Source organism: Bos grunniens, chromosome 10 (genome assembly GCF_055505025.1).
Source record: "Bos grunniens cultivar Pamir isolate PY7600 chromosome 10, Bosgru_T2T1.0, whole genome shotgun sequence".
Classification (NCBI taxonomy): domain Eukaryota; kingdom Metazoa; phylum Chordata; class Mammalia; order Artiodactyla; family Bovidae; genus Bos; species Bos grunniens.
Window position 1 is genome coordinate 95,536,783 of NC_141174.1, and position 288,358 is coordinate 95,825,140.

The window sequence follows — 288,358 nt, forward strand, 5'->3', positions numbered from 1 at the left end:
TGCAAAACTTATTCTATACATTATTAGTTCTTCTTTCTTGGTTCTCTTCCTCTGCTCAGTAAAACACAAAATTTGGCCCCATAGTAAAATATAACAAAAGATTTGGGAAGTGATGAGTTTTGGGGATTTATTGCCTTTATTTTTAATATAATTTGTTCAATTATGCTCATATACTTTAATTTTTAATAGTGACTATATTTCCCATGTTTCCTGTGTAGCTCAGTCAGGAAAGCATCTGCCGACAATGCAGAAGACCTGGGTTCAATTCCTGGGTTGGGAAGTTCCCTGGAGAGGGAAATGGCAACCCACTGCAGTATTCTTGCCTGGAGAATCCCATGGACAGAGGAGCCTGGCAGGCTACAGTTCATGGGATTGCAAGAGTCAGACACAACTTAGTGCTATCTTTCCTTTTCCTTAGTGACCGTATTTAATAACTGACTTGCAAATTCCTGAAAATTTAACAATCAGATCTTACAAACTAGTTGAAGCTGGATCCAACTCTCCTTTGACACTACTCTAGAAAGGACTTCCCTGACTCCCTCCCTCATCTCTCTGTCTTCCCCATAGTCGAGTCCTGAAAGGATCGGCCTGAGTTTAATTAAGGGGAAGAAGAGAAACAAAAAAGAAAAAGCAATAATAATGTAGAATAAGTTTTGGAAGTCTCAATTCTCTGAGTCCTACTTGGGGGGGAAAGTGAGTTAATTCTTCAACGTATAGACGTAGTAGGAAAACCAAATACAAGGTGGAAGACTAGAGGCGGACAGTAAAGAGAGAAAAATCAGTGAACCAGGGAAGTTGCTCAGTCGTGTCTGACTCTGTGATCCCATGGACTGTAGCCTACCAGTCTCCTCCATCCATGGAATTTTCCAGGCAAGAGTACTGGAGTGGGTTGCCATTTCCTTCCCCCGGGAATCTTCCCGACTCTTTGCGACCCTGTGGACTACACAGTCCATGGAATTCTCCAGGACACAATACTGGAGTGGGTAGCCTTTCCCTTTTCCAAGGGATCTTTCCAACCCAGGGATAAACCCAGGTCTCCCGCGTTGCAGGCTGAGCTTTACCAGCTGAGCCACCAGGGAAGCCCAAAGAAAGAAAAGCAAAAGGTAAAATGATTGTTGAAGGAGAACGGTGACAGAAAGAAGTAACGACCACGCGCCTGGGGCTGGGTAGCTGTGGTCCCTTTGCCTGTGTATAATCTTCCTCAACTGAGGCTCACCAACGGTGACTATTTCTTTCGGCATGTAACTGGCTTGTAAAATGATTAACTAGAACTCAACTTTGAACTGCCACAAAGAAATCATGTTATAAAGAGCCAGTTCTAGATGCAGGGCCTTCTGCCCCTGAGTCATGAGCTTCGGTCTTTCTACCTGGAATGTCCTTTCTTCCTTCTGTGTCTGGAAAACAGTTCAACCTCCCCTCATATCATTTATCACTTTCCTCTACTGAACCTCTCCTTTCATTAGTATTGCCCACAGTGTGAAAATTTAAGCTAAAGGATACACAATCGTATTTTTTTTCACTATACAGATGATGCAAGAAGAAACCAACGTTCACCTATGGTCTAATTACGCTGTATCAATATTTAATTCTGGTAGTTATCATATAGGAAAGATGTCACACCTGTAATAAAAATAAGTGGAAGTGCCAAGCCATAAAATGAAGAAAGGCTAACCTTATAACACAAGGAGCTGGAACAACAGGACATGCATATGGAAAAAAGAAAAGAATCTTGTCCCCAACCTCAATACATACACACAAAATAATCTGAGATAAAACATAGAATGAAATGTAGGGTTAGAACCATCATGTTTCCAGAAGAAAACAAGGGAAAGTATCCTCATGACTTTGGCTTAAGCAAAGATTTTTAGCGTAAGACCAAAGAGCACTGCATTGGGGTGTGTAGTGTCCTCTCCCACAAACTCATAGCCTTCCAGGAACCTCAGAATGTGACCTTATTAGGAAATGGGGTTGTTTTGTTGTCATTATATAACTTAAGCTGAGGTCAAGTGGAATAGGGTAGGCTCTACTCTAATCTGACTAGTGTTCTTACAAGAAGAGGAGAAGAAACACAGAGAAAGAGATGTACAGGGAGAACACCACTGGATAATGGAGTGGAGATTGGAATCAAGGCAACGAATGACCAGGACTGTCAGGAACAGCAGAAGCTAAGAGAAAGGGATGGAATAGATTCTCACCTGGAAGCTTTGGAGAGAACCTGTCCTGGCCAACACCTTGATTTTAGACTTCTGGCTTCAGAATTGTGAGATAATGAATTTCTATTATTTTAAGCCATCCTGTATGTGGTAATTTATTATGACAGCCTTAGGAAACTAATGTAAGCACTAACCATACAGAAAAAAATCTATACACCAGACATCATCCAAATTAAAACCTCTTGGCTGATAAAAAGACATTAGTAATAAAATGAATAGGCAAGCCAGAGACACATTAAAAATTATTTATTATAGATATATCTGACAAAAGCTTCACATTCAGAATGTGTAAAGGACTCCTACAAACAAACAATTAAAATACAAGTAGCCAAATTGGCAAGTGGGAAAAAGTTTGAACAGACACTTCAAAAAAAGTACAGCCAAAAAGCATACAGAAGGTGCTTAGTATCCTTAGCCATGAGGGAAATGCTAATTAAAACCACAGTGAGGACTTCCCTCGTGGCACAGTAGGTTAAGTATTCGCCTGCCAATACAGGGGACACACGAGTTCGATCCCTGGTCTGGGAATATCCCACACGCTGCAGAGCAGCTAAGCCTGTGCACCACAGCTACTGAGCCATTCTCTGGAGCCCACGGCTGCAACTGCCAAGTCCATGAAGTAGTCCACGAGCAATCACTTCAGCCTCTGCACCTGCAGCCCGTGCTCTGCAACAAGGAAAACCATACCACGAGAAGACTGCATATTGCAACGAAGAGTAGCCACCACCCTCCATAACAAAGAAAGCCTGCACAAAGCACTGAAGACCCAGCGTGGCCAAAAATAAATACATAAATACAATTGTTTTAAAAAAGCACAATAAAATACTGTTTCACGCCCACCAGCATGGGTAATACATAGAAGACTGACAGTATCAACTGTTGGTGAAGATACAGAACAAACGGAGCTTTCATATGTGGCTGGTAGGAGTACAGAAAGGTAATTTCTTATAAACATATACCTACCATAAGCCTCAGCAGTTGTACTCTAGGTATTTTCATAAGAGAAATGAAAACATACATCCACAAAAAAGACTTCAATGAGAATATGAATAGCAATCTCTTTATAATAGCCTCCAAAGTGGAAATAAATATTTGTCCACAATGAATGGACTAAATAAATTTGGTATATTCATACATGTAATAGTACTCAGCAAAAAAAGGAATTAATATAAACCACATAAGTGAATCTTAAAAGCATCAAACTTACTAAAAGAAGCCAATTTAAAAAAGATACATATTATATGATTCCATTTGTATGAAACAGCACTCTGTGGTGTAGAGAAACTACTCTACATGATGGAAATCAGAAAATCTTTGTCTGGGGGTAGGTATCAAGGAAAGGACAGAAGCAATGGAAATATTCTTTATCCTGTTTTAAGCAGTGATTTCCTGAGTGTAAATATATTGTTAAAATTATTGAATTGCATCATTAACTACATCAAAATTCTGGTTAACCTTTTGTGGCTAGGATTTTTGTGTCCTTCAAAAGAGCTGGCTTAAAACTCAACTTTCAAAAAACTAAGATCATGGCAAATAGATGGGGAAACAAAACTTTATTTTCTTGGTTTCCAAAATCACTGCAGATGGTGACTGCAACCATGAAATTAAAAGACACTTGCTCCTTGGAAGAAAAGCTATGACAAACCTAGACAGCATGTTAAAAAAGCAGAGACATTACTTTGCCAACAAAAGTTTGTCTAGTCAAAGCTATGGTTTTTCCAGTGGTCATATATAGATGTGAGAGTTGGACTATAAAGAAAGTTGAGTGCTGAAGAATTGATGCTTTTGAACTGTGGTGTTGGAGAAGACTCTTGAGAGTCCCTTGGCCTGCAAGGAGATCAAATCAGTCAATCCTAGAGGAAATTAGTCCTGAATATTCATTGGAAGGACTGACGCTGAAGCTGAAGCTCCAATACTTTGGCCACCTGATGTGAAGAACTGACTCATTGGAAAAGACTCTGATGCTGGGAGGGATTGGGGGCAGGAGGAGAAGGGGACAACAGAGGATGAGATGGCTGGATGGCATCACTGACTCAATGGACATGAGTTTGAGCAAGCTCCGGGAGTTGGTGATGGACAGAGAAGCCTGGTGTGCTGCAGTCCATGGGGTCGCAAAGAGGCAGACACAACTGAGCAACTGAACTGAAATTTGTTTATGTGACTGTTTCAATTATACACAAAAAAGACCCCTACCATGTGTAAATTTGCAATTTTATGAGTCCAAAAATCAATTAAAATCTATATTTTTATTATATATCAACTATGTAAATTATACTTTTAGGATTTGAGTTATTACCATTTTTATACCTACCACTCCCATTTTCCTCCTATAGGTTGTGTATGCTTTTTTAAGAAATATAGAAATTTACAATAGTTAAAAAGATCCACTACATACTGAGCTGAACTCTAAGTTATATAATATCATTATATGTAAATTATCCCTTAATGAAGGAAAGATATTAAACAATTATACAGTTCTTCAGTAGCAAGGTCAGGTGGTGGCTTGATATGATTGATACCCTCTTATTTCCTCAATCCCTCTCAGTTCAGTTCAGTAGCTCAGTCATGTCCGACTCTTTACGCCCCCATGAACCACAGCACACCAGGCTTCCCTGTCTATCACCAACTCCTGGAACTTGCTCAAATTCATGTCCATTGAGTCAGTGATCCCATCCAACCATCTCATCCTCTGTCATTCCCTTCTCCTCCTGTCCTCAATCTTTCGCAGCATGAGGGTCTTTTCCAATGAGTCAGTTCTTCACATCAGGTAGCCAAAGTATTGGAGCTTCAGCTTCAGCATCAGTCCTTCCGTTGAATAATGAGGACTGATTTCCTTTAGGATTGACTGGTTTGATCTCCTTGCAGGGCAAGGGACTCTAAAGAGTCTTCAACAACACAGTTCAAAAGCATCAAATCTTTGGCGCTCAACTTTCTTTACAGTCCAACTCTTAGATCCGTACATGATTACTGGAAAACCATAGCTTTGACTAGACAAACCTTTGTTGGCAAAGTAATGTCTCTGCTTTTTAATATGCTGTCTAAGTTTGTCTAGGTTTGTAAGCTAGGGCTGCCCAGGTAACACTAGTGGTAAAGAACCTTCCTGCAAATGCAGGAGATGTAAGAGATGTGGGTTTGATATCTGGGTTGGGAAGATCCCCTGGAGGAGGAAATGGCAACCCACTCCAGTATTCTTGCCTGGAAAATCCTATGGACAGAGGAACCATGGGGTCGAAAAGAGTCGAACATGACTGAGTGACTAACACTATTACTATAAGGAGGTTTGTTATAGCTTTTCTTCCAAAGAGCAAGCATCTTTTAATTTCATGGCTGCAATCACCATCTGCAGTGATTTTAGAGCCTAAGAAAATAAAGTCTGTCACTGTTTCCATTGTTCCCCCATCTATTTGCCATGAAGTGGTTGGACCACATGCCGTGATCTTTGTTTTTTGAAAGCTGAGTTTTAAGCCAGGTTTTCACTCTCCTCTTTCATTTTCATCAAGAGGCTCTTTAGTTCCTCTTTGCTTTCTGTCATAAGGGTGGTGTCATCTGCATATCGGAGGTTATTGATATTTCTCCTGGCAATCTTGACTCCAGCTTGTGCTTCTTCCAGCCCAGCGTTTCTCATGATGTACTCTGCATAGAAGTTAAATAAGCACAGGGTGACAGTACACAGCCTTGACGTACTCCTTTTCCTATTTGGAACCAGTCTGTTGCTCCATGTCCAGTTCTAACTATTGCTTCTTGACCTGTATACAGATTTCTCAGGAGGAAGGTAAGGTGGTCTGGTATTCCCATCTCTGAAGAATTTTCCACAGTTTGTTGTGATCCTCATAGTCAAAGGCTTTGGTGTAGTCAATGAAGCAGAAGTAGATGTTTTTCTGGAACTCTCTTGCTTTTTCAATGATCCAATGGATGTTGGCAATTTGACCTATGGCTCCTCTGCCTTTTCTAAATCCAGCTTGAACATCTGGAAGTTCTTGTTTCACGTACTCTTGAAGCCTGGCTTGGAGAATTTTGAGCATTACTTTGCTAGTGTGTGTGATGACTGCAATTGTGCGGTAGTTTGAACATTCTTTGGCATTGTCTTTCTTTGAGATTGGAATGAAAACTGACCTTTTCCAGTCCTTTAGCAAAGGAATTTTCCAAATTTCGTGGCATACTGAGTGCAGCACTTTCACAGCATCATCTTTTAGGATTTGAAATAGCTTAACTGGAATTCCATCACCTCCACTAGCTTTGTTTGTAGTGATGCTTCCTAAGGCCCACTTGACTTCACACTTCAGAATGTCTGGCTGTAGGTGAGTGACCACACCATTGTGATTATCTGGGTCATGAAGCTCTTTTTTGTACAGGTCTTCTGTGTATTCTTGCCACCTCTTCTTAATATCTTCTGCTTCTGTTAGGTCCATACTGTTTCTGTCCTTCTAGTCTTTCCCATTCTGTTGTTTTCCTCTCTTTCTTTGCACTGATCACTGAGGAAGGCTTTCTTATCTCTCCTTGCTATTCTTTGGAACTCTGCATTCAGATGCTTATATCTTTCCTTTCCTCCTTTGCTTTTCATGTCTCTTCTTTTCACAACTATTTGTAAGGCCTCCCCAGACAGCCATTTTGCTTTTTTGCATTTCTTTTCCATGGGGATGGTCTTGAACCCTGTCTCCTGTACAATGTCATGAACCTCATTCCATAGTTCATCAGGCACTCTATCTATCAGATCTAGTCCCTTAAATCTATTTCTCACTTCCACTGTATAATCATAAGGGATTTGATTTAGGTCATACAGAATGGTCTAGTGGATTTCCATACTTTCTTCAATTTAAGTCTGAATTTGGCAATAAGGAGTTTATGATCTGAGCCACAGTCAGCTCCCGGTCTTGCTTTTGCTGACTGTATAGAGCTTCTCCATCTTTGGCTGCAAAGACTATAATCAATCTGATTTTGGTATTGACCATATGGTGATTATATTATAGGGGGAAAATAATCTTAAGAATCCTTACAAAACCCTCATAATCATGTTACAATATTGTTGCTTTTTCATGTCATCATAAATGATAAAATGTTGTAGTTCTCTTTCTTAGACAGATGATCAGTGTATAACTGTTTCCCCTAACTGGGACATTTTGCATTTTCCCTTCTAAAAAAATGTATTATTCATGGTCCAGTAGAGCTAAGCAATGAATAACTATAATAGTAAAGATCACACACAATAGCAACACCTTGCAGGCATCCTGGGGCAGTGGGTCAGGGAGGGTTGTTATGATTTATTACTAGGCATGTCTGATCCTCTGTTTCTCATTTTTGAAATGCTGAATGTTTTTGCAGTCATCTTTTGCTGATTTTATGGACTTCATTATATTTTTTTGTCTGTTATCAGAATAACAGATGCTATTAGTTATTTTTCAGATTTTTAAAAAATGAAGTATTAATTGCATATTAGGCTACTATCTTAACGACTTCCCAGGTGGCACTAGCAGTAAAGAGCCTGCCTGCCAATGCAGGAGACGTAAGAAATGCAGGTTTGATCCCTGCGTTGGGAAGATCTCCTGGGGAAGGAATGGCAACTCACTCCAGTATTCTTGCCTTGAACATCCCATGGACAGAGGAGCATGGCAGGCTACAGTCCGTATGGTGGCAAAGAGTTGGAAAGGATTGATTTACTTAGTGTGCACACGTGCAGGCTACTATCTTAAATTTCAGAGTACTTTTAACTTTCTGAAGTACTTTCATATCTATTCTATGTATGCTATTTTAAAGTAAAATTGAACTTCTCTATTAAATTCTGTACTAAGAAGGGCATAGCCTGTAGGAGTTGTGCTTGGCAAATTTCTGCAGTGAATCAACTATAATGTGACTGCAGAATAAATTTAGGTACTGAACCAACATCTAATCCTGGGCAAACTTGTCTGTTTGTTTTCCCACATTTTGCAGTTTTTGAGAAAGGGTCTCACGTATCCCAATTTTTCTGATTGCATAATATTCTCATTCAATTTTCAATTCACAAAACAGTTCTGATTTGTGCTAAACACCATATAAACTGTTTGGGTTGATGAACATCAACATTTTTTCTTTTTAAATACAAATCATTGAGAAAATGAATGTTCTTTTAGGAAAATGTATTTTAAAATACTTACCATGAAATAGTCAGTGAAATATTTTATCTATCTTTATTGTGGGAGGTGGTAAATAAAATAATAAAGTGAAATGTGGGTTTACTCTCTTAGATATTCAAGTTGTATTGTATTTATGATTAGTCAAACCTTCCATAAAAGTCTCAAATCGTATAGTTCTGGGATCCAGAGTAACCAGGATAGTTAGGGAGTTTGGGATGGACATGTACACCCTGCCATATTTAAAATGGATGACTGATGAGACCTACTGTATAACTTACGGAACTCTGCTCAACATTATGTGGCAGCCTGGATGGGGGAGGAGTTTGGGGGAGAATGGATACATGTAAATATATGGTTGGGTCTCTTCACTGTTCACCTGAAACTATCACAACTTTGTTAATCAGCTATGCTGCTGCTACTGCTGTTAAGTCGCTTCAGTCGTGTCCAACTCTGTGCGACCCCATAGATGGCAGCCCACCAGGCTCTCCCGTCCCTGGGATTCTCCAGGCAAGAACACTGGAGCGGGTTGCCATTTCCTTCTCCAATGCATGACAGTGAAAAGGGAAAGTGAAGTCGCTCAGTCATGTCCTACTCCTAGGGACCCCATGGACTGCAGCCCACCAGGCCCCTCCGTCCATGGGATTTTCCAGGCAAGAGTGCTGGAGTGGGTTGCCATTGCCTTCTCCATAATCAGCTATAGCTCAATACAAAATAAAAGGTTAAAAAAATAAAGTATCCTGGGTAGAATGGAGATGATATGAAACTATAGGCAGGAAAAAATTTTCATTATAAAAGCCACATATATTGTGTAGCTATAAAATCCTGAGACTTCTTTTTCAAAATCCACACTTCCAAGCAATTCTCGTTACATTACAGATTGTACATACTCCACTTCCTGCTTAGTGCCTGAGCCTTATTCCACGCTGCTCTCCCCTGACTCCCCAGCTCCAGGCGCAGAAGCCTCCTGGGATGTCTCAGCCTTTGCACTTGTGTTCATGTTGTAGGTCTTAGGTCAAATGTCACCTATTCAGAGAGGTGGTCTCTGACCATGGTGTCTAATCAGCACCCTCTTTCTTTCAGGCACAGATCACTCTCTGAGTTATCTCATTTATTCATGTACTTGTTTATCATCTGCCTCATCCATTAAGACGAGAGGGCAGTAAAGGAAGGGCCCTAATTCCCAGCCCTCCTCCAGGGCATTGATCCTCATGAACATTTGTGACATGGAATATATGCTATTAGTCAGCTGCTGGTGGCTCAGACAGTAAAGCATCTGCTTGCAATGCAGGAGACTGGGTTCTATCCTTCAGTCAGGAAGATCCCCTGGAGAAGGAAATCGCGACTCACTCCAATACTCTTGCCTGGAAAATTCCACGGATGGAGGAGCCTGGTGGGCTACAGTCCATGGGGTTGCAAAGAGTCGGATACGACTGAGCGACTTCACTTTCACTTTCATATACGCTATTGGATATTCAAAACAAATTTAGGTCCTGAAATTTGAAATTTTCAGTGCCTAATGGAAATCTGAGGTGGTCAAGCTGACACTCTACTTTTAATTCACCTTAGAGATCAGGGGCAGCGGCCGAGAGGAGCTACTCTATGTCCGAAGTCAGGGGCAGTGGCCGAGACAAGCTACTGCATGCCCAAGGTTAGGGCGGTGGCCGAGAGGAGCTACCCCACGTTCAAGGAGCGGTGGCTGCTCAGGTGCAGGAGGGCTGAGAGGGGCTACTCCACATTCAAGGTCAGGAGGGGCGGCAGTGAGGAGATACCCCTTGTCCAAGGTAAGGAGGAGCAGCTGGGCTTTGTTGGAGCAGCCGTGAAGAGATACCCACGACCAAGGTAAGAGAAACCCAAGTAAGACAGTGGGTGTTGCAAGAGGGCGTCAGAGGGTAGACAAACTGAAACCATGATCACAGAAAACTAGCCAATCTGATCACATGGACCACAGCCTTGTCTAACTCAATGAAACTAAGCCATGCCGTGTGGGGCCACCCAAGATGGACAGGTCATGGTGGAGAGGTCTGATAGAATGGTCCACTGGAGAAGGGAATGGCAAACCACTTCAGCATTCTTGCCTTGAGAACCCCATGAACAGTATGAAAAGGCAAAATGATAGGATACTGAAAGAGGAACTCCCCGGGTCGGTAGGTGCCCAATATGCTACTGGAGATCAGTGGAGAAATAACTCCAGAAAGAATGAAGGGATGGAGCCAAAGCAAAAAAAAAAAAACAAAAAACAAAACCCAGTTGTGGACGTGACTGGTGATAGAAGCAAGGTCTGAGGCTGTAAAGAGCAATATTGCATAAGAACCTGGAATGTCAGGTCCATGAATCAAGGCAAATTGGAAGTGGTCAAACAGGAGATGGCAAGAGTGAACGTCAACATTCTAGGAATCAGCGAACTAAAATGGACTGGAATGGGTGAATTTAACTCAGATGACCATTATACCTACTAGTGTGGGCAGGAATCCCTCAGAAGAAATGGAGTAGCCATCATGGTCAACAAGAGGGTCCGAAATGCAGTACTTGGATGCAATCTCAAAAATGACAGAATGATCTCTGTTCGTTTCCAAGGCAAACCATTCAATATCACAGTAATCCAACTCTAGGCCCCAACCAGTAATGCTGAAGAAGCTGAAGTTGAACGGTTCTGTGAAGACCTACAAGACCTTTTAGAACTAACACCCCAAAAAGATGTCCTTTTCATTATAGGGGACTGGAATGCAAAAGTAGGAAGTCAAGAAACACATGGAGTAACAGGAAAATTTGGCCTTGGAATATGGAATGAAGCAGGGCAAAGGCTAATAGAGTTTTGCCAGGAGAACACACTGGTCATAGCAAACACCCTCTTCCAACACCACAAGAGAAGACTCTACACATGGATATCACCAGATGGTCAATACCGAAATCAGACTGATTATAGTCTTTGCAGCCAAAGATGGAGAAGCTCTATACAGTCAGCAAAAGCAAAACCAGGAGCTGACTGTGGCTCAGGTCATGAACTCCTTATTGCCAAATTCAGACTTAAATTGAAGAAAGTAGGGAAAACCACTAGACCATTAAGGTATGACCTAAATCAAATCCCTTATGATTATACAGTGGAAGTGAGAAATAGATTTAAAGGACTAGATCTGATAGACAGAGTGCCTGATGAACTATGGAATGAGGTTCATGACATTGTACAGGAGACAGGGATCAAGACCATTCCCATGGAAAAGAAATGCAAAAAAAGCAAAATGGCTGCCTGGGGAGGCCTTACAAATAGCTGTGAAAAGAAGCGAAGCGAAAAGCAAAGGAGAAAAGGAAAGATATAAGCATCTGAATGCAGAGTTCCAAAGAATAGCAAGGAGAGATATGAAAGCCTTCTTCAGTGATCAATGCAAAGAAATAGAGGAAAACAACAAAATGGGAAAGACTACAGATCTCTTCAAGAAAATGAGAGATACCAAGGGAACATTTCATGCAAAGATGGGCTCAATAAAGGACAGAAATGGTATGGACCTAACAGAAGCAGAAGATATTAAGAAGAGGTGGCAAGAATACACAGAAGAACTGTACAAAAAAGAGCTTCACGACCCAGATAATCACGATGGTGTTATCACTCACCTAGAGCCAGACATCCTGGAATGTGAAGTCAAGTGGGCCTTAGAAAGCATCACTACGAACAAAGCTAGTGAAGGTGATGGAATTCCAGTTGAGCTATTCCAAATCCTGAAAGATGATGCTGTCAAAGTGCTGCACTCAACATGCCAGCAAATTTGGAAAACTCAGCAGTGGCCACAGGACTGGAAAAGGTAAGTTTTCATTCTGATCCCAAAGAAAGGCAATGCCAAAGAATGCTCAAACTACCACACAATTGCACTCATCTCACATGCTAGTAAAGTAATGCTCAAAATTCTCCAAGCCAGGCTTCAGCAATATGTGAACCGTGAACTTCCAGATGTTTAAGCTGGATTTAGAAAAGGCAGAGGAACCAGAGATCAAATTGCCAACATCCGCTGGATCGTCAAAAAAGCAAGAGAGTTCCAGAAAAACATCTATTTCTGCTTTATTGACTATGCCAAAGCCTTTGACTGTGTGGATCACAGTAAACTGTGGAAAATTCTGAAAGAGATGGGAATACCAGACCACCTGACCTGCCTCTTAGGAAGCAACAGTTAGAATTGGACATGGAACAACAGACTGGAAAAGGAGTACATCAAGGCTGTATATTGTCACCCTGCTTATTTAACTTATATGCAGAGTACATCATGAGAAACACTGGGCTGGAATAAGCACAAGCTGGAATCAAGATTGCCAGGAGAAATATCAATAACCTCCAATATGCAGATGACACCACCCTTATGGCAGAAAGTGAAAAGGAACTAAAAAGCCTCTTGACGAAAGTCAAAGAGGAGAGTGAAAAAGTTGGCTTAAAGCTCAACATTCAGAAAACGAAGATCATGGCATCTGGTCCCATCACTTCATGGGAAATAGATGGTAAAACAGTGGAAACAGTGTCAGACTTTCTTTTTTTGGGCTCCAAAATCACTGCAGATGGTGACTACAGCCGTGAAATTAAAAGACGCTTACTCCTTAGAAGGAAAGTTATGGCCAACCTAGATAGCATACTGAAAAGCAGAGATATTACTTCACCAACAAAGGTCCGTCTAGTCAAGACTATGGTTTTTCCAGTGGTCATGTATGGATGTGAGAGTTGAACTGTGAAGAAAGCTGAGCACCGAAGAATTGATGGTTTTGAACTGTGGTGTTGGAGAAGACTCTTGAGAGTCCCTTGGACTGCAAGGAGATCCAACCAGTTCATCCTAAAGATCAGTCCTGGGTGTTCATTGGAAGGACTGAAGCTGAGTCTGAAACTCCAATACTTTGGCCACCTCACGTGAAGGGTTGACTCATCGGAAAAGACCCTGATGCTGGGAGGGATTGGGGGCAGGAGGAGAAGGGGATGACAGAGGATGAGATGGCTGGATGGCATCACTGACTTGATGGACGTGAGTCTCAGTGAACTCTGGAGTTGGTGATGGACAGGGAGGCCTGGTGTGCTGCGATTCATGGGGTCGCAGAGTCAGACACGACTGAAGCACTCAACTGAACTGAAGTGAATAATGCAGGATGTAGGTGGAGATGTATTAAAAACACAAAGATGTCTAGTTCTTTGCATATTTATTACTATTCTGCCTGGCTTATGGGGTTGAGGTGAGGAATATTCAAGTAAGTTTTTTTTGTATATTTACTGTAGGTAATTTTATTTTTATTGAAGTACAGTTGATTTACAATATTGTGTTTCAGGTGTACAGCAAAGTAATTCAGATCTTTTCTTAGATTCTTTTCCATTATAGGTTTTTGTAAGATATTGAATATAGTTCCTTGTGCTATACAATAAATCTCTGTTGTTTTTTATATATCATAATATCTGTTAATATCATACTCTTAACTTATCCCTCCCCATCTCCCACTTTCCCTTCTGGTAGCCATAAGTTTGTTTGTATGTCTGTGAGTCTGTTTCTGCTTTGTAAATAAATTAATTTGTATTATTTTTCCCACTTATAAGTGATATCATATAATATTTATTTTTCTCTGCTTTACTTCACTTAGTGTTTTTTTATGCCCGTCCATGTTGCTGCAAATATTTCATTCTTTATGACTGAGTAATGTTCCAGTGTGTGTGTGTGTGTGTGTGTGTGTGTGTGTGTGTGTGTGTGTCTATGTCTTTCTTATCCATTCATCTATCCATGCACATCTGGGTTGCTTCCGTGTCTTGGCTACTGTAAACAGTGCTGCTTTTAACATTGGGTCAATGTATCTTTTTGAATTAGAGTTTTTGTCTTTTCCAGGTATATGCCTACAAGCATAATTACTAGCTTTAGTTTTTTAAGGAATCTCTATACTGTGTAGGAGGATTCCCCTTTCTCCACACCTTCACCAGTATCAAATAAGTTTAAAAGACAACCACTGTTTTAGATAGCAGTGGCTTAAATTCGATCTAAACAGTAAAATAATAGCAATGACAAAGCCATTCCATCTACTGAAAAGTGAAGTAAATTGAGTCAGAAAATCCTATTTCCTAACATTTACATGATAAACCTTCCAAGACCCAATATGGGTACTAAACACTTGCTATGCAGAAGCAGCCTGTCATATTGGAGTCTTCCTCTCACTTGGCAGGTGGGGCCCACTTGGCTTTGTTTTAAGAGTTTCAGTTTAAAACATTTTAACAGGCTGAAATCATATATATAAAAATCTAGTCACTTCATTTAAAAATAATTGGTAATTTTTGGATGTTGCTAGGCACCCATATTTGGAGAAGGAAATGGCAACCCACTCTAGTATTCTTGCCTGGAGAATTCCATGGACAGAGGAGTCTGGTGGGCTTGTCAGTCCATGGGGTCGCAGAGCCAGACACGGCTGAGCGACTATCACTGACTCACTCACTCAGGCACCCATATTATTATAAAAATTAATAAAGGGAAAAAATAAAGCATTTGTATTCCAGGGTAACCAAAGAGTTGAGGGGGAAAAAAAGAAATACAAGATACATCAGTTATTAATAAATCAGCTGGTGATTTAAAAACTCCTGATTAATATTTTTGTTTTTGCCTACTTAAGGCGACTTTGGGGGGAAGGGGATGTGGAAAAGGCAGCAGTTGGAGGACTCAAAAGCACTCTTCGGGGCTAAGATTACATTCTGGCTTCAGAGAAGTCTGTCAGAGGCGACAGTTCCTTCCGGGGTCTGCGTCTCACAAGCCTGGAGATGGCGCTGCACGGGGACCTGACCCAGCTCTCCCTCTCTGCCGGAAGCGTTAGGCGGGCTCGGCCTGCGGTCTGTCTGCGGCAACGCTTCCTGTCTGATCCCCGCGGCCGCACCTCCGGTCCCTTTGAGGACCGCTGGGCCTCAAAGCAAAAGTGCGGAAAGTGGGTGCGGTAGCAAGCCACGCCCTGGATCGCCGAGAATCCCTGGGCCCTCTGGAAGTCGCTCGGCTCCTTCCGGCCACGACCGGGGCGAAGCGGGGCCGGGGCGGGGCGAGGCGGGGCGGGGGCGTCGTGCGGCGTGCTGACGTGCGGCGCCCGGCTCCCCCTGCAGGCGGCGCGCGGCTGCGCCTGTCGGCCACGTGAGGCTCCCCCTGCCGGCCGCGTGCGATCACACCGCGGCGCTGGCCCGCTTCCCTCACGACGCACTCGCGGCCTGAGGCGCTGCACTCGCGGAACAGGCCGGTCTCCCGCCAAGAATGTGCTTATTAATTCATAATTTCTCCTGGCCCTCAGAGCACTTTTTGTTTTGTGATTTTTACTTTTTTTAATTAAAAAACAAATTTTTTTTGTTTTGCGGAAATGGAGGAGTTGGAGAAGGAGGATAAGAAAGACTCCGAGTGGGACGTGGAGATGGAAGAAGGCTCCCAGGCCGCAGACTGGGACAGCGATGAAACGGTGGTAGAGGGGTCCGTGACGGAGAGCGACCCCGAGGAAGAGGCGCTGCCCTGGAGAAGGTGACCGCCCTTGGGCCAGGGCCTTGGCGGCGGGTGGCCCTCGGAGATTTGAGGGGGAGGTGTTCCCAGCCAGACTGCGTGCAGGCGGGAGTAGGGCCTGTGGGCGCCCAGGCCTGAGCTAAGAACTTTGTAGATAAAGACCCCCAAACCCTCCCCATACTCCCTCACCTAGGACCGAATGAGCTTTGTAGTTAAGTGGCATTGGAAGGAAAGAAAGTAAAGTCGCTCAGTCGTGTCCGACTCTTTGCGACCCCGTGGACTGTAGCCTACCAGGCACCTCTGTCCATGGGATTCTCCAGGCAAGAATACTGGAGTGGGTTACCATTTCCTTCTCCAGGGGATCTTCCCCACCCAGGGATCGAACCCGGATCTCCTGCATTGGAGGCAGACTCTTTAACCTCTGAGCCACCATTACGGCACTTTAAAAAAGCCCGCTTTCTTAGCCTGGGGCTTTTTTGCACAGGTACAAAAGTATTGGGTCTAAACCCTTCATGCGTTACGCTTCAAGCGACTCCCAACTCACGTGTAAGGGGCAGTTCCTATACTTTCCAGAAACGATCGTGTGATGGGGGAGCTGGTTACTGCCAAACTGGAGACGGATAGCTTTGTAAGAATCAAGAGAAGATGGTAGTTCTTTCATCAAAACATAGCTAGTTCTCTGTGCTGGACACGGGGAGAAGATAAAAGAGAAGAGGCCACTGCCTTTGAGAAACCTGCAGGCCAGGAAAGCCATAAACAGATCGTTTCAATATTGTGTGGGAAGTTCAGGGTTGGAGGTAGGTGCAGGCTGGTTTAGGAGCTCAGAGGGGGGTTGTCTTCTGTAATTTATTTATTTATGTTTGGTTCCCTTGAGTTGCTGCGCATATGCTTTCTCCAGTTGCAGTCATTGGGGAGCTACTCTTTGTTGGGGTGCACGGGCTTCCTTATCGTGGTGGCTTCTCTTGTTGAGCGTAGGGTGTCGGCACACCGGTGCCGGCTCAGTAGTTGTGGCAGGGGGCTAGCTGCCCCTCGGCATGTGAAATCTTCTCAGACCAGGGATCAAACCCATGTCCCCTGCACTGACAGGTGGATTCCCATCTGCTATACAGAGTTGGCTTCTGAGTAGAGGCGTGAAGATGGATAGGAGTTAAGTCAGGTGAAGAGGTTTTTAGGCCAAGGGAACTGCCTGGGTAAGGGTGTCGTGGTGGGACATAGCAATGTGTTATGTGTGCTGGAACGTGCAAACAGTTAAGTATTACTGATGTGTTAAATGTTGTGATAGGTGTGGTGAAAGATGAGCCTGGAGAGAAAGGTAGGATAAGGTCATGTAAGGCTTCTTAGAGCTTGTATGAGTCTCTAAGATCTTAAGTGGAGGAGTAGCATAATCAGATTTTCATTCACTCATGCATGCCCTGGATCGGGGCTTTGTAAATTCCAATGAAAAGTTTTTTATTTCTTTAAATCACTTCAGAATCCTGTTAAAAGGTGGATTCCAATTCAGGAGTTCTAATGGCACCCCACTCCAGTACTCTTGTCTGGAAAATCCCATGGACGGAGGGCCTGGTGGGCTGTAGTCCATGAGGTCGCTAAGAGTTGGACACGACTGAGCGACTTCACTTTCACTTTTCACTTTCATGCATTGGAGAAGGAAATGGCCACCCAGTCCAGTGTTCTTGCCTGGAGAACCCCAGGGACGGGGGAGCCTGGTGGGCTGCCGTCTATGGGGTCGCACAGAGTCGGACACGACTGAAGCGACTTAGCAGCAACAGCAAGTATGTGTTCAGGTCAAATCATATTCTGTGAACATTATAAGTGAATATAAAGGCTAATTGAATAAAATACCCTATAAAATGAGTGTTCATTCTGTCCTTTAAGACAGACTAGCACTGTCCTCATGAATTGTCTAGATGAAAAATACCTGTTATAAAGGATACAGTTGCAGAAGGGAAAAATATAAAGCAAGATACAATGAGACAATGAATAATTGGACTAAAATAGCTAAAGTAAGAAACATTTTGGGTCAGGATCTATGTCAAAATAATTACTCCTCCAATGATTAAAACAGAATGGTGCCAAGTACTATTCTTAAAGCTGTAAACTCTGAGAGAAGAGATAGAGCAAGATTAGCTTCAGTAGTGGGCATCAGTCCCCCATGGCCAGCAGCCACTCTCTGCAGCTGATGCAGGGTCATTGGCCTGCACACCCCTCTCTGGTGCCACCGGACGAAGGACTTCATCCTCTCCCCACAGAGGACACACAGAGTAGTGGGGTTGGCACACACTTTTCAACAGAACAGAGGAGTACACCCTGAGGCTAGACAGGGAAGTGTATTCCCATACAAGGTGGTAAGTCCAGTACAGGCTGGGAGGACTCTGTCTTTTAGGAGGAAAATGTTCCAGACCCAAGGCCTAGCAGGGGTGAAAGATGATACGCGCACGACTGCCTTTCTCAACACATTCTTTGTTATCTCCTGTAGAAAGTACACATGTTGCCTCCTCAGTTGAATCAGATCAAACCTCTCGATCTAATAACTGGTTTACAGGAAATATACAGGACAGACGAACACATGAAATGACATGTAGTCTTCAAATCCCAAATGTGGGAAACTCTATGGGAAAACCAACCCAGTTTCTTCAACAAATAAATTGTAAGGGGCAGGGAAAGGTATGACTTGCAGATTTTAAAAGAGACTTAAGAGACATACAACCAAATGCAATGTGTGTATCTTGTTTGGATCCTGATATGAACAAAACCATTGAAAAAAGAGACAGGGAAATCTGACTGCAATCTGTCTGTTAGTTTACATTGCTGTATAGCAGCTTACTCCAAAACGTATTAACTTCTTAAAGCAATAAACATACTGTGTAGTTTCTGTGGTTCAGGAGTTGAGGAGTCGCTTGACTAATCATCAGGCTCAAGGACTCAGAAGGCTGCATTCATCTCACGGTTTCATGAAAAGGAGCCACTACCCGAATGGTGGTTGTGAGATTCAGCTCCTTTGGCTGTTGACTTTAGCCCTTGGCTCCTCTCTGTTGACGGGGGCCTCCCTTAGTTTCCTGGTATGTAGGCTTCTGCAAAGGACATCCGCAACCTGGCAGGCTGGCTTCCACAAGAGGGAAGCAGCGAGAGAATGAGAGGAGAAGATGGAAGCCAGTGAGGCCACATCCCAACCTGTTTGCTGTGTTTTGTTTATGAGAAGAGTTGCTGGATCCAGTCCATACTCAAGGATAAATACCATATACAAGGGTATAAATACTGAGAGCCATTCAAGAGGTTGCTTACTATAGACTATATAACGTTTAATAACATTAATTAATTATTAGCTTTTTTAAATATGTAGTTTTGGCTGTTTTTACAGGTGTGATTATTATGGTTATGTTAAAAGAGTCCTTATCTTTTAGAATTGAATACTGAAATATTTCCAGATGAAATGGAATAAGATGTTCAGGATTTGCTTTAAAAATAATCTAGTAAGAGACTCACACTGGGTGGAGAGGATGGCAAGGGTTATAGAGGAAGCAATAATGGCTGGGTACTGATAATTATTGCACTCAGATGGTGAGTGTACTATTGTCTTTTATTTGTGATTATTTGTAATTTTCCATAAAAAAGTAGAATGAGTAAAAAAAAAAAACACCCGGGTTCCAAATCATATATTTATGCCTTAGTACATTGTTACATTCTTGGATTCTGGGAAGATTTTAAAACATTTTTTTTTAATTGTGGTGAGATATATATATATATAATGTAGAATAGCATTTTAGCCATTTTCAAGTGTATAATTCAGTGACATTAAATATATTCACATTCTTGTGCAGCCATCACTACTAGTTATCTCTAGAATTTTTTCATCTCCCCAAATTGACACTCTGTGTATAACTCCCCATTCTTCCCTGCCATCAGCCCTTGGCAGCCACCATTCTGCTTTCTGTTTCTATGAATCTGATTACTCTCTGTACCTCATGTAAGTGGAATGATACCATTTTTGTTCTTTTATGTCTGATTTTTTTCACTTAATATGATGTCTTTAAGGTCTGTCCATGATGTAGCATTTATTAGTATTTCTTTCCTTTTTAAGGCTGAAAAATATTCCACTATATGTAGGTTCCACATTGTTTATCTACTCATCTGTCAGTGGACACTTGTCAATCTCCACCTTTTAGCTGTTGTGAATAGTGTTTCTGTGAACATAAGTGTACAAATTCAGGTCTCTGTTTTCAGTTGTTTTGTGTACATACACAGAAATGGAATTATTAGATCAAACTGTAAATCTGTGTCTAATTTTTTGAGGATGCACCATACTGTTTTCCACAGTGGCTGTACCAATTTACATTCCCACTAGCAATGAACAAGAGTTCCAGTTTCTCCATATACTTGCCACATTTGTTATTTTTGTTTTTTGTTTGTTTATTTGTTTTTGGTTGGTGTGAAGTAGTATCTCATTATGGTTTCCCTAATGCTTAGTATTGTTGAGCATTTTTCATGTTGCCAAGAGAAATATCAGTAACCTCAGATATGCAGATGACACCACACTTGTGGCAGAAAGTGAAGAGGAACTAAAAAGCCTCTTGATGAAAGTGAAAGAGGAGAGTGAAACAGTTGGCTTAAAGCTCAACATTCAGAAAACTAAGATCATGGCATCCAGTCCCATCACTTCATGGCAAATACATGGGGAAACAATGGAAACAGTGATAGACTTTCTTTTCTTGGGCTCTAGAATCACTGCAGATGGTGACTGCAGCCATGAAATTAAAAGACACTTGCTCCTTGGAAGAAAAACTATGACAGACCTAGAGAGCATATTAAAAAGCAGACACATTGTCAACAAAGTGCTGTCTAGTCAGAGTTATGGTTTTTCCAGTAGTCATGTGTGGATGTGAGAGTTGGACCGTAAAGAAAGACCATAAAGAAAGCTGAGTGCCGAAGAATTAATACTTTTAAACTGTGTTTTTGGAGAAGACTCTCGAGTCCCCTGGACTGCCAGGAGATCAAACAAGTCAATCTTAAAGGAAATCAGTCCTGAACGCTTGTTGGAAGGACTAATACTGAAGCTGCAGCTCCAATACTCTGGCCACCTGTTGCAAAGGGCTGACTCATTGGAAAAGACCCTAATGCTGGGAAAGATTGAAGGCAGGAGGAGAAGGGGACGACAGAGGATGAGATAGTTGGATGGTATCACTGACCCGATGGACATGAGTTTGAACAAGCTCCGGGAGTTGGCGATGGACAGGGAAGCCTGGTGTGCTGCAGTCCATGGGGTTGCAAAGAATCACATGTGACTGAGTGACTGAACTGAACTGATTTGTATATCTTCTTTGGAGAAGTGTCTATTCAAATCCTTTGCCCATTTTTTTTTCATTCTTTAAAGATTTTTTAAACAGAAGAAATTCTTAGTAGCATACTTAGAATGATATATAGTAGCATACTTAGAATGCTCTGCTTAGTAGCATACTCGCCATGATATATCTGCTGTTTTTATCACTCACCAGATCTGAAGCTTCTTGAGAACAAGGACTATCTTTTCTCTTTACCTTGGTGCTGCCTAGAACATAGTAAGATGTGAATCCAGAACTTAAATTTCTGTTATTTATGTTCTGAAAATATACACTTGAATTTAACCCTGGGATCTTAAATTCTCTGTGATGTAGAGAAAGGTGAATGAAAAAACCCACCAGCACTGGTTCCTTCACATCATCTCCTCATTTCATTTCTGTTCAAAAACTATATTGATGTTTGCCCCTTACTCCAAAATATCCAAAAATAGCAGAGTATTTATTTAAAAAGAACATGAGCACATGAATACGTCTTAATTTTCATCTTGGAAAAGTTTTTTAATTTATTTTTTAATTGCTTTCCAAAATTTTGTTGTTTTCTGTCAAACATCAACAAGAATCAGCCATAGGTACACCTATGTCCCCTCCCTCCCAAAGCTTCCTCCCATCTCCCTCCCCATCCCACCTGTCTAGACTGTCACAGAGCCCCTGTTTGAGTTCCCTGAGTCAAACAGCAAATTCTTGTTGGGTGTCTATTTTACATATGGTAACGTAAGTTTCCATGTTACTCTCTCCATACATCTCACTCTCTCCCTCCTCACATCCCCCATGTCCATCTGTTCTCTATGTCTATTTCTCCATTGCTGCCCTGCAAATAAATTCATCAGTACCATCTTTCTAGATTCCATATATATGCATTAGTATACGATATTTATATTTCTCTTTCTTATTTATTTCACTGTGTATAATAGCCTCATTAGAAGCTGACTCAAATGCACTCCTTTTTATGGCTCAGTAATATTCCATTGTAGATATGTACCACAGCTGCTTTATCCATGCATCTGTTGATGGGCATCTAGGTTGCTTCCATGTTCTAGCTATTGTAAATAGTGCTTCAATGAACAATGGGATACATGTGTCTTTTTCAGTTTTGGTTTCCTCAGGGTATATGCCTAGGAGTGGGATTGCTGGGTCATATAGTGGTTTTATTACTAGTTTTTTTTTTAAGGAATCTTCATACTGTCTTCCATAGTGGCTGTATCAATTTACATTCCGACTGGCAAGATGGTTCCCTTTTCTCCACACCCTTTCTAGCATTTATTGTTTGTAGAATTTTGATGATGGCCATTCTGACTGGTGTGAAATGGTATCTTGTTTTGATTTACATTTCTCTAATAATGAGCAATGTTGAGCCTCTTTTCATGTGTTTTGTTAGTCATCTGTATGTCTTCTTTGGAGAAATATCTGTTTAGGTCTTTTCCCAGTTTTTGATTGGGCTTTTAGTTTTTCTGGTATTGAGTTGTATGAGCTGCTTGTGTATTTTGGAAATTAATTCTTTGTCAGTTGTTTCCTTTGCTATTATTTTCTCCCATTCTGAGGGTTGTCTTTTCACCTTGTTTGTAGTTTCCTTTGCTGTGCAAAAGTTTTTAAGTTTCATTAGGTCCCACTTATTTGTTTTTGCTTTTATTTCCATTACTCTAGGAGGTGGGTCATAGAGAATCTTGCTTTGATTTATGTCATCAAGCGTTCTGCCTGTATTTTCCTCTAAGAGTTTTATAGTTTCTGGTCTTACATTTAGGTCTTTAATTCATTTTGAGTTTATCTTTGTGTGGCATTAGGAGGGCATGCATGGTGGCTCAGATGGTAAAGAATCCGCCTGCAGTGTGGAAGACCTGGGTTCAATCCCTGGGTTGGGAAGATCCCCTGGAGGAAGAAATGGCAACCCACTGCAGTATTCTTGCCTGGAGAATCCCATGGACAGAGGAGCCTGGCGGGCTGCAGACCAGGGGCTCGCAGAGTCAGACATGACTGAGCGACCGAGCACGTGGCGTTAGGAAGTGCTCTGACTTCACTCCTTCACACATAGCTGCCAGTTTTCCCGGTACCACTTAGTGAAGAGGCTGTCGGCCCCAATGTATGCTCCTGCCTCCTTTGTCAAAAATAAGGTACCCGTAGGTGTGTGAGTCATCTTGGATAAGTTTTAATTAAAGACTATATTTCTGAAAAAATGCATTGATATAGAATATTAACAGCAGTATAACTAGGAATTTTAGCAAATTTAGGTATAATTTTTATGAGTAGTTTATATTGAACTATGTTAAAAGTTTATTTACTTAATCATTTTGCAATGCATGCTGTGTATCATCACACTGTATAACTTAAACTTATACAATATTATATGTCAGTTACATCTCAGTAAAACTGGAAAAAAAACTTAAATGACAGTTGAATTGTTAGTCTTTAAGAAACATCATAACATCTATACCTTCTTTTTTGTTTCTGAAAGGTTGCTTTTTAATCAAGACACGTCTCTTAGATCTGAGTTCAGTCTCCATCCCAGTAAAGGTGAGAAATAATTCTTTTCATTAAGTAGTCCCTTTACGGAGAAGGCGATGGCACCCCACTCCAGTACTCTTGCCTGGAAAATCCCATGGACGGAGGAGCCTGGTAGGCTGCAGTCCATGGGGTCGATAAGAGTCAGACACGACTGAGCGACTTCACTTTCACTTTTCACTTTCAAGCACTGGAGAAGGAAATGGCAACCCACTCCAGTGTTCTTGCCTGGAGAATCCCAGGGACGGGGGAGCCTGGTGGGCTGACGTCTATGGGGTCACACAGAGTCGGACACAACTGAAGTGACTTAGCAGCAGCAGCAGTCCCTTTAATTTTCCAAGTATTATTATTCTATTAACTTCTTTTATATTTAGTCTTATTCTTTAACTTTACACAGAATAAATTTCTTACAGGCATCTGTAACAGATCTTAAGATCTGTTGTTTTAAGGATAGCAATGGGGTTTGTAACTTCTAGAAGATGTTTATGACTCCTAAAGAGGGCTACTGATAATGTGGAAGTAGCACTGGGATAGCAGTTCTCCCCCCAGAGATCTCCCACTTAACCCTCGAACTTTCCTATTTGCAAAGTGAATAATACTTTTTAATAATCAGTCTGATTCTGTCAGACTAAAATTGAGTACAAGTATCCTTGGTATATATTTTTTAAAAAGAGCCTTTCACTTACAAATTCTCCAAACTTCCTGAGTCCACTTCTAGATCAATATTTACACTTCCAGAAAAATCTGTCACTGATTGTTGCAGTTCAGAAAGATTAATTTTGCAGAAAGCCATTCAAATAGTGGGTTATTTCCTTTTATGATTCTTCCTGTGAGCCATTTTTTATTGGAGAATATCTGGAAATAGGTGTAGGACAGAAGGAAAATATCCTAACCATCATGGAACTCTTGTGTGTATGCACTTGTGCCTAGGTGTCCGTGGGGGACTGTTTGCAGGAGCCTCTGTATACACCCAAATCCCCAAATCCCATAGTTGGCCCTCCACATCTGTGTACTGCACGTTCATAGACTCCACCAGCTGTGAAATGTAAACACAGTACACGATTTCATGTGTGGTTGGTGGAATCTGTGCATGTCAAACTCACGGTTGTGGAGGGCCGAATGTATATCCATTAAAAAACATCCTTGTTTAAGTGGACCCCCTGTTATTCAAGGGTCAACTGTAGTTCACAAAGTCCTTGCTGTACATCATCGCACCTGATACCCCAATGGCAAATTACAGTTTGATCTTGGAACAGTTTTTCCTACATGTAATTGGAAGGGATATTGTGTAACATTGGTCTCCAAAGTGTATTCTTATGATGTATAAAATGCCACTAGGAAGAAGTTGGATTTCTGTTTCAATATTCCAACAAAGTTTTTTCCCTTTGCTTCCCTTCCCTTTTCCAAATGGTGGATAGACCTTAATTATTTTGCTAATTATTAACAGTATAACATTTTTAAAGTGTAATATTATATAATGTAAAAAGTGAAAGATCCCATCGCCTACTTTTCTCTGTTAATTTAGCACCTAACAATTGCCAGTGTTTAGTATTTGTGTTGTTTTATAGACATTTGTGTACCAATATAAATATGTTTTTTAATCATTAGTATTGTCCTACATATATTTTTTCTTTGTTATATTGACCTACCCCAGCCTGTTAAATTGCTGCCTTTATTCCATTATATGAATATACCTTTACATAATAACTTGATAATGTTTGATGCTTCTCAGTATGTTTGCCTACTTTTCTGATTATTTCCTTAGAATAAGCAGCTAAAATTAATTTGATTTTAAAGGATGAACACATGTCAGATTTTGACATATATTGCCTCCTATAAAAGATGGCTTTTTCTCTCTAGATCCAACACAGGACATACGCAACCTTTGCCAAACTGGTAAGTAAAATGTATCTGTTTATTTTAATTTGCATTTTTGAAGAGTGCCAAGGTTAGGCATACTTTAATATTAACCATTTACAGTTGTGTGTGTGTGTGTGTGTGTGTGTGTGTGAGTGAGTGAAGCCTTGGGTCATTGTTAAAGCAGAGCAATAACACTATTGCAAATGACCTGTGATTGTATTTCATTTAGGTGCATCTTCTCCAGAGATTCAGGTTAGATTCAGATTCAGAGAGGATCCACAGGAGCAAATGAGAATAAATCAAACGATGCTTATTCTTATTGAGGATACAGTCTTACAGGTGTGTAGCATACTGATTAAATGCATGCTTTTTAAAAATTAGTAATGCTATTTGAAATAAGGGAAAATTACTCATAATTAATTCTTTTTGCTATTGTTTTGCTTTTCTTTCTTTTTTTCTTTTTTTCCCATTTCTTAGCCAGTCACTCTGTTTCTTATGTAAAAGTCAAATGTTTTAGGCTCTTTTTCTTTTATTTATTTCTCTTTCTCATAGAAATGTGGGATTGAGACAGTTAAAATAGGCTAAAATAAGATATAATAATTAACAGTTTTCATCTCCGTTGTATGTTAGAGGTCACCTTAAATTTGTGAATAAGATACTAATCTGTGTGGTGTAATTTGAGATACAGGCCACTGAAAGACCCCCTCTATTGTCCTGTGTGTGTGTGTGTGTGTGCGCGTGTGTGTGTGTGTGTGAGAGAGAGAGAGTACATGTGTGCAGGCATACATTATATACACAAATTTTCACTTGTTTCTTTTTAATGCAGTCACCATGGGGAAAATTAAGGGATGATTCATTTAGCACCTTGCCATAAATAAGTTAACTAACCAGAGATAACTACAGAATTTAAGGAATGGAAGAGAGAATACATGTATTTTAATAGCAGAAATTGACAGAAGTTTCAAAGAGTGACTGTGAGGGTTTCTTTGATATTGTATCTGCTGCTGCTGCTGCTAAGTCGCTTCAGTCGTGTCCAACTCTGTGTGACCCCATAGACAGCAGCCCACCAGGCTCCCTCGTCCCTGGGATTCTCCAGGCAAGAACACTGGAGTGGGTTGCCATGTCCTTCTCCAATGCATGAAAGTGAAAAGAGAAAGTGAAGTCGCTCAGTCGAGTCTGACTCCTGGCGACCCCATGGACTGCAGCCTACCAGGCTCCTCCGTCCATGGGATTTTCCAGGCAAGAGTACTGGAGTGGGGTGCCATTGCCTTCTCCGGATATTGTATCTAGGAAGGTGTATAACTTGTGTAACTAGTCAAAAGAGAAAAATACAACACCAAATATTTTTTTAAAAGCTGGAGATGCCTGTATTTAGTTTCTAACAGTTCGTTTAAATATAAGTTTTATAACTTCTGAATTAAGAAGAAAAAAATTTTCCCCTTTAGCTTTAGTAACTGTGAAATGGGAAATAAAAATTAAATTTTTTCTCTTTATCTCAGAAATGTTTATTATGTGAATATTGTACTTGGCTCTAGATTGTACCTCAGAATGGTAATTTTGAAAGCTTGATTACCAAACCTTTTTGGTAGTCAAATCTAATTAAAAATATAGACTCTCAGACTCATATTTGAGTAGAACCTAGGACTCTCCATTTTTCAAAAGCCTCCCAAGAAATTTCTAATGATCAGCTAGATTGAAACAATTGCCTTAGAGGCCTGACTATCTTTCAAAGATTCTTTCATCAGATTGTAAATCAGCTATCTGCTGACCATGGGCTTCTTAAGATAAGAAGGGTTAAATGAAGTATTTGGTATTTGTCCTTCTTTTTTTGCCTTCATAGAATTTCATTGGTAGTAAAATAGATACCTCCTTTAACTTTCCCCTGCTTCTCCCCCATTTTTCTTTTAACAGTAAGTTAGGCCATGTTATCAAAGTGTTAAACATCTGTAGCAAATTTTAATTAGTGTTTTTTTTAATTGATAAGATACTGCTACTTTCACAGTTTTTAATTTTATTCTTTGAAAATAAACCTTTAGAAATTTAACTATGTGAGAGATAATGATTTTATCAAATAAATAGACCAGGAAAGGCACTGGTCTCTTTAAATAACTTCCCAAAGTTAATTTAAAGAAAAAAATAATGTATTGTTTTGAAACTTGAATATGTATTGCTTCAAAATCTGATGTTAAGTAAATTCTAAAAAGTTCAGTTACTAAAGAGATTTCTAAACAAAATTTTCATTAAAACTCAGATATAATACTGACATTTCAACTTGAAAACAATTTTAGAAATGATGAGATTGGGAATGACATATATACACCACTATGTATAAAATAGATAACTAATGAGAACCTACTGTCTAGCACAGGGAACTCTACTCAGTGATCTGTGGTGATCTAAAAGGAAAGCAAATCTAAAAAAGGGGATATATATATACATATAAGTGATTCACTTTACTTTACACCAGAGACTAACACAGCATTAAAGTTATAGTAAACATATAGTAAAGAAACTATACTCCAATAAAGATTTTTTTTTTTAAATGGTGGAACATTTTAAGTAAGGGCAAACTATGAAGATGATAATGAGAATCTTTGGTTTGACAAGTACCATGCTAATTTTTAAAAACATAAGAAGTGTTTTAAAATACCATTTTTGTTGGGTCTTGCAGGTGCTATAGGCAAGCAGTTCTTTATAGGTGCTATATGGCAAGCAGTTTTGTTCTTTATAGGTGATATGGCAAGCAGTTTTTAAATTTTACATAGAAATTTTTAAAATTTTGTTTAGCTTAGTAGTATGTCTGGAGAGATAATTGGAGACATTACTATCAAAATTAGAAGATATAATAGTTAATTTTACATGTTGACTGGGCCATTGGGTACCCAAATAGTTAGTGAGACATTCTGGGAGTTTCTTTGAGGATGTTTTTGAATGAGATTAACATTTAAGTCAGTGGATTTGGGTAAATCAGATTGCTCTCCATAATCAAATGGGCCAATTATGGATGAGGGTGTGCTTTATCCATCCAGTTGAAGGCCTATATAGAAGAAAAAGACCAGCCTCCCTGAGCAAGAGAGAATTCTCCAGCAGAGAGCCTTTGGGTCTTTGGGTCTACTGTCAGCTTTCTTGGGTCTTGAGCCTGACAGCCCACATTGCAGATCTGGACTTGCCAGTTTCCATAATTACATGAGCCATTTAGGACACATCTCTTACTCTGTATATACATATCCTGTTAGTTCTGTTCCTCTGGAGAACCCTGACTAATACAGTAGGCACCATTGATCTTAGTATTAATATAATTAGCTTTTAATCATCTAATGCTAAGTCACTTCAGTCGTGTTTGACTCTGTGCGACCCCATAGATGGCAGCCCACCAGGCTCCCCCATCCCTGGGATTCTCCAGGCAAGAACACTGGAGTGGGTTGCCATTTCCTTCTCCAATGCATGAAAGTGAAAAGTGAAAGAGAAGTCGCTCAGTCGTATCCAACTCTTAGCGACCCCATGGACTGCAGCCCACCAGGCTCCTCCGTCCATGGGATTTTCCAGGCAAGAGTACTGGAGTGGGGTGCCATTGCCTTCTCTGTTTAATCATCTGGAAGATGCTTATTTGACAGGGAATAATGATTAGTCCTGTGATTATTACTGTCAGGTTGCCTCTTCCATCTTCTGCTCTCTGAAATGCTGTCTAAGAGTTCTGAATCAGGTTGAATTTCACTTTTCCTTTCCATTATGCAGTTTCCACTTTCCAGCCTTATCCATATGTAAAGGTGAAATCAGTTAAAACGAACGTTAGAGAGAACCTTTAAAGAGAAATGAACAACCACAGGCTTGTTTGACAGGCTTGTTGTGTAATGGAAGAAGGATCATTGTTGGTAAAGCCAGAGGTTGCAGAGATTATGTGTATATTAATATGTACTGTAAGGGCTTTTAAAAATTGTTATTGAAGTGTAGTGATTTACAATGTTGTTAATTTCTTCTGTACAACAGAGTGATTCAGTTATACGTATATACATATATATTTTTTCTCTTTCATATTCATGGTTTATCACAGGATATTGAATATAGTTCCCTGTGCTGTATGGTAAGACTTTGTTGTTTATCTATTCTGTATATAGTAGGTTGCATCCTGCAGGGTCTTTTTAAGCCCCAGGAGAAGGTAGCATTCTCTCTTACTAGCTACCTCTCTTGAGGCATGAATAGCTGGACCAGTCAAATTCAGTGTGAGTGAGCAAAACTTAGGGAATTCCTTGATTCTACTATGCTGATTATTAGTGTCTTTGGTATCTTTTTCCTGACTCTAACCCATCCTGACCTTCTTTAATTCTTAGGGTCCTAGAATTGCTGTCTCTGCCCAGAGTTGCCATTGCTTAGGATTATTTTGGAAAGAAATAGGATGAAACCAGGGCCTTGGCTCCTAACTCAGCCAGAGTAAAGACAATTCTCATTCAGTGTTTAAATTACTTTGTGTTTAAGTTGTATTTAGATACTACTCAGACGGAGGGGCCTGGTAGGCTACAGTCCATGGGGTCTCGAAGAGTCCGACACGACTGAGCGACTTCACTTTCACTTTTCACTTTCACTTTTCACTTTCATGAATTGGAGCAGGAAATGGCAACCCACTCCAGTGTTCTTGCCTGGAGAATCCCAGGGACAGAGGAGCCTGGAGGGCTGCCATCTATGGGGTCGCACAGAGTCGGACACGACTGAAGTGACTTAGCAGCAGCAGCAGCAGCAGTGGAGTTTAGGGCTTATCAGGTGGCGCTAGTGGTAAAGAACCTGCCTGTGCAGGAGATATTAGAGATGTGGGTCTGATCCCTGGGTTGCGAAGATCCCCTGGAGGAGGGCATGGCAACCCACTCCAGTATTCTTGCCTGGAGAATCCCATGGACAGGGGAGCCTGGAGGGCTATAATCCATAGGGTCGCAAAGAGTCTGATACAACTGAAGTGACTTAGCATGCACACTTAGTGCAGTTTAAAATGACCGTTTTATCATTTTATAACTCAGAAGCAATGTAAAGATGGTACTATATATCCAGATTAAACAGTCTAAAAGACAATCATGCGGGTATTTTAAAATAATAAAAAAAAATCTGTATAGATAACCAAATCTCACTACCTCAGTGTGAGAGAAAGGTATTTTAAGTACACGTTATCAATAATTCATCAAGATCACTGAAGCACTGCAGGAATGTGTATTCCGTTCTGTGGAATGTGAGGATAGTTTGAGGATAGACATCTCATGCCTTATGGAGAGCCAGGGTTGATCTGGCTGACCTGGTCGGCCGGGCTCCCATTTCTCTCCCAGCAATCCATTATTCAGTTGAAGAAGATCTCAGATAGTAGAATATTGTGTTTTGGTTAAGGATTTATAAGCAGACTTGTTCCTTTTTCAAGTACTCTTAGTTAATACAAATTAAACCTTCTTTCACCTCTCACACCCTACCCCCAATAGGTTTTTTTTTTTTAATGTCTGCACTTGAATTACCTGGAAGGGGCAGGGGGAAGATGTCACATGTATCAACAGCACAGATAGCAATTTGTACTGCTTAAGAAAGAATGCATTGAGTGTATCCTTGTATTTTGATAATCAACAAATGAACAGCTCCAGCACCCATTATATTCTGAGGCATTATCTCTTGAGGAGTATTTCTGCCTGTGGAAGAGGGAAAAAATCAGCAGTCAGGAGCAAACTTCCTTCTTACTTGCTCTCTTATCTTTTGCATTTTCCTTATGTGGGTAGGAGCAAAGGAATAATTAGCCCTCAACAGGAAAATTCACTGGTCCTCTAGTAAGATAAGTGGGTGTTATAGATGCTTGAATGAATTGCTTTGTGAAGACTCAGAAATTACCTAGTGAATATATAAATAATGTGTGTGTGTGTGTGTGCACATGTGCCTGCTTAGTCTTGTCCAACTCTTTGTGACCCCATAGACTGTAGCCCACCAGGCTCCTCTGTGCATGGGATTCTTTAGGCAAGAATACTGAAATGAGTTGCCATTTAAGGAATGTCAGGGAATCTTCCCAAACCAGGGATCAAACCTGCGTCTCCTGCATTAGTAGGTGGTTTCTTTACCAGTGAGCCACTTAGGAAGCCAAGTATATAAGTATACCCTGTTTAATTAGACCCTGGTGCTGGGAAAGATTGAAGGCAGAAGGAGAAGGGGGCCGACAGAGGATGAGATGGTTTGATGGTATCACCAACTCAATGGACATGAGTTTGAGTAAACTCTGGGATTTTGTGATGGACAAGGAAGCCTGGCGTGCTGCAGTCCACGGGGTCACAAAGAGCTGGACATGACTGAGCGACTGAAGTGAATTGTTTAATTAATCCTTGGGACTTTCTAAGTTTACTTCTTAAAATTCCTTCTTCGCTGTGTGTCTCTGAGCTTTTTGTAAAGTCTTAGGAAGTATATATGTGTGGAACCAATGTAGTAACCTTGAGCAGTGTAAAGATGCACTATCAATAAATAACAGTGAACAGTGAATTAGAGAGGGTTTCCCTGGTAGCTCAGCTGGTAAAGAATCTGCCTGCAATGCAGGAGACCCCGGTTTGATCCCTAGGTTGGGAAGATCTCCTGGAGCAGGGAAAGGCCACCTACGCCAGTATTCTGGCCTGGAGAATTCCATGGACTGTATGGTCTATGGGGTCGCAAAGAGTCGGACACGACTGAGCGACTTTCACTTTGACTAATTGGAGAACATTGAAGTTCTCACATTACTTTGTGTTTTCTTGTTATTATGACTGTCAGTGATCAAAAATAGTTTGGAAGTTCAGACTAATGGTTTTATTTTCAGAAAGCTTTATTATTGATCATAGAAACAAATGTAGAAGGCCCCCAAAGAGAGATCTTTTTCTAAAGATTTTCTTTGATTCTAATAAGATATTTAAGGTAAGGATTTCTTTTAAAGTGATGAAAGCCAGTGTGTTGTGAAATCTTAAAATGTAAGCATTTTATCAGAGCATTTTAGCTTTTTTGAAAGGGACACAACAACTTCAGCTTTTTGGGCATGACCTGAGGATTGAGTAGAATCCATTAAGCATTTAACACTGTGACACAGAGATTGTATGATTTTTGGCCCTCAGGAGAAATATAGAACTCAGAACCTGACAAGAATGTCTCATCAGAACCATTATGGATTAATGAACTAAGAAAAGGAGAAAACTAGGAATTAAAAAGAAGGAACACTCCCTTTCTCTTTACCTAAGTTCCACAAATTCTTTTGTGAAAAGAAATTAAGACAAAAACTAAACATAAGGGCCAAACCCGTAAAACTCTTAGAAGAAAATACAGGGAGAAAGTATCATGACATTCTCTTTGGCAGTGATTTCATGCACATGAAAGCATAAGCAAACAAATAAAAAATAGGTAAGCTAGACTTCATGAAAATTTAAAACCTATCTGCATCAAATGGCACTGTGAACAGAGTGAAAAAGTAACTTAAAGAAAGGGAGAACGTGTGAAAGTGAAAGTGAAGTCGCTCAGTCATGTCCGACTCTTTGCAACCCCATGGACTGTAGCCCACCAGGCTCCTCCCTCCAAGGGATTCTCCAGGCAAGACTACTGGAGTGGGTTGCCATTTCCTTCTTCAGGGGATCTTCCCGACCTAGGGATCGAACCTGGGTCTCCCACATTCCAGGCAGATGCTTTAACCTCTGAGCCACCAGGGAAACCCAAATGGCACTGTGAACCGAGTGAAAAAGTAACTTGAAGAAAGGGAGAACATGTTGATATATGTAAATCATAAATCTGATTAGAGATTGATGCACAAAATATATGGAAACTCATAGCAGCAACTAACTACCTGACTAAAAAATGGGCAATGGACATAAATAGACATTTCAGTAAAGAAGATATAGAGAATTTCCTGGTGGTCCAGTGGTTACAACTTGGTTTCATCGCTGGGCTTGGATTCTACCCTTGGTCCGGGAACTAAGGTTCCACAAGCTGTGTAGTGCAGCTTAAAAAGAGAAAGAGAGAGAGAAAGAGATGTACAAATGGCTTATAAACACATGAGAAGATATTAAATATCTTTAACCATTAGGGAAATGTACATCAAAACCATGATGAGATTCCATCTCTCATGTATTAGGATGGCTATTAGCAAAATAAAATAACAAATACTGATGAGAATGTGGAAAAATTGAAATTCTTGCCCACTGCTGGTGGGAAATGTAGAATGGTGCAGCAGCTGTGAAATATGGTATGGTCATTCCTCAAAAAATTAAACATGGAATTACCATATGACTTAAAAACTCCTCTTCTGGGTATATACCCAAAATAAGTGAAAGCAGGGACATGAAAATATGTTTGTCCACCTACACTCATAGAAGCACTGTTCACAGTAGCCAAAACATGGAAGCAACCCAAGTGTCCATTGATAGATGAGTAGATAAATAAAATGTGGTACACACGAACAATGGAATATTCAGCCTGAGAAAGGAACAAAATACTGATAGTTGCTGATACATAGATAAACCTTGAAGACTAATAATATTACTTATTATGAGCCAGTCACAAGAGGACAAGTATTACATGATTCCTTTCATATGAGGCACTTAGTCACATTCATAGAGACAGAAAGTAGAAGCATGGATGCCAGGGATTGGGAGAAGGGTAAATGGAAAATTATTTAGATATGGAGTTTCAGTTAGGGAAGATCAAAAAGTTCTTGAAATGGAGGTGATGATTATGCATCAGTGGGGCTGTACATAATGTCAAAGGACTGTACCTTTTTAAATGGTCAAAATGGTAAATCTTATGTATATTTTGCCACAATAAAAAAGAATCTAACAAATAATGACATAAGAATTATATTAAATGTTAAGTTTTTTAGTTGTTGCATTAGCTTCGCATTCCTCAGTTGAAAATAAACGTTTTTTCTTTCTAGCAACCTCAGGATGAAATGGAACAAAATGGAGCTTTGTTACAGTAAGTATAATGATTTTTGGATTATTGTAGATTTTTAAAAATCATTTTAAAATAAGTCTTTTTCTTAAGAATTTTAGGGTTATTGTATGTTCTTGAGTAATTGTCCCTGTAGCAGCATAAGTATGTTATTTTACGAACATTCTAGGTAAGTTTTATTTCATGAGCAAAATTGAATAGGGTTGATTCTCTCTGACTTAAGATTATTTAAAAAGCAGATTTGTAGCATAGCATGAAGGAAGAATTTGTAGAGCTTATTGAAATTAGACTTCATAGAACTGTTATATTTAAAGAGACCTTGTCCTTTAAATTTTTTTGAAAAAACCAAGCATGGCCTGTGGACCCCCGGGAGTCCCTGAGACTTTCCAGAGGGTCTGTGAGGTCAAAACTATTTTCATAATAATGCCAACACATTATTTGCTTATGTCATGGTATTGACATTTGCACTTATAGTGCTAAAGCAAATGGTGGATAAAATGATGGAGCCTTAGTAGGAATCAGGGCAGGGGCACCAAATAGTACTAATAGTCCTGTTTTTCCCGGCCGTGTACTTACAGTTTTAAAAAAAAAAAAAAAGGTCAGTTTTACTTAGTGCATTTGATGAAGCAGAAAAGTTGTTAGTTTTATTAAATTTCTACCTTGAATATATATCTTTTTATACTTCTGTTTAAAGTGTGATAGTTAAGAGCACTTGATTGAGTTACAAGATTTGTAAAAAAAAACCAAAAAACATGGTTTACTTTTTTTAACTTGAAAGAATGACAAACTGGTTATTTATGCAAGTAAATGGCAGATATTTTCTTGAACTTTCTGGGAAGATTGGTGGAAATATTTATGAAGGTGACCTTTTTGAAATTTTTGTAATAAAATGTATCAATATAGGGAAGATCTGCATAACTTAACACATGAGTATTTTCTTAAAGACCAATGCATGGTATCACAACAGCATCCACAGACAAGTGAAAGATCCGGTCAAAGGGCAAGACAGACCAATACAAAAGTTGACTGGTTTTGTTTCAGTTTTCACATTTCCAGTAACCTTTAAGGAGATGATTGCTTCTGGAGTCTTGGTATGTCATCTAAAAAGAATACGCACAATTATCCAAAAAGGCTACTAAAGTGCTAACTGCATGTCTGTGTGAGGCCAGACTTTTGTAATATACTTCAAATAAAAAAATACATGGCAAAAGATTGAATGTGTTGTAGCAGTTCAGATGGCAGCTGTCTTCCATTAAGCTGAATATTAAAGAGATTTTTAAAAATGTGAAACTTTCACACTAACTTTTTTTCATTTTGGAAAATACAATAATTTTAATAAAATATATTAATTTATTAGATTATTAGTTATTTTTAAGTTAACAATTAACATTTTTTTCTCCATCTTAATTTTTAACATGTAAATACAAGTAAATATAAGCCACATAAATAAAAACTCCTTGAGTTCATCACTAATTTTTAAGATTATAAAGGCGTCCAAGGGCCAAAAGTTTGAGAATCACCCTTTTACTGAATATATCAGCAATATAAGTTGATCTTCAGAATTGGAAAAAGAAAAGACTAATACAACATTTATAATCTCACTGCCTGGAGAGAACCATTGTTAACGTTTTGGAACATTTTATTTCAGGCTTTCTGTATATTTTTGTTTTGTTTGTATTTTCAACCAAGTTGAGATTCGTCTGCGGATAGTTTTGTTTCCTGTTTGTTTTTTTTTCTTTCTTTCTTTGGCCTCACCATGTAGCTTGCGGAGTCTCAGTTCTCAGACCAGATACCGAGCTCCTGCCCCCTGCAGTGGAAGCCTGGATTCCTGACCACTGGGCCGCCAGGGAATTCCTCTTGTTTTTAAATTTTTAAGTAGTAGTTTACCATAATTACTATTTCACATCTTTAATATTTTCTAAAAAAATGCATTAATGACCTCATTTTTTCATTGTATAACTTATTATACTATAATTCATATAATCATTTTTCTCTTATTGGATGTGTATGTTGTTTGCTGCTGCTGCTGCTAAGTCGCTTCAGTCGTGTCCAACGCTGTGCGACCCCATGGACTGCAGCCTACCAGGTTCCCCCGTCCATGGGATTTTCCAGGCAAGAGTACTGGAGTGGGTTGCCATTGCCTTCTCCTGTAACTGCATAGTGATACACCAATTCAACTTACTGCTATGGGGGAAAAACACCATTTAATGAGACATGAAGACAAAGCACAAACCCGACTAAGGGGACACATGCTATGGACCACAGCACGGCTATGACCAGAGCAAGTGGGGGGACGGGGGAGGGGAGATGGATGGGTAAACTGCAGCCTCGGGGGCTGGGGGGGGTGTCTGGATTGACTATGACTAAGCAGACTACAGGATGAGACAGGAAATCAAAACCAATGATGAAAGCAGACACACTGTCAGAGAACTCCAACAGCAAGGAAAACATACAGAACTGTTCTTTTACAAATATTCAGAAAGAAATCAAGCATGAAACCACAGAGAAATCGTCAGAGAATTTTAAATATCATCTAATTAGCCAATGATGCAAATTATAAAAACAGTGTGTCAAAAGGCCACAGAGTGGACTAGTTACCATTGTTAGACTAGTCACTGTTGTTTGCAGTCTTATCTAAATAACTATGCCTAATATAAATAAGTTTTTTAATAACTTAGGTGAAAGTTTGCTCTAATTTCAAAATTCTCTTTTATAATTAAGGAAAAAAAAATCTTGTTGCTGATTCAGACTATGATTTTGTTTTATTTTAGATCAGCTTGTACTCATAATCATATTTTAGGAAAAAAATTGGCATTTTTTCTGTTTGCCTCATGGAAATTATTCTGTATGAGCAGTTTCATTTTCAAGATAGCTTATATTGATTGCTTCTATTTTTTAGGCAGGAGAGAATGTCCAATTTATTATTCTTGCTTAGGATTCAAGTAGCTATGCCTGGTGCATGAAAACTTAAAACAACTGGAACGAGCAGTGTTTTTTTTTTTTTTTTTTTTTTAAGGAAGATATCTTGATTGCATTTGTATAGTAAATTAGATTGAGAAAAAAATAGTTTACTGATTGCTTTTCTTCAATCAGCTTTTAATTATCCCAGGGTAGGTGATCAAAATTGTAGATTAAGCATGACCTTTATTTTGCTTGTAATCTCTTCCCTTCAGCATTTCCTACCCTTTTTCCCTTGCTGTGAAATACTACTAAGGTGAATAATGTCTGAGAATTTTCTCATTACTGACTTTCACTTACATCTTAAACTATAATGACAAACTTTAAGTGTATTTGAGGATTTAAATAGCCATGCTACATGAATTAGGACAAATTTTTCTCTCTCACCCCACCCCTGTATTTGGTAGACAATTATCTCCAAAGTTACTTTCAGGTCTAAGTGTACTTTAGCTTGTTTACACTCCTGAAGTTCATTCCTTAATATTCTGGCTCTCTCCAGTTTTGAAGCCATTTGAAATTTACATGTTAATAAATTGGTAGTAATTGTAAAAGTAACTAGAATGATGGAGCAAAGACAAAGCCTATTTGAAATTCCTTTAAATTAAAAAGAAATTTAAATTTATCTGAATGAGAAATAGTAGTTTTTTTTTCCACTTAAAATTTTGTATTTATTTATTAATTGCTTGACTTTTTTTTTTTTTTTCCTGAGGTTTAGAAAAAGTCATCCAGTGTTCACAGTATCATTTCCCCAGGCTGAACTTTCACTGAACCACCGAAGTAGTCTAGGTATGCTTTTATGGGTAGAATCATATAAAATGAATTTGTCTTTGCCTAAAAATAGAAGCCTTAGTTAGGTATGGATTTATTTACAAATAGGCTGGTCTATTGTAATTGCTGCCATACACTTTTACATATGAAATCAGTGTTGCTGTTGACCTTGGATCCTGCTGCTTGAAGCTGCTCATGTGAGAAGCAGCTCAGGTGCAGTCAATACTTGTTCCTCCATATGTCTGCTCTTTTACTTGCAACTCAGGGGCTCAAATTTAAAAACAGTGTTTGTTTTCTCTGTTCATAGCAGACCATTTGCTTGATTTCAGCTGTATTAGAGGATGGCTGTCTTTCTCTTTGAAGTGTCTCCTAAGTATGTTGTATGACAGTGTAGAAAATATTCTTAGTGGTCATTAAAACCTTGTATTATAAGAAAAGGTACAAGGACATGATAGTTGAAATTGAAAAGTTAAGCTTTAAAAGTTCTGCCCTCTCCTGTTTTGTTGCCACTATAACAATAGAATTACCACTTAAGCCCAGCACCAACTCTCAACTAGGTATTCCTAGTGCCTGGAGTTTGGTCTGTAATATTATTTATTCATTATTTTAACAAATATGTATTGAGCCTGCTGAGTGACAGGCGTATGGATGCTATGGGTGTACAAATGCCAAGTAAACCAGGGATCCTAAAAGGATAGCTGATCTGGAGCTTGAAGATAGGATGGATCTGAACCGTCTTACCATTGGTGGAAAACAAAAATGTTTTCAAGGGTGTCTGGGGGCAGTGCTAAAAGGATAAAGATCAGTTGTGCTCCCACTGTCCAACCTGTGGCAAATTAGTTGAGGAAAAAAACGAACAATGCTTTTGGTTTATAGAAATAAGTTTGTGAAAAAAACCATGAGTTCATGTACTCAAAAAATGTTAGCAATGTAGTCTCTCTCTCTATACATATATACAAACTATAGCAAAATGTGTAAAAAATTTTTATGACTTTAAGAAGTAAAGATTTTTAATACATGTACATTTAGAACATTTCCTGATTCCTTTTGGCCCTTACATGAATGTTCCTTTTATGCTTAACCACATTCATTCATTTAAATTCTATTACATGTAATGGAGAAGATGATGACACTGAGAAAGCAGATACAATTTTTCCTCATGTAGTTGCAGATACTTAGAAGGACTCAGCCAGAGTACAGAGGTTTTTGTTTTTTTGTTGTTTTTAATAATTTTATGTATTTCTGTTTCTGGCTGCCCTAGGTCTTTGGTGCTGTATGTGGGCTTTTTGTGGTTGCTTGGGGGCTATATGTTGTGGTACTTGGGCTTCTCATTGCAGTGGCTTCTCTTTTATTGAGGAACGTGTTCTCCAGGGCTTGCAGGCTTCAGTAGCTGTGGCATACGGGCTCAGTAGTTGTGGCACAGGGGCTTAGTTGCTCCACTGCACATGGGCTCTTCCCGAACCAGGGATCAAACCCGTATCTCCTGCTTGGGCAGGCAGAGTCTTTATCACTGAGCCACCAGGGAAGCCTGAGAGGTCAGTTTTTAATTCGACTAGTCCCAAATAATTATCATTTTACCTTGCTTCATGTGAAATATTTCTTAAGGAATGGAAGAATTTCACAACTTTATTGCTAACGTGATACTTTTAATAAATTTGTATAACATTTATAAAGTATTTGATATATCTCATGCATGTCTGAGGAAATCATTTCAAGTTATGTGATTAAGAAATGCTGAGTAAGACAATATGTTTTATTGTTTTAATAAAACTGGAATGAAAACATATAATGTTATCTTCTAGGACCTGAGGCTGAAAATCCTGAAGTGTTAACACACCCAGAAAAGGTTTGTCTGTATAATGGAAATTAGCTATTCAGATCTTGGGTTTAGATTTTTTAAAATTATATTAATAAGTATCAAGCCCATTTAAGTTTTCCCCTAAGCAGAAATGTGACTAGACCATTTCAATAGAATTGTGTAACAACCCATTTCAGTGTTGTTGTTGTTTTTTAAGGGGAATCATTTTCCAATATTTTTCATGAAAACTCATATAAATCCTTCTTTGGAATAAAGCAGTCTTTTACCGTTCACAAGGTTTTTTGTGAATTGCAAAAGTTTTTATCCCCTACATTCCCCCATTCAATCTGGGCTGCCTCAGACAGAAAGCATGAGGACACTTTTCTTACATCTGTAGTGGAAACCCATTGCAGTATTTATTCTGGTCTCCAATGAAATAGAATTTTATTGATCTGTGCTTCTTTTCTGTCAGTCTTATTCATTATCTAGAGGAGGAGAATATAATATCAGATTAATTGCTGAGGTAATATAGCAAAAATGCGTTCTGTTGCCTTGTTTATTACCTGGAAAAGAATGTGTCTATAAACCCATTTCAGTGTTTTTTTTTAAAAGGGGAATAATTTTCCAATACTTTCCTTATAAACTCTTATAAATCCTTCTTTGGAATAACGCAGGCTTTTACTGTTCACAAGGTTTTTTGTGAATTGGAAATATTTTTTCCCCCTGTCTTCCCCCATTCAATCTGGGCTGCCAAAGACAGACAGAAAGCATGAGGACACTTTTCTTACATCTATTACCCTCTTTCTTTTGATATTTCCTATTGGATAGTGCTTTCTCATCTTCCAGTTGCTACTTGATAAACATGTCCTGAGTGCTTGTTTTGGCTTTGCTTTCTGCTTGGGGCTATGGGAAATCAGAGGACGATAAGACTGGCTCCGTCCATAACAGACTACAACAGTCAAGGACCTCCCAAGGCCAACCCTGTCATAGCTGTACCTTACTTCATCTCAGATATACCTTAGCATTCCCACCTCTATGCCTTTGTTCAAGTCAGGAGCCAGAAAGCAAGAGAAAGCATAACATTTGGAACTATATAGGTTGCATTCTAAGGGAAGTATGTCATTTACATGTGTGATATATGGAAAATGATACGTCATAGACTTACAATGAGGGCTGTGAGCAACGATAGCTCATGGTGTTTGGTACTAGTTGGTGCTTAAGAAATGTGTGTTTTTCTCTTTTATTCCTTCACAGATCATTAATTTCTGGCTTAAGTACCATCTCGTTGGATCTGTCTCAGATAACTTTAGTGATCTTGACCAAAGTAACTGCTTCTTCTCTATCTAGCATTCATTATTTACTATGTCAGTATTTACCTGTCACTTGCCTCCTATGACATTAATATATTTGAGAGAAAGGATTTTTTGAGCAAAGAAGTTTAGAGAGCACTGTATGCCAGAGTCTCCTCAGAGATTGATAACTCACGTTCTGAAAAGTCTTGAGGTAAAGAAACCTATTTAACCAATTTTAGGCTATCTTGAAAACTCTTTATTGCCTCCTCTTTTTCTGCTCCAGAAAACTTATTCTTGTAACACTAGGGCTATGGTTTACGCTATTAATTTGAGTTAGTGCAGTGTTTTTGATGTTGTCTACAGTTTATTTAATATCATGTGTTAGTTAATGCTTTCAGTTTTAATTTAGGAGTTAAGTTCCTTTAGGGCAGAGTTCAATTCAATATATATGTAAGTTTTATTTGATTGAGGACCTTGAGTTTAGTAGATATAAGGATTTCAGATAGGAAGGAAAGCTTGAACATGTTTAAAGAATGGGTAGGGTCCAGTTCTTCAGTTCCTTCTAAATTTCTTTTATCTTTTGGAGCAACTTATAGGTTGCGTTGCTAACAAGTAAATATATCTTCTTAAGCTCTGCATGCTATGTACAGAGAATATAAATGGTAGCAGGTGGAAAAGGAGGAGAGGGAGAATAAAATGTTCTTCACTTCTCTTATTCAAATCAGAATATTAGAGGGCTTACAAATTACAGTGCAGTGGTGTGTCAGTGAAGGTGGACTTGATTTTTAGAAACAGACAAAAGTCACTGAAACCCATTCTGTTATTTAAGGTTATGCAAATTAACAATCTGAAATGTTGAAAAATAGCTTAGTGCCTTTAAGCTATTGAAACTGATTTTCTTGAATGGCTTATAAATGATTTTAAAAGCACTTTCAAAAGAAGAAGTCTAATAATATTTGATTACTGGAAATATTTTGAGAGCTTGGGGCTGGTGCACTGGAACGACTCAGAGGGAGGGTATGGGGAGGGAGGAGGGAGGAGGTTTCAGGATGGGGAACACAGGTATACCTGTGGCGGATTCATTTCGCTATTTGGCAAAACTAATACAATACTGTAAAGTTTAAAAATAAAATTAAAAAAAAGAACAAAAAAAATAGTTTTGTAGTTTTGTGCTTTTTGTTCAAAATAACCACAGGTCAGAACCATTGATTTATAGCAGAGCTGATAATATTTACATAGATCTGTGTTTTCATTTCTCCTTTTCTCCCCACTGACCTCCTGTCCTTTGGCCTTTTTACTTCACATTTACATATTCATACAGAGGTGGGGAACAAAAAGAAGGTGAAACTACACCAATTTTGTTCCTGGTTAATGGTTTTAATAAAATTCAATACAGATTTTTAGCAAGGGAGAATTTTCCAACCATTAAGTGCAGTGAAGTTTTTAGGTTATCTGTTAGTTTAACTATCCATGTTATGTTATCTCTGCCTCTTTCCTTAGCCCGGATAATTTAAACTTAAATGAATAGATAATTTGTCATCTGTAATTATGGTCCAGCCAGTTTTACCTTTGATTCACTATTAAATGTTTAACCATGGGTTCACTGTCATTAGTAATTTGGTATCAGTTCAGTTTAGTTCAGTTCAGTCACTCAGTTGTGTCCGAGTCTGCAACCCCATGAATGGCAGCATGCCAGGCTTCCCTGTCCATCACCAACTCCTGGAGTTCACGCAAACTCAAGTTCATCGAGTCAGTGATGCCATCCAACCATCTCATCCTCTGTTGTCCCCTTCTCCTCCTGCCCCCAAATCCCCCCAGCATCAGGGTCTTTTCCAGTGAGTCAACTCTTCGCATGAGGTGGCCAAAGTATTGGAGTTTCAGCTTCAGTATCAGTCCTTCTAATGAACACCCAGGACTGATCTCCTTTAGAATGGACTGGTTGGATCTCCTTGCAGTCCAAGGGACTCTCAAGAGTCTTCTCCAACACCACAGTTCAAAACCATCAATTCTTCGGCACTCAGCTTTCTTCACAGTCCAATTCTCACATCCATACATGCCCACTGGAAAAACCGTAGCCTTGTCTAGACGGACCTTTGTTGGCAAAGTAATATCTCTGCTTTTCAATATACTATCTAGGTTGGTCATAACTTTCCTTCTAAGGAGTAAGCTTTAATTTCATGGCTGCAGTGACCATCTGTATTGATTTTGGAGCACAAAAAAATAAAGTCTGACACTGTTTCCACTGTTTCCCCGTCTATTTCCCATGAAGTGATGGGACCGGATGCCATGATCTTCGTTTCCTGAATGTTGAACTTTAAGCCAACTTTTCCACTCTCCTCTTTCACTTTCATCAAGAGGCTTTTGAGTTCCTCTTCACTTTCTGCCATAAGGGTGGTGTCTTCTGCATATTTGAGGTTATTGATATTTCTCCCGGCAATCTTGATTCCAGCTTGTGCTTCTTCCAGCCCAGCGTTTCTCATGATGTTCTCTGCATATAAGTTAAATAAGCAGGATGATAATATACAGCCTTGATGTACTCCTTTTCCTATTTGGAGGAAGTAATAAAGAATATTTATATTTATGGAAAGGAGGAAAGTTGATAAAGCCTTTTAGTGGAATTTAGCAACATGGTGAACTAGAAAACTATAACATTTTCATTTTAAACACTTTTTGATATATGTACTAATAATGTAACTTCTATTTGGAATATATAGGAACTTAATAGAAACAGAGACTCTCCTGAAATAAGCCTTCTCTCAAATCCTTCTATTAAAGAATCTGATACATTTGCTGTAAAGGAGAAGTCATTATTAGAGCCAGAGAAGGAGCCTAGTGAGCAAGGTGCATTAACCATGACTTCGGAAGAAAACAAAGATGAAGAAAGCTCTCTTGAAACTTTTGTATCTGCCTTAGAAAGGGTACTCACATCACCAGAAATCAGCCAGGAAGAAAGACTGTTTAGAAAAATGAATGATTTTGAACCTAGAGAGCTGGCGAACCCATTGAGCAACTCTTCGAGCTCCATATCAATACCTTTGACATGTCACAGAGATTTTCTAGAAGACCCAAAGGATGATGCATTGCCAGTTGAGGTATCAACAGCCTTAAACACATTGTCAGATGCCAAGGTGGAACCCATCTGTCACAGGAAAGAGGGAGGCATCAGTCTCGGTGCTGGAAATGAATGTTCAGGAGTGGAGCCCGGTATGTCTCAGACTGATGAAGACTGTACACAGATAGCAGAGGTGGATTTTGAGACTCTTTGTTCTACTCCACCATTTGAACAAGATTCCAAGTTAGCTGAGCTGCAGGACAAGCATCTTCCAGTGCAGCAAGTAAGTGTAAGTATGAACCGACAATTTTACCTTTTATAGTGACCTTTAACGAGTCTTCATTGCCCATACACTTTATTTTAAATTCAAACCTACCTAAACAACAACTTTTTGACTTTGAAGCATATAGTGATCTTTTGAAAAGTTCCCAGGATAGAGTTTTCAAGGAATTGAAAGTTAAAATAGTCAAGTTTATCCTCTGAAAACCTGAGAAGATATATCTTTATCACATTGCTTATATAGTTGAAAGAAAAAATTCTTTCTCAGACTTTTTCCCTGTTAGCTCAGAAAATCACTGTGTCTACCTGAGTGCAAAGTAGAGGTAAGATACCCCATGTTAATTTCTAGTTGGACATAAATACAGTTGCTCTTCCAGGAGAGGGAAATATAGTTGGTCTGCCTGGCTTCAGTACGGCTTTGCTTTTCGTGGCTGAGGATACTGTCCGGTGACACAGTTTGGTTTAGAGTTCCTGGACTTTTGTGCTGGGAGACCCTCCAGTACCTATCACTTAACCAACTTACCAACTTTTCATGTTGGCAATTTTTTCTTGGTTATAATAGTAATACATCCTCATTATATATAAAAATAATCAAACATTACAGTAAGAGGAAGTATCTGACAATTCCACTTACCAGAGATAATTGTTAACCATTTACTGTATGTCTCCATTTTTGCTATGTACAGTCTCTGTAAGTAAATGGGATTATATTATACATAATGCTTTGTAACTTATTTTTAAATTTTAGTGATACATCTTGGTTATCTTTCTATGTCCATGAATGTAGCACTACTTGTTGTTGTTGTTTAGTCACTAAGTCGTGTCTGACTCTTTGTGACCCCATGGACTGTAGCCCGCCAGGCTCCTCTGTCCAAGGGGGGTTTTCCAAGCAAGAATACTGGAGTGGGTTGCCATTTCCTTCTCCAGGTAGCACTACTTAAGTCTTATTATTTGTTGAGTGCTCTTCCACTGTGTGGGCATATATATATTGTGTGTATAAAATAATACATATAATTTATTTAACCAATTCACTAGGTCATTTGGATTTTTTTCTTTTTTCCTCTGGCTCTTACCAAAATGCTCTTTTGAACATTTCTTGAAAGGTTTAAATAACATGATACTGCTACTGCTACTGCTAAGTTGCTTCAGTCGTGTCCGACTCTGTGTGACCCCATAGACGGCAGCCCACCAGGCTCCCCCGTCCCTGGGATTCTCCAGGCAAGAACACTGGAGTGGGTTGCCATTTCCTCCTCCAATGCATGAAAGTGAAAAGTGAAAGTGAAGTTGCTCAGTCGTGTCCGACTCTAGCGACCCCATGGACTGCAGCCTACCAGGCTCCTCTGTCCGTGGGATTTTCTAGGCAAAAGTACTGGAGTGGTGTGCCATTGCCTTCTCCGAACATGATACTAAGCTCATGTTATTCACATAACATACATACCTAGAATAATACTGCATGCAATTCTGATAAAAAAATTTCAATACAGACATTTTTTAATGATATTTTTAAAAATCCAGAAAAAGAGAAACTAATCATGGGGATAGGACATGAGGATTAAATTAAACATTCCAATATTCTCATCTAAAAAGAGGTGGTATTAGTAAAGTGTAGGAAATTATGACTGGTATTGACAGAGTAAGCTTTGACTTAGGCAGGCTTAAAAAAAAGTCTACATAAAAGTAGAAAGGAGATTGATTTAGAACAGATCAAATTAAATACTCTTTTACTTAGCTGTAATGAAAATATGAAATTTGTTACCTTGTGAAGCTTCAGATGCTGAATATATAAATAAGCTCAAGAAAGGTTTATATGATATGTATAAAAACATGTATCCTCGTGAAAGTTAAATCCATAATGGATTATTAAGGGGATATTTGAGCCATTCATGATATACTGGCTAACCTTTTAAATCAGTGTAATGGAAGTTATATACTAATACTATCTTGTCCCACAAATACCACTTACTGTTGCTGTCAAATAGCAAAATTCTAGACTGAATAGAACATTGATCTGGCCTGGCATGATATTTCTGTATTTATGTGCCAGTCATCATTTTGTACTACTCATTTCCTATAAAATGAAAGCACCCAGAGTGACCTTAGGTTTGACCTTGAGCTTGTTTTTTTTTTTTGGAGATTTTTATTTTTTTGATGTGGATCATTTTTTAAAAGTCTTTATTGAATTTGCTACAATATTGTTTCTGTTTTATGTTTTGTTTTTTTTGACCTTAAGACATGTGAAATCTTAGCTCCCTGACCAGGGATCAAATACACACCCCCTGAACTGGAAGGCAGTTTTAACTGCTGGACTGCCAGGGAATTCCCTACCTTTGAGTTTTAAGGATGAATATTACTTATGTAATACAAGTAGTATATTTTTGTATTAAGCTTTTAAATCCATATTGTCATTTATTATATTAATATGAAATTTTCATTCTGTTCACATATGTCATGGATTTTTATGTTTTCACCTTATGAGGCATTTTTGTGTAATCAAAGGACAAGATAAAACTTAATTTCCTCTAATTTTATTTTTTTGAATTGTTGTAATCATTTGTATATGTATTTACATCTTATTACAGAGTCTAGAAGACCCAAATCCATTTGAATTGCAAATGTTGGTTCATCAAAATGTCACCTCTTGTGATCCAATAAATAATAAGAGAAACTCATATCTGGAAAATAACTCTGACCAGGACCCTCCACATGTGTTAAGAAGATCGTCCAGACTAAAAGTAGTCAGAGAGGTAAAGCCCACAGATGACATGTATAAGATGCCAGAGAAAATTTTACCCAAAATACTTGGCCGTGAGGATCAAACAAATAATAGCTCTTCAACTGAGAATTTCAGGTATGCTATAGACTTATGCTTGGGACATTAGAGTAAGTTTACAGTTCAGTTCAGTTCAGTTGCTCAGTCATGTCTGACTCTTTGTGACCCCACGGACTGCAGCATGCCAGGCCTCCCTGTCCATCACCAACTCCCGGAGTTTACTCAAATTCATGTCTATTGAGTCGGTGATGCCGTCCAACCATCTCATCCTCTGTCGTCCCCTTCTTCTCTTGCCTTCAGTCTTTCCCAGCATCAGGGTCTTTTCCACTGAGTCAGTTCTTCGTATCAGGTGGCCAAAGAATTGGAGTTTCAGCTTCAACATCAGTCCTTCCAATGAACACCCAGGACTGATCTCCTTTAGGATGGACTGGTTGGATGTCCTTGCAGTTCAAGAGACTCTCAAGAGTCTTCTCCAACACCACAGTTTAAAAGCATCAATTCTTAGGTGCTCAGCTTTCTTTATAGTCCAACTCTCACATCCATACATGACTACTGGTAAAACCATAGCTTTGACTAGACGGACCTTTGTTGGCAAAGTAATGTCTCTGCTTTTTCACAGTTATGTTTAAGTAAAGAACTTTATTTTTCAGTGTTGTTACATTTATTTTTCAATTAAAAAAAAACCCAGAAAACACCTTTACTTTCTTTTTTTAAGATAAAGTAATGGGAAATTGTATTTTAGCTTAATGCTAATTTTCTTTCTTTGTTTAAAATCCATCACCACACATAGTTACAAATTCTTTTTTTGGGGGGGTTGAGAACTTTTAAGGTTTGCTCTCTGAGCAACTTTTCAAACATGTAATATGGTATTATTCACTATAGCCACCATGCTATACATTATTACCTTTTGACCACCTTTAGTCATTTCACTTAACCCACCCTGTCTCTAACCTACAGAACCAGTCTATTCTCTGTATCTATTAGTTTGTTTGTCTTTTTAGATTCCACATATAAGTGAGGTCATACATTGTTTGTCTTTCTCTGTCTGGCTTACTTCTTTTAGCGTCATGCTCTCAAGGCCCATTTGTGTTGTCACAGATGGCAGGATTTTCTTCTTTTCTATGGTTAAATACTTTTCCATTGTGTGTGTGTGTGTGTGTGTGTGTGACATTTTCTTTATCCATTCATCCATCAATGGATACTTAGGTTACTTCCATGTCTAGACTGTTAAAAATAAAGCTGTAGTGAAAATGGGACTGCAGATATTATTTTGAGATAGTGATTTTGTTTCCTTTGAATAGATACCCAGGAGTGGAATTGCTGGATCATATGGTAGTCCTATTTTTAATTTTTTGAGGAATCGCCATACTGTTTTCTATGGTGGTTGCACTAATTTACATTCCCAGCAACAGTGCATGAAGGCTCCCTTTTCTCTGCACCCTCTCCAGCATTTATTATTTGTAGACTGTTTGATAATGACCATTCTGACTGGTATGGGGTGATATCTTATTGTGGTTTTAATCTACATTTCCCTGATGACTAGTGATGCTCAGCACCTTTTCATGTACCATTTGGATGGTGGGCCATTTGGATGCTTTCTTTGGAAATGTCTCTTTAGCTCCTCTCACATTTTTTAATTGGATTTATTTTCTGTTTTGTTGTTGAGTTGTATGAGTTCTTTATATGTTTTGGATATTAACTCCTTTTCAGATATATGATTTGCAAATATTTTCTCCCTTTGGTAGTTTTTTTTTTTTCATTTTGTTGATAGTTTCATTGTCTATACAGAAACTTTGATGTAGTGTCACTTGTTTATTTTTGCTTTTGGTGTGAAATCCAAAAAATCATTTCCATGACTGATGTCAAGGTGCTTACTTACATTTCTTCCTAGGAGTTTTATGGTTTCATGTCTTGTGTTTAAGTCTTTACTCCATTTTGAGTTGATTTTTGTATGTGGTTTAAGATTGTTGTCCAGTCTTTTTCTTTGACATATGACTGTCCAGTTTTCGTAACACCATTTATTGAAGAGACTATCCTTTCCCCATGGTATATTCTTGGCTCCTTTGTTGTAGATTAATTGACCATATATGAGTAGGTTTATTTTGGAGTTCTCTATTCTGTTTCATTGATCTATATGTCTGTTCTTATCTCAGTTTTTTACAGTTTTTGATCAGTGCCATACTACGTGGCAAGTCCTTTCTTTCTTGCAGAGAGCCTGCCTCTTTTTCCCTAGAAGTTGGAAATAGAGTAGATAGTGGCATGCCTAGGTGGGGAGTGAAGGACAAGAGACTCAAAATACTCACACTTGTGACTGACTTTCCCTGAAGGAGAGATACCATAGATGACAAAAAAATAAGCCTAGAAACCATAATAACAGGCATATATGTCACTGAATTATCTGCAGCTTACTCAGGAGCAATCTTCATGTATAAAACTGCCATCGTGCATGACAACAGCCTAGTAAAATACCTTTGAGTTTTAAAAAATATTAGTCAAAAGTTTGGTATGATTCTCTGTGAATGTTTGTGGAGAACATGATAGTAATTTTAAAAACACGTTTGATTTTCAAGAATGCAGAACCCTGCTTTAAAGATTGAAGGTAAAGGGAAGACTGTTCCTTCATCCAGGCTCAAGAATGGAGAACAGATGAAGAAAAACAGAAAACTTGGAGGTGAGGCCTGTTTTCTTTATTTCTTTAATAAGTAACTTACAGAAGCAGAATTCTGGTACTAAAAAGGATTTAGAGATTATTATGTCTCAACTTTCTCATTTTACTGATGAGGAAGTTCAGAAAGGATTTTCCCCAGCACTGTGCAGCTCATCAGCAGTGTAACTAGGACTTGATCCTTAACTTCTACCTTATAAGCTTCCCTGGTGGCTCAGTCAGTATCCTTAACTTCTACCTCATAGGGTCATGTATTTTCTAAACTGGTACTTTTAAGACAGTAATTTCAGAATCCTTTTTGGATTCAGATGTCTGACCTTTTGTGGTGTAACTAGCCAACATAGGCTTTGGGAAATTAAACCCAGAAGAATAAATAGAGGAAAGAAGGCAAACGTATTATGTTTGTAGATGTTATTTCTTTGTTCCTATATGTAAAACCTGAAAGAATGAACTTAAAACTGTCAGAAATAATAAGAACCTAGAAAGCGACTTAGCAGCACCAACAGAAAGACTGGTTACAAAAAATAGTGAGACAGTTGGTAGAATTGAGATATGGATTGTAGATCAAAGATTAATATTTTATCAGTGTTGAATTTTCTTAATTTGATCACTATGTAAGGTAGTATCCTTGTTTTTAGAGAATATATCCTTAAGTATTACTGAGTAAAGGAGCATGGTATATACAAATTATTATTTCTGTGTGTATATATGTCTGTGTGCATGTATATATAAAGAGAGAGAATGATTTAAGTGGTGGCAAAATGTTAACAATGGGTGGATCCTTTGTTTTATTTTTACAACTGTTTTATAAATCTGAAATTATTTCCAGCTAAAATGCTTTAAAAAATGTAATAAAACAAAACATGACAAATAAATATCTTTCATATATATATTGCTGCTAAGTCGCTTCAGTTGTGTCCGACTCTGTGCACCCCCATAGAAGGCAGCCCACCAGGCTCCTCCATCCCTGGGACTCTCCAGGCAAGAATACTGGAGTGGGTACCCATTTCCTTCTCCAATGCATGAAAGTGAAAAGTCAAAGTGAAGTTGCTCAGTCGTGTCCGACTCTTAGCGACCCCATGGACTGCAGCCTACCAGGCTCCTCCGTCCATGGGATTTTCCAGGCAAGAGTACTGGAGTGGAGTGCCATTGCCTTCTCCACATATATATATTACACATTTTCAAAATATAAAGAAGATCCCATTTACAATAGTTACAAAAGCGAGAAAATACCTGCTTATATGCTGCTGCTGCTAAGTCGCTTCAGTCGTGTCCGACTCTGTGCGACCGCATAGATGGCCGCCCACCAGGCTCCCCCGTCCCTGGGATTCTCCAGGCAAGAACACTGGAGTGGGTTGCTGCCGGGGTCCAGCCCCAGCTGATCCAGGGTATTCGAAGGGGAGACGGCTTCGGTGACTAAGTATTCATCAAAGATATAAAGAATAAGAGAATGAGGATAGCTCAGTAGGAAAATTCAGTGGAGAAAAGAGGCTGAGTAGCTTGGTTTATGCGGGAGACCAATAAAACTTCAAGACAAGAAGCTTGTACCACTTATGTAGGCCGCAGGCATCCTTCCGTTCTCCCGAAGGAGAGGAGACACTGAGGCCTCCCCGGTCGGATCTTAGAAGCCCAGGCATAATTAGTAAGCATGGTGGGTTCCGCGCTCCAGATGGAGACTCAGCCAGAGTGAGAGAGAGAGCAACATGGGGAGACCAGTATTTCGAGGAACTGATCCCCATTCTTTATTTTCCAGAGTCTGTTTTTATACACTGAGATGTTATACAAAAGTCGCGTGGGGACAGCAGTCCTGACTTTTATTAAAGTCAGGTGCTTCATACAAATGTATACAAGAGGTCTTAGGGGTGTTACATCATCTTCTGGCCAGGGGGGCCTGCTGACAATTTATGACCCTCTCCTTGTGACAGTGGTCAGTCAACCAGAACACTTTTTTCTCCAGGGGTGATTATTCTTAATCACCACCCAAATAAAGTTACATTCCTATAGGGTGAGGGTGTAGTGGGTTTTAGTTAGGGAAAGAATTTACTTAGCCTAAGGTCTAATGTGATTTATATCAAAGGTTAATACTTATTTCTTCTATATATTCATTAATGTGTGTAAGGGCAGGGGATGTGGAGACTTAGCAACAAACATTGGCTCAACAAATGAAAAACCCTTCACCCATACAATTTCTTATCAACCCACTATACTTATACTAATGGTTTTCTAACTTTTCTAAGGAACCTGTTTTTAGAAGGTTTAAACCATCTCATGCCTCTCATGGTTGGGAGGCTGTGAGCAATCACATGTGGCCGGACGAGCCTATCAGGCAGGCCAGAGAACCTTCAGAGGAGTTTGCAGGTTAAAACACTCTTGTCACGCCCAGGAGTTTTTATTAACTGGAGCTCTAGGTTAACTCCTTCTCTGAAAGAGGTGGTGGGAGACAGCCCCCTGTAAAGTCAGAGGTGTAGGTGAGAGCATAAAGTAGTAAAGTAGGCAAGCTGTGGTTATGGGGGTAGATGCTTGAGGATTTCCAGGGGGACTCCTGAGGCTCGATCCCGTCTTTGTGTATGTCGAGCCTCCTTCCTCATGACCTTTGTCATGGGCGGAGTGCGTCACGCCGGCCCCCAACAGGTTGCCATTTCCTTCTCCAGTGTATGAAAGTGGAAAGTGAAAGTGAAGTTGCTCAGTCATGTCCGACCCTCAGCGCCCCATGGACTGCAACCCACCAGGCTCCTCTGTCCAGGGGATTTTCCAGGCAAGAGTACTGGAGTGGGTTGCCATTGTGCCGTGCCTGCATAAAGAGAGTGTAAAAATTATGCAGAAGAATATAAAAAAGATGAATAAATGGAAAGGAGAACCGTATTCTTGACAATAAAGATCCAGTATTGTAAGAAACTTCTCCCTAAATTATTCTGTAAATGCATGGCAGTGCAATCAGAAACTGATTTCGTATATTTGTTAATTGTTTTCTTTCTTTTTTTTTTTTTGCTTTATAGGTCTGGAGGCTAGCTTGAGAATAATATAAAATTTCAATTGGAAAAGTAAATATAAAAACTAGCCAAGAAAATTCTGAAAAAAAAAAAAAGCCAAGGGAGAATAGAGAGGAACAAACCAGCTCTACATAATATGAAAGCAATTAGAAAAGCAATAAAAATTAAAATGATTTGATACTGACACAAGAATCAACAGATAAATCAGTGAAGCAGAATAAAGTGTTTAGATGTAGAAGCCAGATACAATGGGAACATGGGGTCAGGTATGTGATAGATATGGCATCTAAAATTGGTGGCAGAGAGAACTAAGCAATAAGTAGTGAAAAACACAAAACTGGATCATCCCTGTATCATTCCTTATACCAAACTTAATTCCTGTTTGGCCAAAATGTTTAAAACAAATGCCCTAGAAGAAAAGACAAGTGAATCTTTTGCAACCTTGGAAAAACCTTTGTGTAGAACAACTCAAACCCAGAAGCCAAGAGGGAAAAGAATGATAAAATTGACCACATTCATTTTAAAAAAATTGTATGGAAAAATATCCTAAAGAAAATCAGTCATCAAACACAGAAGAAATATTAATAACAATGACAAGGAGTTAATTATTATTGTATGCAAAAACGTCTTACAAAACAGTTAACTATAAAGAACATAGGTAAGGGATATGAACAAGGAATTCACAGGAAAAAATACATAAATACTTGAAAAGATTAACATCTCATTCACATTTAACGAAATGCAAGTTAAGAGGTGTAATTTTCACCTAAGAGAATGCCAGTAAACATTTGAGAATTCTCAGAGACAGGAATGTAACAAAATATGTTTGTGATAATGGTGTATGTTCAGTCTTTTTACAGGGTGGTTTACTTATATTTATCAGAATTTTAAATCACAATTCTTTTGAATCAGCAATTCTACTTACAGGGATTTATTCTATGGCTATGTTTACTCAAATATGTAGATATATTTCATAAGGATGTTCATCACGGCATTGTTTACTATAATAAAATGACTTAGAAACAACCTAAATTGAATGGTTAACAAATTACAATATAACCAATTAAATAATATTCAGTCATTTATGAAATCAGAAGAGTATAAATATGTGGATAAGGAAAAAAAGCTATTTTTTTTCATGTAATAAGAGTGATTCAAATTTCTTGTTGGAAACAAAGCAAGCAGCAGTTTTAAAGTACTAAAAAAAATTCTATACCTAGAATTCTATAACTAGAACCTAGAATTCCATACCCAACATAGTATCTTTCAGAAATGAAGGTGAAATAGTTTTAGACACACAAAAGCTGAAAGGACTCATCATCAGCAGACCCGTATTATAGGAAATTTTAAAGGACATTCTTCAGGCAGTAGAAAGATGACACTCAATGGAAATCTGCATTTACACCTTGAAGATCATTGGACTTGTTAACTATATGTATAAAAATTATTCCATCAAACTGTGGAAAATTCTTAAAGAGATGGGAATACCAGACCACCTTACCTGTCTCCTGAGAAACCTGTGTACAGGTCAAGAGGCAGTAGTTAGAACTGGAACAACAAACTCTTTCAAAATTGGGAAAGGAGTACATCAAAGCTGTATATTGTCACCCTGCTTATTTAACTTCTTTGCAGAGTACATCATGAGAAATGCTGGGCTGGAAGAAGCTCAAGCTGGAATCAAGATTGCCAGGAGAAATATCAATAACCTCAGATATGCAGATGACACCACCCTTATGGCAGAAAGCAAAGAGGTACTAAAGAGCCTCTTGATGAAAGTGAAACAGGAGAGTGAAAAGGCCGGGTTAAAATCCAACGTTCAGAAAAATAAGATGATGGTATCTGGCCCCATCACTTCATGGCAAATATGGGGAAACAATGGAAACAGTGACAGACTTTCTTTTTTTGGGCTCCAAAATCACTGCAGATGGTGACTGCAGCCATGAAATTAAAAGACGCTTGCTCCTTGGAAGAAAAGCTGTGACCAACCTAGACAGCATGTTAAAAAGCAGAGATATTACTTTGCCGACAAAGGTCTGTCTAGTCAAGGCAATTTTTTTTTTCCAGTAGGCATGTATTGATATGAGAGTTGGGCTATAAAGAAAGCTGAGTGCCAAAGAATTGATGCTTTTGAACTATGCTGTTTGTGAAGACTCTTGAGAGTCCCTTGGACTGCAAGGAGATCCAACCAGTCCATCCTAAAGGAAATCAGTCCTGAGTATTCATTGGAAGGACTGATGTTGAAGCTGAAACTCCAGTAGTTTGGCCACCTGATGTGAAGAACTGACTCATTGGAAAAGACCGTGATGCTGGGAAAGATTGAAGGCAGGAGGAGAAGGGGACGACAGAGGGTGAGATGGTTGCATGGCATCACTGACTCAATGGACATGAGTTTGAGCAAGCTCCAGGAGTTGATGATGAACAGGGAAGCCTGATGTGCTGCAGTCCGTGGGGTTGCAAAGAGTTGGACATGACTGAGTGACTAAACTGATGGATAAAAATACAAATTTTTTCTTATTAATCAATTTTAAAGAATGGTTGACTATTTAAACAAAAATAACAATTGATTATGAGATTTTAAATGTACATAAAAGTAAAATGCCTGGCAATAATAACATAAAAAGACTTTTAGGGGAGAAATGGAAGTATACCACTGTAAAATTTGTGTAAGGAGATATCATTTGGAGGTAGACTGTGATAAGTTGATGAAGAAGGGAATGGCAATCCACTCCAGTATTCTTGCCTGGAGAATCCCATGGACAGAGGAGAGCCTGGTGGGTTACAGTCCATGGGGTCGCAGAGAGTCGGACATGACTAAGTGACTTTCACTTACTCACTCACTCATGATAAATTGAAGATACACTATAAACTCTGAAAAAAACATTTTAACAAATAAATAATCCCAGGAAGTCAGCACAGATGTTATAATGGATTAACAAAAATATTCATTTTTAATCCAAAAGGAGGTAGAAGAGGGAGAAGAAAATAAAGAATACATGAGAAAAATTGAAAAAAAGTAATAAGATGATACGCTCAAACCCAACCATATGTTAACAATCACACTGAATATAAATGATTACGACACTCTCAGTTAAAAAGCAGAGTTTTTGCTGGATCATCAAAAAAGCAAGAGAGTTCCAGAAAAACATCTATTTGTGCTTTATTGACTATACCAAAGCCTTTGACTGTGTGGATCACAATAAACTGTGGAAAATTCTGAAAGAGATGGGAATACCAGACCACCTGACCTGCCTCTTGAGAAATTTGTATGCAGGTCAGGAAGCAACAGTTAGAATTGGACATGGAACAACAGACTAGTTCCAAATAGGAAAAGGAGTACGTCAAGGCTCTCTATTGTCACCCTGCTTATTTAACTTCTATGCAGAGTACATCTTGAGAAATGCTGGGCTGGAAGAAGCACAAGCTGAAATCAAGATTGCCGGGAGAAATATCAATCATCTCAGATATGCAGATGACACCACCCTTATGGCAGAAAGTGAAGAGGAACTCAAAAGCCTCTTGATGAAAGTGAAAGAGGAGAGTGAAAAAGTTGGCTTAAAGCTCAACATTCAGAAAACGAAGATCATGGCATCCGGTCCCATCACTTCATGGGAAATAGACGGGGAAACAGTGGAAACAGTGTCAGAGTTTATTTTGGGGGGCTCCAAAATCACTGCAGATGGTGACTACAGCCATGAAATTAAAAGACGCTTACTCCTTGGAAGGAAAGTTATGAGCAACCTAGATAGCATATTGAAAAGCAGAGACATTCCTTTGCCAACAAAGGTCCGTCTAGTCAAGGCTATGGTTTTTCCTGTGGTCATGTATGGATGTGAGAGTTGAACTGTGAAGAAAGCTGAGTTCTGAAGAATTGATGCTTTTGAACTGTGGTGTTGGAGAAGACTCTGGAGAGTCCCTTGGACTACAAGGAGATCCACCCAGTCCATTCTGAAGGGGATCAGCCCTGGGATTTCTTTGGAAGGAATGATGCTAAAGCTGAAACTCCAGTACTTTGGCCACCTCACGTGAAGAGTTGACTCATTGGAAAAGACTCTGATGCTGGGAGGGATTGGGGGCAGGAGGAGAAGGGGACGACAGAGGATGAGATGGCTGGATGGCATCAGTGACTCAATGGACGTGAGTCTGAGTGAACTCCGGGAGTTGGTGATGGACAGGGAGGCCTGGCGTGCTGCGATTCATGGGGTTGCAAAGAGTTGGACACGACTGAGCGACTGAACTGAACTGAACTGAAACTATATGCTTACTTTCAGAAACATATTTGAAATATAAATGCATAAACAGGTTAAAATGAAAAGAATAGAGGGAACATATACTTTGCTAGCATCAGTTGTATTAGTTTCCTATGGTGATAATAATTTACAACAAAGTTAGTGACTTAACACAAATACATTCTCTTACAATCCTGAAGTCAGAAGTCCAAATGAGTGCTGGGAGTTAAAACCAAGGTCTCAGCAGGGCTGGTTCCTTCTCTATGCTCAGGGAAAAATGTGTTCCTTTCCCTTCCAGCTGCTGGAGGCTATGGCATTCCTTTGCTGCTGGCTGCTGCTGCTGTTGCTGCTGGCTACATCTGTCCAATCTGTGGTTCTCTTGTCACTTTGCCTTCCCCTCTTTTAATCTTTTTCCTTTTCTCTGTGTTTATTTTTAATACAAAATTTAAAGGTTGTACTCCACTTGCAGTTATTACAAAATACTGGCTATCTCCCCCATATTGTACAGCATATCCTTGTAACCTGTCACACACCCAATAGTTTGTACTTCCCACTCCCCCACTCCTATATTGCCCCTCCCCACCCCACTGATAACTAGTTTGTTCTCTGTATCTGTGAGTCTTTTTGTTATAGTCATTAGTTTGTTGTATTTTTTAGATTTCACATATGAAGGATACCATGTAGTATTTATCTTTCTGACTTATTTCACTTAGCATAATGGCCTCCAAATCCATCCATATTCCTGCAAATGGTAAAATTTAGTTCCTTTTAATGGCTGAGTTCCTGGTGGCTCAGTGGTAAAGAATCCACCTGCAATGTAGGAGAAGTGGGTTTGATCCCTGGGTCCAGAAGATCTCCTGGAGAAGGAAGTGGTAACCTACTTCAGTATTCTTGCCTGGGAAATCCCATGGACAGAGAAGCCTGGTGGGCTGCACTCCATGGGGTTGTGAAGAGTCTCATACAACTGAGCAACTAAACAACAATGGCTGAGTAATATTCCATTGTATATGCATACCACATGTCCTTTATCCATTCATTTGTTGATGGACACTTGGGTGGCTCCCATATCTTGGCAATTATAAATAATGCTACTATGACCATTGGGGTACATGTATCTTTTTAAATTAATATTGTTGTTTTTTTCATATGTATACCCAGGATAGGAATTACTGGGTCATGTGGTAGTTCTATTTTTATTTTTTTGAGAAACCTCCATACTCGTTTGCAAAGTGGCCACACCAATTTACATTCCCACCAACCCTTTCATCTTTAAAGAATTCTTGTGATTGTATAGATACCCAGATAATCCATGGTAAGATGCTCTTCTCTAGATCCTTAATCACATCTGCAAAGTCTCTTTTCCTGTCTATAGGAGAACATTCTCAGGGTTTGGAGGATTAAGATATGAAGGAAGCTGTAAACAAAACAACAGATCGGAAGGAAATATTTGCAAATGATGTGACCAACAAGGGATTAGTCTTCAGAATCTACAAATAGCTCATGTGGCATAATATCAAAACAAACAAACCAATCAAAAAATGGGCTGAAGAGATAAATAGACATTTCTCAAAAGAGGGCATACAGATGGCCAAGAGGCACATGAAAAAATGTTCAGCATCACTAATTACTAAGAGAAATGCAAATCAAAACTACAGTGAGATATCATTTCACACCAGTCAAAATGGCTATCTTCAAAAAATCTACAAACAATAAATGCTAGAGGGAGTGTGGAGAGAAGGGAACCCTCCAACACCATTGGTGGGAATGCAAATTGGTATAGCCACTATGGCAGAAAGCGAAGAAGAACTAAAGTGCCTCTTGATGAAAGTGAATGAGAAGAGTGAAAAAGTTGACTTAAAATACAACATTCAGAAAACTAAGATCATGGCATCCAGTCCCATCACTTCATGGCAAATAGATAGGGAAACAGTTGAAACAGGGACAGACTTTATTTTGGGGGTCTCCAAAATCACTGCAGCCATGGAATTAAAAGATGCTCACTCCTTGGAAGAAAAGCTATGACTAACCTAGACAGCATATTAAAAAGCAGAGACATTACTTTGCCGATGGTTTTTCCAGTGGTTATGTATGGATGTAAGAGTTGGACTATAAAGAAAGCTGAGCACCGAAGAATTGATGCTTTTGAACTGTGGTGTTGGAGAAGACTCTTGAGAGTCCCTTGGACTGCAAGGAGATCCAACCAGTTCATCCTAAAGGAAATCAGTCCTGAGTATTCATTGGAAGGCTGAAGCTGAAACTCCAATACTTTGGCCACCTGATGCGAAGAACTGACTCACTGGAAAAGACCCTGATGTTGCCAAAGATTGAAGGCGGGAGGAGAAGGGGATGACAGAGGATGAGATGGTTGGATGGCATCACTGACTCAATGGACATGAGTTTGAGCAACCTCCAGGAGTTGGTGATGGACAGGGAAGCCTGGCGTTCTGCAGTCCATGAGGTTGCAAAGAGCTGGACACGACTGAGTGACCAAACTGAACTGAACAATGGAGAAGAGTATGGAGGTTGCTTTCAAAACTAAAAATAGAGCTACCATATGATCCTGCAATCCTACTCCTGGACACATATTGGGAGAAAAACATGGTCTGAAAGGATTCATGCACCCCAGTATTCATTGCAGCATTGTTTACAATAGCTAAGACATGGAAACAATTTAATACTCATCAACAAAGGAAAGGATAGGACGATGTGGTACATATATACAATGGAATATTACTTAACCATTAAAACAAATGAAATAATGCCATTTGCAGTGGAGAAGGCAATGGCACCCCACTCCAGTACTCGCCTGGGAAATCCCATGGACGGAAGAGCCTGGTAGGCTACAGTCCATGGGGTCGCAAAGAGTTGGACACGACTGAGTGACTTCCCTTTCACTTTTCACTTTCATGCATTGGAGAAGGAAATGGCAACCCACTCCAATTTTCTTGCCTGGAGAGTCCCAGGGACGGGGGAGCCTGGTGGGCTGCTGTCTATGGGGTCGCACAGAGTCGGACACGACTGAAGTGACTTAGCAGCAGCAGCAGCAGCAACAGCAACATGGGATAGACCTAGAAACTGTCATCCTGAGTGAAGTAAGTCAGAGAAAGAGAAATATTGTATGATATCCCATATATGGAATCTAAAAAAGAAATGATAGAAATGAACTCATTTACAAAACAGAGACAGACTCACAGACTTAGAGAACACACTTAAGGTTACCAGAGGAAAGAGTGATAAGGGAGGGATAGGGAGTTTGGGATGGAACTGTACACACTACTATATTTAAAATGGATAACCAACAAGGACCTACTGTATACAGGGAACTTTGCTAAACATAATATACCAACCTAAATGGGAAAAGAATTTGAAAAAGAATAGATACATGTTTATATAAAATAAAATATTGCAACTCTCAAAAAAAAGATAGGAACATCTTTGGAGGACCATTGTTTATCTTACCACACAAATTAGAAGATGGGTGAAGTCACTATATACTGTTATATAGAACAGCATATATTATGAACTATAATACATTATATAATACATCATTAGTACCAGACAGAGTAAATTTTATAACAAAGAATCTTAGCAGGGATAAAGTTATTCCATAATGATGCAGGGGTTACTTCCCCAAGTGTGTGTGTGTGTGTGTGTGTGTGTGTGTGTGTGTGTGTGTGTGTCTGTGAGTCACTCAGTTGTGTCCAACTCTTTGTGACCCCACGGACTGTAACCCACCTGGTTCCTCTGTCCATGGGATTCTCCAGGCAAGAATACTGGAGTGGGTTGCCATTCCCTTTTCCAGGTGATCTTCCCGACCCAGGGATCGAACCCTCATCTCTTGCATCACAGGTAGAGTCTTTACCATTTGAGCTACAGGGAGATCTCTTCCCCAAGAGTATATAATAAATCTAAATAATTTTTCTCTCTTTTTTCTTCCAGTTTTGTTGAGATATAATTGACATACAGCTTGGTATAAATTAAAGGTGTACAACCTAATGATTTGACATTATATATCATGAAATGATTACCCAGTAAGTTTAGTGGGCATCCATCATCTTATATAGATACAAAATTAAAGAAATAGAAAAAAAATTTTTTTCCTTGTGTTGAGAAGTCTTAGGATTTACTCTTAACCACTTTCACACATAATATACAGCAGTGTTAATTACATTTATCATATTGTACATTACATCCCTAGTACTTATTTATAACAGGGAGTTTGTACCTTTTGACTGCCTTGATACAATCCCCCCAACCCCTTCCCCTTACTCCCAATAACGACAAATGTGGTCTCTTTTCCAATGAGTTTGTTTATTTGCTTGTTTATTTTTGAAGTGTAATGACCTCAACTTTGCATTGGCTTTATAGTGATTCAGTGTTTCTGTACATTTTAAGTTGATCTTTATGATAAGTCTAGATACCATCTTTTACCATACAAAGATATTACATATTACTGTATTCTCACACTGTACACTTATACCTGGGCCTCATTTATTTTGCAACTGGAGTTTTGTACCTCTTAGGATCCCTTACCTGTTTCTCTCATCCCCTCACTCCCTCCACTCTGGCAACCACCTGTTGGTTTTCTGAACCTGTGACTCTGTTTCTGTTTTGTTACGTTTGTTCATTTGTTTTGTTTTTTAGATTCCATATGTAAGGGAAATTGTACAGTGTTTGTCTTTCTCTGTCTGGCTTATTTCACTTAATACCCTTTATGTCCACCCATGTTGTTGCATATGGGAAGATTTCACTCTTTTTATGGCTGCGTAATACTCCATTTTTGCCTTTCCATATTGTTCATGGGGTTCTCAAGGCAAGAATGCTGACGTGGTTTGTCATTCTCTTCTCCAATGGACCATGTTTTGTCAGAACTCTCCCGCATGACCTTTCTATCTTGGATGGCCCTACATGACATAGCTCATAGTTTCATTGAGGCACACAAGACTGTGATCCATGTGATCATAAAAAACAGAGACATGACTTTGTCGACAAAGGTCCGTATGGTCAAAGCTATGGTTTTTCCAGTAGTCATACATGCATATGAGAGTTGGATCATAAAGAAGACTGAGTGCTGAAGAATTGATGCTTTTGAACTGTGGTGTTGGAGAAGACTCTTGAGAATCTCTTGGACAGCAAGGAGATCAAACCAGTCAGTCCTAAAAGAAATCAACCCTGAATATTCATCAGAGGGACTGATGCTGAAACTGAAGCTCCAATACTTTGGCCACCTGATGTGAAGAACCATCTCATTGGAAAAGACCCTGAGCCTGGAAAAGATTGAGGGCAGGAGGAGAAGGAGGCGACAGAGGATGAGATGGTTGGATGGCATTATTGACTCAATGGACATGAGTTTGAGCAAACTGTGGGAGATAGAGAAGGACAGGGAAGCCTGGTATGTTGTAATCCATGGGGTCGCAAAAAGTAGTAATATTCCATGGTATACATATGTCACATCTTTATCCATTCATCTATTAGTGGACAGTTAGGTTGCTTCTATATCTCTAAAAATGCTGCAATGAACGTAAGGGTGCATATATCTTTTCTAGTTAGTGTTTTCACAGAGGATCTGAATAGACGTTATTCCAAAGGAGACAAATAGATGGCCACAGACACATGAAAAGGTGCTCCACGTCACAAATCATCAGGGAAGTGCAAGTCAAAACCACAATGAGATACTATCTCACCCCTGTTAAAATGGCTGTTATCAAAAAGACAGTAAATGACGAGTGTTAGGGAGGATGTTGAGAAAAGGAAACACTGTGCGCTGTTGGTGGGAAGTGTAAATTGGTACAGTCACTATGGAAAACAGTGTGGAGATTCCTCAAAAAGTGGGAGCTACAATATCATCCAGCAGTTCCACTCCTGGGTATCTATCTGAAATAAACAATTACTCTGTTAATAACAGAGTTTCAAAATACATGAAGTGAAAACTGATAAAAGTACAAGAAGAAATAGACAAATCCACAATTATAGTCAGTGATTTTAATGCCAGTCTTCAGTGATCGTTAACTCATTATAGTGACTGAAGTGGACAGTAAGGATAGAGGGGATTCAAACAACGCTGTCAGACAGCTCGGTCTGTTTAACATCTGTGTAACTTTCCACTCAAGGTCAGAAGATAACATATTCTTTTCAAGGACTCAGAATATTTATCAAGATAGTTTATATGCTGAACCATAAAAGAAGTATCAATAAACATAAAAGGATTAATATCATAGAGTGTTTTTTATGATTCCAAATAGAATTAACAGAAGATCAGTAACAGATCTCTATAAAATCTTGAGATATTTGGAAAGTAACACACTTTAAAATAACCCATGGGTCAAAGAAATTTAAAGGAAATTTGAGATTATGCTTAGCTAAAATAGAGTGAAAATACAACATAGCACACACAAAAAAGTTACTGAAGGAAGTCACTGTCTGAAAGCCAGAAAGAGAGGTCTCAGCAGAAACAGAATTATGTAGCACCTTAATTGTGGACTTTCAGCCTCTAGAACTATGAGAAAATAAATTTCTGTTGTTTAAGTCACCCAGTTTGTAGTACTCAGTTATGTTAGCCTTAGTCAACTAATACTAATAGTCAACAATAGTCAGCTAACTTCATGAAGATGTCATGAAAAGAGTGATGGGGGAGTTGTAGTACTAAATGCCTATGTTAGAAATAAAGAACCCTCTCAAATCAGTGATATCAGCTTCTAACTTAAGGAACTAGAAAAAAAAGTGAATGAAATCCAGAGTAAACAGAGGAAATGGTAAAGGAGAAAACGATGGTAAAGCAAAAATCAATGAAGTTGAAAACAAAAATAATAAGGAAAGTCAATAAAAGTAATCTTGGAGATCAGTAAAACTGATAAACCTTTCTCAAACTGACCAGAAAAAAAAAGAGAGGCACAGATTACCAACGTCAGAAGTAAGAGAGGCGGCATCATGACGTAGTCTACAGATATGCAAAAGGATAATAAGGGAATATTATGAACAACTTTTTGCCAGTGCATTAGATGAAATGGACAAATTTCTTGACAGACATAAGTATTATAAAGCAATGGGCAACCTGAGTAATAACAAATCTACTAAGTAAATTGCATCTTTATTTCAAAACTTCCCCACCAAAAAGCAAATCAACAAACAACAACAAACCAAAAAAACTTCTAGGCCAAGATGCTTCCTGTATTAGTTGACTGAGGCTAACATAACTGAGTACTACAAACTGGGTGGCCTAAACAACAGAAACTTACTTTCTCATAGTTCTAGAGGCTGAAAGTCCACAGTTCAGATCAGTCGCTCAGTCGTGTCTGACTCTGCGACCCGTGAATTGCAGCACACCAGGCCTCCCTGTCCATCACCAACTCCCCGAGTTCACTCAGACTCGCATCAATCGAGTCAGTGATGCCATCCAGCCATCTCATCCTCTGTTGTCCCCTTCTTCTCCTGCCCCCAGTCCCTCCCAGCATCCGAGTCTTTTCCAATGAGTCAGCTCTTCGCATGAGGTGGCCAAAGTACTGGAGTTTCAGCTTTAGCATCATTCCCTCCAAAGAAATCCCAGGGCTGATCTCCTTCAGAATGGACTGGTTGGATCTCCCTGCAGTCCAAGGGACTCTCCAGAGTCTTCTCCAACACCACAGTTCAAAAGCATCAATTCTTCGGTGCTCAGCTTTCTTCACAGTCCAACTCTCACATCCATACATGACCACTGGGAAAAACCATAGCCTTGACTAGACGAACCTTTGTTGGCAAAGTAATGTCTCTGCTTTTCAATATGCTGTCTAGGTTGGTCATAACTTTTCTTCCAAGGAGTAAGCGTCTTTTAATTTCATGGCTGCAGTCACCATCTGCAGTGATTTTGGAGCCCCCCAAAATAAAGTCTGACACTGTTTCCACTGTTTCCCCATCTATTTCCCATGAAGTGATGGGACCAGATGCCATGATAGTCCACAATTAAGGTACTCTTGCCTGGAAAATCCCATGGACGGAGGAGCCTGGTAGGCTGCAGTCCATGAGGTTGCTAAGAGTCGGACATGACTGAGCGACTTCACTTTTCACTTTAATGCACTGGAGAAGGAAATGGCAACCCACTCCAGTGTTCTTGCCTGGAGAATCCCAGGGACAGATGAGCCTCGTAGGAGGCCGTCTATGGGGTCGCACAGAGTTGGACACGACTGAAGTGACTTAGCAGCAGCAAGGTGCTACAAAATTCTGTTTCTGCTGAGACCTCTCTTCCTGGCTTTCAGACAGTGCCTTCCTGCAGTGACTTTTTTGTGTGTGCAGAGAGCTTTAGTGTTTCTTCCTTTTTTATAAGGATGCAAACCTATTATATTAGGGCTTCAACACATGAATTTTGTGAGAATATACTTCAGTCCATTATACCTTTAATAGTGAATTCTGCTAAACAGCTAAGGAAGAAATAATACCAGTTCTTCACAAAGTGAGTGAAGTAAAATTGCTCAGTTGTGTCTGACTCTTTGCGACCCCATAGACTGTAGCCTACCAGGCTCCTCCATCCATGGGATTCTCTAGGCAAGAATACTGGAGTGGGTTGCCATTTTCTTCTCCAGGGGGTCTTCCCGACCCAGGGTTCAAACCCGGGTCTCCTGCATTGCAGGCAGATGCTTTACCCTCTGAGCCACCAGGGAAGCCAGGACAGAGTTCTTCACAAACTCTTCCAAAAACCTGACAATGAGGAACTCTTTCCAGCTCATCTTATGAGGTCACCATTAAACTGATACAAAAATCAAAGACATTATAAGAACATAAAACTGCAGTTCAGTATCCTTCATAAGCAGAGATGCAAAAATCTAAACAATTTTAGCAAATCATATGCAACATATGTGCATATGTGCATTGTAACCAAGTGAGATTTATCACAGGAATGTTGGGTTGACTTTACATTTGAAATTGAAACACTGTAATTTGTTACATTAATAAGCTAAAAGAGAAGAACCGTATGATCACCTCAGTAGATGATGCAGAGAAAGATTTTGGTAACACCTGATAAGAAGGCTGAGCGCCGAAGAATTGATGCTTTTGAACTGTGGTGTTGGAGAAGACTCTTGAGACTCCCTTGGACTGCAAGGAGATCCAACCAGTCCATTCTAAAGGAGATCAGCCCTGGGGTTTCTTTGGAAGGAATGATGCTAAAGCTGAAACTCCAGTACTTTGGCCACCTCATGCAAAGAGTTGACTCATTGGAAAAGACTCTGATGCTGGGAGGGACTGGGGGCAGGAGGAGAAGGGGACGACAGAGGATGAGATGGCTGGATGGCATCACTGACTCGATGGACGTGAGTCTGAGTGAACTCCGGGAGTTGGTGACAGGGAGGCCTGGAGTGCTGTGCTTCATGGGTTTGCAAAGAGTTGGACACGACTGAGCGACTGAACTGAGCTGAATATCCATTACTGATTAAAAACTCAGCAAATTTATAATAGTGGGGAACTGGATCAACCTGATAAAGGGCATCTACAAGAAGATACACAGCTCTCATACTTAATGGTGAAAGACTTAGTGCTTTCCCCCCAAGATCAGAAATAAGATAGGAAAGTCTGTTCTCACTACTTCTTTTGATCATTGAAAGAAAACCGTCTTTAGTCACAAGTCACATGATCGTCTGTAGAAAATCTGATGGAAACTACAATAAAAGCAACTATGAGTTTAGCAAAGTTGCAACATAAAAGGTCAATATACTAATATTAATTACACTTCTGTATTCTAGCAACAAACAGTTAAATTTGAAAGCCAAAAAATTAGGAAGTGAAATTTATGCTGAAATTTCAAAAAAATGTGAAATACAGATAAAATTTAACAAATGATGTAAAAGACAGGTACGCTGAAACCTAGAAGATGTTACACATAGAGAACAAAATTTGATGGAGAGAAATGGAAACATATCTTGTTCATTGAGTCAGAAGACTCAATATGATTAAGATTTCTTTCTGCTGAGATATATTTATGAAATCTACACAATCTTAATCAAAATCCCTGTAGGATTTTTTTTTTTTTTTTTTGGTAGAAATTCTAAAGCTGGTTCTAAAATTCATATGGAATGCAAAGGATCTAAATAGACAACTCTGATAACAAAGTTTTGAGAGCTAACACTACCTTATTTCAAGAATTATTATTATTTTATGGCTGTGGTGATCAAAACAGCATGGTACTGTCATCAATATAGGGAAATATTAGTAGATGAGTGGAAGAGAAGGGAGTTCAGAAGCAAACCCTGGGTTTTGACAAAGGCACAGGCCTTTACATTGAGAACAATTGAAAATCTGTATGCAGCAGAATATTATTAAGTGTTATTCTCTGTATTTTAAGAGTGTTTATTTTTGTTTTGGCCAACAAGTTCAGCTTGGTCCTTTCAATGCATTTAGAAAATTCTGGTTAGGTAGGTCTAGTGTAGGCCTTACTCTAGGACTAGTTTAGCTCTGCCCCTAAGATATGACCCACTAAAGGTGTCTCTAAATGCCCCAGTTGTTCAACAAAGTCTCTCTCCCCAGATGAGCAGGAATGTAAATGTTCCCCAGCCTGTATGATCTCCGATGGTTGTTAATAATAATTTATAGTTCCTGGGTATTTCTTGCCCAGTCTCATGACTATTTACCCATGAATGATTTAGTATTCAGATAATGACTCAAAGAGCCCTTTTTCTAGATTTCTGGTGCCTTTTCTCTACACCCTCATCTCTGGTGCCCTGCCCTGTAAATTTTTTTACCCCGGCCTCCCTAGACGCTGATCTGTCTCCTCTGCCCAGCAGGAGCACCTCATATGCTGGTGTTATCCTCGGAAAACCCCAGACGGGAAGCTGGAGTGACCTTAGGTCTCACTGCATTGTTTGCCTTCACTCAGGGAGTCATAGATCTGAACTACCCGTTTTTCTAATTTCTGGATAAAGGGTTCCCCCCCACCACGTATATTTTATTTAGTTTTCTAGTTGTTTACAACAGGACGGTAAGTCGTAGCAGTCATTTAGTCCTGATTGGAAGTGAATGTCTTTCACAACTTAGTTTTCATTGAAAATTTTTATATTCTTAATTTGTTTTTAATAAATTGCATATTTATAATAGAAAGTACAACTGGCAAAGACAGATATGGATTACAGACTATTGGTCTTTATATATAGTTTATCTGGTGGGAGCAGAATGGTTTGTAGTCTGGGGTAGGGGAAGGTAGGCTCAAGTGTTCAGCAGTTGGTTGGTTTTAGTTTACAGTGGGACTGAATGGAGAGAATCACATAAAAACAAAGCAGTTGAATTGTGATCCATTGAGAAAATCTGCTGCAGTACTCAGTTACTTTTTAGGATGGAGCAGGGTATTTACATGAAAACTAGAAAAGCTATCATCAAAGCTTTTCTGAAATTTGGGAAAACCAAATGAGTATTATTGGTAAAAGTGGACAGGATTTGGGTTATCTAAATGAAGAGTTTCAGTATTTTAGGAGGCACAGTGGAGAAATGATACTTGGTGTCGCAAAGAGTCGGACACGACTGAGCGACTGAACTAAACTGAACTAATGCAGAACCTGGAGAACTATTTTAATTGTGTATTTCCCGGCTTAGGAAGTCAAAACTACTATACAGCTCAAGATCATAGTCCTTTATTTAATTTCATGACAATTATTTTTAGCAAAGAAAGAAAATTTAGTAGCATTCTTTTTTCTGGTTTTCCTGGAGGTAATTTTTGTATCTTTCTGATACAGTTCTGAGATTTTCTCTTCATGGTTTTATAAGACATTTTGGTATTGTAACATTTTGTTAGGTGTAATAACATCTAAATAGTCCCTTTCATTAGAACTTCTAAGAAACTAATCTATTTGTCTTCTTACATATGCAGCTTTCCTAGAGTTTCAATCTACATAAATGCTTGCATGATCTATAGTTTACTCAAATATTTCAAACTAATGACATTTGCCTCTTTCACCTTTTTGCATGTAGATACCGTTATAGTTGGGTTAATGAATGAAATGCTCCTTCATAATATGATATATCTCTCTTCTAGAATGTTAACTGAAATCATTCTGTTACTGATGTTCCTCTTGATTTTCAAATAAGAATTACTCATATTTTTGGTTTTCTTTTGTTTATGCCTTTATTTCAGAAAAAATGAAGATGAATAAAGTAACTCTTGCTAACATTAACCGGAGAAACATTTTTGGAGAGAACTTACTGTATAAAGCTGCTGTGCACAATGATATTGGTCTTGTTCATCATTATATCGAAAAAGGTGGAAATGTTAATCAGCCAAGTTATGCCGGTAGGTTGTGGTTAACACCTACAGTTATCTTTAGAGTGTTTTTTCTTTCAGCTGAATTACTGCTATGAAATTATGGCAAAGTAGGCTTAAGGCAAGCCTGAAACAGCTTCCAAGTAATTTTTCTTCTTAGGTGATGCTTTACCATCCTCTCCAGGAAGTGGTATCTTTAAGGGGAGAGGCATTTCCCCTTCAAAGGTTGTGCCTGCCTGGGCCCACCTGGTGGGCCACGTGCAGCAGCTGCCACAGAGGGATGGGGCTCCTGGGGCCAGCTTGCTGGCTTTGTGTGAGCATTGTTACTGTAAGACTCAGCTTTTAATGGAAGAGGAATGAGGTTCAGAGCTGAAAGAAGCTGGTGATACATTGAGCTTCTGGGAAAATTAATGGTAGAGGGACAGCAAAATAGTTGCCAGGGAAATGAAGAGAACAGACTAGATGAGTTGGAGAGGGTGGAGCAGGAAGCTCAGAAAGAACAATCTTTCTGCCAGGTTGGATCTCTGGTAGTCTTCCTGTGGGGAGAACCTGGCATATTTTCTTGGAGAGGAATGATTCCTCAGTGGCGCTTACATACTTAAAGCACTGAGCAGCACTGGGCCAGCACCTTTTGTGTGTCCTTGCTTTTACTGTGGTTTCTAGACTTTCTTGGCGTATGAAACAGTGCATAAAGTCTTTTGATACACAGAGATCGGCGGCACAATCCACAGATAAGCAGGTGATACAAGTGTTCCCCCAGAACTTACTTTAGCAGGACCTGGGTTTGTACTATAATCAATCAGAGCTTTAAAGACTGTTATTCTAAGTCTCGTAACCAGTTCATCTATCATGGTCTTGTAACCCTAAACCATGGATCCTTACTTGCTAGCCAGAGCACTTGCTTCTTTGATTTTGAGAAACACATGGTTCTTTCTGTTAAGTCTCTGTGTGCTTCTTAGGTTCAGGAGTAGTTCTGCGTGCCTCCAACTGGAATTTATGGATTTCCCAAACATCAATCTTTACAGGTTTCTGTTCATTAACCTTTTTTTTTTTTTCTTTCCTGTGCCATTATTAGCATCCTTGGTTGCTATTCCCTACTTGTCTTTTGCTTGGCAGTATACACCTTCTCCTCACTGCCCCATGTACTTCTGTGACTTTCATGAATTCCTTACCTGTCCATATTTTCCAGACTTTTGAACTCCCCTGTTTTCTACTTTTTCTTCTCAGTTGGCATCTTACTCTGACCTTACTACTTCTGACTACCATGTCTCACAGAATTGCAGAGAGCAGGGTTTGCAAAAGGTTGTCCATAAGCCATTTTCCTATCAGTCACCTACAATATTTGTTTAAAATTTAACCTTTACTGAAGCACACACACAAAATCACTGAAAATCACAGTCAAAATCTTTAGGCTAAATCTAGAGCTCTAGCTTCCCTAGATGGTTTTTTCAGTGTCCACTCATTTATTGGCTGCACAGGGTCTTTGTCGTGGCCCGTGGGGTCTTTAATCTTCATTGCGGCCTGAGGGATCTTTGGTTGCACACACAGCGTCTTTGGTTGCAATGTGCGGGATCCAGTTCCCTGACCAGGCTCAAACCCAGGACCCCTGTGCTGGGAGTGCAGCGTCTTAGCCACTGCACCACCAGGGAAGTCCCTCCCTAGGTGATTTATATTCTCATTAAAGTTCAAGAACTACTGACAAGAGATGTATGGCCTCCTTATAACATATTGGTTCAATGTAGTGAGCTTTTACCATATGCCTCCTCTGCACCAAATACTGTGGAAACAAAAAAATACACAGTATCTACTAGAAAGGTTAAAATATATTTATTTTTTGATACAATCCGATAAAGACTTAAGTGCACATAAAATGTAGTATACCCAATTATCTTTTCATAGGTAACATTTGCATTTCATAAGTCCTCATTTACATTTTGTGATATTTTTGTCTTTGATTTAAAAAAGAAAACCTACTTCAATAATTCTTTACCTATCAAAACCAATGGTGACAACCATGAAATAGCCTGAAAATAAACTCTGAATACCCAAAATAGATCTAATAAAGCTTCTTTGCTAAAACCCTGTCAGATCAATGAATTGAGGATTATTTTACACAGATTCCTAAGCTTATGACACATTAGAACTGAAAAGATTGACTCAGGCCAGGATATTGATAATAGCAAGAAGTTTAAGCCAACAACAAGGCAAGAGACACATAAAAACATTAAAAATGAGGAGCAAAATTGTTGAGGACTGTAATACAGAAGAAGGTGCACTGCATATCTCTGTGGGTGTTAACAGTTGCTGCATTAGATCATACAACTAATATCATTATGACATGGAATTTTTTTAAACAAATGTGTTCAATTGTATTGTCTTTATAGGAAATCTGTCCTCTCAGAAAGCTTTGAGGAAATTTCCTCCAAGATAGTTACATTTTTAAAAAGAAAAAAAGTTTGCTTGAGGATCTCCCAACTTGCAGTTTGGGGAGATAATAAAAGATTTGTTATTTTGGAGTTTAATAGATATCTTTGACTTATATCATTGTGTCTGACTAACAGAAAGATTTATCTGGATGACTGGTATTCTTGGAGCACTTTGTAGTATGTTAGTTGAATTACTGTAACTAACTTTTTGCAAATTGGGAGAAAAAATTATACAGTTGACCCTTGAATAGTGTGGGAGTTAGGGTCCTGACTCTCATTGTGGTAAAAAATCTGAGTATAAATTATAGTTAGCTCTCCCTATTCATGGTTTCTCCTTCAATGACCTCAGATTATGTGATAGCGTAGTATTTACTGTTGGAAAGAAATCTGTATATAAGATAGACCTGCAAAGTTCAAGAGTCAACTTTTAAACTGACTTCTGTGAGGTCCTGCTGGCTGGGTTACTTTAACGAAAGTACCTTGAGCTACGAATAAGGCTTTTTTCCCTTTTCTCTGCAGAAAAGTAACCTGCAACCAGCATTCTCTATGAGCTAATAATGACCCCCCTCCTTACAGCCTTTTTATTTGAGGGGGGCAGGAGTGTTTTCAAATTTTTTACTGTTTTCATATTTTTCCATATTAATACCAACAGTGTTAAGGGTAGGAGTTTTAATAAAAATTTGAATTGAATCTGCAAATAATACAGATTGCTTCATGGTGAGATTATCTTGTTTCATATAGCCAAAATATTTTTAAAGCAACAACTTAGAGTTCTTATTTTAAGGGCAAGCACAGACATTATTAAGATGCCAAATATAACAAACACCATTACTTTTTTGTGTCATAGGTTGGACAGCACTTCATGAAGCTAGTTTAGGAGGGTTTTATCAGACAGTAAGTGCACTGTTAAAAGGTGGAGCAGATGTGAATATCAGAGGAATGTACCAGATCACTCCCCTACATGATGCTGTGATTAATGGACATTATCAGGTACTGTAATTCTTTCGTTTGCAGAGAAAACACTACACTCTGCAACTATTAAAAACCTCTGGGAAAACAATAGAAAAACAGATAGGGATTCAGTTTCAGTTCATTCTGCTAATCAGTACTCAGAATTTATAATAAAATATTACTGTGATGGATTGGTTGTGCCTAATATGGCAGATCCAGTTTTACATGTTACTTTTAATAACTACATGATGTGTATTTTGGTTGTACATAGTATTTTTTCAACTTCCTTAGGACTCTTTTTGTATAGTACTTTATAGGCTCTGTGTGCACATGCTGAGTCACTTCAGTCGAGTCCAACTCTTTTCGACCCGGTGGACTGTAACCCGTCAGGCTCCTTTGTTCATGGGATTCTCCAGGCAAGAGCACTGGAGTGGGTTGCCATTTCCTCCTCCAGAGGATCTTCCCCACCCAGGGATCAAACCCGGGTCTCCTTCACTGCAGGCAGATTGTTTAGTGCTTGAGTCACCAGGGACACCCTTACAGGCTCTAGAAGAACATTTCCTTCTTAGTATGTTATGCAATGATAGGGTCGCAGCAGGCTCACAGCTTTTTGTAGTCTATTGTTACTTTCAAAATCAGACTAAGACATGAGAACCTCTCAGGTTTAATGACCAACCAGTACACACCAGCACAGAGGTACCAATGGTTATAATATAATTCCATATATGTTGGTTAATAGTAACTAGAGTAATGGTACGTGAATGCTAAGTCGCTTCAGTCATGTCTGACTCTGCAACCCTATGGACTGTAGTCCACCAGGCTCCTCTGCCCATAGGATTCTCTAGGCAAGAAAACTGGAGTGGGTTGCCATGCCCTCCTCTAGGGATATTCCCGACCCAGGGATCGAACCCAGGTCTCTTACGTCCCCTGCATTCACAGCTGTGTTCTTTACCACTAGTGCTACCTGGGAAGCCCACAATTATGGAACTGTTAATTAAGACTGGCACAAATGCTTTATCATATGTACTCTGAGCTTCCTAGGCATTTTTTTCTGGTCCAGGGACTGCATCGGGCTGAGGCATTTCCTGAAAATAGTTTATTGTTTACTTAAAGTGGTGGAAGTTGCTTCTGGGTTTAAAACCTCTAGAGTAGGGAAGAGGGCTAAGGAAGATCTGTTCTGTGTTTCTCCAGAAGAAATACCTGCCACAGGTAGAGCTGGGGAAGGCTGTAGGCAAGAATCTCTTAGAAGAGATGCAGTTGAGCTCATTTCATGTGCTAGGAAGGTTATACTCAAAATCCTACAAGAGGCAGTTGGAGGAGCAAGGTCGTGAGGCAAGGAGCGGTAGGTTTGCAGCCGCCATTTCTTCCGCCTCCGGTCTCTGGATCTTTTGTAGAGCGTCCAACAGTGCTGTGTTGGGACAGAGCATCCGGAGGTTCACAACCTCAGTGGTTCGTTGGAGCCACTATGAGGAGGGTCCAGGGAAGAATATACCATTTTCAGTGGAAAACAAGTGGAGATTACTAGCTATGATGACTTTGTTCTTTGGGTCTGGATTTGCTGCACCTTTCTTTATAGTAAGACACCAACTGCTTAAAAAGTAATCCATGAGACAGATAGGAAGAGGAGCATATTAAGAGGTGCAGTCTCTTAAAAGGATCAATCCCTTGAATTCAGCATCCTAGATATGTTCGTAAATAAACTTATAGCATAAAAAAAAAAAATCCTACAAGCTAGGCTTCAATAGTATGTGAACTGAGAACTTCTGAGTGTATAAGCTGTGTTTTCAAAGAGACAGAGGAACGAGAGATCAAATTGTCAACAGTCGTTAGGTCATGGGGAAAGCAAGGGAATTCCAGAAAAACATCTGCTTCATTGACTACACTGAAGCCTTTGACTGTGTGGATCACAACAAACTGGAAAATTCTTAAAGAGATGGAAATACCAGAACACCTTACCGTCTACTGAGAAAACTGTATGCAGGTCAAGAAGCAACAGTTAAAACCAGACATGGAACAACTGACGGGTTCAAAATTGGGAAAGGAATACATCAAGGCTGTATATTGTCACCCTGTTTATTCAACTTCTATGCAGAGTACATCATGTGAAATACTGAGCTGGATAAATCACAAGCTAGAGTCACGATTGCTGGGAGAAATGTCAACAACTTCGGATAAGCAGATGATACCACTCTAATGGCAGAAAAGGAAGAGGAACTAAAGAGCCTCTTAATGAGGGTGAAAGAGGAGAGTGAAAAAGCTGGCTTAAAACTCAACATTTAAAAAACTAAGATCATGGCATCCAGTCCCATCAGTTCATGGCAAATAGATGGGGGGAAAAGTAGAATCCGTGACAGATTTTTTTTTCTTGGGCTCCAAAATCACTGTGGACTGTGACTACAGCCATGAAGTTAAATGCTTGTTCCTTGGAAGGAAAGCTATGACAAACCTACATAGCATATTAAAAAGCAGAAAGATCCCTTTGCCGACAAAGGTCCGTAGAGTCAAAGCTATGGTTTTTCCAGTAGTCAAGTACCATAAAAAAGGCTGAGCATCAAAGAATTGATGCTTTTGAATTGTGATGCTGGAGAAGGCTCTTGAGAGTCCCTTGGACTGCAAGGAGATCAAACCAGTCAATCCTAAAGGAAATCAACCTGATTATTCATTGGAAGGACTGATGCTGAAGCTCCAATACTTTGGCACCTGATTCGAAGAGCCAGCCCATCGGAAAAAACCCTGATGCTGGGAAGGAGTGAAGGCAAAGGAAGGGGGCAGCAGAAGATGAGATGGTTAGATTGCATCACCAACTCAGTGGACATGAATCTGAGCAAACTTCAGAAGATAGTGGAGGATAGAGGAGCCTGGCATGCTGCAGTCCATGAGGTTGCGAAGAATTGGACATGACTTACTAACTAAACAACAACAGCAACAACACTTAAATACATTCTTTTAAGTGTGTGGAAAAAGTAGAATTTGTGAATTTAAGATGATCAGCTTACTGTGGTTACTTAGAAAAATCTGGGATAAATTATTAAACATACAGCGGGAGACATTTAGGCAGGCATAATGATCTTTGAGCATAAGCAGACATCGCTAAGAACACATCATGTCAGACTGACCTTGATCCTCCTTTATTAGGCTTAATTTGTGAAGGAAATGGCATGACAAGTTGATATAAGGTATCGCAGTTTTAGCAAGCTTTTCTTCAGTTTTCTTGCCTGGAGAATCCCAGGGACAGAGGAATCCCAGGTGGGCTGCTGTGTATGGGGTCTCACAGAGTCGGACACGCTGACGTGACTTAGCAGCAACAGCAGCAGCAAGCTTTTATTTGATGGAGCATGCTTGTGATATGTATTTGAGATGTTGAATTAGAGGTTCATTGACTGTGTTATTAGGATTCACAGATATTAAAAAGATATCCCCAGACATGTTGGTTATCCATTCCATTTGTGTCTGGAGTGAGCTATCTTATAATGTTTGATTGTTTATTCTATTGTACTATAGAAAGTCATACCACATAGTAGGCAGGACCATGGATAGTGTTTTGTCATTGTTGGGAGTATTTTTTTTGAATTCCAGACATCGTACCATTTTACCGATAAATACTTGTACCTGCATCTCTAACAGATAAGGACTTTTTTCTCACACCCACATTTTTTAAATCATCTTACCTAATAAAACTTATTTGTTAATACCATTTAATACTACCCAGTCCATATTCAAATTTTCCCAAATTATCTAAAAGTGGTTTTTATTAAAAGTTTTGTTTGAATGAGGATCTGTCAGGGTCTATGTACTACATGTGTTTTTTATGTCTCAAGTATGTTTTAATCTAAAACATTTCTTCCTGTGTTTTGTCTCTTCTGGAGCCTGGGTAATTTGTTGGTTGGGGTTTCCGAAATTCTGGATTTGACTGATTTTTATGGTTTCTTCCCGTATTTTCTGTAAATGGCTGTTTTAATGGAAAATCTATTTAGAGACCATAGTTTGGGTGCGAGGTGTGCTCATTGCTATTGGATGTTATTGTTTTTAGGCATTTTCCATGAAATCATACTTTTAGAAAGAAAAATCATGAGTTCTTACTGGTATTTCCATTTCAAACTTAATATTATAGATTAATAATAACTTTATTTTTTACTTGTATCTCTTTTTCTTTTATGCTAAGCATTTGTTTCTTAATATATTAACTTATTTCTTTATTGTACATTTTATTTACAATATTACTATTAGTGATATTTCTGTTATTAACAATAGTAATAACAATGGAACTACTAATGAAGCTTTTTGTTTTGTTTATACCCCATTAGGAATGTATAGTCAAAATACTGGCTTTTCAAGTACTTGAAAGAATTTTATTCTCTGTCTTATTGGCTTCTTACACAAGGGATTTATTGGAAGGAAGAGATATGAAATAATATCCTCCAAACTTAGAGGAACTTTGAGTCTGTAAAACAGAGCTTTATTAACAAAGCAGTTCCATACAGTGCAATCATGAAGTTTATTGTGGATAACTTATATACTGGCAAGATTGGGCAGAGAGCAATCCAGAGGCATGCACAGTTGTGCTCTACACCACAGAAAGGAGTCCAGGGGGATTTCAAGGGGCCAGAGCTAAAATTAGAATCTGACCACCAAGTGAGAAGCACATCCGCACTGACTGGAATGGAGAGTTTTCCTCCTCCTGGGTCTCATGACCATTAACCATCTGCATCAGCAAAAGGCGTTCTTTCAGCTTCCACATCTGATGAAGGCAAAGTTGTTAGTGAATTTATCTGGCTTGAGCACATTCCTTATGAGTAGGCTAAAGTGCAGTCATGCAGAAAGGAGAGGGGAAGGACTAAAGTAGAGCTGACAAGATGGAGTCAGAGTGGTTCAGCAATACAGAAGTCAGCTGATTTTAGAAGGAGAAGCACTAGATTCAATAATATTGTTGAAGGTGAAAAGCCACAGGCAAGCTCTCAGTAGAAGTATTTCCTTCAGGGGTCTACTGTTTGATGAATTAAATAAGTGGAGATTGTGAGGCCAGCCACTTACTGAAATGGCTCTGCTTGTTCCAGTTAAGAATATGTGGTGGCCTTAAAATAGCCACAAGTTCTTTAACACTCTTCTGTCTGAAAGGTGGAACCTGAGTCTTCTCCTCAGGAGTGTGGGCTGCAGTTTCAGTGAATTGCTTCTAACAAATAGGATGTGGCAGAAGTAACACATCATATGACTTCTGAGACCCGGTTGAAAGCTATCGTGGCGTCTTCCTTGTTCTGTCAGCCACTCGTTCAACAGCTGAAGGAAGCCAGATGTCATATCAAGTAGCCACTCAGGCAGCTCCATGGCGAGGTGCTCTGGCAGCGCGCTGAGCCTTTTCCTGCCCAGAGCCACATGAGTGAGCCATCTTAGAAACAGATCCTCCAGGTGCTGTCAAGCTTCTAGATGATTGTATCTCCAGCCAGCCTCTTGACTACAACCTCCTGAGAGGCCCCAAGGCAGAACTAACCACCTCCACCACTCCCAAATTCCTGACCCACAGAACCATGAGATTATAAATATTTATTATTAAGCTACTGAGTTTTGGGGTAACTTGTCAGGTAGCAACAGGTAACTAATATAGAATCAAATGCAGGTTTAAAATACAGGGTTAAAAACTCCATGGAAATAACTTATTTACTGCCATTTGATGAGAAGAGAGAGAGTTTTTTAAGTTAAAGAGTGTGTAATATAAGTAGGCTTCAGAAGTCCTGATAGCAGGCTATAGAGGAAATTGGTAAATGTGGATAGTTGGTGTCCATAGAGTACATGGATAGAGAGTATCCACTAGGCAGTGGATAAAACAGAGACTGCCAAAGTAATGTATTCCCTCGCTTAGGGCAACCATCCGGATCTCCAGAGAAGTGAGGCTCTCTTCCCTTCCTCCTGTCTTCCTTTTCATGTTCCTTGACCCTCAGATACTCTCATACTGCATGCTTTATTATTTGACATAAAACCTCCAGAGATAAACAAACTTATGGAATTACTTTTCCTGAAAGAAAGCAATATGCTTTCTATTTGTATTGCTGAACAGTATGTGCAGATCTAGGCATATGAATTATAGATTTAATTATACCTACTATTACTTTCAATCCTCTTACCTAGCTTTAAACTCCCATAACAAAGTTGTTTGAAAAGCAGAATCATCAAGTTTCTGAATCTTAATTTTTAAAGGATTTGGCTTATATTATCCCTGTGTGTGATGGGGCACTTTTCTCTTGTAGAATGCTTTTTTGTAAAAGGAAATACATATATGTAAAAGGAAATACATATTAAATATATATAGATATAAGTATATATGTATATAATTTTTATATGCTTAAAATTTATAGAAATTCTGACCTATCTCTCATTCTAGACATTTACATGGAAATCTAGGCTTCTTTTAGTATAATGTTCTTTAAAGCTTGTTCCACACATCCTCCTAGACCAACATTCATTCTTTTATTAAACAGCATTTATTAAACATACAGTCTTTTCCAGATACTGAAATAGACACTGGGAATATAAAGATGATTAAGACATATATCTGTTGTGAAAACTTGGAAGCAACTTAAATATCCATTAGTAGGGTTGTTGTTTTTGAGTTGCTCAGTCATGTCTGACTCTCTTTGACACCATGAACTGTAGCATGCCAGGCTCCCCTGTCCTCCACCATCTCTCAGACTTTGCTCAAACTCATGTCCATTGAGAGTCAGTGATGCCATCCAACCATCTCATCCTCTGTCATCCACTTTTCCTCCTGCATTCAGTCTTTCCCAGCATCAGGATCTTTTCCAGTGAGTCAGCTCTTCGTATCAGGTGGCCAAAGCTTTGGAGCTTCAGCTTCAGCATCAGTCCTTCCAATGAATATTGAGGATTGATTTCCTTTAGGATTTACTGGTTTGAGATCCTTGCTGTCCAAGGGACTCTCAAGAGTCTTCTAAATTGAAGCATTAATACATTCATATAGGTATATTAAAAAGTAAATTATTACTCAGCTGCTAGAAAGAATGAGGAAGTTCAATCTATCTGATTTGAAACAGTTTTCAGAGTCTGATGCAGGGTAGGGTAGGCAGGAAAGAAGCTAAAGCACAGAAAAATGTACGTATTATAGGCCCACTTGTGTAAGAAACAACATATATACACATTTATGATATACACATATATATCTGTTGGACTAGACACTGGGAAAATTCAGGGGAAACTGTAACTAGAGCTAACTTAGAAGAAATAATTAGATGACTGATGTACAAGGGTAGAGAAGGGAAACTTAGTTTTTATTGTCTGTTTCTCTGAGCCTTCTGTATTCTGAACCATATTTATTTTCTACCCAAAAATATTAATTTTAAAAGAAAAACAGAGTCCCACCCTAAAAAACTTGAAATATAAGCGAGAGGTATAAGAGGTGAGTATAATATAATATAGCATATATTGGACATAAAATATGTACATAAAAGAAGGAAGAGGTCATTTTTCTCTAGGGCATCAGTGGGTGAGGAGGTCAGGGAGTGCTTCATAAAGGAGGCTACTTGAGGAGTAGTAACAGTTTCCTGGTTTCTCTCTGACGCTGAGGAGGAGGAGCAGCAGCAAAGGTATGTGTAGAAGACATACTATCTCCTGGAACCTGTTAATGTAATTCAGGTTCCCAGAATGTAATTCAAGTTCCCAGTATATATGCTAGCTCCATTTCATCATCAGCCAAACCATAGACATTCTGCCACCCACCCTCCCTGCTTTCTTCCCTCTTCCTTGCTTCCTGTCTCTTTTCCTGGTAAGAGAAGTCATATGTACATCAACAAATTATGATTCAGTAGTGGTTACATTGATTTTTGTTGTTGGGCAACGATGTTACAGGTAAACCCAAACTCTGTATGGTTGGTAAATTCCAAATATTTGGAAAGAAATATTTGATGTTGCTTACAGTTGTATGCTAGCATACATTTATAATAATAATATACTTTTTGTCTGGGCTCCTCACATAAAACAATCTTCCTCTAGGTGGCAGAGTTACTTCTTTTGAATGGAGCAGATCCTTTATTTAGAAATGATAATGGAAAGTGTGCTTTAGATGAAGCCAAAGACTCACGTATGATGCGTCTCCTTGAGAGATTTGTTCCTAAACATCGAAACCGTCTTGCATCAGGTAAACTTAAACTGCTCTATTACATCTGTTCATCATGTCAGCAGTTGCTGTTGAGGCGCTCAGTCGTGTGCGACTCCTTGTGACCCCATGAACTGCAGCACGCCAGGCTAACCTGTCTGTCACTGTCTCCTGGAATTTGCTCAGACTCAGGTCCATTGAATCAGTGATGTCATCCAACCATGTCATCCTTAGTAGAGAGTTATAGAAATCAAGCTTAGAATTATAGAAATTAAATTGATTTTCCTCAGAAATTTTGAGGAAATTTCGCTTCATTCCATTAGTAGAGCACACTGACTTGTTTGCAAAGGCACCAAATGGAAGAACTCTGAAGGAACTAGAAAGATAACACTAAATGTACTTTTCCCCAGGATATGCATTGCAAACAGAAAACTTTTATACAGTTCTGGGTTTTCCCCCCATAATCCATTGACAGAATAACATGAGTTATAAGTTGTGACTTATGCTTGGCTGTATCTTTTTCAATGAATATGGCCAGGATTGTTAACTTTCATTCCTTAAGAATATTTTCTTATGGCTATACTTTTGCGTTGTCATTCATTATTACACTGGTAAGTTAAACAGCAAAGGATCAGTTAAGTTAAACTTCACTTTCAAAAAGATTATATAAGAATCGTTTATATTTTATTGAAGTATAATTGATTTACAATATTATGTTAGTTTCAGGTATACAATGTAGTGATTCAGTATTTTTATATGTTATACTCCATTTAAAGTTATTGCAAAGTAATGGCTATATCCCTGTGCTTATTTATTTTATACAAAGTATTTTGTATCTCTTAATTCCCAAACCTTTTTTTTTTGCCCCTCTTGCCTTTCTCCACTGGTAACTTTTACTTTGTTCTCTGTATCTGTGAGTCTGTTTCTGTTTATACATTGATTTATATTTTTACATTCCACATATAAGTGGTAATATAGAGTATTTGTCCTTCTCTTATTTCACCAAGAATAATACCTTCTGGGTTGTTGCAAATGGCAGAATTTCATTCTTTTTTATGGTTGAGCAGTATCCCATTGCATGAATATATACTCCATCTTCTTTATCCATTCATCTGCTGTGGACAGTTAGGTTGTTTCCATATCTTTGGTATTATATATAATGCTACTATGAACATGGGGATGCTAGTATCTTTTTGAATTCATGTTTTCATTTTCTTTGGAGATACATCTAGCAGTTTAATTACTGGGTCATGTCATGGTTTCTTTTTTTTTAATTAATTAATTTTATTTTTGGCTGCAGTGGGTCTTCATTTGCTTTCTCTAGTTGTGGAGAGCAGGGGCTGCTCTTCCTTGTGGTGCACGAGCTTCTCACTGCGGAGACGTCTCTGGTTGCAGAGCACTGGCTGTAGGTGCTTGGGCTTCAGCAGTTGCAGTGTGCCGGCTCCGTAGCTGTAGCGTGTGGGCTCTCGGGCTTCACTCGTTGCGGTGCACAGGCTCAGTAGTTGCAGCTCACAGGCTCCAGAGCATGGACACAGTAGTTGTGGCCCTCGGGCTTAGTTGTTCCACAGCATGTGGAATCGTCCCAGACCAGGGATCAGACTGTGTCTCCTGCATTGGCAGGTGGATTCTTATCCACTGTGCCACCAAGGAAGTCCAGTCATATCTTAGCTCTACTTTTTGTTTTTGGAGAAGTCTCCATGTCTCCATACTGTTTTCCATTGTTGTTGTTGTTGTTCAGTCACTAAGTCATGTCCAACTCTTTGCGACCCCATGAACTACAGCGCACCAGGCTTCTCTGTCCTTCACTGTCTCCCAGCTCAAACTCATGTCCATTGAGTCGGTGCATAGTGGCTGCAATTTACATTTCCACCAACAGTGTACAAGGGATCCCTTTTCTACAAATCCTTAACAACTTTTGTTGTTTGTAGACTTTTTGATGATAGATATTTTGACAGGTGTGAGGTAACATCTCAATGCGGTTTTGATTTGTATTTCTCTGATGATTATTACTGTTGAACATTTTTTCATGTGCCTGTTAGGTATCTGTATATCTTCTTTGGAAAAATGTCTATTCACGTCTTCTGCCCATTTTTTTAGTTTTTTGTTTTATATTGCATTTTATGAATTGTTTATATATTTTGGATATTAACCTCTATTGGTCATATCATTTGCAAATATTTTCTTCCATTTAGTAGGTCATCTTTTTGTCTTGCCAGTGATTTCCTTTGCTATGCAAAGCTTTTCAGTTTTATTAGGTCCCATTTGTTTATCTTTTATTTCATTTCCTTTGTTTCCTTAGGAAACAGATCCAAAATAATATTAAATATTACAATGATTTATTTCAAAGAACATCCTGCCCATGTTCTCTGTTGGAAGTTTTGTGGTTTCTGTTCTTACAATTATGTCTTTAATCCATTTTGAGTTTATTTTTGTATGTGGTGTGAGAAAATGTTCTAATTTCATTCTTTTACATGTAGCTGTCCGGTTTCACGACTTATCCTAGGTACCGTTTATTGAAGAGACTTTCTTTTATCCATTGTGTATTTTTGCCTCCTTTGTCACAGGTTAGTTGAAAATAACTGCATTGGTTTATTTCTGAACTTTCTAGTCTGTCCCATCAATCTGTGTCTGTGTTTGTACCGTCGCCATGCTGTTTTGATTACTGTAGTTTTGTGTAGTCCGAAGTCAGGGAGCATGATTCCTCCAGCTCTGTTCATCTTTCTCTAGATTGCTTTGGCAGTTCAGGGTCTTTTGTGGTCTTGCATAAATTATAGGATTACTTGTAGTTCTGCGAAAAATGCTGTGACTGTTTTGATAGGGATTGCATTAGATCTGTGGATTACTTTGGGTAGTATGGAAATTTTAACAGTATTCTTTCAGTCCAAGAACACAGTATGTCTTCTCTTTTCCGTGTATCATCTTCAGTTTCCTTCACTGATGTTTACAGTTTTCAAAGTATAAGTCTTTCACCTCCTTGGTTAAGATTATTCCTTGGTATTTTATTCTTTTTGGTGAGATTGTAAATGTACGTTTTTTTTTAATTCCCTTGCTTTCTCTTTCTGATAGTTCCCTATTAGTGTATAGAAAAGCAGTGGATTTCTGTATGTTAATCATGTATCATTCAACTTTAGTAAGCAGATGTATTAGGAAGTGATAATGATACAATTCATTATGAAAGAATTTTTGCCTTATAAAAGCTTGTACACTTGCATATCTGAGTATAACTGTGGGGAATATAAAAATACCTAGTTCAGTGCCCATCTTCAGCATTATGTTGTTGGGTCTGTTTTGCTTTTCCTACAGAAGTGTTTTCAGCTCTCTCAAGATAGTATTTGTTTTATAATAAATATGGAAATCGTAAATTATGTAATTTTATATGTGCCAATTTTAATAAAATGTGTTTCCATAATTTTATTTTTTCCACTTGGTTTGCTCATGGCAAAGGCCTTGTGGTTTTAAAAGCCTAGAGTCTGACCTCTGGAGGCTGTTTTCTTTGATTTTCTCTTTTTGTTTACAGCTCAGAAGAATAGCCTTGACCCCTCAGATGGAGAGGATGCACACCCGCACAAGGTAGCTCTCTGTTCAGCAGTGAACGTGTTTATAGAGCACACCTGCGGGTTATTTTATTGCTCATCGGAGGGGAAAGAAAGACCGCTGAAGCATTCATCAGGAACAGTGACTTCGCCTTTGCTTTTTAGACACTTTGGAATAATTACATGAGACTCAGAAGGTTCTGGGCTGTTAGTTTGGGAAGCAGTTGAGTAAATGTAGTGTATGTGGGCACACTAATGTATTGGTAACCATTCCTACTTCCTTTCTCCTCTTTATAAAGCCATGAGGTTTATCAGCCATGTTGACTTCCCTCTGGCCTGAGCACAGTATGAGAGTCAAAGGTGCTAATCCAGCCCGTTAAACTTTATGTGGTGGGCAGTTATTTCCCATCTGATGCTTTAGGTTGTGATGTGTGAGAGGAAGCCCTGGCCCTGTCTCAGTCTTGTCAGCCCACAGTAATCTTTCCGTACACGCCTACTTGGTTGCATATCTGTCCTTTTGTTTTTAAATCCCTTCTTCCACTACCCTACCTATGATGCTAACAGATACCAGAAGAAGAAACTTAATTCTATCTCTATAACAAATGGGAGAGGAGAGTGGTTTTAAAGCAGAGTTACAAAGATTCCTTGTGAAGGAATTATCTGATTGTTTTAAAAGCCTATATGGATTAGCTTGATTAAAATTTTTTATTATGTTTAGTAATAAGATTGATAGTGCTAAAATACTGGCAAGTACAAATTAAAATGTACAGGAAAAGATAACAATTAGCACATACATGGAGTTTGAATCTATTACATTTGTCTTCCTGCTTTTAGTCTATTTTTTCTGAAATATATATCAGGTTGTATATATCCCAGCAGGCCCTGTGGTTAGATCAAATTATAAGGCCCTGTGGTTAGATCAAATTATAAGGTTGAATGGAATAATAGTTTTCTTTTTCTCCAATCCAGAATGAGTTGAATGCAGAATTACAGCTGACAGTTAAAACTGTGTATTTTGTTTCTATAGAAACCAAAATTCAGTTCTAAAAATCACAGTGGGTTTGTTTATGATGAAAATTCCAACAGACAGAAGCCAGAACATGTAGAAGTCAATAAAGGAAGCAAGAAGAGTTTATTTATAAATACAGATATATATGAACATTATCAAAAAGATTCCCCAAACATGAGAATTGGTAAATCCAAGCAGAAACAATCAATTCTTAACCAGATACACTCTACAGGATTCAGAAAGGACAATCTCCATAGTGCTGAGGATCCCAGCACAAGTGTGTCTAAAGATAAAGGCAGAAGAAATACACAACATAAAAGGACTCAAGTGGATGATACAAGCCAAGAAAGTAGTCCAAGAAAGACAGTGGCTGTCTCTTCTTCTAGAAGAATAAGCAGATCAGTTACTCGTCAGCAACAAGCTCTCCAAATCCTTGATGACCTTCCAGAAAAGTCACGTAAACCTTTTAGCCAAGCTCTATCAGGCCTGAACAATGGTTTGCGTAATGGTGTTGAAACTTGTTCAATTCCCAGAGAGACACATGTTCAAAGCCTGGATTTATCAGACAGTCAAGAAATAAAATGTATGGAAGTAGAATCCATTGACCAAGCTGAAGCTGTTTCTCTCTTAGGACTTTCTCTACATGAAAAAACCAAGTTACTACTTGTTACTACAGATCAGCAGCCTCATACTCTCCAAGACCAGGAGCACATTAGCCCTTATAAATCTCATGAAAACAGTAACTCAAGTCAAAAAGATGAGAGCCTCAAGTGGGAAAAATTTTCCCCATCCTTTATAAAGGAAAACTTTAATAATGATGATCATGGTGATTCCTGTGCTTCTGAGGAGACTGTAATATCTAAAAAGGTGATAAGTTCTTCAGGTTGCGAAAACCATGATACTTATAAAGAGAATAAAACAAATAGAGAAGAAATGGATTTTCAACAATTTTTACTTTCTCAAGACCATTTTCCACAGGAAAATGAGTTAAAAGAAGACAGCCTAACCATACTTCCACAACAGGAAGCTGTTAGTTTTTCTAATTCAGATAATATAATAGTTTTTGAACATGTTTCAAATTATGAACAATGTTCATGTGGAACTTCTTTTGATCACTCACATGGCAATCCTGAACATACTCCTCTGGCTTGTATAGGGACAGTCTTGACACATGAAGTTTCAGAGTTGACCAGTCATGAGAAGCTAATCAAGAATCCTCAGGATTATAGCCCTAGCATACTAACTCCTTTAATGAATCAAACAGATCTACATGTGGAAAAGGTGAATAAGGAAGGAGACACTAAAAGGAATTATACTGACACAGGCCAAGAAACAAGTCCTTCAAATAGGCCTTCATCCAGAGGTGTTCCTTTTCAAGTAATGGAAACAACTAAAGTTGAAAAAAGACAAGAGAGCAAAGCCGTACAAAATATAGGTTTTCATTCTACTGACAGTGAAGAATTGACCAACATCTCACAACTTAGTCAAAGAGAAGAGAAGGAGATTTCTCACAAACCAGGTATTAGTAGTAGTGTTCAATTTGTACACATTTCCTATAGATTTAGTTATTTCATAGAAATTTCCAACTGAATTTCACTTAACCTCTGCCCAAACTGATCAGAATGAGGACATGTGGATCACAATTTAGAGATATTATTAATTAGGTAAGTAATGGTATTTTCTTTGAAAGAAGGTGCTAAATTAATATTGACAGAAGTTAAAAAAACAGTATTTCTATGAGTTTTTAGCTTTCTTTTTAATATAGCACCTACTTGATGTCAAGAAACCTAACAACATTTTCATAGCAGGAAAATGTTAGCTCCATTGATTTTAGTGATTCACTGTTGAAATTGTATCCAGGAAACTAATTTACGTTTGTTGTATGAAAACATTTTTAAAGGCTTCCATTCCTTTAAATAAAAAAGCAGTCTAGAAAGGAACAGAAACATGGAGCAATTATAGACTCTTTCTTAGTCCTATAACCAGTAAGGAGAAATACAACACTGATACTTAAAAATGTTTTTTTTTTTTCAGGTGAGGAATTTGTCAATGGAGATGAAAACACTATAAGAAACTGTAAAGAGAAAAAAGAAAAACCAGATTCAGAAATTCATATGCCTACTCACATCCAATCACACAAAAAAATTCAGAATTTCAGAAAAAGAAAAAATGTCTCCAGAGCTACCTGCAGCCAAGGTTTGTATTCCTGTACTATATAGGGACAAGGTTTTTGCATGACCACTCCTAGCAATCCACTCTCCTTCAAAGAATTATATATACTTTCATATTTACTGTTTATTTTTTAGTCATTCACTAAATTATAAGATTATTTTGGCTCTATTTGTTAGGTGGTTTTACTATAATACACCACTTGAGAATCTCTTAGTCTTCCAATATATTGTCATATTTTTGTCTATTTGTTATGTTAGAGGAGATAAGGTAAACAGTAGAGACAGCAAGGAGGTTGAGTCGGGGCAGCAGATCTGGATTGTGTCCGATCCCTTAGAACTTTCACTGAGCCCTTTTAACATAAGGGAAATTAAAGAAGCATAGCCACTAGTTTCTTTTTGTCAGTGTTTGACAATATGGATAAATGACTATTCTTTGGTAGTTCTTGGAGCTGGTTCTGTGGTGAACCATAGGCTGGACTACCTCAGGTCAAATGTTAAGCCCTGTGAAGTTGATTAGTAAGAAAAAGTTGATAGAGTTAGAGGTAGGAATACTAGGCATCCTTTTTGAACTTTTCCCCATTGTCTCCTTCTCATGTAAACTAAAGCACTTCTTATACATACTTCTGGAGAAGGCAGTGGCACCCCACTCCAGTACTCTTGCCTGGGAAACCCCGTGGACGGAGGAGCCTGATAGGCTGCAGTCCATGGGGTTGCTAAGAGTCAGACACGACTGAGCGACTTCACTTTCACTTTTCAGTTTCACGCATTGGAGAAGGAAATGGCAACCCACTCCAATGTTCTTGTCTGGAGAATCCCAGGGACGGGGGAGCCTGGTGGGCTGCCGTCTAATAGGGTCGCACAGAGTCGGACACGACTGAAGCGACTTCGCAGCAGCAGTAGCAGCATATATACCTCCTATAGTGGGTTGAATAGTGGCCCCCCAAAAAACCTATGTCCATATCCTAATCCCTGGAATCTGTGATACTGTTGCATTTAATATATATAAAAAAGAGTGAATATTACCTTATTTAGAAGAAGAATCTTTGCAGATATAGTTAAGGACCTTGAGATGAGGAAATTGTACTGGATTTTCCAAATAGGACCCAAATCTAACAAGTATCCTTATAAAAGAAAAATGGAGTCAGCTTTGAGACACACAAGGAAAGAGAAGATAATGTGAAGAGCCAGACAAAAGAACAATGTGGCCAAAAGCCAAAGAAGCTAAGTTGGAGGAAGCAAGGAAGGATTCTTCCTTACAACTTCCAGAGAAAGTACAGCCCTGCTGACACCTTGGTGTTGGATTTCTGGTCTCCAGAACCACAAGAAACTAGTATGTTTCTACTAGTTATATGCTACTCTGGTAGCACTTAATCAGATTTTAATGTAATTTTTTACATGTCTCTCATTCCCCTAGGCTGCAGGCCACTCAAGAGATAGTGTCTTCTATTTTCTTTATATAATATTACAAAAATATCTTCTAGTATATCATTTTAGCATAGTTTAGGGAAAAAATTCATTATTTTTAGTATTTCTAACTTTTGATGTAAGGAAAAGAAATAAAAATATTTAGATAATAATATTGTACTGAGTTTTCTGTGAAAGAAAAATGAAATGCTCAATAGGCCATAGTTTGGTTCTTGACATCTTTTGTCATCAGAAACACACTCGTTGAGATATGAGAATAAACGTGGAAAGTGGATTATGGACTACTGAGTGAAACGAGTATAGAAATGAAGCAAGTCTTATTTACTTCAGTCAAGCTTAGGATAGAGTGAACAACAGCTAGAATGAATTAATGTGCTCAGATGCTCTACCATTTCTTTACAAATTGTGTTTTAAAATAGCAACAGCAATTATAATATTAATTGACGTATGTTTCTGTGTGGGACTTCCCTGGTGGCTCAAATGGTAAAGAATCCGCGTGCAGTGCAGGAGACCTGGATTCGATGCCTCGGTTGGGAAGATCCCCTGGAGAAGGGAATGGCACCCTACTCCAGTATTCTGGCCTAGAGAATTCCATGGACAGAGGAGCCTGGTGGGTTACAGTCCATGGGTTGCAAACAGTCGGACATGACGGAACGACTTTCACTTTCTGTGTAGTGCATCCTTTTTAGGATGTTTTTAGGAAGTTGCTTTGTGTTTTCTAAGATCCTTCATTAAAATCAGCACTTGGCAGAAAACTCAGTTTTGCTTGGCAAATTTACAGAAATGAAAACATCTGGGATCGATAAGAGGAATGCCACAGGGGAAAGCCGGCTTCATTTGGCTGCCAGAAGAGGACATTTGTCTCTGGTGAAAGCTCTGATAGAATCTGGAGCAGACGTGAATCTAAAAGATAATGCAGGTTTGGATTTTTAAGTTGTAAATGTCTTTATAATTTGAACTCACTGATATATACATTTCACCCACCCTCCCCCATTTTGATCCTGACTGTTATATAGAAGCTCACTTTGAAAATTCTTTTTATAATATTTTATGGTTTATCTCAGTTCCCACCAATTGCCAAAATATCCATTGAAACAGCTTTTAATATACCTTTGGGAGCATTCATTTATTTTCATTCATTTTTCAGTAAAGAAGCTTTAGGCATTTTCCTTGGAGACTTTAATATCATTACCTAACTTTATAGGGAATGCCAAATTTTATTCTTTCCCTGTCCCTTCTTTTCTTATTTCTTGATAATATTCCTTTTTTTCTTCCAGGTCTTGTTTTTATCTTAAAGCTCCATTTTTAAGTTGATCTTCTAACATTTTTCTCAAGCACACACACACAAAAAAACTTGTGTAAGAAATTCCAGAGGGAAAAAACTCAGACTGATTGTTCACATGTCTTTTTAAAGAGAAATGTGACAATACAAGATATAAATAGCAAGGTCAGATGATCTTACTCATCTGACTTGAAACCATTTGACTTGATTAGTACTTACTTGGTCCCATGATAGCTTGTGTTCTGTTAGTCTTTTGTCACTTGTATCAATAAATATTTTTGATGAGATTAATTTGTTTTAAAAAATGAAGATTATGTTTTTATTGAGATATACTTGATTTATAATATATTAGTTTCAAGTGTACAACATAGTGATTCAAAATTGATAGACTATATTCCACTTAGTTATTATAAAATATTGACTGTATTCCCTGTACTGTACAATATATCCTTGAGCTTATTTATTTTATATATAGTAGTTTATACCTTTTAATTCCTTACCCTATCTTGCTCCTCTCTTCACCCCTCTCCCCACTGGTAACCACTAGTTTATAGTCTATATCCATGAATCTGTTTTTGTTTTGTTGTATTTACTTGTTTCTTGTATTTTTTAGATTCTACGTATAAATGATAACATAGAGTATTTATACTTCTCTGTCTGATTTACTTCACTAACCATGATACCCTCCAGGTTCATCCATGTTTTTGCAGAAGGCAAAATTTCATTCTTTTTATGGCTGAGTACCCACTCCAGTGTTCTTGCCTGGAGAACCCCAGGGACAGGGGAGCCTGGTGGGCTGCTGTCTATGGGGTCACACAGAGTTGGACACGACTGAAGCGACTTAGCAGCAGTAGCAGCAGCAGTACTCGTTTGCTTATTGTAGATAATGTTGCTGTGAACATTGGGGTGCATGTATCTTTTTGAATTAGTGTTTTTGTTTTCTTCAGATATATACCCAGCAGTATTTGGGTATATATTTTCAGGAATTGCTGAATCATGTGGAGTTCTGTTTTTTAAGAAACCTCCATACTGTTTTTCTGCAGTGGCTGCACCAATTCACACGCCCACCAACAGTGTGTAAGGGCTCTCTTTTTTACGTATCCTCACCAACATTGTTATCTGTGGTTATTCTTTTTGTGAACACTGTTTGTGTTCTTTTTGATGATAATCATTCTGACCAAAGTGGGGTAATATCTCGTTGTGGCTTTGATTTGCATTGTTTTGATGATTATCAGTGTTGAGCATCTTTTCATGTGCCTGTTGTCCATCTGCATATCTTCTTTGGAAAAATGTCTGTGCAGGTCTTTTGCCCACTTTTTGATTGGCCTGTTTGTTTTTTGGTGTTGAGTTGTATAAGCTATTTATCTATTTTGGATATTAACTCCTTACCAGTCATATCATTTGCAGGTATTTTCTGCCATTCAGTAGATTTTCTTTTTTGTTAATGGTTTCCTTTGCTGTGAAAAGGCTTTACAGTTCAACTAGATTCCATTTGTTTATTTTTTTATTTTGTTTCCTTTGTCTTAGGAGACAGATCCAAAACAATGTTGCTATAATTTACTCAAAAAACATTTTGTCTATGTTTTCTTCTATGAGTTTTATGGCTTCCAGTCATACATTTGGTTCTTTGGTTCATTTTGAGTTTATGTTTATATATAGTGTGAGAACTATTCTGATTTCATTTTTTAAAACATATAGCTGTTCAGTTTTTCCCGGTACCAGTATTGAAGAAACTGTCTTCTCTCCATTGTTTATTCTTGCCTCCTTTGTCATAGATTAACTGATGTAAGTGTGTGGATTTATTTCTGGGCTGTCTGTTCAGTTTCATTGATCTCTGTGTCTCTTTTTCTGCCCATATGAGACTGTTTTGATTACTGTAGCTTTGCAGTATAATCTGAAGTCAGGGAATGTGATTCCTCCAGTCTGTTCTTGTTTCTCAAGTTTATTTTGCCTAGTTAAGATCTTTTGTGCTACCATACAAGTTTTAAAATTATTCTATCCCTGTGAAAAATTCCATTGGTATTTTGATAGAACTTACATTGAATCTTAGATCACCATGGGTAGTATGGTCATTTTAACTATTAATTATTTTTCTAATACAGTGTATCTTATCTTTTCAACTGTTTGTATCATCTTCAGTTTTTTTCATCACTATTTTATAATTTCCTGAGTATAGGTTTTTTACCTCCTTAGGTAGGTTTATTCCAAGGTATTTATTCTTTTTGATGCAGCTGAAGATGAGAAAGTTCCTTAATTTTCCTTTCTGATCATTTGTTGTTAGTGTGTAGAAATGCAACAGATTTCTGTATATTAATCTTGTATCCTGCAGCTTAACTGAATTTATTGATAAGCCCTAGTAGTTTTTTGGTGGTATCTTTAGGATCTTTCTATGTATAGTAGTATCATGTCATCTGCAAAGAGTGCCAGCTTTACTTCTTCCTTTGCAGTTTGGATTCCTTCCTTTGGATTCCTTTTATTTCTTTTTCTTCTCTCATTGCTGTGGCTAGGCCTTCTAATAATAGGTTGAATAAATGTGAGATTGGGCATCCTTGTCTTGTTCCTAATCTTAGAGGAACTGCTTTTAGCTTTTCACTGTTGAGTATGATGTTAGCTGTAGTTTGTCATATATGGCATTTATTATTTTATTAAGATGTGTTCCGCCTATGCCCACTTTTTGGAGAGTTGATCATAAATGGATGTTTAATTTTATCAGAAGCTTTTTCTGCACCAATGGATCATATGATTTTTATTCTTCATTTTGTTAATGTGGTATGTCACATTAATCGATTTGCAGACATTTAAAAATCCTTGCATTCCTAGGATAATCCCACTTGATCATGGTGTATGATAGTTTTAATGTATTGTTGGATTCGATTTGCTAAAATTTTGTTGATTTTTGCACCTATGTTCATCAGTGATATTGACCTGTAATTTTCTTTTGTGTGTGTGATATCTTTTTCTGATTTTGGTGTCCAGGAGATGCTGGGTGTGCACAATGAATTTGGAAGTGTTTCTTACTCTGCAATTTTTGGGAATAACTTGAGAAGGACAGGTGTTAATTCTTCCCTAAATGTTTGGGAGAATTCATCTGTGAAGCCATCTGGACTTTGTTGGGAGTTTTAATTACTGATTCAATTTAATTACTGGTAATTGATCTGTTTATATTTTGTATTTCTTCCTGGTTAGGTCTTAGGAGATTGTATATTTCTAGGGATTTTTCCTTTTCTTGAAGGTTGTCCTTTTTATTGGCATGTAGTTGTTTGTAGTAATCTGTTATGATTTCTATGCTGTTAATTGTAACATTTTAATTTATATTTTATTTTATTTGGGCCTTTTCTCTTTTTTTCTTGGTATATCTGGCCACAGTGTTTTCAATTTTATCTTTTCAAAGAATCAGCTCTTAGTTTCACTGATTTTTTTTCTATTTATTTATCCTCTATTTAATTTATTTTTGCTCTGAACTTTATGATTTCTTTCCTTCTCCTTTCACATTTTTTGTTCTTCTTCCTCTTGTTCCTTTAGGGATAAGTTTAGGTTGTTATTTGAGATTTTTCTTCTGTAGAAGTTTAGAACTTGCTATTGCTGCATCCCAAAGATTTTGGATCATTTTGTCCTCATTTTCATATGTCTCTAGGTGTTTGTTGTTTTTTTCTTTGATTTCTTCAGTGATCCATTGGTTGTTGAGCAGTATATTGTTTAGCCTCCATATGTTTGTGTTTTTTCAGTTTTATTCTTGTGGTTGATTTCTAGTCTCAGTGATTTCAGTAAGAATGAAAAGACACTCAATATGATTACTATGTTCTTAGATTTACCGATACTTGTTTAGTTGCCTAGCATGTGACCTATCCTGGAGAATGTCCCATGTGCACATTCTTGAAAAGAATGTGTATTCTGCTGCTTTGGGATGGAATGTTCTATATATATCAGTTTAAGTCCATCTAGTATGATGTGTCATTTATGAGTTTTCCTTATTGGTTTTCTTTCTGGATGATCTGTCCATTGATGAAAGTGGGGTGTCAAAATCCCCTACTATTATTGTGTTACTGTTGATTTTCCCCTTTATGTCTGTTAATATTTGCTTTATATATTTAGGTGATCCTGTATTGGATACAGATATATTTAAAATTGTTATACCTTCTTTTTGGATTTATTCCTTGGTCATTATATGTTGTGCTTATTTGTTTCTTATAACAATTTTTGTTTTAAAGTATTTTATCTGATATTGCTACTCCAGGTTGCTTTTGTTTCCATTTGCATGGAATACCTTTTTACATCCCCTGCCTTTCAATCTGTGTGTGTCTTTAGATCTGAAGTGAGTCTCTTGTAGGCAGTATATATATATATATATATATATGGGTCTTGTTCTTGTATCCATTCAGTCACTCTTCGTTTTTTGATTGGAACATTTAGTCCATGAACTTTTAAAGTAATTGTTGATATGTATGAGAGTCCCTTGGACTGCAAGGAGATCCACCCAGTCCATTCTAAAGGAGATCAGCCCTGGGATTTCTTTGGAAGGAATGATGCTAAAGCTGAAACTCCAGTACTTTGGCCACCTCATGCAAAGAGTTGACTCATTGGAAAAGACTCTGATGCTGGGAGGGATTGGGGGCAGGAGGAGCAGGGGACGACAGAGGATGAGATGGCTGGATGGCATCACTGACTCAATGGACGTGAGTGTGAGTGAACTCCGGGAGTTGGTGATGGACAGGGAGGCCTGGCAATTCATGGGGTCGCGAAGAGTCGGACACTACTGAGCGGCTGAACTGAACTGAACTGATGTTCTTATTTCCATTGTGTTCATGGTTTGGGAGTTGTTTTTGTAATTCTTTTTTTATTCATTTTTTTCTTTTGTTTTCTTGTTATTTTATGATTATCTTTAATGTTATGTTTAGTTTCCATTTTCTTTTTTGCATATCTATTATAGATATGCATATCTATTATAGATATCTATTATAGATAGATATAGATATTTTGCATATCTATTTTCATTCATGGTTACCATGAGAGTGTGTGTGTGTGTATATATATATATATATATATATATAAAATATGATTTTTTTAACTTGCTTCTGATCTCTTAGTTTCAAACGCATTTTAACAACCCTGCATATTTACTCTCCACTCCTCCAGTAGTGTAAGGAGTTTTCAGTATCTGTTTTTAGTATCATATTTTTCATCTGTTTTGTGTATTCCTTAACTACTTACTTTGGTTATAGATGATTTTATTTCTTTTGTCTTTTAAACTTCCTATTAATTTTGTACCCAGTTGAGTTACTATCTTTACTGTATATTTGCCTTTACCAATTAACTTTTTCCTTTCATAATAATATTCATGTTTCTAGTTGTGGCCTTTTTTTTTTTTTGCTTAGAGGAGTCCCTTTCACGTTTCTCATAAAGCTGGTTTGGTGGTACTGAGCTCTTCTAGCTCTTCCTTGTCTATACAGCTTTTGATATCTTCATCATATTTGATAAAAGCCTTGCTGGGTACAATATTTTTGGTTGTACATTTTTCCCTTTCATCACTTTAAATATATGGTACCACTGCCTTCTGACCTGCAGAGTTCTGTTGTAAAGTTAGCCAAAAGTCTTATGGAAGTTCCCTAGTATGTTATTTGTTGCTTTTCTCTTGCTGCTTTTTATATTCTCTGTCTTTAAATTTTTCCATTTAAATCACAATGTGTCTTAATGTGGTCCTCTTTAAGTTGATCCTGTTTGGGACTGTCTTGATCTTGTTTCCTGGGCCTGGATGTCTCTTTCTTTTCCCAGGTTAGGGGACCTTTCAGCTATTATGTTTTCAAATATGTTTTCAGTCCCTTTCTCTCTCTTCATCTGGGACTCCTGTAATGAAAATATTGGCACACTTGATATTGTTCCAGAGAGCTGTTAAACTCCTTACTTTTTGAATCCCACTGCTGTGTCATTCAGCTTGCTAATACGTTCTTATATATCATTTAGTGTATTGTTAATTCCTGTTAGTGTATTTGTCATTTCAGTTATTGTATTCTTCGTCTCTGGTTGGTTGGTCTTTGTTTTCTAACTTTGTTAAAAAACTTCTAATTTCTCTGTTTATCCATTCTTTTCCCAAGTTCTTTGACTGTCCTTATAGTCATTACCTTGAACTCTTTCTTAGATAGATTTCCTATCTCAACTTCACTTAGTTCTTCTCCTGGGGTTTTATCTTGTTTCTTTCTTTTAAACTCTGTTGCCTCATTTTGCCTAACTAACTAGTTTTATTTCTATGTATCTGGTAGGTTTGTTACATTTCCCAACCTTGGAGAAGTAGCCTTTTATAGGAAATGTCTTATGCTTCTAGGAGCTCACTTCCCTCTGATTAGCAGAGCTGTATATTCTAGGGGTCCCCACGATGTGGGCTACATGTGTCCTTCATTTGCGTCAGTCTGACTGCTGTGGGTGGTCTGGTAGGCTTGCTTGTCCCCAGTTGGGTTGGTTGCCCTGCTTTGTGTGGAGGCTGCTGGCCTGGTTGGTGGAGCTGTCACAAGGCAGTTGGCTGTTGCACCCCAGGAGACCCCAGGACTAGTGCTTGTTTGCTGATGGGCAGAGTCTGGATATTGGAGACCCCAGGGCTGTTTCCTGCCTTCCAGTGGATGAAGCTAGTTCTTGGGACTACTGCCAGCCCACTGGTGAGCAGAGCCAGGTCTTAGGGACTGGAGGCAGGGCCCACAGGTTCTAGAGCTCGTGCTGGACTGCTGATGAGTGGGACCAGTTCTTATTACAGGTGGCTGTGGGGTTCAGTGGACCTAAAGTTTATGTTGGCCTACTGCTGAGCAAGAACTCAGGCCCAGCTGGTCCTAGGGCTGGTGCTGGCCTGCTTGTTGGTAGACTGACTTCTGTCATGGCAGGCTGTGGAGCTGTAATTGTCCAGGGGTTGGCGTCCACCTGCTAGTGGCTGAGGCTATTCCCAAGGCTAGAGCAGGCTTGCTGATAGACAGGGCTTAGGCCCAGGGGTTTCTGGGGCTGGTCCCCACCCATTGGTGGGTAGAACTGGGCTCCAGGGACTAGTGTGTGTGCACAATGGGAGGATCTGGGTCCTGGGCCTTCTGGTGGACAGGGCCATGTCCAAGGGCAGCTGTGGGCTCAGAGGATATTAAAGTAGCCCGTGTTCAATATTATTTCCTGTCCAGTACTTAGTATATACATTTGAATCAATATATATATTCATTCCATTAGTGCAAATAAACTTAATAATGAGGATACTACTTGAGTATTGATTTGTAAGTAGCTTCTTTTGTTTTCTCTTTTTTCCTTTTTTAGGTTGGACACCACTTCATAAGGCAGCTAGTAACGGATGGAGTGATGTAATTGTAGAGTTGTTAAAAGCTAGTGCTAATGTTAATTGTGAAAATGTAGATGGAATTCTACCCTTACATGATGCTGTTGCAAACAACCATTTAAAGGTATAGTTCATCATATTAGGTTCCTATTTCTTTTTCTTTAAAAAGTGAATGAAGACAGTGAAGGTATTTTAAATTGCTAATTAAAGTGATTCCTTAAGACAAAGAATTTTTAAAACTGCTTAGAGGTACAAGTGTATATGATATTACATATAGTTTAGAAAAGCAATATATTTCCTAATGAATCCTGTTTCCATTGTCTCTTCATTGTGTAATTCATGTAAATCAGAATAAAATGAAATGGCTGAGAGTAAACACAGCCTATCAATGTAATACATTCTAATTTTAATTGTCTGAAATGATTTGCTGTTGTACATAAAAGAGTATATATAGTGATGATATATGTGATAACAAGACAAGTTTTAAACTCAGAAATTTCTTAGTGAGTTTGAAGTTTCAAAGAAATGGGTAAAAGCTTAAGTTGCTTGTTTCTTTGGGGGTTGTTGTATTTTTTTTCTCATTTTTTTATAAACAACTATGGTGAAAATAACGGGAAAATTATTAGGTTAATTATTAGAGTAACACTAAATTTCAAATCTAGATGTTAAAATTCTTCAGATTTTTAAACTTATCTTTTTTTTTTGACAAACCTTAGGAGAAAATTTGTCTGTAGATAGTGTAGATTTCAGGAATAAATTACCAGCAACAACAACAGTATAAAACCAAGATTCATGTAAAAAAATATTTTGGATCTCTCACTAATACCACTTTATCTGTCTCTAGGTATTTTTTAATAGTCTGGTAGTTTTGGAGAAGGCAATGGCACCCCACTCCAGTACTCTTGCCTGGAAAATCCCACAGATGGAGGAGCCTGGTAGGCTGCAGTCCATGGGGTCGCTAAGAGTTGGACACGACTGAGCGACTTCACTTTCACTTTTCACTTTCATGCATTGGAGGAGGAAATGGCAACCCACTCCAGTGTTCTTGCCTGGAGAATCCCAAGGACGGGGGAGCCTGGTGGGCTGCCGTCTATGGGGTCGCACAAAGTCGGACACGACTGAGGTGACTTAGCAGCAGCAGCAGCAGCAGCAGCAGTTTTTATTTAATTTTGTGAAAATATATCTCCACTGTTTTCAGCCTGAATATAGTCATGTGAAAGAAAAATATTGAATTTGTGATTTGCAGAGAGAAAAGGTATAAACTAATAATTAAGAATAATACCAGATGGGTAGGCTAATGTCCAGGGAGGCTTCTTTTGATCAAAGAAGCTATTTGACCTTAAAGATGTTTACATTAAAAAGGAATTGACAAAATCTTGAAGTTATGTGATCGTGCAGTGGAAGAAAACAAACAGGAAGAGTCACTGAAGTGATGAACCTGCTGGTTATTTGTACAGGGAAAAGGTCATTTAAAGTGAAAGCACTTAAATAAGGGCAAAAAATTCACAGTAGGAAAATTAGGATTTTAGACTATCCTGAAAAATGCAATATAGAATATTGCATATATGCAATATAGAATATAAGGAACCGCCCCCCAACATCACCCCTATACCTGGAAATTTGTTAGAAGGTGTTACAGAGTTCAGCATATGGTATTCATGGATAAGATTTATTCCAGCAATATAGTGAGGATACATAGTTGGATTATCAGAGGAAAAGGTAGAGTCTGGAGGTATCTGTGTGCAGGCTCTACTATGTACTCTTCTTCACGAGAGGCCACATACGGTTTGCTTCTCCCTCAGCAGTGAAAGTGTAGTGACATAAGTATGAAGTTTTTGTCCAGGAAAGCTGATTAGAAATTTAATGCTCACGATTTATATTGAGGGCTGGTCATGTGGGCACCCTCTACCTAGCACTTACCAAGATTCCAGACTCCCAGAAGCATACACCACATTGTGTGTGTAGACAGTTTAAGCACAGAGAGTCACAGCAATTAGGGACAGGTTTATATCAGCACTGGACACTGACTGCCAGCCCACTTGTCACATGCCAGCTACAGGCCAGCCACATAAGCGGCCTCTCTAGAGAGCAGTCTTAGGCCTGCTGTGTTAACTCCTCTAAGTAGTATTGTATTTAGTTTCTAACTGAAATACATACTGATTGATTTCTGGTTCAGCAGAGACACTATAATAAAGTATGTTTTCTTGGCCTAGCTTTTCTGGCAAAATAGTATGACAGCACATCCTTTATCTCACAGTTAACTTTTTGCATCATGGTCTCAGGGAAGTTCTTTTTTTCAAAAATTTTGAAAGGTGCCACAGTTTTGGCCCTAAGTCCTGTATTAATACACTTATATTAAAATTCTGATTTTTCTTTTTTTATGCTTATTGCTATCAGTTTGTCACTCTTTCTTGGCCTTTCAGAGGGTGAAGACAGGAAAATATGTGAGTATACTAATACATGTATACTCTTATCTGTATCTCTGAATTAATCTATCTGTATATATTAAAATACTCTAATCCAGCTTCACAGAGTTCATTCTAGCTTTTATCTATCTTGTTTCTTTACAGCTTCTTTTTCTGACAATGATAAACCTGGTTATTTTATCCACAATTTATTTACTTATTTGTCCAACTCTCATATAAATGTAATGCATTTTCAGAATTGTTAATCCATATCACTGTGTAAAACACATTTCTCGTCTAGAGCAAGGGCTGGCAAACAGCTCCCAGGGCAATTCTGGCCTTTTGCCTGTTTTGGAATAGCTGATAGCTGAGAGTAATTTTTATATTCTTAAATGACTAGGTGGGGGAAGACAGAATATTTCATGACAATTTCATGGAATTCACATTTTAGTGCCCATGGATAAAGCTTTACTGGAACACAGTCATGCTCATCTGTTGATGTGTTGTCTGTGACTGCTTTTGTGCTCTATCAGTAGAGCTGAGTAGTTATGCCGGAGACACCACAGCACACACCCACAAAATAATTACTATCTGACTCTTTCCAGAAAAAGTTTGGTAATATCTAAATAAGAATATAGTGATCATGTAGTTCTTCTTGGCTTTGGCTTTACAGTATCCAACTAAAAACACCATATTCCAAAGTAATTTAGATAAGCTAATTTAAAGACAAGTCTTGTATTTTTAATACTGCTAGTTCATTATAATCTACATTAAATCTTCAAAAGAGTCAACATCACACTTTAAATTTTTATATAATAAATTTAACTCTTTCTAATTGTAGCTCAGTCAGTAGAGAATCTGCCCGCAACACAGGAAACCCAGGTTCAATTCCTGGGTTGGGAAGATCCCCTGGGGAAGGAAATGGCAACCCACTCCAGCATTCTTGCCTGGAGAATCCTATGGACAGAGAAGTCTGGCGGGCTACAGTCCATGGGGTAGCAAGAGTCAGACATGACATTAAAATCCTGATTTTTCTTTTTTTAGGTTAACAGTTTTACCTTTTAGTTTATCCCTTATCAGTTTTTCTTCATGGGTGCTTTAAGCATTTCTACAATATTATTTTAATATAATGACTTCAGGAAATCCTGGGCTTCCCTGATAGCTCAGTTGGTAAGGAATCTGCCAGCAATGCAGGAGACCCTGGTTCGATTTCCTAGGTCAGGAAGATCCCCTGGAGAAGGTATAGGCTCCCCACTCAAGTATTCTTGGGCTTCCTTTGTGGCTCAGCTGATAAAGAATCCACTTGCAATGCAGGAGACCTGGTTTCGATCCCTGGGTTGGGAAGATCCCCTGGAGAAGGGAACAGCTACCCACTCCAGTATTCTGGCCTGGAGAATTCCATGGACTGTATAGTCTATGGGGTCACAAAGAATCGGGCATAACTGAGTAACTTTCACTTTCTTTTTAGGCAATCCTACATCTTTACATTTTGACTTTGTTATCAATTTGTAGTATATTTTTCTGGCCAGTATTCTGGCCTGGAGAATTCCACGGACAGAGGAGCCTGCCAAGCTACATTCCTTGGGGTTGCAAAGATTCGGACACGACTGAGTGACTTTCACTTCATAAGTGAGAATTTTCCTATTTTGAAGACTCTAGCTTCTCTCATAGCAATTTGGTAACTTCAAGGGGTAGAGAAGATGATTACTCAGACGTTGAGGGTCTTCTGTAAAGATAAATGTCAAGAACTGAAAATTAACCACAGGAAATAGCAGAAAGGGAACTTGTTTTAGCAACAAGTTGGAGAACTTGAATTCTAGGCCTAGCTCTGCTGCTTGAAAAAGATAAAGATAACTTTACCCTTGAAATAAGGAGTTTGATCTAGAGCTGCACTGCCCTGTACTATAGCCACTAACCACATAATGACTATTTAAATTTAAATGACCTAAAATCAATTAAATTTAAAAATTCAGTTCTTCAGTTGCATTAGCCACATTTGAAGTGCTCAGTAGCTACATGTGGCAAGTGGCTCCCGTATTAGACAATGCAGATTAGAACATTTCCATCATCACAAAGACCTCTGTTGGACAGCTCTGCTCTAGAGCAAGGGTTGGTAAATATTTCCTGCAAAGGGCTAGATAATCAGTAGTTTGGGTTTTCTGGGCCACACAGCCTCTATTGCAATCACTCATCTGCTGTTCTGTTATAAAAGCAACCCTAGACAGTTTGTAAATGAGTGGGTTTTGACTGTATGCCACTAAAGCTTCATTTACAAAATCAGGCAGCAGACAGAATTTGGCCCATGGACCGTAGTGTGCTATTATTGCTTATTCTAGAGAATCACTGATGTTCTTGATACCTAGGTGGTGATACAGATAAAGTTTGCTTTTGGATTAACCTTTCATATCTCTATTGCTTTCACTTTAAAGCGAAATATTCTATTTAAAATGGAGGTAGTGTTTTTAATCATATTTTAATTACTTTAACACATATATTGGCCAGCATCTTTCCTTATATCTTCATTAACTTTCCCTCCATGTAACAGTTTGTCATTTGTTTTTTTTATTTCTGATTCACTTTCTCCCTTTTGTCCCTATTTTTTTTTTTTTGAGGTAGGATATTGATAGATAATTAGAAAGATAAGTAAGGGAGCAAGATATATAAATCTATGGTATTGTAGACCTGTGTGTGTGCTAAGTCATTTCAGTCGTGTCCAACTCTTTGTGACCCTATGGACTGTAGCCTGTCCTGCTCCTCTGTCCGTGGGATTCTCCAGATAAGAGTACTGGAGTGGGTTGCCATTTCCTTCTCCAGGGGGTCTTCCCGTCCCAGGTCTCCTACATTGCAGGCAAATTCTTTACCACTTGTGCCACCTGGGAAGCCCAATTGTAGAACCAATAAGTATCAATTCTATAATATCCTGTGATTTTCTCTCTTGCATGACTATATACAAAGTTGAGTTCATCATCTTATTTTCTTTTTCAACTTGCATATTTAAAAAAAAATCTTAGTTTCTGTTTTATCTTCCAAGGTGGTTTTGTATTCTACCTTATAAACTGTGGAGTATTTAAAGATAAGGAAAAGGATAACAAGAGGAAAAGATTTTTTTTTTTAAAGATAAAATATGAATGGGAATGGACACTCACTTTTGTACAAGATAGAATAGCAGGGATAAGATATCCCCTCCCACCTTAAAAGCTAGAAGAGTGAGAAAAATATGTAAAATAACAGTTTTGAGATATTAGACAACATGCAGGAGAGAACAGAAGCAAATGAGATGAGCCCTGTGGATTGCCCCACCTTATGGGCTAGAGGGAGTTTCCAGGCAGCAGTGTAGGGAGGAGGAAAACAAATAGCCTTACAATCTCAGAGAGCTGAGAAGACAGAATTCGGAGTTTAAAAGGCTCCAACAGCTATAATTCTGAGGACAAGACACCAGACAGAATGTATCTGCGTAGAGAGACCTCTCCAGTGATTTAAAGGGGGAACTTCGTCACTTTGGCTGTTCTATAAATCTGTGTAAGGAAACTATGTAAAGTTAGGCAAAATGCTGCAGGGAGGACTGGCAGAACTGTTGCTGGGGCTTACACACAGCTGATTAGGGGACTGTTTTCCCTTAAGCCCCACCATGTGCCGAATACTTTATACATGGGTTCACATTTAAGCCTCATGGGTGATGAGATTCAAATGGTAAGTAACTTGCCCAAGAACATAGAAAGGAGTAAGTTTTGTATGCTTGACCTTAAAACAAGTATATTTTCCTTCATGCTGGGCTAATTCTAGGCTTATAGAACAAATAAGGAACTGTCATAATTTCTACTGGTGCATTTGCTTCTAAATTTTTATGCTTCTCCATACCTGAACACCAATGGAAAGAGAAAAGCTACTAGAACATAACATATCTTTAACAAAATACTGACCATCTTTTCCTGATCAAAAGGTTTTTCAGTGATTTGAGTTGCTTGTATTGTGCAGATGGAATCATTGACTGTTTTTTACTAAATTGACTTTTACTATCGACTAATAAATGACAGTCTTTAACTTTGATGAATTACTAATTTAATTCTAATACACAAGTTTGAGTTATTCAGGAAAGCATTATTTATATTAGAAAGTTTTGCCCCCAGAATGTCACAACATTTATCTTTGATGTCAGTTTTCTCCTCTGTAAAAGATGGGGTTGGAGTAGATTATTTCTGTTTCTTTTATCTTGTTAAGATTCTGTGAATACAAGTCATCTATTTAGGAAACATATTTGCATAGAGAGTATTAGAATGGACATTAGGTTCCCAAGCTAACTTATAAAAACTCCTAAACAAGTAACATATCTGAAGTGTTATAGTTCAAGTAAAACTTTATTCAACTTTGTCTAATGGCAGTTTATAATACAGTGTATAGTATAATATAATACAATATAATATAGTCCTGAAATGATCCTCGCTCCCTTCTGTACCCTGTCTTCCAGCAGCTTAGGGGAGGGCAAAAGGCTGTGTAAAAGAAACGGAGTAAATCCTTTTGCGCATCAATTGTCTAAGTCTGCTCTTAGACAATGAGAGCAGCATGTCTGGTACTTTCGTATCACTGTATTTGATTGTCCTGTGAAGACAGACCAGGCCAAACAGTGAATCAGTTTACAAGTGTCATATCAAGTTTAATCAAAATTTTCTTGGTCAGAGTTTGAGCAATTTTTGGATAACTTTTAATATTTGATAGTGTTATCCTATAATGAAAGCAGAAATGATTGATTTTAGGTGTCTGTAGAGATAACTTTGGAAAAATGCCTTCTAGGCAGCTGAGATTCTACTACAACATGGAGCAAACCCTAATCAGAAGGATGAAAAGCAGAAGACTGCTTTGGATGAAGCAGATGATGAAAATATGAAAGAGCTGCTGAAGTCTTATGGTGCGATTGAGACTGACAATAGAGATGGGAGTGACGCTGTCGTCATTGGTATGCATAGCAATGTTTCTTGCTATTTTATACAGATGTATACCTCTGCTTATTGGAGAAGGAAATGGCAACCCACTCCAGTGTTCTTGCCTGGAGAATCCCAGGGACAGGGGAGCCTGGTGGGCTGCCGTCTATGGGGTCGCACAGAGTCGGACACGACTGAAGCGACTTAGCAGCAGCAGCAGCAGCAGCATACCTCTGCTTAGAAAAACAAATTCCTCAGATTTGTGGAAATTGTTTCATAACTAAGGATAATTTTTTGTCTGTTTATTAAACTCTTGAAAAGCATAATTTATTTTTAGAAACAGCATTTCAAAACTTGGTTTAATTTATAGATTATATGGTTCTATTGTATTAGAATTATATGTTGAAACAAAACACATTCATTAAACAAACATTCATCTCTCATAACACTGGGTCTGAGATAGAGCTGTTACTGAAACTATGCAAATTGGTTTACTTTATAGTGGGGCTGGAAAAGGATGACGTTATACTAAAGTCTTTGTGACTAAGATTCCATTACTTCAGAATTTATAATGATTCATGCATAAGTTGGACCCATGCCAACTTTTCAAGACTAATATTATAATGCTAGAATATGAATTTGTTAAGCAAATATACTATACTTATATATGTGTGTGAGTGTATGTGTAATATATATTATAGTGGAAAGAATATTTCAAGGAAATATATAGTCAGGGAAATTTTTATGAACCATTTTTAGCAGTATTTTGCACTTAAATAATATAATGAGTTATCTATAAGAAATAAGCATTTAGTCCTGCCATTTGTAGCAACATAGGTGAACCTGGAGAATGTCATGTTAAATGAAATAAGCATAGAAAGATACAGAAAGGCAAACTCTTTGTGGTGTCACTTATATGTGGAACTTTAAAAAGTCAAGCTTAAAGAACCAGATAGATGGTTGAGTGGTGGTTGCCAAGGGCTTGGGGGAGGAAGTGGTGGAGGAGATGGAGAAATGTTGATCAAAGAGTACAAACTTACGCTTAAAAGATGAATTGGTTCTGCGGGTCTAATGTATAAAATGATGATTACAGTTTTTAATAATAAATTGTGTACTTAGTTTGCCAAGAAAGTAACTTTTAAATGTTCTCACCAACACACACACAAACACACAAGGTAACAATGTGAGGTGACGGGTGTGTTTGTGTTTTTTTAAAGAAGCATTTAGTGAGCACTGACTTAGAAAACATACATTGTTGAGCACATGCTATACAGATCAGCCCAAGAGGAGCTTCCAGGCTTGTGGAGAGATAAACCAGAAAACAGGCAGTTAAAAACAATTTTAGAAGCATTGAGGAGAGGGAATTGATCTTCCTTTTCCTTCAGGCATGAGCCTTGACTCATGGAAGAAGAAAGCCAGGAGCTTATCCGTGCTGTCTGTGAGGGAGATTATTGGGAAGAGAAGCCCTGTGATGTGCTTTTCCCCTGGCCTGCCACTCTCCCTACCAACTGATAGGATTGATGACAGGCAAGGATAGTCATCGTGCCTATTGCACTGGTGCGCTAGACCACATGTAGGTCAAAGTCAGGAGACTGACACACAGATCCTCATTTCTTTGTCTGCTCCCATGTGCTAAGCCCACAGGGTGTGAGACTTTTCTTATAGCCCCAGGCATGTCTTTTTCTCTCTTCACAGCCATATGTGGAGCTATTGAGCACTCTGTTATAAAGTACTAGATCTGTTCCCACTATTCTGTTGCTCCTTGTATATACCTTTCCTTGGACAGGTAACCCAACAGAATGAGGGATATAGGGTACCCATATGTGGAGAAAGGGAATCCAGAATGGGAAAAGGTTTGGAGAGAACTTTATAGCGACAGTGAATTACGGTCATAGTAGAGCATGGACTTGAAGTCAGATCTGGTTTCAGTACTAGCTGTGTGACACATCAGGCAACTTCTTGAATCCCTCAAAGCTTCATGTTCCTCTTCTGTAAAATAGATGTAATTAACTACCTACCCCTCAGGGCTCATATGAAGATTAAATAAGATGATTCATGGAAAGAGTTGGATATCCAGCAGGCGATAAGTATTCAGTAGATTTGCTAAAATGAGTCAATTGATGATAAATAATGAGGTGCTAATCAACATTAAGGTATCATGGTAATTATAGACTTAATTTATCCTTCCTATTCCTGTCACCATTACAATTGATAAAATTAGGCAAAATTTTTGCACATTGTTAATATATTTTCTGATTTTATGTTTTAAAGTAAAAATTCCTGACGTCCGGGCAAGAAGACATAAACAGTGCATTTGTGATGATTCCAAAACTGTTGATACACCTTCTGTTCCACACCAAGAAAAAACAGAAGAAAACCTTTCCATGGTGAGTGAAGTTGAAATGCTTTTGTTCTTTAGCCTAGAAAATGCCATTCTTTGCACCAGCCAGCCGTTGGCTATTGGCAGCATTCTTTCCATTTTAAGGACATACAGGTTAAAAATGTTTTTTTGTCATAGATAATAATACAGCATAATTGAGCAGAATGAATGTTTTGCCAAAAGTTTTACTTTTGTTTTAGGTTTGAAGGACTCATTAGCCAAAGAAACCACTCATTACACACATGAACAGTTTCAGTTTTTTATGGAAGATTATTTGACTTAATTTCAATATGCAAGCATTAAAAGAAAAGAAATAGAAACAATAGAGAGAAATAACAGCGTGTATATGCATCACCAATTGGGCCAGCCTACATCCAGCCTTGAACAGCACTAAGAAGTCCCTCATTAATAGTGATTTGGAGTCACAATCGGGACAGGTTCTGGGCAGTGCATCTGCCCTGTGGGTGAGACTTCAGATTGCAGTTTCCGGGACTCCTGTTTATAATCCCAGGCCACAAACTGATGTCAACATCAGTTTGCATGCAAAAATGCAGCACTGGTTTTACTTTATACCTTTTTCCAGTGCTGTTTCACCTGTGAGTCAGTCAGAATTTCCTTAGATCCTAGGGTTGACCAGACCTCCAGGGGCTCAAGAATTCTAAGACCCACTCCCTTTCTTATGTAAAGTGACTCCTGATTTGCTGTGCTTGAGGGCAGGCACTGAGTTCAGAATCTAGGCAGTGCCCAGACAGGTGGTCAGAGAGGTCTACTGTCCTGCTTTTGAAGCCAGAATAAGACTTCTATTTTAATTTCCCTAAAAAGGAACCAAGCAACTGTCTGCATTGAACAGAAGTATAGTTCAGCTGCTATCCTTTACTCCTGGATTGGATTCTTTGGCACTTACCTATCCCACAAACAGTGTCACTGTTGCAGTGTTCTAGTGTGTCTTCATCCACCCAACTTCCAGAAGTATCTCGGATACATAGTAGGAGGAAAAGACCTTGGAACCTAGACGAAGAAGAGGAAAGCAGCCTGGTTTAACCAACCTGGACCCCGCATGGTTTATAGTGATAGTTTGCTATATGTGAAATCCCTCATGTGAAGGTGTATTTTAAACAAAATAACTTAGTGGCACATATATTAATTTATGAGATGGACATGCTTAGTTTGATTAAAACACGTAGCATCCTAGACACTAACTTCTTAAGCAAAGTAGACTCCTCAAAGAAATATTTTGAATAAGACTATGGGTGTGGATTAGACTTTTTTTGTATACTATAGAGAGGAAAATACAATTCATTGAACATAAACTATGATTAATCAACTATTTTATACCTAAAATATTTTAAATGCTGTTTAAAATGAATTCTGTTTGCCTCAACATTTCAAAAATATTTTACATTGTTCCTGGTATCTCTTGTAATGAATGAGAAGTTAATTGTCAATCTAAATGTCACTCCCTTGTAGATAATATGTCTTTGAGGCTTACAGTTTTAAAGATTTTTTTTTTCATATTCTGCTGTTTCACTAGGGTATGTCTAAATGTGGGTGTGTTTTTAATTAATTTTACTCTAAAAGGACTAAACATGTTCCTTTAGTCTGAAGACAGATTTCTCTTTGTATTCTGGAAACTTTTAGCCCTTAGATTGTTGACTATTACCCCTCTCCCATTAGCAGTATTCTCCTTTTATGGAACTCATATTTTTTGAGATGGTTGTTTTTAAACCAGTCTCCCTATATCTTTTTTGAATTTTCCATCTCTTTAATTCTCTGCACTATATTCTGTGTGATACCCTTTGACCTCTAATTTTCTACCCAAAGGCTTGAGTGGGTGACAAGTAGAGTTTTTACTAATCCTTATTTAAGCTAAAGGATACCCACTCATGCTCACTAATTTTATGTGGGGCTCCATTCTAACTCCGACTCAATGGACATGAGTTTGAGTAAACTCTGGGAGTTGGTGATGGACAGGGAGGCCTGGCATGCTGTAGTCCATGGGGTCGCAAAGAGTCAGATACAACTGAACTGAACTGACTGATTCTAACCTCTTCCTTATGTGGCCCTGAGGCCTTATCTCCTGTTCCTTAGTCAGTCAGTCAGTCAGTTCAGTGGCTCAGTCGTGTCCGACTCTTTGTAACCCCATGAATCGCAGCACACCAGGCCTCCCTGTCCATCACCAACTCCCGGAGTTCACTCAAACTCATGTCCATCGAGTCAGTAATGCCATCCAGCCACCTCATCTTCTGTCATCCCCTTCTCCTCCTGCCCCCAATCCCTCCCAGCATCAGAGTCTTTTCCAATGAGTCAACTCTCCTCATGAGGTGGCCAAAGTACTGGAGTTTCAGCTTTAGCATTAGTCCCTCCAATGAATACCCAGGACTGATCTTTAGGATGGACTGGTTGGACCTCCTTGTAGTCCAAGGGACTCTCAAGAGTCTTCTCCAACACCACAATTCAAAAGCATCAATTCTTTGGTGCTTAGCTTTCTTCACAGTCCAACTCTCACATCCATACATGACCACTGGAAAAACCAGAGCCTTGACTAGACAGACCTTTGTTGGCAAAGTAATGTCTCTGCTTTTGAATATGCTATCTAGGTTGGTCATAACTTTCCTTCCAAGGAGTAAGCATCTTTTAATTTCATGGCTGCAACCACCATCTGCAGTGATTTTGGAGCCCCCAAAAATAAAGTCTGACACTGTTTCCACTGTTTCCCCATCCATTTGCCATGAAGTGATGGGACCAGATGCCATGATCTTCGTTTTCTGAATGTTGAGCTTTAAGCCAACTTTTTCACTCTCCTCTTTCACCTTCATCAAGAGGCTTTTTAGTTCCTCTTTACTTACTGCCATAAGAGTGGTGTCATCTGCATGTCTGAGGTTATTGATATTTCTCCTGGCAATCTTGATTCCAGCTTGTGCTTCTTCCAGCCCAGCGTTTCTCATGATGTACTCTGCATATAAGTTAAATAAGCAGGGTGACAATATACAGCCTTGACGTACTCCTTTTCCTATTTGGAACCAGTCTGTTATTCCATGTCCAGTTCTAACTGTTGCTTCCTGAACTGCATATAGGTTTCTCAAGAGGCAGGTCAGGTGGTCTGGTATTCCCATCTCTTGAAGAATTTTCCATAGTTTATTGTGATCCACACAGTCAAGGCTTTGGCATAGTCAATAAAGCAGCAATAGTTGTATTTCTGGAACTCTCTTGCCTTTTCAATGATCCAGTGGATGTTGTCAATTTAATCTCTGGTTCCTCTGCGTTTTCTAAAACCAGCTTGAATATCTGGAAGTTCACGGTTCATGTATTGCTGAAGTCTGGCTTGGAGAATTTTGAGCATTACTTTACTAGCGTGTGAAATGAGTGGAATTGTGTGGTAGTTTCAGCATTCTTTGGCTTTGCCTTTCTTTGGGATTGGAATGAAAACTGACCTTTTCCAGTCCTGTGGCCACTGCTGAGTTTTCCAAGTTTGCTGGCAAATTGAGTACAGCACTTTCACAGCATCATCTTTCAAGATTTGAAATAACTCAACTGGAATTCCGTCACCTCCACTAGCCTTGTTTGTAGTGATGCTTTCTAAGGCCACTTGACTTCACATTCCAGGATGTCTGGCTCTAGGTGAGTGATCACACCATCGTGATTATCTTGGTCATGAAGCTCTTTTTTGTACAGTTCTTCTGTGTATTCTTGGCACACCTGCTTCTGTTAGGTCCATACCATTTCTGTCCTTTATCGAGCCCATCTTTGCATGAAATGTTCCCTTGGTATCTCTAATTTTCTTGAAGAGATCTCTAGTCTTTCCCATTCTGTTGTTTTCCTCTATTTCTTTGTATTGATCGCTGAGGAAGGCTTTCTTATCTCTCCTTGCTATTCTTTGGAACTCTGCATTCAGATGCTTATATCTTTCATTTTCTCCTTTGCTTTCCGCTTCTTTTCTTTTCACAGCTAATTGTAAGGCATCCTCAGACAGCCATTTTGCTTTTTTGTATTTCTTTTCCATGGGGATGGTCTTGATACCTGTCTCCTGTACAATGTCTGAACCTCCGTCCATAGTTCATCAGGCACTCTGTCTATCAGATCTAGTCTCTTAAATCTATTTCTCACTTCCACTGTATAATCTAATCATAAGGGATTTGATTTAGGTCATACCTGAATGGTCTAGTGGTTTTCCCTACTTTCTTTAATTTAAGTCTGAATTTAGCAATAATGAGTTCATGATCTGAGCCACAGTCAGCTCCTGGTCTTGTTTTTGCTAACTGTATAGAGCTTCTCCATCTTTGGCTGCAAAGAATATAATCAATCTGATTTCCATGTTGACCATCTGGTGATGTCCATGTGTAGAGTCTTCTCTTGTGTTGTTGGAAGAGGGTGTTTGCTATGACCAGTGCGTTCTCTTGGCAAACCTTTATTAGCCTTTGCTCTGCTTCATTCCGTACTCCAAGGCCAAATTTGCTGGTTACTCCAGGTGCCTCTTGACTTCCTACTTTTGCAGTCCCCTGTAATGAAAAGGACATCTTTTTTTGGGTGAGTTCTAAAGGGTCTTGTAAGTCTTCATAGAACCATTCAACTTCAGCTTCTTCAGTGTTACTGGTTGGGGCATAGGCTTGGATTACCGTGATATTGAATGGTTTGCCTTGGAAACGAACAGAGATCATTCTGTCCTTTTTGAGATTGCATCCAAGTACTGCATTTCGAACTCTTTTGTTGACCATGATGGCTACTCCATTTCTTCTAAGGGATTCCTGCCCACCGTAGTAGGTATAATGGTCATCTGACTTAAATTCACCCATTCCAGTCTTATTTTAGTTCGCTGATTCCTAGAATGTCAACGTTCACTCTTGCCATCTCTTGTTTGACCACTTCCAATTTGCCTTGATTCATGGACCTGACAATCCAGGTTCCTATGCAATATTGCTCTTTACAGCATCGGACCTTGCTTCTATCACCAGTCACATCCACAGCTGGGTATTGTTTTTGCTTTGGCTCCATCCCTTCATTCTTTCTGAAGTTATTTCTCCACTGATCTCCAGTAGCATATTGGGCACCTACTGACCTGGGGAGTTCCTCTTTCAGTATCCTATCATTTTGCCTTTTCATACTGTTCATGGGGTTCTCAAGGCAAGAATGCTGAAGTGGTTTGCCATTCCCTTCTCCAGTGGACCACATTCTGTCAGACCTCTCCATCATGACCAGCCCATCCTGGATGGCCCCACACGGCATGGCTTAGTTTCATTGAATTAGACAAGGCTGTGGTCCGTGTGATCAGATTGGCTAGTTTTCTGTGATTATGGTTTCAGTGTGTCTGCCGTCTGATGCCCTCTAACAACACCTACCATCTTACTTGGGTTTCTAGTACCTTGGACATGGGCCCTAATTCCTAATACTTATGTTTGTTCCACATCCCTCATGGGCTGCTACCAGCTTCATTTCCTTCCCTTTATTTTTCAAATTTTGGCTGGGCGTGGGTGGTTAAAATTTATTGTATTTTGTCTAATGTATTTTTCCAGGTGTTTGGAGTAGACAGGGGTCCTTCTGTATCAGCTCAGCTCACACTATTGACCATTAGTATCTTTAAGGTATATTTCATGTAAAGATTAAAACATTATGGAAAAGTCACCGTAACTGTATGAGTATTTGTTTCAGGAATAATGTGTATCACTTTAGATGCCAAGCCTCAGGGAAATATAATGAAAATATAAGATTTTAATGAAAACCAGCTTTAAGAAAAAACTTAAAATATACAGACTTTAAAGTCATTAAAGATTTGTCCTTTGTAAATGTAAATTTGTTTTTGAGTGCTGAAAATTTCAAACCAAATTGAGGATGAGGGGTGACTCTGTGGCCAGATGCAAAGGAAATGCGATGATTTTAGTTTGATGCTACCTTCTAACACCTTCAGATCACAGCATCTAGGCATCCTCCTTCTCTCCCTCCATATAGAGTGAGTACAAAAGTGATTATCATAATGATAACAGTTGGCGTTCACAGAGTATTTATGACATGGTGAGCTCTTCTCTAAGTGCTTTATGTTAATCCATTTAGCCTTCATAATAATGAAAGTAGTTTCTATTAATATCATTACCTTCTTCATTACAGCTAAGGAAGCTGAAGTAAGAGAGGGTAGGTAACAATCCAAAATTACATTTCTATTACATAGCAGTGGTAGAATTAAAATCCAGGTAATCTGACTCCAGAGCCTGTGCTCTCAACCAGTATGCTTTAATATACAAATTTGTGAAAGACGTGTCAAAAGTAAAAATGATCCTAAGACGTTATGGAACAACCCGAACGAACTTGTTGGCCAACCCAATATGTTGAAGGCATTTCAGTCTGAATATTCCTCTATTTTAATTTCCCTAACAATAAACCAAGAAACTATCTGCATTGAATAGTTTAATGTTAATATTAAACTATTAATATTAATAGTTTAATTAATACTATTAATACTGACAAGTATATAAAGAGGTGGTTTTAAATCCTCTTGGTGGGTTTTTGAGAGTGTTTTGTATTTCTAAGACTGCATGTGAAATCTTGATAGTGTGCAATGATAATCATAAAGCCTTAAACTTCTTGCATATGTGTAATCTTTAAATATTATTTGCTGAGTTATTTTTTTTTCCTCCTACACCTATAAAAAGAGTCATTGAGAAATTGTGATTGTTTTTATGGTTGCCACTCTTAACATTCTGTTTTCCAGGAGCAGATCTGCTACATAAATCAAGATGTATTTAAGTTTAATTTTTTCCCAAATATATATATATATATATATAGTTAAGTTTAAATGAGGCCTGAATATATTTGGAACATAAAGGGAAATCAGCTTCTTTTGTGGTACTTTATTTAGCACTTCATGTGAAGATTTGACTCATTGGAAAAGACTCTGATGCTGGGAGGGATTGGGGGCAGGAGGAGAAGGGGACGACAGAGGATGAGATGGCTGGATGGCATCACTGACTCGATGGATGTGAGTCTCAGTGAACTCCGGGAATTGGTGATGGACAGGGAGGCGTGGCGTGCTGCGATTCATGGGGTCGCAAAGAGTTGGACGTCACTGATCTGATCTGATCTGATTTAGCACTTTTACTGTGCATTTTTCAGCTGCCTGTTAGAGAAAAACATCTACCTTCTTGTAATGAGTTTTTTAATATTTTATCTGATAGCATCAGACCATCAGTGCCATTCTACAAAATATAGAAGAAAAACAAGAAAATTTATTAGAGTTTGAAATAAGAACCCCTGAAGATGCAGGTAAATATGCACTCATATTTGATTATTTCAGTCATCCAAGGCATTGCTGCCTCATTTTCTTTTGGGGATGGGGTGGGTATAGTATGGTTCCATTTTTAAAAAGTCCAAGAAGAGGCAAAACTAAACTTTTGATAGAATTCAAAATAGGAGTGCTGTGAGGTTGAAGTTGTCCTCCCCCCAAAAATGTCCACATTATAAGCCCTGATGAATGATAAAGATGTGGTCCGTACATACAGTAGAATATTACTCAGCCATCGAAAAGAATGAAATAATGTCATTTGCAGCAACATGGATGGACCTAGAGATTGTCATACTGCGTGAAGTAAATCAGAGAAAGACAAGTATCATATGATATCACTTATATGTGGAATCTAAAAAAATGGTACAAATGGACTTATTTACAAAACAAAAATAGAGTCATAGGTGTAGACAATAAACGTATAGTTACCAAGGGAGAAGGGGTGTAGGAGGGATAAACTGGGAGATTGGGATTGACACATACATGCTGCTATTTATAAAATAGACAACTAGTAAGGACCTACTGCATAGTACAGGGCACTCTACTCAGTACTCTATAATGACCTATATGGGAAAATAATCTAAAAAAAGTGGGTATTTGTATATGTATAACTGATGTACTTTGCTGTAAAACGGAAACTAATACAACATTGTAAATCAACTATACTCTAATAAAAATTAATTAAAAAAATCAAAATGGTACCTCATCAGTCTTTTTTGTAGCAGGATATAACTGTTAATTAGTCTGTTAGCTTAATTTCATGTTGTGGTGGTGGTGGTTTAGATACTAAGTTGTGTCTGACTCTTGCAACCCCATGGAGGCCAGGCTCCTCTGTCCTCTGTCCATGGGATTCTCCAGGCAAGAACACTGGAGTGGGTCGCCATTTCCTTCTCCAGGGAATCTTCCCGACCCAGGAATTGAACCCGGGTCTCCTGCATTGCAGGCAGGTTCTTTACCAACTTAGCTATGAGGGAAGCCCTAATTCATGTTGTATACCTTTTTAAAAAATTATTTATTTTTAAACTATACCCATTCTACTTTTTATCCTGGCCTAACACATGATACACGTTATATTTTGAGGAAAATAATACAAATTAATTTATATCCCCAAACAGTGTGTATAGTTCATATATTTTATTTAGTATTTATAGTATCTTATACATCTAAGGTGAATTTTACAAGAATATACTTTTTTCATTATAAAAGGTATATAGATACACTTCAAAAACAATAATGAGGAAAAATATTCTAAAAATCACCTACTGCTCTTCTGTAATATTTTGGTGTTTAGTTTTCTTTTTTTTTCTAAGAGAATGCTTATGCAATTATACCTCAATAAAATTGTTAAAAAGCATAGATTGGATCCTGTTAGATATGCTGTGTTTTCTTTTTGTCATGGTCATCATTCTTAGTGGTTACATAGTATCCTGTTCAGTAAATGTCCCATGGTTTACTTAATTTTTCCTTTTTTGTTGAGCATGTAGATTTTTCCAATTTTTTCCTATTACACCACCATACATAGTTTTTTCTGGATTTAGGATTATCCTCTTAGGAAAAATTAACATAATTGAAATTATTGGGTCAAAATATATAAACATGTAAAATCTGTTGGTTCATATTGATAAGTTGATTTCCTATAGTGTTACATAATAATTTGTACTTCCACCAACACACATTTGTGTTTGCTTTTACACTGCTAATAGCATCAGTATTTCCATTTACAATAATTTTACTGAAAAAATTTTACTATTTTAGTAAAAAATATGTATATTATTTTTACTTATTGATTATTAATGGTATTTTTTCACTAATTTTATCTTCTATTTCATAAATTGATTGTTCCTGTTTGTTATGAAATTGAAGCCATTTTATATAATCAAGTTATTGACCCCTTTTTTGACATAACTGCTGTAAATACATTTTTTGTCCCTTAACAGTGTTTTTATTTATAACATATTAGTGTGTGTTAAATACAGAGATTCTCAAATTCTGCATAGTAGAATGTATCAGCCTCTTTTCTGTTGCTTTTAATGCTTCTAAGATTAGAAACTTTTCTCCCCTCCTCACCACCAGGCTTTGTAACTTAATTTTATTCTGTTGTGATCATGTTATCACTGGGATTATTCTAATCATGATCCCTTTTTTGAGTCTCTTTGCCCCTTTAGGAAAGGAGAGGTACAGCAGTAGAATACTAGAGTTCTTGGCTCATGATCAGGTCCTGACTGCTGTTGGTCCCATTGCTTTTTAACAGTTGTTGAAAACTAAGGTTCATCAAAACAAAATTTCTGAGGCTCTTCTGAAGCTTCTACATAGCTCCTGTAATGTGACAGTGCATGTTTCTTCCCCTGGCTCTTCTCAGTCTCCTCTCACCATTTTCTCCTGGTGGTCTACCTTACACAGACTGTCACCCTCAAGTATAAGCCCTCATAAGGAGGACCACAGGGCAGTCTCCCTACTGTCTTCACAATCCTGAAGATCTTGAACCCACTATCAGAAGGGAGGATAATTAATTCCTAGCACAACAGCAGCTTTCTCTTTGCACTGCTGTGGAAGCTCCCTGTTCTTCTGAACCTCTAGATGTTCAAGATCAAAGAGCAAGTCAGATTATCAGTCCATTGTCACCTCAATAGAAAGTTGTTACACTCTTAACCGTCCTTTGAGAAACTACCCCTTTAGGCTGAGGTAAAGAGAAGCGGGTTGAAAAGCAGAGAGATTACTCGGCTGACAAAGGTCCATGTAGTCAAGGCGGTGGTCTTCCCAGTGGTCGCGTACGGTTGTGAGAGCTGGACCATAAAGAAGGTAGAATGCCAAAGAATCGATGCCTTTGAACTGTGGTGCTGGAGAAGACTCCTGAGAGTCTCTTGGACAGCAAGGAGATCAAACCAATCACTCTTAAGGGAGCACAACCCTGAATATTCACTGGAAGGACTGATGCTGAAGCTGAAGCTCTGGTATTTTGCTCATCTGATGTGAACAGATGACTCATTGGAAAGTCCCTGATGCTGGGAAAGATCGAGGGCAGAAGAAAGAAGAGGGCATCAGAGGATGAGATGGCTGGATAGCATAACCAATGCAATGAACATGAACTTGGGCAAACTCCAGGAGATGGTGAGGGACAGGGCAGCCTGGCATACTGCAGTCCACGGGGTCCCAAAGAGTTGGACACCACTGGGTGACTGAACACCAACAACAGAAGAGGAGAGACGCCCTCACTGCTCACGTTTGCTTCTCAAAACAGAGAATCCCACCAAGTTAAGCTTCAACTCTCTAAAGAAATAGCTTTGCAAATTCACCACTTCCATATTTTGATGCCTTTTCATCTTTGATCTGGTTGAGGTAGCCAAGAGTAAAGAATTTTATTTCTTTGTAAATTTTTTATAGATGTTTTATATTTATTTTTATATCAAATATTTTTAGCACCTCAACTGAATTGAAGCAGAAAAAAATGTTCATTTTAAACATTTTATATGTTATTTTTCCTAAGCATTGTAACTCTATAATTCATCTGAAATTTCTTTGCCACGTATGGTAGAAAGATAGAATAGGGCTTTCCCCCATATTACTACCCCTTTGCCTACTCTTATTTGTTGAATAATTCCTCTCATCTTCATTATTTTATAATGCCTTATTATCACATATTAAAGTCTCACATATTTGGGTAATTTCTAGGTTTTCTCAAAGATGCCATTGATTAATTTTGTCTCTTTGATAAGTATATAGTATCAGGTTAGACATAAAATATCTTTATATCTATTTATAGAAACTTTGGTTACTATGATAATGCTATTTTTACCTGTGGTTTAAAATTCAGTTAGAAAAGCCAAACGTGGCAGGGTATATAGATAATGTAAATGTCTTTTGTTAAAGTGTCAAGTCTTCCCAACAAATCTGTGTCTAAATTCTTAATTATCATTTAAGGAGATTAGGGAGATAGAAACTGCTCTGGGAACACTGACTCTGTACTTGTCAGATCATTGTCTGACTTGTAAAAGGAGGTTCTGGAGCAAATTCCAACTATGAACTTTATGTCACTTTCCACCACTGATGTTCTCTAGTTAAATTATCTAGAAAAATACACCTTGGTCTAAAAAAATTAAGAAAAAACTTAAGAAACAAAGCCAAAAATTAAATGAATAGCAAGTAGCGTAAAAGAAATAATTTCCTATTTGGGAATCTGGGTTTGGACATAATTTACATGTAAATCCTATGAATTTGTACTGGGGGAGATCATGATGTCTTTACTTGGGAAGCAATGGAAGAAAGTAGGAAAATAATTTAAGTGATCATAATAATTTTATATAGATCTATGGCTTTCCTGGTAGCTCAGCTGGTAAAGAATCCACCTGCAATGCAGGAGACCCTGATTTGATTCCTGGGTTGGGAAGTTCCTCTGAAGAAGGGATAGGCTATCCACTCCAGTATTCTTGGGCTTCCCTGGTGACTCAGCTGGTAGAGAATCCATCTGCAGTGGGGGAGACCTGGGTTCGATCCCTGAGTTGGGAAGATCCCCTGGAGAAGGGAAAAGCTACCCACTTAAGTATTCTGGCCTAGAGAATTCCATGAACAGAGGAGCCTGGCAGGCTACAGTCCATGGGGTCGCAAAGAGTCAGATATGACTGAGAGACCTTCACTTCACTTCATAAGTGACTTTAGATATCCTATAGCCCTAAGTGTTAAGTGTAAAGAACAAGAACTGATAGCATGATTCTTATTTTTAAGTACATATAATAGAGTTATATATAGTCTACATATATAGACTAAATATATAAAATAAACATATTTTAAACACACACCTACCAAAGTATTAAAAGCAGTCTCTTTCATGGAGTGAAATATTGAGGAGGAGTGGGTGAGTGGGAATACCCTGACTTCTCTGTTGTTGGGTTCAAGTCATGTCCAGTTCTTTGCAACCCCATGGACTGCAGCACGCCAGGCTTCCCTGACCCTCACAACCTCCCTGAGTTTGCTGAGGTTCATTTCCATTGAATTGATGATGCCATCCAAGCATCTTATCCTCTATCACCCTCTTCTCCTTCTGCCTTTGATCTTTCCGAGCATTCTTCTCTGTAAACATTCATATTATTTCAAAATTTCCTTTACATTGACAGTGTTTTCCTTTTGTATTTTAAAAAGTAAATAATTTTAACAGACAAAATTATCTTACTATTTATCTTCTTTTAGTACCCTCATTTCACAGTTAAGACAGCGACCAGAGAGGTTAATGACTTGTCTAGGATCACCAAGCCTAGTCAGCGGGATAACAGGGTTAGAACTCAGGCTTGCCCGCTCCTTCTTGATGTGGTCTCACACATCTCAGGGTACTTCTCTAGAGTGACATAAGTCCATAAGCTTTGATATCTGGACCATTGATATGGTGGAAGAGGGTAGGAAAATAATGGCTTTTTAAATTAACAATAAGGCTAAGTCCTTTGTGATCAAATTTAACATTTGCTGTCTCTCAGTTAACTGACTTAAAATAATTTATTTTATTATCTTGCTTCTAGAACAATACGCTGCTGAGATGTTAGAGATAAAGGAAGTTATGGACAATGTGCTTGCTAAACAGAAGGCAGAAAGGGATGATCTAGCTAAAAAATACAGGTGAGTTAAAAAAAGGTAAGAATGCTTTGGAGTTTTCAGAATTTATCTATTTTTAATCTATAATAGGTCTAGAATTTCTTTTTTAACTTTATCTATTTATTTTTGACTGTGCTGGGTCTTCGTTTCTGCACACCGGCTCTCTCTAGCAGCAGTGAGCAGGGGCTACCCTCTAGTTGCAACACATGGGCCCTCATTGGAGTGGCAGAGCATGTTTCTTGTTGCGGAGCACAGACTTCAGTAGCTGCGGTGCATGAGTTCAGTTGCCCCCATGGCATGTAGAATCTTCCTAGGCCAGGGGTCAAATCTGTGACCCTGCACTGGCTGGCAGACTCTAAATCCCTGGACCACCAGGGAAACCCTGGCCTAGAATTTCTTGTGATTACAGATGTTTTGTGGAACTGGAAAAGGACTTTATGAGGTCATCTAATCTATTATGTCCACGAGGAATTATATGTACTTCCTAGAGAGATGTTTTTCTACTTTATTACTTGAAATGTTCAGAAAAGGATATTAAAATGTCCACAGCCATGAATTTAATGAAAGCCTTTCTGGCCATGAATCTCATAAGTAAATTTCTTTTCTTAGTAAACTCACATTTTTTTACATTAAAATTGGTTCTTCTATGCTATTACAAATGTTCTTCTAAGCAGTATAATCATGTGTATTTTGTAGTCTTGTGTACTTGTAAGTTCTCAGGGTCCTTAAAGAGTTTTATCCTAATTATGTTGATTATATACCTCCTTTCTTTTTTGTTTTTTGAGAAACTTATTATATGTATTTTTCTTATTTGGGTATTATTTTCTATTTTTGTATTCTTTTCTTTTTTCTTAAGATGAGAACTTTTAAGGCCTACTCTCAGCAACTTTCAAATATACAATACAGTATTATCAACTGTAGTCACCATGGGTGTTTATACCTTTTGATTCCTTCACCCGTTTCACCCGAATGCTTCCTCCACCTCTGTCAACCACCAGTCTGTTCTCTGAACCTGTGACTTTTGGTTTTTATTTTAGCTTCCAAATATAAGTGAGATCGTACAGTATTTGTCTTTGACTTGTTTCACTTAGCATGATGCATGATGCCGTCAAGATGCGTCCATGTTGTCACAAACAGCAGGATTTGTTTCTTTTTATGGCTGAAAAATATTCCATTATATATGTGTGTCTTCTTACTAATGTTGTTATTAGTCTTGAAATTTTGTAATCTAAAGAGCATTTTCATTTTCTATCTGGACTCTGTTTCACATAGTTTTAAATGTGATATTAATTTCTTTTTTCTTCTCTATCCAACCAGCTTCTTACATTTAGTACTGCTAGTTATTTGCTAATTCTGATTTCTTCTTGACACTTCTTCCCCTTGCATCTGCTACTTACTTTAATATCCAGGCAGTTTGGAGTTTAGTACCAACAACTCTAACCTGTGTTAGGAGAGACAATTGTCTATACTGTTGCTTCCCTTTAAAACAGCTGCTCTTAAAAGATGGTCACTGAGACCATATCAAGGGGTCCAAGAAGTCAAAAGCCATTTTTACAATAATATTAAGATGTTATTTGTCCTTTTTTACTCTCGTTTTCTTAAAAGTGTACAATGAAATTTTCTAGAGGCTACATGGTATATAATAATATCATCACCCTAATATCTAATGGATGTACACTTGTGTGTTTCTGTGTTTTAAAATTTTCTCAGTTTTATTTTCTAAAACAGTAAATATTGATAGATATGACCCATATAAACAAAAGCTCTTTGGGTTGCTCAGTAACTTTTAAGAGTATAAAAAAGTCCTGAGACCAAAAAGTTTGAGAGCCACTGGAAACAAAAGTGTCTGGTATCCTGAAGGTCACTGTGGCATAGGTGAGGATAACCAGAAGTCAGAGGTGTGAGTGAGTCAGTGCCTCCCGTTCAGTCCTCCAGCCCCGAGAGGCGTGGTCTGGGGGGACACGCAGGACAGTGCTTCTCTGGGCCGCCGTCTGGCCTCCAGGCACCTCACTGCAGGTTCAGAAAGCACAGCTACAGTGATCGCTTGATGAACTGACATTTCTGTGTCTAGCTTACTTATGATTATTCACAAAACAACCCCAGTCCTCCATAGCTAAGTGAATTTGGATGGAACTTACTCTCAAATTTGACTTCCTGATATACCATTTAGCTGTAAACCAGTTAAGCCAATTCCAAACTTAAAGAAGGTCGTATTGCTCCTTGGTCATCAGTTGGTACCTTCCAACTAAAGGACTAGTAGATATCTAGATAGATAATGCAAGTTGTGTTTCTGTCTTAGGGCTGACTCACAACTGATAAATAATGTAAATATGAATGTGGATAAGCACACTGTCACCTCCTAAAGAAGCCATACTTATTTGCCTCATGTAGAGCAACAGTTTGCTCTCAAAGAATACACAGGGCAAAGATAGGCTCTTGTGTACTTGGAGCTGATTAAATTTAAATTGACACAGAGTATCTATAAAATCTAAATGACTGCTTAAAAAAGGAGTTTTCCACTGTTTTTGTATTTTTCCCTTTTCTGTTTCTTTCTACAGGGTGTCCATAGAATCATTTAAGCATGGAGTCCTGAGGGAGCAACTGGCTAACTTGGCGGCAAGACAGAAGAGCCTCCTACTCGTAGCCAAAAAACAGAAAAAAATAAGCCAGAAATTTCACACCTATAAGAATGCTACATCTTTGTCTGGTCTTAGTTTTAGGAAGCTGCCATCAAGCTCAGAAACCTCTAATGAAAAGGACAAGCAAGAGTGTATCAGTCTGGAAAATTCCATGCAGCCCCAGTCAGGTCCACTTTCTCCTGTCAGCCTTGCGTGCAGAGGCATGCAGGAAACACAGTCGTCTCAGGAAGTCTGGCACGACAGCCAAAGTACCCACACTTGTCCAAATTCGGAGACAGTGAGAAGGGAAGAATTTTCTGGCAGTGAAGTGAATTCTAAGCAAAATCTCCATGACTGTACCTTAGATAGATTATCAAAATCCAGACATTCAGATGGCACTAATCAGATTAAAGTGCAGTCCCAATCTGTTACTTTTATTGCTGAAGCAGAGCATTCACAAAAAGATCTTACAGGTCCAGGTAGTACAGCCAAGAGGCACGTGTCCTTTAGTCCTTCAGCAGTGACTGGCACATTAAAGACTTCAGCAACCACCAGTGTGTTTGCCCACCATGATGCCCATCCATCAAGTGTTATTTGTGATCAGGCTCCTTCTGATTGTGATCCAAAAGAAGGAAACAGGAAAACAGCTCCCCACCAAGCCCCCAGGGGGACACCAGAATCCCTGGCACAGCAAGGGGTTGGTGCCTTTGGCAGTGACATGGGGCAACAGCTGAAACCTTACTTTAAAAAATCAGCTCTCACTGTTCCTCATGCAAATGATACTCAGAGCTCCTCCTTCTCTGGGTCTGGCTACCAACATACTGTGAAAAAACCTTCAAACTACAACACAACTCTCAAAAAGAAATGTATGCAGATAAAGGATCTGATATTGCTAGGAAGACTTAATCCAGGAAATAACATTCTGGAATTCAAAACACAGGTATCCTATTGGTCTTTTTTTCCCTCTAAAATTATGTAAATTTTATAAATAAGTGACTAAAATGTTGCTGTCACATAGTGTCAGTGTATAGCTCTTATTAGGGGAAAGGGTTTGGTTGGGCTGTTTAAATGGAGAAACTTGACCATTATATTCTTAGCAAGTGAAAGTCACTCAGTCATGTCCAACTCTTTGTGACCCCATGGACTATACAGTCCACAGAATTCTCCAGGCCATAATACTGGAGTGGGTTGACTTTCCCTTCTCCAGGGTATCTTCCCAACCCAGGGATCGAACCCAGGTCTCCTACATCGCAGGTGGATTCTTTACCAGCTGAGCTTAGAGGAAAGCCCAAGAATACTGCAGTGGGTAGCCTATTCCTTCTCCAGCGGATCTTCCCAACCCAGGAATCAAACTGGGGTCTCCTGCATTGCAGGAAGATTCTTTACCAGCTGAGCTACCAGGGAAGCCTAAAATTGCCCTATTCCTTTTAGTCACAAGTACCTTTGGGCTCTCAGACAAGATTAGTTATACTCAGCAGGAAGGGTTTTGTGTGTTGTAAGTTGCTCAGTTGTGTCCAGCTCTTTGCAACCCCATGGACTGCAGCACGCCAGGCTCCTCTGTCCTCCACTGTCTCCTGGAGTTTGCTTAGATTCATGTCCGTTGAGTTGGTGATGCTTCTAACCATCTCATCCTCTGCCATTTCCTTCTCCTTTTGCCTTCAGTCTTTCCCAGCATTAGGGTCTTTTCCAGTAAGTTGACTCTTCGCATCAGGTGGCCAAAATATTGGAGCTTCAGCTTCAGCATCAGCCCTTCCAATGAATATTTAGGGTTTATTTCCTTTAGGATTGACTGGTTTGATCTCCTTATAGTGCAAGGAATTCTCAAGTCTTCTCCAGCACCATGATTCAAAACCGTCAGTTCTTTGGCGCTCAGCCTTCCTTATGGTCCAACTCTCACAAAAGCGTCCACCTGCAATGCGGGAGACCCGGGTTCAATCCCTGAGTCGGGAAGATCCCCTGGAGAAGGGATAGGCTACCCACTCCAGTACCCTTGCCTGGAAAATCCCATGGACGGAGGAGCCTGGGAGGCTGCAGTCCATGGGGTCGCAAAGAGTTGGACACGACTGAGCGACTTCACTTTCCTTTCCACTTTCCTTCCTTATGGTTCAACTCTCACATCCATAGATGACTAGAAAAACCATAGCTTTGAGTATACAGATCTTTGTCAGCAAAGTGATGTCGTTGCTTTTTAATACGCTGTCTAGGTTTGTCATAGCTTTCCTTGTAAGGAGCAAGCGTCTTTTACTTTCATGGCTGCAGTCATTGTCCACAGTGATTTTGGAGTCCAAGAAAATAAAATCTGTCACTGCTTCCACTTTTTCCCCTTCTGTTTGCCATGAAGTGATGGGGCTGGATGCCATGGTCTTAGTTTTTTGAGTGTTGAGTTTTAAGCCAGCTTTTTCACTCTCCTCTTTTACCCTCATCAAGAGGCTCTAGTTCCTATTCCCTTTCTGCTGTAAGGGTGGTGTCATCTGCATATCTGAGGTTGTTGACATTTCTCTCAGCAGTCTTGATTTCAGCTTGTGCTTCATCCAGCCCAGCATTTCACATGATGTACTCTGCATATAAGTTAAATAAGCAGGATGACAGTATACAGACTTCTACTTCTTTCCCAATTTTGAACCAGTCAGTTGTCAGTGTAAGGTTCTAACTGTTGCTTCTTGACCTGCATACAGATTTCTCAGGAGACAAGTAAGATGGTCTGGTATTCCATCTCTTTAAGAATTTTCCAGTTTGTTGTGATCCACACAGTCAAAGGCTTTAGCATAATCAATGAAGCAGATGTTTTTCTGGAATTCCCTTGCTTTCTCTGTGATCCAGAAATTGAAAGTGAAAGTCGCTGCTCAGTCGCATCAAACTCTTTGTGACCCCATGGACTATACAGTCCATGGAATTCTCCAGGCCAGAATACTGGAGTGGATAGCCTTTCCCTTCTCCAGGGGATCTTCCCAACCCAGGAATCGAACTGGGATCTCCTGAATTGCAGGCGGATTCTTTACCAGCTGAGCTACCAGGAAAGCCCCCAGAAAATGTTGGCCATTGATCTCTGTGTTCCTCTGCCTTTTCTAAACCCAGCTTGTACATCTGGAAGTTCTTGGTTTATGTACTGCTGAAGCTTAACTTGAAGGATTTTGCGCATAACCTTACTAGCTTGTGAAATGAGTGCGATTGTATGATAGTTGGAACATTCTTATGCCCTGCCCTTCTTTGGGATTGGAATAAAAACTGACCTTTTCCAGTCCTTTTGGGTCTTCCTTTTATAGTGTGTTAGGCAGGATTGGAGCAGTGTTCAGTCTAAGGCTAATTATATCCCACTGCAAAGGCAAGACTTCTGTGTATCTACCAATTCCCCATCAGTTTCTTTTTCTAGTCTTACTTTTGGGAACAGGTGCTGTTTCTGCCCTTTGAGAATGCCATTACATCTAATTCTTTCAGATGGTTCTTTTCCCAGGCTTGGCACGTGGCCAATCACAACTCAGCAGAATACTTAAAGAGGACCCTCTGAAGCTCTATATAGTTCTCTGTCTCTGTGTATTTCTCTCTTCTTCAGTACTCTGTCCTGCAAACTCTAACCATCATGCCTCCCTGGACCCTGCTCTGTCTACTCAATTGAGAGACTCGACAGGTTTTGTCCGGATTTCCTATCCATGCATGAAGACCTGGAAGCTCTCTCAAGGCAGTGAACTGGGATGATTGTAGGGCTCACCTCAGTAGTTCCTCAGTTCTCAGTATCACTATACATTTCCCCCTGATGTTTGGTAGCTTGGAAACCATTGTTTCATATATTAAGTTTGTCTGTTTTTTTGGTTGTGTCGGGTGTTAACATAATTCTGGTCCCCGTTTACTTTATCATGGACAGAAGCAGAAGTTCAGGTATTTTTTCAATCCTAATTTTTGTTTTATTTTTCACTTCAGGAGGCTACCCACAAAGCCAGTGTTTTATTGAGCGGCAAAATTAAGGTAGAAAATGGTCAGATTTATCAAAACCCAGTCACCTGGCTCAAGGATCTTCTAGGAGGTGACAGATATGTGACCTGGAATTATGCTTGGAGTAAGGTGGGTCATTCCTAAATTAATCTTTAACTTCATATTCAGTTGGAGATAACATCATATTCTTTGCTGATAAAACTGCTTCCTGTATTAAAAAGGATGCTGAAGGTTCTCCAGACTAGTTCTGTGCGTCCCTGCTGCAGCACGCCGCAAGCTCTCCCGCAGTCCGCGTTTGCCAGAACGCCCCGCAGCAGGGTCGCACAGCAGACCGAGCCTCTCCTTCCTCGTGCCTTACCTCGTCTCAGAAAACCGAATGCCCCGATCTTCCTGTCTCGAGAGTTCCTGCCACCCCACAGAGATATCAGGTCCTTGTGATTCCACATGGAAGATGCAGGGCCACTGATGTATGGATAATTTAGTTAATAATATGTTACTAGTATTCTGATATGATAAAGCAGACTCTTCCCCTAAAGGTGAAAGTTATGATCAAGGAGCCTGAGACCCACATGTTTGAACATAGTCTTTCCCACGAATTGCTAGCCTTCTAGGAGGAAAAATTTCTGAATTTTTACTCAGACTTCCCAGACTTAGTAGTGTCCTCCTTCAGCTCTGTCATCTGATTTATAAGCCCAGTTTAACGACCTATATGAAGAGTATTGATGACTAACACCCTTGAGGTCTGATGATCAGCCAGATGATCTCCAGATGTCCATGGCACCATTTCAGGGAACACTGTTGCAATGTTTTACCCAGAAAAGTGTGAATCATCAGACAGTCACCATTACTGTTTTATAGAGTTGCAAATACCTTCAGCCTCCACTAGCCATTATAGTAAGCCTTAATGCACCAGTAGTAGAAGGCGGTTTCCTCTCCCCTTTTTTGTCCAACTCAGCTCTGCGCACCCTCTTTGCTGGCTTCTGTCTCAGTTTTTGTCCCTAAACTGTGAACTCTGGTCTCCTGGACCTCTGTTACAGGTGTTTCCAGAACAGTTTTCAGTTCCTTCACTTACATGAGCATATTTTAAATTTTCTCTACTTTATAGTCTCTGTCTTCCTCTTTTCCTGTAATTTTTTTCTTCTGACCACTTGAGTCACCTGCTTTAAATTCAACCTGCTTAATCCTTTCCATGGTTTCATAAATTATATTTGCATGTTAGTAATTAACATTTTATGCATGGAAATCCCTTTTTATTACAAAGCTTCTTAGAGTTATGATAGATGATACTATTTTGCTGTAACTGAATCTCTGCTCACAGAGCGAACGGGTAGTTGCTGTAGCGAGGTTCTTTGGAGTCTGACATGCCTGTGCCTAGCGATGACTCAGTCTTCCCACTCTTTATCTCTGTTGGAGTTACTGCATTTTCTGGTTTTGCATATCTGGCTGTGATGTCATTTGGCCCTCACTCTTTATGTATATTGGAGAAGGCAGTGGCACCCCACTCCAGTACTCTTGCCTGGAAAATCCCATGGACAGAGGAGCCTAGTGGGCTGCAGTCCATGGGGTCGCTAAAAATTGGACACGACTGAGCGACTTGACTTTGACTTTTCACTTTCATGCATTGGAGAAGGAAATGGCAACCCACTCCAGTGTTCTTGCCTGGAGAATCCCAGGGATGGGGGAGCCTGGTGGGCTGCCATCCATGGGGTCACACAGAATCGGACACGACTGAAGCGACTTAGCAGCTTAGCAGCTGTACTTATATGCCTCAGTTACATATCACATTACCTCTGGTCTTCTCTCATTAGCCATGTCAATTAGAGTCATACTGTTTCACAGTGATGGTGATGGTGAAGCCAAATACAAATGTGGGCACTAAAATTAGGGCAATTCTTGGATATGAGATATTCATACAGATTATCTAAGCAAGCTTAGATTTTTTAAATTATCCTAGAAATAGAAATAGTTTCAAAAATTACTATAGAGTACTCATGTACTTCTCATAAATAACACAGGCTGAGAAACTGAGTTTGTTTACAAATTTTTTTAAAGCCTCCTTTAAAATTTACCACAGTAACCTTTACCTCTTCTTGTCTTGGGGTGACTCCTGAATTCACAGTCACTTCTTGATGAGAACAGGTTTCTGCTGTCTTGGTAAATGTGGACATTTTCACTGACTAGGTGGTGTGGGGATGTAGAGCCAGGTTGTCAGGCGAGAAATGCCAGAAAACTGGGTCTCGTCCTACGTCTACATCCACGTTGACAGGATGACAGAGCGGCGAGCCCCAGAACTGACTCAGATCTACCCAGGCAGCCGAGCCAGTGCGGCCTTGCCAGGGGAGTCCTCATGCTCACCCGCCAGGCGGCACGCGCTCCTCCCGCTGCTGCAGTGTCCTGAGGGACCTGGTGCCAGTTCAGTCTGAGGCCTAGTCACTGTTACCACTGTCCATTAAAGCACTCCTGCCTTATGGAAAGTAGATTTTTAACTCAATGGATTTTCTTAAAGCTATGTTCTTTGAATGCGTGAATTATCCCTAGTAATATGTCTGCGGCTTATGGGGGACTCAGGACCCCTAAGTCTACTAAGGTAAAATTTTACACACCACTAACTGATTAAAAATATACTTAAAATTTTGAGATACAGATGAAAACATACTGAGCCTACATGTTGATGAGGGCATAGCATGTGTTGGATATCATCAGGGCAATAATGTGAACAAAACCCAGTCTTTCTTCTTTTTATATACTTGCAGATAAATGTTATTATTTTTGAGGTATAGTCAGTTGCAGCGGTACAACATAGTGGTTCACAGTTTTTATGTTATACTTAATGTATGGATGTGAGAGTTGGACTGTGAAGAAGGCTGAGCGCCGAAGAATTGATGCTTTTGAACTGTGGTGTTGGAGAAGACTCTTGAGAGTCCCTTGGACTGCAAGGAGATCCAACCAGTCCATTCTGAAGGAGATCAGCCCTGGGATTTCTTTGGAAGGAATGATGCTAAAGCTGAAACTGCAGTACTTTGGCCACCTCATGCGAAGAGTTGACTCATTGGAGAAGACTCTGATGTTGGGAGGGATTGGGGGCAGGAGGAGAAGGGGACGACAGAGGCTGAGATGGCTGGATGGCATCACTGACTCGATGGACGTGAGTCTGAGTGAACTCCGGGAGTTGGTGATGGACAGGGAGGCCTGGCGTGCTGTGATTCATGGGGTCACAAAGAGTCGGACACGACAGAGCGACTGAATTGAACTGAACTGAACTGAATGTAAATTTATTGTGACATATTCGCTCTATTCCCTGTGCTGCAGAATGTATCCCCAGAGCTTATTTATTTCATATGTGGTCACCTGTACCTCTCAGTCTCCTGCCCCTATCTTGCCCTTCCGTTCTTCCCTCTCCACGCTGGTTGCCACTAGTCTGTTCTCTTTATCTATGTTTCTATTTTGTTACATTCATTTATTTTTATTTTTTGATTCCCCATGTAAGTAATAACAGAATATTTGTCTTTTTCTGTGTTTTTTTTATTTCACATACCATAAACCCTCCAGGTCCATCCACGTTGTTGCAAATGGCAAGATACTTTTTTATGGCTGAGTAGTATTCCATTGTACATTTACACCACATCTTCTTTATCTATTCATTTGTTGATGGACACTTAAAGTGAAAGTGAATGTTGCTCAGTCATGTCCGACTCTTTACGACCCCATGGACTATACAGTCCATGGAATTCTCGAGGCCAGAATACTGGAGTGGATAGCCTTTCCCTTCCCCAGGGGATCTTCCCAACCCAGAGATTGAACCCAGGTCTCCTGCATTGCAGGTGGCTTCTTTACCAGCTGAGCCACCAGGGAAGCCCCAGTGAACACGTAGGTTGTTTCTATATCTTGGCAACTGTAAACAGTGCTTCTTTGATCATTGAAGTACACATTCACCTGTTTTGAATTAGTGTTTTTGTTTTTGGATGTATACCCAGGAGCAGAATTGCTGGATCATATGGTAGTTTTAAGTTTTTGAGAAACCTCCGTACTGTTTTCCATTGAGGTTATACCAGTTTTCGTTACCACCAACAGTGTAGAAAAGTTCCCCTTTCTCCACAGCCTTGGCAACATTTGTTATTTGTGTTCTTTTTGATGATGGCCATTCTGACAGGTGTGAGGTGATACCTCAGTGTGGCTTTGATTTGCATTTTTCTTATGATTAGCAGTGTTGAACATCTTTTCATGTCATTGTTGGCCATCTGTATGTCTCTTTTTTGGGAAATTTTCTATTCAGGTCTTCTGCCCATTTTTTGACAAGCTGTTTTTTGATACTGAGTTGTATGAGCTGTTTATACATTTTGTATATTAACTCCTTATGGGTCATATCATTTGCAAGTATTTTCTCCCCCTCAGTGTTTTCATTTTGTCAGTGGTTTCCTTTGCTGTATAAAAGCTTTTAAGTTTAATTAGGTCCTGTTTATTTTTTATTTTCTTTCCTTTGCCTTAGGAAACAGATCCAAAACAATGTTGCTCTAATTTATGTCAGAGAGTGTTCTGCCTGTGTTTTCTTCTGGGAATTTTATGATTTCCGGTCTTTCATTAGGTCTTTAATTCATTTGGAGTATACTTTTTGTATATGGTGTGAGAAATGCTTCTAATTTCATTTTTTTACATGTTGCTCCTAGTTTTCCCATTGGAGAAGGAAATGGCAACCCATTCCAGTGTTCTTGCCTGGAGAATCCCAGGGACGGGGGAGCCTGGTGGGCTGCTGTCTATGGGGTCGCACAGAGTCGGACATGACTGAAGCGACTTAGCAGCAGCAGTCCAGTTTTCCCAGCACCACTTAGTAAAGAGACTCTTTTCTTCTTTGTATATTCTTGCCTCCTATGTCAGAGATTAATTGAATATAAGTGCATGGGTTTACTTCTGGGCTCTGTATTCTGTTCTGTTGATGTGTGTGTCTGTTTCTGTGTCTGTTCAAGACTGTTTTGATTACAGCAGCTTTGTAGTACAACCTGAAGTCAGAGAGTATGATTCCTTGAGCTCTATTCTTCTTTCTCAAGATTGTTGTAACTATTCAGGGTTTTTTGTGTTTCCATACACATTTTAAAACTATTTGTTCTAGTTCAGTGCCAGTGGTATTTTGATAGGGATTGCATTGAATCTGTAGATTGCCTTGGCTAGTGTGGTATTTTAACAATATTAATTCTCCCAGCCCCAAAACACAGTATATCTTTCCATTTATTTGTGTCATTTTCAGTTTCTTTTCCATCAGTGTCTTACAGTTTCCCACGTACAGGACTTTTGCCTCCTTAGGTAGATTTATTCCTAGGTATTTATTCTTTTTGATGCAGTGGTAAACAGGATTATTTCCTTAGCTCTCTCTGATAGTTCATTGTTAACATACAGAAATACAACAGGTTTCTGTATATTAGTTTTGTATCCAACAACTTTTCTGAATTCACTGATGAGCTCTGGTAGTTTTCTGGTGGTGTTTTTAGTGTTTTCTATATATAGTATCATGTCTTCTGCAAACAGTGACAGTTTTACTTATATCTTTACAATTGGGATGCCCTTTATTTCTTTTTCTTGCCTGATTATTGTGGCTAGAAATTCCAGTACTATGTGAATAAAAGTGGCAAGAGTGGTCATCGTTGTCTTGTTTGAGATCTTAGAGGAAATACTTTCAGCTTTTCACTGTGACTATTATGTTAACTATGGGTTTGTCATATATGGCCTTTGTTATGTTGAGGCATATTCTCTCTTTGCCCCCTTTCTGGAGTATTTTTTTTATCATAAATGGATATTGAATTTTGTCAAAATCTTTGTCTCATCTATTGAGATGACTGTATGATTTTTATTCTTTAGTTTGTTAATGTGCTATATCACACTGATCAGTTTGCAGACATTGAAATATCCTTGCAACTCTAGGATAAATCCCACCTGATCATGATTTATGATCCTCTTAATATGTTGCTGGATTCTGTTTGCTAATGTTTTGTTCAGGATCTATGTGTCTGTGTTCGTCAGTGATACTGGCCTGTAATTTATGGGACTTTTTTTGTGATATCCTGTCTGGTTTTGGTATCAGGGTAATGCCGGCCTTCTAGAATGAGTTTGAAAGTGTTCCTTCCTCTGCAGTTTTTTGGAATAGTTGGAGAAGGATAGGTGTTCACTCTTCTCTAAATGTTTGGTAAGATTCACCTGTGAAGCTCTCTGGTTCTGTACTTCTGTTTGTTGGGAGTTTGTTTGTTTGTTGTTTTAACATTTACATATTTGGCTGCACCGGGACTTAGTTATGACTCAAGGATCTTCGCCCTTTAGCTGCTGCCTGTGGGGTCTTTAGTTGTGGCCTGTGAATTCTTAGTTGTGGCATGTGGGTTCTAGTTCCCAGGCTAGTGATATCAACATGGGCCCCCTGCACTGGGAGCATAGAGCTTTACCCACTTTCCCTGGATTTACCACCAGGGAAATCCTTGTTGGGAGTTTTGTGGGGTTTTTTAATGTGTGTTTATTTTTTTGCCCACGTTGGGTCTTAAATGTGGCACACAGCGCCTTACTCGTGGCATGTGGAATCTAGTTCCCCGGCCTGGGATCACACCCAGGCCCACTGCATTGGGAGCATGGAGTCCTAGCCACTGGACCGGGAAAGTCCCCCTGTTGGGAATTTTTAAATTACTGTTTCTATCTCATCACTGGTAATTGGCCTATTCAGATTTTCTATTTATTCCCAGTTCAGTTTGGGGAGATTGTACATTTGTAAGAATGTGTCCATTTCTTCTAGATTGTACATTTTATTGGCATGTAGTTGTTTGTAGTAGTCTCTTAAGAACCTTGGTATTTCTGTGGTGTTGGTGATAACTTCTCTTTCATTTCTAATTTGATTGACTTGGGCCCTCTCCCTGTTTTTCTTTGTGAGTCTGACTAAAGGTTTATCAATTTTGTTTATCTTTTCAAAGAACCAGGTTTTAGTTTCGTTGATCTTTCCTGTTTTTTTTTTTTTGGTCTCTATTTCTGCTCTAATCTTTTTGATAGGTTTTTTTTTGTTCTTCATTCTCTGGTTCCTTTAGGTGTAAGGCTAGGTTGTTTGAGTTTTTTCTTTTTCCTGAGGTAAGCTTGTATCACTAGAACCTTCCCTCTTAGAAATGCTTTTGCTGTATCCCATAGATTTTGGATCATTGTGATTTTCTTTTCTTTTGTCTCTAGGTACTTTTTATTTCTTCTTTCATTTCTTCAGTGAGCCATTGGTTGGTTAGTAGGATGTTGTTTAGCTTCCACGTGTTGGTGTGTTTTGCAGTTGTTCTTTTTTTTTTTTTTTAGTAGTTGATTTCTAGTCACTTAATATTGTGGTTAGAAAAGATGCTTGATATGATTTCATGTGCGCTTTGAAGGTATATTCTTCTTTTTTTTGGATGAATGGTCAAAATCCATTGTTTTCACCTGTTTATTATTTGGAGAAGTGACAGAAGGCATTTAGTGGCCTCACCGCTTCTTCCGTTGCAGGTAAGGAGGGTTTAGCAAGCTGAGTAGGCCAAGTCTGTTACATTAACATGTGAAGCTCTGTTTGGTCATAGGATTGAGCTGTAAGTCTGCCTAACCATTCCATATTCCTTAGGCCGTCCTTGCTCCCTTCAATAACAAGCACTTATTGAGTACCGAGGGTGTGCTCAACAGTATGCCAAAGGTATATTTCTCATAAGTATTTTCCATTTTACTCCCCACAACTTAAAAATCTGGAGGTACTCAAAGAATTTAAGAATCCTGATTAAGATCTGGGACTTCAGAGCTTTCTCCCTGTATTGTCAGGCACTATGTGAAGTGCTAGAAAATAAAACTTAGTATGATACAGATCTTTAGTGAAAACAGACACATTAATACATAGTTTCATTTAAGTGGGTTTAGTGCTTGACAGAAATATAAGCACAGAGATTATGGGGTCCTGTAGGAATGTCACTACTTGAGCATCTCTGGGTGAGTATCCTGGAGGAAGGGGTGTTCAAGTCAAGATTTGCTGGGTTAACCATAGTGAACCTAGCTTCTGGGATTATGTTATCAGACTGCTTTAGAACTCAGTCTGGAGAAAGCAAAGACTCTTGGGCTGATACATTTCTGGCAGGTGTTTGCCAGTCTGCCTCAGTCCAGCCCATTTTTATGTATGTATTTCTAAGCTCTGAACTTTGGGGCTGATAAACAATAGCTAAGTTCACAAGTAAACCAAGGGCAGAGGAGGCGGGGAAGCTTTGATGTTTAGACCTGAAATGCTGTTCGTCTAATCAGTTGCATGTCTGATTTCTTGAAAAGTACCATTTTACTTTTATGGCTTAATTTTATTAATGCAACACTACTTTTTTTATGTTGTAAAGTAGCAGGTACTGAATTAACATTTGTTGAGTAAGTGAATGTATGAGAGAATTAATGATATATATCAGAGGTCAACAATTTTCTCTGTAAAGAGACAGATAATAAATATTTCAGGCTTTGTGAGCATATGATCTCTGTCAAAACTACTTGATCCTTTTGTAGCATAAAAACAGCCATAGATGTTAAGTAAATGAATGGTATCACTGTGTTCTAATAAAAACTTTAGTTACAGAAAAGATGGTAGCCCACATTTGACTGTGAGTTATAGTTTGCCAATACATAATATACAACAGTCAGTACTCTACTGGAGTTACAATTTGCAAGAGATAGGTGCATTTGCTTCTGGTGATTTTGTATGATTTTGAAATTCTGTATTTACTTATGTGCAGATAACATACCAGGGGAAGGAACTTTTAAAGTATGTTTCTGAGGAATCACCCATGCCTCCAGACCCAAACTTGGAACCTCAACAACGTCAACCTTGTCTTCCAGGTATGTGCAGACCAAAACCTATTTCTTAGTTGTGGAAAACGACACCCTAATCCACTGAGAAGGCATTTCACTTGTCTTTTTTTTTTTTTCATTCAGGTTAAATTCACCTAATGTTCAGATAACCATTTTAAAGTGAACAATTCAGTGGCATTTAGTATATTCATAATGTTGTACAACCACCACCTCTGTTACAAAAGAGTTCCAAAACAGTTTCATCACCCCAAAAAGAAACCCATACCCATTCAGCACTTCCCATTCTCCACCCCTCCAATCCGTGGGAACTCCCGGTCTGCTTCCTGTCTGTGTGGATTTGCCTATTCTGAATATATTACATAAGTGGAATCCTAGTATATATGACCTTTTGTGTCTGACATCTTTCACTTAGCATAGTGTTTTCAAGGACTGTCTGCACTGTAACATCTCTCAGCACTTCATTCCTTTTTATGCTTCCATTATGTATATAATGGCATTTATTTATTTATTTGTTTATTCATTGTTTGATTGACATTTGGGGTTCCACTTTCTGGCTATTGGACATAGCACTACTATTAACAGGTATATACATATATTTGTATGTACCTGTTTTCAGTTCTTTTGGGTATATACCAAGGAGTGAATTGCAATATTACTAATATATATTATATATTTACTTTTTTTGAGGAACAGCCATATGTTTTCCACAACAACTGAATCATTTTACATTTCTACCAGCAGTGTACAAGGGTTCCAGTTTTCCCACATTCCCACCAAAAATTATTTTCTGTTTGTTCACTGCACTCCATTTAAACTCCATTTAACTTAATTTCTAGAAGAATAACCCTTTCCTCACAGCTCCTTTCTCTGTGAATCTATGATGTACTTATTTTAGGTAGATTTTTTTTTGGTTGGAATAAATTTATTTCACCTGTATGTAAACAAGGTATTTAATAGTCATGGCATTTTTTAAAAAATGCTTATTAAATCAGATAAGTTTGACTACATCCCAGATATAACAAAGTGCAGGGAAAGAAACGGACATATCAGCAATAAGATTTATTTTTAAATCTGTACATTATCCACAGGCCCAAACAATAGCAGCGAATGCTTGAATGTCCCTAAAGTAGTGCCATCTGAAAGAAACCTATAATAGGTCAATTAAAACCCATCTCACAGTAGCAGCATTTCATTTTAACAATAGTATGGCAGAGAATGCATATGAAAAATTCATCACAAGACAGCCAAGTCTTCAATAATGCGACTTCATGTAAAAACTCAAGCTCCAAATAAAAATTGGTAAGGTAGATTTTTTTAAGTGTCATAAAAGGAAAATGGCTTCCCAAGTAGCGCTAGTGGTAAAAGACTTGCCTGCCACCGCAGGAGATGTAAGAATCGCCGGTTCCATCCCTGGGTTGGGAAGATCCCCTGGAGGAGGAAATGGTAACCTACTCAAGTATTCTTGCCTGGGAAACGCCCTGGACAGAGAAGCCTGGCAGACTGTGGTCCATAAGGTCACAAAAAGTCGGACATGACTGAAGCAACTTAGCACAAGAGGGAAAATGGTATTTTTCCTTTCTTTTCAGGCATGATTTGGTTAGTTTCCCATATTTTCTAACAATAAATCCTAGATGCTAGAATAAAGCTTTGCTTATTAATGTAGACTGATACACTTCATTTGATGGAATAAACCTTCAGAAAACTGAGGAGAATGCAGTCTTCAGTCAGCAGTTGATTGCAGAGTTGTTGGAAAGGCCAGCAGCTTTATGAAAAGTGGACGTAACTAATGTTGTTACCCTCCTGTACTGCAGCGTTCCCGCTTTCTCCCCCAGTGGCCCTGTCTTAGACCAGCTGGGGACAATATATGAGGAAAAGAGGTACAAAACAGAAATGAGAATTCTGTAATAACCAGTCAAAAATCAAACAGGATTACTGTCACCAGGCCCCTAACCAGGGCTTCCCAGGGTCACTCGCTCCCTTACAACAAATCCAATAATTCAGCACGTTCCTAACTTTACACAGAGCCCTTTGTCTCAAAAACTGGCTTCAGAATAAGATGCATTTTCCCCAGTTTTCTAAGGATAGCCTCAAAAATGTTTCTCATCATTTTGGGGAAACTCATAAAATAAAACAGTTGTGAAGAAGTTAAAGGGTTTAAGGAACTAGAAGGAGTTGTGATTCATGGCCTTTGGTTCCTAACCCTGACTGCAGTTCTACCTAATCTTGGAGATGAGCCCAGGACCCAGAGTTTTTAGAAGTGATTCTTAGGCAGCCAGCCTGACAGCTGACTCTGAATGACTAGTAGTGTCTGATTTCTTAGGCAGGTAATAATTTGAAAATTCTTTATATTCAGCCCTTCACTTTGATTCCAAAGCATACCCACCCCAGGGCTTGCATACTCACATTCTCTGTCCCTTCCCCTCTCCCTTTTTCTGTCTCTGTCTCTCTCTCTCTCTCTCACACACACACACACACACACACACACACACACACGACACACACTTCTTGAAGGAAGATCAAGCAAACCTTTCTCCTAGTTTTATCCTTAAGAGTCAAAGCAGAAATATAGGTTCTTCCTCATATTAGAAAGGTTGTCTGCTCCTCAGAGTTTCTAGTTCCAGGCATGTCAGATCAGATCAGATCAGTCGCTCAGTCGTGTCCGACTCTTTGCAACCCCATGAATCGCAGCACGCCAGGCCTCCTTGTCCATCACCCAACTCCCAGAGTTCACTCAGACTCACATCCATCGAGTCAATGATGCCATCCAGCCATCTCATCCTCTGTCGTCCCCTTCTCCTCCTTCCCCCAATCCCTCCCAGCATCAGAGTCTTTTCCAATGAGTCAACTCTTTGCATGAGGTGGCCAAAGTCCTGGAGTTTCAGCTTTAGCATCATTCCTTCCAAAGAACACCCAGGACTGATCTCCTTCAGAATGGACTAGCTGGATCTCCTTGCAGTCCAAGGGACTCTCAAGAGTCTTCTCCAACACCACAGTTCAAAAGCATCAGTTCTTCGGTGCTCAGCCTTCTTCACAGTCCAACTCTCACATCCATACATGACCACAGGAAAAACCATAGCCTTGACTAGACGAACCTTTGTTGGCAAAGTAATGTCTCTGCTTTTGAATATGCTATCTAGGTTGGTCATAACCTTTCTTCCAAGGAGTAAGCGTCTTTTAATTTCATGGCTGCAGTCACCATCTGTAGTGATTTTGGAGCCCAGAAAAATATTCCCCAGCCATACATCTCCTTTCTCAGAGTGCTCATAGATCACCTGCTAAGGGGGCATGAAATTTGAAAAATGGATTCTGCTTCTGTTGCCGGCAGTATAAACAGTTTCCTGTTACTAATGTCTCTCCAGAAATCCTGAATTTTCTTTCCTTTAGAAATTTCAGATGTTAGCACTAATTTGAGAACTGTGGAGGCACCAGTATGCCAACTAGCATCTTGCTACCTTGATCTGGACCTAGGAATCTATAAAACAGGTCTGTAGGCTACTGTTGAAGTTTTATTTAAACATTCCTTGATTTAGGATTCTTTTGTACCTGGTTTTATGGTACCTAAAAGAAATCAAAAGACCTGGCAAGTCAGAAAAATGTAAAGCCTCTAACCTTATTACAAGCAAGGTTGCTGTCTTATTTCTCCAGAGATATACAAATGACCAATAGGAACATGAAAAGATACTCATCATTGCTTATTGTTAGAGAAATGCAAGTCAAAACTACAGTGAGGTACCACCTCATTGTTAGAGGTGGCCATCATTAACAGGTTTACAAATAAATGCTGGGGAGAGTGTGGAGAAAAGGGAACCTTCCTACACTGTTGGTAGAAATGTAAATTGGTGCAGCCACTGTGGAAAACAGTGTGGAGGTTCCTTTAAAAATCAAAAGTAGAGCTGCCGCATGACCCAGCAATCCTACTCCTAGGCATGCTGCTGCTGCTAAGTCGCTTCAGTCGTGTCCGACTCTGTGCGACCCCATAGACAGCAGCCCACCAGGCTCCCCTGTCCCTGGGATTCTCCAGGCAAGAACACTGGAGTGGGTACTCCTAGGCATACATCTGGACAAAACTATAATTCAAAAAGATACAGGCTCCTCTATGTTCATAGCAGCACTGTTTACAATAGCCAAGACATGGAAGCAACCTAGATGTCTACTGACAGCTGAATGGATAAAGCAGATGTAGGAGGGGACTTCCCTGGTGGTCCAGTGGTTAAGAATCCATCCTGCAGTCCATGGGATGTGGACTTGACCCCTGGTTGGGGAACTAAGGTCCCACATGGCGCAGGGCACCTAAACCCTCGTGCCGCAACTAAGACCTGATGCAGTTAAATAAATACATTTTTTACATAAAGAAGGAATGGTATATATGCACAATGAAATACTACTCAGCCATAAAAAAGAATGAAATAATGCATTTGCAGCAACGTGAATGGACCTAGAGATTATCATACTCACTGAAGTAGGTTAAACAGAGAAAGACATATACCATGTGATACCACTTGTATGTTGAATCTAAAATATGGCACAAATGAACTTATTTATGAAACAGACACAGATTAACAGACATAGGAAACAAACTTATGATTACCAAAGCGGGAAAGGGGTGGTGGGAGAGGGATAAATGAGGAGTTTGGGATTAGCAGATACAAACCGCTAAATGTAAAATAGATAAACAGCAAGGTCCTACTACATAGCACGGAGAACTATATTCAGTGTCTTATGAAAAACATATTATGTGTAACTGAATCACTTTGCTGTACATTAGAAACTAATACATTATAAATCAACTATACTTTAAGAAAAAAGAAAGAAGTGATGGCCCTTCACATTTTCTCATCCAGAAATTTAAAAGAACTATTTCTCTTTACCCCTCATCCAGTTTACTTCTGTTAATACATATCATTTTGGATTCATGGTATCAAGAAAATCCTGAGTCCTGAAGATAACAGATAATATGACTTTCTTCAATAAGTCAGAGATAATGGAAGAGCTTTTTATTTTTTTGAGTTCTACACAAAAACTAGTTAACTTGGCAACACGAGGCAACATATTGATAGACTACAGGGTGTTAAAATGTGGTATAGTAACACATTTGAGGGTATATATTAAGTCTAATAAAAGATTTTAAACATACCAAAGCTAACCTTTACAAATGAAATTCTGTTAATGAAATGTTGATTGAATCCCTGAAGTATTTATCTCTAACGTCCTTTTAAGCTTTAAAATGGAGTGAATCTGTGGTGCATATTCCCTTAAAATTTCACAGCTTCCTCCCAAGTCTCTCTCTCCACTGCGTACTTCGTTATAGTTCCCTTTTGTGTTATTGAGGGACTCTTCATTGATATTTCAGTATATATTGGAATAGGAAAAAATGAACATTCCCAAAACTTCTACATCATTTGTGAACACTGTGTATAAACATAATGATATACTTTTCATAAAGTTCTCTTAAAAATTATGTTAATATAGATCACATTTCATCATTTACCTGGAAAGTCAATTTTATATGCTTATGTCCCCTGTCACCATAGTACCAAGACACTCAAAACACCTGAAGCTGAGTGTATTTATCTAAGCAAAACAGAACAAAAAGGTGTCTCCTGAGGTCTTTTCTTTTCCCAAGCTATCATTTAATGCACACTGATTATATAATTTATAATTTTCTTTCATGAGGATTTAACATCACTTGTTCATTCGGAAATAGAACACAATTTTTCCGTTCTAAAAAGTAGACTTTTTTGTTTTGAAAAAGTCTTTGACGTATGTGTAATCTGTTGTAAATACATGACTTTAAAGAAACAGTTTTATTCATTTTAGTGCTGTTATTGTGCTTCATTTCTCTGTAAAAGAATATGTAATAGAAGACAAACGTTCACAGGTGCTTCTGTTTGATGTGGTTAAAGTTAAACACCCAAGGAAGCCGGTTGCCTGATAACAGAGCAGCGGGTGTTTCTTTCAGCTCCTATTTAAACTCTTTTGATTCTTTTTCACTATTTTAACAGGTCATTTTTTTTTTCACCCTGGTAGTTTACATCTACTGATAGAGGAAGAAAGAGAAGAAAACAAATGATCTGTTGAGCACTTGCCATGTGCCATCCCCCTGCTGGATTATGCTACATACATTAGGGTAGACAGGAGCTTCTTTTCAGGATGTGAACTCCAGGGTTCACATCTGTACAACAGATACACAGAAAACCTGAACACCTTACATGTACGATCAAGTCCCTCAAACCCAGTTCAGCTTAAGGAACTGCCTGTTAATTTCAGTTTTCCCTTGAATAATGAAGGCCTAAATAGTTTTAAACTTCTAAATATTATGATCAAGTCTGTTTCTTGACTCCAGTCCAATTTTCACAGATGGCTTTTGATTTTATCAGTGTAGTGAAAGTCGCTCAGTCATGTCCGACTCTTTGCCACCCCATGGACTATACAGCCCATAGTATTCTCTAGGCCAGAATACTGGAGTGGGTAGCCGATCCCTTTTCCAGGAGGTTGTCCTAACCCAGGTTTCCTGTATTGCAGGAGGATTCTTTACCAGCTGAGCCACCAGGGAAGCCCTTCCCTGTAAATATATGCCAAATTATTAATTTAGTTTTAGATATCCAATCATATAATACTTTATCACCATATGTATCCTTTCACTTCACTTCAGTCGCTCAGTCGTGTCTGACTCTTTGCGACCCCATGAATCGCAGCACGCCAGGCCTCCCTGTCCATCACCATCTCCCGGAGTTCACTCAAACTCACATCCATCGAGTCAGTGATGCCATCCAGCCATCTCATCCTCTGTCGTACCCTTCTTCTCTTGCCCCCAATCCCTCCCAGCATCAGAGTCTTTTCCAATGAGTCAACTCTTTGCATGAGGTGGCCAAAGTCCTGGAGTTTCAGCTTTAGCATCATTCCTTCCAAAGAACACCCAGGACTGATCTCCTTTAGGATGGACTGGTTGGATCTCCTTGCAGTCCAAGGGACTCTCAAGAGTCTTCTCCAACACCACAGTTCAAAAGCATCAATTCTTCAGCACTCAGCTTTCTTCACAGTCCAACTCTCACATCCATACATGACCACTGGAAAAACCATAGCCTTGACTAGACGGACCTTTGTTGGCAAATTAATGTCTCTGCTTTTGAGTTAGGATCCTTCCTTTATCAGAAGGCATTGAACTTTGCATTTAAATAGCCATAATAGAATTTTTCCCCATCATAACTAGAGCAGATGTATTTTTACAGTCTGTTAAAATTATTCTTAATCATTTCCCTTTGATTGGAATTATATTTCTGATTCAGAATGAGAATATATACATAAGTATTTTAATTTTCATTTTTAACTACAGTAAGTGGTGTTTCATCCCATAATCTTAATGAAGTGTAGAATGCTTCATTTGTAAGCACAAGTTCTTGAAGTCTCAGTTCAATAATTTTAAAGTTAGAAGTGAACTTTTAATACATCAACAGGTCTTGCACCTGTTTTACAGATAATGAAACTTGAGAGCAAGAGAAGTAAAATGGGATAGAGGTGTGTCTGAAGTGAACTATCAGTTAAAATAATGAATCTGATTATTTTTTGGTTTTGACATATCAAGAGAATTAAAAAAAAAAACAGGAAAAAGAACAGTAAAAGTTAAAATTATTTTTAAACTAATTTGTCATTTTTGAAGTGCTAGTTTCGGCAACTAGATAATATGAATAGTTGCATGAGCCCATTCCTTTGCCTACTAGTGAATCTAGCAATTCACTTTAAGCAGACTTGTGCAGAGTAGCTAACATGGAGTGATACTACTTGAAGGAGATTTATTTCTCCCTATCCTGTCCATGAGCAGAATGTCTCCTTAGCTGTGCCTTTCCTGTTGGAGATTAGGGTCAAGATGAGCCAAAGACCCAATTAAATGGCTTTCTTCCTGGCTGTTCTGGGTGGCTAAATGTGCTACTGTTCAGAAATTTTATTTACTGGTCTCAGAGGGCACTGACTTTGTCTAGGGAATCTACCTCAAGTAAAAGTGAAAATTAAAGGGAGAAGGGTGCCTACCTGCCAGTGGGGTGATTCGGTAGTTTTCACAGTGCTGATGGAATAAGTTTTTTGTCACAAAGCTACAAATAGATGTCCTTGGTTATCATTGCAAAGAAGATAATTTCTTGACCAAATAATGGATTAAGTTAATGTTTCTCGGGGTTCTAATTTCTCCTTTCCTTACAAGAATTCTTTTAGTCATAGAACTTTTTAAATCCTCGTATTCCTCTTTGTTTCTTGGGGGCTTCAGGACCAGGAGGTGTCTGGCCCCTTAAGCAGAACAGAACTTCTGAGCACTAGTCCACACATGAATCCTCCCCGCAGTGAAGACTGGGAAAAATGAATAGTAGATCACGTCAGACTGCTTAGACTCCATGTGTGTGTTTGCTTCTGGTGTTACAGCACCCTGCCTGTGAGTTCACATCACTGCAGATCACAGCAGCCACGGCACAGGAACAATTGCTAATGGATCCAAAGGAAAATCATTTCCTATAAAGTATATTATTTTTAAGCATTTTCCATGCAATATCTGAGTCTTGCTGCTTCATTCCCTCTCTGCTACCACCTCCAACATGACTGTCCAGGTTAGAGTGGAAGCAAAACTCCAGTGTCTGGGAGCTTCCAGTTTGGAAGCAGGTCTTTTAAGTATGTCCTTCTTGCTTTATCTGTTCCCATCCTTCCAAACTGGCCCAGAGCTTGATGGGAACAGTAAGGCTTGTAGTAAGAGTATAGACTGCACTGGTGAGGCCAGACTTGTTTTCTTTTCTTTTCTATTTAAGTGCCTGTACTTTGTGCAACCTATTAAGTACCTACAAAGTAACATCTCCAGCATTCTCCTCTCCTTAGAAAAGTGAAGTTGCTCCATCGTGTCCGACTCTTTGCGACCTCGTGGACTGTAGCCCGCCAGGCTCTTCTGTCCATGGGATTCTCCAGGCAGGAATACTGGAGTGGGTTGCCATAGCCTTCTCCAGGTTATCTTCCCAACCCAGGGATCGAACCCAGGGCCTCCTGCATTGCAGGCAGATGCTTTCTCCTCTGAGCCACCAGGGAAGCTAATAAGCCCACCTGGCTCTAAGCCCCAAACTTCTAGTCACTTCCTTGGTCTTTGTGAACTGGCCAGCCTCACAACCTGAGTCATCCCATTATTAAACTAGGGGTCAACCGTAGGTCATGTTGTTAGCATAAATTATCAGGGCCCATGGAGAGTAATAAAGCCATTTCAGTCACTAAGGAAATTCCAAGAGGAAATAAATAAGTAAATAAATAAATAAATTCCAAGAGTACTTAACAAACTTGCACAACCTGGGGACCAAAGCCTGCCAAATTCTTTTTTTTTTTTTTTAGTTTTAGTATTTATTTATTTTTGGCTATACTGGGATTTTGCTGATGCACTTGGGCTTTCTCTGTTGTGATTTGGAGAAGCTATTATCTTGTTGTGGTGCTCTGGCTCTAAGGCACCGGTTCAGTCGTTGTATTAAGAACTGGCAGGCTCTGGAGCAGGTGGGCTTCAGTAGTTGTGACTCACTAGCTTAGTTGCTTCAGGAGAGGGCAATGGCACCCCACTCCAGTACTCTTGCCTGGAGAATCCCATGGATGGAGGAGCCTGGTAGGCTGCAGTCCATGGGGTCGCTAAGAGTCAGACACAACTGAGTGACTTCACTTTCACTTTTCACTTTCATGCGTTGGAGAAGGAAATGGCAACCCACTCCAGTGTTCTTGCCTGGAGAATCCCAGGGATGGGGGAGCCTGGTGGGCTGCCGTCTGTGGGTTCGCACAGAGTCGGACATGACTGAAGGGACTTAGCAGCAGTAGCAGCAGCAGCAAGTACAATAAATATATTGAATACTATAAATGAGTTATTAAATTTTAAAAATCTCAATCCCAGTTTCCCAACTACTTGGATTCTTTCCCTTTCTTGTCTCACATGGTTGTGCAAAGAGTAGAGTATTGAAAATTGATGGACAAATGTGCACTATACTGTCAACACAGAAGCAAGCTACAGAAGGCTGTAATATACCTTGGGTTGTTATCGTTAGTTACCTGGGTAGGAGGGGAGGTGGAACAGAGGGAGGGTTTCAGGAAAACCATGCCTACAGGCCAAATTTAAAGTATAGACAACAGTAAAACACTAAGAGCTCAGCTGTAAAAGCCCTGAAGCCAGGAGATTTGCAGAGTGAGCCCAGACGCGGACCCACGGAAGAGACTCTTGGTTCTGTAACTGTGTCCTCAGCTACTGTTAGTAACAGGTTATTATTATTTCTCAGAAGACTGATAATATATCTCATGATATATTTTTACTCATTTTATGTACATATAGTATACTGCATATATATTTAATTTTTTACGAAAAGAAAAAGTGAAGAGTTTTTAAAACATTATATACTGGCATTGATGCTTTCAGATACGCTTTCATATGTGGATATGGAGAAAAGGTTTGTTCAGCTTCGAAAAAGAAAGGAAAGTTAGTGAAGCTCTTTGTCTTTAACTTTGCTGAATGTTACTTGTCTGGAATGATTCAAATGATTTTGAAGCTTGTACTATTATGTACTAGGATAATGTAGCAATTGTATAGTTACTTAACACAATTCAAACCAGGATCATACATTTGAAATTAATTTGCTGCCTTCTTACATGGGGATTACCCTGTTTAGCTCAGTTTTCTGTATATATGTGTGTTTTTGTTTTGTTTTGTTGCCCGCCTGGTCCCAATGTATCGAGAAGTAGATAACAACAAAGAAACTTGGAAGTGTTAGAAGTTGTGGTCAACCAAAGGCGCCGGCTCCTGGCAGCACCAGCTGGAATGAAATGGGTGGGAATGAGTGGTGGACAGAGTTCAGACATGGCTGGTGCAGAAGAGGTGGCAGGGGAGAAGGGAGAGGCAGCAGAGGGCAAGAGAGGCAACAGAGATGAGAGCAGGGGTTTTGTAGAGTGATCTCTGATTTTTCCAGGCTGGTTATTATGGAAAAGAGGCTGTACTGTGAGAAAGTAGAAGATGTTCTTAATATGCATTTTGTGGTGGGATTTGTGTGTTCCCAGGACTTCTGTCCATGGGTTTACCAAGGAAGTGGCACTGCCCGTTACCACAGAGCCCCTTGCAGTTTTCCTAAAGTCCTGAGATTACAGGAAATTCAGAAGTAATTCTAATTACTAACAGTATGCTAACAGTAAAAAGTGGATCTAGGAGTGGGATTTTGGCTGCCATGACCTGTGTCCCTTTGAAAGAGAAGCCATGTGAACAGCTACTAGCTAGACTGTCAACCAAATAACCCTTGTGGGTATATCACAGCTAACCTGTTGAGAAAGTTATACGTTAAAACCATCACACCCTACTGACTTTGGTGATAAAGTCAGCACTGCTTAAAACAAACAAACAAAAAACAACAAAAAGAGGAGATGGGCCTAAAATGGTCCCTTTCTCTCAATTTATTACAGCCCATGAGGGAGAGAGAAACCCAAATCATCTCCAAGCAAAGCTCGTTTAGAGTGCAAAGCAATGTTGAATAACACTTTACAGTTTTACAGAAAGCTTTCACATTTCTTACTTCCTCATTTGACAAAGGTGATGAATGATGGGAATGGTAAAGCGAAAGGAAAAGAATGTTTAACACTCAGTTCAGTTCAGTCACTCAGTCATGTCCGACTCTTTGCCACCCCATGAACTGCAGCACACCTGGCCTCCCTGTCCATCACCAACTCCCCGAGTTCACTCAAACTCACGTCCATCGAGTCAGTGATGCCATCCAGCCATCTCATCCTCTGTCGTCCCCTTCTCCTCCTGCCCCCAATCCCTCCCAGCATCAGAGTGTTTAACACTAGCATTACTTGATTGAAAACCCCACTTCTAGGGGTTAATAAGTTAACAGACGTCCATCTGAGAACATTGTCTTTCAAACACTTCAGGTGTGTCGTCTCAGCACGCCAGATTTGGGCCCCTCTGTTTCGAGCATGTCAGCTGGAAAAATGGGCAGGTCGCTCCCCTTGCAGCTGCTGCTGCTTATCACCCTGCACTTCTGTTGGTGACCTTTGCTGTGTGAGCACCCTGTTGATCCTTTCTGGTTACGCCCATTACAGATAAGATAAAGCTCAGCAGGTGCTCCCAGCCATCTTTCACAAGTGCCCATGTTTGGGTCTGTGACTTTCAAGGCAAGGCCCACTCATTGGAGAGAGGAAATAGGTTTTTTGTGTATACAAGCCCATCCTTGCTCTTATGAAACTAAGATAATATTAGCAAAATGAATTTAAGTACACATTTAAACTTATTTCCATGAGTTTTTCCTGAAAGAATGCTCTCCACTTCTAACTTTGGTGGGATACCTTGCTTCAGATAGACAGCTTTGTCTACAACAAAGCTGCTAATAAAGGAATTATTTTGTTTACGTATGGACCATCTGTAAAAATGTTTAAATTCTCTGAGTCATAAGTAACAGATTAAAACCCAAATCAGACTGCCTTAAAACCCCCTAAAAAGAAATTTTGTTGATTCGTGTACTAGGAATAGGTTTTCAGACTTAAGCCAGGGTTCAGACAGCACTACCATCCGTGGGTTTACCAAGGAAGTGGCACTGCCTGTGTTTCTCACTTTCTTACCACTAGTTTTTCTCACTTTCCATTTCTTAGCTCCTTTGTAACAGCCTCTCCTGTCCTCATTCCAGAGCTCCATGCTTTCAGATCCAAGTCCAGAGGGGAAGAACCTGGATGTGACTCTTTTCTAGAAGGTGAAGCAAAGATCTCATTGCATGTAACTCTACTCTGAATGGTCATGTTCTTACCTTGAATCTGTCTGTTCACTGATTGGGTTATATCTAAACAAATCAGATTGATGTTGAAAAGCAGAGATATTGAATAATGTCCCCCAAACTGAGAAGGAACTTGAAGACCAAAAAACTAAGCAGGCAACTCCTTAAAGTACAGTTGTGAAGTGTTTATTGTGGGTAACTTCCATACAGGTAGGAGGGATCAGGAGATGATCCAGAAGCATTCACAGCGGAGCTCCATGCCTCTGCAGAGGGTAAGGAGGACTTGAAGGGACCAAAGCTAGGAACAGAGCCTGACTGCTAGGGAGGAGCCTGGCTGGTCCGTGCTGATGGAGCTCCCTGCCCCTCCCTGGGGGTCTCACGACCGTTTACCTACCTCAGCAAAAGGCGTTCTTCCAGTTTTCTCATCAGTAGAAGCAAGGGTAAGGCAAGTTGTTAGGGAGTTTATCTGGCTTGGGCACATTCCTTGAGTGAGTGAGTGGTAGTTGCTCAGTCCTGACTCTGCAACCCCCTGAAGCCTTCCAGACTCTTCTGTCCATGGAATTCTCCAGGCAAGAATACTGGAGTGGGTTGATGGGCACATTCCTCATAAGCAGACGAAGGTGTGGTCATGCAGAAAGGGGAGGGGATGGACTGCAGACCTAAGATGGAGCTGATAAGAGGCAGGCAGTGTGGTTCAGCCACACAGGGGAGAGCAATTTCACCAGAAGCACCTGGGCCAAGTGTGACAGGACAGGATCGTCCTCCAGAGGCAAATTAGGGTGGGGTCACCACTAGAAGGGTAAATGAGTACTGGGTATTAGAAGCCCAGATATCTATGCGGATGTGTAACTGTGTAAACATTTGTACTGCTTAGAATTATGAGCAGAGCTCTCGGACTTACAGTGTGTCTGTCTGAAACTGCCTGGCTGAGGTCACACAGACGCATATTGGTGCTATCCCTGGAATAAGATTCAATTAGCTGAGTGACTTACAGGTCATATAGCCAATCTCCAAGACAGGAATCTCTGAGACTGTCAGGGAGCTTAAAGAAGCCAGTTTTAGAATCATTGGTTCAGATTGGCAGAGCCGAAAGGGACCCCGTTGATAATCTACCCTCACCTCTCAGAGGAGACGGAAGTCTAGAGAAGCCATATAACTTGTTTCAGGTCACAGCCGAGTTTGTGTGACCTAGAAAACTGATCACCAATCTTTCAGCCTAACGATGTCTTCAGTAATAAATATGAAGTATAAATAAATAACAGCAGCTAGTATTTTGAGTGTTGCTGTGTATTAGGCAGTATCCATGCATTTCACTTGCAGTGTCTCATTTAATCTTCACAACTGTTTTACCCTCAGTTTATTGGAAATGGAGGCATAGAGGGACTTTGTTTAACTACCTTCAGAACCTCCAGTTATCCTTTTTTTGCCTTGGTACTTTAGACTGCAAACAGGCTTCTTTCTTCCCAGATGGGTTAGTGCTGACTTACAGCTTTCTCTTGGGTATAGAAAATGGAGTGAGTGAAGAATGACCTGGCAAGAAAACCTGTTATGTATGCTAATACCCTTAACTAGGGTCTAAGGTTTGTAATAAGTAAATTTAAATCTTATTTTTTCAAAAGGCAGTTTCTAATTTGTTGACACTTCTTTAAACAGGAACTTCCAAAGAATCAATGCAAAGCGTCCCACATTATCTTCAAATAAAAGAAATACTGTTAAGCAGCGATCAAGAATTCCTCCCATGCCATATAATGGATGAGCATTGGAAGTTCTATGTGGAATGTGAGGAGCTAACATTCTAAAGCCTTGCTTTTAAATAACTTATTTGATATTTGTTCATGTTATTAGCCAATGTTCATATTTCGTATTGTTTGGACTGGCGAACCTATTTAACACACATTTTATGAGCTGCTGCTTAAGATGTGTAAGTATAATGTCTATAATAAGAAAAAATGTAACTCTTCAACTATTACAGTAAGATTAATACTTTTTGCAATTAAAGACATTTTTGACATAAACAATATTGACTCTCTGGCTTTCTTTTTACTATCATAGACTTTTAATCTTTAAATCAACACCTCACTTTTGCATAAATAACAGTTGTTCTCTATGGGAAGTAAGGATACAACTAGGAGTGATAATTGGTCTTAAAAAGTCCCTGGTAAAGTGAATCTACTTCAAAAAAGAACTTAAAACCTTACTACGTACCCCCCATTTACTTTGGAATTTATATTGAAATCAAAATGTAGAATTATGAAAGAGGTTTATCATAAGTTTCATAAAATTTAGTGTAGATAGAATTGCAGCTGTGCCAAGTCTTACAGCAAACAGTGAATCAAGGGTTGATTTGGGGCTGATTATTTTAAGTAGGGTGTATATTTTACCTGTAAAGTTTGCTACATTGTCATGAAGATATTTTTAAAGAGTTATATTCAAGAGTTTTATAAGTTTTCATAAGCTTTAAAAAAAAATAAGTGTCTTAGCTGTCTTTGATAGCCATCTTATTCGTATCTGTAATTACCCCAGATTCCCAAATATGCTTTTTAACTCTGTGGCCTGTCTCTGTCATTTTTTGGGTAGAGATGTCAGACTGCAATAAAGATTACTCTAGCAAGTGCTAGAATTTGGTGGGGATGCAGAGGAGCCATAATGTGTTGCTTCTTGATACTTTCTTGTTTTAAACGTACAGAATCTTAACTGTCTTTAGAATACACAAGAACTGTGTCAGCAGTTGCCTGTGGAGAGAATTATGGGATTGGAGAGCTACAGGAAAGAAGGACTTCTAACTATGTGCACCCTTTGGCAACTTTGAAATTGGTACTGTGTTTATTCTTTCTATTCAGATAAAAATTTGAAATATCTGAAAAGAAAGCAGCTGAAAAGTTCTGCCTATTAATAAAAGTGTAAAGACAGATCATTTTATTTTTCTTCCTTTGAGAGTCAATTGAAAATGTTCAGGATAAAGTGACCCTACATGTAATGTGTGAGACCTGACAAGAATTTTATTCCATTATCATTTTCTTAGACGACTATATTTTTCTAATTTTTGAATAGCCTACCTTATTTGGTGATCTGTTTGGCTTTCATTCCTTAAGGAGATATTTAAAACATGGGCCATTTGGGAATATATGTACTAACATGGGAAATTGTATATATAAGTAACTAAAAAAAATGCAGATTGTTAGACAGTATTTAGTATAACTCCTGGTTATGTTAAATAAAAATTATATGCCTTGAGTCCATGTATAATATGTAAGGCCATATATTTATATTTATACATATTTTATATATGGTATATGTACTTTATAAGCTATGAAATGTGTATTTGTATGCAGAAGTATTTGTGTGGTGTTGGGAATGTCCAGTAAAAGGCCTGGAATGTTACAAATAAAACTGCAATGCCTATCCCTAAGGGAGCTGGACTGGGGAAGGTAGAAAGATGTTTTGCAGTTTACATTCAACATTTTAAAAAAGCCAAAAAAGAACATTTAAAAAGCTAAACATTTCTTTTGTAATTTAAAAATAGTTTAAAAAAGTAACTTAAAAGCAGGTCTTTTGTTTATTAGTGATTACAGTTTATAAAAGTCATACATTCTCAGTTCAGTTCAGTTCAGTCGCTCAGTCATGTCCGACTCTCTGTGACCCCATGGACTGCAGCCCAGCAGGCTTCCCTGTCCGTCATCAACTCCCAGAGTCTACTCAAACTCATGTCCATTGAGTTGGTAATGCCATCCAACCATTTCATCCTCTGTCATCCCCTTCTCCTCCTGCCTTCAATCTTTCCCAGCATCAGGGTCTTTTCCAATGAGTCAGCTCTACGCATCAGGTGGCCAAAGTATTGGAGTTTCAGCTTCAACATCAGTCCCTTCAGTGAACACCCAGGACTGATCTCCTTTAGGATGGACTGGTTGGATCTCCTTGCAGTCCAAGGGACTCTCAAGAGTCTTCTCCAACACCACAGTTCAAAAGCATCAATTCTTCCAATCTTGCAATTCTGAGTTTTCATTTTAGTAATCAAATTCTTAAACTTAATTTTCCAAGCCCATTTAACATTAAATATACCAACTGGTAACTGACATAACACCTGGGGGAGGCATGTGAGTATTGCCCAAACTAAGCACAAGGGTCTACTTCAAGCCAGACTGGGGTCCAGAGAGCTACCTTACCCCAGATCATCCCTCTGAGATGACTGGGCAATTTGGAGTGATGGGAAGACATTTTGTCTATTCTGGGTTCTAAATGAAAGGCTTTTAGACCCTAAAGCATTAGCTTAACTTCTAGACCTTGAGCTATATAAGAGACCTCCAAGAATATCCAATTACTCAATCCCTGATATTTGTATCCTTTCGATAAAATTAGCTTCCTGAACACCTCCAGGATACTCCATACCCAACAAGGAAGTCTGTTCCCTTTCAGACAGGTACTCCTAAATTCTAGAGAGATGGAACCCCAATCACCTGGGACTCACTCAGAATCCTGTTATGACAAAATAACACTCCTTTTAAGACTTGAATTACAGATTAGCTTCCACTGGCCTGATAGCTGGCAGTGTCCAAGAATACATCTTGCCCTTTTCTCTGCCACTTCTCTTTCATTCAGTCCCTTCAAGTTCCCTTCCTGAGTTCAGTCCTTTATCAGGACTAGACTACGTGCAACCTCATCCCATTTCTCTCACCCCAGTTCTTTCCCTTATAAAAACCTGCAGCACACTGTGCCGAATTATTCTTCCTAAAGGTCTATTGTTACTTCCTTGCTGCTGCTGCGTGAGTAAAATCTCAGCCCAAGGTTTGAGGCTCCTGTTCTCTGGTCCTGACATAACTTTCCAGCTTAATCTCCCAATCATCTGTAACCTTTGACTCACTCTTAAACTCCTTTTTCATCCCTTTTATGGGCTGAAATTGTGTCCTCTCAAAATTCATATGTTGAATTCCTAGCTTGCAGTCGCTCAGAATGTGACTGTATTTGGAGAGAGGATCATTAAAAGAGATGTTTAAAATAAGGCAGTTGAAGTAGGTCCTCATACAGTCTGAATGGTGTCCTTTATGAAAAATTTTTGGCCATACTAAGGGATACCGGGGTGCATATGAACAGGTAAAAGACCCTATAAGGACAGAGAAAAAAGGCAGCCATCTGCAAACAAAGGAGAGAGGCTTCTGAATGAAATCAACCCCGCTGACCCTTCGATCTTAGACTTCTCCCATCCAGAGAAATAATCTTCTGTTGTTTAAGCCATCCAGTTTGGCAGCCCTGGCAAACTAACACAATCCCTAACTCTACCCAATATTTTGTTTACTATCAAGAATGTTCCCTCTCTCATCTGTCCATTTATGTTTTCCTTATTCTTTGAGCCCTCTCCTCATACATACCCTCCTGGGTTGCTTTCTCAGGCCAAGCATTGAATATTTGCTGCTTGGTATTATTAGTGTTCTTTTCATGGCTTATTTCCCTCAAGTAGCTGGAAAAACTTGTCTTCAAGTAGCTGGAAAACTTGTCGAGGTCAGCTTTATAGTTTTATACTTCATGTTTCCAATAAAATATCTCAGACATACTAGATACTCAAGAACTATCAGAGTATATTCAAGTCATAACAGAAAACCATATTCAAAATGGAAATTTTATTCTTTCATATAACAAGTCCAGAGGTAGGAATCTGGGGGTTGGTTAGCTCTTTAACTCAACAGTGTTATGATTGTTTCCATCTTTCTTCCAGCTCCCCTCAGGGTGCCAAGATGACTCTGCTGTTTCAGGCAGATGTAGATGCAGAAACAGCATCATTAGAAGAAGAAAGAAACATTCCCTCCAACGCACATCATTTGGGAAGAAACCTTCCTCGAATGCCACCACCACCACCCCAGGAAAGTTTATTTCATTAGCCAAAATTTTACCTTCTGCTTGTTCCCACATCAGTCACTAGCCAGGGAAGCGGGCTACCCTTGATTGGCTGAGAAAAGTAAGTACGTGCCCATGTGCAGAAAAGTAGTCAGGTGTACACACTCCGGACTCTGCTGATAACAAAAAGCACGTGAGTAAGGCTGGGGTGGGGTAAGAGCTAGTATTTATTGCACTTAACATATACCAGTCATTGTTATAAGCACTTCCAATGTATTATTTAATCTTAACCACACCCTATGAGGTAGAACTATTGTCCTCATTTTACAGATGAGGAAATCAAGGTATAGGATGAAGTAAACTGGCCCAAAGTCACACATGTACCACCAGGTGGTAGAACTGGGATTCAAACCTGGCAATTTGGTTTCAGAACTCACGCTGTTAGGTATCATATGTTTCCTCTCTCTCAATCAAAGGTATCTGCCCCCAAAATAGACATGATGATTAAAAGTGTTGACATCTTTCTGAGTGACAGTGGCCCTACTGACTCCTGCCACCTACACATTCTGAGGAGCCAGTGTTGACTCACTTTGGTGAATGACAGGCAGGGCAGACAGGGATGCTCGCTGGTAGAAAATGGAATGCAGAAGTCCTGCTGGAAGAGCTTCAGTACGAATGTGTTGATCCCTGCTCTTGGGCTTTCTCTTTTTCAATCTAGGAGCCCTAGGCATAAAGAAAGTAAAGTTGATTCATCTGAGATACTGCCCAAACTCAGTTTTCATGGAAAACTACCCTGTTAATTGACTGCATGTGCCCATAAGACTTGGGTTTTAAGTCTCATTGGGTTCTCAAGACTGTGAGGGATAAGAGCACATAAACTCCACATGTGTTTTCTTTGGACTCTCTCATTTTCTATTTCTTCTCATTTCATTTTTGTTGAAGCCTGCTTTGCAAAAGGAAACCAGGGATACATCTCTCTTAAACACATAAAAGCCAAGAAATGTGGAAAGTTTCTGCTTAAATGTTAATTGTAATGTTTTCATGTCCTGAATTCTCTTACCAGTTAAATAAGAAGAATGGAATTTGAAGCCATGCCAGATCAAGGATGAGATGGTTAGATAAGCATCACTGACTCAATGGATATGAATTCAAGCAAACTCCAGGAGATAGTGAAGAACAGGGAAACCTGGTGTGCTGCAGTCCATGGGGTTGCAAAGAGTTGGGCACGACTTGGTGACTGAACAATAGATCAAGCTGCCTGTATCTTAAAGTCCCTCATATAGGCTGCATAGTTAACTTCTAAATTCCTTGGCCATATTTGTAAGTTCATATTCTTTCATTTAGGCTCCTTTAAAGTAGGAACAGTAGGTGTGAACATTTGAAGCTATAATGTAAGTAGTGATACTTCTAAAGGTAAAAGCAGTTACCATTTCTGTTTTTAGCTGTTCACGAGATACCTTAAAGTTCAATGATGTCTGGCCTTGTGGCTGAGATACGAAGTTGGCTCATGTCCTTCAAAGCTGGAGGCAAGGAAATGGTGAGGCAAGTTACCCAGCTAGTGGGTGAACCTTGCCCATCCCCCAGCATCTTCAGTTCAGCACAGCTCTTTTGGTTCTGTTCATTATTGCCTACTCATTAACTGTCGTGAAATGATTAAACAAAACAGAAACTATGTCTCTTTGTGTAAAAATGTCCCCAAAAGAAATGCTGGTGATGGAAATGAAGAGGTTTAAAAAAAGGTTGGTTTGCAATATCTTGTAATAACCTGTAATGGAAAAGAATCTGAAAAAGAACATACATGTGTGTATAACTGAATCACTTTGCTGTACACATGAAACCAATACATTATAAATCAACTATACTTCAATTTTTTTTAAAAGGGGGAAAAAAAGAAAATGGTGATTTTGACCCAAATAAAAAACCGAGATTAAAAAAAAAGGAGTGAACACTTAAATTTGGAAGAGCTTGGCTCTGTGCCACAAATGACTTTATGTATAGTAATGTGAGCCCTAGGGCCCTAAGTCTCTGTAGTGGTGGGTCTCCTTTTCCTTTAGAAGCCAAGCCAAATGACACGAGTCCCTCAGTCGACATACAGGGAAAAGTCTCCTGCCTCCCCAGCCTTAGGGGCCCCTGTTTCTCTGTTTTCCCGAGAGCAAGCTCTTCCCTGAAGCGCTTTTCTGTGAAACTCCATCAGCCGGCCGGCCAGCTCGGGGCCTGGACCGTGCTCTCAGCCACTACTGCCCCAGCACCCCCACATCTCTGTCCCACTCGCCGCACCCCTCCTGGTCCTTTCTCCAAAGCAGGACATGGCTTTAGAAAGGGGAGCCGGGAGGGCCTCGTTGTGAGAAGTTGTATCTAAACATGAGAAACTGCTTACAAGTTTCATTTAGTCTCACTTATATCATGCATATTTTATACGTCTCATGTCTCCTAAATTAAATGGGATTTTCTCCAAGGTCAAGGGCTGTTGTATTTTTGTATTCTTCCATAGCAACCAGTGCAGCATTTTGCACAAGCAAGAGTTCAGTGAATCACATTAGTCTCAAAAGCATTTCATCCTTAAATATACCTTTAAACACTCAGCCAGCAGAGAATCTGGCAAGCTACATGCTTGCTAAGTAAAGGAAAATCCAGGGAAATACATTAAGTATCAGATAGCCAACCCAAGGCTAGACTTCCTTCTTGCTTCCCGTTGGTAGCCTGTGACAAATTCTTATCAGAAAGCCTCCCAAACATGCCAAGATCTGGTCATCTGTGCTTGCCTCCACGCTGGTGAGCCCAGACCTAGAGCTTGAATTATCAGTTTCTGCTGACTTGTGGTGTAATTTCTTGTCTTTTGGATTCAACTTCCCCTCAACTTCTTACCAGCGTCCCTGCATGCCTTCAAGTTCCATTCAGCCCCTATTTCCTTAAGATAACCAGCTAAGTTAGTTCTGCAGAAAGACACTGGATCCTATGATGTCTCTGAAGGCCTAAGAAGACTTTTTAAATACATTAGAAATTCCTCATAAGGTTTCGTGAAAGCAATTCAGATGGCTGGGAAGGGTTTACCACAATTCCAATTTGGGATTTACATGACTTTTCTTAGAAGACATTTCCATTTCTTCCAGGATTACTGTCTTCTTCAAATGGTTTCCTTGGGCCAAGAACAACACAATCAGGACTGGAAGGGTAACCCAGGAGGCACATTATTTTGTGGTGGAATTCCTGAATGAAGAATAGCAAGACCAATGTTTCCCTACCAGTTCTACAACTGATTTGCTGATTTACCTGGACACGTTACTCTTCCTTTGAGCCCCAGGATCCTTGGTTGTATAACAGCACTCAGGATTGCCATAAAGACCAAATAACATGAATGAATTAGAGACCACTCCACAGCATGCTCACTGCTGCAGTATTACAGCATAGTATTATCATAGTCAGAGTAATTCACTGAGTTCTTCCACTCTGTATGGCACTTACCTACATCCTTTTCAGCCTCCCATTTCTATAGCAAAACTTCACAAGTAAGATTCTTTCAGGCACACCTTCCCCTTTGGAGCTGTGCTTTTGACAAGCCCTCCTTACCTAGCTTCGCCTTTCCTACTTTTCCTTCAAGGACCTGCTTGGAACTCCCTGTACTCTGAGTGAAGTCCTTTAGTGGTATCCTCAGTGATTATGTCCCTTTGGACATAGTCCAAAGGGAATTCCTCTGAATTCCCCTGGCATGGCTGCCATTTGGTCCCAGGCAGCTGATTCTAAGCATCTTCTGTCTTGTTGGTGATGCATGTTCTGAGTACAGGACATGTGTAGTTACTACCTCTGTAACTTCAGTGTCTTTCTTTGAGGGCAAGGTCTGTGATTTATGCATGCCTCTTTGTATTCTTAGCTCAAACAATGTGTTTTCATTAACAGTGACTTTTGGGGGTTGTACTGGGTTGACAAGTGTCCCCTCAAAGTTCATGTCTTTGCATATGTAATCAAGTTATGAATAGGTCATACTGGATTTCTTTGTTGTTGTTTTACCTCTAAGTCATGTCTAACTCCTTTGCAACCCCATGGACTGTAGCCCACCAGGCTCCTCTCCGTCCATGGGATTTCCTGGGCAAGAATACTGGAGTGGGTTACCATTTCCTCCTCCAGGGGATCTTTCTTGACCCAGGGATCGAACCCTAGTCTCCTGCACTGGCAGGCAGATTCTTTACCACTGAGCCACCAGGGAAGCCCATACTGGACTTAAGATCCTTCAAAGAGAGCACTGTCTGGCCAATGCCTTGATGTCACACTTCTAGACTCTAAATTGTGACAGAATAAGTTTATACTGTCTGAAGTCACCCAGTTTGTAGTGACTTGTTACGGCAGTCCTGGGAGACTAATACCCCAGGAGTGCTAAGCACACTGTAGGGTGTAGTGGAGGCCTTAGGGGGCCACCACCCAGCCTAGGGGCTTCCCTGGTGGCTCAGCAGTAAGGAATCCACCTGCCAACACAGAAGACACAGGTTTGATTCCTGAGTGGGGAAGATCCCCTGGAGAAGGAAATGGCAACCCACTCTAGTATTCTTGCCAGGGAAATCCCATGGACAGAGGAGCTTGGTGGGCTACAGTCCATGGGGTCACAAGAATTGGACATGTCTGAGTGACTAAGCATAAACACATACCTATGCAGCTGAGAAGCATCCTTCCTGAAGACCTGGGATGCTGATCAGAGCAAGGCTTTAAGGGAAGAGGGTAACTGAAGAGGACAGGGAATGAACTGAATATAGTCTGGGTAGAAAAGAGTTTACAAGCATTATGGTAAAGGTACTTTTTAATATTTATTTATTTAATTCTGTTTTGGCTGTGTTGGGTCTCAGTGGCAGCACTTGGGATCTTCAGCTCTTGGGCTCAGTTGTCCCACAGCATGTGGGATCTTTAGTTCCTGAGCCAGGGATCTAATGGGTGTCCTCTGCACTGGAAGGCAGATTCTTAACTACTGGACCAACAGGGAAGCCCATACAGCTATTTTTTAAGGTCTTACCATAGAAACAGTTTACTTTATGACAAAAGGCTGATCCTCCAGTTGGAAACAGGGGTGCAAGTAAGTGAATGGACAACTACTTTATGATATGATATATCCAAATTTTTAAACTGACCAATTTGGGAGAAACTATGTGTGTATGGATTTCATAGCAGCCCTTGCTTAGATAACTGGGGCCTATGGTGGGAGCCGGGCTGAGGGTGGCTTGTGGACCACTGAGCCCTGGAAGTCACAGTTTCCTCAGCTGTTATCTCATGTACACTGGGGCAGACCATGCTAGTCTGAGTTCTGGTTCTGCCATTTACTGGCATGTCATTTCCCCTCACTTGCCTCCCTCTCCTCTGGAAAATCAGAATAGAAAAAATAGCATCTCCCTCATAAAGTTGTGAGGGTTGAAAGATTAATCTGCACAAATTGCTTAGAACAGTGCTCACAGCAGGTAACAGAAGGCTTAGTTGTTCTTATCATTATCATGAGGGAGACCAGAAGGGTGAATAATGTGACCTTTAATGACTCTTCCAGAAACGGGGGGGGGGGGGCTCCACTGGAGAGAGAAATGCAAAGTTGGCCATTTGCTTGAAAATAAGTGCAAAGTATTAGAGTATTTATTAAAATACTTGTTTTCCAAACACTGGGGATTTTTTTTTTTTTTTTTTTTTAAAGCAGGGTGATCTCAGAGTCTCTACTACTGTGGGCAGATTTCAGAGCCTAGGAGTAAAGGATATGGGGTCCTATGCAGCTCCCTCTTTTAGGATTCCTGGGTCGCAAGGCCTAGCCGGTTTTACCTGGTCCGATCTGGCTCCTCACCAACACACCTGGCATACAGCAGGCGCTCAGTCAACGTGGGTTAACTGAGGACGGAAGGAAGAAACCGGCTGGGACTGACTTCCCTGGTGCATCCCTGGCCTGTAAGGTGGCCCCCCAGGAGCCTCGCTGGCCACCAAGGACTCGGAGCGCAGCGAGAGAAGTCTGGAAGGTCGGGAATTAGAAGGTCTGGAAGGTAGGGCATCCACTTCTCAGAGTTGGTCTATTCACAAGAACCCGCCACCAAGGCTGAGGCGTAGATATTGCCCAGTTGGTTAAGTAGGCGTGTTTCCGGCAATTGGGTGAACAGAAATGGGACCGGATACCATGCCGGCACGGCCCGCCACCCTCACCCCCGCTTGACGGTAAAGAGGAAGCCTTAGAGTGTCTATTTGACCTGCAGATACAGACGGGAAAACAACTTTGTAGTCTATTTATGGGGCATAAAACTCCACCTTCCCACTCCACTCCTAGGTATTTCTCCAGGCTGCCTGGGACACTGACCTGTGGGTCTTAACCAGTGAGAGCGAGGCGATTCCTGCAGGACCGGAGCCTCGCAAAGGAAACAGCAACGAGTCGCAGATGTGTTTGCTCTGTCACCGCCCTCTGATCATCTCTGGGCAAGTCACTTAGCTCTCCAGACCTCCGCTTTCTTGCTGTTGAATGCGGGGAGGGAACCGAAGCTGGCTGACGCTCCGAGCGGCGGCGGAGAGCGCAGCGCACCGCGCACCTGGGAACTTAGTCCCCGGCGCGGCGCCGGGGCCCCGGAGCGCGGGGCCGGAGCTCCCTCTGCGGGAGCGCGGCGGCGACGCTCCTCCTTTCCCTCCACGTCACGGGGGCCGCTCAGCGCGCTCCCAGCCCCCGGCCGGGGGAGAGCGACTCCCCAGCCGGGCGCGCCGAGGAGGTGGCGGCGGAGGACGAGGAGGAGGCGAGAGCCTGGAGCCAGAGGCTGCCGCCGCCGCCGAGGGGCCGGGAGCCTAAAGCGCAGCTCGCGGCCGGGCCGGAGCGACTCGTCCATCCGCGGGGACTCCGCGCCCGGGGCTCCCCCGCTCCCTTTTCGTAAGTCCACTCGGCCACGCAGGCCGGCGAGGAACGCTCGGGGCCAGCGTGCGGGTCTCCTGGCCCAGCCTCGGATGCCCGGGACCCCTTCTTCACGACTTTCATTTCCCCGCCGGGGAGAACTTGGGCTCCGCGTCCCTCGCTCGGTGGGGGAAGGAGAGGTAGGAAGGAAGGGGTCAGCCCGGGGCAGCCGCCGCGCGAGCCTAGCTGAGCCCTGGCCCGGCTGCGCGCCCTCGTTGACTCGGGCCCCTGCCGGTGGCCGGACGCTGCAAAGTTCTCCGAGGCCGCCCGGCTGCGGGGCGGTCAGCGCGCGTCTGCCTGAGGCTGCCCTGCAGAGACGCGGCCGTGGTGCCCGCACCCCGGGCTCCCGGCGCCGGGCAGGGCCGGTCTGGGAGGCCGGGAGCAGCCGGGCGCACCCGCACCTAGGTTTCGTCCCGGGCTCTCCCCGAGCGGTGAGGACGCGGCTCCCCGTCGCGCCCCTTCCGGGGCTGGGGCTACTGCGGTCTTTCTCCTCCCGGCCGCCGAGAGCCGCCCAGGTGAGGGGCGAGGGGCGGGTCCGTGAGGGACCTGCGGAGCCGGGGTCGGACGCACGCTGTGCCGCGCCGTCGCCAGCCTCTCCGCAGCCCTGGACCCGCGGCGCGTCGCCGCGCCGCGCTGCCCGGGGGCGGCGGAGGCGAGGAGGCGGCGCGGGACGCGGCGCGCGGGAATGGGCTGCTGGCGTGGCCTCTCCTTTAGGACCAGGTGGGCGTGCGCGTCTCTCAGTAGGTCGCGGATTAGAAGCTGCGGAGCGGTCCTCCCCGCCGCGCCTGCAGCTGGGACGAGCTTCTGCGCTTTTTACGGTCAAGTTTTCGTACCGCAGAGCTGGCCCGGATCGTCCCCTTGTGAGGTGGCGGCACCTCCTCCATCGAGCTGGGAGCCTCCGAGGATCCGAGCCAAGAGATCTAGGCTCTCGAGTCAGTTTACCATCTTCACGTAGGCTAACAGTGCGAGCGGATGGATACTGTATGTATATTTCAGAACTGAGTTGTCCTGCTCGGCGAGGTTTTCCTTGTGGTTGTAGTGGGAACCGTGTTTTCCTCTCGCTGGATAAGGGAGAGGTGACCTTCGCCCTTAGGCACTTGTCGTTCCCTCTTCTCGTCCTTTAAACTGAAAAGAGGCAAACCAGATTAAGGGAGTTGGGGATGACATTCAGTGATATTAAATTAAATGTTCATGTGGTTCGGTAGATAGAAGTCACCTCTTCTGGTTTTACAGAAGCATGCCCTTGTTGAACCACCTATTGAACCACCTATCAGTTTAAGACAATCTAGAACCTAGCTGTCAGTTTTGACAGCTTTTGTTGATGGCGTCTTGAGGAAGTAAAATCTTTAAAAGTCAGGAGGTTACTGCAGAAAGCAGTTCCTCTATTGCACTTTCTAAGAATCAATTCTCCGTGAGAAATGATCGATTAAGCTGCTGTTGAATCGTATCATGCTTGTATTTGCAGAGAAACAGTATCCAAAGAATCAGGTTGTGTGGCACTGAGTGAAAGGATTTCCTTTGGGGGCGGGAAGTGGGGACAACTGTAAATTTGTCTCCTTTGAGAGGCACATTTACTGAATGCCACAAGGTCTGCACAGAGGGAGGTAAGAGTGAATGGCGGGTTTTCGGCAGTAAGTCAAGGTTGGCGCTTGGCTTCACACTAAGTACCCTCAGGATAGGTGGGCAGTCAATAGTTATCAAACTGACTTTGAATGAGCTCAGTTGGGCGGGCGGGGGCAGGTGGGGCTGTAGTGATGTCCAGTTCCTGGTCCCCTGAGAATGACTGACGATAGAAGTCACAGAAGCCAACACGTTCACCATCTACTGAAACAATGTTTTGAAGCCCATGTGACAGTGAAATTTGAAGTTTTACTTTGTAGATCATGGAAATTTAATGGTAAGGAGGGACATAGATGGAAACCATGAAAGAGAGCTGCTCTGTAGCTCAGAGCGGCCCCTGGAATGTGACTGCTCAGTATGATTTGGTGCCCTGGGCCTTATCATAGCCCCACATACTGGAAGAAAACTGTGATGGCTAAAACTATGATTATGAAGTAAAACTGTGGTTTCCTTTTTTGGTTTAGATGCAGGAAGAAAGCAATAAGATAGGAAGGTTGTGTGATGTGAGGTTGAAAAGCCAATCTGTCCCAAATTCAGTGAGCCCTTACTGTGTGCCAGGCCCATATTGGGGTGCAGGGGGACAGATGTAGCTCACTGATCTGGGGGAGGCAGGAAGCCTTCTTGGGGAGATTTAAGGTGGACCTGATGGATGAGTGGGATTCCCAGGTGGCTCAGTGGTAAAGAACCCACCTGCCAAGGCAGGCAACACAGGGGACCTGGGTTCAGTCCCTGGGTTGGGAAGATCCCCTGAAGGAGGAAATGGTAACCCACTCCAGTATTCTTGCGTGGAAAATTCCATGGGCAGAGCCTGGCAGGCCACAGTCCCTGGGGTCGCAAAGAGTTGGATACAGTTGAGTGACTAAGCACACAATCACTGTGGTCTGATGGATGAGTAGCAGCCACGTAACTAAGCAGAAGCCACATAACTAATGTAGTAGGTTACAAACAGTCTGATTATGCTGTCATTCCACTGTCAAACTCATAAAACATAAACCGTCACCATCTACTGAAGTGATGTTTTGAAACCCACATGACCGTGAAATTTGAAGTTTTACTTTGTAGATCGTGGAAATTTAATGATGAGGAGGAACATAGATGGCAACCATGAAAGAGAGCTGCACTGTAGCTCAGAGCGGCCCCTGGAATGTGGCTGCTGAGTCCCTGGCTCTGACCCTTCCACTGCCTACCTTGTGACCTTGCACACGTTTCCTTACCTTTCTGCCCTGGTTTCCTGGTCTCTGAAATGGCCCCACGGCGGAGGGGTGTGTGTTCTGGTCCCTGCTCAGGGGCTGTGGGGAGGATTGCCTGTGTGCATGAGGTGTGCACAAGGTAGGCATGTGTGCATTGTGTGTGCACAACACTTGTGTGTACGTCATCTCTGTACAGTGTGTGCCTGTGTGCATTGTACCTGGTGCATAATGAATGCTCGGGAAGCCTTAGAGCGGGTGGTTTTATGATGATGATCTCATTACCATCTTTTCCAGATGTAGAATCGGAGACTCAGAATTTTGAGATCCTGTCCAAGTCCAGAGAGCCCAACAGCAGTGGAAGTTAAGGCCAGGATCCCATTTGCCTGACTCACAGGCAGGGTCACTTCCCCCTTAGCAAGTCAACAAGTATAACATGCTGGATGCTGCATGAAATTCATAAAAGGATCTGGTCACTGCTTGTCAGAATGCAATAAGCAAAGCAGATAATAACAATGTCAAGGCTTACAGACTTTTCCCAAGCAATTTAGAGATATATGTTTTGTATTAATTTGCATTGCTTTGCATGCTATTTTATATGCATTTTCACATGCTGGTTATTTACCAACTGGGATCTACAGGCTGAAGCTTCACATATATAAGATCAAATTATATTAATCAGGAGTTGAATGCAGCTGCTTCAAAACCTAATGGGCCCCCAGGCATGGTGTGCTCAGTGTGGATTTTAAGGGAAAGGATTGGGTCAATATTTACTATTTTAGAAGATATGGGAAACCAGATACCATTTGGTAAAAGCAGGTCACATCTTAATATGTAATGAAGCTTGATTTGCTGAACACAATAGAAAATTCAGGAAAAGTAGAAGACCAGAGGGAAACTGCCTATTATATAAAAATGCCAGAAATGGAAGCAGAAGTCTGCTTTATGAAGCTGAGCTAGTAAGAAACACTAAGGGTCAGAAAGCAAAGGTGGAATTTCTGCTAAACAATAAGGTTTTAAAAGGAGCATATTCTTAAATATAAATGTGTGGTGTTTCAAAACCAGTAAATTCTCCCTAATTTAGACTTAGCAGAAAAACAGGCCATTGTGTCTTAGGAAAATCTTAGAAATATATATATATATATTGTGAAAACAAGATGTTGTTTCTTAGAGCACCGGTTCTCAAAGTGTGATCCCTGGACAAGCTGCACGAGCGTCACCTGGGAACTTGCTAGAAATGCCAATTCTGCAGCCATCAGACCGGCTAAATCAGAACCTCTGCTAGTGGGGCCCAGTAAACCTATGAATTAATATTTGCAGCCATGCCTCTTTGTTTTTTCCCTTCTTTGGTCTTAGCCTTCCGTTTCCCTCCTGTGGTCACTAGCTCACTGTGCTGCTTACTTTTCCATCAGACAGTGTCCTGGTAGAGGGTGGTACCCAGACACAGACCCATCCGTTCCTCTGTCCCACAGTCTACGCTGATGGAAAATGCTAAGATCCCTTTAGGCTCTAACGTTCTACAGCTTGTGGTTTTCATGTTGCCCAGGATTATACTGGTTTGGTTTCTGGTTTGGTTTTTCTGCCTTTTAAAAATCTTTTGGCAGTCTTGTACCAAACAAACTGGGACTCTTCCTGAATATACAGTCAGCCAAAACCCTGAACCATTCTCTCCAGATGCTCCTGTGAAATCACGTTTCTCCAGCTGGTACGATGCAGTTAATTTCGTGGACCTGACTGTTAGCCTTTGTATGTATCTCTGTTCAGTTTCATCTTACTAGACCCAAGTTTGCCCAGATCTGTTTGGGTCCTTCTGTCCTTTTTCACGTGAACCTTTGAGCCCTCTGCTGATCTCTCTGCTGGTGTCCTGGCCCGAGGAAGTAAATAACAACAGGAGCATCTCGATTAGAGGCCTTTGTCACGGTTAATGAGGCTTAAAAACTTGGCATCTTTATGGACCCTGGGGGGCCTAAAATTGGAAGAATGCTTGTCATCAGCCCCACTGGTGTTTGCATTTAAATTACTGCTGTTCGGAAGTGCCCCTCGCGTGGTTTCTCCACGTGAGGCCTGTTTCCCAGATCCTTCCTGAGTGCCCCCCATGGTTCAGTCTCCCTAGTACATTCGGCAGGAGCAGTTGGTCTCTGACAATTGCTTTTCCGTCCCTATTATGTTTATACCATCAGCGTCTTGGTTTTTTGCGTAGGTGATCCAAGGTAAGTTTCAGCTTGTTAATGGTCAAATTAAGGTGAATTCAGAAATTTCCAACTAATGGGAAGCAAAAAAATGTGCCTTGTCATTTCTCTCTGCTTCAGGACTCTATCCCTCCAGGCTCTAGAATTTAGATATTTTGTGGTCAAGTCTGTATTTTGCTGGGAGATTAGGGTTATTTAATTTTTTTTAATGTGAAATTTTGCTCATATATGATTCTTTTTTTTAAAATTTTATTTTATTTTTAAACTTTACATAATTGTATTAGTTTTGCCAAATATCAAAATGAATCCATCACAGGTATACATGTGCTCCCCATCCTGAACCCTCCTCCCTCCTCCCTCCCCGTACCATCCCTCTGGGTCATCCCAGTGCACTAGCCCCAAGCATCCAGTATCGTGCATTGAACCTGGACTGGCATCTCGTTTCATACATGATATTTTACATGTTTCAATGCCATTCTCCCAAATCTTCCCACCCTCTCCCTCTCCCACAGAGTCCATAAGACTGTTCCATTCATCAGTGTCTCTTTTGCTGTCTCGTACACAGGGTTATTGTTATCATCTTTCTAAATTCCATATATATGCGTTAGTATACTGTATTGGTGTTTTTCCTTCTGGCTTACTTCACTCTGTATAATAGGTTCCAGTTTCATCCACCTCATTAGAACTGATTCAAATGAATTCTTTTTAATGGCTGAGTAATACTCCATTGTGTATATGTACCACTGCTTTCTTATCCATTCATCTGCTGATGGGCATCTAGGTTGCTTCCATGTCCTGGCTATTATAAACAGTGCTGCAATGAACATTGGGGTACACGTGTCTCTTTCCCTTCTGGTTTCCTCAGTGTGTATGCCCAGCAGTGGGATTGCTGGATCATAAGGCAGTTCTATTTCCAGTTTTTTAAGGAATCTCCACACTGTTCTCCATAGTGGCTGTACTAGTTTGCATTCCCACCAACAGTGTAAGAGGCTTCCCTTTTCTCCACACCCTCTCCAACATTTATTATTTGTAGACTTTTGGATTGCAGCCATTCTGACTGGTGTGAAATGGTACCTCATAGTGGTCTTGATTTGCATTTCTCTGATAATGAGTGATGTTGAGCATCTTTTCATGTGTTTGTTAGCCATCTGTATGTCTTCTTTGGAGAAATGTCTATTTAGTTCTTTGGCCCATTTTTTGATTGGGTCATTTATTTTTCTGGAGTTGAGCTGTAGGAGTTGCTTGTATATTTTTGAGATTAGTTGTTTGTCAGTTGCTTCATTTGCTATTATTTTCTCCCATTCTGAAGGCTGTCTTTTCACCTTGCTGATAGTTTCCTTTGATGTGCAGAAGTTTTTAAGGTTAATTAGGTCCCATTTGTTTATTTTTGCTTTTATTTCCGATATTCTGGGAGGTGGGTCATAGAGGATCCTGCTGTGATGTATGTCAGAGAGTTGATTCTTAAAAGAGTACACTTAAATAATATAATCACACACAAAAAAAAGTTTTAAAAGTCAGAAAGCAGAACAATTTTATGGTGAGAATGCTTTTGAGCCATGGTTGCTAGAGCATGAAAAAATGCCTGGACTCCTGCACTCTCACATTCATGGTCCTTCATGATCATTCATGATCCTTATCCAGTCCAGGTGGCTCGGATGGTAAAGAATCCACCTGCAATGCAGGAGACTTGGGTTCCGTCCCTGGTTGGAGAAGACCCTTGGAGAAGGAAATGGCAACCCCCTTCAGTATTCTTGCCTGGGAAATCCCATGGACAGAGGAGCTTGGTGGGCTAGAATCCATGGGGTCGCAAAGACTCGAACATGACTAAGCAACTAGCACTTTATGCAGTCCTACTCAAGCCCTCTCCCTCCTCTGTCACGCTGCTTTGAAAGACCAGCTTTAAACCAAACTGCAAAAAATCCCAATAAAATCCAAGCCTACTTTCCTCCTCCAGGATGCTACCAAACCTTTTTTGATGTGACATTCTAGCTTAGCATGGCAAGAAAAAAAGAAGTGCTGGGTGATAAGGGAACTGTTTGTAATCTCTAGGAAATCTCCATGATATCCTGTACTTCTGCCTCTTTGACTGCTTTTCCTTCTTCCTGCCCCCCTTGTTGTTTTTCCAGTGTAGTTTAGGGGAAAATAGATGAGGTTGTTGCTTTGAAGGAAAGCTTCCTGGCTGTGCTCAGACTCAGGTCTGTCAGCTGGTCTGCTCTTGGATAAAGGTTCTGCAGGACTTTGAAAACCTTGTTTTTCAATCCTGTTTTTGTAGACCTTGGTATTTTCCTGGTCATCTACCAGATCCTACCAGGACAGCCTCTGGCAGAACTCATTCAGATGGCAGCAGAGGGCAAGCCCAGGATCAGCAAGAACTAGGCGTAGCCCAGCCCCTGTGTTCCTTCTCTGCATCACTGCAGCGTGGCTGGATATTTGCAGTGTGGCTTCCTTGCCCCATGCCCCCACGTTCCTTCTGGGGGGCAGTAAGGAGGGCTCTCTCTGCCAGCTGTCGTCTTCCCCAGGTTCTCCCTTCCTTCAGCCCTTCCAGCCATAGCCTGCCCTACTCTCAGGCAGAAGCAGAGAGATGTGAAAGCTGATGGGTTGGGGGAGAGAGGCAGAGTGACACACAGGTAGGCACAAAGTAAGTCGCCAAGGCTGGATCGTGGGGAAATACTGCCAAGTGATGTGAAGATCATGCAACTGGAGTAAGGGATGTGCAGCCAGAGGGGAGATGCGAAGGAAAAGTGAAAATGTGAAAGACACTCAGTCGTGTCCGACTCTGCGACCCCATGCGCTGTATGTAGCCCACCAGGTTCCTCTGTCCATGGAATTCTCCGGGCAAGAATACTAGAGTGGGTAGCCATTCATTTCTCCTGGGGATCTTCCCAACCCAGGGCTCAAACCTGGGTCTGCCGCACTGCAGGCAGATTCTTTACTGTCTGAGCCACCAGGGAAGCCCTAACATAAGATGAACACCACAGCAAAAGAATCTCTAAAGAAAAGAAACTTTTCTAAATGCTAGCTAGTGACTTACCTTTTCTGGGAGTTTATCCTTAAACAACAAAATTTAAATGTAACAAAACCACTGGGATTCCTCAAATTGTGTTGTCAAGTCTCTCAGAACCTCACTAGTTCTTTGTCTGTGTATTTATTCCGCCGGACAGCATAGTCTCTAGTTCTATTTCTGCAGGATCCAACGCCATGCCTGCCTGGGACGTAGTAGACACACAGTAAATGTTTGCTGGATGGATGGGCAGCCAGTGAAGGGGGATAGAAATAGGATATATAAAAATAAAGACGTGTAACATATGAACACAAGTGAAAGCAAAGCCATGAACTAGTGTTTGTTCACTCGTGTCCACAGCAGCAGCATTCGCGGTTGCCAAAGGGTAGAAGCAATGCAAGTGTCCATAAACAGACACTTTCCGCAAATGGAAAAACAAAATGTGGTTGTGTACATCCAAGGAAATACTATGCAGCCTTCAAAGGAAGGAAATTTACACGTGCTCTGTAATGTGAGTGAAACTTGAAGACTTGGTGTTAAGTGAGATAAACCAGCTATGAAGTGACATATTGCATGATTCCTCTAAAACAAGGTTCTTAGAGTAGTCGAATTCATAGGAAGATGAGCTAGAATGGCGGTTGCCAGGGGCCATGGAGAGGGGAGTGTTTAGTGTTTGATGGACACAGAGTTTCACTTGGGGAAGATGATAAGTTCTGCAGATGAGTACTGGTGATGGTTGTACAACAGTGTAATTGTGCTTAATGCCACTGAACCACAGCAAATGAAGCAACTGACAGAGAATTAATCTCAAAAATATACAAGCAGCTCATGCAGTTCAATACCAGAAAAATAAATGACCCAGTCAAAAAATGGGCCAAAGAACTAAACAGACATTTCTCCCAGAAGACATACAGATAGCTAACAAACACATGAAAAGATGCTCAACATCACTCATTATCAGAGAAATGCAAATCAAAACCACAATGAGGTACCATCTCACACCGGTCAGAATGGCTGCTATCAAAAAGTCTACAAACAATTAATGCTGGAGAGGGTATGGAGAAAAGGGAACTCTCTTACACTGTTGGTGGGAATGCAAACTAGTACAGCCACTATGGAGAACAGTGTGGAGATTCCTTAAAAAACTGGAAATAGAACTGCGTTATGATCCAGCAATCCCACTGCTGGGCATACACACCGAGGAAACCAGAAGGGAAAGAGACACGTGTACCCCAATGTTCATCGCAGCACGGTTTATAATAGCCAGGACATGGAAGCAACCTAGATGCCTATCAGCAGATGAATGGATAAGAAAGCTGTGGTACATATACACAATGGAGTATTACTCAGCCATTAAAAAGAATTCATTTGAATCAATTCTAATGAGGTGGATGAAACTGGAGCCTATTATACAGAGTGAAGTAAGCCAGAAAGAAAAACACTAATACAGTATATTAATGCATGCCTATGGAATTTAGAAAGATGGTAATGACAATCCTATATGCGAGACAGCAAAAGAGACATAGATGTAAAGAACAGTCTTTTAGACTCTGTGGGAGAAGGCGAGGGTGGGGTGATTTAAGAGAATAGCATTGAAACATGTATATTATCATATGTGAAATAGATGACCAGTCCAAGTTCAATGCATGGAACAGAGTGCTCAGGGCTGGTGCACTGGGATGACCCTGAGGGATAGGATGGGGAGGGAGGTGGGAGGGGGGTTCAGGATGGGGACACATGTACACCCATGGTGGATTCATGTCAATGTATGGCAGAAACCACCACAATATTGTAAAGTAATTAGCCTCCAATTAAAATTAATTAATTTTAAAAAAAGAAAAAAGAAACATGAGGATAGAGAACAGACTTATAGACACGGGGAGAGGGTAGGAGAGGGTGAGATGTATGGAGAGAGTAACATGGAAACTCACATTACCATATGTGAAATAGACAGCCCACAGGAATTTGCTGTATGGCTCAGGAAGCTGAAACAGGGGGCTCTGCATCAACCTAGAGGGGTGGGGTGGGGAGGGAGGTAGGAGGGAGGTTCAGGAGGGAGGGGGACATATGTATACCTATGGCTGATTCATGTTGAGGTTTGACAGAAAATAGCCAAATTCTGTAAAACAATTATCCTTCAACTAAAAAAAAATATTTTTAAAGAGAAAAAAAAATGGCTGAAATTTTAACCACGAATCCATCCATGTCCATCTACCTCTCCAGCCAGCCAGCCACCCATTTTTCCATCCATCTATCCAGACACTCACCCACCCATGACCTCGCCACATTTATGGGACAGCTTTTCTAGGATAGGCTAAGGAACAAGACTTTTTAACACTACTGATTTTTTTTAATGGTTTTCTCAAATGGCACCCATTGGCTTTTCCTGCCAAAATATACCCAGTGCATGAGCTGAGTTAGTCATCACTGTATTCATGGGAGTGAGCACCCCTGACCCTCTTTCACAGATGAGGAGGCAGAGTTCTAACAAGATTAGTGACCTCTTGTCAGTGCAGTTTAGGACTTCAATTCAGAAACCTTGGCTTTAAATTCCAAACCTTAATGCTATGCACAGATAAAGCAGGAGGCTGAGATGGAGGCAGCTGAGGGTATGGCAGGGAGGAGAGGAAGGGGAGCATGCAAGAGGAGGAGGGAAGAACAGCTGGACACACTTCACCCTCCATGGTGCTGATACTCTGTTTCTTGACATACAACAAGCTTGTTGCAAAACATGCTCTCACGAAGGCAGCCAACCTGCAAGGTGACCTTCAGAGATCCAAGAGGGAGTATGCTGTAAGCTGAAGACAGCTTACCTGAGGCCTGGTGAGCAGACTGCTCAGTTCATGCCAGTATCAGAGTTAAATTGGTAACTCTGAGAGTTTGCTTTTCTTCAGAGGTTTATCTAAAACCACCATTTGCCTCTAAATCCAAACAGATGAGAATTTCAGCCTCATGTGAGACACATTTGTGCTTGCCTGTATATAGGATTATACTGTTGTTCAAGTGGACACTTTAACCTGGTTTCAGTTTAAGCTTTATTCGTGTGTGTGAAGCATTACCATTTTCATATGTTCTTTCAAAGTTGCACCTTTGCAAATTTGCTTACACGTATAAAGGCTTATTTTACTAGCATAATAAAACTGTAGAGTGGGTGGTCACTGCTGGTTGCATGGTTTGAGGATTTGGGGGCTGAGGTTGCTAGTATTCTCTTGGCCTGTTCATGGTCCCAAGGTGGTTGCTACCATACGAGCCATCATGTCAGAATTCCAAGCAGAAAAGTGGATGAATGGGGAAAGAAAGCCGCAGATGGCATACCAGTGAATCAGGTTCATCTGAAGAGCTTTCCCAGATACCCCACACTGTATTTCATTGACTGCTCCTCTACAAGGGAGGCAGGGGGAAAAGTCTTTTAGAGGGGTATGGTTCTGCTGTCAACAATACAGAGATTCTCGTAGTAAAGGGAGGGTGGATGTTGGGAGGCAATTGCCATCTTTACCAGAGCCATACCTATTAATACAATCCTTCCCTACCAGATCTGCTTCTGAATTTCACCCCACTGAACTCTGTCTATTCTGGCCACACTGTTTCAGTGATTGTAACATTATAATTCACTTGGAGACCTGAAGAGTCTGATTACTACTTTTGCATTCTATTGAGTTGGCATATAAGTTTGCTGAGATACTTAGTTTTTAACTAAATAATCTTCAAAATTTTTATTAGCCAAAAATAAAACCTCCATGTTGAGACCTGTTATCTTAATTAAAACCATTACTAAAGAATATAACCAAAAAGAAACATTCACAGATATAAATGGGTTACCAATAGAGAGAGGGAAGGGGCGGGGGCCAGATATGGGTAGAGGATTAAGAGGTACAAGCTACTATGTATAAAATAAATAAGCTGCGTGGGTATATTGTACAACACAGGGAATATAGCCAATATTTTATAATAAGTATAAATAGACTATAACCTTTGAAATTGTGAATCACTGTTTTGTACATCTGAAATTTAACATTATAAATCAACTATACCTCAGTAAAAATAAACATAGTAATAAAAACCATTGCTACAATGCCTCCTTTAGGAGATGCCAGCTGGAGAATTTTCTGAAGTCATTTCTAGATTTGACTTTGGGTAAGACATTTTACACAAAACCTCTGCTTTTGAAATTACTGTTTTGGCAGAATTTTCCTGAGCCCTGCCAATTTTATTTGTTCCATCCCTTTAAGTTCCTGGATCTTAAGTTTATTGTGTCTCTGTGCACACAAGTTCTCAGGACAATACAGATCTTGACTCAGTCGTGACAGCCTGACAGTGTTGCCAGCCTAGAATTTTTTAGTGAAAGTGCAGAAGCATATTGAAATCTCCGGCTCGGCTCCCCACTACATTGGCAGAACACAGAAGACAAACAAAGGAGCCTTTCTGATGATTTAAAACTGTGTGTGTCTAATCCATTCAAGAAGAGCGTGGCCTGGCTTTAAGCCATTTCTGCTGTCCATAACCTTGATTCACATCTGCGGGTCCCTGTGCTGTCTCTGTGATGTAGTTATGAGCATTGGAGATTCTACTTTAAATGCACATGTGGAAATCAGAGTTATTGTACCTCTTCAGTTGCTGCATAACCCCCCTGAGGAATTAATTTTGGCCAGTGTGAAATAGAGAGTTAGCCATATAGTACCAAATAAGTGCTTCCAGAAATTGCTGGAGTGGGATGGACCCCAGGTACACGCTGCACAGAGAAAGTTCTTTCTTCTCTCTAGCACACTAAACATGCATTTGTTTGTTCATTTGTTTGTTTAAAGGAGTTAAATGTTTTCCAATTAAGATTTTCCTCTTTATAGAAAAAGAAGCCAAAATAAAGCCACATTTTACAGTTAGAACATAAAGCATAAACTATGTATTGGTTTGTATTGGGCCAGCTAAGTATGGGAGGCAGAGATGAGAAGAACTAGAGAAAGGAATGTAACTTTGCTGTTTATAAACTTGGGAGATAAAGATGAAGTACATCAATAAACATCTTGTTTGTAACCTTTATATCTGCAAAGAAGGAAATATTTGATTTAAGCTATTGCCATCAGAGCTAAAATATGAGAGCATAGGTATTTTTGAACCAACCCTCAACCTGGTCCCCAGCCCCAATCTTGTTTTGCAACATAATGAGGGGCACAAATGGCTACAAAATAAAAAACTTCACCCAGTAAGATCATTTCTGGTCCTTTCAACTTCCTACTGCTGCTGCTAAGTCGCTTCAGTCGTGTCTGACTCCATGCGACCCCATAGCCGGCAGCCCACCAGGCTCCCTCGTCCCTGGGATTCTCCAGGCAAGAACACTGGAGTGGGTTGCCATTTCCTTCTCCAATGTGTGAAAGTGAAAAGTGAAAGTGAAGTCGCTCAGTCATGTCCAGCTCCTAGCAACCCCATGGACTTCAGCAAAGACTTCTTAAGTCATATAGCTTTGCCCAGCAGGATACACGATCAGGTTTTGAGGTTTGCCCTGTGGACCAGATGAAACAAAGCCCAGAATCCTTGGCTGTCTCCTAATTGGTGTGACTATAAAAAGCTGGCTGAGTTCGGCACTTTTTTGCTCCATTGCTGCAAGCCCAGATTTCTGATGACCTTGAGGGTCGGACGTGAGGTAAGTACATCCTGATTCGGGTTGCTTGTTTCCATGTGACCTTAAATGACCCTATAAATCTCTCCCAAGCTTGAGAGGAGCCAGCCAAGTTGCTATTTGGAAGAATTATAATGTAAAGAGGTGTTTGGTAGACTGAGATTCCCATCCAGCATTTTTATTCAGACCTCTGTTCTCACATCCTGTGGGTTAAGTAAACCTTTGTTTAAGAAAAGTTGTGACCGTAGTCCTTGTACTTGTCAACAGAAGCCTGCTGCCTGTAGAAGAAACTATCAGTTGTGACATGTTCCCCAGGGACCATAACCAGCTCCCCTTGGGATGAAGGGCATCTCGTTGCCCCAGTGGGACAGTTTTAACTGAACGGACAATCTGAGCGACTGAGCCAGGGGAGGCCCTGTTCAAGGGTATGTTTTGGGTACTCAAATTGCTGCAGCTTTCTCAGGACTGCTTTGTTAGTGGTTCCTGGAGCTGGCTTTGCTTGCCAGGGATCCTAGAGGGAGTCACTTCAATTTTGTACTATCTAGAGAATCGCCCTAAAGATAATGAACTCGGGGAAAGTTTATAGCTACTGCAATGCATGGAGTTACATAAACAGTTTGGCTGGTTGTAACCACACAGAAGTAGTTCTGTTGGCTCTCCTTGGGTGTCTTTTAAAGGAATTCTTTGGCTCTTGATCTTTCAAAAGATATAGAGCAGACGTGGGGAAAAAATTCTAAATTTTAAAAATTTAAATTTAACTAGAGTAAATTTTTCTGCCTTTCAAAATCCAAGATAGGTGTATGTCTTCAAGAACACTATGCGTCAGGCATTAACAAAAAAAGAATGCTTTCAGGAAGTGAAAAACAATAATTGAATGTCAGAATGAAGAGAATAATGAATGTACTATTTTAGAAATATAATGAATGTACTATTTTATAAAACTGGGAAAGAGTCAATATGTTGGTTTCCCAAGAAATCATCCATCCTGTAAAGGTCCTAGTACCTGACTTCTGCATATCACAGTTCTCTTTGCATAGTTATTTCATATGCATGGTGGTATAAGACATTCATAACAGCACTGTTGGGGAGCAAAACCATTATTTTGCTCAACACTTGGGAAATAAAAAACTTATCCAAGATTAGATGGGGGCTTTCCCAGGTGGCACTGCCTGCCAATGCAGGAGACGCAAGAGATGCAGGTTCTATTCCTGGGTCGGGAAGAGTCCTCGGAGAAGGAAATGGCAACCCACTCCAGTATTCTTGCCTGGAAAATTCCATGGACAGAAGAGCCTGGTGGGCTACAATCCATGGGATCGCAAAGAGTCAGACACAACTGAGCACGCATGCGTGTGCAGATAAGATTAAATGACTTAACCAGGGTCACTCGAGGCATTTTTGTGGCAGAGCCCAGATGGAACGTGAGTCTTCTGACTTTGTCCTGCTGAGCAGCACTCTGGGCCAGGTAGGTGTGTACTTGGGGCAGGCGGTAGAGTATAAATAAGGCTTGTCCCAGAGACAGACGTAAATAAGTTAACTGCTGCTGTGATGAGGGTGGGATTCCCTGGTGGCTCAGAGGGCAGAGTCTGCCTCCTATGCGGGATGAGTGTTGAGAAGCAAATAGGAGTACGACATTCAGGAAAGAGATTCAAGAAGGGTGAGTAGAGAGGACCAGAGGGAAGAATATTTCTCTTACAACTTGAGGGATATGGAAGGGCCCGTCAGGCCAGGATTCAGGAAAAATGATCCCAATGGGAGAACAGCAAGTGCAGAGGTCCTGAGGCAGGAAAGTGCAGAGGTCCCGAGGTGGTGTTCTAGGAACTTATAGAAAGGCTGGAATTGCTTAGAGCTTAATGAGTGATTGAAAAAAAAAAAAAAAGACTGAATAAAATGAAGTTAGTTAGAGAGGAAGGCAGGGGCAGGAACTAGCTAGGCCTTCTGGCCATGGCAAGGACTTAGGATTTTAGTTTTGTATGCAGTGAAACCCAAATGAAGGTGGTGTAGGTGTGGGGAGTGGGGCCAGGCCGGGGGTGTGATCTGACTGATGGTTTCAAAAGATACCTTTGTCTATACAGTACAGAGAGTGGGTTAGAGGGAAACAAGGCGGGCGAGTAAGGAGGTTACTTCATATACAAGCAAAAGATGGTGCTGGCCTGGATCAGGGTGGCTCCTGTAGTGTGGAAAGGGATGGGTGGACTCCCTGACCTTTTAGTTGTAGAACCAACAGGGTTCTTCTACTGCCAGGAGACTGAATGGCAGGCTTGCTTTACAGTTACTAGTGTAGGCTCTGAAATCAGCCACAGTTGAAAATCTTGGCTCTTCCTCATCCTAGCTCTTTATCCTCTGAAACTCAGTTCCCTAATCTGAAACATGGAGATGACAGTACCTCCCCCACAGGTTTACTGGCTGGAATTCCTAAGATACTGTAAATGGTACTGGCTCAGCATGGACCATTAGACAGATGGGCCTGTGTGCACCCACGCTGGCAGAACAGCCTCAGCTAAGGGGGCAGTGGAGCCAGATGGACCGAGTGCCTTCTGAGGGACCTGGGGGGCGGGGCAGCAGAGGGCCCCCTCTGCCCAGTCCCTTGAAGAGAAGCAGCTGGAAATACAAAGGCGCATGTAGTGGGGGAAGGTGAGGAGTGAGACAGCATCTATTGATAACTAGGCCTCTGCTTCCTCACTTAGAGAAGGAGTTTGGACTCAGATCGCCACTGAAGTCCCTGGCAGCTTTAGCTTTTGCTTCTAAGCTTCTTCAGGAATTATGGGATAATTAAATCAGCTTCTGTGGGAAAAGCCCCCAAAAGTCAATTCTATTGTTTCAATGTTTCTTCCTGTAGAAAAGTATGCTGACCTCAGTTAGAAATCCTTTATTTTCTAACAGTTCACAAACCCAGTTTAGAATAGGACTCATTCACACTATGTTTCAAAATAAAAGAAATAGCTACAACTGTGCCTATAGAGTGAGATTTCTTATTTGAAAGTAAGCCAAGGGTGGGGGCAAGGGGATAAATTGGGATCAACATATATACACTACTATATAGAAAAGAGATAACTAATAACAACCTACGGTATAGCCCAGGGAAGTCCACTCAGTACTCTGCAATGACCTATATGTAGAATCTAAAAAAGAGTGGATAAATCTACATATATAATGGATTCACTTTGCTGCACAGCAGAAGCTAACACAACACTGAAAATCAACTATCCTCCATTAAGAATTAATTAAAAAAAAAAAAAAGTGTTTTTACAGCAACAACAAAAAGAACAAGCCAAAACAGGCATGTTTACTGAAAGCAGTCTGGATGGGAACACTGTCCACAGAGTACTATGGCCAGGTGGTGGATTACTGGTCAGCTTCGTTTTCTTCCTTGGACTATTCTGACTTTCTGATTTAAAAAAATAGGGAAAAAAGAAAGTTTACTTTTACAGTGACTGGAAAACCTTTTTTCCCCTCCTTTTGGAGACTACAACCTCTTATTATTTGAGGCCCGTTTGTCCTCGATTTATACTGTGCTGTCTTACTGACGCAGTCACACATTTCTTTTCATTTTTCGCCTGTGCTGGGTCTTCCTTGCTGTGCCGGCTTTTCTCTAGTTTCAGCAAGCAGGGGCTGCTCTCCAGTTGGAGTACTCGGGCTTCGCCCTGTGATGACTTCTCTTGTGGAGCACGGGCTCTACGGCACATGGGCTTCAGTAGTTGCAGTACGTGGGCTCAGCAGTCGTGGCTCCGGGGCCCTAGAGCGCAGGCTCAGCAGTCGTGGCTCCCGGGCCCTAGAGCGCAGGTTCAGTAGTTGTGGCTCCCGGGCCCTAGAGCGCAGGCTCAGCAGTCGTGGCTCCCGGGCCCTAGAGCGCAGGCTCAGCAGTCGTGGCTCCCGGGCCCTAGAGCGCAGGTTCAGTAGTCGTGGCTCCCGGGCCCTAGAGCACAGGCTTAGTTTTGGATCACCGGCCCTAGAGTGCCGGCTCAGTAGGTGTGGCTCCCGGACCCAGAGCACAGGCTCGGTAGTTGTAGTGCACGGCCTCAGTTGCTCCTCGGCATGTGGGATCCTCCCAGATCATGGATCAAACCCAGTGTCCTGGCTTGGCAGGTGAATTCTTTACCACTGAGCCCCCAGGGAAGCCACACTGTGCTTACTGTTTACCTGCTCAGTTCAGTTCAGTCGCTCAGTCGTGTCCGACTCTTTGCGACCCCATGAATCGCAGCACGCCAGGCCTCCCTGTCCATCACCAACTCCCGGAGTTCACTCAGACTCACGTCCATCGAGTCAGTGATGCCATCCAGCCATCTCATCCTCTGTCGTCCCCTTCTCCTCCTGCCCCCAGTCCCTCCCAGCATCAGGGTCTTTTCCAATGAGTCAACTCTTTGCATCAGGTGGCCAAAGTACTGGAGTTTCAGCTTTAGCATCAGTCCTTCCAAAGAACACCCAGGACTGATCTTTAGAATGGACTGGTTGGATCTCCTTGCAGTCCAAGGGACTCTCAAGAGTCTTCTCCAACACCACAGTTCAAAAGCATCAATTCTTCAGTGCTCAGCTTTCTTCACAGTCCAACTCTCACATCCATACATGGCCACTGGAAAAACCATAGCCTGGACTAAACAGACCTTTGTTGGCAAAGTAATGTCTCTGCTTTTGAATATGCTATCTAGGTTGGTCACGACTTTCCTTCCAAGGAGTAAATGTCTTTTAATTTCATGGCTGCAATCACCATCTACAGTGATTTTGGAGCCCCCCAAAAATAAAGACTGACACTGTTTCCCCATCTATTTTCCATGAAGTGATGGGACCAGATGCCATGATCTTAGTTTTCTGAATGTTGAGTTTTAAGCCAAGTTCTTCACTCTCCTCTTTCACCTTCATCAAGAGGCTTTTTAGTTCCTCTTCACTTTCTGCCATAAGGGTGGTGTCATCTGCATATCTGAGGTTATTGATATTTCTCCCGGCAATCTTGATTCCAGTTTGTGTTTCTTCCAGTCCAGCGTTTCTCATGATGTACTCTGCATATAAGTTAAATAAGGAGGGTGACGTACAGCCTTAACGTATTCGTTTTCCTATTTGGAACCAGTCTGTTGTTCCATGTCCTGTTTAAACTGTTGCTTCCTGACCTGCATACAGATTTCTCAAGAGGCAGGTCAGGTGGTCTGGTATGCCCATCTCTTTCAGAATTTTCCACAGTTTATTGTGATCCACACAGTCAAAGGCTTTGGCATAGTCAATAAAGCAGAAATAGATGTTTTTTTCTGAAACTCTCTTGCTTTTTTCGATGATCCAGCGGATGTTGGCAATTTGATCTCTGGTTCCTCTGCCTTTTCTAAAACCAGCTTGAACATCAGGAAGTTCACGGTTCATGTATTGCTTGTAGAATTTTGAGCATTACTTTACTAGCATGTGAGATGAGTGCCATTGTGCAGTAGTTTGAGCATTCTTCAGCATTGCCTTTCTTTGGGATTGGAATGAAAACTGACCTTTTCCAGTCCTGTGGCCACTGCTGAGTTTTCCAAATTTGCTGGCATATTGAGTGCAGCACTTTGACAGCATCATCTTTCAGGATTTGGAATAGCTCAACTGGAATTCCATCACCTCCACTAGCTTTGTTCGTAGTGATGCTTTCTAAGGCCCACTTGACTTCACATTCCAGGATGTCTGGCTCTAGATGAGTGATCACACCATCGTGATTATCTGTGTCATGAAGATCTTTTTTGTACAGTTCTTCTGTGTATTCTTGCCACCTCTTCTTAGTATCTTCTGCTTCTGCTTCCGTACCATTTCTGTCCTTTATTGAGCCCATCTTTGCATGAAATGTTCCCTTGGTATCTCTAATTTTCTTGAAGAGATCTCTAGTCTTTCCCATTCTGTTGTTTTCCTCTATTTCTTTGCACTGATCGTTGAGGAAGGCTTTCTTATCTCTCCTTGCTATTCTTTGGAACTCTGCATTCAGATGCTCATATCTTTCCTTTTCTCCTTTGCTTTTTGCTTCTCTTTACCTGCTCACAGCCTGGTAATTACTTGCCTTTTGCAATCGTCCTTTTGACTGCAAGGAGATCAAACCAGTCAATCCTAAAGGAAATCAGTCCTGAATATTCACTGGAAGGACTGAAGCTGAAACTCTAGTACTTTGGCCACCTGATTCGAAGAACTGACTCATTGGAAAAGACCCTGATGCAGGGAAAGATTGAAGGCAGGAGGAGAAGGGGACAATAGAGGATGAGATGGTTGAATGGGATCACTGACTGGATGGGCATGAGTTTGAGCGAGCTCCGGGAGTTGGTGACAGACAGGGAAGCCTGCCGTGCTGCAGTCCATGGGGTCACAAAGAGTCAGACATGACTGAGCGACTGAACTGAACTGACTGCGATCGTCCCTCTAGAACAATGAAGATGTAAGGTCATCGGAGCGAAAAACTGGCCTTCCTGCTCCTTTGCTGACTTCAGGTGCTCTGGGGGCACTGAAGAAATGCATCTAGGCTGTGCCATCCCTCCACTCGTGGTCTTACTCCATAACTTTCCTTGGGTTTGATGATGAGCATGTCATCAAGGGGAGAATGAGTGGCTTTGTTGAAATCAAGGCTCTACAGTAGAAGGACAGGATTTCTTTTTTAGTGAGCTCATCTTTATATTAGTGTTTTTAAGTAATTCCTCTCTGTAAGAAAGAAACGAAATTGTGACATTTCTATATCAATAAACTCTTCAAATCTTATTTTTTACACTGATGTATAATGATTCAAACTTTAAAAATTTTTAGGAGGCTGTCCCAAGTGGCACTAGTGGTAAAGAATCCACCTGCCAGTGCAGGAGATAAAAGTGTGATCCTTGGGTCAGGAAGATGCCCTGGGCAACTCGCTCTGGTATGCTTGCCTGGAGAATTCCATGGTCAGAGGAGCCTTGTGCGCTACAGTCCATGGGGTCACAAAGAGTCAGACATGACTGACTGAGCACACACACACACACACACACACACAGGGTATATTCACTAGGTAGAGAGAAATTGCACCCAGAAAATTTTCTAAAATAATTAGGGATTCTCAGAGAACCCAGTTTTTAACACTGGTCACTACAAGAACAAGTGAATCAGTGAATAGTCAGTGACAGAACACAAGAGTAAGTGATGGCAGAATTTCTAAGGGTGAGCTCACTTTCTTCTCCTTTCTTAGATTCCATTGACTGAACCGTGGACTAATCTCTTCATCAGCATGTAGATTGACTCCAGCCCCTGGCTGCAGGAACAGAACTTGTTCATCAGCCAGCATTCCTCCAGGCTAATTCTCCATTTAAACAAGCACTTAAACTACCGGGTGGAAGGTCTCCGGACCTCAAACGTGGTTCGATGCTCACTTCTGTTCCAACTTTAAGACAGTTAGATAAGACATAGTAATGAGAAATTTTAACTGAGGACTAAAACTCTTGTGAAAATATTTTTTATTTATATTCCAAAAAACAGCATTGCCTACAGGATTTGTCCCTGCAGCAAAACTGTCTTGGGTTCAAGTTCCAGCTGAAGCACTTTCTAGCTCTTTATGTCGTTGTTCAGTCACTAAGTTGTGTCTGACTCTTTGCGACCCCATGGACTGCAGCACGCCAGGCCTCCATGTCCATCACCAACTCCCTGAGTTTACCCAAACTCATGTCCATTGAGTCAGTGATGCCATCCAGCCATCTCATCCTCTGCCACCCCTTTCTCCTCCTGCCTTCACTCTTTTCCAGCATCAGGGTCTTTTCCAATGAGTTGGCTTTTCACCTCAGGTGGCCAAAGTATTGGAGCTTCAGCTTCAGCATCAGTCCTTCCAATGAATATTCAGGACTGATCTCCTTTAGGATGGACTGGTTGGATCTCCTTGCAGTCCAAGGGACTGTCAAGCACCACAGTTCAAAAGCATCACTTCTTCAGTACTAGCTCTTTATAATCTTGGGCAGTTTCTTAATCTCCATGTGCCTCCATTTCCTGTCGTGTTAGAGGGATAGAGGTAGCATCTACCTGGTTGATCCGTGGAGGAAACTCCTGCTACATGTGGAGTACTTAGAACCATGTAACAACTCTTTCCTGAGTGGTTCTACATTAATAATCATGGTATTGTTAAATTAATAAAGAGCATTACATGAAAGCATTCAGGCATTGATTCTAAAATATTGAATTTATGTCAACCGTTTGGGGTAAAATGGGAGACAGGTTGAAAAGTAGCCCAGTAAGCCATAGGTCTGGGCAGGATCTTTAAAGAAGTCAGTGAGTAGTGGTGGTAACGGGAGGAGGAAGGAGGCTGGGGGGCTGAGGAGCAGATGATGAGGCTGAGGGGGAAGCCACACCAGCGTTAACCAGGGAGCCAGGATCTGGACTGTGCCCAAGCTCCGTGCGTTACCTCATTTGGCCTTCAAATCCCTTTAGGTAGTTACTGTTATTTACATCCTTTTACTGATGGGGCAGAGAGGTGGCGGGTAAGGGGCTCGCCCAGGAGCTCACGGGGCCTCCCACAAGCTGAAGCCTGGCTGTACGGCCAGGACCACGTGTGACCGCCTCTTCTCCCACTCAGCCTGGAGCAGGAACGTAACTCTCAGCCGCTCTATTCTTCCTTCTGCCTTTCCACCTCCTCATGTGGTCAGAAAAGTGCAGGTCATTTCCTTCACGTTGTCTGCCTATAATTACCTAGTGGATTCTTTTCTTTAAAAAAAAAAAAAAATCAGTACATCCTGTGTAATACACTGGGGAAAAAACCAAGATTCAATCTTCCCAGGCAAGCTGGGCGCTGGGAAAGAAAAGACCCGGACGTGTTCCAAGGGCCTCCGTGGGGACTCCTTTCACCCAGGCTCCTGAACCTTCACTGCCCAGTGGGGAGTGGGGAGCCTTTCCAGTCCTCAGTTTGAGACTCAAGAGTGTCTCAAGAGGGTCGCTTGTTCAGTCTTAAAGCCACTGCCACTCCGGGGACTCCAGCCTGGGTCTGGATGCCTGAGCCCTCCCATCTGCTTTCTCTCCCCCCCACCCCCTCCCTGTGCGCTCCTGGGAAGGTGTGCGGGTGTGCAGGGAGGGAGCAGGCAGGGCAGGGAGGTGGGGGTGGAGTGGGGCAGAGGCCAGCTCGCCTGCAATATGGACGGTGGGCCCCCTATTCTCGGTGCCCAAGCTAGACCGCATTCACCATTTTCCTTCCCTGGTTATTTCCCGTCCCCCTTCCTGCCCCCATGAGGAGGCAGGTCTTGCAGTGACAGCCCTGGGTTTTAAATTGCTGATGAAGGAAGGAGAGGTCATTGAAGAGCTGCTAATGGCTGTGGCCATTTAACCCTGAAGGCAATTATAACCACTTAGCTGGGGTGTGCTTTGGTGTGCCTGCTGTTTCCTTTAAGACTGTGAAAGATGCCTGGGAGGGCAAGGGGAAAGAAGATGGTTTGGGAAGAACGCTTTATTCCTTGTCCCTGTTGGGGTTTTATTGAATTATCCAGATAGAACTCATTTGATGCAGCAGTCAACCTTTGTTGTCATTTCCTTCTGCGTCATCACGAGGCGCTTGCACCCGTGTGGTGTGGTGATAACTCCCCAGCACATCAGCTTCCTCGCCCGCCTGGCTGGGTAGGAAGGAAATATCCCTTCTCCCAGGAGCGGGGAATTATTTGTAATGTAATTATAAGACTACTTCAAGGAGAGACACACCTGCCTGCTCTCTGCCCACGAGCCATTCAGAGGGAAAGAGCAGATGGGGTGCTTGTCGAGGGGGCATGGCTGAGCTGGTTCCTAGGACAGTCTGAGCTGAGCCAGGAGGCCATGGCTGCCCAGGGGAGGGTTGCAGGGCGCCTGGGGCGGGAGAGGTGGCAGCCCATTAAGAGAAGTCCTATGGGAGTGTTCTGGGCCCTGGGTCTGAGCTTCGCCAACCAGGGTGGAGAGTTAATTCTAAAGGAAGACAGGGAGGAAATCAGGGCGGCCCAGAAGCTTGCTTTCTGACTCCCCACATGCCAGGCATTTTTAAGAAGGAGAACTTACCTGTCTCCAGGGTAGCCTTTAACATCAGGGAAGTAACCAGCCTTCCAGTTCTGTCCTGTCCTAAGTCCATGTGAAGCCCCTTCACCTGCTCACTACAGCCAAAAATGCCTTTGAAAGCACTCCCTTTCCCAAGTTAGAAGGAACAAGGGGTGGAGGTACAAGCCCTTGGATCAGAAAGAGCTTTTATCAAATCCTGAAAGGGGCTTTCAGCCTCTTCCCAGCTCTGGGGAGAGTCAGCAGGTTATCCCCCCAGGTGCTGAAGCCTTTGCTTTTAATAAGTGTGAGGATGATGGTCAGCAAGGATGTTGTCTGGGCCTGGTAACTGGGAAGGAGAAGAAAAGATGAATTTGAGGGGTATTTGTGAGATGACCATATGGGTGTAAAGGAAATGGAAGAGTCAAGTGGCTCTTGTGTTTCAAGCTTGAGTCATTGAGTGGATAAATTGAGACGGAAAGCACAGGAGAGGTGTCATGCTCACTTACGTACTCATTGAAGTGGAGTGCCCATGGGCTCTCTCAGTGGGGTGCCCAAGGGCTGTCTCAGTGGAGATGTCTATCAAGCAATTGGATGTTCATGTCAGAAGCTTGGTCAAGAGGTGGAGGCTGAAGATAAAGACGCTGGCAGTGTATACATGGAAGGTGAAATCCTGGAAGCAAGGACAGTGTTCGTGAGAAGAGCAGTAAGCTGAGAATAAGACCCTGGGGAAACCAGAGGAGAGTCTGAGGTGTGGCAGGAGAACACAGACTGTGCAGGGCACTTCACTGTTGATAAATAAGGTGTCATTCTTTAAAGGGAGTGATTCAAGTGAAGGTGGATCAGAGAATGTCATTCCTACAGGAGCTTTTTCAATTAATCTATATAAAAGAAATCTACAAAAGTAAATCAGTCACGTCCAATCATTTGCACACTATCTGTGGCTGCTTTCCCACTATAGTGGCAGAGTTGAACAGCTGTGACAGAGAAAGAAAAAGCTTACTGACGTGTGCTCTTTGTGTGTAGGCTGCTGGGTGTATACAGTCTATTTTGGACACACATGTGAGCTCATTCTACACTGTTTTCTGCCTAGTCCTATTTCTGTTTCACAGTCTGGTGTGGACTGTCCCACAGAGGCACACACACATTCGTCTCAGGTTGGGTGTAATTCACCACTGCCCTGTAGGATGTTTTAGTGGTTTTCAGGTTTTAGCCTGACCTGCAGGGAACCTTCACACACACATGAACTCTTCTGGATGAGTACATAAAATGGACAGATTCAGCCAAACTGGCGCCCTACCATATACTCTCAATGAGTCAGATTCTTTTCATTTTAAGGGCTAAACTGCTAATCCCTGTGAGGAAACGGGAGCTAACAAAATAAAGGAAATGTGCAAGTTTACTACATTTGTGTAATCTGAATAAAATTTTACAATGTCTAATATTTACTATAGCCTCCTTTAAGGTCTGCCCACTGCTCTTATTTCTGAAGGTGAGTGTCTTAGTCTACGCAGGCAGCCATAATAAAATATCACAGACTGGGTGGCTTATAAACAACAGAAATGTATTTCTCACAGTTCTAGTGGCTGGGTTGTCCAGGATCAAGACTCCAGCAGATTCCATGCCTGATGAGAGCTTGCTTCTTAGCTCATAGATAACAGTCTTCCCACGGGTTTTCCTCACATGATGGAAGGGGCAAGGGAGCTAACTGCCTGGGATCTCTTTTATAAGAGCACCTATCGTATGTATTTGGACTTCACCCTCAAGACCTAAAAACTTCCCCCAAACTCCTACCTCCTGATATAATCAACTTAAATTGGTGATTAGGTTTCAACTTAAAATTTTGGGGAGGATGCAGACATTCAGTTAATAGCAGTGGAGTTCACTGGGCTTTCCCCATTTGACTTCAGATCAAGATCTAATCAGAATCTGAAGGTAAAAATCAAGATGGGTATTCCTTTTAGCCTCAGATGGGTCATTTACATTTTCAGTGACCTCTTTGTTGTTGTTATTCAGTCGCTCAGTTGTGTCCAACTCTTTGTGACCTTGTGAACTGCGTGTAGCACTCCAGACTTCCCTGTTCTTCACTCTCTCCCAGAGTTTGCTCAAACTTACCTGCATTGAGTCAGTGATGCCATCCAACCATCTCATACTCTGTCATCCCCTTCTCCTCCTGCCTTCAATCTTGCCCAGCATCAGGGTCTTTTCCAATGAGTCAGCTCTTTGCATCAGGTGGTCAAAGTTTTGGAGCTCCAGCTTCAGCATCAGTCCTTCCAACGAATATTCAGGACTGATTTCCTTTAGGATGGACTGGTTGGATCTCCTTGCTGTCCAAGGGGTTCTCAAGAGTCTTCTCCAGCACCACAGCTCAAAAGCATCAATTCTTTAGTGCTCAGATTTCTTTATGGTCAAACTCTCACATCTGTATATGACTACTAAAAAATCCAGTCTAGACCTCTGTCCAAACCACAGCAATCCTTCTGCAAATATACTAAGCAGAAAATCAGACAATTAAGATACTTAGTATCTATATTTGGAGAAGGAAATGGTAACCCACTCCACTATTCTTGCCTGGAGAATCCCAGGGACAGAGGAGCCTGGTGGGCTGCCATCCACAGGGTCACACAGAGTCAGACACGACTGAAGTGACTTAGCAGCAGCAGCAGCAGTACCTATATTTAAGGAGTTAACATTATTTTTCATTCTAATATTTGGTAACCAATATCTCTCAAAATTAGATATCTAACAGAGAATACAACAAAATACAACTGTTGTACATATTTCCACTGCCTTATTTCTGGATTCTTTAAAGGGCAAGAACACTTATTTAAATCATCTCTGGGCCCGCATTTTGCCTAGTGTGTGGTAGGCACCTAGGGGATGTTGGTTGAACTGAACTAATTTTCTCTTCCTATTTCAACTGAATTGTTTGTTTGTTCTCTTACAGAATGAAGACATTCAAATGTTGTTTTAAGTATCACCTACAACAGAAAGTTTTCATCCTGTTTCTAACCCTATGGCTGCTCTCGTTGTTGAAGCTCCTAAATGTTAAACGATTCCTCTTCCCTGAACGGGGCATTTACTTGGTTGAGTACTCTCTAAGTACCTCGCCTTTTGTAAGGAACAGATACACCCATATCAAGAATGAAATCGGATATGAGATTAACTGTTCGGGTGTCTATGAACAGGAGCCTTTGGAAATTGGCAAGAGTCTGGAAATAAGAAGAAGAACCATCATCGACTTGGATGATGATGATGTTGTGGCAATCACCAGTGATTGTGAGATTTATCAGGCCCTCCGAAGCTACGATGAAAAGCTTGTTTCAGAGGAGGAGAAGAGCTTCCCAATAGCCTATTCTTTGGTTGTTCACAAAGATGCAATTATGGTTGAAAGGCTAATCCTTGCCATATACAACCAGCACAATATTTATTGCATCCATTATGACCAAAAATCACCGGATACCTTCAAAGTTGCCATGAACAACTTAGCTAAGTGCTTCTCCAATATTTTCATTGCTTCCAAATTAGAGACTGTGCAGTACGCACACATTTCCAGACTCCAGGCTGATTTAAATTGCCTGTCAGACCTCCTCAAGTCTTCAGTTCAGTGGAAATATGTTATCAACCTGTGTGGGCAGGATTTTCCTTTGAAGTCAAACTTCGAATTAGTGTCAGAGTTGAAGAAACTCAATGGATCAAATATGTTAGAGACAGTGAAACCCCCTAGCACTAAGACGGAAAGATTCACTTATCACCATGAGCTCAAACAGGCACCTTATGAATATGTGAAACTACCGATGAGGACGAACATTTCCAAGGAGGCCCCCCCTCATAACATCGAGATATTTGTTGGCAGTGCTTATTTTGTGTTAAGTCGAGCATTTGTTAAATATATTTTCAACAACTCCTTTGTTAAAGACTTTTTTGCCTGGTCTAAAGATACATACTCACCTGATGAACACTTTTGGGCTACCTTAATTCGGGTACCAGGAATCCCTGGGGAGATTTCTAAGACAGCCCAGGATGTGTCTGACCTGCAGAGTAAGACCCGCCTGGTCAAGTGGAATTATCTAGAAGGCCTTTTCTATCCCAGTTGTACTGGCTCTCACCTCCGAAGTGTGTGTATCTATGGAGCAGCGGAACTAAGGTGGCTTATGAAATATGGACATTGGTTTGCTAATAAATTTGATTCTAAGGTGGACCCCGTCTTGATTAAATGCTTGGCAGAAAAGCTTGAAGAACAACAGAGAAAGTGGATCACACTGTCTTCAGCAAAGTTATTTATGGCTAAACCTTCCGTAACCACCTCATGATAAAACTGTAATGGAAAAAAGGTTAAGATGGAATTGCATGCTATACCACAGCCAGTACCATTTGAAAGGTGTCTACAATTCCCTGAACAAGGGAAAGAGACCTGGCCTTTGGTGACAATTAGTCTGCAATCAGTTGGGTGTTTTTATGTTTGTTTTCACTTATAATCTCACTGAGCTAAGTGGGAGATTTTAAACAGTCAGTAATCTGATATGTGTTGAGTTTCTGCTGTATACCGGGCACTTTTTAAAAAACATACAGGAATTAAATCCCAGTTGTCATGAGTTACAGTTACCCCAGTCACACAGCAATCTTACTATCTTAGGTTCTCCACGTGACAATCAGGGTGCGGCTGAAGAAGTAGTGGAGTGATTACATAGCCCTGTTAGCCGCCAATTTCAGAGCAGTGTTCAAGCGCCGTGACCAGCACTCCACTTGCCTGTTAATTCAGCTCCTTAGACTCTTCTCAACCATTAGAATATTAGAAAGACTGTACTACCTCAGAAGAACTCAAAGAATTGTTCGATTTCCTACTTGCCAAAGCGTAACTTACCTTGTGGCACCTTGTCTGTTGCGTGCACGGCCCGGGACATCGATGGCCGGGCATTTCTAGCGTGTGAGTATCAGGAAAACGGCCGGGAGTTTCTAGCGTGTGAGTGTCAGGAAGGCGGCCGGGCGTTTCTAGCATGAGTGTCAGGAAGGCGGTGGGGTGCCTGGGGTAGCGGCAGTGCTGCTGAGAGGGAATGAAGGGATCTGTATGACTTTTCCATCACATTTCCCAGCGGTGTCCGGAATGGCCTCCTATTTTAATTCAGCTGTTTCTTTAAAACATATTTACTGATTAAAATTAAAAACTGCTTAACAGTTCAGCGTCACTCTCCAGAACATTGAACCTAAGTCTTTCAATTCATAGATTATCAGTATATGTAAGTTGTTGGTTTTTTTTTTTTTTTTTTACACCGCAATAGGTACAATTTTGTTTTGTGAAACTGTCAAGCTAAAAATCACTGAATTTTCTTCAAAAGATTGTATGAAATAAGACAGCTTTCTAAATTAACTATTAGTCATTTAAAACATGTTCTTCTCCAACAACTATCAAGTAGAGTTCAAACGTAAAATTATTAAAGCTCTAAGTTTATTGCAGTGTTCTCAGCTTTGATCTAAGAGAGAAAAAGCTAATTTTCCTAAGGACATAGCAAGGAAATTCACTAATAATATTTTGTGAAAACTACACCTTAGAAAACTACCAAAATGAGTCAAAATATACATGTATTTTCCTGTAATTACTGTGCTGGAGGTGAAATGAGACAGGAGTGAGGGTCCTCAGAACAGGTTATGATATTTTTACGTCTACTGGGAAATCATGAAACTCATGTCAGAATTTCTTGGTGATCTTATGTTTCAATGTCAGCCTCAGTGACTACATAAATATGTGGTAATCCAGGCTAGTATGAGACAGTTGGGAAGACTGAAGTATTGAAATGTATTTTTGAATGTCTGTTTTCTACATGTGAGATGCCTTTTGCTTGTTTTAAAGTTTATGATATGGTCTGCCAAGTGGCACCACTTCTGTCTCTCTTTCTTTTTCTCATGAATTCATTTATATTCTCTTCTTTTCTGCCTCCTTCAAATTACCAGTTTGTCCATGTGTGTGACTGTGACAAGCTTGTTGCTTTCCTCTCCAGGAGCCTCAGTTTTCTTCGTCTATAAAGGGAACACGTGGGTGTGTCCTGGCTGCCTCACAGATTTCTGTGTGAGGGTATCAAATGCAATCGTGTATGAAGTGGCTTGAAGATGGGGACAAATTATTGAAATACCAGCAAGCAGTCTTACTGTGAGGGAAATGGAGATCCCAACCCCATTGTGATACTTAACCATGCACCTTTTCTGAAAAACCTTCCAAATATACAAAGAAGGCACAATCTTCAAGGCAACTTCTGTAACTGAGTCCAGTTATGAAGAAACCCCTGTCCCGACACCTGGGGTCCTTTTTAAGCCAGTAGGATTAGGAAATTGGCCCAGTGGCCTAAATCAGGAGTAGGGGTAGAAATACTTTTCCTACCACCCAGGCTTAAAAACACAAAGCCCTGCTGAAATATTTTCTATGCTTTTGGTCATCAGAATAATGTACATGATAGAGAAATACCGACCTCCTGGTCCAATGTCTTGTCTCCTGGTGAGAAATGATCCTAGCCTTTGTTTAGTGGGAAAATTTCCAGATGTTAGTCACTTTAATGCCATATTCAAGTGAAACGTGGCGCCATGAAGAGGTGACAGTGCCTTGTCCCCATGGACACATTTCTCAGGATTCAGTTCCTGACAGTTTGCCTGTCATTTGGGGGAGCTTGTCAGATCATTCTCTCTTGCCTTGGGAATCCCACAGATTCCTGCATGCCTTCAAACCTCCTTCAAACCTGATTCTCCCCTGAAATGTTTTAGTATGGTTCTCTCTAGTCTGGAGAATGTTTGGCAATCTGTGTTTTATAATAATTCTTTGCATAGTATTTATTGACACTAGATTCTATGTTATTTGACGATGAGACCATTACCTTGGAGTTTGTAAATTATATCAGATAATAATGAAAGAGCCACCCAAATATGTCTACATTATGTGGATAATCTACTGTAATTTAAAGACTGGTGTTGCTGCTATTTTTAATGTTTAGGTTATTTTAATTGAAATATATGTAGTGTTTAAATTTAGGGAATTAAATTCGAAGATTTCTCTTGCCTTTCAGAATGTGAATATTATGCATAAGTATATATATTTTTGACATATTGTGGAGAAAACAAAATGACAATCTTTTCATGAGACTGTAAAGTGAATGATGATGATGGAATGAGCTTTGATTTTTGTTAACATTTTTATCAACGTGTCTCGAAATCTCCAACTTTTTTTTCCACGTTTCTTGAAAGACATGTTCCCATTATATGAGTTTTAAGTAGATTGGGGTTGCATTTTTGTATTATGCTGTTACTAGATGTTAATCTCTAGTACGGTCAAATAAAATGTGCCTCCAAAACCAAGACCTTGGAATCTCTGATGTTTCCTTTTTTCTGGTTGTACTGGTTCCCCACACTCTTTCAGTTGATGACACTTGCCCAGTATTTGAAGAGGACAGTTAATTTCACCTCAGAGTCAAAATTTAAAAATCAGTGTGTGTATTATATGCAGAATATAGGTTCACAAATTTGAATTTAATTTGGCAAAGTCTCAAAGAATGTTCCAGAATTTCTCTTAATTCTCCTTCAGGTTAGTTTCTCCTCTCAGATTAACTATATAGAGAAATATTCTCACTTGCTTGATTACTTTATGGAAGTTTGTTCTTAACAGAGTAGGTTGAGCTCTTTCTCTTTCATTCCTCAGTCCCTGGAAAAGCAATACTTCCTCTCTGCACCAGGATGCCTGCCCTGGCTGGGAGCCCCGCGGGTATGAGGAGGCTGCACCAGGATCCTCAGACTCGATGGCTGGGTGCTTCTGGATGAGTTTCTCTCTGTCCTGGGTAACACCATCTTTGCAGCTCTACTAAACTGAGGGGTATTTGGCATCACTGTCGCCCCCACCTCCACCTCTGCTCTGGAGATCTCCTGGCCAGTTAGTTTTCTTCTAGCACCCTTTCTAAAGCAGCAACAGTCACCATCCTACCTAACTAACAAGGAGTATGCGTGTCACACTCATAAATCACAATCCATCTTGAGGAATAAGGCTATTTTAGGAAAATTCAATATAAAAAACTAACATCTACTTTAACCTAAGATTAATTCTAGGTCTTACCAAGCTGGACAACTTTGCAAATCCACAGTAATCCCATGGAAGAATTCGGACTGCTTTAGGTAGTGGCAGTGGTAGGGTGGGTATACAGCATGGCATTGACAACCCATTAGGCTTGATTTCCAGATTCCGTTCAGTTCAGTTCCGTCACTCAGTCGTGTCCAACTCTGAGACCCCATGGACTGCAGCACACCAGGCCTCCCTGTCCATCACCAACTCCCAGAGTTTACTCAAACTCATGTCCATTGAGTCAGTGATGGCATCCAACCATCTCATCCTCTGTCACCCGCTTCTTCTCCTGCCTTCAATCTTTTCCAGCATCAGGGTCTTTCCCAAGGAGTCAGTTCTTCGCATCAGGTGGCCAAAGTATTGGAGTTTCAGCTTCGGCATCAGTCCTTCCAATGAACACCCAGGACTGATCTCCTTTTAGGATGGACTGGTTGGATCTCCTTGCAGTCCAAGAGACTCTCAAGAGTCTTCTCCAACACCACAGCTCAAAAGCATCATTCTTTGGTGCTCAGCTTTCTTTATAGTCCAACTCTCACATCCATACATGACCACTGGAAAAACCATAGCTTTAACTAGATGGACCTTTGTTGGTAAAGTGATGTCTCTGCTTTTTAATATGCTGTCTAGGTTGGTCATAACTCTTCTTCCAAGGAGCAAGCATCTTTTAATTTCATGGCTGCAATCACAATCTGCAGTGATTTTGGAGCCCCCCAAAATGAAGTCTCTCACCATTTTCACTGTTTCCCCATCTATTTTCCATGAAGTGATGGATCTGCATACCATAATCTTCATTTTCTGAATGTTGAGTTTTAAGCCAACTTTTTCACTCTCCTCTTTCACTTTCATCAAGAGGCTCTTTAGTTCTTCTCCACTTTCTGCCATAAGGGTGGTGTCATCTGCATATCTGAGCTTATTGATATTTCTTTCGGGAATCTTGATTCCAGCTTGTGCTTCATCCAGTCCGGCATTTTGCATGATGTACTGCATATAAGTTAAATAAGCAGGGTGACAATATATACAGCCTTGACGTACTCCTTTCCCGATTTGGAACCAGTCTGTTGTTCTATGTCTGGTTCTAACTGTTGCTTCTTGAGCTGCATACAGATTTCTCAGGAGGCAGGTCAGATGGTCTGGTATTCCCATCTCTTTAAGAATTTTCCAGTTTGTTGTGATCCACACAGTCAAAGTCTTTGGCGTAGTCAATAAAGCAGAAGTAGATGTTTTCTGGAACTCTCTTGCTTTTTCCATGATCCAACGGATGTTGGCAATTTGATCTCTGCCTTTTCTGGTTCCTCTGCCTTTTCTAAATCCACCTTGAACATCTGGAAGTTCATGGTCCACGTACTGTTGAAGCCTAGCTTGGAGAATTTTGAGCATTACATTGCTAGGGTGTGAGATGAGTGCAATTGTGTGGTAGTTTGAGCATTCTTTGGCATTGCCTTTCTTTGGGATTGGAATGAAAACTGACCTTTTCCAGTCCTGTGGCCACTGCTGAGTTTTCCAAATTTGCTGGCATATTGGGTGCAGTACTTTCAGAGCATCATCTTTCAGGATTTGAAAGAGCTCAACTGGAATTCCATCACCTCCACTAGCTTTGTTCGTAGTGATGCTTTCTAAGGCCCACTTGACTTTGCATTCTAGGATGTCTGGCTCTAGGTGAGTGATCACAGCATAGTGATTATCTTGGTGGTGAAGACCTTTTTTGTACAGTTCTTCTGTATACTCTTGCCACCTCTTCTTAATATCTTTTGCTTCTGTTAAGTCCATACCATTTCTGTCCTTTATTGAGCCCATCTTTGCATGAAATGGTCCCTTGGTATCTGTAATTTTCTTGAAGAGAGCTCTAGTCTTTCCCGTACTATTGTTTTCCTCTATTTCTTTGCATTGATTGCTGAGGAAGGCTTTCTTATCTCTCCTTGCTATTCTTTGGAACTCTGCATTCACATAGGTATATCTTTCCTTTTCTCCTTTGCCTTTCACTTCTCTTCATAGGTATTTGAAAAGAAGCTATTTGATTCCCAGATTAGCAATTCCATATTTTAAAAATCCCATTTGGTGCCTACAAATCTATATGTAAACTAGGGCAACTGGCTTCTAGTTTCATGAAACTGCTTATGAGGAAAGCTTGGCAAGAGAAAGTAGATGATTGCAAATTTATTCCTACTACTGGGAAAAAATTCCTATGATGATGCATAGTAAACAGCTTGAGCTTTGTCTCACAGACGGATGATCAGTGTGTCAGCCCACGAGGAGGCATAAAAGCCCCAGAAAGACTATTCACCTGCCCTCAGGTATGGCATTCATGTATGGTCCTTCCTGGGAGAAGCTTGGACCAAGTCATGCAGAGGACAAATAGCCAGGAAAGAATCTGAGAAAAAAATCATGTTCAATGATGTGGGTAAATTTATTTCACCTTTTTTTGTTGTTAATGTTGCTGTTTTCTATAGAGCATAAAGGAAAGTTAAACAGAAATCATTTATATTCATAATTCTAACATCCTGACAAAACCATTATAGTTATCTTGAATGCCCTTCTAATCTATCCATTTCCATGTGCCTCCTCTGTCTCTTTCTGCCAATACACTTTCAATCACTTCCCATGTTGCTTGCTGCTTAATCTTTATGGCTACCTAATGGTCATACCATAATTCCCTCAGTCCTTCCTTGATTGTAGGACATTTGGATTGTAAACTGCTTTTTCCCTTCTGTCATAAATAACGGTGTTATAAACAGTTTTATACATAAATCTTCTCCTTTCCTTGAGTCACTTCCTTATTTCTGAGAGAGAAGTGACAATCCTGAAGATAATGGATTTTTAAAAATTTATTTTCATGTATGTCGCAAAACGCCCTCTCAAGAAATTGTATGGGACATCCAGTTGGTATATATCAACTACAGCCTCAACCTATTTGAAATAAATTTTATTTATTTATTCCAATAAAAGGCTAGTCTGATTCTCAAAGGTAAGCAAAGACTTTGGCTTAAAGCAAGGATGCAACCAGTCTTCTAACAAATCAAGGCATTTGCTGTATGGTTAGTGAAAGCCCTTTCAGAATAGTAAAGGTTTGCATTTTGATGACTGACTCCATTCCAGTAAGGGTCTAAAGGCTGCTAGTTCCTTCTCGTATCCATTCTCCCCGGCTTCTGTGACTTAATTCTGGGCAACTATTAATTCCCAGCCTTTTGTTAACCAAAATTTCAGAAGCAGAGACCTGACCGAGGTAAGGAGACATTTATTGGGGAGTTGTTAGGACTGCAGTCAGGGAGACACAGATTCAAGAAGCAAGTGCTTATGTTGCCCTGGACTGCAAATGGGGGAGGATTATAAAGGCAAAACCCTACAAAGTTAAATAAATTGTCATGAATTAGGATTGAAGCTGGCAAGAAGTTGAGTGTTTGTTAAGCAAGGATTAGTTAGGGTCTGAAATGATTACATAGTTGCAAAGAGGGAGGGAACTTTGCAACTACAAGTTTGCAGCTAGCTGCTGCTAGCAGATACTGTTTTAAAAATGGTTGGCTATGTGGTTGAGTTTGATATAATTCAGAGATGATTCAAGTTCTCAGTGGTTTAGGAAAGTGTCTGAAATTATATCCACAGTGGCCACCCACCTCCACTTTTGGATGCCTGAACCACAGTTACTCATTTTTTTTTTGTTCTTTAAATGATCTTAAATATCAATAACCTCAGATATGCAGATGACACCACCCTTATGGCAGAAAGTGAAGAAGAACTAAAGAGCCTCTTGATGAAAGTGAAAGAGGAGAGTGAAAAAGTTGGCTTAAAGCTCAACATTCAGACAACTAAGATCATGGCATGCGGTCCCATCACTTCCTGGCAAATAGATGGGGAAACAGTGGCTGACTTTATTTTTCTGGGCTCCAAGATTGCTGCAGATGGTGACTGCAGCCATGAAATTAAAAGATGCTTACTCCTTGGAAGGAAAGTTATGACCAGCCTAGACAGCATATTAAAAAGCAGAGACATTACTTTGCCAACAAAAGTCCCTCTAGTCAAGGCTATGGTTTTTCCAGTAGTCATGTATGGATGTGAGAGTTGGACTATAAAGAAAGCTGAGCACTGAAGAATCAATGCTTTTGAGCTGTGGTGTTGGAGAAGACTCTTGAGAGTCTCTTGGACTGCAAGGAGATCCAACCAGTCCATCCTAAAGGAGATCAGTCCTGGTTGTTCATTGCAAGGACTGATGTTGAAGCTGAAACTTCAATACTTTGTACTTTGGCCACCTGATGTGAAGAGCTGACTCACTTGAAAAGACCCTAATGCTGGGAAAGGTTGAGGGCAGGAGGAGAAGGGGACGACAGAGGATGAGATGGTTGGATGGCATCACTGACTTGATTGACATGGGTTTGGGGTAGACTCCGGGAGTTGGTGATGGACAGGGAAGCCTGGTGTGCTGCAGTTCATGGGGTCGCAGAGTCGGACAAGACTAAGCAACTGAACTGAACTGAACTGAAATATATAGTCACTTCTGATCAATGGTGGCAAAGGAGAAAAAGCAGAAGTCATTGCATGGGGCATCTGAGAATGCACTTGAAAGGTGGCTGACTTAGCTTGCTTTCCTCCCTCCTCCCTTACGTTTTCTTACTGTCTGGAATGTGTTTGTAATAGCTGGAATTTTAGCAGCCATTTTAAAACCATGAGTATATAAGTTATAATCAAAGACAATGAAAATATGACACTTGACTCAGCCAATTCTACCTACCTTCAGTATTTTTTTATGGGAGGAAAAAAAGTGTATTTAAACAACTGTTATTTTAGTTCTCTATTACTAACAGCAGAACAACATGAGCCCTAACTTTTACAATGTTTTTCTAAGACAATGCTTTTCAAACTTTGCCTTAGAAGGCTTGTTGAAGCACAGATCTCTCCTCCTTCCCTGAACTTTTCATTAAATGGGGTGGATGCGGGGAGAGAATTTGCATCTCTAACAAATTCCCAGATGAGGCTGTTCCGGATCATATTTTGAGAACTACTATTAGGGTATCTTTCCCCAAAATTACTTCTTAAACATTAGGGCAAATGCATTTAGAAAACACCAGTAAACATAGATGGCAATAAAAATAGATACCTTCAGATCCTAAAGCACTGTGGTCAGAAGTCCAGATATGTTTTATATGCTTTGCCTTGTGTGCTTTCATTATACCATTGAAGAAATAGCTATCTGTTATTTTCTGAATAATGACTACAGTTGATATACATTTCCATATCTACATGTCCTCCTACAGTTATTTTCAACCACATTGCTACCTTATTTGGAACTATTTTATCAAATGTATAAAAATAAATGAATTTAACCTGAAGTTGTGGTGGTAAAGTCTCAAGCTGAGACTGATGTGTTAATTCTGTTAAACAAAGGTATTTGCTGGTGAGGCAGACTCTACCCAGAAGGAATTTTTCACAAACTAAATGTGACAGTCCTGAAAAATTATTGAAAGAGTGAAACAGCCCTATCATTCTAACTCTTCACTGGTTCAAGCCATTACAGGAATGCCAATGCAAAATAGATACAGAGTTATGTGCCATCTCATAAATGCTTTCAAGTTTTTACTTCAACACTGAGTGGATACTGAAAAAAAAAAAAAAAGAGGCAGTGGGGTGGCGGGGGAGGGAACCAAAAAAAACTCAGCAAAATGTATGTGCTTTAATATACTTTGCCAACAAAGGTCCGTCTAGTCAAGGCTATGGTTTTTCCTGTGGTCATGTAGGGATGTGAGAGTTGGACTGTGAAGAAGGCTGAGCGCCGAAGAATTGATTCTTTTGAGCTGTGGTGTTGAAGAAGACTCCTGAGAGTCCCTTGGACTGCAAGGAGATCCAACCAGTCCATTCTGAAGGAGATCAGCCCTGGAATTTCTTTGGAGGGAATGATGCTGAAGCTGAAACTCCAGTACTTTGGCCACCTCATGCGAAGAGTTGACTCATTGGAAAAGACTCTGATGCTGGGAGGGATTGGGGGCAGGAGGAGAAGGGGACGACAGAGGATGAGATGGCTGGATGGCATCACTGACGCGATGGACGTGAGTCTGAGTGAATTCCGGGAGTTGGTGATGGACAGGGAGGCCTGGTGTGCTGCGATTCATGGGGTTGCAAAGAGTCGGACACAACTGAGCGACTGAACTGAACTGAACTGAATAATAGGAAATTGCTTCCTATTTTTAGAGTCTTTTTCATTACTTTGTTTTCATTTCCAACAAGGAAGAGATAAGTTTCACTATTGCTTAATTTAGTCTTAATGGCTACTAATTATTTTTTATTAAAGATTATTATTAAACCAGTTTTACAGGTAGTTTTTCTCACACTTGTTAAGAAGATCATTGTGCAGGAAAAAGGGACTCCAATGTGGGAAGAGGTGAAGAGGAGCCCAAGGGTGATGCTGAATGGACACCCCAGGATGAGAGCTGGGTGCTAATGGGGGTGGCAACCAGTACAGACTGGAAGAGGTCAGAAGGCTTTAGAGATTTCTTGGGGATGATGAACACAGAATACACAATAAATCTGAGTGTATTTGTGGTGGCTTAGTTGATAAGTCATGTCCGACTGTTGCGACCCCATGGACTGTAGCCTGCCAGGCTCCCTTCTCCATGGGATTTTCCAAGCAACACTACTGGAGTGGGTTGCCATTTCCTTCTCCAGGGGATCTTCCCATCCCAGGGATCAAAGCTGAGTCTCCTGTATTGCAGGCAGATTCTTTACCGACTGAGCTATGAGGGGAGCATTTATTTAGAGGCAAATTAGATCATCAGAGTATTGAGGACTGAATGAAAGTCTATGAAAAAAAATTATCATTATTATTTAAGGAGAACAAAGAGTAGTACAGTTATGGCTTAACTAGATACTGTTTTCAGAGGCATAATCATATAATGTTAATTATGTAATATTTAAATGTTGATCTAATCAACAGGATGCTGATATAACTTATTGGGAACTTGGGGAGATTAGAAGGATTGAACCCGTGGGGTGGGGAGTGTAGGTGTATGTGAGAGATGTCAAAATCATCTCCCATGGTGGTAATCAGTGATAATGCCTAAGACTGAAACGTCAAGTGTAGGAGTATAAGGATGTTATTCAGATATGTGAAAGTAAAGCCAAAGAACCAGTTGAGAGAGCTGAAACTAGTTTCCTCTGAAGAAGGGAAATGGAGGAAGAGATGGAAACTGCTGGTTTTTTGTTTTGTTTTGTTTTGTTTTTTTTCAACAAGCCTTGCAAGCAGTTCCATAAACCTTAAACTAAAAACTGGGGGTGGGGGGAAACAGATACTGGAAAGGAAAAAGACGTGATCTGTGATCAAAGGCTGATTGTAATCTAACAGTGCAAATAACAAGAAACCTTATAAGTGCAGCTGTTGCTTCTGTCTGCTCAGCCCTTGTCCTTCCCCTCATCCCTCCCAAGTCTTCAGAAAACTACCGTCCTTGCTACAGAGGTGGTCAGGTGACCCAGGGTAGTAGGCCAGTTATAGATCCTCACAGCCACAGTGATTGGCCTAAGAGGTGGCACATGACTTAAACTAAGCCATGACTTAAACTAAACACAATACTTAAACTAAGCACACGACTTAAACTAAGCCATGACTTAAACTAAACACAAGACTTAAACTAAGCACATGACTTAAACTAAGCGTTCCTGGGGCTTTTCAAATTCCTGCCCAGGGGTGAGAACCTCTTGTTCTTCTCTGATCACAAAACCTAGGATATACTTGTAAGGGCAGCCCTCTACCTCACCATCTGGACAAGTTCCTTCCAGCCAACAAAATTAATGTGCCAAAGCAAACAGAGAATAGAGAAGGACAAAGAGGGTCCTCAAAGCATTCAAAGGAGTAAATCCAATCTTCCTCCAGACCAGCTCTACGCTGCCCATTGGTCAGTTAAATCCCTCCTTTTGTTTAAGCAAGATTGAATTGGGTTCCTTTCCATTGTAGTCATAGATACACAGTCGAAAAGCATCAAACAAAACTTTAAAATAAGATTATTACAGAAAGTTGCAAACAAACACAAAAGTAGAAAGAGCATAATTTCCACATTCCATCACCCAGCTTCACAACTATTAAGGTTTTGACTATCTTGTTTCATCTGTCTATCCTTCTACCCTTTTTGTTCCTTAGAAATACGTTCAAAGAAAATCCCAGACGTTCGACTCAGCCCCTACAATCTATCTGTGCTTTATGCACTGGTCCTGGTGAAAAGTAAGGTGCCAAACAAAGGCCAGTTTTGTTCATACTGAAGCTATCTGGTCAAATACTGGCAATATTATATGGCTTGATCTAATACCTCAATATGAATTGAAAGTGAAGGTGTTAGTTGCTCAGTCCTGTCCAACTCTTTGGGACCCCATGGACTGTAACCCGCCAGGCTCCTCTGTCCATGGGATTTCCCAGGCAAGGATACTGGAGTGTGTAGCCATTCCCTTCTCCACGGGATCTTCCCAACCCAGGGGTTGAATCCTGGTCTCCTGCATTGCAGGTGGATTCTTCACAATCTGAGCCACCAGAGAAGCCCTTTATGAATCTAATCCAACTGCTAAGGACTTTTTTTGTTTTTTTTTTTTTTTTGATACTGCAAGGAGATCCAACCAGTCCATTCTGAAGGAGATCAGCCCTGGGATTTCTTTGGAAGGAATGATGCTGAAGCTGAAACTCCAGTACTTTGGCCACCTCATGCGAAGAGTTGACTCATTGGAAAAGACTCTGATGCTGGGAGGGATTGGGGGCAGGAGGAGAAGGGGACCACAGAGGATGAGGTGGCTGGATGGCATTACTGACTCAATGGACATGAGTCTAAGTGAACTCCGGGAGTTGGTGATGGACAGGGAGGCCTGGTGTGCTATGATTCATGGGGTCACAAAAAGTCGGACACGACTGAGCGACTGATCTGATCTGATTATCACACCTAACAAGATTAAGATTAATTCCTTAATATCTAACACCAAGTCCATTTTCAAATATTCCCACTTGTATCAAATATGTCTCTGTATCCACCATTTGTTCAAACAGAATCTGAATAAAGTCTCCACAGTGATTTGGTTAAAATATCATTTTAAGTGTTCTCACTCTCATTTAGCACTCTTGAAGGAACCTTGAAAGGTGACATGAGATGGTGGGCAATCCTCAAACAGAAGTCAGAAGAATCAGGTCCCAACTCCTTGTTTATACTGTTTACTATACCCACACTTTACATTGAATAATATGCCATATATGTGTATGTGCGTGTGGATATGCACCTATGCCAGGCAGGGTGCTCTTTGCTTCACATCCATTCTGCGTTTACCCTCACGAAGGGGTTACCAGTATCGTCTGTGTTTTGTGAACAAGGAAGCGCCCCCAAGGAGGTCGGCTGACTCGCCCAACATCATTAGTAAGTAGCAGAGTTGAGGGTGGAATTCAGGCCATGTGGCTCCAAAGTCCAAGCTCTTAGCCCCTCCCCCATCTGTGCCTAGTATGCCCCAGTCCTGCTGAGCAATAAAGTGCCAAACACACGCCTATTAATATATTTTATTTCACAAAGTGCTGAGATCTTATACGGAAGAAGGACATAAGAGCCTATGGAAGTAAGCAGGGCTGAAGGACTGCATCCATGTGGCTCAGGGGAGTCAGGATTTGGGGTGGTCTGTTGCGCTTCTTTTCGTTAGTCACCCACCCCCAGGCATTCCTGTTTGAGTCCACCAGCCTCGCTGCCATGCTCCTCACCACCCCCACCCCCACCAAAATGGACGACCTCTGGTCTTCCTTCCCTCACCTCCTTACCCCAGTGGTCATTTCTCTTTAACTCCTGATTTATTTTCTTTTTTTTGCTCAGTCTCTTTAGCCTCCTTCCAACCCCAGCCTCCAAGCTAACCCCAGCTCTTTAACTATAACATATTCAATTAGAGTGATTTGACTCTGGTGGGGCCAGAAGTTAGTGACCCCCAGCATTGGTGTTTCAGATTAAAGGGCCCAAGCACCTCCCTCAGCTGGAAGATCTAATTCTGTCCGTTTCAAATATGTTAGCCTTGGAGAATTACAGCAGGTACACCATCTATCCCAGCTGCTTTGGACTGATCCACTGTTCTGATATGGTCAGTAGGATGCCCAGTTCACATGGCACTTCCCAGGGAGCTGGCTGCTTCATGAGGACAACTGGAAGTGGAGGTATAGGAGGATTACCTCATCATTTCTTCTCAAACTTTGATATGCATGCAAATCCCACCAGGATGTCGTTAAAATGCAAATTCTGATTCAGTAGCTTTAGGGTGGGGCTTCCCAGCTGGCTCTGTGGTAAAAATTCCACCTGTTAGTGCAGGAGATGCAGGAGATGTGGGTTCAGTCCCTGGGTTGGGAAGATCCCTTGGAGGAGGGCATGGCAACTCACTCCAGTATTCTTCCCTGGGGAATCCCATGGACAGAGGAGCCTGGTGGGCTGCAGTCCATGGGGTTGCAATGAGTTGGACACGACTGAGCCACTGAGCACCCATGCACCACTCTTGGTGCTATCTTGGGTAGCTCCCAAGATGCTGCCTTTCTAACAAGCTAGCAGGCGATAACAGTACTGCTGGTCTGTGGACCACTCTTCGAGTAACAAGAATCTAGATCACTGGTTCTCAGCACCAATTGCATGTTAGAGCCACCTAAAGTGAAAGTGTTAGTCACTCAGTTGTGTCCTACTCTTTGCGACACCATGGACTACTTGTCCATGAATTCTCCAGACAAGAATACTGGAGTGGGCTGCAATTCCCTTCTCCAGGGGATCTTCCCAACCCAGGGATTGAACCTAACTCCCCTAACCTCCTAGAAGCACGTTAGAGCCACCTAATGTGCTTCTAATTAGGGAGGACTTAGGTGCAGGGAGTTATACAAGCTCCTCAGCTGATTCTAATGAACAGTCAGAGTTGAAAAACACTGCTTTGGAGACTGAAGTAGCAGCAGATATTGGGTGGTCAGTTGGATGAATCCCTGGCCAGATAGAAAAGTGTGATGGTTACAGGATGGTGGGGCTCTGGCTTCCAAGCCTTTTCGTTGCCTGTGCTTCTTGCCTCTCCTCCATGTCACTCTCTCTTCATTTCCCCTTACCAATCCATCCACTTCTCAAATCCTCATCTCAAAAAGAGAAAAGTTGACCTGAAAATCAACACCTCTTCCTAGATCCCTCAGAAAACTGAGGTCACAAGGCAACCATCACCCTGAAAGTTGGAGGGACGAGGAAATACAGAGAATCTCAACCTACCAGAAGCACAAGTCCACAGCTGGAGCCAGTAGTGGTGGGAACATTGCAAACGTAAGTGACAATTTGTTGGAGGCTCAGAGTGGGCTAATTTGAGAGTTGAAAATTCCAAAGTCAATGGGGGCAGGGAGGGATGGGGGTGCTTATAGGGGAGGATGTCTATCCTTTTGTTTATTTCCTGAAGCATCATCAGATTCTCAAGGTGAAGACTAGAGAAACGTCCCCTCATACTTCCAACAAGTAGAGAGGAAAAGACGGTGCTGCTTCAAGGAAATAAGTCTTTCTGAAAAAGATGCTGAAACTTTGAAATCAAGCAGGCAGGGTTGTTACTGTACTTTGTAGTATGACCATACCTACCTTGTGAGGAGGGCTGGGAAATACATGACCACACTCACTTTGCAAGGGAGGCTAGGAAATATAATCTTTCTTCCAGGGAGCATGTGCTCAGCTAAAGGAGAGTTCTGTTACTATGGAAGAAGCAGAGATAAGATGTGAACAGGCAGCAACTATGGGTCCCTGGCATCCTTGTGGAACAGGAGGGAAGCAGGCAGGACACAACATTTAACAGAAAGACAAAGGCTGGTTACATGGTAACCACTGATGGGTTGCTACATGCTACATCACCAATGGGTTGTTACATGCTAAATGCTGGGGATTGAGGGTAAACTGGTTCCCTCTCCCCAAGGAGCTCATAGTCTAGGGGGAAACGCATATGTGCATACAACTGAAACTGTACAACCCGGAGTGGAACTTGAACCCACTGTCTGAATTGAGATGACACATCTGGTCTCGGGGCTTAATGAAGTTCAAGTTCTTTATGTCTCATCGTAGAAAGAATTCAGTGAGAAGCAAAGTGATAAGAAGTGGATTTATTTAGAGAGGTACACATTCTATAGATAGAACACAGTCCATCTCAACAGGCACGAAGGGCTTGAGAGAGGCACAGTTTATGCACAGAGTCTCCATCTCAATAGGCACGAAGGGCTTGAGAGACGCACAGTCTATGCAGAGTCTGGGTCAGCTCAGAAGGCACAGGCCCTTAAATATAGGGTGGTTAGTTCTTATGGGCTGGGTAATTTCAAAGTCTAATGAGGAGGAAATTTCCAGGAGCTGAGCCACTGCCCAATTTTGGGCTTTTAATGCTCACAGCCTCAGAACTGCCATGACCCTGTGGGTGTGGCATTTAGCATGCTAATACATTGAATGAGTGTACAGGGAGGCTTAAGGTCTACTGGAAGTCAGATCTTCAACCATCTTGGACCTAGTCAGTTCTAACCAGCCTTTGTCATTCTTTTAAACACTGTGTCCTGCCCGCTTCCCTCCTGTTTCACAACGATGCCAGGGATCGATAGTTGCTGCCCGTTCACATCTTATCTCTGCTTCTTCCATAGTGACAGAACTCTCCTTTAGCTGAGCACATGCTCCCTGGAAGAAAGATTATATTTCCTAGCCTCCCTTGCAAAGTGAGTGTGGTCATGTATTTCCCAGCCCTCCTCACAAGGTAGGTGTGGTCATATGACAAAGTATTGGCCAATGGGATGTACATCAAGCAGGTGTCCAAGCCCTCAGCCCCATAACTGTGAATGACCTCATTTGGGAAAAGGGTTTTTGCAAATATAACAAAGTTACAGATTTGGCAGTGAGCTTGCCCTGGATATGAGGGGCAACAGCTCTCCATCTTCCCTTTTCTGTTGTATTCTGGCTGGCAAACAGATTAATAGCTGGTCCAAAGCAGACATTCTAGACAATGAGGTGGAAGCCTCAACCGATAGCCTGGGTTCCTGATGACTGTAGAGTCGCCATGCTGCTGCTGCGGCTACTAAGTTGCTTCAGTCGTGTCCGACTCTGTGCGACCCCATAGATGGCAGCCCACCAGGCTCCCCCGTCCCTGGGATTCTCCAGGCAAGAACACTGGAGTGGGTTGCCACTTCCTTTTCCAATGCATAAAAGTGAAAAGTGAAAGTGAAGTCGCTCAGTCGTGTCCAACTCTTAGTGACCCCATGGACTGCAGCCTACCAGGCTCCTCCGTCCATGGAATTTTCCAGGCAAGAGTAGTGGAGTGGGGTGCCATTGCCTTCTCCAGAGTCACCATAGTGTTGCTGAGTTAAGTCCTATGGACCTTGCTCGGGCCCTAGCCTGGCTGAAGCTCTCTGCCTTGGGAGGGGAGAGTTCTTTTTCCTTTCGGGGTTTGAGCAGCCAAATAATAATCGAAGCTGAGATGGATGCAGCACAAGCTTTATTCAGTGATCAAAGAATGGAGAAAATGAACTAAGTTCACAGATCAACTTCTCACCCACCTAGTGAGAGAGATTTCATTTTAAAGAGTAAAGGGAGAAGGAGTGAGGCTAATGATGGGGAAGCATATGAACTAATCTACCAGGAAAGGCTTTCTCTCAGGGAGTCGATTGCACCCCACCCTTTTTTTTTTTTTCATCCTCTTTTGATCCTAAATGTTCCATCATGGCCACTGGTGCTGCTATATCCCCCCAGGCTCCTCTGTCTGTGGGATTCCCTAGACAAGAATACTGGAGTGGGTTGCCATTTCCTCCTCCAGGGGATCTTCCCAACCCAGGGATCAAACCTGCATCTCTTGCGTCTCCTGCCTTAGCAGGCAGGTTCTTTACCACTGCACCACCTGGTCACTGGTAGGTGTGTCACTTAATATGCTAATGTAGTAAAATCAAGGTTTAATAAGACTCAGGTCTGTTGGAGGTCAGATTCATTGCCATCTTGGCCCCAGCTGGTTCCATCTGGTTTTTCGTCTGTAGCTTCCTTTCTTATCTATGGATACTTCAACTTAAAGATTTAGGTGAACCCCTGCCAAAGGTGGGGGTTGGAGGGCTGTGAGCAAAGACCTGGAGCAGCTCTGGTGAAAACGGCAGCCGGCATTTACATAAACTAAGAAACAGACTTCTAATTTCCTGAAGCCTTTGTGATAGTTTGGACTTCTGTCTCTTATAGCAGAACATTTTACTAACAAATGCATCAACTAACCACAAATCTGCTTCTTTTTAGACCTCTCATAAGTATTCACAATGCAAAACAAGTTATAGGCAAGTTCTGTTTCACTTCGAATGAAATATAACCCCCTTTAGAGGGGTCAGAGAGGCCCTGTGTGATCTGACTCTGTCAGCTTGTCCAGTCTCATCTGATACCACTGTTCTCTGGCAGGACACGTGGAATACTGCAGCCTTATGCCTGTGTTGTTTGTAACACAAATACTTTGTGAGGACGTGCTATGAGCTGCGTGTCCAGTGGGCACACGGCGGCAGACCCTACCCTTACAGCCAGCTTTTTATCTGTTTGGCTTATAAGCTCATTTATTTTCCAACTCAGAGCCTTGCCCCATAGTGTCCCTTCAGTCTAAGGCAGGGCTGCCCAATAGGACTCTCCCAGTGATGGAGATATTCTTAATCTGTGTTGTCCAACTTGGTAGACACTAGCTGCATGTAACCATTGAGTATTTGAAATGTGGCTGGTATGGCTGAGAAACTAAGATTAGATTAATTTATATTTAGATTAAATCAGATTAATTTATATTTAGACAATCACACGTGACTAGCAGCTGCCAGGATGGACAGTACGGATCCCAACTACTCTGGGGCACACAGCTTCTTACACCTTCAGGTGGTTTTAGAGAGTAGTTACAAATTCTCTGACACGCCTCTAATTGAGAGATGGGTCTATATCCCCTCTCTTTGAATCTAGCTGGGCTTATGTCTAGTGACAGAAGTGATTAGGGGTGGGCAGCACACCCACAGCCAAAGTGGCTCAGGTGGTAAAGAATCTTCTTGCAGTGCAGGAGACCCAAGAGATGTGGGTTCGATCCCTGGGTCAGGAAGATCCCCTGGATAAAGAAACAGCTACCCACTCCAGTATTCTTGTCTGGAAAATACTATGGACAGGGGAGCCTGTCAGGTACAGTCCAGAGGGTTACATAGAGTTGGACATGACTGAGCCACTAACACTACAACCAAAGTGGGTCCTGGTTTCCTGGCCAGGGATCAAACTCTGTGTCGGGAGCTCGGAGCCTTAACCATCGTGCTACCCAAAGTCCCGGAATGATTTCAACAGGACTTTCCAGGCTAGGAAAGAAGAAACCTTGCAGCTTCTGCCTTGATCTCATAGGCCTGGGACACTTGCTCTCAGGAAACTCCATCACAGAAAGTAGTCACCACCCTATGAGCAGCCAAAGCTGTGCGAAGAGGCCACGTGCAGCTGCTCCATCCTTCGGGGCATCCCTCCCAGGCACCTATATTGGTTTCCTGTGACCGCCATGATGAATTACCACCCACATGGAGGCTTAAAACAACAGAAATCCATTTCCTTCCAGTTCTGAATCCTGCCGGAAGTCGGAAATCAAGATGTCAGCGGGTGTCGTGGTGTTAAAGGTGTTGCTGCTTCCTGCGTCTTTAAGAGAGCGTCTGTTCCATTCCTCTGTCCTAGTTTCTAATGGTATGTGGCAATCGCTGACGTTCCCTGACTTATCGACACATCACCCCAACCTCTGCCTCCACCTTCATACTCCTTCCCCTGTGCTTCTCCTCTCAATTCTCTCCTTTCTCATAAAAGGACACCAGTTATTGGCTTCAGGGCTCACCTAAGCCCAGGATGAGAGCATTTCAAGAGCCTTAACTGTGATCGTGTCTACAAAGACCCTTTTCCCAAATAAGGTCAAATTGCACAGGTAAGGGGGACTAGGACTTGGCCCACCTCTTTGGAGCCACTGTTTAGCCCCAGGCATGTGTGTGAGGTGTCCTGGAGATGATTCCCGCCCGCCAGGTGTTCAAGCTACTCCCAGACACTCACATTTCCCTGGCTATGACCCTAAACATTGTGGGGCAGAAAGAAGTCGTGATCACCATGTCTTATTTGAAATCCTGACCTACAGAACTTTTGAGTATAATAACATGATATTCTATGTCATATAGTTTGGGATGGGTTATCAGAAAGTATCCCATGGACGAGGGAGTGTAGTATGCTACAGTCCATGGGGTTGCAAAGAGTTGGACGCGACTGAGCAACTTCACTTCACTTCATCAGGGAGTAATAGATAACTAGAAATTCCTATTCACCTTTTTTAACCCCCAGATCAAATAACATTTCTTCAAAGAGTCCTCCTTAGACACCACTTCCAAGTCTAAGTTACATTCCCCTCTTTTCCTTTCTGGCACATATCACAGTTTATAGTTGCATATGTAGTTAGGCATTTTTCGGTTTTAAAGGTCTCGCCACTAGACCTGAGTTGCATGAAGCCAGAGACCACGTTTGTTTCATTCAACACTACATCCTCTTATGTACCCGGCACACAGTAAGTGCCCCATCAATATTTGCCAAATGAATGAAATTCGGAGCTTTGTGTGACTGAACCTACAATCGATGTTTCTTTGTCATATGAACTCAGGCAGCTCTACAAAGACATTGTTTATTTGGCCTTTTTGCTTTCAGCAGATTGAGTAAACCAGAATGCAGCATATGGGAAGCAAAATGTTCATTTCCAAGGTTTAGACAATAACAAGGTTCTTTCAGTTCTTTGCATTTGAATAATTGCTGTGGTTTTTAATTGCGGTGAAAACAAATGAACAAAATGAACAAAAGCCAGAACTGGTCAGACAGCCAGGCTGTGAGAGACATCTTTAATTTTTTAAGAAGCATCTTTAAGTTCACAAAATGAACCTTTAAATTGTCCTAATATGAGTGTGAATCTCATGATACATTCTTCCATGAAATGAAAGCTTAATGACAAATAACAAAGAACAGCCTCTTGCTGGCATCTTTGTCATCATCGGTCTTGTTCTAGAAAGTCCCTGGCTACAAGTTCTGCTGTTACTTGTCTTGGAAGAGAAACAAAATAGGACTTGGAACAGGGAAAAAAATAGGAAAAACAAGACATGCTAAATGATGCCAAGAATGCTCAGATAAAACTTGTAACCAGCTGTACGAATGCGCATAGAGATAGAGTCTAAAATCAGACCGGAGGCAGTAGGAATCTTCAGAACTGAGTACAAGCAGTCAGTACTCATCTTTATTACTGTCACACAGGTCCTGGTGACCGGAAGGATTCCTGACTCTCCAGAGGTGCATCCAGTTTTCCCACTGTAGGAATTTAAACATGATCTGATTATGCTCTCATGACCCTATGTGATTGTGTTCTGAGTTTCCGTGGATTCTTTTTGAAACCTTTTATACTTATTTTATTTCTGGCTGCTCTGGGTCTTCGTCTCTATGGACGGGCTTTCTCTAGTTGTGGTGAGTGGGGGCTGCTCGTTGTGGGGCTTCTCGTGCTGTGGGGCACGGGCGCTAGGCCACGCGGGCTTCAGCAGCTGTGGCTCACAGGCTTAGTTGCTCCACGGCTTGTGGGTCTTCCTGGACCAGGGATCGAATCTGTGTCCCTTGCATCAGCAGGTGGATTCTTAACCACTGGACCACCAGGGAAGCCCTTTTTAGATTCTCCGTCTGTTTGGCATCCATTCATCACAGCACCAAACTAAAGCTCAAAGTTGTTTACACTTGGCTGTGATCCAGAGCCCACACTGAACCACTTCCTAGTCTAATCCTCACACACTGAACCAGTATTTTCACGGCCCTAAATCACCCCAGGGCCAGTGACCAAACAGGTAGGGACCACCTCTATAGCCAAAGCCCAGCTACATTATTCAAACTAGCCACTTCTCCACTGTTTCTTCTGCCAGGTCCTGCCTTTTCTGTGGAAGCCCCATCCAAGGCTCTGGCGGTGAGGCTCTCCCCTCACTCCCCTCTGCCCCCACCTCATTCTTCCCTGAGTGGCCCTGCGTGGTGTGGCATGCCCCATCCCCCCAGCAACTTCAGGCAATGAAATCTTCTGTCAATGGCATCATTGTTTCCACGTCATCACTTGGTCACCTTCATGAACTGAAATCCCATGAGTACAGCTGAGACTGATCAGCCCTTCAGGACTTTGCAGTCGCTGTTTTCCTCTGCCAGGAGCCCTCATCCCCTTGTATCCACATGGTTCCTCTGTCACTGCAGTGAAGTCTCTGCTCTGACATCACCATATCCAAGCAAGGCCTCCCTGAGCACCCATCTAACTAGCCTGCCGACCCCTCCCAACTCTAGATGCCTGTCCTTTTGTTGAGTTTTATTTCTCTAAATAGCTCTCATCACCACCCGACTCAGATGTGTTTATTTTGTATGTTCCCTTACTCTGTACTGCCTAGAACCACACTCCCACTACAGAAAGGCACAGATTCTTGTTAACAGCAACATTTCCACCACTTAGAACAATGCCTGGCACACACAGTGGGTGTAAACCCTTTCCTAAAGGATGAACTTTTTATTTTTTCCAGAGCACCCGGCCTGTTAATGAGTACATGAATGGCCAAAATCCCCTTCAAATTTATAACTCTCGTTGGACTTGGTGATCCGCTGAGAAGCCAGATCTCTGGATCAATAAGATATGAATTTCTAAAAGGGAGTATAAGTGGTTCAGAATCATATCAATGGATAATCCCAGGATAAAATCCTAGACAAGCAGATTTGTGGAATCAAACCTGGGGATTAGGACAAGTAAGCAATTACTCTGCCGGAATTATCCAGCCCTCTGCCTTTTCTCTGAAAATGTGCCTGGCCTTGGGTTTTGGGCTCTGTGACTCTGAGAAGGTGAGGGAAATACTTTCCTTTATCATATAGGAATAGCATCATGCCCTCATAGGAGGCCAAAGTAGGGTCTAGGAAGCATCTTAGCAAGGGTTGGCCTGACACCCCTTAGTGTGTGCTGGGTGCTTCCTTACAGATGGAGCCTAGATCACTGCAAAAGCAGCTCACCAGCTGTACAACCAGCTCAACCCTAATTCACACCTGATATTGGCAGCCTTTTCTCCCAATAAGCACAAACACTGCAAACACATCTCAGAGGGCACTTTTAATGATATATCTCAAAAAGATCTTTATGCCATATCACAGGGGGCTTCTCAGATAGTGCCACCTGCCAGTGCAGGAGATGCAAGGGACGGCAGTTTGATCCCTGGGTTAGGAAGATCCCCTGGAGTAGGAAATGGCAACCCACTCCAGTATTCTTGTCAGAATTATTCTACGGACAGAGGGGCTTGGTGGGCTACAGTCCATGGGGTCACAAAGAGTCAGATACTACTCAGTGACTGGGCATGCATGCCATATCACAGGTTGCTTATAATGACGTATCTCAGAAAGATGTTTATGCCATGTAGATAAAGAGGAAAAAAAGTCTAGCAACAATGGTGATGAAAACTACAGAGGCTTAAAAGGGGGAGGGAAGGGAGAAGAAAGGAAGGAGGAGGGGGGAGGGACGTGGAGAGGGCAGGAGGAAGCAAGGAACTTCCTTTCTGAAAGACAGGAGAACCCACTTTCCTCTGTCCCATTGCCTCAGTGGAAAAAATTCCCCAAATAATTTTGAGGCAGGCTGATTTGGAGGCTGATCCACTATTGACCTTATGATGATTCCTTAATCTAACCCAGATGCTGTCATTTAGAACTAAAATTAGGTCACTCTTTCTCTGTTTTTGCTCTTTAGTTGCGAAGTCATGTCCGACTCATTGGTGACCCCATGGACGGTAGCCAGCCTGACTCCTCTGTCCCTTGGGATTTCTCAGGCAAGGATACTGGATTGGGCTGCCATTTCCTTCTCCAGAGTTTAAAGACACTCTGAGATTATTGGAATGAAGACAGTTAGAGAAAGGAGAAGTCAGAGAATAAGAATCTGTGAGTCTCAGCGTGTCAGGGGACAGAGCTCTGGCAGGCAGGCCAGCTGGCATCTGCATGGATTCAGGTAAAGTTCTGTTGTGCCGTGGCCACCGCCACACCATTTACATACCGTCTGTGGCTGCTCTGTAACCCTCGAGTTGACTGGTTGCAGCGGAGATGGTCTGCAAAGCTGAAAACATTGAATACGTGACCCTTTATAGAAAAGTTTGCTGAACTTCAGTGGCTATTAAAGGAGCAGAGTGACTTACCCGGCTGTTGTGGTCTGACTGATATATTTCTGAGGGCTGTGTAACATGCTTCACTTTGAGTTTCTCTTTTTCAAGCAATCTTGTGAATGTTATTAGACTTCCGGAGTATGTTTTCCTATTAAAGAGGAATTCTTGAAGCAGACTTGCTACAAGAATTCCCAAACATTCTGAAAAGTGAAAATGAAAGTGAAGTTGCTCAGTCATGTCCTTGGTGACCCCATGGACTATAGCCTACCAAGCTCCTCTGTCCATGGGATTTTCCATTGCAAGAGTACTGGAGTTGCCATGGCTTTCTCCAAGGGATCTTCCCAACCCAGGGATCGAACCCAGGTCTGCTGCATCGCAGGCAGATGGTTTACCGCCTGAGCCACCAGGAAGGTCCCCAAGTGTCCTGGACAGCTGTTATTTCTAACTGAAAACTGCTGAACTGGCCTTCTGCCACGGTCTCTCAGAGACTCACATGGTAAGCCAGTTTGCAGGCGGTCTAGCAACCCTAACCCTATTAGGTTCAGATCCGCCAGGGGGAAGACCGAACTCTGGACCTGAGCTGGCTTGGAGTGCAAGCCCCATGCTCTGACTTCACTCACACAGCAGTCACATTCACACCCCTTAGGGTACCAGGGAAGAGTTTGTGCCAGTAAGGGGCTTGGTATTTGTGAATTTTGATTTAGGCCTCTTACCGTTTCATTTTTTCTGTATTGAAGTCATACGTGGATACAATCCTAAAAATCAAATAGAAAAACAGGATTAAAACAAAAATAACAATCACCTCCCCAAGGTCCTCCTGATCTTCAATTCCCACTACCCAGAACCACCATTTTCAAATCTTCTCATTGTATTTCTTCATATTTGCCTTCATAATTCTAAATAACATGCTAAATCATGCTCTTTGCAGGACAGTCGAATCAAGGAAATAACAAGATCTCCTCCCCTTCTCCCCCACTTTTTAACAGTCCCTCAGTTATCCTTCTCCATGACCTGCACTGATTTGTCTCTGGGCTGCTGCACAGCTGTAACCCTGCAGCTTCCCTTCAGCATTGTTTGGGGGCTTCCTGCAGTCTCTGTTTGAGATCCCCATCTCCTAGACCCTGAAGAAACTAGCTGCTGCTAAGCTGCTAAGTCACGTCAGTCATGTTTGACTCTGTGCGACCCCATAGACGGCAGCCCACCAGGCTCCGCCATCCCTGGGATTCTCCAGGCAAGAACACTGGAGTGGGTTGCCATTTCCTTCTCCAGTGCTTGAAAGTGAAAAGTGAAAGTGAAGTCGCTCAGTCATGTCCGACTCAGCGACCCCATGGACTGAAGCCTACCAGGCTCCTCCATCCGTGGGATTTTCCAGGCAAGAGTACTGGAGTGGGGTGCCATTGCCTTCTCTGAAAACTGTCTTCTGTAGCTCCAGTTTGCTATAACCCTGAGTATAGAGCCCTGTGTGGCCCTGGCCTGCTCTCCTTTGGACCTAAAAGTAACAGAGTTCTGCCTTTCAGCTGTCTGAGGGTCATTGTGTTGTGTCATGCCATCAAAAGAATCTTTAAACTTTAAAATAAGACAACCCATCTATAGGCTGTCTATAAGAAATCTACTTACAACATAAAAACAAATAGGTTAAAAGTAAATAACAAAGGTAGGCCATACAATTACTAACCATGAGAAAGCTGGAGTGGCTGTATTGGATCATATTCAAATAAAATAATGTCCTTCGAACAAAGAATATTATCACAGACAAAAAGATATTTCAGAGTGATAAAGGGAACAATTTGTCAAGAAAACATAACAATTCAAGTGTGTAGGCCCACAATAACATAGCTTCCAAACACAGGAAACAAAAACTTTGGGAACTTCAAGGAATAGACAAAGTTAAAATTATTGTTGAAGAGTTTAATACTTCTTTCTCGATAATGAACAGATGAAGTAGAAAATGAATCAGCATATAGACAGGTTTGTAATACTCTCAACTGATTTGACCTCGTTGACATTTATGGCACATTCCACCCAACAGTAGAGTACACATTCTTTTCAAATGAACATAGAATATTCAAGTAGTACATATTCTGGGCATTAAAACAAGTCTCACTGAATTTAAAAGGATCAAGATGACACAAAGCATATTCTCTGCTCACTAGAATTAAACTTAAAATCAGTAACAGAAGGATATGTGACCGCAAAACCTAAATACTTGAAAATCAGGCAGCATATTTCTAAATAAGATGTCAAAGAAGAAATCACAAGAGAACCTGGAAATATTTTGAACAGAATGAAAATGAAAGCCCATACATCAACACTTATACACACGTTGTAGCAGTACATTAAGGGGAATCTGTAGTATTAAATTTTCTGAGGAAAAAGAAAGGTCTAAAATCAGTGCTCTACATTTCTACCTTAAGAAACTGAAAAAAAGGGCAAGTTAAACCCAAAATAAGCAGAAGAAAGGAAATAAGTTGAGAAATCAATGAAATAAACAGGAAATGGGCAAAGAATAGAGAAAATCAGAACTAAAAGTTCGTTCTTTGAAAAGATCAGGAATGAAGCATTTAAAAGAAGATATTGACTGGTAGGTTCATTGATGTTTCTCAGTCTTGGCTGTGCATTATAATCACCCAGGGAAAACTTAAAATAAGCCCCAATCCTGGGCTGCACTTCTGAGCCATCACATTAGATCTCTGGGAACCTAGATATCAGTATGGATTTAGAGTTTCCAAGTGATTCCAGTATGCAGCCCAGTTTGAGAGCCACTGCTGAGAGATCTATCACTCTCCAGCCTGATGACTCGAGGCTACCTCTCCATTCCTCTAGGCTTCTGGGTTTTGTAAAATAGAGGCTTGGAACAGAGCTTTTCTGGATAGTTCTAGCTCTACAATCACTAAATCTATACCAAGGCTACTGAAAGTATATATCCCCAGAGGAATGTAGAAATATAATTTGAGAAATGACCCGGAAAGGATGGTGGTGGGTTAGTCACTAAGTCGTGTCTGACTCATGTGACCCCATAGACACAGGCAGTAGCCTACCAGGTCGATGGCATTTCCCAGGCAAGAATACAGGAGTGGGTTGCCATTTCCTTCTCCAGGGGCTCTTCCCTGACCCAGGGATCGAACCTGGGTCTCCAGCATTTCAGGTGAATTCTTTACCAATTCTTCCCACCAGGGAAGCCCAGATGGGCCACCCTCTATGTCAGCCACCTGGTTCATGGGTTACATCCTAAGGATGGTGATCACTTCTGATGTTTCAAGGCTTATGTAGAGTTGGTGTAAATATTGGCTCCCTCTTCTCAGGTATCCCAGCCAAGGGCTGGAAAGTATGCTTTGTGCCCTGATGCCAGCTTCTGATCCCTGGCAATGATGGCCTGTGGGTGGGTTTATTTAAACCCTCAAACAAAACATAATGACTGTATTTGGACTTGGGGTTATTTTGAGGTTCTGGGAACTCCTTCCTCTGACAGTGAAGGCAAATTCTGGAGCTAGAGGAAGTAAAGAGCTGCCTAGGCTGATCATGTGAAGCTGAGTATTCAAATTGCAATCTGCTGGGTTCAATTGGTTGCAACACACTAAGAAAGTGCTATTTGAAATGAGCCATTTGCAGGTGTGTTATTTTGAACTGTCTCCAAAAAAAAAAAATATGGTAAGGTCCTGACTCCCAGTTCTTCTGTATGTGATCTTATGGGGAAATAGGGTCTCTGCAGATGCAATTAGTTAAGAGTAGGTCATTACTGGAGTAAGGTGGGCCCTTAATCCAATACGACTGATGTTCTTATAAGAAAACAGTGAAAAAATAAGAGAACACTACGTGGAAACAGGCAGAGCTGGACGTATGAAGTTGGAAACCACGTTAGAAAAACCAATACACAGGGGGTGTATGCCTGTGCAGAGAGCCAGGTGAAAATTGCCCTTGGCCATCGCGGGCTCTCTTTTAATGAAAAAGGCATCAAAGAAATGCTTTAGCCTTTTGAATGTAATTGACTGTTCAGCAGTATTTAAATCCTCAAGACAGGCCAGTCAGTGAAATGGAACATTTCATACTTTTCTAAGGTGAATCCCTGCCATCAATTCATCTATGTTTAAAATATTGAAGTTTGCTTCTTGGGCCTTGTTGACAATCTGTTGACAAAGTTATTTACCATGTGTCAAGAAGTATGCTAAGTGCTAGGGGTACGGAGCGGAGAAGACAATGGCATCCCACTCCAGTACTCTTGCCTGGAAAATCCCATGGATGGAGGAGCCTGGAAGGCTGCAGTCCATGGGGTCGCTGAGGGTCGGACACGACTGAGTGACTTCATTTCACTTTTCACTTTCATGCATTGGAGAAGGAAATGGCAACCTACTCCAGTGTTCTTGCCTGGAGAATCCCAGGGACGGGGGAGCCTGGTGGGCTGCTGTCTATGGGGTCACACAGAGTCGGACACGACTGAAGCAGCAGCAGCAGCAGGGGTACGGAGATCAAAGGGGAACACTATGGACCCTGGTTCTTCCCTCATAGAGTTCACTCTTGTGAGAAACACAGGGGTGAAATGCAATATTTATTACGAATAAAAAACTAAAAGAGTGTGAGCATGGAAAGAAAAACCACAGACAAGTTCAGAGTGCCATGTCAGCATGTAATGGGAAATCTGACTGGTGGTGGTATGCTGGTAAATGTTAACACTTGCTGTCCAAAAAACCACTCATGGTTTGTAGCCTTTGGCCAAATACTCCCACCACGATGGATTTCAAGCCTATCCCTGTCACCAGGGAAAAGGTGGGATGGGATGCACAATAGCAGATCATTACATTCTACTTGTATGTAGAGAATGCCTCAAGAGGGTCATAGTAAATGTAACACGAAATTAGGATGGCAAGAGTTCCAAGTGTTTATTGCATTGATTTTTAATATAATTTATCTAATTGTGTTTACATAATTCAATTTTTAATCATGGCTGTTTAATATCCAGCTTGCAAAACTCCATCTCTCACAAGTGGGAACACGCTTGGAGCCAGGGGTTTAAGGAAGGCTTTCCTGAGGAGGTGACACGGAACCTGAAAGATGAACTGGAATTAGCAAAATTAGCCGTACAGAAGGGGTGCGGACACCCTCCCCAGGCAGGAGCATTAGCATTAGGACTAAAGAGGGCCTGGCATACTTGAGAAACGACAGCAAAGAAGTGAGGGAAAATGTGGAAAAGCGAGGTTAAAGAGAAAGACAGGGACCTAATTATGCAGAACCTTGTAGCCCATGGAGAGGATTTTGGACTTTATCCTGATCACAGTGGGAAACATTGAAGGTTTAAGCAGGAAAGTGACAATCAGATTTTACTATTTAAAATATTATTCTTCTCTGAAAGTGAAAGTTGTGTCAGTCGTGTCTGACTGTTTGCGACCCCATGGACTGTAGTCCATGGAATTCTCCAGGCCAGAATACTGGAGTGGGTAGCCTTTCCCTTCTCCAGGGGATCTTTCCAACCCAGGGACTGAACCCAGGTCTCCCGCATTATAGGCGGATTCTTTACCAGCTGAGCCATGCATGAGGTAAAGGATTTAAAAGTGGATAAAAGACAAGAAAAGCACAAGCAACAAAAGAAAAGCATAAACAAATTAGTCTTCATCAAAATTAACAACTTTTGTAGATCAAAGGAGGCTACTAAAAGAGTAAAAAGACAACCCACAGAATGGAGAAAATACTCAACAGTCATCTTAGTGGTAAAGAATCTGCCTGCAATGCAGGAGACTGGGGTTCCATCCCTGGGTGGATAAGATCCCTTGGAGGAGGAAATGGCAATGCACTCCTGTATTCTTGCCTGGAGAATCCATGGATGGAGGAGTCTGGTGGACTACAGTCCATGGGCACACAAGAGAGTCAGACAGGACTTAGTGACTGAACACCAACATAGATCTGATAAAGGTCTACTATCTAGAATATATAAAGGACTCTCACAGCTCAACAGCAAGAAACCAAACAGGCCAAGAGAAAATGGGAAATATCTTGAATAGACATTTCCCCAAAGAAGATACACAAATGGCCACAAGACATGACAAGATGCTGAGTGCCATTCATCACTAGGGAAATATAAATCGAAGCTGAGGGGAGATGCCACTTCACAATCCTTAGGATGGCTATACTTAAAACAAATAGAAAAGAACGTGTGTGATGAAGATGTGGAGTAATTGGAACCCTCCAATTTCTGGTGGGAATGTAAAATTGTGCAGCCACTATCGAAAAATTTTGGCAGTACCCCAGTAAGCTAAACATAGATTACCATATGACCCAGCAAATCCACTCAGCAATACATATCCTCCCCCCAAATTGAAAACAGATGTTATAATGCACACTTGTACTAAGTGTTCATAGCAATACTATTCATGATAGTCAAACGTAGAAACAATCCAAACGTCCCTCAAGGAATGAATGGTTAAGCAAAATGCGGCATATGCACACACTTGAATTTATTTGGCTGTGAAAGGGAACACGTACTGATGTGTGCTGCAACACAGATGGGCCTTGAAAACATCACGCTGAATGAGAGAAGCCAGATGCAGAAAGCCACATACTGTATGATTTCATTTATATGAAATATCCAGAATAGACAAATTCATAGGCAGTAGATTAGTGGTTTTCAGGAGCCAAGGGTAGGGGAGAATAAGAACTGTTGCTTAATGAGGCTGGGGTTTCTTTAGGGGTGAGGGTGATGAAAACATGTTTTCATCATGAAACATATGAAAACACTTGGAAACCCCTAAAAATATAGGTCAAAGTAATGATGATGCTTGCACAACTTTGTGCTAAATGCCACCAAACTTACACTTTGGTTAAAACACTAAATTTTATATTGATGCGAACTTTACCACAATGAGTAAAAAATTGGAAGCAAGAACCCTGTTAGAAAACATTTGGTTAGAAGAATCCCTGGGAGTCCAGGGTTAGGACTCAGGGCTTCCACTGCTGGGGGGCTGGGTTTGATCTCTGGTTGTGGAACTAAGAACCCACAAAAAAAGGGAAATTTTGATTGGTAGAATTAGGGGGACTTGGACGTGAGAGGAGTGGGTCAACACGATGTCCTGGTTTTTGATCAGTCTTAACTGCAGGAGTGGTGATGCCATTTAGCAAAATAGGAAATCTCGAAGTGTGAAATGGAAAGATCCTGAATTCCCTTTGGGGAATGTTGAGACCGAAATGCCAGAGATAATCCTAGCAGAATTTCAGGAAGGCAGTTGGCCCCTGGGATGTCTTCCTTCGGCTTGTCCCCTACATCTCCAGCTATCTGTTGCGCCTCCAGGTTTCCTGTCCATGTGTCAGAAAAGAAGATGTAGAGGAGTGGGTGCTGGAAGATAGGGGAGAAGGCATTCCTCGAAACTCCCAGCTCGTCTCACATCGATCAGACGAGGGTCACATGGGCACGCTTGCTGCAAGGGGATGTAGAGAGGAATTGTGCTGGGCACGTTGCCATGCCTTAACAAAACCGTAATTCTGTTTTTGAGGAAGAAACTGGAATGGATATCAAGTGGGCAAATATCAGAGTCCACCATACGGTGTAACTAATGTCATGAGCAGTTCCGGCAGGAGTTGGACAGGAAGGCTGGGAAATAAATGGCAGCCCACTCCAGTGTTCTTGCCTGGAGAATCCCAGGGATGGGGCAGCCTGGTGGGCTGCCGTCTATGGGGTCGCACAGAGTCGGACAGGACTGAAGTGACTTAGCAGCAGTAGCAGAGATTCAGTATCCTCTGAACTTGTCCCTGAGGCTCAGTGATTGCCATTCCTTTCATCTTTCCTCAGAGCTCATTTATATCTTTCAAAGCTTAATCATTCTAGTAACTTTTCCGCGAGTCACTGTGACTTTCCAGCATCTCCCGGGAGCCCAGATTTGGTCACCCTTCTGGTAAAGGAAAAAGCGTGAGTAGAAAGCAGCCTCCCTCCCAGCATGTGGAGCCAGGAAGGTTTCTCAGTCTCCCATGGTTTAGAGAAACATTCATGCTCCCCTCATACTTCAGTTAGAATTTTCATTGTTTGGCCTTTGCTCAAGTTAAGTGAAATTGCTCAGTCGTGTCTGACTCTTTGCGACCCCGTGGACTGTAACCTACCAGCCTCTCCGTCCATGGGATTCTCCAGGCAAGAATACTGGAGTGGGCTGCCATTTCCTTCTCCAGGGGATCTTCCTGACCCAGGGATTGAACCTGGGTCTCCTGCCTTGCAGGCAGACGCTTTAACCTCTGAGCCACTAGGGAAGCCCCTCTTTGGCCTTTGCTCAAAGAGGGGAACATTTAAGGAATGAAACTTTCTGCTCTTCATGAGTAAGCCTAATCTAAAACAAATTTAAAGTTACAAAAAAAAAAAACAAAAAAAACAACCCATGCCATTTAAAAAACGTCAACCCACACAGCATGACTGAGTTGTTGCACTTCACTTTTAATGTGTGAATACCCTTGGAAGCCTCGGGACTGAAATGTCTGATAGTATTCCAGCCGTGTGAACTCAGTGGCAGTGAAGGGAAGCAGGTCCTGGCTCCTGGAAGTAAGTCTACACTTGAGAATTACTGCTGGCGTGAGTCATGTCATTTTCCTTTACTTGCTTCAAGGGACCAGCAAGTTTCATGTTTGCTCTGAGACTCTAGGAGAGAATATCACCTTTCTTTCCTGTACCACAAGGCTCTGTTGCCTCATTTATAAAACATACAACCGTTCCGTAGGTAATTCCACTTGTAAGCATGAAATTCCACTCTGTGTTATTTTTTTTTTCTCTTTGTTGTTTTAAGGAAATAAAATTTAGAAAGTAAAAAATTAAAATGGCAGACTGTGGTATGGCATCCTGGAAAGAGCTCTGCTTTGGGAATGAGAACACTGTGGTTCTTGTCATGGATCTCCTGACATATCTGGGCAACCTCCACTTTTCTGGGTTTCTATTTCCCTCATCTGGCAAAAAAAAAAAAAATGGGGGGAGGGTTGTTGGGAAGAGTTTAATGGCTAATCCTCAAGGTCTCTTCAAGCTTTAATATGCTGTGATTTTTATTATGTAAGCCAAGGTGTTGGGTAGATATAGTATTAAATTTTTCTTCCAGCTGCAAATATGGGGAAATTACTTATTTTGGATTATTTAGATTTTTTTCATAGTCAATGATTTAGAAATAAACAGCCATTGGTTAAATGGCTTAACAACATCAGGGATAGCATCTTTTTCCAGCCAGTTTTCTAGAGGTATAATTGACATGGAGGAGACTCAGCGTAATTTAAATATACAATATGATAAATTTTTACATTTGTATATATCCATGAAACCACAATTCTCGCAATAGTGAACATGTCTGTCACCCTCCAAAGTTTACTCCTTCCTTTGTTTTATCCCTTCTTCCTGTCTGTCTCCACATTCTTCTGTTCTGTTCTATTCACTCAGTTATGTCCAACTCTTTACAACTCCATGGACTGCAGCAGTCCAGGCTTCCCTGTCCATCACCAAATCCCAGAGCATGCTCAAACTCATGTCCATCAAGTTGGTGATGCCATTCAACCATCTCATCCTCTGTTGTCCCCTTCTCCTCCCCCAGCATCAGGGTCTTTTCCAGTAAGTCAACTCTTCGTATCAGATGGCCAAAATATTGGAGCTTCAGTTTCAGCATCAGTCCTTCCAATGAATTATCAGGGTTGATTTCCTTTAGGATGGACTGGTTTGATCTCCTTGTTATCCAGGGGACTGTCAAAAGTCTTCTCCAACACCACAGTTCAAAAGCATCAATTCTGCCGCACTCACCTCTCACATCTGTACATGACTACTGGAAAAACCATAGCTTTGAATAGATGGACCTTTGTTGGCAAAGTAGTGTCTCTGCTTTTTAATATGCTGCCTAGGTTGGTCATCAGTTTTCTTCCAAGGAGCAAGTGTCTTTTAATTTCATGGCTACAGTCACCATCTGCAGTGGGCCCCCCAAAATAAAACCTCTCACTCTTTCCATTGTTTCTTCATCTATTTGCCATGAAGTGATGGGACCAGATATGATGATCTTAGTTTTCTGAATGTTGAGTTTTAAGCCAGCCTTTCACTCTCTTCTTTCATCTTTATCAAGAGGCTCTTTAATTCTTCTTTGGTTTCTGCCATGAAGGTGATGTCATCTGCATATCTGAGGTTATTGATATTTCTCCCAGCAATCTTGATTTCAGCTGTGCTTCTTCCAGCCCAGCGTTTCTCATGATGTACTCTGCATATAAGTTAAGTAAGCAGGGTGACAATATACAGCCTTGAGGTACTCCTTTCCTGATTTTGAACCAGCCTGTTGTTCCATGTCCCCACATTCCTCACACGACCATTAACCTGCTTTCTGTCACTATAGATTAATTTGTATTTTCTCAAATTTTATATAAATAGAATCAACAGTATGGACTCCTTTCCTCTGAATTCTTTCACTCAGCGTAATTATTTTAAGGTCCATTCTGAAGTGGGGTGGGGTGCCATTTCCTTCTCTAGGGGATCTTCTGTTTCCAACATGGTTCCACCATTTTAACTTCTTACCAGTCAGTATGAGAGTTCCCATTCTTCATCCTTCATCCAACACTTGGTATGATAATTTTTAAAAAAATCTTCACCATTCTAATGGGTTTACCGTGGTATCACATTGTGTTTTCACTTTGTATTTCCCTAACATTGTTCCCTTTCTGTGTTTGTTTCCTTGTGTTTTCCTAGTGAAGCATCGTCCAAAATGTTGCCCATTCTTGATTGGACTTTTGTTTCCTTTTTATCAGGTTTTAAAAGTTCTCTGTGTGTTCTGGAAACAAATCTTTTATAAGATATGTTATTTGCAAATGTTTTCTCCCAGTTTTTGGCTTACCTGTTCATTCTCTTTGTGTTGTTCAAAAAGCAGACTTTTTTATTTTTAAAAGTATTTATTTATTCATTCTGGCTGTGCCAGTTCTTAGTTGCGGCACTCTGGATCTTATAGGATCTTTGTTGCGGCATGCAAACTCTTATTTGTGGCATTTGGGATCCAGTTCCCTGATCAGGGAATGAACCTTGGCCCCCCTGCATTGGAAGCATGCAGTCTTAGCCACTGGACCAAGAGGGAAGTCCCCAGACGTATTTTATTTTCATAAGATTCAATTTATAAATTATTTCTTTTATGAATAATGCTTTTACTGTAGTATCTAGAAACCTTTGTGTAACCCAAAGTCACCATGAGTTTCTATACTTTCTTCTAGAAGTTTTTTTTTTTTTTAATGTAGTTTTAGGTTTTACATTTACGTCTACTATCTATTTTGAGTTAATTGTGTGTATAGTATGAGGTAGGGTTCAGGGGTAAAGAATTCGCCTGCAGTGCTGGAGACACAGAAGACGTGGGTTCGATCCCTGGGTTAGGAAGATCCCCTGGAGGAGAAAGTGGCAACCCACTCCAGTAATCTTGCCTAAAGAATCTCATGGACCGTGAAAACTGGTGGGCTATAACCCAAAGGGTTGCAAAGAGTCAGACGTGATGAGCGCACACACACAAGGCTCAGACTCCACTTTTTCTTCTTGCATATGGATATTTAGTTATTCTGGTGTTATCTTTCTATACTGAACTGCTTTTGGAATTTTGTGAAAAATAAGTTATTGATATAGGTATGGACTTATTTTTGGTCTCTCCATTCAGTTTCATTCATCTATTTATCTAACTGTGTTATTATCATCCTGTCTCAATTATGGTAGGTTTGTAACCTCTTGAAAGCGAATAATTTAATTTCAACAAATTTTTTCAAAGATGGTTGTCTAGTTTTGGTCTTTTGTACTACAATATGAATTTTAGAATCAGTTTGTCAATTTCTACAAAAAAAAGCTTGCTAGGATTTTGGTTGAGATTCATCAAATCTACAGTTTGGGAAGGAATGGCATTGTAGTAATAACTGAGTTTTCAGACCCATAAACACAATTGATCTGTCCATTTATTTGTAACTTATGAATTTTCTTTTAATAATATGTATAGTATATAGATGTTGAACACTTCCATTAGATTTATCTTTAAATATTTTAAATATTTTGTGCTATAGTAATTGGTATTGTTTTTTACACTTTCAATATTTGATTGTCCATTGTTAGTATATAGAAATAAAATTGATTTTTATAGATTATGCATGTATCTTGCAACCTTGCCAAACTCACCTTTTTATTTTAGTAGCTTTCTTATAGATTACACAGTTTTCTGTGTATGTATGTAAATAGTTTTATTTCTTTCTTTCCAAGCTGAATGCCTTTTCTTTCTTTTTGTTTTTTCCATAAAAACAAATGCTTTTATTTGTTTACTTTTGCCTGATCGCACTGCCATCAATGGCAGTGTTGAAAAGAACTGTTGAGAGAGGTCATCTTTGTCCTGTTTCTGATCTTAGGAAGACACTAGTCAGTCTTCCATCAAGTATGATGTTATCTGTACATTTTTGTAAATGTCTTTTGTCAGGTTAAGGAAAATTCCTTTTATTCCTAGTTTGCAGATAATTTATATAAGGAATGGATGCTGAGTTTTTAAAAAATGTTTTCTTCATTTATTGAGATGATCACATAAAGTTGCTTGGGTTTTAGTTTGTTTATTTGGTGAATTACATTGACAGTTTTCAAATGTTAAACCAATGTTGCATTTCTAATGTCTGTTTAAAATTTTTGCATACATATTTATGGGGTATATTACACTGTAGTTTTCTTTTCTTGTAATGTCTTTATCTGGTTTTAATCTCAGGGTTATGTGCCCATATAAACTGAATTAGGAAACATTTTCCTCATCTTCAATTTTGGGGGGAGATTTTCTGTGGGGTCAGTTGTGTTAGAATTATAATAGAGTTCTCTAGGATTAATATTCCTTAAGTGTTTGGTAGAGTTTATGAGCAAAGTCATGTGGACCAAGTTTAACTATAAACTCAATTTCTTTAACAGATACAGAGCTAGTCAGATTATTTCTTTTTGTGTGTGTTTTTTGTAGGTCTTTCAAAGGATTTTTCCCTTTCATCTATCATACTTATTGACATAAACTTATTCATAATACTCCACTGTTACCCTTTTAAGATTTGTAGATCTGTGGCAATTTTACTTTTACTATTCCTGACATTGCTAATTTTTGTCTTTCTTTTTTAACTAATAAGGATTGTTAATTACATATATTAATCTTCCCAGAGGACTGGCTTTTTATTTCTTCAATCTTTTTTTTTTTTCTGTTTTCTATGTCACTGATTTCTGCGCTAAAATTTATTATTTCCTTTCTTCTGTTTATCTTGGGTCTCACTGGCTCTTTTCTAGTTGTTATTTTTTTTTTCAAGATAGAAGGTTAGATCACTAATTTGAAAGTACTTAAAAATCTTTTTTGCTAAAATAGTGCTATAACTTTCCGCCAAGTTGCATCCCATCAAACTTGATATACTTTTTTTTTTTTAGTTCCAACTAATTTCTAATTTCCCTTTTTATTTCCTTTATTACAGTTATTTTGAGAAGTGTTTAATTTCCAAATATTTAGGGATTTTTCAGAGATCTTTCTGTTATTAATTTCTAATTTGATTCCATGTGGTCAGGCAACATATCATAATTCACTTTTTTTCCCTGGCCTTACACAATTTTCTTACATGCTGTGTTGATCAATATTTGGCTGAAACTCAAGGAAAACTCTCTGCAGACTGCTGGATTTCTGTCTTGGTAGCTCCCTCTACTCCAGTACCCCATCCTGCAAACCTAGCTGCCCTTGTCCCCTCAGATTCTTCCTCTATCTTTTTAACTCAGGAAGGCCACTAGCTCTGCCTGGGTCCCTCCTTCCTGTCCCACAACCTGGAAACCCTTGTCAAGGCAGAAATCTGGAGCAATCATAGAGCTCATGTTTTTTTCCTCTCAGCTTCTTATATATCACTGTTTTTCATTGCCTTGAAATCTGTCACTTCGTATATTTTGTCCTCTTTTATGTCCATTTCAGGTAGAAGGGTAAACCTGATCCCTGTCACTCCATCTCAGCCAGATGCAGAGGTTTTGAGGGGAGAGCTAGCTAGCATCTCAAGCTTTTTCTTGAAACGTCTCCCTCTTGCTTGGTCTAATGATTGCAAAATGACTGCTCTATCACTAAGCATTATCTTTACATTTAAGGCAGGATTTAGTGCCAGCCATGCCTGTTCATTTCATTACAAATACAAGTATCTTCCCAGAAGTTCCCTAGCAAACCTACCCTTATATCTCATTGGCCATAATGAGGTCATCTTTATCTGTGAATCTGAGAAAGCAGGAAACGGCACTGTCATGACTGGCTTAAGCTAGGTATGATTTATCAGTAGACTATTGCCTCCCTGAAAGAGCTGGAGAAGGAAAGAGAGAGAAATATTGGATGTTGGATAGATACGCAGCAGGTTGTAGCACTGAGGCAACTACCAGTGTCTTCTGCAGAAAGTAAGATCAGCATGACTGCCCTGCACATAACCCACAGAGACTTTCCTGACAATTGGCTGCTTTCCAGCCTTTCTACAGCTCATTTAAAAAAAAGCTTCTGTGTCCTGGGGACGAGGGATAACATTCCAGTGCTCTCTGAAGGATACCTCTTACCTTCAAGAGGTCTTTGAAGCTCTAAAGTATTAAACCAAGGAGAAATCATCAATTGAATGCTAATTGTTCAAACCTCTGTGTTGAGACTTTCTGTTACTTGCTTCTAAATAAGTTAAAATTGCAAGTGCACATACCATCTGAGTGATGCCTACTTCACTAACTTCAAAGGTGACCTTGGAAGATTTCTTACAGCCCATCTGAGGAGACATTGCTTTGTTTATCCTGAAGGTTTGGCTCAGAGGTGATCAGTGAGAAAAGAGACCTAGTTAGTTCCTTCCCAGCAGTCATGGCAAGTTTCAGACAAATCAATGGAGCAGTTCACAAGCCTGCAAGCCTGACTTTTAGAGCAAGGAGACATTTTATTTGGTCAAGGGGGCATCCTTCTGTGGAAATGCTTGGGTTTTCATGTTTCGTCATTGGCAGAGCCTCCGGGCACTTAAGTGTTAACTTCATAGACATAGAAAAGCAATTATTTTTACACCAACATTTTAAGTCCTAAGATTGACTTACAGGTGTCAGGAAAAAAGGAAAGTAGTCTTACCTTTACCTAGTGAAGACATACTTGATCTGCTTCACAATTGAATCAGGTAAAGATACTTATTGAGTGAAGACAGGCAAATAGTCTCTCTTCCCTGAATACTCAAACTAATTCCCCATGGGGCTTAACATTTTTTTGGTTCATGAAACAAATGGATAAGTTTTCAACAGACCTTCCTGCTTTGGCCAGTCTGGCTGAGAAAGATTCTTGAGTCTGTAGCACCCTAAGATTTGAGTGGTTAAGCATGAACTCCACAATTGAGCAGGCTCTGTGGAAGCAAGGCCTGGAAGGGGTATCTGGCTTGGGAGAAGATTGGAAGAGAGAGGTCTGGTTCAGAGGATAGTACTCAGCTGAAGGAAGGAAACGTGGCATCCGAGGAGAATTAACAGGCAGATTCATGTTGATGTATAGCAGAAGCCAACACACTGTAAAGCAAGTATCCTCCAATTAAAAAAAAAAAGTCAAATCAAATAAAATATAGTGTATATGGGGGAAAAATAGGCACTCCATTGAATAGTACGTCTTATATTAATTAGTAAGGATTGGCTAAATTAGTGACAGACAAGCCCCAAACTCAAAGGCTTTATACAACAAAAGTTTATTTCTCTCTCATGCCAGGCCCTTTGTAGGCCCAGGCATTTCTCTAGGATAGTTGTCCTCTGCACGGGGACTGAGTTGTCCAGGCTGCTTCTATCTTTTGGACCTTCCATCACACGATTGCCTCAGTAGGGCAAGAAAAAGCCTGGAAAGTCACACACGGGCGATTCCCTGTCTCAGCCTGGAAATGGTGTGTGCCATTACAGTGGCCGTCACAACTAGTCACATGGCCCTCTTCAACTTCAAGGAACACAAAAGCTGAGAAGTGCAGCCTTCCACAGGCCTGGATTACAAAAGGAATCAGATATTGGTAGATAGGCTGATGTCCACTCTAATTGGAGAACTTCTCTTAGGGAACTGTTCTGTGCCAAGTTGTCCCTCAGTTTAGAATTTCTTCCCAGAAAGGGCTTGGGGCAGCTTTATGGTTGGAAGAGGTGTCAGGGACTTATTTTGAAACTGCATTTATATAGCCAGAAACAGTTATATGGATCTAATATTTATTTTGGGCAACTTTGGAGGATGCTGGTGAGAGCTGTGAGTGAGCAAAATCCCCCAGTCCCACCTCTTTCCCTCTCCTGTGTCTTGTCACTCACAGTGCCCGAGCTGAGGCAGTGAGCGCGTACACACTGGCTACCATTCAAACCCCCTCAAAGGGCAGGTCACCCATGGGCCCTCCTGGGCAGGGAGGCCCGCGGAAGTCGTGCAGGCCACCCATGAGACCCTGGCTCTCACAACAAGGCGCCTCAGTCTGTGCTGCTACCTCCTCTCAACTTCTGTTTCTTCAAACGTCAGCTCCACACATTGCCATCCCAGTAAGTGCAGGTCCTCAGGAAAGGCCACCGGAAAAGGGCAATCAATAGACTAGATGACTGCTGCGCCGCTTGGAGCTCATCTCCTGCTTGGAGTGGGTCTGTGCGTGTGTGTCGGAAAGAGCAGGAGAGCGGAGAGCAGCACTTAGGCAGTTTTCTCAGCAGGAAAAGACAGCTGAGCACTCACCCCAATCAATGAGCTGGGAGGCGGGCAGACAGGAAGACACACAGCCGGGTGATTCGAGCCCCCCCACGCTGGGAGGCTCTTTTCAGTCTAGGAGCCCGGAACAGCCTCACTGCCCTCGGGGTGGTGTCTTGGCGGGTTTCCGACCCTTCCAGATTTGGTCACCAGACGGTGGTGCTTTGCCTTGTCCTCTCCTGGCTCAGTCTGCCTTGCACACAGAACTGTGATATTTTATGGGTCTACTGAAGGGAAATGAAGACCAAATAAACGTGTCCTTCGTGTTCCTTTTGTGCTAGTCCCCACACAAGCAGATCTTCCTTCCTCTACGTTCACTCAACCGGGCAAGCCTCTCTGGTTATCATGCCCGATCTTGGAAATTTCTCCTTAAATGTTCCTGTCTTCGTGCTTCAGCAGCACGGATGCTAAAATTGGAAGGATACAGAGAAAATTAGCATGGCCTCTGGGCAAGGATGACAGACAAATTTGTGAAGTCCTCCATATTTTTTCAGTTAAAGGATACACAAAATAATTAAATGTTAAAATATGGTATCAAAAGCAGTTATCATGAGGGGAAAAGAGTACAAATCAGAGTATTTTTAATGCTTTTGAAATTAGGAGTTCAGCAACTTAAAAACAATCATATATATGTGTGTGTGTATATATAGAGAGAGAGACAGAGAGACTGCTATACAAAAAACCTCATGTTTTTTTGTATAGCAAAAAAAAAAAACTGCAAAAAAAAAAAACTGCAACCTAAAAATCTATAATAGATACACACACACACACAAAAAGGAATCTAAATACAACGCTCAAAATAGTCATCAAATCACAGGAGAAGAGAATAAATGTTCCTGCCTCAGTTTCATTCCCTGAGCGAAATCTCTGTTATTCTGAAACCTATTCTGGCAAATGGATAATAATTAACAAGTTTTCTCCCTTATCAGTTAATGAATTATTCAATAAAAATTAAATCAAACATATTAATTTAATATATAATTAATAATTATATATTAAACATTATTAATTAATAAGTATATAATCAATAAATTATAATAAATAATATATTGATTTAATAAATATATTAAATTCTACAAATATATTCATCCACCCATTTATCTACATTCCCCCTTTACTCGATAACATTTTTAAGTAAAATACTTTATGTAAAATATTCTGTTGATGCCCTAGGGGATTTGGGGGAAAAGAAAGTGATTAAACAGAGCTAGTAAAAAGTATCCAAGGGTTTCTGGGCAGGATGCCAACAGTGACCATTCTAGGAAGTGACTTGTAAACTGCCATTGTGTTAGCCAGACTACCCAAAGCTGTCTATAGACACAATGTGACCCTATCAACCTTCTTCTCTGAAGTTCAGGGGAAGACACAGCTCCAATTTTTTCTGAAACTTTTTGTCCATTATGAGGAGTTGCATTTTAAAGCTGGATTCTGGAATTTCATTAACTTTCAAAACAATAATCAGGCCTAAAGATTAATTCTATTGGGAAAAAATAGAGAAAAGGATGAAAAGAACTTTATCTAAAGACAATTAAATAGGAGCATGTAGTATTAACCATTCACAGTGTTAGTAACACAGATGCAAATTGACCCCAAAACACAAGAACTTGTTCGATAAAGCAGAGACTCAGTGTATTGTGAAACAAAAGTAATTCAAAAGAATCTTCAGATTAGATGTGGAAAAGATGAAAAAAAAATGAATATATATTATGTATATACACATTATATATATATATATATACACGCACACATATATTGCTATTAACATTTACTAAGGAAAAAAGAGTTCATTTAATATACTTTTCTCAAAAGCTGTTACAAAGCCAGTGATGCATCTTCTGTTGACAGAGAACCAAGGGAACAGGGTACTTATGTCATCAATCTGTGTTAACACACTGGTCCTGGCTCTAAAACTGCAACCATTTCCAAGTTAGACAAGGGAAAATAAATCAATATGGCCTGAGGAAATTTTGCAGGCAAAAGTATTTACTATGACCACTAAGCTGAATTACTGGTTTTAATAGGATTATCTTAGGGCAAGGCATACACTTTATGATTTAAAAAAAAAAAAAAAAAAACAAGTAAATTGTAGCACTGTGGAGTCTTTGAGTTTAAAAGACCTGAGAGGGTTCTCTTCCTAGTTCCAGTATTGCTTCTATTAAGCCCCTAAGTGTTGTAATAATGTCTACGTAAATATTGGTTGCCAGAATATTCAGGTCAAGTTGTATTTCAGTTCAGAAAAAATAATAAGACCCAAACTCTCTTTATCATTTATAATGAAGCTTGATTGTGAATCACAGAGAACTAAAATAATAGTAATTTAAGGAAGGCAGACATGAAATTTCCATGTTATTCTGACAACTGGGGTACATAAAGTCCTCAGAGGACCAGGACTCCTCTACATTTTCCTTATAACTCAAGTTGGTGGCTAGAGCTCCAGCCATCACATATGCATTCCAGGTACCAGAATTGAAGGCAGACAAAGAAGAGAGGAGCAAAGAGCACATTATAGCTATTGCTTAAAGAACATTCCCAGGAGTTGCCAAAAGATATTTCAATATATGTCTGTCTGTTCACCAGGCTTTAGTCACATGGTTATGCTGAACTTCAAGGGACTAAGAAATATTTTTATTTGGGATGGAGAGGTGGCTAGAGCACAGCTAAAAATGAGAATCTCTTCATGTGGAAGAAGGGAAGCATGAACAGTGAGGGGGAGATAACATTTTCTGCAAACCTCTTTGCCAGCTCTTAAAATAGGTGGTTTGTTTGGTAATTGAAAAAGTCAGTTAAAGCAGGAAATCACAAAAAAGAGACTTACACATTAATACTATTTACTGAAAATGTTCCTTACAACTTCTATCAGATTCATCACTTTCTTTAGCTACAAGGCTGCTAATAACAGTCAGTCTTGCATTTTTCTAAGTAGCTATCACTTTGGCTTCTTCTTTTCTTCATTTATTTGACTGTGCTGGGTCTTAGTCGTGGCATCCCCAGTTCCCTGACCAGGGATGGGACCTGGGCCCGCTGCATTGAGTGGGCAGAGTCTTAACCACTGGACTACCAGTGAAGTACCCACTTTGGCTTCTTGAAAGAGAAGCAGGAAGTGTCCAGACTGGCGAGCTTGGAGGGGCATGAAAGCTCCATGCCCTTTCCCATACTTTGTCCTGTACATCGCCTCCATCCGACCATTTCATTTCTGAGTTATATCCTTGTATTAAAAACCTGCAATCAAGTCTTTTATGACTGATTCATGTAGCTCAAAAAACACCACAAACATCATCAGTACCTCTGGTTGCAGAAGAGCCGAAGATGATACCGCAAATAAGACTGACTAAAGCGTTTATGTCTCATTTCGTTTGTCTGATTGGAAAACTGTGCTGTAAGAACAAAGATCACCAGGACAAGGTAAATAGCTGGACAGCAGTTTCTTGATCCTGAGCAGCTGCAGTGTCAATGACAGTCACCCCTTTCTGACCCAATGGGTGGTACATGCCATCAGAAACCTTACAGGAGACAATGGCCAAAAGCAAGATTTGATTGTGAAGACGGAGAAACAGGGACTGTCAAATGCATCCCTACTTTTAATAAAATGAATTTTGAGGTTGAAAAAACGGCAAGAAGCGGATTCTGAAATTTCCTAGTGACATACCTTAGCTGTGAATGACCCTTCCATTCAAATATCTGCATTTTGGGAATCTGTTGCATGGAGTTTTTCCATCTGTAATATGTGAAATTACCCACTCCAGTATTCTGGCCTAGAGAATTCCATGGACTGTAAAGTCCATGGAGTTGCAAAGAATCGGACATGACTGAGCGACTTCCACTTTCACAAGTGTTTGAAGATTGATAAATACAGATGAAGAAATATATGAATCTTTTATATAATAGAATTAGATGCTTATAATCTAAAAAGTGAAAGCAGATGAGTATTCTCTTGTTTCTTTGCTTTAAAATGGTGACTGTCTGGTTTGCCTTCATCTCCATGGATACAAAGTATGTTTAAGTAATATGTTGTACTCACTATGGCAGAAATAACAAAGTCTTCTCTTTGGGGGGAAAAAAGAGAGAGAAGCAGGAACTTAAAGACCTTAACCCTCTGAAGTCATGATCCTTTAGTTGTTGTTGCTCAGTTGCTAAGTCGTGTCCAACTCTGCGACCCATGAACTGCAGCATGCCAGGCTTTCCTGTCCTTCACTCTCTCCTGGAGTTTGCTCAAATTCATGTCCCTTGAGTCAGTGACGCCATCAAACCATCTCATTCTCTGTCGCCCTCTTCTTCTTATGCCTTCAATCTTTCCCAGCATCAGGGTCTTTTCTAATGAGTCAGCTCTTCGCATCAGATGGCCAAAGTATTAGAGCTTCACTTTCAGCATCAGTCCTTCCAATGAATTTTCAGGGTTGATTTCCTTTAGGATGGACTGGTTTGATCTCCTTGCAGTCCAAGGGACTCTCAAGGGTCTTTTCCAGCACCACAGTTTGAAAGCATCAGTTCCTTGGTGCTCAGCATTCTTTGTGATCCAGCTCTCACATCCATACGTGACTACTGGAAAAACCATAGCTTTGACTATATGGACCTTTGTTGGCAAAGTAATGTCTCTGCTTTTTAACACACTGTCTAGGTTTGTCATAGCTTTTCCTCCAAGGAGCAAGCGTCTTTTGATTTTATAGCTGCAGTCACTGTCCACAGTGATTTTGGAGTCCAAGAAAATAAAGTCTGTCACTGTTTCCATTTTTTCTCCATCTATTTGCCATGAGGTAATGGGATCAGATGCCGTGATCTTAGTTTTTTGAATGTTGAATTTTAAGCCAGCTTTTTCACTCTCCTCTTTCACCTTCATCAAGAGGCTCTTTCATTCCTCTTCACTGTCTGCCATTAGGGTGGTGTCATCTACGTATGTGAGGTTATTGATATTTCTCCTGGCAATCTTGATTTCTATTTGTCATTCATCCAGCCTGGCATTTTGCATGATATATTCTGCATAGAAGTTAAATAAGCAGGGTGACAATATACAGCCTTGATGTACTCCTTTCTGAATTTGAACCAGTCCATTGTTCCATGTCTGGTATGGCTGAGTAGTATATATATACACACACATACACATGTATTCAGATATATGGATAAAAAGATGTGATATATATATATTTATATATGTATATATATGTGTGTGTGTATGTATATATATATATGTAATCAAATCTTCTTTATCCATTCATCTATTGACAGACACTTAAGTTGCTTCCATAACTTGCCTCTTGTAAATAATGCTGCTATGAACATTGGGGTACAGGTATCTTTTTGAATTAGTGGTGTTTTTTTTAGATATACCCAGGAGTAAAATTTCTGGGTCATATGTTCTATTTTTAGTTTTTTGGAGAACCCCCCGTATTGTTTCCACAATGGTTATGCCAATTTACATTCCTACCAACAATGTATAAGGGTTCTCTTTTCTCCACATCTTCACCAACATTTGATATTTGTGTGTGTTTGTTTGTTTTTTATGATAACCATTCTGATAGGGAACAGTGACTTTTTTGAGGCAAGCCTACTCAGAGGCAATACATGAAAGAAAAGTCACACTTAAAGTATGGTACCTCCATACAATGAAATACTAACACTCTAAAAAGGACTTAAGAGACCATTTCAATTATTAAAGTCAAGTGAGTATTAAGGGCATATCTCTCTCATTTATCCTCTTTTCTGAATTTGAAATTTCCCATATAGAAAGTTTTTTTGAAAGAAGTTGTCTGTTACCTGTGGTTACTAACTCCTCTTGGGCCACTCACTCCTTTGAGACCTTGATGAAAGCTCGAGGCCTTCTCCATAGAAAATTTAGATAGCCCCATTCATGAACATCTTGCCTATCATGTATCATAGATCCGGCAAGAATCCCTGGTTTCTAGTCCTTCTTCTTTAATTTACAAATGAGGAAACTGAATTCCAGGAGGTGAGTGGATTTGCCAAAGGTGATGGAAGGAGTCTGTGATGACGAGCTGCTGTCTGCCTCTCCTGCACCCCAGTCACAGATCCTCTAACCAGATGGGGACACATCCCAGAACAGAGCTCCGTGCATGGCCACCATCCCTCAGAGGCGCTGTGGGTGTTTTATCCATCTCTTCTTCCCGACTCCCTTATTTCTATAAAGGAAATTCCCATTGACCTAGGCACCCAGGTGTGAAATCCTGGGCTCCCTTTCCCCTTCCTCTTCCTCGCCCTCTGTAGCAGTCACCGAGTCCTCTGACTCCTGCTCTGCACCAGCTCTCCTCTCAGACCCCCTTTGCCTTTCCTCCCATCATCCGTCGTCACAGCTCTGCCTGCACTGTGGCAGCTATCTCTTAACTCGCATGTCTCAAGCCTCAACTCAACCAGTTTAACCTCCCCCAAGCCTACCTCACACCATGTTTCTGCTCTGCTCAGAAACTGCTTGTGAACCATTTCCCAGTGGCCCAGAGGCCCAGAAGGTGACATGTCAAAACCAAGGCCACACGGCTGGTGGATGGAACCCTAGAACTCCAGAACCCAGGCCTGCTTGTTTCAAATGCGATGCCCTTCAAGGATCAACCCTGGCTACTGCTATCAGGACCAACTGGGGAGTTGGATGAAAATGCAGATTTCTGAGACCCTTCCCGAGATGACTCAGTCAGAATCTCCAGGGAATATGCATTTTCAATAAGCTCTGAAGATACTTCCAAGAATTAATTGTATGTGGGAATTACTTCACTGTAGGAATATATCTAGTATTAGATAACCAATACTACATCTAATACTAATATATGTAGTATTTGATAACCAATACGTTTATTTAAAAACACATTCATCAGTTCAGTTCAGTCACTCAGTTGTGTCCGACTCTTTGTGACCCCACGGACTGTAGTACGCTAGGCCTCCCTGTCCATCACCAACTCCCAGAGTTTACTCAAATTCATGTTCATTGAGTCAGTGATGCCATCCAGCCATCTCATCCTCTGTCATCCCCTTCTCCTCCTGCCTTCAATCTTTCCCAGCATCAAGGTCTTTTCCAATGAGTCAGCTCTTCACATCAGGTGGCCAAAGTATTGCAGTTTCAGCTTCAACATCAGTCCTTCCAATGAATATTTAGAACTGATTTCCTTTAGGATGGACTGGTTGGATCTCCTTGCAGTCCAAGGGACTCTCAAGAGTCTTCTCCAACACCACAGCTCAAAAGCATCAATTCTTCAGCGCTCAGCTTTCTTCAGAGTCCAACTCTCACATCCATACATGACTACTGGAAAAAACATTGCCTTGACTAAACAGACCTTTGTTGACAAAGTAATGTCTCTGCTTTTTAATATGCTGTCTAGGTTGGTCATAACTTTCCTTCCAAGGAGTAAGTGTCTTTTAATTTCGTGGTTGCAATTACCATCTGCAGTGATTTTGGAGCCCCCCAAAATAAAGTCTGACACTGTTTCCACTGTTTCCCCATCTATTTCCCATGAAGTGATAGGACCAGATGCCATCATCTTAGTTTTCTGAATGTTGAGCTTTAAGCCAAGTTTTTCAATCTTCTCTTTCACTTTTATCAAGAGGCTCTTTAGTTTTTCTTCACTTTCTGCCATAAGGATGGTGTCATCTGCTTATCTGAGGTTATTGATATTTCTCCCCGCAATCTTGATTCCAGCTTGTGCTTCATCCAGCCCAGTGTTTCTCATGATGTACTCTGCATACATGTTATTAATTTATTGATTATCTAACACAGCACATATTAGTAATAGTTCAGACATCATTGCTACTTTCATTTATCATAAGCATTATTGAAATAAATAGCCTGCTTGTGACTGCAAATCTGGAAGACTAGAAAAGGAGGCCACTGGCTGGTATTCCTTTGTTTGAAAGGAATAGTGACATGGCTGCAACTACTTGGAAATACTTATTCTTCATCCAGTTATACTTAGCAAAGGCACAAAGCAGCAGCTAATGTTTCATTGCCAACTCTGCCAAACTGCTGCATCCACATGTGAGTCATGAGCTCTGTCACTTAGCACAGTCCCCTGTGAATCAGAGCCAGAGTCCCTGAACCTCTTTCCTCAGAGACATTCATAGAAGACTCATCTTTCCCTTTCTACAGCATTCAGACCCTTCAAAGGAAGGACAAACTATTTATTACAATACACACATCCTACACAGACCACGGATTCCATGCCTAAAATGTTCAAGGCTTCAAAGGAACCGCAAGGGTTCGGGAAGGCTAAGATAAGCAATATGTGGGCAAACTAAAGAGACTGGGTAAGTTGAAAGGGAGACATACACCGGTGGGCTGAGCTCTGTGGTTGAGAGAAAATGTGTCCAGACGTGTTTGGCGAGTCATGGGTTATCGATGCAGGCTGGTGGATCCCAGCCAAACTGCACACCCCTTTAGGTGCTTCATATAAACTAGATCTCCTGGGCATGACCAAGGTCCCTGAAACTTCCTCTCTCAAGGCCAGACCTCTCTCCTCACACCTAGAAGACTAGGCTGTCTGTGAAAGAAGAGTAGGTATCCAGAGGGGCCCAGTCTAACAACAGAGAGTTAAGCTAATCAACTCAACCATAGACTACAAAGGGCATGAGGGAGCATTCTGAGGTGAGAAAAATATTCTACACTTTGATCAAGGTGGTGGTTACACAGATACATCCATTTGTTAAAATTCATGGAATGGTACACTCAAAAAGTGTAAATGTGATTGCCAATCTAAATTGTACTTCAATAAAAATGACTTTAAAATCATATGTTAACTAAGCACAATTTAATTAAGATTGGAAAGTATAGACAAAAGATGTATAGAAGGTTAAGAGTGAAGTAAAGGGTTATAATAAAATAAAATAATGAAAAAGTGTTATACTTTCTTATAAACTATAGTTTATAGCAACTTCAACACATTTTGAATGAGTCAAATAAATATTAGAAAGACATACTAATCTAGAGATTTATCATTATTTATACTTCTTTCTTACTTTCTTGTTTATAGTCTGTCTTGCTCACTAAATTTTCAGCTCCATTAGGATGGGGACCATAGTTGTTTTTTCCAATGAAATATCATATGTCACTTTATTTATATAATACCTGCGGCACAAAGTTCAATAAATATTGGGTGGTTCCATATGAAACTGCAGCTTTCATAGATAAAGAACAGTTCAGTATTAGCAGTTTCATCTGGCTCAGTCTAATACTTGTTGAACAGATGAGATTTCTCCCATAAGGTACTGATTTCTAAAGAAGTCACAGAAACACACTCCCAGTATTGTAAAATTATTTCTGCCAATGTTATAAAACTTCTTTTTTTTTAACACTTCTGACTTGTTTCACCCAGAATTTTCATAGACTGTAAGACCTCCAAGAATTCCTTCTTTTATCATTTACCCCAGTGTCTCATACTGCTGGAGTTTTAGAAGTTTATCTTAACACAAATTTAATGTTTCTAATGGCACCATAAGTCTATTTTCTCTTATTTTATCATGCCTGAGATTGGAAGGCTGGCTGCCATTCTATAGTTGCTATTGAATTCATCAAGAAGTATTTAACATCTATTACAAGCCAAGACTGTGGTAGGAGCTATCAGGCATATAAAAGTGAATAAGGCACAATGTTTACTATCCAGGAACTCACAGTTAAATAGAAAGTTAATATTTGACACAAATTCACCTTTCCAGGAAGAAGGAGAAAGAAGGTGATAAGTTCCACTAATGAGGCATTAAGTGTTACAGGATATCCTTATGCGAGAAAATACGATGTAGGACCCTACATCACAGACAATATGAAATCCATATATGATAAAGATAGGTGTGTGTTTAAATGTGTCCTTACACACCTTGAGAGAAAATAGAACGCTTTTATAATTTAGGATCAGAGTGGGTCTTCCCAAGGAAGGCAAAACAAAACCCAAAAGTATTAAATAGGAAAAAAAATAGCATAAAAACTTAAAATTTCTTTATAATGAAAGACATCATAAAGTTCAGAGACAAGTGACAATTCTTTGACACAGCAGTTTCACTTCTAGGAATCTATCCTATAAATATACTTCACAGATGTATGGAAAGCATTATTCGTTTAAACGTTGCTTATAATTATAAAATACCTGGAAATCAGTCAAGTATTCAGCATAAACTGTGGAGCATCCACACAGTAGACTATTGGGCAATTGGCAGGATGAAGAAGACCCCTATGTATGGATATGGAGTGATCACCTGCAGATCTACAGTGAAAATTAAGAGAAAGACTAAGGTCAGAACATATTTTTTGTTTGTTTGTTTGCTATGTTTTATGTAAGAAAAGGAATGAAAAGACTATAGAAACAATTTTGTTTATGTTTACAAAATGAAGACCAGGAAAGGAGTTTCCTAAAGGGGATGGGGAGGAACAAACTGGAGATAGAGGTGGAGATGAGACTTTTCTCTGTTTACCTTTCTGAATAGTTTTAACTTTTGAATCTTATAAAATATAGTATCTATTAGATTCTTAAAATTAAATTAGAAAGATAAACGACATTCTAGGGAAACTTCATAAAAGATTAACAGCCATGGTATGGACTGAGTGCTTGTATCATGAAATGTTGAGAATTGTATGTTTTTGTTCCCCCCATGATTCACGGTTGAAATCTTAACCCTTAATGTGACGGGTATTAGGGAGTAGGGACTTTGGGAGGTAGGTAATGCAGTTGGAGTTCTCATGATGGCACTGTGGTTGTTCAGTCACTAAGTCATGTTCGATCTCTGCGACCCCACGAACTGCAGCACGCCAGGCTTCCCCGTCCTTCACTATCTCCCAGAGTTTGCTCAAACTCATGTCCACTGATTCGATGATGCCATCCAACCATCTCATCCTCTGTTGGCCCTTCTCTTCCTGCCCTCAATCTTTCTCAGCATCAAGGTCTTTTCCAGTGAGTTGGTTCTTTGCATCAGGTGGTCAAAGTATTGGAGCTTCAGCTTCGGCATCAGTCCTTCCAATGAATATTCAGAGTTGATTTCCTTTAAGATTGACTGGTTTGATCTCCTTGCTGTTCAAGGGTCTCCCAAGTCTTCTCCAGTGCCACAGTTCCAAAGCATCAATTCTTCAGTGGTCAGCCTTCTTTACGGTCCAACTGTACATGACTTCCTTGGCGGCTGAGTGGTAAAGAATCTGCCTGCAATGCAGGAGACCAGGGCTCAATCCCTGGTGTTGGGAAGATTCCCCTGGAGAAGGGAATGGCTACCTGCTCCAGTATTCTTGCCTGGAGAATTCCATGGATAGAGGAGCCTGGAGGGCTACAGTCCATCGGGTCACAAAGAGTTGGGTACGACTGAGTGACTAACATGATGCCATTAGTGCCCTTATAGGGAGAGACACTGGAGCTTGTGCATGTGCTCCCCTTGCCCACGCCCCTCTCTCTGTGTCTTGTGAGGACACAATGAGAAGTCAGCCATTCGCAAACCAGGAAGCGGATCTCATCAGACACCAGACCTGCCAGTACCTAGGTCCTGAACTTCCAAGACTGTAAGAAGTAAATATCTGCTGTTTAAGCCACTTCATCTTATAGCAGCTTGAGCTAAGAGAAGCCATGGTAAATAGTATAAAGTATTAGTCGCTCTTTGTGACCCATGGACTCCTCTGTTCATGGGATTCTCCAGTCACAAATACTGGAGTGGGTTGCCATTCCCTTCTCCAAAATAGTATAAAAAGTTCACACAAATCAATAAGAAGTTTCGATCTGGTAGGAAAGCTAGCAAAGGGGACCCACAGAAAAATCTCTTCTCTACTGTTTATCTCTACTCTCGGCGTGCTACTCCCGGTATTTCTGATCACCAACGTGTAGTAATTTTTTCTGCACCAAGCAATCCTACAACACCAGCTGGGTGTCATACAATATAAGTCAATCCTGACACTGTCTAGCTAAAGTTAGCACCGGATCCCATAGGGTAAGTGTTCAGTTCCACAGTACTGCCCCCTGCCACATTCACACACACTTCAGATGCCATTCACAAGCCCAAGTTGGTGATTAAATCAATCTCCAGCCCTCTAATCATAAGATTGGTTCCCCTGGCAACCAGCCCCCATCCTTAGGGCTTTCCAAATTCACTTCATTAACATAAACTCAGGGGTGGCTGAAAGGCGCTTGTCATGAAAGTCTGAAGGTTTTAGGAGTTCTGTGCCAGAAATGGACAAATACCACATTTCTTATTGTAAGTCACAATACAGAGGCAAGAACAGGTAATTTATAGAAGAAAAACAAATAGCAATAGACATAAATATGTAATGATACCATTCTCAGCAGGTACAAAATAAATTCAAATTGAAACAAAAAGAAGATATTTTTCATGAACCTGATTATCTTAAATTTAAAAGATTTATGATACCAGTGAAGAATGAGAGGATGCGGAAGCAGGAACTTTTTAATACAACTGTTGGTACGAGTATAAATTGGTAGAGCCTTATAGGAATATCTTCAAAATTCCAAATCTAGGAATTTATGCCAAATACACTTTCAAGGAAAACCAGGAAATATACTGCAATGGTGTTTATTGCAGCAATGCTTGTAACAGTAAAAACTGAAAACCAAAGTCCACTATATTACAACATAGCTATACAGTGGAAAGACCTTGAAGATATATCAAGTAGATAAAGCAAATTGCAGTAAATTATGGCCAATTTTTAGGAACCAAAAGATTAATAATTTTATCATATGTGTGTATGTGCATTTAGGTATGTGTATACACAAATATTGGAGAAGGAAATGGCAACCCACTCCAGTGTTCTTGCCTGGAGAATCCCAGGGGCAGGGGAGCCTGGTGGGCTGCCATTATGGGGTCGCACAGAGTCGGACACAACTGAAGCAACTTGGTAGTAGTAGTAGTATACACACATATATATGGAAAAATCTGGTATAGTAAATGTTAATATGGTTATTTTTGAGGGTGTATAGCCTGTAGTTCTATATCATTCAAAATTTTTATAACAAACCTGTATTCCTTTAAAACTATAAGAAGATGTTTAAAACTCCAGTTGAAAGTTTAGAGTTGACGTCATAGAAGAGCTGACATTTCATGCCATCAAAAACTCTGAGCTGAAGAAAACCTTAAAAGTCATCTAATTTTGTGGTTTCCAAATGCAATCTATATTCTAATTGCATCAAAAGTACCAGGGAAACTTTTTTGTAAGAAACATTTTATTTTTCTTTGTCATTGGATCATATCTCTAGGTGGTGTAGGAAACTTTTTAAATTTTTATTTATTTATTCATTTTCAGCTCTGCTGGGTCTTCATTGCTGTTCAGGCTTTTCTCTGTTTACGGCAAATGGGGGCTACTCTCTAGTTGCGGTGCAAGGGCTTCTCATTGTGGAGGTTTCCCTTTTTGCGGAGCACAGGCTGTAGGGTGTGGTGGCTCCCATAGATGCAGCATGTGGGCTCAGCAGTCGTGGCTCCCGGGCCCTAGAGCGCAGGCTCGGCAGTCGTGGCTCCCGGGCCCTAGAGCGCGGGCTCGGCAGTCGTGGCTCCCGGGCCCTAGAGCGCGGGCTCGGCTGTCGTGGCTCCCGGGCCCTAGAGCGCGGGCTCGGCTGTCGTGGCTCCCGGGCCCTAGAGCGCGGGCTCGGCTGTCGTGGCTCCCGGGCCCTAGAGCGCGGGCTCGGCTGTCGTGGCTCCCGGGCCCTAGAGCGCGGGCTCGGCTGTCGTGGCTCCCGGGCCCTAGAGCGCGGGCTCGGCTGTCGTGGCTCCCGGGCCCTAGAGCGCGGGCTCGGCTGTCGTGGCTCCCGGGCTTAGTTGCCCTGTAGCATGTGGGATCCTCCTGGATCAGGGATCAAACCCATGTCTCTTGCATTGGCAGGTATATTCTTCACCACTGAGCCACCAGGGAAACCCAGAAACATTTTTTTTAAATGGGGATGGATTCCTGGTCTCCATTTTCCAGATTATGATTCAGAATTTTGGAGGTGAGGCTGAGAAACCTATTTTTAAAACAATCTCCAGGTGACCCTGGTACTATGCCAGACTTTATTTATTTTAACCTCCTACGCAATGCAGTAGCACTCCTCTGGAAGCCTTGATGTAGATTATTTCAGAGATGAACGTTTCATACACCTGTGAGAACCTTGTAGAGAGATTTCATGATCAAGTGTATGTAGGACTTCCTCGATTCTGCAAAATCTGGATAAAGTTGGCTTCAACCCTAACAATTTCAGAGCATGTTCAAGTTTAAAGTCTTCCTGAAGATATTTGCAAGTTTCAAATGTGCTTTACATTGTGAGGGGTTTTGGACACTGTCTCAGGCTCTAGGCTCCTGTGAGTTCTGTACTGCCTCAGACCCGTACAACCTGGCCATATCACTCTCTTCGCCCAGCTGCTTTCCTCGGCTTTCTCTTTCCTCATGGCACTTCCCAGGGGCTGATGTACTGTATGTTTATGTGTTGGCCTATTGGCATCTCCCCGCTAGAATGGGAGCCTGCTTGGGAGTAAGCACTCTGTTTGCTGTGTTAATCCCCTGTCCTCAGCGGCTCTGATAGCACCTAGCACAGAGGTTTGAGCACTCAAAAATATCTACTGAATCTTGTCTTTCTCTGTCTGGCTTACTTAGTATGGTCATCTCTAAGTCCATGCTTGTTGCTGTAAATGGCATTATTTCATTCTTTTCTGTGGCTGAGTAGCATTCCATTATATACATGTATCATATCTTCTTTATCCATTCATCTGTTGACAGGCGTTTAGGTTGCTTCCATGTCTTGGTTATTTTAAATAGCACTGCTGTGAACATTGGGATGCATGTATCTTTTCAGATTAGAGTTTTCTCTGGATTGCTTTGGTGTACACCTGAAACTTACATGTTATTGTGAATCAAAGGAGAAAAAAAAGAAAGAAAGTGAAGTCACACTCAGTCGTGTCTGACTCTTTGCGACCCCACAGACTGTTTAGCTGGCCAGGCTCCTCCATCCATGGGATTTTCCAGGCAAGAGTACTGGAGTGGGTTGCCATTTCCTTCTCCAGGGGATCTTCCTCACCCAGGGAGAGAACCTGGGTCTCCCACATTGCAGGCAGACTGTTTACCATCTGAGCCACAAGGGAAGCCACAGTAAATCAACTATACTTCAGTCAAACATTTAAAATATTTCTAGATCTAGATATAGATGAATGATGGAAGGAAGGAGCAAAGAGATGCTCTGACTCTCAAATCCATTCTGTCCTCCCCGGGTCTGCCTCTTGCCATTCTGCCACCTGCTCACTTCTTGCTGGCTTTACTCTTTCCCCATCTCCCTTTTCTACTCACTCCTCTCTCTCAGGAACAAACAGATTCCTCTTTTTGCTTCTCTCTGTTTTTTAAAGTAGACTTTATTCCTTACAGCGGTTTTAGCCTCACAGCAAAATTGAGCTAAAGTTTCAGAGATTCCCCCTCTACTCCCTCCCCCTACATGTGTAGTCTCGCCTCTTATCGACACCCCCACTCCTTAACTCTTTTTATAAAATGTATTTAAAAATTTTTTTAAATTTTATTTTATTTTTAAACTTTACAATATTGATTGGTTCTGCCATATATAGAAATGAATCCACCACAGGCATACACGTGTTCCGCATCCTTAACCCTCCTCCCTCCTCCCTCCCCATACTTGGGGGATAATTCCTTTATAATATTGTCTTGGTTTCTGCCATATATCAACATGAATCTCCTTGCCTTTTGATAGGAGTTTCCCTCACCTCCTCTAATTCTTTAAAATCTGACATTTCTGCTTCAGAAATCTCTCCAACACGAGTTAGATGCAGCACAGCATCTCCTCCAATCACAGACAATCTTCTCCATGATAGAGATTCTGTGTCAGAAATAAAGATATTTATATTCATTGAAAATCCCTTTCTCCATCACCACCACCACTTGAGGATCTCAGTTTGCCCCTCAGGAGCAGGAGAAAACACCTCTGTAGTCTGCCTTGTCCACTTGGCCAGCCTGGCTGAAGAGGCAGCTTCTGCCTAAATACCACAGTTCCCAATTCTTGGTTCTACATCTTATGGTTCTTTGTGTAATCTGATGTACAGAACTTCTCTTCATTTTTCTGATGCTCTTTACCTGGAATCCTCTGACTTCCAACGCCCTTCTCAGAAAGTAGCCCACATACCTGACACACCCCAGGTGTAGCTCAAGCTAATTCAAACAACTGTGGGGTTATTCCTTTTGAAGACACGGCCACGATACTTCTTTAATGCATAAAAGGGCTGGGAGCCAAGAATGTGTTTTCCTGACCTGAGTTCCAGATTGTTGGGGTTTTATCAAAGCAGCAGTTCAGATAAAGGTGTGGAAATTCTTCTTATTTTCTCCCTCAGATTACCGTAGCCCTATCCTGGTGTCCAGATACGGCTCTCTGGGAAATTCAGGCTCTATTTTTTCAGATTCAGCCCCCATTGGTGATGACAATGGTGCTTTCAGAGGAAGCTACAATCCCCAAAGAACCCTTTGTCTGATTAAACTCCCCCCAGAAAATCTCTACGAAGAACATACACCAAATGTGTTAGTGCTTTCCAATGATTTGATCAGGGAAATACACTACTATTCTCCAAAAATAATTTTTTCTGAGTCAAGCTCCCTTCATGATTTCTTCCTTGAGGCAAGTTTAAGAGGCCTCACATCACATTAACTTTGTCCAGAATTGTCAATGCGTATAGCTCATTTAAATGGACATCTGTGAAGGCCGCTTGGAGCAAAAATCTGGACTCATCTATCTTCCTGGAAGATGGTCTCTGTGGTGGAGACAAAGTGGGGTGGCTCCTGGCTCAGCACCTTCCCAGCTGCCCCTCAACTTGGGCAGGGCCAACTGATCCAAGAGAAGAAGGCACGGACGCAGGCTGTGCCAATCGGAGAGTTTGCCTTGAGCACACAGACAGGTGGTGTTGAGGCATCTGGTGCCAGTGCCATGGAAGAGCTCAGGAGCTCCTACTATGGCCCTGGTCCTGCCTCCCCCTAGTTCTGCTCTTTCTACTATTCAGAATCCTGCCTATAAATCTGACTTTTATTATGTTGGCCAGAGCTGAACATTATGCAGGCTTAAACTGCAAAGGGGCCTCTAGGGCCCTATTGTAGAATTCTAGCACTAGCCCTGTGTACGTCATCATCTTGGTCAGAGCCTTCTGCCAACACTTAAGGTGTGTGCACTTTGCCTGGAACCCGAACTCTGCATTTTGAACCAGTTCAAGGGATAATCCTAACAATCCATGTGTGTTATTATTATCCCTATTTTAGAAGTGAGTCAAGTGAGGCCTTGTGTGGGTGCTCAGAGTGAAACAGCTACTAAAACGTGGAGGCCAGGAAGAACCCAAGGCATCAGATTTCAGAGCTTTGCTCTTAACCAGCATGCAGCAATGTCTCTATGAGTGTGTTCAGGCCTAAACCAGAGGACTGCATGCTTGAGCATGACCAGCACCTTGTGGAAAGCCCTTCTGCCTTGAGTAGGAGGTAGGATAAGAAGACCTCCAGTCTTCCACCTCCCTCCCACCTAACCAAGAGTCTGAACTTTCTAAGCCAAAACCTCTGTTTCTCTTACTTTGTCTCCTGCCCCATCCTTTGATACTGAGATACAGAAAATGATGAACCCTCATGGAGAAAGAGAGATATAAATAACACTCCCTACACCAAAGAAGGGCTTCCCTGGTAGCCCAGCTAGTAAAGAATCTGCCTGCAATGCAGGAGACCCCAGTTCAATTCCTGGGTTGGGAAGATCCGCTAGAGAAGGGATAGGCTACCCACTCCAGTATTCTGGGGCTTCCCTGGTGGCTCAGATGGTAAAGAATCTGCCTGCAATGTGGGAGACCTGGGTTTGATCCCTGGGTTAAGAAGATCCCGTGGAGGAGAGCATAGAAACCTACTCCAGTATTCTTACCTGGAGAATTCCCATGGCAGAGGAGCCTGGTGGGTTATGGTCCATGGGAACACAAAGAGTTGGACATGACTGAGTGACTAGGCACAGCACAGCAACCCTGAAGAAACCTTTCAAAAAAGTGAGTTTTCTTAGATGGCAATAGAAATGGCATCTGAATGCAAAGGGAAAATTGTATCTAGTGAGGCAGAGAAGTCGTTTTATAGTAGCTTTTTATTCTTTGTAAAGTTTAGTGAATAATATTTAAGTAACAGGAGTAGTAAGCTTCCCAGTTGGCACTAGTGGTAAAGAACCCGCCTGCCCATGCAGGAGACACAAGAGATGTGAGTTTGTCCCTGGGTCAAGAAGATCCCCTGGAGGAAATCATGGCAACACACTCCAGTACTCTTGCCTGGAGAATCCCATGGACAGAGGAATCTGGTGGGTTACAGTCCATGGGGTCGGATACGACTGAAGTGACTTAGCACGAGCACAGCACAAGTGTAATAAATGAGTCACCATAATCACGCTCTTTTATGCTCATGGAATGCCAGCAGAGAGCTTTGTGTCAGAAAACTACATGTAATCACATTTCTCAAGGAAAGAATTTTTAGCATTGTTTGGCAGAAAAGGCAGAGACAGAGAATATAATCTGTGAAATCCTGTTCACAGTGCACTAAAATTACTCCTTACTGTGGGCCAATTTGCTTGCAAAGAAGTATGGGTAATCTTTGTCCTGGGCAAATTCCATAGTTACTATCTATCTTGTGACCCTTCATTTTCCTGGAATTGTTATTCGCTCCCAGGCCAAAGGAGTGTGTTTACAGGCAGAGCAGGAAGCTGCCAGGGCCCGTTCTCCCTGTTCCCAAGCTGGCCATCGCCATGACTTAAGCTGAATTCTAGGGATGCTGGTGCTGCAGAGACTGCCTCCTTGATGCTCCAGACATCAAGGTACCAGGCAGACACGGGCTGACTCTAGAGGCACTGCTGGCTCTGACCGGCTTTTTAAGAAAGGAGTCAAAATTGGGATTCAAAGACCTCTCACTGCCCTTGTGATCAAGACCAAGTCCTCAGCATAGCAGGGCGCCCCCAGCCACTGGTCAGTTTTCAGTCCCAGGAGTGCAACACGCCCTTCATGCAGGGCCTCCTCCCCTGCTGTGCTTCCCACCGGGGGACTTTCCCCTCTCCTCTTTCTTTAGCTATCTCTCCTTTTGTCACTGAGTCAGGGAAAGCTTCCCTGACCTCCCAAACTAGTGCGCTTTACCCAGTTTCCAGCATCTCATTCCTGTGCCTTGCAGCTCTTAGCCCAGCTGCAATTTCACACGTGTGTTTAATTACTTCACGTGCGTCAGCATCTGATGTAAACTGTAAGCTCCATAAGAGCAGGGCTGCGTTAATTATTGATCACCTCTGTATCCCCAGGGCTTGTTCTCGGTGTGACATGTTGTCAATGCCCAGTTTCAAATATTCACTGAATGATACTTAAAGGATGAATGGTAAGTGCAGAGAAGGTTGTGACCTCAGGGAACTAGGGTATGATCACCATGAGCTTCCAACCCTGTGATATTGCCCTGTGCCTGTAGACTGTCTTGCTCTGTCCAGGCTTCTATAACAAAATACCATCGGCTGGGTGGTTTACAAACAGCAGAAACATATAGCTCACAATTCTGGAGGCTGGAGGTCTGAGATCAGGGTTACAGCACAGTCAGGTTCCAGTGAGGCCCTCTTCTTGGTTCAGACGGCTGACTTCTCATTGTGCCCTCACATGGTGGAAGGAACTAGGGAGCTCTTTTGGGGGTTCTGTTTTATAAAGCCACAATTCCAGTCACGAGGGCCCCACCTTCATGATCTAATCACTTCAGAAATGCCCAACCTTCTAATCCCATCACCTTGGGAGTTAGAATTTCAACATATGAATTTAGGGGGAATAAATACCATAGCATATACAGACAGTCTTCAAATTATGATGGCTTGACTTATGATTGTTCAGCTTTTTGATCATGTAAAGGTGAAATGCTTTCAGTAGAAACTGTACTTTGATTTTGAATTTTGATCTTTTCTTGGGCTAGTGATATGTGTTATACTGTCTCATGACTAGTAAGCAATTGATAAACTTAAAACCATTCTGTTACACACAACCATTCTGTTTTTCCCTTTAGTATGGTATTCAGTAAATTATATGGGTTATTCAGTACTTTATTATAAAACAGAATTTATGATAGATGATTTTGCCTAACTGTAGGCTAATATTCACTTTTCACTTTCACGCATTGGAGAAAGAAATGGCAACCCACTCCAGTGTTCTTGCCTGGAGAATACCAGGGATGGGGGAGCCTTGTGGGCTGCTGTCTATGGGGTCACACAGAGTCGGACACGACTGAAGTGACTTAGCAGCAGCAGCAGCAGGCTAATATTAAGTGTTCGGAGAATGCTATGATGTTCAATATGTTGGGGTATTAAGAGCATTTTTTGCTTGTAATATTTTCACCTTATGGTAAATTCATCTGGATATAATCCCATCTTAAGTCAAAGAAGATCTGTAGTTATATGTAAGTGGTAGGAAAAGAGGAGAGGTATAGGGACTTCTCTGGTGCCCAGCAGCAAAGAATCTACCTGCAATGCAGGAGATGTGAGTTAGATCCCTGGGTTAGGAAGATCCCCTGTAGGAGAAAATGGCAACCTACTCCAATATTATTGCCTGGAAAATCCCATGGACAGAGGAGCCTGGGGAGCTATAGTCCATAGGGTCACAAAGGGTTGGACACCACTGAAGCTGCTGAACATGACAGCCATACATACACTGCACTTAGAAGTTCAGCTCCCAGGACAGACACTCCTGCTCTGAAATGTAGTTTGGTCACTTGCTATCTGTACAACCCTGGGAAAGTTACTTCAATTCTGCTTCACTGGTTTTCTGATATGTGAAATGGGGTGGATGTTGGTACATAATCCTGTCACCTATGAGGCTGCATGAGATAATGAAGGAATATTTTTGGCACATAGAAAGTGCTCAATAAATGTTATCTGCTGTTATTATTATAAGAAAGATCCCAGATTCTCAAAATCATCTTCCTCCTTGATCACTACAAATTATATAGATACATAGAACTTCATTTGGCAGCCTGAAGATATTTTAGAATGGTCTAATGGCTTATCATAAGAATTTTTTGGTATCTGTAATCTATGGGCATTAGTGAGGAGTGACATTTAGGAAAGAAGGCTCTTTTTCTCTGTAATGGCCCATATGGGAAAATAATCTTTTAAAAAGAATGAATATATGTGTATGTATAACTGATTCACTTTGCTGCACACCTTAAACTAACCAACTTTGTAAATCAACTATACTCCAGTCAAAATTGGGCTTCCCAGGTGGCACAGTGATAAAGAATCTCCCTGCCAATGCAGGAGATGCAAGACATGTGGGTTCAATCCCTGGGTCAGGAAGATCCCCTGGGATAGGAAATTGCAACCCACTCCAGTATTCTTACCTGGTGGGCTACAGTCCATGGAGTCACAGAGTCAAACACAGTTCAGCAATTGAGCATGCATATCCAATAAAAATTTTTTTTCAAAGAATAAAGAAAGATATTTTTAACCTGTAGTCACAAGATAAGGACATTTGAACTTGGGTTGTAAAGCAAAGAAGCTATGTTCACAACATCCCCAGATAAACTTTCAGGAAAAATATGGCATATGTAGGATACAAAAGTCATTGTGAGGTGACCTCCAGTCAGTTTCTTCCGGTGTCCATTTCCCTGGGCTCTTAGCCTGTGAGGATGCTGGGATCCAAGCCACTGTCCGCCATCCTGCTCGCTAACTGGGTCTTGTTCTTCATTAAGGAGCACTCCCAGAGGGATGGTCAGTTCAGCTCAAACCTAGTGCTGAATTGCAGTCATGCCTGGATTCCAATTTAATATCCATTGGGGCCTGTTTTTAGCCCAAGATGCCCTAGCCATTAGGTCATAGAGCTTTGGGAATTCTCACCCACTCCTGACTGATAGGTAGTCTGCTAAAGAACCACATTTGGCCTGAGTTCCCTGGATTGGTTCCATCTTTAGACCTGAATGGTCTGGTTGCTCTTTTTATTTTTTTTAACTTTGAGTTAGTGGGAGGGGCTGCACCGAACACAGCCAACGACAGACATACATGTCATTCATTCGGGTGAACAGACAGGATTCCAGCTACCTTATTTGTGTAAGTATAAGCAGACTTTAGAATGAAAAAAATAACCAAAGAGGATGGATTATTGGGATAGGTTCAAAATACTAATTTGCCCCAGCATAGGTTCCCTATTCATGCAAAAATGCAAATATCCTCAAGAAGGAAAATAGTATTAACTTAATCTATTGAGCAGTTCCCATGTGCAGGCACTGTGCTAAAAGGTTTACACAAATGATCTCTGATCTCACACAACCATCACAACAGACCCACACCTATTATCATTTTACAGACAAGGAGAACAGAGGCACGAAGGGCTTAAGCTGTGTGCTGAAGGGCATTTGGTGGTCAATGGGGGAGCTGGGATGGAGACCCAGGAAGCCTGGCCTCAAAGCCCATCCTCCTTACGGCTACCCTGAACAATCTCCCTGGTTGCTTTCTTTCATTTCATTTCATTCCTGCAGCCGTTTATGCCACACGCTATGGAGTAAATACAATTCAATCAGATATAAATTATGCATTTGAAGAACCAGCCGTCACGTAGAGCTGTTAAGACCTATGCAGAAATGTTAATAACAAGCATTTAAATAGAACTTCCTATTACAATGTTCCAGGCACCACTCTAAGCACATTATGTATATTAACTGACTCCTCAAAACAAGCTTTATCATGGATTCTGTCATCGTCTCCAGTTTATAAATGATGAAACTGGTGAGAGGGACTTCCCTGGTGGTCCAGTTAAGAATCCACTTTCCCATGCAGGGAATGTGAGTTTGACCCCTAGTCAGGGAACTAAGAGCCCCCATGTGGGGGGCGGGTAGGCAACTGAGCTTGTGTGTCACAATTAAAGAAAGCCTGAGAGCTGCAATGAAGACCCAGCATAGCCTTTGATATAATATCATATAAGAAATGAATCACAGTCCAGGTTCGATGCAGGATACAGGATGCTGGGGGCTGGTGCACTGGGATGACCCAGAGGGATGGTACAGGGAGGAAGGTGGGAGGGGGGTTCAGGATGGGGAACATGTGTATACCTGTGGCGGATTCATGTTGATGTATGGCAAAACCAATACAATATTGTAAAGTAATTAGCCTCCAATTAAAATAAATAAATTTAAATAAAAAATAATAAAAAATAAAATTTAAAAATAAAATAATAAAAATAAAAAATAAAAGCAAGAAAAGAAACGGGAAAGTGCCTAAGACCACACAGCTGTAAAGAGGTGTCATTTGTATTTGAAGCCAAGTTCTTAAAGGGATAAAACCATTGAGCAGGCAGAAATAAGTTCAAAGCCAGGGGTGTTCCAGTGCAGACGTGGTCAGGTAGCACTTAGCTCATCTTCTGAGTGTGCCTATTTACCCAAGGGCAGATTCACCCAGAGCTTTCTTCATTCTTCCTCCTGGGCTTCATTTTCAATTAATTCATTCAACAAATGTTTCCTGAGTGCCTGCAACATGCCAGGCCCAGGAAAGTCTGCTGGGACAGAGTGATGATATGACGTGAGGAAACAGAGAAACGGGAGAGGAGATTTCAAGTCAGACCAGGGAGGTCAGCGTGGCCTGGCACCAGGAGTCTCAGGGATGGTTGGGAAACTGCCAGGCTGACCAAAGGAAAGGCATTCTACGCAGAGGGATAATTGCCTCAAGACCCCGAGTTGTGAAGGAGCATAGCATCCGGAGAGCAACATGGAGTTGGATTCGGTTAGAGTATTGGGTGAAGGCATGGCCTACAGAAGACAGAAGAAAAGGAAGGTGGGGAACATCCTTGAGTGACAAGGAGTTACAAGTTTTCCAGCAGACCATGGAAAGCCACTGGAAAAGTCTAACCAGCACAGATAGGGAGATGGTTTGATTTGTACTTGAGAATCTGGCAGCTGGGGTGTGAAGGATGACTTGGAGATGGCATTCTGGGTAGCGAGGCCGTTCTGACTGTTGTCGTGAGCAAGGAGCCCTCAATGCGCTGAAGGAGTGTAGGGACCTTGACTCACGTTTGGCTGAAATTGGTTTACTCTGTGTCTGGCATTTCTGTAGTGGACTCAAACCAGAGAATGCATTAGGTTTTTGCAAAGAATTAACTGAACCAATATTAAAATTGTCACATCCTCCCCAATTTTATGAGAATGGTGTCATCAAAAGGAGTCACAGAACTCATTCATATGGGTTGTACTATCACAAAAGTATAGAAGGCCGAGAAGGCCTGGGTCGAGTCCTTCTGTCTGCAAATCTTGACACACAAGTACACCTTCTCTTGACTGATCCAGACCCTGTACTTCTTATCATCTGCTTAAGTGAATTCTCCCAGTTGTTTCCTCCTATTTGATTTTGTTTTTAAATGTGTTACATTTCTAAGTCCATGACTCAATCGTAGCATCACTAAAAGCTGCAGAAGCAAACGTTCTGTGATGTCCATGGCGTCACCCCAGAAGGTTCTTACCTGACTCCCTCTCTAGATGTAACTACCAGCTTATGGAAAATATGGGGATCAGAGGTACAAGTAACCATAAGAAAATATTTGGCCAAATCTATAATGTAAGACACTCTATAGGACAAATTATCAGCTTCTTCATTAAATTGGTGGCATAAAAGAGATAAAAAGAAAAGATAATTATTGTGGAATTAAAGAGACTTAGAAGAATAACAACCCAATGCCATGTTTGAACCATGATTCAAAGAAACAAACTGTAAAAGACATCTTTCCCAATTGGGAATGAATTTGAGGAATTATTACTTTGGTTGGATATGATTAGTGGTATTTTTTTTTTAATGTCCTATGTATTACATTGGAGTGTTTCAAGTAAAATAACATGGTCTTCTGAGATAAATGAAATGCAAGGAATTTCATTTTATTACAATGAAAGAAGATTAGCAAAATGTTGACAGTTGTTGGTTAATGAGTCAATTATGCTATTGTTATGCATATTTGAAATTTTCCATTATATAAAGGCTGTGTGTGTATTTTAGTTAATTCTGTTTGCTTTTTTAAAGATATTTTAAAAATTGAAATATAGTTGATTTATAATATTATGTTGATTTCAGGTGTACCATATAGTGATTCTAAATTTTTACAAATTATACTACATTTGTAGTTATTATAAAATATTGGTGATGTTGTAGCTCATTTATTTTGTATATAGTAGTTTATGCCTCTTGGTCCCCTACCGCATCTTGCCCCTTTGGCCATCCCTCTCCCCACTGTAAACACGAATTTGTTCTCTGTATCTATGAGTCTGTTTATTTTTGTTGTATTGACTAGTTTATTTTTTAGATTCCACTCATAAATGATAGCATACAATGTATATCTTTCTCTGACATATTGTATTAAATATGACATCCTCCAGGTCCCTCCACGTCGGGACAAATGACAAAATTTCAATCCTTTTCACGACTGAGTCGTCTTCCATTGTGTATATGTATACCACAACTTCTTTATCTGTTCCTCTGCTGATGGACACTTAGGTTGCTCCCACATCCTGGCACTTACAAAGAATGCTTCTATGAAATCGGGGTGCGTGCATCTCTTTGAACTAGTGTTGTTGTTTTATTTGGATATATACCCAGTTACAGAAGTGCTCACAGATCACATGGTAGTTCTATTTTTAATATCTTGAGGACCTTCCATGTTGTTCTCCACAGTGGCTGCACCAATTTAAATTCCCCCAACAGTGTACGAGTGTTCCCATTTTTCTACATCCTCACCAATATTTCGGAGAAGGCAATGGCACCCACTCCAGTACTCTTGGCTGGAAAATCCCATGGACGGAGGAGCCTGGAAGGCTGCAGTCCATGGGGTCACTAGAGTTGGACACGACTGAGCGACTTCACTTTCACTTTTCACTTTCATGCATTGGAGAAGGCAATGGCAACCCACTCCAGTGTTCTTGCCTGGAGAATCCCAGGGACAGGAAGCCTGGTTGGCTGCCATCTATGGGGTCGCACAGAGTCGGACACGACTGAAGTGACTTAGCAGCAGCACCGATATTTGTTATTTGTGTTTTTTTTGTTGTTGTTGATAGACATTCTGACAGGTATGAGGTGAAATCTCACTGTGGTTGTGATTTGTATTTCTCTGACAATTAACAGTGTTGAACACCTTTTCATATGCCTGTTGACCATCGGTATATCTTCATTGAAAAATTATCCTTTTGCATCTTCTGCCCACCTTTCAGCTAGGTTGTTTGTGTTTTTTGATATTGACTTGCATGAGCTGTTTATATATTTTGGATATTAGCCCCTTATCAGTTATATTTTAGCAAGTGGTTTCCTTTGCTGTGAAAAATCTTTTCAGTTTAATTAGGTCCCATTTATTTGTTTTTGCTTTTGTTTCCTTTGCCTTAGAAGACAGAGCCAAAAAAGTATTTCTGTGATTTGTGTCAGAGTGTTCCGCCTATGTTTTCTTCTATGAGTTTTATGCTTTCTGGTCTCAAATTTAGGTTTTTTAATCCATTTCAAGTTGATTTTTAATATAGTGTAAGAAACGTTCTAAGTCATTTTTTTACATGTAGCTGTCCAGTTCTTCCAGCACCACTTATTAAAGAGATTGTATTTTCTGCACTGTGTATTCTTGCCTCCTTGGTCATAGCTTGAGCACAGTGCGTATGCTCTTTCCTGAGTTCTCTATTCTGTTCCATTTGTCGGTACATCTGTTTTGGTGCCAATACCACTACAGTTTGATAATTGTAGCTTTGTGGAGAGCCTGGGGCTGCTGGCTTACTGGCCGATAAAGCCAGGTCCTGGGGCTCTTGCCAACCCACTGCGGCAGAGGCAGGCCCTAGCATGTAGCTGCAGGGCCCAGAGCTGGTGTTGGGCCACTGGGGAATGTGGCTGCTTCCTGACATGGCTGGCTATGGGGTCTGCGGTGTCCTAAAGGTTGTGTTGGCCTGCTAGGGCCCAGCTGGTGGGTGGGCTGGGTCCATAGGCAGCGGGGCTGAGGTTCTCCTGGGGCAGTGTCCTCCCACTGGTGGGTAAGACCAGTCCTGAGGCCGGAGCAGGCTCCCTGGTGACTGAAGCCAGGGCCCAGCAGCTCACAGACTGGGACTGTCCTGCTGATACAGAGACTGTGTCTGCAGACTGTGGGGTGGAGGTTTTCCTGAGTCTACTGGCTACCCACTGGTGGGCGAGGCTGGTCCCCAGGCTACACCAGGCTTGCTGGTGGGTGGGACTGGGGATTCCTGGGCTGGTGCCTTCCCACTGTTGAGTGGGGCTGGGTCCTGGGGACTCTGGCTGCATCCCAGAATTGGGGTCAGCAGACTGGTAGGCAGAGCTGGGTCCTGAGGCTGATAAGGTAGATGGAGGATTCCAAAATGGCATTTACCACTCCTGGTGTAAGCGTGGTAGAAGTTCAGTTCAGTTGCTCAGTCATGTCTGACTCTTTGTGACCACGCCAGGCCTCCTTGTCCATCACCAACTCCCGGAGTTTACTCAAACTCATGTCCATTGAGTTGATGATGCCATCCAACCATCTCATCCTCTGTCGTCCCCTTCTCTTCCCACCTTCAGTCTTTTCCAGCATCAGGGTCTTTTCAGATGAGTCAGTTCTTTGCATCAGTGGCCAAGTATTGGAGCTTCAGCTTCAGTTCAGTCCTTCCAATGAATATTCAGAACTGATTTCCTTTAGGATTGACTGGTTGGATCTCCTTGCAGTCCAAGGGACTCTCAAGAGTCTTCTCCAACACCATAGTTCAAAAGCATCAGTTCTTCGGCACTTAGCTTTCTTTATAGTCCAATTCTCACATCCATATATGACTAGTGGATAAACACTAGACAGACCTTTGTTGGCAAAGTAATGCCTCTGCTTTTTAATATGTTGTCTAGGTTGGTCATAACTTTTCTTCCAAGGAGGAAGTGTCTTTTAATTTCATTGCTGCAGTCACCATCTGCAGTGATTTTGGAGCCCAAGAAATAGTCTCTCATGGTTTTCATTGTTTCCCCATCTATTTGCCATGAAGTGATGGGACCAGATGCCATGATCTTAGTTTTCTGAATGTTGAGCTTTAAGTCAACTTTTTCACTCTCCTCTTTTACTTTCATCAAGAGAATTTTTAGTTTCTCTTTACTTTCTGCCATAAGGGTGGTGTCATCTGCATATCTGAGCTTATTGATATTTCTCCCAGGAATCTTGATACCAGCTTGTGCTTCATCCAGCCCGGCATTTTGCTTGATGTACTCTGCATATAAGTTAAATAAGCAGGGTGACAATATACAGCCTTGATGTACTCCTTTCCTGATTTGGAACCAGTCTGTTGTTCTATGTCTGATTCTAACTGTTGCTTCTTGACCTGCATACAGAATTCTCAGGAGGCAGGTAAGGTGGTCTGGTATTTCTATCTCTTGAAGAATTTTCCACAGTTTGTTGTGATCCACATAGTCAAAGGTTTTGGCACAGTCAATAAAGCAGAAGTAGACATTTTTCTGGAACCCTCTTGCTTTTTTGATGATCCAATGGACGTTGGCAATTTGATCTCTGGTTCCTCTGTCTTTTCTAAATCCAGCTTGAACATCTGAAAGTTCTCTGTTCACGTACTGTTGAAGCCTGGCTTGGAGAATTTTGAGCATTACTTTGCGAGGGTGTGAGATGAGTGCAGTCGTGTGGTAGTTTGAACATTCTTTGGTATTGAATGTTGCCATGTGGCAACATGTGGAAAAAGCTCCCCAAAAGGCTGCCGCCCATGTAACTGTGTCCCCAGGGTAAGCTCTAGTTGCCTTCCACCTCTCCAGGAGGCTTTCCAAGACCAAAGGCTGGGTCGGACCCAGGATCCTTTCAAGTTACTGCTTGTGTACAGGGTCCCAAAGCATGTGAGATTTTGTGTGTGCTGTTTAAGAATGGAGTCTCTGTTTTCCACAGCTCTCTGGCTCTCTGCAAAGTAAGCCCCTCTGGCTCTCTGGGAGCTCATCTCCCTGGCACAGGACTCCCAGTCTGGGAGTGATGTGGGACTCAGACCCCCTTGTTCTTTGGGGAGAACCTCTGCAATCGTAATTATTCTTTTGTTTGTGGGTGGCCCACCATATGGGTCTTGACTCTACTATGACTCCAGCCCTCCTCCTGGTCTCATTGTGGTTTCTTCCTTATATCTTTAGTTGTAGAAGATCTTTTCTGGTAGGTTCTGGTCTTTTTAATTGGTAGGTATTCAATAAATCATTGTAATTTTGGTGTACCCATGAGAGGAAGTGAGCTCAGAGTCTTTCTACACCACTGTCTTAGCAGATGTCCGTAGAACTCTGCTTGCTTTTCCACTCTAAAATTAATATAGGCACTTTAAGGAAAACAAAAATAAATACACAGAGGAGTTAACTACATGCCTACCACTCTTATTCTTGGTCAGTGTTCTGTATATTTCTTTGCACTTTTTTCCCTTTGAACACATTTGATTTTCACATAATGATTTTGTATTTCATACTTATTCTTATTTTTCCACCTAATATATCATAGCATCTTTCATTTTACTACTTGGGCTTTGTAACTAGTGGCATACCAGCCCTTGAAAGCTAATCAAGAGTACTTCTTCCAAATTCTGTGTTGTTGAAATCAGTCACGATGGAAATATCCAAACCATGGAAATCAGCACACATTACAAATCAGAGCTTTCCCCCAGAGAACAGGTAGTCAAAGATTTACCAGCACATCACAGTTTATCACCATCGTGTGTGTGATGGTGCATCGTGTGTGCATCGTGTGTGCACTCAGTCGTATCTGACTCTTTGTGACCCTAGGGACTGTAGCCCACCAGGCTCCTCTGTCCATGGAATTTTCCAGGGAAGAATACCAGAGTGGTTAGCCATTTACTCCTCCAGGAGATCACTCCTGACGCAGAGATGGAACCCCCATCTCTTGCATCTCCTGCATTGGCAGGTGGATTCTTTACCACTGGCACCACCTGGGAGACCCAACTATCAGTTTTAATGGCCACCAAATAGCCCTTTGAGTAAATACATGATAGTGAGTAGTTATGCGTATCACATACCAGGTACTCCGTACCTTACTCATTTAGCCATTTAATTCCAGCATCAGAACCTATCAGGTAGGTGCAATTATCATCCACATTTTGCAGATGAAGAAGCTCAGGCAGACAGTAGTAGTAAATTGCCTGCTGTCCCACTGGTAGAAAGCAGGAACAAGCCTGAGAGCTGGGATTTGAATGCAGGAGTCTCACTGCAGCATCTTAGCCTTTACCATACCTGCTACTTGGTACCTCTGCTCCAGCCAACAACTGGGCAGCCACCCTCCTGAGGCCAGCGCCTCTGTCTATGAATCATTCAGCAAGCGGCAGAACTGTGGGGCAGCCTGCTTCATCTTCCTGCAGCCTGAGTTCATGTAGGGAGCCACGCCCCCCAGGAGTTTCCATTACCTCTCAAACATGGCTCTGCGCTCTAACAGAACAGATGCACCAGCCTGCACTGCCAGCTACTCAGAAGGCAGCAACTTTCTCAGGTTGCTCTCAGAACTGAGCTGGGTTTGGGGGGGATGCTGGCACACCCCAAGTTGCAAGAACCATTGCAACCTCAGAGGCCAGGTGAGCTTCTATATTTTTTCAGGGCAAGGACTGCACGGGTGACTTCTTTCTCCTGCCTTAAGGGTTGGAAGTGTTTGAAGTGCCCACCAGGCAGTCAGGGGCTCTGGGCAGGATCCTATTTCTGGTGTAGCTGCTGAGTTGCCTGAGTGATAACCAGGGAAGTCATTTGACCTCAGCAGTGATCCTTTTACAAGGTAGAGACTCATAAGCCCAACATTCAGAGCACTCCGAAGCTTCTGCAGACAAGGTGCTGTGTGTGCAATTCAGCTGCCTGCAGGCTCTCTTAGGGCCAGCATTCACCTTCATGGGGCTGGGAGCCCTGGGGCTCCCATTCTGTGCTCTCACGTTAGTGTGATATGTGAGAGGTGTGGCAGTGGTGGTCTCTGCAGCTTGCCAGCCCTGCTTTGGAGAAGAGGCTCACACGAAGCTGAGGACAGACCATTTCATCAAGGTGGGAGAGAAGAAATATTGTCTCAGAAGTTTTGAGGGTTTGATTGTCACTTGACTAAAATCGTCACTGAAATAGAAAAATTGTACATCCCCTACATACAAAGCCTTGCAGTACCATAGGAATTCAATCAGTATTTATTGACAAATGTTCTTGTCATTCTAAGAACAAAGTACTTAAGCAACTTAAGTTTCAGTCCAGTTTAGGATTTTCCCTGACCTTTCAAATTCTCTAAACCATAAAGTACCAGATAGAGATCCAGCCAAAATTAGAACATAGTCAGTGGCAAATCTCTGGCTTTTTTCTTACAAGGCTTCCAAGAAAGGAGTTCAGTATGTGTAAAGAGATGAGAGACAGGAGGAGAGAGGAAAACAACAGAATGGGAAAGACTGGAGATCTCTTCAGAAAATTAGAGATACCAAGGGGACATTTCATGCAAAGATGGGTAGAGTAAAGGACAGAAATGGTATGGACCTAACAGAAGCAGAAGATATTAAGGAGAGGTAGCAAGAATACACAGAAGAACTATACAAAAAAGATCTTCATGACCCAGAAAACCATGATAGTGTGATCACTGACCTAGAGCCAGACATCCTGGAGTGTGAAGTTAAGTGGGTCTTCATCACTATGAACAAAGGTAGTGGAGGTGATGGAGTTCCAGTGGAGTTATTTCATCCTAAAAGATGATGCTATGAAAGTGCTGCACTCAATATGCCAGCAAATTTGGAAAACTCAGCAGTGGTCACAGGACTAGAAAAGGTCAGTTTTCATTCCAATCCCAAAGAAGGGCAATGCCAAAGAGTGTTCAAACTACCGCACAGTTACACTCATCTCACATGCAAAGAAAGTAAAGCTCAAAATTCTCCAAGCCAGGCTTCAAGAGTAAATGAACTGTGAACTTCCAGATGTTCAAGCTGGATTTAGAAAAGGCAGAGGAACCAGAGATCAAATTGCCAACATCTGCTGGATCATCAAAAAAGCAAGAGAGTTCCAGAAAAACATCTACTTCTGCTTTATTGACTACTCAAAGCCTTTGACTGTGTGGATCAAAACAAACTGTGGAAAATTCTGAAAGAGATGGAAACACCAGACTCAGACCACGTGACTTGCCTCCCGAGAAATCTGTATGCAGATCAAGAAGCAACAGTTAGAACCAAACATGGAACAATGGGCTGGTTCCAATTTGGAAAAGGAGTACATCAAGGCTGTATATTGTCACCCTGCTTATTTAACTTATATGCAGAGTACATCATATGAAATGCTGTGCTGGATGTAGCACAAGCTGAAATCAAGATTGCCAGGAGAAATATCAATCACCTCAGATATGCAGATGACACCACCCTTATGGCAGAAAGTGAAGAGGAACTAAAAGAACCTCTTGATGAAAGTGAAAGAGGAGAGTGAAAAGCTAGCTTAAAACTCACTTTCAAAAGGCTAAGATCATGACATCCAGTCCCATCACTTCATGGCAAATAGATGGGGAAACAATGGAAACCGTGAGTTCAGTTCAGTTCAGTTCAGTCGCTCAGTCGTGTCTGACTTTTTGCGACCCCATGAATCGCAGCACACCAGGCCTCCCTGTCCATCACCAACTCCCGGAGTTCACTCAGACTCATGTCCATTGAGTCGGTGACGCCATCCAGCCATCTCATCCTCTGTCGTCCCCTTCTCTTCCTGCCTCCAATCCCTCCCAGCATCAGAGTCTTTTCCAATGAGTCAACTCTTCTCATGAGGTGGCCAAAGTATTGCAGTTTCAGCTTGAGGATCAGTCCTTCCAATGAACACCCAGGACTGATTTCCTTCAGAATGGACTGGTTGGATCTCCTTGCAGTCCAAGGGACTCTCAAGAGTCTTCTCCAACACCACAGTTCAAAAGCATCAATTCTTCAGTGCCCAGCTTTCTTCACAGTCCAACTTTCACATCCATACATGGCCATTGGAAAAACCATAGCCCTGACTAGATGGACCTTTGTTGGCAAGGTAATGTCTCTGCTTTTGAATATACTATCTAGGTTGGCATAACTTTCCTTCCAAGGAGTAAGCGTCTTTTAATTTCATGGCTGCAATCACCATCTACAGTGATTTTGGAGCCCAAAAAAAGAAAGTCTGACACTATTTCCACATCTATTTTCCATAAAGTGATGGGACCAGATGCCATGATCTTCATTTTCTGAATGTTGAGCTTTAGGCCAACTGTTTCACTCTCCTCTTTCACTTTCATCAAGAGGCTCTTTAGTTCTTCACTTTATGCCGTAAGGGTGGTGTCATCTGCATATCTGAGGTGATTGATATTTCTCCCGGCAATCTTGATTCCAGCTTGTGCTTCTTCCGGCCCAGCATTTCTCATGATGTACTCTGCATATAAGTTAAATAAGCAGGTGACAATATAAATATAAAAAGGAGCCTTGATGTACTCCTTTTCCTATTTGGAACCAGTCTGTTGTTTCATGTCCAGTTGTAACTATTGCTTCCTGACCTGCATATAGGTTTCTCAAGAGGCAGGTCAGGTGGTCTAGTATTCCCATCTCTTTCAGAATTTTCCACAGTTTATTGTGATCCACACAGTCAAAGGCTTTGGCATAGTCAATAAAACAGAAATAGATGTTTTTCTGGAACTCTCTTGCTTTTTCAATGATCCAGCAGATGTTGGCAGTTTGATCTCTGGTTCCTCTGCCTTTTCTAAAACCTTTATTTTTGGGGGCTCCAAAATCACTGCAGATGGTGACTGAAGCCATGAAATTAAAAGACACTTGCTCCTTGGAAGAAAAGCTATGACCAACCTAGACAGCATATTAAAAAGCAGAGATATTACCTTGCTGACAAAGGTCTGTCTAGTCAAAGCTATCTATGGTTTTTCCAGTAGTTTTGTATGCATGTGAGAGTTGGACTGTGAAGAAAGCTGAGTGTCGAAGAATTTGATACTTTTGAACTGTGGTGTTGGAGAAGACTCTTGAGAGTCCCTTGGACTGCAAGGAGATTCAGCTGGTCCATTCTGAAGGAGATCAGCCCTGGGATTTCTTTGGAAGGAATGATGCTAAAGCTGAGACTCCAGTACTTTGGCCACCTCATGCAAAGAGTTGACTCATTGGAAAAGACTCTGATGCTGGAGGGATTGTTCATCCTAAAGGAAATCAGTTCTGAATATTTATTGGAAGGACTGATGCTGAAGTTGAAACTCCAATACTTTGGCTACCTGATGAGAAGAACTGACTCATTGGAAAAGACCCTGATGCTGGGAAAGATTGAAGGCAGGAGGAGAAGGGGACAACAGAGGATGAGATGGTTGGATGGCATCACCCACACAATGGACATGTGTTTAAGTAAGCTCCGGGAGTTGGTGTTGGACAAGGAGGCCTGGCGTGCTGCAGTCCATGGGGTTGAAAATAGTTGGACATGACTGAGCAACTGAACTGAACTGAAGGAAAGAAAGACAATGTGTAGTGGTCTTGATGGAAATACATTTGTTTAAAATTTGTTTGCCTCTCTACATTCAAATTCTCTTGAATGCCTTTGATTAAAAAAAAAGAAAAAAGAACCCGATGGCTCTAGGACTGCATATGACTCCTCAGAATTGGAGGGGCCATGGAGGACTGAGAGACAGACAGAAGTCGAGGAGAAACAGAGCATTTGGCGAATGAGAGGCAGCCGCCCTACCTCCCTTGTGGCAACTGTCAACCGACAGGAAGAAGATATGGGTGGAAAATCACCATGCAAATGAAGTCTACATTGCATGATTTGTTCTGCAGATATTTGGAATCATGTATGATGTCCCGAGGTGAATGCATTCTCTGTTCTTTTGTATCCCCTGAAGCCTCATAACAAGCATGGACTCTTGCTGAGGCTTGTTTTCACCCTCTGTGATCTCATGGAAAGAGGAAAATTTACAATGACAGTGATTCTGCATTTGCCATTTCTTTTTCAAAAAATGACTTAAACCAAAGACCAAGCCTGAGCTCCCCTGCAGTGCAGTGATGAATTCCACAGTTGTGTGTGAGCTCTGCCGTCTTATTCTTCTCACATCTCACATGAGCCTTGACACCCGGTCCTCTCAATGTGGTCACCACACGATGCTGTCAGGACGACAGCTGCCACATGGCTAGCTTTCCCTAGAGGACTCCAGGCAGTGGCCTGGGTCATCAATTAGGAGTAACTGGCAGGGCTGACATTTGACTAGAGCTAATGGCCTGAGGTCTCCAGGAGTCGCCCTGACCTCTGCCCTGTAGCAAGCCTGTTTTGGGGTTTGATGGCAATATTTCTGCAATTCATCAAGACAGCATGTCGTACTGTTCCTTTGGCATTTTAATAGTGCAGTAGGTTATGTTCCAAACCGCAGGCAGCATTGTAGTTCTTGTTGGATTTAATTTAATCGAGAACCACTGGCTCCAGGTTTGGCCCAGGGGTGGGTGGCGGTGACCTGTCCAATCCCCTAAGGCTAAGGGGATTTTTAGTCAGGGGTGCCCGGCATAGGCAAACCAGGCAGAAGAAACATAATATTTCAACTGCTTCCGAAGAAGGCAGTGAAGAGTCCGAGGCGTTCCGAAGGAGGCAGTGCTTTTATGAGGGGGACAGTGATGAACCGCTAAGATATTGATTAGCCAGGCAGAATGAACATGGCATCAGAGGTAAGGTTCTCACTGGATGCAACGATTTTCTCCTTTCTTATTCCCCTTTGGACTGGACCATATTATCACCTGGAAGGGGAATCCTTTCTCCACGCATTCTTTGCTCTACTCTCTGAGGACAGTCTATTAGATTTCAGTCTACTGCTGTAGCATTTATACATTTTTTTAACCTCACCTCAGAGCAAAAGTGCATTCTTGGCAGTAACTAAGCATGTGTACATACACATACCCACTCAGACACACTTGAAATAAAAGCTTCACAATTACTTTTTACAGATTACAGATTACTGCAATTACAGATACTCCCAATTTTATTCTATTTCTCTGCCTCCACTTCCTTTTTCATTTGAATACTGGTTAAGATGACTATATTAATTTTGTTCCTTACAAACTGATGACCACTCATGACCTGAAAAGCACTAATCACATGCACACCTTGGACGATCTCCTTTTACTCATTTTCTGGGATGTTTTCATTGTCTTCTAGTTGTTACTATTTATTGTGCAAATGTTCACATTTGGCAATTATTTGAAAATAATTGTCAATATTTATACATACCTTTAAAAATTCCTCAACAGATCCTCAAAACATATTAATATTTGATTTCTTCTCTGCTACTGCGTTTCTTTTCTCTGCCCCAAAGCCATTACTATATAGGAAACAGCCTGAAAACACACACACCAAAAAGTTAACAGATTCCTTCTGGAGAGTGAGATTATACTTTGTTTTTAATATTTCTAATACCTATATATTATTTGTATGAAAATTGTGGAAGTTTTTGCAGTGATCATTGCTATATTTAATTAAAAGATCAGTTACTAGAGCTTTTGAAAATAATGGTAAATTCTTCTCATGGTCTTATTAATTTTTTACTTTCTTAAGTCATTCGAAAAGAAAATTGCATGTAGAAGCTAATCAACAGCCTTTGAAAGATATCAGTGTTTCATAGTGTTTGTTTATTTTGCCATCATTTTCTTCAATTTTCATATCTGTCTTTCAGTTCTCTTAAAATATTTATATATATATATGTATTTTTTTTAAAAATCAGTTTGCTGGTGTCAGTCCTCAAGAATCAGTTCTTCAGCTGGCTGACAAAATGTGGGAAGCTATTGCTTCTGTCTTATGTTAAGTAACAGATCATTCTGTCTGCTCTGATGATTCATAATTCAGCAGAGTTGTCAAACCTCAAAAGTAATAAATTGTGTTTGTGTCTAATCTTTGTGAAATCCTAATTTGTTGATAATTAGTGGGGCATTAGCCATAATATTTTTTAATTGGGTACAGTCTGTGAACTTTATATCCCACTTAACTGTAACCCTTTTCAATTGATAGATAACCACTGGCCGTTGTATGTGTATTTCTTTATGTAACTTCTTGAGGAAGTTACACTCACTCAGGGCCTATGTTAAAATGAACTACAATCTCTGGAGCATTATTGCATCAAGTTAAATTGCCAACCTGCAAATATAGCCACTTGATGTCACCTCTGACCCAGCCTTCAAGACCTCCTAGGGGAGCAAGGAAAGAAGGACTAGGTAGTATAGGGCAGTCACCTTTCAGAGCTGGTGCTTCACATCTTCGTTCACTCCCTTTTCCTGTTGAGTACACACTGGCTTCCCTGGTGACTCAGATGGTAAAGCGTCTGCCTGCAGCGCGGGAGACCCAGGTTCGATCCCTGGGTTGGGAAGATCTCCTGGAGAAGGAAATGGCAACCCACTCCAGTACTCTTGCCTGGAAAATTCTGTGGACTGAGGAGCCTGATAGGCTACCATCCATGGGGTCCCAACAGGACTGAGCGACTTCACTTCACCTCACACACTTGCTACTTTTCAATACTTTGAAACTCTGTACCCAAGTCCTGTTTGCAAAAGCAGTTCATTAAACCTGCAGACAGCTGCCAGTCCAAATCATCTTATGCTCCATCATTGCCAATCTCAGAATTTACCAATTGAAATATTAAACTAAATAATAAACCACTTTTATTAGTGTAGTTATACTTAGTGATGAAAGCATGTAAATAAAGACCTTCCCAAGTAGAATTTTTTTATAGTGATGATGTTTTTTCAATTTTATTTATTTTTGGCTATGAATGGGAAAGACTAGAGATATCTTCAAGAAAATTAGAGATACCAAGAAAACATTTCATGCAAAGATGGGCTCAATAAAGGACAGAAATGGTATGGACCTAACAGAACCAGAAGATCTTAAGAAGAGGTAGCAAGAATACACAGAAGAACTGTACAAAAAAGATCTTCATGACCCAGATAATCACTATGCTGTGATCACTCACCTAGAGCCAGACATCCTGGAATGTGAAGTCAAGTGGGCCTTAGAAAGCATCACTATGAACAAAGCTAGTGGAGGTGACGGAATTCCAGTTGAGCTATTTCAAATCCTGAAAGATGATCCTGTGAAAGTGCTGCACTCAATATGCCAGCAAATTTGGAAAACTCAGCAGTGGCCACAGAACTGGAAAAGGTCCGTTTTCATTCCAATCCCAAAGAAAGGCAATGCCAAAGAATGCTCAAACTACCGCACAATTGCACTCATCTCACATGCTAGTAAAGTAATGCTCAAAATTCTCCAAGCCAGGCTTCAGCAATACATGAACCGTGAACTTCCTGATGTTCAAGCTGGATTTAGAAGAGGCAGAGGAACCAGAGATCAAATTGCCAACATCTGCTGGATCATCAAAAAAGTAAGAGAGTTCCAGAAAAACATCTAAATAGATGTTTTTATCTGCTTTATTGACTATACCAAAGCCTTTGACTGTGTGGATCACAATAAACTGTGGAAAATTCTGAAAGAGGTGGGAATACCAGACTGCCTGACCTGCCTCTTGAGAAATCTATATGCCGGTCAGGAAGCAACCGTTAGAACTGGACATGGAACAACAGACTGGTTCCAAATAGGAAAAGGAGTAAGTCAAGGCTGTATATTGTCACCCTGCTTATTTAACTTATATGCAAAGTACATCATGAGAAATGCTGGACTGGAAGAAGCACAAGCTGGAATCAAGATTGCCGGGAGAAATACCAATAACCTCAGATATGCAGATGACACCACCCTTATGGCAGAAAGTGAAGAGGAACTAAAAAGCCTCTTGATGAAAGTGAAAGAGGAGAGTGAAAAAGTTGGCCTAAAGCTCAACATTCAGAAAATTGAGATCATGGCATCTGGTCCCATCACTTCATGGGAAATAGACGGGGAAACAGTGGAAACAGTGTCAGACTTTATTTTTTGGTGCTCCAAAATCACTGCAGATGGTGACTGCAGCCATGAAATTAAAAGACGCTTACTCCTTGGAAGGAAAGTTATGACCAACCTAGATAGCATATTAAAAACAAAGAGATATTACTTTGCCAACAAAGGTCCGTTTAGTCAAGGCTATGGTTTTTCCAGTGGTCATGTATGGATGTGAGAGTTGGACTGTGAAGAAAGCTGAGCACCGAGGAATTGATGCTTTTGAACTGTGGTGTTGGAGAAGACTCTTGAGAGTCCCTTGGACTGCAAGGAGATCCAACCAGTCCATCCTAAAGGAGATCAGTCCTAGGTGTTCATTGGAAGGAATGATGCTAAAGCTGAAACTCCAGTACTTTGGCCACCTCATGCGAAGAGTTGACTCATTGGAAAAGGCTCTGATGCTGGGAGGGATTGGGGGCAGGAGGAGAAGGGGATGACAGAGGATGAGACGACTCGATGCAGATGAGTTTGGGTGAACTCTGGGAGTTGGTGATGGACAGGGAGGCCTGGCGTGTTGCAATTCATGGGGTCACAAAGAGTCAGACATGACTGAGCGACTGAACTGAACTGGGTCTTTGTTGCGGTGTGCAGGCTTTCTCTAATTGAAAAGACTGGGGGCTACTCTCCAGTTGAGGTGTGCAGGCTTCTCATTGCAGTGACTTCTCTTGTTGCAGAGCACGGGCTCTAGGCATGTAGGCTCAGTAGTTATGGCTTCTGGGCTTAGTACAGCATGAGGAATCTTCCCAGACCAGGGATTGAACCCATGTTCCCTGCATTGGCAGCTAGATTCTTAACCACTGAATCACCAAGGAAGTCCTCCCCATGTAGAATTCTTAAATAGAATTATCCACTTTCTTATTAGAACCTCTCCCCTTTGGGACTGTTCCTTACTATTGCCTAGCACTCAACATCATCATGCTGTTTCCTAGGCCTCTTCTCCATTTATTTTTCTCTCCTCTAGTTCTCAAGCTTTTAGAGCTACTTCCTTCTTTCATGTCTGTTTATCTGTCCTGTTTCTATTCCCTCAGTATTCAGCTTTTCTGAAGAAGATCTTGGGATCTGAGTTGACCACACTCATGAGCTGTTAGTGTGATGTGGCAGGGATAAAATCCCATGGGAGTATACCATGCCTGGTCTTATATGGCTATTTTCCCATATACAAATTATTAATGCTATATGGTGTTCCTTATAATGCAGGGTTGCAGAAATAGCCATTAAAGAAAGATAAAGACTTTAATCAATGAATGGGAGCCTCCCCCTTGCATGAATAGAGGAGGCTGCCCAGAGCACAGAGGGTACAAGATTCCAAAAGTGACCTGCCACCTGGCACCGTAAACACACAAGATTTATTTGGACCAAGTGCCTTCTGGACCCCAGAAGTGTTAGCCAGTGAAGCCTTCCTGGAGGGATCTTTGCTTTAACCAGATAGAAGTGGTTTACTCTTTCAGCTCTCCACAGAGAATGGGCAAAGCAGGCAGAAAGCAATTGAATTTGTTTTGTGGTGAAAGTTTCCACTGATGAATGACTGCTTAGGGTTCCCACCAGCTTCAACAGGAGGGTTAATTAAATCATTATCCTGCTGGCTGGCATTGAAACAGTGGCAGCCTTGAATCAGCAAGGCAGTTTCAAAAGTGTTCAGCTGAAAACAGTTAAGACGCTCCTTGTCCTGCTCTCTAATGGGGACCCAGCCCTGGGCCATTAACCTTCCGCACTGAGAGTGGATCAGCTTCTGTGGATCTTGCATTAGCTGCACAACTTGCTTCCTAGTCTGATTAGGCGTCACTGGCCTTTTCACCCCAGTTCCCATAGCACTGAAAGAGCTCTATTTTAATACCTGAATCAGGAAGCTCAGGGGCGTTTCCCAGTGGTGATAAGGCTGTCTTGTTTTCCAAGAGCACAAGCAGCAACTGGACATGTGACAACTGTTAGTTACATAATTGCTGACTTTGATCTATTATACCTCCCAATAAGAGGGTGTCACAATAATCTGTGGAAAATTCTGAAAGAGATGGGAATACTAGACCACCTGACCTGCCTCTTGAGAAATCTGTATGCAGGTCAGGAAGCAACAGTTAGAATTGGACATGGAACAACAGACTGGTTCCAAATAGGAAAAGGAGTAAGTCAAGGCTGTATATTGTCACCCTGCTTATTTAACTTATATGCAGAGTACATCATGAGAAACGCTGGACTGGAAGAAGCACAAGCTGGAATCAAGATTGTCGGGAGAAATATCAATAACCTCAGATATGCAGATGACACCACCCTTATGGCAGAAAGTGAAGAGGAACTAAAAAGCCTCTGGATGAAAGTGAAAGAGGAGAGTGAAAAAGTTGGCTTAAAGCTCAACATTCAGAAAACGAAGATCATGGCATCCAGTCCCATCACTTCATTGGAAATAGATGGGGAAACAGTGGAAACAGTGTCAGACTTTATTTTTTGGGCTCCAAAATCACTGCAGATGGTGACTGCAGCCATGAGATTAAAAGACGCTTACTCCTTGGAAGGAAAGTTATGACCAACCTAGACAGCATGTTGAAAAGCAGAGACATTACTTTGCCAACAAAGGTCCGTCTAGTCAAGGCTATGGTTTTTCCTGTGGTCATGTATGGATGTGAGAGTTGGACTGTGAAGAAGGCTGAGTGCCGAAGAATTGATGCTTTTGAACTGTGGTGTTGGAGAAGACTCTTGAGAGTCCCTTGGAGTGCAAGGAGATCCAACCAGTCCATTCTGAAGGAGATCAGCCCTGGGATTTCTTTGGAAGGAATGATGCTAAAGTTGAAACTCCAGTACTTTGGCCACCTCATGCGGAGAGTTGACTCATTGGAAAAGCCTCTGATGCTGGGAGGGATTGGGGGCAGGAGGAGAAGGGGACGACAGAGGATGAGGTGGCAGGATGGCATCACTGACTTGATGGACGTGAGTCTGAGTGAACTCTGGGAGTTGGTGATGGACAGGGAGGCCTGGTGTGCTGCGATTCATGGGTCGCAAAGAGTCGGACACGACTGAGGGACTGAACTGAACTGAGGAGCCTCTGGTGGTGTCTCTGGCAATATGGTCTGGATCTATAAAGATTTCTTATCTTATTACCATGAAAAAGGATTGCATAAACTTGTTTTTCCAAAAGGCTGTTATGAAAAAGGCAATAATGAAAACATACACCAGGCGTGTTTTGCCGTGGTGTCTCCCGTGTTGTGAGAAGAGTTCAAAGCGCAGGGTCACTAGCTGACTTGGAGTTTCTCACCTGGATATTTAGTGGCCAGTGGTATAAATGATTCAGCAGAGAAAGCTGGAGAGTATTCTATTGTCTTAGTTTCCTGTTGCTCCTGCAACAAATTACCACAAACAAAGCGACACATATTTATTATTGAAACTGGGTCCTTCTGCTTGAGTTTAGGATTAATTTCTCTTTCCAAAACTTTATTTACTCTCCCTTGCCACCTGACCCCCTCAGGATTGAGGAGTATCAAAGAAAAGGGAACTGAAACTAAGCAGGACCGTTTGGGGCCTTCCCAGTTTCAAAAGCCTGTGTGCCCGAGTTTCTTTCTTTCTTTTTTTTTCTTTTGACTGCTTTCCAACACATGTGGGATTTTAGTTCCCTGACCAGAGATCAAACCTGGACCCCCTGCATTGGACGTGCAGAGTCTTATCCACCGGGCCACCAGGGAAGTTCCCCATGTTTCTTGTTTGTAGGGGAAAAAAAAGATTTTAGTCTCCTAGGCCTTTCCTGAGTTCCAAAGTACAGACTCAAGCAGTTAATAATTAGGAAAGTGAGGGAATGCAGAAACAAAGGAAAAGCTGTCAAGAAACAATAGTTCAGCAGTAAAACAGGAGTCTTAGTTCCTCCCTAAGGGTGTATATAACAACCTGAGGCATATCTTTGAGCTGTTCTGCAGACACTAAGATCCCTACGCAGATGGATAGTGACTGTATGCTGACCACAAGCTTTAGACCCCAGACTGGCTGGAACCAGAGGGTTGAGGATTCAGTTCAGTGCAGTTGCTCAGTCGCGTCCAACTCTTTGCGACCCCATGGACTGCAGCATGCCAGGCTTCCTTGTCCATCACCAACTCTGGGAGCTTACTCAAACTGATGTCCTTCGAGTTGGTGATGTCGTCCAACCATCTCATCCTCTGTTGTCCCCTTCTCCTCCTGGGTTGAGGATTAAGATTCCTAAAACTTTACCCTCCGACCACACCACCAGCCCATCAGAAGAAAGTCCATAAGCTGCAACCTTCATCCCAGGTGTTGCCTTTAAAAACCCTTCCCTGAAAGATATTAAGAAGTTTGCATCTTAAGCACGAGCTCCCTGTTCTTGCTTGACACCTGCAGACACCACTGCACTTCCGTTCTCCATGAGCTGGTGTCCATGTGGCAGGTGAGCGGAGCCACGTTCAGTTTGGTAACATTATCTCACAGTTCCAGGGCTCAGAAGTCTGAAATGGGTCTTACAGGGCTAAACTCAAGGTGTTGGCAGGGTTTTGTTGCTTCTCGGGGCTCTAGAAAAGTGCCTATCTTCTTGCTTTTTCTAGGTTCTAGAGGCTTCCTGCATTCCTTGGCTTATTGCCTCCAGTTATGGATCCCATCAGTCCAGCTGCTCATGTTGTTGTGTCTCCTTCTCTGACTCTTCTGCCTTCTTTTCCTTGAAAGGACCCTTGTGGTTACATTAAACCCACCAGGTATGGCATGGGAACCTCCCACATTACATGATCCTTAGATACATCTGCAAATTCTCTTTGCTCTGTGAAGTAACATGTTTGCAGGGTCCAGGGAAAAGGACGTGGACATCTTCTGGGAAGCATTGTTCTGCCTACCACACCTATTAAGGGAATTGTTGCCTTTCTATCTCAATATTAGAGTTGTTTCAAATTCCTTTTGCCATGGGAGGAGAAAATAGCAATGCAGATATGGTCCCTCAGAGACACAGAAACCCATTTTCCCTTATCAAGTGCAATTTCAGGAAATGGCTGTTTTAAAGGACCATAAAGATAATGGCACCCCTGGTTGAACAGATGGCCTCTGAGCACAGCTCTGAGCTAGGTACAAGAGCAGTTTCATGGCTGGGGAGGTGGGGGAGGGAGGGCATCTGGGGAGTGCAGTGCAGGGTGGGGGTGTTAGAAAGGCTAAAGAGCCTCTGAGCTGAATGCTCAGTCTTCATGTCTCCCTAGTTTCTAGGTTATTTGGAAAGAACCCACTATAGAGAAGTCAGCCAGCCTTGAAAAACAAGAACAGCCTCTTAACTGCTCTCCCTACCCCGAAAAGCTGAGATGGAGCAGGGGCTCAGAGAAATGTGCAAAAGTCAAAAGAGCCTGGGCTTGGGAGTTGCCAGAATGGGACTCTGATCTCTGCTCTCTGAAACTTGGGCCGTATTGCATAATCTTTGTGTCAAATGAAAATGTGTGCCTCTTAGGGTGGATGTACTGATTAGACACAATATATGTAGTGCTTGCAGTACACTGGTTGGCTCATGGCGGGTGCTCAAAATAGTCAGTGCCATCATGGCTATTATTATTATCATCATCATCATCATAATCAGAACAGGAAATGGAAATTGGAGTCAAGTCTTTCAGGAAAATTTCTCACACTGTTACAGCCATTAAACATTTGACTGAACCAGGGGAGAGAATTTGCGGGCAAGAATGATAAAGAAAAATGACTCCCTCTTTCGCACCCCCTGTGCCCTCCCTACCCAGACGCCCCTCTAGAAGAAGTCTTGGGAGTAACTTCTTAGGCTGTAAAGAAAAAAAAAAAATGAAAAACTTGAACACAGTAACACCCTCAGTCTTGAAGATGCTAAAATTAAGCCAGCAGGAAGCAATTTAGTTCTTCAGATTACAGGCTGAATTACTCTAATTGTATTCTCTCCCCACAAATTTTGAGATTTGAAGAGGCTCCATCTTCCTCCAGTGTTCAAAATTAGCTGAGATTAAGAGTCATACAAACAGAGCTCAAATTATCACTGGCAATGCTGATGGGGAATCATGACTTTAGATCTACAGCCATGTGGGTTTACCATCAACTTACCCCAGTGAGATGAACTTACCTACCCAGGTCCCAGCCTAGCAGGACAAGTCAGGGACTCCCCAGAGTGCTGGCCCTTGAATCTGGTCTGACCAAAAGCAGATTGGAACGCCTATGTCCTAGAGACATGCTTGTTCCAAAGTAAAACCACTGTTGAGGCAGTCCAAGCGTGGGTTGGAAAAGAATTTCCAGACACACAGGGAGTGGAGGGGAGTGAGTTTATTCAGAACAAAGATCAGAAAAAGTGAGCCCTGTGAGCACCTGACAGACTGGGGAAAATTGACTGTTTTTGTGAGTTCATAGCCAGTTTTTATAGCCTCAGGACAAAGAAAATTTCTGCTGGAAGGTTGGTGTTAGGTGATTGATTAGGGTGCTCTAGGGTGTTTACCGGAATGGGCATCTTTGCCTAACTGGGAGTCAGCCAGGCTTATGTGTGAGCTTGTTAGTGATAATCAGGGGGCTTTGGGCAAGGTTACAAAGGGGCTCAGTCACCTTCAGAGGTGACCTTGGTTCCGGACCCCGCTTCTGTGGCCTTGGGGCAGGACTTGGCAATAACCCCAAGGAAGACAATGGACCATGCTTAGCTCCTTTCTCTACATCCAGCAGTCAGAAATCACACCTCCTGCCATGGCAAGAAAGGCTGAGAGGTGATGAAACAGGTTGGGAGAATGACTCTATTAGGAATTCCTTTGTCTGCATCAGAACCTGAGGCGCTGGCACTTCCCTCATGGTCCAATGGCTAAGACTCTGCGTTCCCAACGCAGGCGGCCCTGGTCTGATCCCTTATCAGGGACCTAGATCCCACACGCCCCAACAAAGATCGAAGATCCCACAGGCTGCCACTGAGACCTGGAGCAGCCAAATTAGAACAAACAAACAGGTCTGAGCCCCGAGTCACTGGCTCTGGGGGAAGCCAGCTGCCGATCATAAAACTCTCAAGGAACTGAGACCTCCCGCCAGCCACCCACACTGACTCACCAGGCTTATGTGTGAGTCACATATGAAACAGATAACCTGAACAGCTGAGAGTGGATGAAGAAGATACAGTTGATGTGTTGGGCAGTAAAAACAAGGTGTCTATTGAAAGAAACACCTGCTACTTGATCCTAGAACTCAGTTCTACAGGCAAGGATACATTCTCAGTTAGAAAGCTATAATTTGGTCCCGTCACTTCCTAACAGCCAGGGTCATTTTCTCTAATCTTTCATTTTCTCTTTTCCCATTCCTTTACGTATCTGTGTACAAGCATATTGCATTTGGGGATTTTAATTTTTTTTTAAATGACTAGTGATGTGTTTTGACCGGCATCAAATGGACATGGGGTGAGGGAGAGCTGTTTTTGTTAAACCTTTTTTCCATAATGGCGTGCTAGTTCAACCTTTATCTTTAAATTCTTCATATTTTTAATAAAGAAACTGAGAGATTTAAGATAAACTCTGACTCCTGTAAGACCACACTGCCTTAAATTCCAAGGATGAAAATGCAAAGAGTAGAAATAATAATAAATCGTACTCGTTTCTTGTGATTTAAGTTTATGCATGTCAGTTTCTTGGGCAATGAACTCATTATCCTCAACCAAAACAGACAAAAGGGTCACATAACATTGAATGTGATCTCAGTGAGACAGCAGTGAGCGGTTCTGAAAAGAGACCTTAATTGCCTGCCCAGGAATTGAACCTGATTAGCCTGGATAAATGGAGAAGGCGATGGCACCCCACTCTAGTACTCTTGCCTGGAAAACCCCATGGACAGAGGAGCCTGGTAGGATGCAGTCCATGGGGTCCTGAAGAGTCAGACACGACTTCACTTTCACTTTTCACTTTTATGCATTGGAGAAGGAAATGGCAACCCACTCCAGTGTTCCTGCCTGGAGAATCCCAGGGATGGGGGAGCCTGGTGGGCTGCCGTCTATGGGGTCACACAGAGTCGGACACGACTGAAGTGACTTAGCAGAAGCAACAGCAGAAGCCTGGATGAAAATCAGGAATCCTAGCTGTTAGTCCACCATCGGCTAGAGGCTAGAAGCAAAGTGGCCTTGGCTCTGTCCCCCATTAGAAAGCAAGAATGTTTCAAGGAGAAAAATACTGTAAAAACAGGTACAAAGTTTTATTGTTAGAGACACAGCACACAGAGAAGCAGTTTATTTAAGTCAGAAGCAAAGCAGAAATATAGATCTGGAGAGAAAGGGTGTGGGTGTCCTCTCTGATGAGGAAGAGCGTAATGAAGAGGTGATTTAAACACGTCAATGGGACAGTCCTTCTGGGTCTTTGCCTTCGAACAGTTATTTCTTTTTTCACACCTGACGAGCCCTAGGACACTCCCCCAGTATATGTGTGCATCTTTTTGCTAAGATGGATCCCACCTCAGAGGCCTGTGGGTGCATGTCCACATTTATGATGGGGGAGGGGGAGGGCCCCCTCCCTTTTTGACCCCCAAGGAGCCTTCCTCCGCATGTGCAAACAGGGAAGTTTTCCCAGATCTCAGGAGTGGTCATTTTTATCTCTTTACTTTAGCAGAGTCCAGCTTCTGCCACTAGCTTTATCCTTGGGGTATCTGGGTGAGAAGAAAGCTTCAGTTTTACTCCACTTGACAAACACCAGCTGTCCAGCCCAGGGGCCCATCTGCCTCCTTCCTCATTGAGACCTGGAAACAAATAAAAAAACAAGCGAATGACAACAAACTCAACGTCAAGAAGACATTATAGCTCTAGAGGTCTCCTAACAGCATAACTGAAGAGATGCTGTGATGCTGTGTAAAACAGAGAAATGGTCAAAGGGAAAAAGGGTGTACAGAAAAGAAAGACAGCTAACAACAATAGACAAGGGTGAGGAAGTATTTCCTGCTTGACTCTATGCCGCATGCCAGACAAATGTTCCTGGCATCACTTTTGGAGAACCACCTGATCCTGAGAACCAGCGATCATTGTTGTTCCATAGGAATGTGATCCATGAGCTTGGGTGGGAGTTTGTTGTTGTTGTTCAGTCGCCCAGTCATGTCTGACTCTTTACAACCCCGTGGACTGCAGCACGCCAGGCCTCCCTGTCCTTCACCATCTCCTGGAGTTTGCTCATGATCATGTTCATTGCATCAGTGATGCCGTCCAGCCATCTCATCCTCTGATGCACACTTCTCCTTCTGTCCTCAATTTTTCCAAGCATCAGGGACTTTTCCAATGAGTCATCTGTTGGCATCAGGTGACCAAAATACTGGAGCTTCAGCTTTAGCATCAGTCCTTCCAGTGAATATTCAGGGTTGATCTCCCTTAAGATGGGAGGGAGGAGGGTGTCCTAAATCTTAGATAACTACAGATGAAGTTCATACATCATCAACAATGCTATCAAATCAGAAAAGGAAAAATGTTATTTGACTAGAAAACATCCACCATTTAAGCCATTGGCTTGAAAGGTGCTTTCTCATCTTCCACACTTTTATTCCAAGAAAAAAAGACAATTGCTATGGAACCAATAATAACAATCAACCTTGGATGTTGTTAGTCTACTTATTTGAAACCCAGAAAAGTTTTTTTTTTTTCCCTTAAATAGAAGCAGGCTCTAGCAGCACCTATATGCTGTTTCAGCTAATTCCTCATGAATCTGTACACAAAGTAATGCAGTTATTATGGTCCAGAAAGATGCTGGCATGTTCTGACTATGAAGCCTTCAAGCCTCGCAGTCAGGCACAACAGGCAGGATGCTCATTCCCAAGGGTTAAGCATTTCCCATGTGCAAGTGTGTGTCAGCGTGTGGGAATGCTGTGCCTGCCATCATCATAAAGCTTGTATCAATACACACTGGGGGATTTCCTTGGTCTCCTCTGCATCAAATCAGAACTGGTGCCCATATTAATAAATTACTTGATGGCTTCCTCCCTTCACAAAAGAGAAAAACAGAAGCCCTCTGCTTTTCCTACCCACTCCAGTGTTCTTGCCTGGAGAATCCCAGGGACAGGGGAGCCTGGTGGGCTGCCATCTATGGGTCGCACAGAGTCGGACATGACTGAAGTGACGCAGCAGCAGCAGCAGCAGCAGCAGCAGCTGCTTTTCCTAGCTTGGGGCTGTCCAGGGCAGCTCTGTTCACAGGCGAGGCTTCATGAAAACAAGACGCAACCACTTACAGCTCTCTTTGAGCCCAGCAGGCTTCCAGAACCCTCTGTTCATTGTGAGCACTGCACTGGGTTGGTTCTTTGTTACCAGAGGAAAGAAGGACGTTGGAGGGCGAGGACGTGCATCTTCTTCCCCCTAGCCCACTTGGGTGGTGTCCGTGCACCCTTCCAGGACAGCTGACTCTTAGGCCCTCTTTGACCCCCAAGGCCAGAGCCCTCGGTAGCGCAGGCTTCTGCTCAGCGGGAGACCCTGCCTTTCCCTTGGGCCCCATGCCACCTACTCACATGGAGTAAGAGAAAGGGAACAGTTTCCTCCCTCTTCCCCCCATCCCTCTCGCTGCCTCTTTCTTTTTCTCCTCCTTATGTCTGCCTCTCCACATATGCACGTGTGCGCGCACACACACACACACCCTGTGATGTTGTGATATCATAAGAAATATGTATTTGGTGTTCATACCAGTTCCTCACACAAAGCTTCTAAAACCCTTCTAAATTCCCCAGCGCAGGTCTGAGAGTCGCATCTTTCTTTATTTGTAATAAGCCCACCTGAGTTTATGCCAATGAGGTGACTCTTGGAGGACGCGGGCTCGTTGCCAGAGGAAGCAACCACAGACAGTAACGGGTTGGGACTTCAGCCCTACTCCCCAACCAGAGAGGGGAGAGAGGCTGAGGATCCAGTTAATCACCCATGACTGATGATGTAACCAGTTAAGTCCACGTACCTGCTTGGTGGAACCTTCATAAAAACCCTGGACGACTGGATTCAGAGAGCATCTGGTGGATGGTAACTAGACCTATGGAGTTTGTTTTGAAATGTGTAGAAGTATTTGTTGATTGGAAAAAAAAATCCACAGTGTAAGGGCTTTGAGTTCAGTTATATTCACTGAATATATTCGTTGAAGACTAGGAGATAGCCTCTCAGATAGCTCTGAAGAACTGCTCCAAAGAGATAGGGGAGGAGCCAGTGTATTGATGGATTTTTTTGGTTCAGAAATACATATAATCAAGCACACATCTTGCTAAAAGATAACAGCCGCTGGGAATTCTCTGGCGGCCCAGCGGTTAAACTCTGAGCTCTCACTGCAGGGGATGCGGGTTTTTGATCCCTGGTCAGGAACTAAGATCCTGCAAACCTCAAGGGAAAAAAAGATTACAGCTAATCACAAAAACAGATAACATAAGTTCATAATTTTAGTGCTTATCTCTGGATGGAAAGATGCAGCAATCTGGAATCATTGAAATTCTTCCTTAGATACACATCTTAACTGTCTAGGGGACCAGATGTCCATGGCGCTGAATTCCATTCAGGATGTCCTACGTTTCTGGGATGGCAACAGTGAGTGCCTTGATCCCTGTAGAACTGGAATGGAAGGCAACATCTTTTATTTGTGTACTGAGTCACTATGTTGTGTAAACGAGCTAACATAGTGTCAAATTATACCTCAAAAACAAACAAACTGTGGTTACCAGAGGTAGGGATGGGGTGAGGTGTGATTTCATGAAAGCAGTCAAAAGGTACAAACTTCCAGCTATAAGCAACAGGGATATAAGGTACAGCATAATAAGGACAACTAACACTGTCGTATGTTATATACAAAAGCTGTTAAGAGTAAACCCTGAGTTCTCATCACAAGGAAAACAATTTTTTTCTATTTCTCTAATTTTGTTTCTATACTAGATGATTGATGTTCATGAAACTTGTGGTAATCATTTCGTGACATATGTAGGTCCGATCATGATATGTATTCCTTAAACTTATACAATGATGTGTATCTATTATATCTCAATAAAATTAAAGGGAAAAAAAGAAACAGTGGATCTGGTGGGTAGAAAGGAATATTCTCCAAGCATTCAGATAGCCTGCATTTCATAGAGTAATAACATTTACATATTCACATAGTTGGATTCTTTAGCATTTTCTTTTCCCTGAATTACTTAGTGTTCCTTTTTTGATTATGTATTTCTTCACTTGAGACTCATTTTCATATATTAAATACCAACTTAAGACTCTGTGTCTCGGGTTACGACAGTCAAAAGCAAAACTTTTCTTCACTTCTCTTCCCCGAACCATACATTACATCGATAAGCAGAAAATTCTAAATTCTTCAGGGGCAGGAATCTTTGACTATGCTGTGGAGCAACTAAGCCCGTGAGTCACAACTATTGAGCCTGTGCCGAAGAGCCCGGGAGCTACAACGACTGAGCCCATGTGTCACAACTATTGCAGCCTGTGTGCCCTAGAGCATATGCTCTGCAGCAAGAGAAGTCACCACGAAGAGAAGCCCGGGCACCGTAATTACAGAGCAGCCTCCACTCGCCTCAGTGAGAGAAAAGCCCACATAGCAACAAAGACACAGCACAGCCAAAAGTAAAATATATACATATATAAATAAAAAAGAGTACATTGTCAAGGAATTCCTGGTTCCGGTGGTTGAGACTGCATGCTTCCACTGAAGGGGGCAAGGGTTTGATCCCTGCAGAGAAGTTCTGCATGCTGTGCAGTGCGGACAAAGAGAAAAATTGTACATTGTCAACTGGGTTACCTCTGTGGGAATATGGGGCTCAGTCCCACTGGGACCGAGGAACTATAAAGCCTGCTTCAGAACTGTCTCACTAAGAGGTGAGGCGCTGGACTTGGACTCCCAAGACCAACTGTCATCTGGCTAAGGATGCTCTGTGGACATTCACTCTCTGCCCCACGGTCTGCTGCACTTGCAGGGTGAGCATGCACCTGAACCAGAGAGATGGGAGGAACTTAGGTGAGTCCAGCAACCATCGTCCAGTGAGTCTCCACGGCAAGCTTGAAGAGATATGTGCACTCACAGCATCTGCTACAAACTTCCAATCACAACCAAGGTGCCCTGCCTTCTGCCGCTGGGTAATTGGTCCAGGCTAGCATATAAGATCTGGGTCAAGGCTAGTCATTCCCTCAGATCTTTGTGAACTTGCACTGAGAGAAGTAAGGCATACCCTCTCTAGGGTCAGAGATGAGAGATGAGAGTCTGGGAGCTGTAGGCAGCTAGGTTTCAGTCATATGGAAGAAGCTGACATGACAGAATGAGGTTGATCAGCGATGGAGGCGGGGATGAGATATTAGAGGGAGTTCCAGCTGCACTCCAGGCTCTGGTCCTTGAAGCTCGTTTTCCCCAGGCCTCCAGTTTACATCTACAAGCCAAAATATTTCTTCTTGTACCATGCACATTCAAACTGGGCTTTCATAACTTGCAGTCAGAAAAGTCTTGACTGCTTTTGAATGACCCCCTTTCTAAAATTATCTATTCCTCAAATCTGCGGCATTTCCTACAAGTCATTCAAAAGAGAGCCACTCTCTTGAATTAAAACATTGCCCCTCCAGGAATCCCCAGCAATGTGCAAATACCCCCAATACATTTAACATACAAAACCAAGAGGCAAAATCATATCAGGCAACCTAACAACTTTAGAACAGAACAGCAAATTTCAGCTGTTGTTGTTCAGTCCCTCAGGCGTGTCCAACTCTTGTGACCCCATGGACTGCAACACGCCAGGCTTCCCTGTCTGTCACCATCTCCCAGAGCTTGCTCAAATTCATGTCCATTGAGTCAGTGATGCCATCCAACCATCTCATCCCCTGTCACCCCGAGTTTAATTGGATCATGTCTAAACTGACAAATGGTTCTAAGGGCATCAGTTAAACCTATGATTCAAGGCATTCTTTCATTACCTCCTGTGTAAAACTTTCAGACTTATAAAGAAACGGGCACATTAATTTGAAAGACAGGCGCTGAGGGCATTTCCTGGTGATTAGAACCCCTTTCACTGCTGAGGCCTAGGACTGATTCCTGGAATGGGAGCTAGGATCCCACAAGCCGTGCATCATGACCAAATACATAATAAAAATAAAGTAAAAAGTAAAAAACAAGCATTGAGAATGGAAAATAAAAGTTGGACAGTGTAAAATCTCTGTAAAATACAAACAGCTCTGTGATAAGATAGATAAGATCTCCAGGATATACTGTGTTAATTTTCACTCAAGAAAGAGGAATAGTAAGAATATGTTACATAAATAAATAGTGAAAGGTCATCTAAGAAACAAAAGTGACTAATAAAAGTGGTTACCTCGGGGGAACTGTGTGGACAGGACAGGCGGGGAACAAGGCTCCTCAAGGTACGCACACCCTTATGTATGCTTTGATTTTATGTGCATGTCTTAAACTGAGACACTCAAACTGAGATTCAAAACATAATAAACTTGACCCACTTCCCCAAGAGCTGAAGTGAACAGCACAGAACTCCAGAAATGAACCGCTGACCAGCTGACTGATGGTGACCCAGACAAGACAACCGCATCTAACGAAGACTCAGGAATAATCCACCTCCCTCAAAACCAAAGGGCTTTAAAAAATCAAAGGATTCTTTTAAACTGCGTGCCTCTTGTTTTGAAAGGAGAAGAACTAATGATGTCAAGCACACAGGAACCTTAAACCTAAACTTAGGAAAATGCTATGAAGAAAGGAAAAGGTTTGCATTTTCTCCTCAATGTTGAAAGAGGGAAAAAATAGCGAAAGAGGAAAATACAGGATCAAATAAGGTAAAAATGTGAGAAGTCCACACAGTGCAGGGTTAAGCGTCTTTTTCATGAGGGCATTCATCTGGAAATCATTTCTTGCATTGATTCAGACATGTCTTGCTTAATACAAAGCAAAATCTATGAATGGGATAATGATACAATCTGAGTAATTCGATAAATTATTCACTTATTATTTAACTCCAATTCCAGAAATCCATGGATATTAAAGTTAATGTATGTATGTAAAAGCTTTTTGGGAAAAAATGGAGACTACTATAAAAAGATTACTTTTTAAGTTAAATCATTTTTAAATAAAGATTTTCGAAAATTGGAATGTTTCCTGATTTGTATCTGAGACAGTAATATTATTTCATTCTTATGATGTATAAGAAGAGAGTTAATAAAAATGAAGGTTTCTTAACTAATAACGCTTGTTTTCATATTTGCAGCAAAAGTGTGTCATAAATAATCGCTCATTGCTATCGTGTTATTAGGATTCGGTGTTTAAATGAAAATGGTGAGAGTTGAAATATAGAAAATGTAGACCAGAATAGGAGATAAATGGGTAGTCAGCAGACAGGCATAAGGAAGAGCATCAGGGGACAGAACTGATGGAGACCGTCCAGTTCTAAGAGGTCTCAGTCTTCGTGCCCAGTGGAAAGTGAGCAAACGTGCCAGCCCGTGGGAGCACGCAGCAGCTGGAGAGCGCCTGATCCGTCCGCAGAGGGCAGTGTGTTCAACCCCAGCTCGTTTCCTGGGCTCGGGCTTTCTAGGTCCTCACTTTTCTTTCCAAGAGGAGACGGAAATCTGGATTTTTATGTCAACTCAATTGTTTTTCATATCATGGCCAACGCTAAAGAAAGCTGTAACCTGTAACAGACTCAGGCATCCAGTTCTGTGGGGAGTCTTAAAACGATAGTGACTTATATGAAATCAGCCTTTTACCATAAATAATAGGAATTAGTGAATTACAGCCCGGAGGAATCCAGCCTATCTCCTTTCTGTAAATAAGGCTTTATAGGAACACAGCCACACACGCGTGTTTGTATCTTGTCAGTGCTGCTTTTGTGCTGCCAATGGAGTCCCAGATATTTACTCTCTGGCCCTTTACAGAAAAAGTTTGCCAGCTGTCATCATATTTTCATCATTAGCAGATCTGAATCTGTTGTTTTGGATTATGGTTTAAGAGGATCCTACTAAATTTTAATGTCAAATTAAGTAACAAAAATTTCTTTCCTGGAATATAGGTTAGACCATGTAATATAGCTGTTTTGCTTTAAAAATTTAACTCAATTGAATCTGATAGGAAATGGTTGTTAGGAACATTTAGTAAAAATTATTTTCCATATTTACTGACCTCTGTAGATCATAGGTAAGTGTGTTAAGAAAGACTAAGCAGATAAACAGCAAGGTCTTATATATAGCACAGGGAACTCTATTCAATATCATGTAATTAACCATAATGAAAATAATATGAAAAAAGAATGTATATGTATATGTATATATATATTTATATATATGAAATAGACTAAGCAAACTGTAAAAGATAAAAAGAAAAATGCCATTGAGAAAAAAATCAGTTTTAAACGTGGATGTTTCCTTCTCCTGGTTTTATTTTCTGTGGGTTTTTCTATTTTACCTAAGTTTTCCCAGTTAAATTGTTGTACTTTTCAAAATTACGAATAAATGTACATTCATGAGTTTAAAAAAAAAAAAAGATAAGGTCAGAAATGCCTTTTCTATGATTATGCAGCAAAAGTAATCCTGAACCTTGAAAAAGAGAAATTACTTTTCACTTGCACCATCTAGAGGTGGAAAATAAAATTGCATGCTATATCTTAGCCCATGCCCGCGTGCCTGCTAAGTCGCTTAGCAGTCGTGTCCCACTCTTTGCGACCCCGTAGGCTGTAGCCCACTAGGCTCCTCTGTCCATGGAATTCTCCAGGCAAAAATACTGGAGTGAGTAGCCACTACTCCCTTTTCCAGGGAATCTTCTCCATCCAGGGATCGAACCCTCATCTCTTACATCTCCTACATTGGCAGGCAAGTTCTTTACCGCTAGCGCCACCTGGGAAGCACCATACTTTATGAGAATAAGGACTTTTTGGGGTCGCACAGAGTCGGACACGACTGAAGCGACTTAGCAGCAGCAGCAGGCAGCACTAGTGGTAAGGAAGCCACCTGCTAATGCAGGAGACTTGGGTTCCATCCCTGGGTTGGGGAGATCCTTCAGAGCAAGAAATGGCAACCCACTCCAGTATTCTTGGCTGGAGAAATCCATGGACAGAGGAGCCTGGTGGGCTACAGTCCATGGGGCCACAAAGTCGGACATGGCTGAACGACTGAAAACAGCCATACCTTACACACACATACCTTACCAGACAGAAAGGAAGTGGTGTCCTGTCTTGGTCATTTGAGGTCTGTTTTACGTCTGTTAGGAGGGGGTGGGGAGAGATTGGTGCTCACTAACAACAATGGCTAGCACATCATCAAAATGAACTTCTGAATGGAAGGATTTTTCTAACAGTGGTTTTCATGGAACTTACATTGTTTCTTTATGGCTAGACCCATATTTATTTCTGGTCCACATGTTGTCTTCTTAAATTTATTTATTCTTAATTGGAGGACAGTTGTTTCACAAGTTGTGTTGGTTTCTGCCATACAACGTGAGTCAGCCAAGGTATACCCACGTCCGCTCTCTTGAACTTTCCTCCCACCCCTCTAGGTTGCCACAGCCATGGTGCTTAGATTTTAAACCTTCTCTTATTATTAGTCACTTTCTTATGCGACATTCAGTCAAAATAAACTTTTTTTTTTTTTTTTTTGCCTGAATGCCTCCTTTTGGGTCATCCTGAAAACTGAAAGGTGTAAGTTTTGGATATCCTTGTGTAGGTGTGTTTGAGCATCTTTGTCTTTTCTTAAAAGTACCTTCATTGTATCAATAGCTAGAGACTTCTTTGTAGGATTTTTATAATAACCCATATGTATATTCTCCAAGTTATTTTGTACTTGAATCCTACTATTATGTTTCTGCCCAAACAAGGTGATCACTTGTATACTGAAAATAGATCACCCATTTGTCTAGACTAGCTACAACCCCTTTGTGAGATTTTTTTAGCTACGAAAAGAAAATTTTGAAAATGTCTAGCATAATTTTATTGTTTTAGATTGATTTCCTTATGTTGTACAACTGAAAAGCGAAGTTTTTTTTAAAAAATATTGTTGATCCCAAAACAGATGTCCTAAGAGTTGTCTTATTCTACTTTGACCTCCTATGTTATTTATGACTCAATTCTATCCAACACTTAACTCTTTAGGTACCCTCCCACTTCCCCCTCTTTAACCATAACCATTCTACCCCTCTTATCCAGGGGCTGTATTTACCCTTTTGAAAAAAACTCAGCTCTAGTAACAGCCCTGGGAAAATCTAGAAAAAATATTTGAACTCTTGAAAATGCTTACATTTCATTGAACTATCTGAGTTTCAAAGAGGTTTCATTAAACCCACTATTGTTTTTATCTGTTTCTATTAAGATATAGTGACGAATTACTTTTTAAAGAAAAGGTTGCTTTTGACAACATGAAGCACCATGTAAACCTCTCAAAGCCACAAATGTATTCAACTTCTGAGAATAACTGAAGACTAGGCAAAGTGAAGGCAATGGCACCCCACTCCAGTGTTCTTGCCTGGAAAATCCCATGGATGGAGGAGCCTGGTAGGCTTCAGTCCATGGGGTCGCTAAGAGTCGGACACGACTGAGTGACTTCACTTTCACTAGGCAAAGTGAAATTGCAGGTTGGTACAATTGATTTAAGTATTCTTATTAAGAGAGGAAAGAGAAACTTCCCTCTAAGGTAATATTGACCTCCAAGCATCAAACTTCTTTTCTTTTTTTTCAGTCAATTTTTTAAAAAGCACTAGGATAACAGAAACTTTACTGTATAAGTACTTTTATTTGTATTTTATATCAGGAAAAAACAGAAAGTACTTTTGTTTTTCTCCAGGCTTATTGAGAAATAATTGACATACATCGCTGTATGAAGTTAAGACAAATAGCATAATGGTTTGATTTACAAAGTATATACTGTGAAATGACTACCACCCTAGGTTTATTTAACATCATCTCATATAGACATAATGAAAAGGAAAAAGCAATTTTTACATTTATAAATGTTGCAATAGATGAAGATATAATACCTGTACGGCTCCTTCCTCATCCTTTCCCCAAGTTTTATCATACTTATTGTTATGTCAATATATGTTTGCATCATTTTAACAATGTACATATTGTTCACTGCAGAACCTATTAGAATACTCTGACTGAATGTTTTTCCTTTTCTCTATTTTTAAAATTGAAGTATAATTGACCTGCAGCACTATATTATTTCCAGGGGCACGACACAGTGACTCAGTATTATCTATATATAACAAAACAGTCACCGCCGTAAGTCTGGTCACCATCTGTCACTGTGCAGAGTTATTATAATGTTATTGACTGTGTTCCCTGTGCTATGCGTTTCATCCTGGTGACTCACTGGCTTTAAAACTAGAAGTTTGTACCTCTTCCTCTCCCTCGCCTACTTCACTCAACCCGTTCCAGCCCATAAGGACTTTTAATATCAAGAATAAATATCGAGAATAGGTGGCACAGCACTTCCCTGGTGGCTTAGTGGTACAGAATTGCCTGCCGATGCAGGAGACATGGGTTTGATCCCGATCTGGGAAGACCCCACATGCTGTGGAGTGGCTGAGGCTGTGCCCCACAGCTGCTGAGGCTGTGCTCTAAAGCCCCTGAGCTGCATGCACTGAAGCCTTTGTGCCCTAAACCAGTGCTCCGAAGCAGAGCATCCCCCACTCACCACAACTAGAGAAAAGCCCACACAGCAACCAAGACCCAGCACGGCCAAAACTAAATAAATAAAATTTTTTTTCAAAAAATGGAACATGGCATGCATCAGCGTGAACCACAGCAAAACCTAACATGTGAGATTAATACTCCTCATGAAATACAAAGTGTTTAGATCTTTAGTGAATAGAATGGTGACTTCATTCGGGTAATTTATGCACAGACTTTTCATAGCTAAACATGACAAGGGACTTCACTGGTGATCCAGTAGTTAGGATTCTGAGCTTCCACGTCTGGGCGGATGGTAGTTCAGTCTCTGGTCAGGAAACTTCAGAACTCACTCATCTGTCTGGATCCTATGCTTGTTGCATTTCCCTCACTTTTTACCTGCTAAACCAATGCATTAAAAAAAAAAAAAAATATATATATATATATATATATGTATCCATTTTATTTAGCATTCATAGATATTCTTTAGCAGAAGTGTTTTTTAGGATATATATTATATTGCCAGAAATGTAAAATTTCCCAAGTTAACTTTTGAAATTCTACTGAAGTTCCTTCCCTGGTGGTCCAGTGGTTAAGAATCCTACTGCCAATGCAGAAGGGACACGGGTTCAGTCCCTGGGAGGATAATACATGCTGCTTTAGAGCCTGCGAAGCACAACTGCTGAAGTCCACGTGCTCTAGAGCCCGTGCTCCACAAGAGACGTCACCGCACTGAAAAGCCTGCACACC

The 288,358-nt window shown here is 41.0% G+C and overlaps 3 protein-coding genes, 2 long non-coding RNA genes, 1 other non-coding gene and 1 pseudogene across 17 annotated transcripts; 5 read left to right on the forward strand and 2 right to left on the reverse strand.

Moving 5' to 3' along the window:
• The first annotated feature begins 15,352 nt into the window (after positions 1–15,352).
• ANKRD31 (ankyrin repeat domain 31) lies at positions 15,353–150,227 on the forward strand. 4 transcript variants are annotated; one of them, XM_086323214.1, is made up of 27 exons: positions 15,353–15,804; positions 23,563–23,621; positions 25,470–25,505; positions 25,699–25,808; positions 34,360–34,400; positions 38,044–38,120; positions 39,905–39,948; positions 43,907–44,533; positions 47,103–47,371; positions 49,864–49,964; positions 69,260–69,415; positions 72,659–72,801; positions 80,758–80,902; positions 84,378–84,430; positions 85,421–86,921; positions 87,437–87,598; positions 89,780–89,917; positions 97,556–97,698; positions 104,768–104,930; positions 107,167–107,282; positions 114,436–114,523; positions 120,047–120,143; positions 122,678–123,677; positions 126,653–126,793; positions 135,394–135,496; positions 148,129–148,191; positions 149,866–150,227. In XM_086323214.1, exons 1-27 carry the CDS (start codon positions 15,650–15,652, stop codon positions 150,009–150,011), a joined length of 5,877 nt encoding a protein of 1,958 aa, XP_086179340.1. In that variant the 5' UTR covers positions 15,353–15,649; the 3' UTR covers positions 150,012–150,227. The 4 variants fall into 4 exon arrangements, with proteins under 4 accessions (XP_086179340.1, XP_086179341.1, XP_086179342.1 ...); XM_086323215.1 differs by having other exon boundaries at positions 43,907–44,527; XM_086323216.1 differs by lacking the exon at positions 148,129–148,191.
• LOC147365434 (cytochrome c oxidase subunit 7C, mitochondrial pseudogene) lies at positions 73,928–74,484 on the forward strand (annotated as a pseudogene). Its single transcript, XR_015135549.1, has one exon. The product of XR_015135549.1 is annotated as a cytochrome c oxidase subunit 7C, mitochondrial pseudogene (transcript).
• Positions 150,228–153,805: 3,578 nt separating the features above from the next.
• LOC147365435 (uncharacterized) lies at positions 153,806–164,981 on the reverse strand. Its single transcript, XM_086319064.1, has 5 exons — positions 164,902–164,981; positions 160,343–162,036; positions 154,628–154,761; positions 154,095–154,211; positions 153,806–153,947 (listed from the first exon to the last, which is right to left on the reverse strand). Exons 1-2 carry the CDS (start codon positions 164,979–164,981, stop codon positions 160,464–160,466), a joined length of 1,653 nt encoding a protein of 550 aa, XP_086175190.1. The 3' UTR covers positions 153,806–153,947; positions 154,095–154,211; positions 154,628–154,761; positions 160,343–160,463.
• GCNT4 (glucosaminyl (N-acetyl) transferase 4) lies at positions 160,765–191,788 on the forward strand. Of its 3 annotated transcripts, none has more exons than XM_086323218.1 (2): positions 160,765–160,897; positions 187,398–191,788. In XM_086323218.1, exon 2 carries the CDS (start codon positions 187,399–187,401, stop codon positions 188,761–188,763), a length of 1,365 nt encoding a protein of 454 aa, XP_086179344.1. In that variant the 5' UTR covers positions 160,765–160,897; position 187,398; the 3' UTR covers positions 188,764–191,788. The 3 variants fall into 3 exon arrangements, with proteins under 3 accessions (XP_086179344.1, XP_086179345.1, XP_086179346.1); XM_086323219.1 differs by lacking the exon at positions 160,765–160,897 and adding an exon at positions 160,928–161,058; XM_086323220.1 differs by lacking the exon at positions 160,765–160,897 and adding an exon at positions 171,007–174,951.
• A 10,688-nt stretch (positions 191,789–202,476) lies between these two features.
• LOC147365437 (uncharacterized) lies at positions 202,477–212,711 on the forward strand. Of its 6 annotated transcripts, none has more exons than XR_015135552.1 (4): positions 202,477–202,677; positions 203,668–203,800; positions 208,080–208,201; positions 210,439–211,012. It is a non-coding gene; the product is annotated as an uncharacterized LOC147365437 (long non-coding RNA). The 6 variants fall into 6 exon arrangements; XR_015135556.1 differs by lacking the exon at positions 202,477–202,677 and adding an exon at positions 205,138–205,247 and having other exon boundaries at positions 203,415–203,800; positions 210,439–211,026; XR_015135554.1 differs by lacking the exon at positions 202,477–202,677 and adding an exon at positions 209,789–209,844 and having other exon boundaries at positions 203,423–203,800; positions 210,439–211,026.
• Positions 209,352–212,908, reverse strand: LOC147365438 (uncharacterized). The gene is made up of 3 exons (XR_015135557.1): positions 212,713–212,908; positions 212,574–212,633; positions 209,352–209,842 (listed from the first exon to the last, which is right to left on the reverse strand). It is a non-coding gene; the product is annotated as an uncharacterized LOC147365438 (long non-coding RNA).
• A 16,813-nt stretch (positions 212,909–229,721) lies between these two features.
• Positions 229,722–229,824, forward strand: LOC147365439 (U6 spliceosomal RNA). The gene has a single exon (XR_015135658.1). It is a non-coding gene; the product is annotated as a U6 spliceosomal RNA (small nuclear RNA).
• Positions 229,825–288,358: the final 58,534 nt, after the last annotated feature.

Bases quoted from the DNA above. Each gene is read 5' to 3' on its own strand.
- ANKRD31 (XM_086323214.1), top strand. From the start codon at position 15,650: ATGGAGGAGTTGGAGAAGGAGGATAAGAAAGACTCCGAGTGGGACGTG. The intron at 89,918-97,555 runs GTTTGGATTTTT...TTCCTTTTTTAG, and splicing joins GAATCTAAAAGATAATGCAG to GTTGGACACCACTTCATAAG. The intron at 107,283-114,435 runs GTGAGTGAAGTT...TTTATCTGATAG, and splicing joins CAGAAGAAAACCTTTCCATG to CATCAGACCATCAGTGCCAT.
- LOC147365435 (XM_086319064.1), bottom strand. From the start codon at position 164,981: ATGGCTGCAGAATTGGCATTTCTAGCAAGTTCCCAGGTGACGCTCGTG. The intron at 162,037-164,901 runs GTGCTCTAAGAA...TTCAGTTTAAAG, and splicing joins GGATCACACTTTGAGAACCG to GACGAGAAGAGGGAACGACA.
- GCNT4 (XM_086323218.1), top strand. From the start codon at position 187,399: ATGAAGACATTCAAATGTTGTTTTAAGTATCACCTACAACAGAAAGTT.